At 45.9% G+C, this 206976-nt stretch overlaps 5 protein-coding genes across 10 annotated transcripts; all 5 read right to left on the bottom strand.

The window, feature by feature from the left end:
• Positions 1 to 9196: 9196 nt before the first annotated feature.
• Positions 9197 to 21240, bottom strand: LOC102563844 (low molecular weight neuronal intermediate filament). The gene is made up of 4 exons (XM_059730576.1): positions 20551 to 21240; positions 15016 to 15333; positions 13972 to 14096; positions 9197 to 13132 (listed from the first exon to the last, which is right to left on the bottom strand). Exons 1-4 carry the CDS (start codon positions 21223 to 21225, stop codon positions 12877 to 12879), a joined length of 1374 nt encoding a protein of 457 aa, XP_059586559.1. The 5' UTR covers positions 21226 to 21240; the 3' UTR covers positions 9197 to 12876.
• Positions 21241 to 67179: 45939 nt separating this feature from the next.
• Positions 67180 to 85668, bottom strand: MXD1 (MAX dimerization protein 1). Of its 3 annotated transcripts, XR_009463333.1 has the most exons (7): positions 85531 to 85666; positions 85306 to 85417; positions 79099 to 79128; positions 74120 to 74234; positions 72430 to 72589; positions 71906 to 72149; positions 67180 to 71273 (listed from the first exon to the last, which is right to left on the bottom strand). XR_009463333.1 is itself a non-coding variant. In XM_014609796.3 (6 exons), the coding sequence occupies exons 1-6, from the start codon at positions 85604 to 85606 to the stop codon at positions 71962 to 71964; spliced, it is 678 nt and encodes a 225-aa protein (XP_014465282.2). In that variant the 5' UTR covers positions 85607 to 85668; the 3' UTR covers positions 67180 to 71961. The 3 variants fall into 3 exon arrangements, 2 of the variants coding, with proteins under 2 accessions (XP_014465282.2, XP_006272068.2); XM_014609796.3 differs by having other exon boundaries at positions 67180 to 72146; positions 85531 to 85668; XM_006272006.4 differs by having other exon boundaries at positions 67180 to 72149.
• A 5286-nt stretch (positions 85669 to 90954) lies between these two features.
• On the bottom strand, positions 90955 to 95819 carry SNRNP27 (small nuclear ribonucleoprotein U4/U6.U5 subunit 27). The gene is made up of 6 exons (XM_006272007.3): positions 95705 to 95819; positions 94278 to 94398; positions 93587 to 93699; positions 93245 to 93324; positions 92533 to 92597; positions 90955 to 91381 (listed from the first exon to the last, which is right to left on the bottom strand). The coding sequence occupies exons 1-6, from the start codon at positions 95739 to 95741 to the stop codon at positions 91327 to 91329; spliced, it is 471 nt and encodes a 156-aa protein (XP_006272069.1). The 5' UTR covers positions 95742 to 95819; the 3' UTR covers positions 90955 to 91326.
• Positions 95820 to 97315: 1496 nt separating this feature from the next.
• ADD2 (adducin 2) lies at positions 97316 to 174603 on the bottom strand. Its single transcript, XM_014609794.3, has 15 exons — positions 174316 to 174603; positions 122654 to 122869; positions 121805 to 121943; positions 121005 to 121156; positions 119119 to 119199; positions 118164 to 118313; positions 117179 to 117322; positions 116058 to 116156; positions 112552 to 112728; positions 110576 to 110833; positions 110055 to 110174; positions 108882 to 108971; positions 107970 to 108135; positions 107332 to 107460; positions 97316 to 102940 (listed from the first exon to the last, which is right to left on the bottom strand). The coding sequence occupies exons 2-15, from the start codon at positions 122834 to 122836 to the stop codon at positions 102624 to 102626; spliced, it is 2205 nt and encodes a 734-aa protein (XP_014465280.1). The 5' UTR covers positions 122837 to 122869; positions 174316 to 174603; the 3' UTR covers positions 97316 to 102623.
• Positions 164308 to 184584, bottom strand: FIGLA (folliculogenesis specific bHLH transcription factor). 4 transcript variants are annotated; one of them, XM_059730575.1, is made up of 5 exons: positions 184319 to 184583; positions 181985 to 182137; positions 180229 to 180465; positions 178615 to 178663; positions 164308 to 164880 (listed from the first exon to the last, which is right to left on the bottom strand). In XM_059730575.1, exons 1-4 carry the CDS (start codon positions 184535 to 184537, stop codon positions 178643 to 178645), a joined length of 630 nt encoding a protein of 209 aa, XP_059586558.1. In that variant the 5' UTR covers positions 184538 to 184583; the 3' UTR covers positions 164308 to 164880; positions 178615 to 178642. The 4 variants fall into 4 exon arrangements, with proteins under 4 accessions (XP_059586558.1, XP_059586556.1, XP_059586554.1 ...); XM_059730574.1 differs by lacking the exon at positions 164308 to 164880 and adding an exon at positions 178015 to 178082 and having other exon boundaries at positions 184319 to 184582; XM_059730573.1 differs by lacking the exon at positions 178615 to 178663 and having other exon boundaries at positions 184319 to 184584.
• Positions 184585 to 206976: the final 22392 nt, after the last annotated feature.

The following is a 206976-nucleotide window of genomic DNA, read 5'->3' as shown; positions in this document are numbered from 1 at the left end:
AGAGTAGGGGCTTTGAGAGGGGGGAAACCGAGGGAAGAGTGAGGAGGGTTCAGGGAAGTCCAATATGGGAACTATTTTAGGTTTACAGTTTACAGACACAAGATGATTTCCTGTATTTGCACCAGTGGAGCTGCATTGGCGTTCGTGGAATCGCTTGCTCCGAGGGATCGAAAAATTGGGCCTCGATGCCCTTCCAGCCACGTGAGATGAAAAGGGAAGAGCAGAGTCCTTCACTGAAACTCCAGGTCCCCCCAAAATGGAGCCATCTTGAATCCAGATCTGGGGCTGCACCTTCCCAGCATCCAGGGGCAATCCTGGCTCCATCTCTTACCAAAGGCTGTTTACTAATTGGGAGCTGAGTCTTATCTTGGCTTGCAGTTAGGTGAGAAGATAGGATTGGGCTTGGTTTGCCTGAGCTCCAGGCAGATACCCCTTTACCTTTTAAAAAAAAGGCAGAGGTTGAATCTGGCAGCTGGTGTGATCCCTTTGAATCTGGCAGCTGGTGTGATCCACCTGCACCTCAGTTTCTCCACCTGTAATATGGGGACAAAGCAACTTCCATTGTCTTTTCTGTCAGCAGAGGCAGTCCCTTTCTGAAGCTTCAGTCTCCATTGGAGCCGCACTGTCAGCCTGGCATAACCGCTCAGTTTGGGCTGTTTTCTTTCCTGTGAACAGCAGTGTCTAGTCACAAAAGGCTAGATGAAAAGAGATGAAAGCCATTTCAGCAGTGGGTTAAAGCCCGACGACACTTATGCCAGTGGAGCTGACAGTTGGGTAAACGAATGTGACTCGAAACAAGATTACTCTCAAACAAAATCAGACAGACGATTTGAGCTGTGCTTCTGCAATGCAGGAGTCTATTTTTAGCAGTGGCTGAAACTAGGGGCAGGAGAACGTCTGCCAGACGCTGCCATACCTACAAGGCGAGAAATTTAAGATTTGCTGTTGAACAGCAACAGTCGCTGACGCCCTAGGACTGAGTCTTGACTGGCTCAGTGCATTTCTTTAAGATATCAAATTAAGACATGGTATAAACAGACTGAGACTGAGGCCAGGATTCTTGTTACAGGTATAGCAACATCCTGGGGTGTGGGTTTGAAGCTGCTCCCATCCCCAAGAGTTTGCAATCTGAAGAGATCAGAATGGATATAAGATTTTATCACACAGAGATCAGATTAACGTGCCCGGAGTCACATAAGCCGTACCAGGAACTCCAGTCACATAAATCCAAGTTAGTGCCTAAACGACACAACCCTTTATTCCTCTGCGGCGTCAGTAGTGCTCTCCCTACCCTCTCTCAAAATCAGCAGGAGCACATCTATTTGCTGTTAGCTCATGGTCCACTCATAAGGGTGAGGCCATTTTGCAGATGAGGCAAAGGTTTCTTACAGATTATAGTTTGTAAAATGCTTTGAGGCCAAGGGGTGCCCTTCAGAAGAGAGTCTTCCTCCTCCCTCTTCCATTACAGTCCAAGGCAGTGAGCAAAAGTAAAAAAGGTTAATTGCTTGTCTGCAGCAAAAAGGGAAAAAAGTTAATTGCTATTCTGCAGGAGCACCTCGATGGGACAGGGTAATGCTGTGCCAAGGCACCCTCATATTAGCTGCAGAATAACCACACTGGTGCAAGCAGGTGAATGAGTCATTTTGCGGAGTATATTGGCTGCATTCATGTTGCTCACAGCAGTTTCATAGCTTGCAGTGTTTAAGCGCTCTCTGTGAGGTATGGACGTCAGCCTTGTACTAGGCACTGCATAAACACAGTCAATGACAGATGCTGCTCTTTACCAGCAAGTGACTTTCTGTAGGGCAGCTAGAAGTGTAGCTGGCTAACTTTCATGGTCATGATTTAGAATTATGAAAGGTAAAATGCGGGCCGCTGATGTTTCTGCCTCTGGGGTCGGCTGCCTTCAGGAATCTTGTGCTCTATACAGCCACCCGCCCAGCTGACGGGGGGCGTTTTAAAGCATCAGGATCTGACCAAGCTGGATGATATAGGATTTGACAGACTAATTGTCTGAAGTGATGTTGCAAATAGCTTTGTTCCTAGGAGAGCTGAGAATAGTGATGCTACTAGACTGGGGACAAATATTGCCCTTTATTTGTGGAATAAATTAGCTCTGGCCTTTGGAAAGTCAAGATCTGCTGCTCCTGATGTACTGCTGTTTAGATTGCTTCTGCCAGGAGCATTAGGGACCACTGAACCAATCACTATATGCTCATTGCACTTGGTTGTTCAGGATAAGCTCGGTGCTGAACATGTATGTGTCCCAGAAAAATTCTTAGGATGCCTGTTCCCTGTCACTTGTTTCCTACTCTGTTTTCATACTGTCTCTCTCCTATCCCTTGTGGTAACTTTTCAGTAGCAAGTAGAAATAACCAGTCATGTGTAGAGAGGTCAGAGACAGAACATTTAGCGCTTCTGCTTAAATTTTTATTCCATTTGGGAAATGAGGAGCTAAGGAGAGCATTCAGCCACCAAGCCATGCAAAGAAAGGCATAAAAGCTTCCCTGGCTTGGATTGCACCCAGAACCAAGCCACTGCAAAGCCACTGGAAGCTAAATTGGTGCATTCGTTTATTTTTTATTTTGACCAGTTTGGCCTTATTTCAATGCTTTTCTCTTCAACACTTCAAAGCCAAGGAACTGGGGTCATGGAAGGATGCAGGTTGTTGCTAGAGCAATCTACTCTCTTTTGGGGGAGGCAGTAGGGGTAGATTTAAACTTTTAAATGAGATTTAAAATGCCTGGCAGGAGTGCATCCCTGTGACTGAAGATGGGGATGGGGAATTGGAGCTCCTGGTTCTAATCCTGGCTGTGTATTACAGGCTTGCTCTGAGGTCCCTTGATCATTCTCTTATCAATGGGCCGGCTGCTGCTTCAGAAAACCCCTTTAATGCACACAGCAGATGTTTCTGTAATGCGCATCTCGCTTCAAGGGCATGCAGAGCCTTGCTCTGCTGCAGAATGCTATATATCGACAAGGTCACTGTGCCTCCTACTTAATTTGATTTCCATTTCTAAAGCGCTTACTGGTGATGAATGGGAGTGCCAAGGAGTGAAATAACATGGCGCTGGCCCTTTGTAGATGGGAAAGAAAGCCTCAAGGTCACTGAAAATTAATATATCAGAGACCCGCCACCCCCTCAAAGCACTGAATTTGCTCTCTGTTATTCTGTACTGTGGAACCCACTTAGAGCCAGCTGGAATACTGACAGAGGCCTTGGAGGACCAGAGAGAGCAAGCTGATAGGAAATTAACCCATGATTCATTTCTAGTTTTGGGGGTGGAGTGGAGCAGATGGCCATACAATTCTTGACTGCAAAGACCTGATTCATAAGTAGCTGAAGTCAGCGGGGATCCTTCTAAAGGGCTTTGGACTGGGTCTTCAAAATGCAGGCACATAGAATCACAGAGCTAGGCATGACCCTGGTGGGACGTTCCATCTATCCCATGGCTTGGAGTTCAGAGAAGACCTAGATTTATAAGGCTAAACTTGGGCTAGCAAGATGTGTACACCTTTGGTCAGAATCAACCAGGCTGGGCTGGCTGTGTTCAATGTCTCTGTGTCTGGATCATCTCCTGAATTGCACAGACCGGTGCATTTCTGTTGACATGGAGACAAGTCTTGGTATGAGTGGTGCTGCTGCTCATGTGGCATTAAAATTACTGGAGACTAGGAACCACAGCTGCCCAGTCTGCATGGTCCATGGCTAATCTCCTTGTGGGACAAGGGGAAAACAGGATTTCTGTTCTTGCATTGTCCACTCAGAAACTTTCCTTTTGCCATCAGCTTTGCCTTCTGGTGCCCATAAACATGTACAGACACCAACTTCACTTGTCCAATTGTATTGTAGGATGGGGTTGAGGACTCGCCAGACTGCACAGTAATTGAGACCTACTGAGTAGAGTCATTACAGTATAACTCTGAGGCTAGAACTGCACAGGAGGCCAAGAAGCCAAGTGCAGCTTGTTTTTTGTCCAGCTTGGACATAGCCTTCAGCTGTAGGCTTAAAGATTGGCTATTGTTAAAAGGCCCCACTAAGTGTAGTGGTTCAAATTAAACCTTGTGCAACTCAACTGTTTACAAGTTTACATACACATACCCCCTTTCAGAGCATTTATTATTAGGCATTGTCTCCAAGTGAAGAATTTATCTGGGACAAATGACTCCAGAATCATTTTAACATCTCTAAAATTTCTCCCTAAAGACTGAGCAATCAGCAATTTCCAAGGCTTGCCACAACAAAATGGAGTGTACTGCTAATGAAAGTCTGGTCTGAATGCAATTTTCTGGTCTCATTATTGAACAGTTGGACAGCCTGACTGAAAAATATTATCTCTAATTTATTTCTCCGGCTTGCTTTGGTGCACAGTCCAATCAGCTGCAGACAAGCAATTAACCTTTTTTTACTTTTGCTCATTGCCTTGGACTGTAATGGAAGAGGGAGGAGGAAGACTCTTCTGAATGGCACTTCTTGGCCCCAAAGCACTTTGGAAACTATAATCTGTAAAAAACCTTTGCCTCATCTGCATAGGTGACTGGTAGAGGGTGCACGGGGGTGCATGTGCCCCCCCGACAGGGACAGTTCCCTCCCTGACAGCCGACACTGATGCTGTCAGTAGGGCTGGTACCTCCCCCACCGCGGCAGGGCCACCGCCATCAGCGGCTTCTGTGGATGCCCCCCCCCAGATTCAGGACGCACCAGTCACTCATGCTTATCTGTAAAATGGCCTCACCCTTACGAGTGGACCATGGGCTAACAGCAAATAGAAGTGCTCCTGCTGATTTTGAGAGAGGGTAGGGAGAGCACTACGGACGCCGCAGAGGAATAAAGGGTTGTGTAGTTTAGGCACTAATTTGGATTTACGTGACTGGAGTTCCTGGAATTGTGTATGCAACTCTGGGCACGTTAATCTGCTCTCTGTGCCTGATTGTGCATGTTAAAGTCTTGTATCCATTTTGATCTCTTTAGATTGCAAACTCTTGGGAATGGGAGCAGCTTCAAACCCATACCCTGTAATATTGCTGCACCTGCAACATGAATCCTGGCCTCAGTCTCAGTCTGCTTCCACCCCGCTGGTCAGCTCTTGCCAGCTCTTCGAAGATCCTTCCTCGTAGTCCCTCGCTGGTCTCCTCTTGAGTCAGCGGTGCTGCCCCTTTTATCCCCCTCCAGGTGACCCAAGGGGCCAATCAGGGGACATGAGGGGTGAATCTCTGGGCCTGATTGGTGAGGAAAGGGAATCCCAAGTCCTCCAATGATCTTTTGCCCTTTCAAAACCCCTGGGCTAGGTCACTGCCAGCCAGCCCATCACAAATGCATTGAGCCAGTTGAGAATCAGTGTCAAATTCTTATTGCTATATGAACTCCCAAACATTTTTTTAAAACACTGTCACTGTAGTGATCGTTCAAGAACCAGACCACTACTCAGGTTGATCCCAAACCAAAAGAACAGTCTTAGTTTCCCTAAAATGTAGTGGAAGGGACACAGTTAGCTACCACAGTCTCCCATGGTAAACTACAGATGAGCTGAGGTTAACCAAGTCACAGAGCTGTCTAGGCTCTTGATACCTGGTCTTCTTTAGTAACATCCAGTCCATCTCTTGGCACATGTCTCTCTAAGAGATGGCCAAAACTCAAGGCAGGGAAACATCTGATTTCAAAGGGGATATACAAGCATCAGATCTGAAGTACCACAATAAAGACTAAAGCCCATGAATGATAAGCAGGGGAAAAAAACCCTCAGTTTCATTCCCAAGTGCTCCTTACGGGCACAATGCAGCAGGTATCATAAATGATTAAGCAGTCAGCTCTGTGTTATCTCTTTCTGCACTAATAACGGCTGGATGGTAACTTGAGAAATGGCAGAACATGGAAGGAGACAGGAAGCTTTGAAAAAATGAGGGCATATAATATAGCTCAACTAACCTTGTTAGCCTTCCCTTCCTACCGTCTTTATTAAGGCTGTCTCAGTGGAACATACACCAGGCTTGAAAAAGCAAATTTGTGATCTAATTCTCCTGGTGGTGGTAAAACGATGCTGCTTTTCTGCAGCACTAGATTACAGCCTTATTGCTGGTTGCTTATGACATTCAATTCTCTATGTTACCAGCAGAGAGGCTCTAGCAGGGCTGCTGTTTCGTGCCTCTCCACAAGGATCATGCGTTGTGCATAAAATATTTACACTATTTTTGCAGGAGATGGTTTTCAGGGTTTCATGAATAGAGAAATGTGTGGGAATGTTCCCGTTCAGCACAAACATCCTTTTTTAAGCAGCTTTTATTGTAGCAGTGAGTCATCTTACCAAACCAGTACAAATTCCGTTTCCAGTTCATCTAGAGCAAGGGTAATGTGGAGCACACTCAAGTTCCCCTTAGGAGTTTATATACCCTCCTTAGACCAGATGGTTCCTCAAAGGACAGAAACACAAAGGCCATGAGTAGATGCTGTGAGGATTCTTAATGAACTGATTCAAGGATCATCTATTAAGGATACTGGCATAGAACATGTAACCATTTCTGTCGTGAGCATTCAGTGCACAACACAATGCTCACACAAACCGATATTCCAACTCACAGTCCAATTTTTTAAATACAAGACAGCCTTTCTTGCCAAATACTGGGAACTGTCCAATGAAAGGTAAAATCACATGCTCAGTGTCCCAGTGGGCTCTGACCAACGTCTTATCTTCTCAGCTTCATCTTTTTCAGCTTGTTTTTGTGGCTTCACACACTAAACAACATTCACTTAGTATTTGAAAACAGTGTCTGTCCCCTTCCTATAGTTCTTCCCCTGGATTTATGGTATAATTATCTGCCTGCCTCCCTTTTATCACCCCTGGAATAGCTCCCATCCCTCAGAGATTTCCCTCTCCCTGCACTGCTCAAGACACACAGCGTTTTTTTCCCTAGAAACAACGGTAAATATCCAAGCCTGTTCTCAATGACAAAACAGCCTGAGGCTTCTGGCCTTCATAGAGCACTGGCAGACATTTCATACCCAAGGATGAAAACCCCACACACTAAAAGAACAATTCCCCCATTTTCCAGAGCTATGTAGATGGGTGATTTAGACATTCATGATAGATGTGTGTCAAAACCTCAACAGGACAGGAACTCAGAGGAGTCAAGGGTGGGACAAATCTGAAAGGGAAAAAAGGAGCTTTTACACTCAGTACCCGAACCATGCAGATCCTGTCTGATCATGGAATAGTTCTCCAATGTAAGCAGTGAAAGATTCATATTCTGAGACTTCAACAGTTGGAGCTATGGAGAAAAGTGTAGCAGGTGGCCCTATGCTGTCTGGCAGATGGGAGACAGACACTGAGCACTCAGGGTCCCATGGCACAGGAAAAGGGTGCAGTTCTCTTCAGTTCAGATGCAGGGTGTTTCTAAAGAAGCTACTGTGTGCTGTCTCTCATAGACCCATTATTCTGGGGTAAAGAAAACAATGTGAAAAGAAAGAACAAGTTATGGTGTGTAGACCAAGCAAATGTGGTCTACACACCACAAATCCTTTCTGGTTTAAGGAACTGACCTCCTTTACATCAGCGTTTTCCAGCCTATTTTCTACAGGGCCATCCTGCTCCATATCAAATCTCACGCATCAGCAAGGCTGACTCCATCTGAGTTAAAAACCCAGCTGGCTAAAATATGAAATTACTGTAGAAAGTAACAGAGAAAACTGGACTGAAGTCTAATCATGTACTCATTTGCCAGTGTCGATTAATCTGGGAACAAGTCATTACAATGTCTGAGCTACTTAGAGAAGACCTAGCAGTGGTATTAAATAGAATCCAGCTGTATGTTAGTTAATTGGGAAAAGAACAAACTGTTGCTTGGTTAAGGGCAAATTAATAGGGCATAGGCTTTCTTATAACAAGCTGAAGTTTATCCCTACTTACAGAGCCTCTCAGAGGTTCATTACAGCAAGAAAGACCTTACTTGGTCTCTTCATTCCTGGAAGAGAAGCTGGACTTTTATTTGCTCCAGGAGATGTCAGGTGTTAACTGTTGTATGTAGGACCTCCCTGGAGACCAGGTTTCTATAATTAAAGAAGAGCCTTTGAAACAAGACATGTTCTTCTCCCTGCACCTGCATCTACAAGCAGGTTTCCAGAGAAACCTTCCATTGGCGATGACTGTGGGGATCAGGCATTTTTATTACTAGCAGTTACTTCATAACAGTTCTGGCGATGACAAAGCAGCTCCTGGGCAATAGTAAGGGGCAGTGGAGTTTTTCTCAGGTCTCTGGCACCTATTTTGCCAACCCTGTACCTTTTGCATTAAGGGCACCAGTGCCAAGCCCATATGTAATGCTCCGGTTCTCCTTTGCTAGTGGTTCATGCTTATGAGAATGACTGACTGAGAAGCAGGCCCATAGTGCAATGAGGCCTAAGAGCAACTGCACCCAAACCAGGAGTCTAGGAATTCTTCTTCCTGGAAGATATTAAGGAGACTTAAAATGCAGCAGTTCATCTCCAGCTGCTGGCCTATGGTGAGGCACACCTGCCTGCGCTGAAAATGTGCAGAGCTCTGTTGGGCAAGCTGAGGTTCTGCCTTGTGGTTTTAAGAGAATTGAAAGTGGAATATGAGTGAAATGTGAGTGTAGCAGGCCCAAAGGTAGAAGGGCACCAGTATACACCCAGTATATTGGGTATGTAGTGCTCATAAAGCCAAAAGCCATGTTTGAATGATAATGTAGGCAACTGCAATATCACATGGGTCTCTTCTTTCCTCTGCCTTGTTCATGTGTCTTTCTTCGTCCTTCAGAGAAGCAGCCACTTTCTCAAGTGCCTGGCTACACTGCCTACTGTTGGAAGTTATCAAGACTGATCAGTATTGAGTGATCGTCTGACTAGAGGGGATCTCCTGGGTAGTCGTATCCATTTTTTGGTTATTGCAGGCAGCAACGGGATATAAATCTTTTCTTAATTTATTTAACCCAGTGAGGCTTTTCTCCTTCTCTGCTACTCCAGCGGGTGGGCTGCTCCAAAACTGCAGTGTTCCAGAGGTTGGCAACCTGCTTATAGTTTCCAGCCTACTATCAACATGGCTTGGGTCTTGCTCCTTTTCATCAAATTGAACCCAGAACTAAATTAATCAGAATTGTATTGAATGGCAAAGATCTGCTTTCATTTTATTGAGCTTTCCAAGACACAAATGCCCCCCCATGCAAAGATATGAATGGACACAAGACGGTTCTGGAAATTTTTTATGTAATTGGGACCTGGGCGATGATAGATCAGAGTGACTAATGTATTACAGAAGACATTCATCCTTTAGAAACATCCCATGTATACATCAATAAATAGCTTCACCCATAAAGAAATGCATGTGACTATTTTTTCCCCCACATCTTCATAATATATTAGCATGGGTCAATAACTCTCAAGAGTTCTTGACTGAATCTTGGTCCATTAGTTTCCAGCAAACAAGCTGCCATGGTCATTATAGCTCAGTGGAGATGGATTTTACATTGAGAAAATATTTTATGTATGTAGCCTGTGTTTTTAGTCCAATGCACTTAATAGTCACTTATACTAATAAACAGGCAAGCAGAGGTTATCCCCATTATTCATAACTGGGCCATGAGCAGAGGAACAGAGTGAGATGCCATTTATAGCAGATCATAAGATAAGCCACATTCACATATCTCATCTGGTAGATGTAAAGCTCAGTTCTAGCACCAGCAATACCTCCAGTGATAGCCAAGAATAACACATTTCACTTTGCACCTGAGATTCTCACAAGCAAGTAATCAAGGTGAGAGGACAAATATATAATTACACGAGAACAACCACCACTAAGAGCAGGTTTTTGAAATCTCTGAAGAAGTGTTGGCAGTAGCATGGCAAATTTAGTAAATAGCATGTACCCTTAGCACTGTTATGGGAGATGGGATTCAGATCACGTATACACTGCTGTTGGAGTGGTGATAACAGAATATTTGGGCATTCCCAAGCTCGGATGGATACGAAAAGCAGTGAAGCTGCAGCAAGATGGCAAGTATATGCCTAAGCCCTGTGCTCTGGACTTACGCTCATTCACCCAGTTGTAATTGGGCAACTAGCGAGTCAGGATGGGATGTGATACTGGGCACATCACTCCCTGTGTTTGGCCAGCTACAGAAACCAGTGTGCTTTCATCGCACTAAGCCAATAGGCTGTTTAACTTGGGTAGACTTTTGACTTTGTGAGGTTGATTTTATTTTAAGGAATGAAATGGCATGGACAGCACAAAGTAGTATTATAAGATGTAGACTGTTTTTATTCTTTACTAGAACTTTTCCCTCTACCTCCAACTTTATTCTTTGTGTCATTGTAGTATATGGGTGAAACTCACCTCTTCACAGAGAAGCTGCCCAGAGTGTGCGCAACATTTTGAAGATTTATATTGTATTTAAATGGTGCATCAGCCTCATGCTGCTGTGAACTGCATGTATTGTGCTGTGGGGAGAAATAATGCGGTACACCCTCAGCTCTGATAGAATGGTGCATCTCCACTGATTTCTAAAGAGTTACGGTAGCTTACATCAGCTGAAAACCTGGCCCGTTATTTCCAGGGTGGTGTGGGAAAAGAATAAAACCAAAATAAACAGGGATATAAAAATGCTGAGGCTAGCAATGAACTGCTCCTTGATCAGTGTGAAACAAAATGATTAGAAACACATGACCAGGCATACAGTAGAAGGGTTTCAATCAATATTTGTTGAACATCCGAAGGTGAGGATTTGAATTTACAACCTGCACATATTTGTGCTCAGACACCAACAATAACCTTGTTCCTTGGGGTTTCTGTTTTTCCATTTATTTGTCTTTTAAATAAACAAAGGATATTTTAGTCCAAAAAGAGGAAAGTCACATTCAAACTATGTGAAAAGTGGCTTCATGCAAAATGATACTTCAACCAAAAGGTTGTATCAATTAAAGAAAAATGCTTGCATAACCACTGTTCTACAACCAGTTAGCATTCCACTATACATACACGCAAACACACCCTAGAGAAGGCCATGCATTGCATTATCTAGTAAATCTACATTCAGTAACCATCTAAAGTTAAGCTAGTCAAACATCTTATGACAAGGTGTGAAATTTAACTCCACTTGTCAGGCTTGATAACTTGACATTTCAACCAGTTCCACAGCTGGTGACAAAAACAGAGAGGAAATTCCATGACCATTTCAAATTCTCCCACCTCTCCAGTTTTTGAAATTGTCAGCATTTCACAATCCAAATCATTTTGATCAGCTCTCAGTTGACATTTGCAACCCATCAGGAGCTCTGCTGAAGAGCTACAACATCCCTAGCAATCAAGCACCATTGGCTCTACATTCAGAAGATCAAGCTAAACCTTCCTATAGAACATTCACCTTCATAATACATCCCCCCTCCCCCCACTGCTCAGGTACATTCTTGGGTTGGAAATAAAAAAAGAGAGAGAAAGAACAGACAGATGGTCAACTGGTCCCTCTACATCATAACCGAGACACCTGAGTCTCAGCAAGATCGTTGGCATTTTCAGCTTTGCACATGTTTATTTGCTTTTTGCAGAAAAGGTTATGGGTAACCTTGCCTCTGCTCCCCCAAACACCCTTTTTTGTTTTGCTAAAAAACAATAGCCAAATAAAAAAGCCTGGGGCCACATTTTCAAGTGTGCAGCACTCACAAGGGGGCCAGATTTGCAAGTGATCACCACCACAAATACTGAGCAAGCTCTCCTCAAGATCTGAGCCAGATTCATGATAACCTTATACCTACTGATACCTTACTCATAGAAGTATAGGGTTGGAAACATCATCTGGTCCAAACTCCACTGACACTGCTGGTGGAATAAGGTGCTATTCAGTACGAGTAAATGCATCAGAATCTGGTGGTCAACCATAGCTTTTCTATCTCTTCTTTGACTGCAGACTATACCTGCTCTTACCCAGAGAGTGCCCTCAGCTGGCAGTGACAGCAAAAGTTAAAAAGGAAGGAAGGAAGGGAAAAGAGTGGAAGAAGTCTCAGAAGCAGAGAAGGGCTGAAGGCCTGGTCTCTTGACCAGAGTGAGGAAGAGACTGGCTTCTTTCTATAGAAACAGACCTGGCTGGCACTTCCCTGAATAAAAAACAGAGTTGCCACTGCCAGACCCAACAGGTTACTCCCACTGCCACCTCTTACAGGGTATTTAGAAGCTGTGGTCTGTAACCTTTTGGGGTAACTGTCCCAGATGTGTGAGGCATCAGGGTAGTGAGATGGTCCTGTTTAATCAATAGGGGCCTTGACAGGAGCCAAGAAGTTGCTTTAACAGAATCCTTTAACAGAGTTTGGCTGCAGAAGCTAGCAATTGCAAACATGCATATCCTAACCTGCTGTCCAAAGAGCAGGGTTTAGAGCTGTGGGAAGGAAGTGGGAATACACTGGAGCCCTGGTCTGCATATTAAGAAAGAGCCCAGATCTGATGCCACTGAAGTCAGCAGAAGTATTTACAACCAAGTTTTATGTGAGCGGGTTGAGGGCATGGGAGCCAAGGGCATGAGACACAGGGAGCCCTTGCCCTAAAGCAGCATCGAAGTCGTGCTGAAGGTTCCAACATTGTGCTCAGTGCTATACAGAGGTCCCTGCCCAGGAGAGCTTACAATCTACAGATAGGATAGGCCAAGGGGGAGAGGGGAAAACTAGGCACAAAGAGGGGAAGTGATTTGGTCCAAGGTCATGCAGTGGGTCAGTGGCTGAGCTATGAAGAGAACCCAGGGCATCTGAGTGCAAGTCAAGAGCTCTATCCACTGGACCGTGCTGCCCCTCCATGTTACTGTAACAGGCTACAGAAGGATACAAGATGATCTCTTCCCCTGCAGTATACTCCTGCTCCCCTTGAGGAGACAGGAGCTTACTTCAGTTTAGTTTTTGGCTGGGGCTGTTTCTGCCTTCTCCTCTCTGGGCTTGTCTTGCCCAGCAGCCTTTGGCTCTTCAGCCAGCCCGGCTTCCTTGATGTTGTCCTGTGGGTCCTTCTTCTCCTCCTTTCTGACAGTGACCATGCTGCTGGAGAAGGTTTTTACTCCGGAGAATGGGCCAGATGAGATAGCATAGCCAAGGCCATATGTGCTCCCACTGGTAACGGTGCTCAGTCGGGTCTCTTCCCCTTCCAGTAACTTCCTGCAAAGCAAAATACCAAGGAAAGAGCATTTTAGCCCTGGCTGGAGCAAGATTTCCAATTCTCCTCATCTCCTTTATAAGTTATCCAACCAAAATCAGTTTGCTTTCATCTAGCAGGGATAAAGGGGAGCATCCCCCTTGGGAAACACTGATGTACCAATTGATTTCTCATTCATGTCCAAGAAAGAGCAGCTACTGCAGTTAGTCTTTTGCTGCACAGCCTTAATGAGATACACCACATGACCTGAGGGATGGCTGTGTAGCATCTGAGAGTCTAAGTGCCCCCAGCACTTAGCAAGTATGTATGTAAATGTGCTGTATGGATCTTCAAAGGAAACTAAGGGAATTCAATTCCCATTAAAATTCAATGGCAAGCAGGTGTCTAAGCCCCTCAGGCCATGGGAGATTCCCACCCTGAACATCCTGACAGACAGAGGGCACTTTTGATCATTTCCTCTAACTAGCACTTCTCTGGAACCACATGTAGTTTGTGTATGGAAGAGAAAGGGTAAAGATGGAAACAAAGTATTTCAACATGATCAGCAGCCCCCATCAAACCAGGAACCCTGGGTAAAAGCTGGCCAGAAAATATATTCTCTTCCAATTCACAAAAACATTTGAAGTCGTCATCTTTTGCAAAAGTTTAAATGGGTCCAATTCTTGTTATTTTAATTTTTTTTCCACAACCCAATTAAAAAAAGCTCATAGTGCAATTGTTAAGTTGCATTATTATACCACTCAAAGATACAGTGTTACTTGCAGCTCTTCCATTGACCTCCAGAGTCTGGAGGACATCTCCAAAGCCCTGTGAAAAGGATGGCCTCACAGTAATGCTTTACCTATAGGCAGCTATTTCAATATCCAGGGCCATCTTTACGTTGAGCAGATCTTGGTACTCCCGGAGGTGACGAGCCATCTCTCCCTTGGTTGTCCTCAGAGCATTCTCCAGCTGGTTAATAGTTTCCTGTAGAACAAAAAAATGGGAGTGAAAGTATCTTGAGCAATGCTAATGGCTTCTTCCCGTTTCTGGTCAGTGCCCTGCTTCCAGACACACAGTTCAAACTAGTGTACAATCAGATACTAGTGTGGACAGATCACTGGAGCTAATGAAATCCTAACTGCAACGGACATATTATATGGCTACAAGTCCCTTCATCTCCTTGTCCTCTCATGCTTAATCTGTCTTGTCTATTTAGATAGTGATCCCTTCATCTCAGGGACACTCACACTATTTGTTTACACTGCATATTCCCTTTGCTGTAGGGGTATAACACTTTCACACACAGTTTTGAGTGAAGAACTTTTGCCCAACACATCAGAAGTTTTCTATTCTAACCTGTGACTCAGTAACTCAGAGGACTGTGAAGGATACAATTATTTTCCTAGTGCTAATCTGTCTAGCATTTACAGCAAGTGACAAGAAATTCTGGACTACTTAGTTCTCCTGTTAGCTTGGTGTGAAGCCTAGGAATCATGACTCTACCTCTGTCTCTGACCTAACCCTCAGACTTGACGTGGTCAGTGAATGCCTGGTGTTCCCATTTCCCCAGTAGGTAAACCATCCTTACAGTCTACTTAGTGGATTAATGTTTTCCAAGTGCCTGAAGACTATAGGTAGGGAAAGCTATAAACCTGCATCCTACTCTCATTACAACTAACTTCCACCATTCAGGTTTGCTAATCACAGCCCACCCACTGGCAAAGACTGCACAGTGCAAAGCTATCTAAAAGTGTGGCATGAGCTATGAAGGCGGAATGAAGAGAGCCTGGATGATGCCTCTCTCTACATCATGTCTATCTGCAACATCTCTGAAGCTGCAGTTGAGCTCTAGGGTTTGGGAACCTCTGGGGAGTCAGTGCATCTGCTGTTGAGTGTAAATTACATGCAGATTTTGGATCTCTGCGTTGCTCCTCTCTTCAGCTTCCTGGAGCTGCCTCTCCAGAGACTCGTTGGCACTCTTCAGGGACTCGATCTCAATGTTGCGGGACTGCAGCTGGCGCCGGTACTCTGTGATCTCCTCCTTGGCCTGGCGGATGCTGTCATTGCTGCGCGCAGCCTCCTCGGTGAAGTTGGCAAACTTGGATTTGTACCACTCTTCGGCTGACTGCTGGTTCCGGGCAGATAGGACCTCATACTGCATGCGGATCTCCTTTAGGGCAGCAGTGAGATCCGGCTTGCTCACATCCAACTCCACCGAGACCTGGAGAATACACAATAAACCACCCCGTTGGCATGAATTACAGGCGTACATATATCATGACATGGCTACTGCAATGGCTAGGTGCTGCCTCCCGTTTGAGACAGCACACCTCCAACACTGGCTCACATTTTTTCCCTTGAACCCCATGCAGAAATGGAGGGATTGGTGGGTATGGACAAGTGATGCAATCAAAGGTGTGTGACATCATGTAACCCGCCCTCCCACACACGCACAAAAAATACTGAATTGTGTTACCAATCTAGACCCCCATGGTAACTATAGTAACACTCCAAATTAACCCAGTGTCAGAGACATTTATCAGAGGTGCTGCACTGTTTTCAGACTTGCTACTGAGTGGGACAACTGTCTGGGGGACAACTGAGAATGCTCCAGGACAGCTTAATTTAAAGTCCTTTTTGACCTTCCCCCCAGCTCTGCTAATTCCTTTTGCCTTGCTATTGCAATATCATTCACAAGTGAAATGACTCATTTGTTTAAATGATCCAGCATCTTCACACAATTCTGTAGCACGCTGGCCTACCAGTCACGGTTCAGGCAAAATCCAAATTTCTGAACGTAATAGGCTCTTCGTTGCTCGATGAAGGAAGAATGACAGAATTACAGCCAAATCTATAAGCAAAATTTATTTCTTCCTCAATCCAAACCCCAAGGGCTGCTGCATTTTTTATAGCTCTGCCTGTTATGGATTTTAGACACGGTGAGTTTTTGGCAGCTGAACCATCCACCGTGAAGCAGTGTTGGGAAAGCCATAAACTTATTGATCTATCACTGAATTTCCATACAGATGCTGGATTGGGGCCATGCTACGAGGGCTCAGTTTTAGGTTGCAGGCTTTCCTTGGCAAATGCTGATGGAAGCATGCACATATTTATTACAATGCTATCAGACCAGTCCCTAGCAGAGAAATACAGACCAAATTCCCCACAGGAGTAAGCAGAGGCACCTCTGTTGACATGAGGATACTTGCAGCTGTTTCTACCAGGAGTAAATTTGGCCCCAAATGCAAACATACACATTCTGAAACCAAGGTATTTCAGAAGTGCAGTTTATCCTGCAATTTAAGGGAAACATGGCCAGCACACAAAAAGAAAGGAGTTTGCCTGTAACAAACACGGGGAGGTGCGGGGATGAAAGCAAATCACATGATTCCAAATCTCCTGCAAAACCGTCGCTCACAAATCTTGCTTAGAACAGACTGCTGCAGATTTCTAGGATACAATCAAGTTGAAAATGTTCAGATTGTCAGGCATTCGGTCTCAGCAGTGACCTCGTTTCTGTCCCTGCTGCTCGTCACCGTGAAAGCAATCACTCTACTAATAAAGAGCTCCTAGTGAGAGCAGCTTTCCTGGTCAATCATTTGTGTAAAACCTAAGTAGAGACGCAGCAAAACTCTCCCCGCTCCCAATCTCAGGCTCAAAGTCCTGCCCTGATCATGGATACAGGATTTGATCACATGCAGTGTGAAATTATATGTTGCTATCTTATGCCAGCTGATGTGTAGGGAACAGGATCAAAACCCTGCAGAAGTGACCTCTCCTGGATGTTCTCTACCCAATAGCTCCCTTTCATTTGAAAGGTGAACAGCCTGTGCTTTGGCACTTTTCTTGATTTCCAAAATAGCATGGTTGCTATTCAACAAATACGTGACTCTGCATGCAAAGGAAAGAAAATGGAGATAGATTCTGACTTCCAGGTTTCACTATATGCCTCACAAATACAGGGCAAAGTGGGTTATTATTTAAGTAGCTAAACTTCCCTATTATATCAAAGACTTCACCTGCCAATATACAGTCGAACTACAGTAATTCCTGTGCTAAAACGTGCCATATATAGAAGGGAACAGAGGCTTTCTTGTAGTCTAAGCACTTACAATCTAAAGAGAAAATATGGGAGAAAGAAAGGATTATGACTCCTCTGCTGCAGATGGGAAACTGAGGCAGTGTCATTCTCAACGACCTACCCATTTTCACATAGAAAATATCAGCAGAGCTGAAAGCTAAATCCTGCTCTTAAATCTCAACACAAAGACCATACCCAACTTCCCCTGCATAAATCACATAAGCACTTCCCTTCATTAGCTACCACCTCAGCCCTTCTAAGGTCTTCTGAGTCTCCCATGACAGGAATAATCAATGCATTATGATATCCCTGAACCACTCAGTGCTCAGGGAACTCATCCCATTTAGATCAATGCAGTGATTACAGCTGGAAAGTCACTTCACTGAACTGCGCTGTCCTGGTCCTTGTGGACCCCAGGGGCTGAGGGCGGTGGGTTTATAATCCCTTTATAGCATACTTGCTTGACAACACCTTGCAAATGGACAATAGGCTCCATGGCAAACACACAGTCACTCAACTGCATAAGAAACCTACCCATAAGCTCACAGAAATAAGAGATTCTCTTACACATCCAAGGAATTACCACAGCTACTTGCATTCTGCATTAATATCCTATTTCTTTTCTCCCTGTGCTAAGGAACTAGCCTCTCACCCCTTCCCTGCAAACATGCCGCATGAAACAAAGCCCAACACTTCCTTTCTCATCCAGGCTTCAGATTTATGTGCCCACATGGTCTTCTCTTTGCAGTGGCACACAGTGATAGTGCAACTGATTTGTCATTGTGTGTACTTGGCATGCCTTGATAAGGACACAGGGCAGAAAGCACTGGCTCTATCGGTGGGACTGAACAGCAGCAGCAGAAAGCCTTCTTCCCGGTGGTGCTTAACAATGATAAACAGGGTTTGCTGCTCAAATCGCTGACACTTCCTAAGACTGAATGTCCAATAGTCCTAGGGTGAGGCTATGAAATACTCTGCCGGATGAAGGCAAGATGCTCAGTTTACCCTCCTGACAACCTCATGCCCAACACATCATAACCCCCAAGGCAGAAGACAGAAGTATGCTATACATTTTTGATTCACAGAAGACAAACATGGGACAGAGGCAGCTATCTGATCTCCCACTTGAGAGAAGCCAGGCAAATATCGACCTTCACAGAGATAACCTTCCAATGACCTCCTGCCTGCCGAAGCCAGGAGCTCAGAGTAATGTCTAGAACCCATTCTAGCATATATGAAATACAGGGAGGAGGGGGAGGAGGACTCTCTCCATTTAGCATACAGGAGAATTGATATCCGCAAAGCGTGTGCGCTACATGGCAGGGACATGGGCTATTGTGCTAGAGGCACACCCTGCCCAACACAAAGGAGGGCAGCATTGGGCGAGCGTGCGGCACACCCCACGCTACGTGCTGCATAAAGGACAGCTCTTGCGAGCGTCTAACATATGCATTCCCTTTCTAGAAGGGGAATTGTTTTGTGTTTCGCATGAGCCCTGGATGTCTCTTCCAGCACAGACAAGGGCAGATGGAGACCCCCATCTGCCACAGAGGGGAGCACTGGGTGTGGGCACCATCTAGTGTGCCTAGCCTAAAGGGAAGGGGAGATGCTATGCACAAGTGGGGCTGTGCTGCAAAGCGAGGTACAGCCCCTGAGCCATGAAGGAGGACAGGAAACTGGGGCAGCAGCAGGACACAGGAGTCAAATGCTGAGCACTGGTGGGATGTGCCCAAGCAGCTGGAATACAAATGGCAGAGCTGCAGGAAAGGTGCTGGCATGGCAGAGAAAGCGCAGCATTCTGTAGGGAGCGAAACAATGCACAGGACAGGACCTCCAGTGCACAAGAACATTAAAACTGCCCTATCCTGGGTCAGACTTGAGGTCCATCTTGCCTGGGCTCCCGTGTCACATGGGGGCAGAGCACAGATGCCCACAGGAAGAACAAACCAGGGCTTACCAGGGCTTTTCCCCCCACTGCTCCTCTCCCACTTGCAGCCTCCAGTGTTTAAGGTCTAGGGCAGAGGGAGGCAAATGCCTGGGCACCTGCAGGGCAGGCAAACCTGAAAGGCAGAGAGGGGTAAATGCCTGTGCAGTCAACAAAGGCGGGGTGGGGGGCCAAATGCACAGGCAGCTGCAAGGCAGAGAGCAGCAAATACCTCAGCAATCTGCAAAGGCAGAGGGAGGTGGGTAAATCCCGGGGCAACTGCAGGGTGGGGGGCAAATGCACAGGCACCTGCAAGACAGAGGGGGGCAAGTGCCCACACAGCCTGCAAAGGCAGAAGGAATGGGGCAAATGCCCTGGCACCTGCAGGGCAGAGAGGGGCAAATATCTGGGCAATATGCAAAGCGGGGGGGGGGAAGGCCAGGCATCTGCAGGGTGGGGGCAAATGCACAGGCACCTACAAGGCAGAGAGGGGTGAATGCCCGTGCAGCCCGCAAAGGGGAAAGGGAGGGGGGCAAAGCCACAGATACTGGCAGGGCAAGGAAGCAAACATCCAGACAGCTGCAAGGGAGAGAGGGGCAAATGCCCGGGCAGCCTGCAAAGGCACAAGGAGGGGGACAAATGCCCAGGGAACCTGCAGGGAGGAGGCAAAGGCACAGGCACCTGCAAGGTGGGGGGACAAGTCCACAGGCACCTGCAAGGCAAAGGGGCAAGTGCCTGCACAGCCTACAAAGGGCAGGGGGAGGGGGACAAATGCCCAGGCACCTGCAAGGTTGAGACAAATCCACAGGCGTCTGCAAGGCAGAGAGGATCAAATGCCCCTGCAGCTTGCAAAGGCAAAGGAAGGGGACAAATGCCCGGGCATCTGCAGGGAGTAGTAGAGATACAGACACCTGCAAAGTGGAGAGGGGCAAATGCCCCGGCAGCCTGCAAAGGCAGAGGGAGGGGGACAAATGCCTGGGCACTTGCAGGCGGGGGGCAAAGGCACAGGCACCTGCAAGGCAGAAAGGAGCAAGTGCCCGAGAGCCCGCAAGGGCAGAGGGAGGGAACAAATGCCAGGGCATCTTCAGGCCACCTGCAAGGCACAGGGGCAAATGCCCGCACAGCCTATAAAAGGTAGGGGGAAGGGGACAAATACCTGGCCACATGCAAAGTGGGGACAAATCCACAGGCACCTGCAAGGCAAAGAGGACCAGATGCCCGTGCAGCCTACATAGGCAGAGGGAGGGGACAAATGCCCGGGCATCTTCAGGGAGGGGTAGAGGTACAGGCACTTGCAAAGCGGAGAGTGGCAAGTGCAAAAGCAGAGGGAGGGGGACAAAGGCACAGCCACCTGCAAGGCGGAGAGGGGCAAGTGCTCGCGCGCCTGCAAGGGCAGAGGGAGGGGACACCTGCACCCCGCGCGGCGGCGGTACCTGCGCGTCCTGCAGCTCGGCCTGCAGCTCGGCCACCTCCTCGTCGTGCACGCGGCGCAGGAAGGCGATCTCGTCCAGCAGCGCCTCCACCTTCTTCTCCAGCTCGAGGCGCGCGAGCGCGGCGCGGTCCGCCTCCTTCCTGCAGTCGCGCAGGGCGCGCTCCGCCTCGTCCCGCAGCCGCGCCTCGTCCTGGCACTGCTCCCGCAGCCGCGCCAGCCCCTGCGCCAGCCCCTGCGCCTCCAGCTGCGCCTGGTCCCCCGCGCGCCGCAGCTCCTCCACGCGCCCGCGCAGGTCGCGCAGCTCCTGCTCGTACAGCTGCTGCAGCCGGCACGGCTCGGCCTGGCGCTGGCGCAGCAGGGCCACCTCGGCCTCCAGCAGCCGGTTGTGCTGCTCCAGCTGGTGCACCTTCTCGATGTAGGTGACGAAGCGGTCGTTGAGGCCCTGCAGCTGCTCCTTCTCGTTGGTGCGCACGATCTTGAGCTCGTTGCTCAGCGCGCTGGACTGCGACAGCAGCTCCAGCTGTTCCAGCTGCAGGCGCCGGCCCGGCGGGGCGCGGTAGCTGGCGGCCCGCGGGCCAGCGCCGCTGGGGAAGGCGCGGCCGGGGCCGGCGGCCAGGCGGGAGCTGTCCCGCTTGTAGGAGGCGGTCGAGTAGAGTAGGTCGCTGCTGTAGCTCATGGTGGCGGCGGAGAGGGGCCCGCGCCCGCCTGCGCCGCCTTTATAGCCCCGCAGCCGCCCTGCCTCCTCCTCCCGAGCCCACTGCAGAGGAGGGGCTGCGGGCAGGCGAGGAGGGGGCAGGCGCTCCCTTCAGGAAACCGCTCTTCCTGGGCGCCCATCTGACCACTGCCCCTGAGCATCAGTGCCTCACTAACTCATCTCCTGAGCATACTGAAGGTGGCCTTTCCGAAATCTCACACTTCTGCCCTACTGGTCATCTTTTCCACCTCTGGTCCAAGCCCTCCCAGCCCAGCCCCGCGAGAGAGGGACCATCTTGGCACAGACAGTGCTGCCTCTGCCAGGCGGGGGGTGTACAGGGGTTGGTTGAAGGACACAGGTAGTGGGTAAATCTGATATCTTTTATTAGACCAGCTCAAATCCTTGGACAAATTCTTTCAGGTATAAGTCCCCTTCGTCAGGCTGAGGAAGCATCTGCAGTCACTGTGTGCTTTTTCTGTCTGGGATGGATAGCATAAAAGGCAGAGGCTGGTCTGCATGCAAGGTAGACGGTCAGTGAAGATGTAAACTGAGGAGTCAGTGGGCAAGAGACGAGCTGGGGGAAGGGGAATGAATGTAGCTGGTAAATAGTGGCGAGGTACCTGGGGAGTCAGATATTAGGCAGGTTAAGCTAAGGCTGGGACTTTACGCAGTTGGTCTCTGAGCCAGGTGGCTGCTGGCGTGGGGGGTCTCACCCCACTTGCTGCTCTGGCTGCCCTGCCACTGCGGGGAGGAGGAGCAGCCTTGCTTGTAGGGGGATTGGGTCCCCCACCCGCCTTCCACTGACGGGGGACACAAGAAAGGCCAGCTTGGCCTTTCAAGGAAGAGGGGTTATATCAACCACCTTGGCTTTTCTCCCCCAGCCAGGCACTGCCCTTCCCCTGCTCAGAGCTACAGAGTTCCCAGCATAGCTAGTTAATCAGAGCATCCTGGTTTTGCAAAGCAGTGCCAACCCCAGCAGCAGCACTGCTGGAGAGCCAGGGGGCTTCTGGTGCGTGCCCAGAAGAGGGGTGAGCTCAGCCACTGCTCATTTGGGCTGTGTATTTGGCATCTTTCTGGGTGGGAGGCTGAACTGTGTAGCACACTGGTTGCCTAAGGGAATTGGCCAGTCACATCCCACTGCAAGCACAGGAAAGCTGAGGTCCACTCCCCCAAGCTGGGCCAGTTTTGCTGCTGGGCATCAGTCAGAAGCAAAATGGCAGGAATATTGTTGATCATGAAAAGATGCATTAGGCGCAACTTGGATACTGCCCCGTCTCATACAGGCACAGACTTCTCTCCCCTCCAGCAGTGCCAATTCATTCGTTCTGGCAGTGCCAAAACAGGCATGTCGTCATGTTATCTGCCATATGGACTTTCTCATCTCTTCCCTTCCTTTCTCCCCCACCCTCTGTTCTTCCCAAGTGGTGGCATTACTGAACCCAACTGGAGCCTCTCTGCTGATAGAGAGAAGCAGGAGAGAATAGCAAGTGCTCCAGCAGAGGCACAATGGCAGAGGCACCTAGGTTTCCTGCTGCTGGATTGCCTGGAACAATTTTGGTTGCAGATGTACTTTTACACTCATTTACCTCCCCTGATCTCCATGCAGTTATTCCAAAATCACACTGATATGTGAGGGAATAGATTGGGCTCTCAAACAGCCAGAACTCTCTTTTTAAGGTGTTATATAGACCAGCAGATAGGGGAGGAAGAATCAGGTGGGGACAAAAAGGGATGCTCCCTGCCTTGCTCCATTTCTGGGTTAGAGTGGCACAGTGTCTATGAGCAAGCAGCTTTCAGCATGAAACTAAATCGAAGCATTATAGAAGAGGAGAAAGATTCACTCATAGACGCTAACGCTTCACAGCCTATCTTGCTTTGTCCTCATTCTCCAGAGCCTTCTGTCTTGCCAGTTGCTTGGTTGCTTCCAATTAATTTCTTCACCTTTATTCAATAAATCAATGTTCCATTATGCAGACGTGTGCAGGGGGCAAAGCCAGAGGCAGCTGCTCTCGCTGACTCAGGAGGGTTTCTTGCACCTGTGTGTTAGATTGGCCTTTCCCATTTGGGAGAAGAATATGATTTTTAAAGACAAATAAAACACATGCTCCCAATAGCAGCTCTCTTGCTTTATAAATTGTTACTGTGGAGCATTGAGAATTCATGTTGCCTCTTCACATGAAAAGGGAGAAACTCAGGTGGAAATGGGCCAGTTTCATGAAGTGTTAATGGGGACAACTTTCCATTTGGAAACCATGAACAAGCGACATTTTGCACTGAATTATTTCTGCTTCTCATGATGACCCCTAAATTGAACAAATATTCCCCACTGCAAGGAGCCAGATACTAACACCATTTACACTGCTGAAGGTGAGAGAAATACATCATCAAAAGTAGAACTGCCAATTCTCAATAGAGCATTCCAGGACTAGACTAAAAAAAAAAAATCAAATGTCTGTAGCATCTACAGACACAAGATCTGACCCTTTTAGAAAATAAAAGCCAAGCTGTAGAAGAATGAACCATTACATGCAGCAGGGTGATGCATACAAGCGCAACACCAGCATATGTGGCACAAACAACAGTATTTGTGAAATACACGTTGTGGTTTGGTTCACATCGGGTGGACAGGGGCAAGTTTTATGAAAGCTACTAAGGGGAGAGGGGATGGTGCATTGCTTTTGTAAGCAATCGCTATGTTCTTTAGAGTCAGATTCATAGCCCCCTGAAATCAATGGGTGTCTTTCCAACAACTTGAATGGGCTTTGAATTAATGAGCAGGTCTGATTATTGTTGATCCTTTCATGTTCAGATATATAAGATGACTGAGTATCTCTGGAGTGAACAGCGATAGAAGGTGGTTTGAGATTAGTCAAGCCCCAGCCAACTCGGTAATAATAACCTAAAACTATCACCATCTCATGGTTGTTTCAGGCCCAAAGTGAATGGGGTTGGTGGGTGCTGCAAGGCAAATACTGACATCAATTAAGAGATTGATGTGTACCGATACCTAGGAGTTTTAGGCTCAGAAATGGAGCTACCTTTTCTCCATTGCAGCTGGACCTTGTAGGCATTATTGAGGAAAAGAACCATTCATTGTTTTCCCCATCCCTCTTATACTCAAGATAAAATCCAAACACAACTTGGTTAAGTGGCAATGAGAAAGATATTGATTTGGATGTTGCCAGTCTACCCTGCTGTGCGTTACTTGGACCAGCCACAACATGCACACATAAGAAGAAAATAGATGATTCTTCACTGGCTGATACTATCACTGCCATACTGAACATATAACCAGTTCAGAGCTGAATTCATCACTGAAAAAGGGCATAAGGGCCTTGCACTCTCAGATGCTGTGAATCCATAGTCTGACTAACCACAATGGGAGCTGCGAGTTCTGACTAAATAAAATCAGATCCTCGTTGCTGTTGCATTTATCTGAAGTCCAGTCCTGCAAAATGAGAACCATCCATTCCTATTTCTCTCTTCTTCTGAGTTCATTGCCATGGGGCAGACTGCTAGTGGAAGCCCTGACTGTGGAAGTCTAGAGCTATTTTTTAGTGGGCTCAGTTCTATGAATTGTTTGCATTTAGAGCATTTTCTGAGAGAAGAAAACAATGCCGCTCTCCCTAGAAAGACGTCAGCAGCTAGACACAACCTCACTTGCTGTCAGACCAATGTTCTTAAAAACCTTTACATGCACAGAGGAACCACATTTAGCAATGAAAAAATAAACCATGGCAGACAGGCAACTTTTGAACTCTGGTAGGTTGGAATTAGACTGCAATTTCATTCTGAGCTAACCAGCCCTGCTAATGCATTTAAAGCCTTGACCCTGAAACTTCAGATGACTGAGTGAGTGTCTTCTTTCCTACTAAGTAGAAAGGAGGACAATGAATTATAGTCGAGCAGCCCAGCTAGAAAATCTACCCTTAGATGCTCAAAGCAAGGCTGAGAGATTGCATGTTTTCTGTGTCCTTGTGCAGAGAGATGGTGGGGAAAAGCCGCAAGACTGCACATCTCATGGAAGCTTTAGGTGTCTCCAATTTCCAACAGCATTTGCCTGAACACATTTCTAGGAAGGAGAAGTCAACTCTAGCAGAAATGTGGTTCCCTGTTCAAGCATGTTATTTGCCCCTAGAACTGGGTAGAAGATCACACACACATTTGTTATTTCAGCTCCATTGCAGAGCAATGGATTCTGGCAGCTAAGGTGTGGAGGAGGAGAAAGACAGAAACTCAATGCAAACTGTCAGCCTTGTTACCTTGATGCTGCTGAACAGAGCAGAAATGTGGTAATGGGAACAGACTGGTTTGCAGATGCCCCCTCTGAAAAACCACTGAATGCCTGACATACTACCAAGGCTTTTGGACACCCATCCATAGCTTCTATCAAGCACCGCTCTGTGAGACAGACCAAAATCAGGGATGCAAGCAGCATCCTTCCTGAGATGCCTGTTGTATAGTTGCATCTATTTCTAACATGCCAGAGCCTAGCATCACACAGCAGCAAGCAGAGGCTCACCCTGCTTTGGACTCAGACCATCACACAATCAATCCAGGCCAGAGTCATGAACGCCATAGTGACAGGAGCGTCCAGCAGATTCATAGGCAGGAAACTCCTGCAATCAGTTCCCTGTGCCCATAGAAAAAAAGCTCTTGGTCCTAGGTGTACTCTCCAGCAACTAGAAGCAGGAAGGCAGGGAATGGGAGGAAATTACAAGATAAATATTTTATCCATGGGAGATGGGAAGAAAATGAATCCCAAATTATTCTGTGGTGACAACAGGAGATAGATGCTGTGTATAATTAAGCCATTCTTTCCATAACCTATCTGCATAGCAAGAATCACCATCCTAATGGCACAAATCCAACTCCAAATTGACTTGCTGAACCGGAGATGAAGCCTAATTAGAATGTTATTGTAGAGATTCCTGCTCCTTTCATTACCATTTTCATTGGCTTGTTTGAAAACATCCACTGAAGCACCCTCCCTCATTTAACATGGATGTCCCAGTCTTAATTACATCTGAATACACAAGACGTGCAGCCAGGGTCCTCACCTGCCCCTGCTTTCACACTGTGCTACTGCCCCAGTAGCACAACAGGGTTGGTTGGAGCTGCCAAGCTAAAGACTGCCCTCTGCCTGGGTAATATTCAGCTGGGGTAGGGGTATCTTCTACCCAGCCTTAGCACCAAAGTCATAGGTTACTTGCTACCCGCTTGTGAGGGAGTTTCACCTTTAGCTCCATAAGTTTCCACACATCTATACAGATTTGCACCTATGTATAATGTGCCCCATATTTTCTGTTTTCAAATATCTCAGCTCTCTGGCTTTAGTACCTGCAAGCCATGTTTTCATGAGGCAAAAGGATGCCTCCCCAGCTATCTTCATCGCATCAAAAGGGAAAGCTACTTCCCACTACTGACTCTGGACTCAGATCCTTGCTATTTAATCATGCAACATCCTGTCCAACAAAAGAAGCCAAGGGCCAGACCCTCAGCTGGCTGTCAAAGGTATTCACAGGTATTGATTACTGGAGAATGAAGACTCACCTAGCTGCAGGGGAGGGAGGAGAGAGAGGCTAATAAACAAAGCATATCTGATTTACATAGAATAAAAAATGCATGCTGAGCTGTGACCTGTGCAAGGCCAGCAGCCTAGTATCGATCTTCAGTCAGCGGGATGTGATCAATAGAACCTTATCAGGACCCACAGCATCAGCTTTCAAAGAAACCAGGGTCACCCTTGAACGAACTGATCTTGCTGCAGAGTGTCTGTGCCCCTGAACTCACTTTCAGGGGTCCCTTGGCTGCATTCATTAACACCCTTCCCTTGCAATATACCACTCCAGCTGTGCCAGGTGCCCATCAACCCAGCATACTGCTAGAGCCATGTAAAGCAGCTGGCACTGGCCTGGTGGATCTGCCTTGCTGTCTCCACTCCTTCTACCTGGAGGGGCTCATCTGATAAAAGGGGTGTTTGGGCCAGATGAACTCTAGGGTCGAGACCTGTAGAGGCTTGTGCAGCCTCTCTTTGAGACAGGTTAATCAGCATCACATCCTGTCATTATATACCTAAATACAAACTCTCTTCCTCTGCCACTTGCTGCAGCCATGTACCCAGTACTCTAGAGAGCCTACTGCATGGAGACCAACTGAGCTCCCTGGCATTCAGCTTCTCCCCACCCAGGCACCTGCAGCTGTATTGAACATTACAGTCCCACAGGACATGGTAAGGTTCAGTCTCTCAGGGCAGCCCCTCCAACCCGTGTTACTGCCCGAGAGCCATCACTAACTTGTTCTGATGACCAACTGATTTTCTGGCTTGCACATATCCTTGGCTATAATTCATCATCCCCAGCCTATCAGTCAAGGCGTTTTGGTCCCTAAGGAACCCTTTCTCTCTCAAAGGCACTTGCTTTAAGAGACATTGACCTCTGCTGCCAGATCTAGGGAGCACAGTGTTTGTAAATTAGTGCAATACACTTGTGCTCCACCTGCTCTCAGGAGCTGGACTACAATCCAATTGGCACAAGCCTGGGGGACCAGAGCTAGCTGCACTCTTCCATGCCACGGGGTCATTGCAAAACACACAGTCACTTAGTGTCTGCCATTTCTTTGATTCTTCTTGCAACTTGAGGCACATCTATTAATCCCCTTCCTGGCCTCAGTTCGGTCCATCTGCGAAACGGAGTAGTGTGCACCTGTCTCAGATGGGGGTTTCCATGAAGACTTAAGTCACTAGCATTCAGTGAAGCTTTTTGCAGGACTCTCAGATCCCTTTGTAACATGTTCTGCCATCCCTCCAGAAGCTCTCTCATCACCTATGGCCTTTGTGTTTCTACTCCTGGATGTCTTGCCAAGAGAATACCTTTCAGAGCTACCTCTTCCTTCCGACACACTGAGTACCTGCTGGGACTGGTTAGGTTTTGATGCTGTTCAGAAGGATACAGATTCATTTAAGTGCAAAACACAGAGGAAAGAGTTATCTTCCTTTCTCTTTCAAGTCACAGCTGAGGTGGAAGCCAGGAACACTAGGGATTACCAGAGACAGGAGGGTTATGTCATGTGGATACAGGGAGGCTGTCTGATGGGTGGATGGTGCCTTCTTGTGGTAGCCTGGAAACTGCAGTTTTCATGGAAACAAGCTGCAGAGTCAGCTGGGTAAAGGGTTTGAGCACTGATACTGGTGTTTCCATCTCGGGCATCTGATTCCTGTTGTACTAACATCAAACTCCAGAAGACCCCGATACAGCCCTAAGATGAACTACACACTAGCTATAGCTGAGACAAGGAGCCAGCACCTCAACTGATTCAAGAAGACACAGCTTTGTTTCAGTTAGGTAGAACAGGAGCATCAAACATACAACTCTTTCCAGCCTGCTGGGACACTAGCAGGCCTGGAAACTTGTGTATATGGCAAGCAGGACGGCACAGCCTATAGCAAAAAGTGGGTCTTAGTGGATCTGGCCTTCAGTGGCAGAACATATACGCCTTGGAGCAAGGATATAAGTGGATCATTATGTTGTTCATCTCCACAAAGATGGATTTCCCCCATTCTGCATTGAACATCACAGATACTTACCATTAGAAACAACAAGAAGACATCTTAAAGCAGAATCATAGTGCTGGTCTATGCAAAGGACTAGGCTACAGACAGCCAGGGCTCAACCTCAGGGGTCAACACTAGAGTCACAAACAGGTAGATCGTGAAGAGGGAAATCACATGGGGGCAGAACAAAACAGGGATTCAGACAGAAACACAGTTAAGCATAACAACACTACAAACAGCTATCTACCAAGCACCTCATGGCTGATGCACTCAGAGGTACCCAGGCAGGTCACTGGGGCGAGGTGGGAGTAATTGGGCAGCACAGCCAGGCCCATTAGGATAAGCAGGGCCAGGTGGGGGCTTGCTAGTCTGTCTGCTGCCCTCATTCCTGACAGCGGAACCTGCTCTTAAACTCATCCAGCGATGAAGATCTCATTGCTTTTCCAGGAAGCCTGGTCCAATGCCCTTTGCCTGGGAGGGCTGCTATCCAGGGAAAATGCCACTAGATGGTGCTCAATATGCAGCGCCTGATTTTTGCAAGACTGAGGGATCTCATGCAGCTGTTAACCAGTCCTCCTTGGACTAAACACAGCAGAGAGCGTTTCTGGACCAAGTTAGTAGCCAGGAAAAAAGGGTGTTTGTACCAGAAAACTTGCAAAGAACAATTTTCCAACTACTTAGTTGGTCTAATAAAAGATATCCCATTTACCCACAGAACCTTGTCTAGCCAGGAGGAGGGCATTAGGCGTGGTAACCAGCTGAGGTCACACCTTAGCCAGAAAACTTGGCTTTTTGGTTGCCAGTCCCCTGAGGTACTCACTAGGTGACACTGTTTCTCTACAGGGCATGGGAGGCAGTAATGCTAAATCCCAAGGCCAGGCTACAAAGGGAGGGAGCTTTAGCAGCCCTTACTCAATACCAGCCCTTGCTTACAAACAGACATGCTCTCTTCAGTGGTTATTTTCTCAGCATTTCCACTCTCTGACCGGCCTCCGTCTCATCAGCCCTGACAAGACCCGCCCCCTGCATAAGGCAGAGATCTATTTTTTTCCTGGAGAATCATGTGTCACAGCTGCTCTGCAGACCCCTCCTTCCTACGTGGCCTAGGCTTTGTGGTTGCTTGCTCCGAGACTCGCTGAAGTCTCCTCTGTGCCTGAGGCTTTTTCAGAACTGCTGAGTTTCGTGCAGTTTTGGCTCCGGTCTCCGCACTGGTCACAAGTATAAATCAGAAACTAGCACAAATGTGATCCGAAAGCCTGGGGAGTCTCGCAAAGGTGCTTGTTTGAGGAGCAGACCTCAGCTGAGAATTGCAGAAGCTCAGGATAACATAGATTGGTGTGTGTCCTAGGTACCGGCTGAGGCCCAGTCCACAGAGAGCCTAAATTGGTTGTTGGCCCTTACTAGGGAAATTAGCTCCTAAATTCACACCACAGACATGCATATGTAACCCACTGTTATGGATCCCTCTCCACGCCCCATCCAGAGATGACCTGGTACAAACCCAGAGTCTGAGCTCTTCCTCCCATGGTAACACCTCACACTTTCAGCTCTGGAGGTGTCTGGATCCCCCTGTTGCCTGCTAGCCAAGAGGCCACCATCATGCATTTCCTTAGCTGTGGAAGCCCCCAGTTTCCATCCTCAGCTACTTGCAATCTGAGATACAGAGCCAGGGACAACCATGTGGGATGGGGAAGCCCAAGGAAAGAAACAGTTTGGACCTCTTTAGGGTTTGTTCTCTTCTTCTGGACATTGCTTCGTGTTCACACTAACAGAGGGTGGGACAAATACAATGCAGTCTGAAATGAGCCCACACAACTAAAAGCAGCAGGCTGGAACTCTAGAGATCTGGGTTTTATCCTCTGTTCTGTGACAGAAATCCTGTGTGACATCTGGGCAAATCCACTGCTGTCCATGCCTCAGTTTCCCTAAATTAAATGAGGATAAGAAGTATTATCTTTTTAGATGCGCAGTTCTTTAGCATAGAAGCTGCCTCCTGCTGTGGAAGTGAGGCACTTGGGATCACACGGCTGTTCACTCAAGGGAAGGAGCAGGCCAGGGTTGGCAACCAGCCACATGAGAAATCTCCTGGAGTTCCTGAATGGCCTTCAAGTGAATCTCCTTGCAGTGATGGAAACAAGCCGGCCAGATCCTCCCGTGAGAAGCTGCAACCTCTTTGTCAGGCACAGATGGAAAATCAGCCCTCTTGGCCACTGGCTGCAACCCAGGCCTCCTTTAAAAATTAATTGCAAGCACCAGAGAAATTTAAACAACTTGGTTCCCTGCCCAGTAAAATTACAGCAGATTCTTCCTCTCAGCCACCAGTGAAGTTTTACAGGCTATTCATCAGCCACTGTGCCTCACCGGATTATCTCCTGGGAGAGAGACTGGGTTGGGTCATTCGTAATATGGCTATGGGCTGGTGTGGAAGATGAATGACACCGCATGCTGCCTTAACTCTGTAGTGTCTACTTTAATAATGATCATCAAGTCTCTCAGATACTGGAAGGGAATTACTGCGGGGATAGCTTCAAGGATGGATGTAACTTGGATTGATGGCTGGCACATGTCCAGGAAGGGCCAGCAGGGGAGGTTATGCTCTGGGGCAACCAGCATGGGTTCATTAGGGGCAGGTCTTGTCAAACCAACCTGGTGGCCTTCTATGACCAGGTCACCAAGTCCTCGGATGCAGGTGTCACAGTGGATATAGTCTTTCTGGACTTCAGGAAGGCCTTCAACACAGCCTCTTACCCCATTCTCAGTAAGAAACTAGGAGACAGTGGTGTTGACAGTGGTGTCTGACCTACACGGTCAGATGGGTCACTAACTGGCTGGAGGGCTGCACCCAGAGGGTGGTGGTGGATGGGTCTTATTCGACCTGGAGGGATGTGGGCAGTGGGGTCCCCCAGGGCTCGGTCCTTGGGGCCACACTATTCATCTTCATCAGTGACTTGGGCGAGGGGGTAGAAAGCACCCTGTTCAAGTTCGCAGATGACACTAAGATGTGGGGTGAAGTGGGTACGCTAGTAGGAAGGAACAGGCTGCAAGTTGATCTAAACAGGTTACAGGGGTGGGCCAAAGAAAACAGGATGGGGTTCAACACTGACAAATGCAGGGTAATGCACTTGGGGAGGAAGAACCAGCGGCACACCTACAGGCTGGGGAACTCCCTTCTTGCCAGTGTCAAGACAGAAAAGATCTTGGAGTGATCATTGATGCCACAATGAACATGGGCTGACAGTGTTGGGACGTGGTCAGGAAGGCCAACCATACCTTGTCGTGCATCCACAGATGCACCTCAAGCAGGTCCAAGGAGGTGATCCTCCCCCTCTATGCGACACTGGTCAGGCCGCAGCTGGAGTACTGCGTCCAGTTCTGGGCGCCGCACGTCAGGAGGGATGTGGCCATTATGGAGAGGGTCTAGAGGAGGGCCACCTGCATGATCAGGGGTCAGCAGGGCAGGCCCTATAAGGAGCAGTTATGGGACCTGAACCTGTCCAGCCTCCAAAAGAGAAGATTGAGAGGGGATCTAGTGGCAGTCTACAAACTAGTCAAGGGGGACCAGCAGGCATTGGGAGAGTCCCTGTTCCGCCGAGCAATCCCGGGAGTTACAAGAAACAACAGACACAAACTAGCGGAGGGTAGTTTCAGGCTAGACATTAGGAAGCACTATTTCACTGTAGGGCGGCTAGGACCTGGAACCAACTTCCAAAAGAAATGGTGCTGGCTCCTACCGTGGGGGTCTTTAAAAGGAGGCTGGACGAACATCTGGCCGGGGTCATTTGAGCCCAGTACTCTTTCCTGCCACGGCAGGGGGTCCGACTAGATGATCTCCTCAGGTCCCTTCCGACCCTACCAACTATGAAACTATGAAACTATGAAACTTGGCTAAAACCTACAGGCAGGCTAGTTTGGCCACTGGAGTTCTGTATGACCAGGAGCCAAGAGAGACCAAGAATACCTTCCCTGCTTCTGCCATGGGCTCTCTGAGCCATTCAAGGAATGCCTCTCTAGCTCTGTGCCTCAATTTCCCCACTTGTCCGCAGGGAGTGGGTTTAAGGCTGGTTTAGCTGAGAAGCAGCATGAGCCTCAAATGGAGCTGTACTAAAACTGCCGATTGCTGCACAGACCATTTTTCCTGCACTAGTCCTTTGAAGGCCACTCATTGCACTTTGGGCCAGGACAGCAGAGGCCAGACAAGTTCAATGGGGAGGGAAGACCTGAACTACGTCTCACCTTACCCTAGAGGGTGCAATTCATGCCTGTACAGAGCACCGGTGTGAAGTTTATGTTCCATTTCTACCCATTCTGGAGGTCTAGGAGGCATCTAGGCCTGATGTGGTCTTTCTGCATGGGGGTGGGTTTCACTTTTTACATCTCTGAGACAGCCACTGTCTCCTGGCCTTCCACGCACACCAGCAGATTTCCATTCTGCCTTTTAGCTCCTGCATACCTCACTGCATAATCAGCAGGAAAGGGCCCTTCTAGCCAGCCTCAAACAGAAGGCCAGGGCTTCCTTGGGCAGAGGTACATGCTATGGCTAAAGCTATCCCTCTGAAGAAGGTTACACAACCACTGGCTTGTAGGTGTCAGCAGCTCAGGAAGAGTGATTGCTTTCTCCTGGGTCAGCTAGAGAGAGTGCCTTTTAAGGACAACCTGTCATTACTGACAGGTACAACACGAGCAGACTGCCAGCTTTGTGCACACCAGCAGGGTGTTGAGTGCCATGCTGATGAGGAGCAGGTGAATAGAGCTGCCTCTGATCAGTGCTGCATATGCAGAGCAGCAGAACCACCTCAAGGGCAACCGCATCTGTGGCCAGATCTCCTCCTAGCTGGTTTAATCACATCCAAAGGGCCACACCAAACCCTGGGGGGCTGGTTCTGAGCGCTCATGGAAGCAACTCTGCCAGGGTTAATTTTGCTCCTGTGGAAGAAGCGAGGGGAGATTGAGGCCCTAGCAGTGCAGGCTGGCGCATGGTCCTCTACCTGCCAGTCAGCACATAGAAATCCTCATGAGAAATAAAAAAAACAGCCTTTTATACCTGCTGTTCAAACCCCACCTGGTTGTTTGCCTGAGACAAGGGTTCATCTTAGGAGAAAAGACACCCAAAGGTATGGGGATCTTGCCTCATGCTAACTGTGGGGCTGGAGAAAGCACATCAGCAGATAAAAATCTCTGAGAGATGTTGAATGCACTGGGCTTCCTGTGGTAGACAGGTCCTTCCTCCTCACTGACACCCCAATCAGCAGATTTGTATCTGTTCCCCACGGTGCTCTGTCTGCACCATTGCTTCCCTACCTCCCTGTTGGGATAAACTGGAAGCCCAAAAAGCCAATGGCCATAGAGCATCAGGTTTCAAACCCTTGTTTCAGGGTCTGAGGCAGTTGAAGAGCAGTAACCCATGTCCCTAGGAAGTGCAGGAAGCAAGAGGCCTAAATCTGGAATCCGACACAGGGCATGAGAGTGTGGCTAGACTCTACCCAGCCTCAGGTAACTTGCAAATGCATGAGACCCGGTGTATGTAGTGTGGAGGAGAGATCAACACTAGCTCCCACTAAAATCAAAGAGGGAGATGTGAGTACTCAGCCTTCTAGAGAAAAACAACAGCAAGGACATCTTAGGATGCTCAGAACTGGTGCTCAGATAGCACAGGCCAGAATTTAACCAGGTCCCAGAGAATTTAATCAAATGGAATATTTTAAAGTCACTGAAATTGTTTCTCTATCCATCAGAGAGAGAGAAACCCGATGACCAGTTCTAGATAGAAGCCAGGAGTCCTGATTGTGTTCGAGCTCCAGTCACTACACCACACTCTTATCTATTCAGGCTGATTTCTGCCCTGTTTAATTTTGATCATCAGTTTGGCAGCAAATGGCACGTCAGTGGCACCAGCTGCAACTGAGTCAGAGGAAGAAAAAGGAAAAGGAAAGTAAGAATGGAGACTAAGAAAGAGAAACTTTCCCAATCGAAACTTACCATCTTGCTGTGGACTGGAATTACCAGGGGAAGCCACAGGGATAAAGAAATTCCAAAAGAGAATTGAAACAGAACAGAAATTTGGAGATCTACCAGGCTTGTCAGAATCAATGACATCCTGTCAGAACACAAGATGCCCAAGAGAACTGCTGTGTACAGTAGGGTAGTAGCCTTTTAAATAGCTTGTGAGCCAATAGAGGGAGGGGATCATGGGTGCTAGGTTTTAGATACTAGTATAAGATCTGAAACCTGGTATTCCTGTGACCTACACAGATGCTCAGGCCCAATTTTTCAAGCACTTGCTACCTCCGGTTCAAGGCCAGAAGACCTTAGTGGCCAGTGTGAATCCCACAGGCCAAGCAATTTTTTTCAGCACTTGTCCTTAGATCTAGGTGACAGAAGATACCAAGTCATCATCTCTAGAAAGTAAAGGTCCCACAAGACAAATTTCAAAAGCTGCGGTGCTCAGTTTCACACCTTTTCAGGAGAGCCATCTATGCTGGTCACCAGCTAAGATTTAATTGTATAAGCACAGGACAAAAGGGACACAGCTGAGTGCACAAATCAGAAAATTAGTCTCAAACACCGTCATCAGTATAAGCTGGCAAGCTACAAACAATTTTAATTTTCCAGAAGAGCATTATCATGATGGAAGTTTCAGGCCAAAAAAATAACGCAGATTCCGTTTTCAAGAGAGCAGTGGGATTGTGCTTTCCAATGTTAATAAATTAATAACAATAATAATAATAGCAGGAAATTTTGAAAAAAGAGGATTCCCCTGTATCATCGTCATTCTTCAGCCAGCCACAAAAGGCCAATATTCCCTGATCAGCACAACCTGCTCTGGACCAGTAAGGTTCTAGGCTCAGCAGTTCCAGATCAGAGGAGCGATAAACACAGATCATTTATCAAACAGGTCAAGAGACTTTCAGCCTCCTAGGTCATCTTCTCCTGTTTTCTGTTTGATTGTTGTCCTTGCATTACTTTCATGCTATGCTGTCTGACACCAGTTCCTCACTCTTAGCTCATTTGCAAGCTCAATAAATCACAGGCAGCCTGGAGCCAGCTGTGTCTCACTGCTGCATACAAGGACTTTTGGCCTACAAGGTGATAGGTCTTTCCTATGCTACCATCTCTTGGCACTGGGGCAGGAAAAAGAACAAGGCCAGGAGTTCCCTGGTGAGGAGGTGTGCAAGGATAGGGTTCAAAAGCCAGCCATCCCAGGCGGTTGGATTCTGAGATGACTGGTGCCGTCTCTGATTCACTGTACATCACAAGTATGCAATCCTTCATCGGGTGTCACAGCAATGAGTCAAACAGATCACGGGAAGACAAGGAAAAAAGCCAGTTATCAGGAACCAAAGCGTCTGCCCTCACTTACTCTAACCAGGAGACTAGAGAAGTACTGGCAACTGGGGAGATGAAGGTTTGCATGTGCCTGGCTGGGAATGCTTAACAAACAGAGAAGTACCCAGAGAGGGCTCCTTAGAAGCTTTGCCAAAAGAAGGGCAGATTCTGAAGAGAGGCTAGACAGAGTTGGTGGTACCTCCAGGCAAATAGTTATCTAGCACCTAGCAGCAGCTGACTGTAATGCTAGACTCTGGAGGGGCAGATAGGGAGAAAGGCAGCACGGACTGTGAGAAATTGGGAGATTGCATCAGTTTGGGGATGTGAAGTAACATGCCGTAAGGCCTGATGCAATCCTGCCTGTGGTCAGCAGGGAGGTCAGCAGACACCGCAGGATTCTGGGAACTGCTCTGCCATTACTGCTTTTACATTACTAATTGTTTTCCGATAACATCCCTGGCTCCTTTCACCTGTGCTCTTTAAGCCCCTGCTGCCTCTGATCCAAAAACTCACTGCAGCATTTTACAGGAAGAACCCCCTACACCAAGCCCTGGGCAGTACTAGCAACCTTTCCTTGTCATTGTCTGACCCACTTGAATGAAATTAGGAAAGCCCACCCAAGTAATCAGGGCCAGCTTGTGGCTTGTCAGTCTATCTTCTGCCCTGACTCCTACACACCTCCTCTTTTCCCTCCACAAGGCCACACACCTGCTTTATAGTACAATGCCAGTCCAGGTCCTCAGGTGCAATACAGTACATATTAAAATGGGCACCGTAGATGTTACAGACAAAGCAGCAGCAGGAATAGCAAGGACACAAAGAACGTCCTGCCCCTAGACAGTATCCTCCACTCCTTCTCAGGTGACCTGGGGGAACTGTTCAACAAGAAGGTGTGCTCCATTTCTCTGTCAGACAGATTGTTCAAGAGCTCACCCTCCCTAAGCAAGGGCCAGACTTTGTTTTTTCCTTAGCTTGCCACCAGATCCCCAACTTTATACCCATAGGAACCTCCATTCCAGAAAGAGAAGAACCAGGGGTTGGGATCTCTAAACCTATAAATACCCAATGAACAGGGAGGAATGGCTTTCTGAAGGAATTAGACATAAATGTAAGGTTCACAGGTGATACCATAAGACAAATAAACATGATTTCTCCCTTCCTTCCTCTCTCTCATTGAAAAGACCATTTGATATTACTCTCTACCAGAAATAATAGCCTACATTGGTTTCCAAGCTGCCATTTTTTTTGCTGACCATATTTCTGTCATCACTAGGTCCCTTTGCATTATTTTTCTGTCTGCCAACATATGCAGCTCCTCTGTGCTTTACAGCAATGATGTCAGTGCACTGTTTAGTCCTTATCCATTATTAGAGAAGAAAAGGCCTTCTGGAAATGCTGATTATTTGAATAATAGTCATTTACTTTCCCCCTCTCAAGAATGCCCTGATATTTGTTTCCCCAATGTGGAAAGTTCCACATTTTTTAAAACTCTTGGAAGCCTGTTTGAGCTGACCTCTTCAACTGCCTGGATATTTTCCAAAGGCAAGCGTGTTATTAAGGCGTGCCTGGCATTTTGTTCTCCCTGTTTCATGTTTTATTGCTGTTCCCATTTTCTATAATTAGTGAGATCGCTGCAAGGAGCATAGTATCTCTTGTCACCAGCAGGTGTGGGCAGTGGGAGGAAGCAGTGTCCAATTAGCCAATGCTGAACGAAGCTTTGTCAAGACATCAAAGCTTTTCTCATCCCCTCTCTAGGTGGAGAATTGAGCATGTTCCATGAGAAATGCATACTTCAGGACAGAAAGTGATGAAGGAATATAACCACTTTGCCCTTCTCAGAGCCACTGGCAATTATCATTCCCCTTCAAACCAGGGAATCTGAAATGGAGACTACTGACTCTTTTACTGCATCAGACCTGTGGACCAGTTCTCAAAAAGCTGGGCCATGAGAGACTTGTCTGTGTCACACAGCAAGTTGGTGATTGAAGGCAACATCTGTTGCTTTGTTCAAAGGAAATTTTGTCCATTCCGGTAGAATCATAGAAAATTAGGGTTGAAAGAGGTTATCTAGAGGTCTCTGGAGGTCATCTAGTCCAACCCCCCGCTCAAAGAAGGACCATCTCCACCTAAATTACCCCAGCTAAGGCTTTGTCTAGCCAGGCCTTAAAAACTTCCAAAGATGGAGGTTCTCCACCTCTCTGGGTAGCCTGTTCCCATGCTTTACTACCCTTCTCATGATACACTTTTTCCTAATATCCAACCTAAACTTCCCTTGCTGCAAGCTGCGATGGTTGCTCTTGTTCTGCCAGCTGCTACCACTGAGAACAGCCCAGCTCCATCCTCTTTGGAACCACCCTGCAGGGAGTTGAAGACTGCTATTAAACACCCTCTCAGTCTTCTCTTCTCTAGACTAAATAAGCCCAGTTCCTTCACCCTTTCCTCACCAGTCATGTGCCCCAACCCCCTAACTATTTTCATTGCCCTCCACTGGACTCTCATCAATTTGTCCACATGCTTTCTGTAGTGTGTGTGTGTGTGTGTGTGTGTGTGTGTGGGGGGGGGGGGTTAAAACTGGACACAGTACTCCAGACATGGCCTCACCAGTGGGGAATAATTGCTTCCCTCAATCTGCTGGCAGTGCTCCTACCAATGCAGCCCAGGAAGCCATTATCATTCTTGGAAACAAGGGCACACTGCTGGCTTGTATTTAGCTTACTGTCCACTGTAACACCTTTTTTGCAGAGCTGCTGCTTAGGCAGTCAGCCCCCAGCCTATACATGGCATGTTTTTGCATGGGATTGTTCTGTCCTAAGTGCAGGACTTTGCACTTGTCCTTATTGAATCTCATTTCTTTTGGTCCAATTCTCCAATTTTTTGAGGTCCCTTTGAATCCTAGCCCTATCCTCCAGAGTACCTACTACTCTCCCCAGCTTGGTGCCATCTGTTGTGTTATGCTTGGAACTTTGGGTTGTTTTATTAAACCATTTAGTTCCTAAGATTGGCCTCCTTTTCTGGACTGTTGCCATGTCTTTACTAGCATTCTAGCACAACCGCCCCTGTCATGGCAGGTCATATAGCTGTGCTCTTATCATTATGAACTAAGCCATAATGTGCATTTTTATCTTTTCAACCAGAAATGGGTGTGATGTATTACATTTGTTACCAAGCTGGATTCGGGTCATAAGATCCAGGAGAGAAGGTTTGCATCTTTCATTCTCGTTAAAGTGCCCGTAGAACTTAGGGTGCCAAGAACAGTGCTCTTTAATAACGAACAGCATCCATCTCCTGAAACAGCCAATCTGCCCAAGACAAGTCAGATGTAATGGAAACTGTCTATGAGCCAGAGAAAAGAAAAGGCAATATTCCAGTGCCATCCCTCAGCCTCTTCTTCTTCTTCATGACCTCTGGCTAAGTCAGCTGGCTTTATCAGTTGTTCAGTATAATAGCAGGTGTTTATACTGGACTCATCACTTTGTTAGCCAACTGCACTTTTTCCTTTCATTCCTGAATCTCCTTAGTACTCAGTCCCCTCCAGGACTTCTTTCCCTTCAACCTGCCTACAATGAGTGATTTGCCCATATATTAAGAACTTGTATGTGGAGACTCGGGGTAACTTGCCAACATCTGGCAAAGCCCATGGAAAATGCTTACTGAAAAGCTGGCATTATTGCCAAGAGAGTAAGCAGAGTTTTCCATTGTTTGTGCCCACAGAAATGCACTCTGCTGTGCCACTTCCCAAGTAGTGGGCAAGGTAAAGCCATCCAGTATTTCATACAGGCCACTGGTGCTGAAGTTTCAGAGAAATCCACAAAGAACTGGCAAGGTTCTCTGCCTGTGGGTCAAGAGCAGTGACGTATGGAAAGCTGTCCCTGTGCAAGGGACCAGGTCCCTCTATCAACTCACATTGGTGTCAGAGGAGGATTTGGTTTAAGAAGCAGTTCCATGGGGCAAAGTGGCTTTTCTTCCCACCTTTGTTCTTTGCAATGAAAAGTCAGAAGCCTTAGGCACAATAAATAGCCATCAGTTCAGCAAAGCACCACATTTCAGTATGGGACTCACTCCAGTGACTCAGAGGAGTCAACATGATACTGGAAAAGAACTTCTTTCCGTAAGTGCAAGCATCCTCTGCAAGATGTACAAAGGCTGCCTCTGGCCAGCACAGCGCTACAGCTGCTGGGCTTCCCCTCTGTGGTCCATCAGTTCTAATCTCACATACCCAGCTGTGCCTCCAGTATGTCTCAGGCTCTGAACGGTCCCAGTGCAAACCTAGAGTGACCTCAATGACTTACTCGAAGTTCCTCCAGGAAGGCTCCCTTATGTATGCAGCCAGGACGATGCCCAGTGAAATCATTGCATTTGATGCATTTGCACTACTCTGGATGAAGAGACCATGTCTCTGGTTCTCCAGAGCAATTCTCAGTTTCACCAATGTAAAACTAACTGTAGATTAGGCCCATTAACCTGGTACTGGGATAGGGCTGGATCAGAATGCTGCACATACTTCTTCTCCCTCAGCTCTAGGTCTGAGGGTTGGAAAGTTTGTGGCTGGGACCCAACTTAATTTTACAGAGCTGGCAAAGAACACAATTTAGTTCAGCTAAACTGAGCTATTACCTCTTCCCACAGGCTCCTGCCAGTCCATCAGTCAGGCAGAAGAGTGGACTGGGTGGGTTGGTAATCTCTAAGCAGGGCTGCTTCTTTGCATTTACTCTGCATACGGTGTATTTATAGCATGATGATAGATGGCTTTAGGTTGTGACTGCCCTCTCTCCTTATGTAATGCTGCACTGTAGTGTGTGTATTTCAGAGAGATCCTGCATCAGATCTGTCCGACAAAGTCTTGCACGTGTGGAGGTTCACAACAGAAGCAGGAAATTTCAAGGGTGGCGGGGCAAAGAGGGTTCTCTCATCTGCTTCTGAAAAGCAACAAGGCTGCTCAATTGCTCTATGGCTTGTCATGGCTCACAGATAATAACATGGGGTCTATTCTTTTTACTTTGAAAGCTGTTTCATCCTGATTTTTGGCTTTGTTATACGACTCATTTGTGCCCCACAGAAGTGGGGCTATTGAAAAGGGGAACACTCGAGAGCCAGCTTTGAATTTGATTTAGCGATCAAGAGATGGTTCTGCGGCAGGATTTGATTGACTTTGCTGGAGCTGTCTGCCATTAGGCACCAGCAGAGAATCCAGCCCCGTTCTCACCCAGCAGAATGATTTGCCATAGGAATGACCATCCTCAGACTGTGGACTTTGGTGCCACCTGCACTGTTGGCAGATGAATTGTGTCTACAGGCCTCATCCAAAGCCCTGTGTATTTAATAGAAAGTTTCCCACTGACTTCCAGCTCAAACTGCCAGGATAGAAACTTTTCCAACCCAGAACATAAACGTAGTTTCCTCACTTTTATTTTCAATTTGCTCAATAGCTTATGCAGCTGGATAAGTCATGGGCTAATGAAATAATTTATAGACTAAAGAGACAGTGCCCAGTACTCTTTGCTTAATAGTCAGTGCTAGCATACTAGAAACCTGTCAAGAGCCTCTAGAGCAGTGTTTCTCAGCCCATGGTACTCTGGGGGTATGCCAGACACAGGCAGGGGGTACGCGGGTGCTGTGTTTTGGTCTTTGCCTGCTCAGGACGGAAGTTCTGTCTGCCACTCCTCCCACCATGTCCCGTGTGCCAGGGCTCACACCCCAAAAGTGGGTCTCAAGAATGTATGAAAGGGTTGAGAACAAACGTTAAAAATGGATTCTCCTTTAAAGGAGAAAAACGTGGGAAATTCTGGCTTTTCCCTTGCATGCTGGCAGAGTTTCAGCCTTCAAGGGGCTATTTAGAGCCCCCCCTGCCCTACACACTGGGGGGCTGGGACTGGCCATCAATATGTACAAATGGGTCCTAGTACAAAAAAAGTTGAGGACCACTGCTCTAGGGCACGGATCATGAAGGTTCTCCAGAGATCCAGAGTTTCAGTCACTGTGTATGCTTGATCGTGAAACCAAAGGTCAGGGAAAATGCCAGGTTGCCTCAGACTTGGGAAGGGATTGTGGATATAAAGCAGCCATCCCTGAAATAAGGATTTACCCCATAGATGGCTCTGGCACCAGATAACAGATAGAATTTGGGATCTTAAGCTGCCTCAGTGTAAGGAATGAACTGAAGTCCTGGGCAGTAGCAAGAGGAAGGGGGATTCTCTTGATTCCAAACTGTATTAAGTAAATCTAGCAATGCTGTCTTCCATGAAAGGCAGTTTTTAGCCCATTTTGTTTTTTAATTACATCAATGCAAGCCAAGCTCCACTTGATTTTGAATACTCTATGCCAGGGCAATTCCTACATCCAGCCCTACCTGTGGGAAAAGTCACTTCCAACAAAGGGACTAAAATAGGATGGGACTAAAGCCTCTAGTCTTTAGTCTAAGATGACCTTAGACACGTAATTTTCCTTCCTGTGCCTCAGTTTTTCCATCTGTAAAATGGAGTCAGCGATCCTGACCTTTGTAAATTGCTTTGAGATCAATTGGCATAAAAAAAAAATCACCAAGAGCTAGGAAATATTATTGTAGGCAACCTTTGTTCTGCTACATGGACAGAAACAGCTCTCAGCCCTTTCTTTGAAGTCAGCTGATGCTGTTTGTTTCTAGTGAGGTAGAAAAGCATATATCCTCTTGGGTTCTTGTTAAATGCCACATCCTGATTGCGCACCACATGCACGTGTGGTCTGCCGATGCTGTGTGGGAACAGACCTTGTAAAAGCAACTTACCCCATGCACACTGCTCCTGATGCTTGTGTATCACCACATCAAAGGGAGAGCTTCAAATGCTGCTTTCACACAGATACATGGACAGTGGGTTTTGTCCTCATACTTGCCTTGCTTTGGAAGAGGCATTACCAGAGAGGTTAATTCTGTGGTCATGGTTCTTCTAGATTCCACAGGGCAGACCTATTTAAATAGGCTAATACTCTGGTTTTACTCAGAATCATTCACCTGCATACCTCCAAGTGATATATAAGAAGGCAGACCAGATTCATAAGTAGATAGGGAGCAGGACTTGCCCAAAGCCTTACAGCCTCATGGCCACAGCTGGAAACAGAATCCAAGTCTCTTGTCTCTCCAAAGCAGTAACCAAGTTGTAGAGCCATGCTGCCTCTTTGCTTGCCTAATATGCAGGTAGCAGTGAGTTCTCAGCCAACTCACATCAAGCATTTCTCCTGAACACTGACCAAAGCCAGCAGAGCCGGGAACTCCCTCAAATCCTCCTGCTGTCTGTATGTATGTGGAGCAAAGCAAATCAGCCTCCAGCATTTGAATCCTGTGGATAACAAAGGAAAACATGTCCTGGCATTTTGGGTGTGAATAACTTGCCAAGAGTTACTGCAGGCTCATTGTCAAAGCTGGCAGTAGAACCCAAACCTCTCTCCAGTTTCTCTGTTCAGTGACCCAAGCAGTTACCCTAACTTGATTCACAGGCATTTTGAGCAGAAACCATAAGGAGAAAGGAGAGAGGAAAAGTCCTGGACTCTTGAAGAAACACTCAACAAATGCCAAAAATAATCAAAAGCAGCTAGGAAGTTGTGACAAGGGCTTTTCTGTAGGTTGTTAGTGCTTTACTTAGAGCTGCATCTCTTGTGCTGTCTAAAGTAAAGAGTGATTGGTCTGAACGTTTTCATGCAACCTCTGTGTCTTAGTTCATTTAAAGCCTGCAAGGGCAAATGATTGGGCACACAGAGCTTGGAGCTCTGAAGAAGGTATGCAGAAGCCACCAAAGGGGTTCACTCTAGTCGAGGTCTAGGACTGGATTGTGACTTTCCACTGCCAGGAGGGGGACCCAGACAATCTGTACCAAAGGAGTGGGCTTATAGGCCCAAGACACAGAAACAGTGCTTGGGGCCCACCCACACCCAGGGAAGCTGAAAAACACACCGATCTAATGCTGGAGTCCAAGACAAATGGATGCCAGAGGAAGGAAATGCCTTAATTTTTTTGCATTTGAGCAGCATGTCCACAAAGGTCCCTAGCCAGCAGGGCACCTAGGAGCGTCCTGAAAGTTAAATCCATGCTAAAGTTCTATTGATGTGATTTATTGAACTGAGGACATGTGTATTTACAAGGAGCAACAGTCTCAAGTTGTAGCAAGGGAAATTTAGGTTAGATATTTGGAAAGACTTTCTCCCTAGGAGGGCAATAAAGCACCAGAACAGGTTACCTAGAGAGGTTGTGGAACTTCCATCCTTGGAGGTTTTTAAGACCTGGCTAGACAAAGCCCTGGCTGGGCTAGATGGAGATGGTCCTGCTTTGAGCAAGGTGTTGGACTAAATGACCTCCTGAGGTCCCTTCCAACCCTCATTTTCTATGATTCTATTTGGAGGAGACAGCACATCAATTCCTTTCCAGGACAAGCACCATCTTACTGAACATTTGTGAAGTATCTAGTGTAGTGGTTCTCAATCTTTTTAGGCTCAAGGCACCCTTCAGAAAAAAGCTTTTAGGTCATTCATTTTTTGATAATAGAGCAATCCTTTTGTTGCAAAAACTCAGAAGAAAGACCACAATAGGTCAGTGAAAGACCACAGCAGGTCAGAATATTATTAATGCTATGGATTTGAAAATTCTGGGTTTGTCTTGCAAATCTTGTTTGCATACCTAACAGTGCTAACATGGCACCCTTGAAAGGATCTCAAACCTCTGCAGGGTACCACAGCACCCTGGTTGGGAGTCACTGGTCTAGTGCAATGTAGCTCTCATCACAGATAATGCACTTGTCCTGAGACCAGAGAAGAGCCTGCTCTGTCTGAAATGATGGAGGGAGTTGCTAGTTAGGCTCAGCGCAATGCCTCAAACTGGAATTTAGCCAGATCCCTTCTTTGTCTCTGTCTCCACAATGTGCCTCTATTCTGGGCCAAGCTCTGGCTTAGGAATGATGCACACAGTTTAAAAATAGTTTTATGTTTTTAAACAAAAACGGGAGTCATGTGAGCCCACAGTCTCTGCCAAATTTCGCAGCCAGGGAGGAGGAGATTGGCAGTGCAGAACTGCCGTGTCATTTTGTTTGCATTTCTGTCTGGGTCTTTGCCAATGTGTGGTTTTGCTTCGTACATGGCTACTGCTCCTTTTCATTTAAAAAAAAAAAAGAGTTGTGGCCCAGCTTATTTAGATGTATGGAGAGAAGGTTTGCAGGGCTCTGTTCAGAACTGGATTGGACTGCACTGGAGTTCTGGGGTCAGTGAGTCCAGTGCCTTTTGCTGTTGCAAACTACCACCTCGTAAACCTACCATGATCCAGCTCTCTGACATCCCCTGTACCACAAGGCCATTGGCTTGCATGGGATCCATTTCACAGGGAAATGCTGAGCACGATAGCAGCTCATTAAAATAAAACAGGTGCAGAAACCTTTTACAGGAAAAGCTGTGTTACCACATGCATTCCAGCTGTCTCTGGAGGTCCCACCTGGATCGCAGACTGATTGTGCATGGTACTGCACACGCATAGCACTGAAAAAGGTCTCTGCCCAAAAGGACTTCTTCTCTGAAGAAGACAAGGCACAGAGAGCAGGTCAGCAGCAAAACTCAGGTCTCTTGTGTCAGTGGTAGTTCAATAGGAGCCAAAGGTAGAGATTTATCCAGGTATTTTTGTATGGCTCCACAAAGCACCAGGGATTAAGGTATAACCCAAGTATCAGAGAAAAGGGGCTGTTTGCTCCAGTTTTCCTCTAGCTTTTAGCTGTGTTGCTCATGGTCAGAACAGCAGTTTGTAGGCAGAAGGCAAACACATTCTGCCATAGAGCGCAGGTAAAATGGCGCTACCGAAATCTGCAGGGAACACACACAACCGCTCCCCTGATTACTGACCCACAAGAAGGTGAGGATGGGGAAAATGTAAATGTAAGACAGTAGCTTCCAGGCCTGACTATAACAAACCCTTCACCGTAGCACAGGAGGGCAAGTGTCCTTCAAAAGCAGCATGCAAGCTCTGCAGCCACTGTGATTACAGGCCAAATGTAGACTGATCAGCTGCACAGCCCTGTTCGGAGAAAGGCATGCCCCATTTTACCAAGAGAGCCACGCTAATAATATTTTCTACAAAGTGGCCACTACATTCAGTGCCTCTATTTTTCAGAGGCCAATGTGAAGCTCCCTTAATTTGGTCTCAAGATTGGGTACCCAGACATTGAAATTAGTGGATATAGGGAGGCATTTCACAGTGAAAGCCTTCTCCTGATGGCAGTCGTCATGTGATTCCATTAATGCCCCTGTAATGCTGCTTATACCTGAGGACTGACTAGAGTAAACACCCTGTCTAAATGCACACCTCTGGTCAGGTCATCAAAAGGCTTATTTTCACGGAGCCAAATTCCAGTAGGTTTTGGCTCAAGCCAACTCCTAATGAAATAAGTGGGATAAAATTGCTCTCTCCTTCCCGCTGCTGTGGGTGCCAAGTAACTTTAAAGTGAATCAATTTAACCTAGAGCAAAAGCTGTCCAGCGGGTATTTGGCTTCATGGCATGAACTAGATTTCCTGAATTTGGGTGCTCAGAGAGAATGAGGGCTATGGGGTTGAGGTTCACTCAGACCCAGGGCTAATATTGCTGTTTCAAGCTCCCTCCACTCTCCAGGGGCACGTCTAGTTGCTTTCAGAAGTTGTTACTGAGAGTTACCCTGTAGCCCAAAGCGCCACGAGTCAGACTGAGAGGCAAACACTTCCGAAAGTGTGTGGTGCAACGCTTGCAACCCTGAGGCAACAGCCTCACCCAACCAACCAGGAGCAATCCTGTCGTGGCGGTAGTTGCTTAACGTCTTGTGAAAGGAGCAGGGGCAGCTCCAACCGTGGTCAGGGGCAACCACATGTTGGGGCCAGTACCTCACCTAGTGTAAAATGGCTTACAATGCCACTGAAGTCATTGAAACCACATCAATTTATACCAGTTAAGATTCTGGACATTAAAAAGTTTGGCTGGGGGGGGGGGAAACAGAAAAAGAAATAGATTAGTTCAGTGGTAAGTTATTCTAGAGAATGAAATTTGGGGGGCTTTAAACAAGAATTTCTGCAAATCAACACCCCACCCTGGAAGGACAGAGGCTAGTTTTCATCACCTGGGCCAGTCTTTCATTAGGGCGATGACAGATGCCGGCAATTGCATTTCCATTGCCTTCTGCGATCTGACCACACTTTCCCTTAGCTCTGAGCCAAGAAAAAGCTCTTAGCTGGGGATGTGCCGGACCTCTGCAGTCACGCTATTCCTGGGATAGCTGGAGATTGTTGTCACCCACTAGTGGCCTCCAGCTCTTACACACGCACATAGCTGGGTGTAAATAACAGCTTACTAGCTATGTGCTAACCTGCAGAGCTTAGCAACAGGCACTCTGCTGTATTGCTGATATGTTCCCAAAACACTGTGCGCACAGGACACGCAACACTGAAGTTTCCGTGCCACTTGAAAGTCCATGCACGTTATATAGGCTCTAAACTCAGATTTAGCACATGCAATCTGTGGCTAAAGAAGGCGAGCTGAGCTTTTATCAGCGCTGGACGAGCCTTCACCTCGAGAGGGGGGACTAGGCCTGCCTTTTTTGCCCCCTATATCCAGACAGATGGCATCCGCGGTTAGGTTGGGGTGATGCTGAGACTCCTTCAGCATCACACCACCCTTGCTGCATCTGTGCACAGGGCTACGGGAAAAATCACAGCTAGTTTGTCACAGGCGGAGAGAAGCTAGAACAAGACCCCAGAGGTCACTGAAGAGACGCGATGTGGCACAGACTCCCAGGGGCTACCACAGTTGATTTTTCTACCCTTTTATGAAGATTTTTAGCACTAAGGGGGATGCTGCGTTGTGTCCTGGGGTGGGGAGAGGGAAGGTGGGCAGCTCAGGGCAGGTGCTCTCCTCGGATGAGGGAGCAGCCCCACTGTGACACGCAGCAAGGCAGCGCGCTTCCCACAGCTCTCTGCCCTAGGCGCGTCAAAATGGAGTCTGAGCCATGCACGGGCCTTTGGCCCCTTTGGCGGAGAGCAAAGCTGCACTAGGGAGCCATAAGCAATGCCCCGGTGCCACTCTGGGAGCAGGGTTTTCCCCGTCGATTATCCTGAGGCGTTTTCGCCCCTTTCCTTCTCCCCGGCAGGGTATGCTGAAGGCCCGAGGCAGGGCCAGGCTTAGACAAGCCAAACCTGAGGTAACCTGCATTATCTGCAGGGTGCTGCAGGCGGCCTAATGAGAAGCAGAGGCGAGGTGCTGCGCGAGCACGGCTCTGCCGCGTCTCCTGGCAAAGCGAGGGCGACCGCAGCCCTCCCGACCCGCGCAGTGCACGGCACAGCTCTGCGGGGCAGTAGCAGACAGGCCTAACTCCTCGACGGACATCTTCCCTCAACTCTGCATTGATATTACAACGACGCAGAGTAGCCAGGCCCCCCCCGTCCAGACGGAGAGGGATCCCTGCCCGCATCCATCGTCGTCCAGGATCCGTTTCATCAGGAGAAGAAACAGCCCTCACACGCCGAGCCAAAATAATAGCTAACGGCTCCTGGGAGGGGAGGAATGGCTGCCTCCTGAACAACCTATGCCGTTTCTGTCGACTCCTACCCCTCCCCAAGTGACCCATGCCGGTGGCCTGATCTGGTGTCACAGGAAGCCTGAGGTCTTTTTAGAGCCACATTCAAATCCTATTGAGGCTAGGTCAGCATGACAGGTCCATGATTAATGTCTTTCCTTTGGGCGTGTACGACCAATCTGTCATATGCCGTGGGATGAGTCTTAACCTATTCATGCACGCATGAGGTGACCAGTTTTCTTCAGGTGATCCCAGCTAGCGATGGCCGAGTCCTCTGCCATCCTCCTGCGTCGCGAGCGAAACAAATGAGACGCGTTCTCAGCCGGCTGCTGTCTTGCCCACATTAACCACATGAACACGCTCTCATGTGGTAGGCTTCACTGACAGGAGGAAGGGGGGACACATCGCTAACAATACACGCTACAGCCCATCACCACTTCCTCCCCCAAGCACGATGTGTGGGTGGAAAAGCTATCTGTCACGTCCTTTGGCACTTAAGCTTACATCATTACAAGGAAGGCATTTGAAGAGCTGATGACAAAGACACACATGGGGGAGGGAGAGGAAATACAAGCAACCCGAAGAACGCTTCTCAAAACCCAAGACCAGACGGGAAGAGCATCCATTAAGGCCAGGGCCTATGAGGAAATCCTCTCTATAGACCCTCTCTCCAGCATGTTTGAGAGCTAGATCGTGGGGGAGATTCGGGAGCTGAGCGAGAAAGCCAGCATCTACTCCCTTCGGTTTCATTTGCATGTATTTAAAGGAATACTTGTTCTCGGAGCCAACTCAGTTTGGGCCAGGTCCAGAAAGCACCATTTTGTTGGGCACCACTTCTGCTACTTCTCTGTAGCAAACTGTGCCAAGAGAAAACTGCAGTTACCTCTTGGAAAGTTCAGTTCCTCCATGGAGTGATAATATGTATTTAGGAGAGCGCCCAGTGATGTCCAAGCCCTTTTTGAAGTCAGTCCTTCTCCATTTTCAATGGTTTAGGTGGCAAAAACCCAATGTTCAGAACTTAAGCAAGGTGCCGTGCCCACTACAGCAGCACCTTTAATCTTTAATCTGAAAGTGCACCCGCCTCTCTCCCCAGCACCATCGCATGCCTCATCCATCAGCAGACTCCCTGCTCACCGGTCTAAGCTAGTCTGTACCCGGTCCGTTCCAATATAGCCAATGCAATAGGCCCACTGGCAACTTGCTTCAGACAAACAAAGGGCTAAAGCAGTGGGCTGATTTATTGGGAGGGGTGATTTAAAAATATGAGGAGGAAACCGTAGCTCTATTTATGTATCATTATCCTTCTGGGAGGAAACACCTTTATGAGTCATTAAGGTACTCACTAGCTTTTCCTTCACCAGCGAGGAAAAAATTGATGAAACTTTGCTCCAAACCACTGTGTACCTAAGTCAGCTGCCCTGGCCTCCCTCTCCTTGCAAATATTGACACAGACTGGCCCAGAGAGTCAACCCAGTTTATACAGGGGCCTCAGATCCTGAAGGAAATGGCAGATCTCCTGCCCATTTTAGTGGAAGCAGACTTACAATGGGGCATAAAGCCAAGCCAAGGGAAACAAGTTCACCTGCTGTTCTGTTTTGTGACAAGCCCTGCACTCATGACACGTAGCAGATGGCTGTTCGAACGCATGCAAGGGTTGTAAGGGGCTCGGAGGCACCACAGTGGGCTGTGGAGGGAAAATGAAGGTTACACCACTAAGATTATGTTGCTACTCAGTTTTCTCAAGCATTGAAGATTGTGAGCAAGGTGTGAACTGACACTTGCAGATTGTACTTTCAAGGGTGCGTTCAACAGGCAGAGCCTCCTGCTCATATGGGGCCCTATAAGGTCAGTGAAATGAGGCAGGGAGCCTAGCAGTCTCTTTCCCTCCCAAGTACATCGTTGTACAGGATTGGGGTCCCAAAGTGGTGCAGTGAAAATAGATGGGGAGCTACAGTTGACTCATTTCATAGTTTCATAGTTGGTAGGGTCAGAAGGGACCTGAGCAGATCATCAAGTCAGCCCCCCCTGCCACGGCAGGAAAAAGTACTGGGGTCAAACGACCCCATTGTCTGTGGGTGTCAGAGACAAGAGGCTGGGAGGACTTGGGAGAAGCAAAAAACTAGTTTGTTTTATAGTTTGAGGTCAAAAGGGACCGTTCACATCACCTGCTTGCCTTGTGGAGCTGTCTCCTCCCCATCTCATAACACCAGAGAAGGGAAACAGTCGATGACTTGAAAGCAGCGGCAAGTTCAAAGCCAATGAAAGGAAACGCTTCCACGCGGTGTGCAACTAGACTTTGCAGCTCACTGCCACAGGAAGTTGCCAAGGCCAAAAAAATTCAAGGAGACTCATTTGACTCTGGGTAGGATCCATTTTCGATGGATCTGGACTTCCTACATATAAGTGCAAGAAAGACTCACAGACTCAGAAGCATGGAGTGACCAGTCCAGCCTTTGTTCAGTTGTTTCATGGTGAATAGCCCTCACTGTTGTATGTTGTCACACAAAGCACTCAGACACTAATTAGGCAGTATTAATCTAGGGTCCAACTGGTGTCAGAATTGCTGGTAATTAAATAGACATTTTAAAGATAGTCTTCAGTGGAGAGAAAGATTAAATCACTTTTTATATAGAGATGCACAGTTACAAAGAGTATAGTATCTGAGGAGGGTAGATGTCCTCCCATTTCAAATACAGTGGCAGAAACATAGCATCTAACCAACAGTACTGAAGGTGCTAACCAGGTACCCCCACACCTGAAATATCTGAAGCCTTCACAAACAGCCATGATTTTACCCCCTCAATAGCCTGGTGAACTCCATGCTTTATAGAAGGGAAACTGAGGCACAAAGCAGGAAAGCGAGTCACATGGGAACTGTAAGGCAAAGCGTGGCATTAAACCTAGATCCAGAGCTGGCATTGATCTCTGGGGTTCCCATGAATACAAGCCTCCCATCTCCTACCTTTCACTAACTTAGTCTTGTGGGACCCTCATAACCTGGGGTTTTGGGCAGTTGCCCTCTTGCTTCAACATAGAACCAGCTCTGCCTGGTCCCTTCCCCACAGACTATCCTTCACTTCAAAAAGCAGCCACACAGACCACAGCTGTGCCCAGGAATGGCTCATTAGCAGACACGAAGGACTGTCAGAGGTCGCTTGTTGTAAGCCAATGTGACAAGTAATAGCTTAGTAGCACACACACACATACACACACCTCCCCATACCTTCTATGGGATGCAAACAGGCATTGCAACATTGTGACTCAAATCCAGTTCCTCAAGAAGAGCTACTTTGCCCAGTTCCCTCCTTGACAGTCAGCTCAAAGAACCTCTAGCCAGGGAGATTTAGACTTCACATCATCAATGTGCGGTATAGCGAGAATCCATGTGCTGTGCCTGCAGGTCTTTAGCTCGGCGGAGTAATATGGGAGCATTATATGAAAGCGAGACCCTTGCTCTTGGTTCATCGCCAGTTGGAATTTCAAAAAGGGGGGGACTTTCCACTCTGCAGAGAGAACAGGACTTTCCAAAGAAGTGTCTGGTTGCCCCCCCTGCACTTAGAGGTCTTTGGACATGACAGATTCTACAGAGGTTTTGCTTTACCAGATGTTTTCTCCTTAGATGCAGCCCAAAACGGATCCTTGGGATCTTAATTTCCTATGAACTTTCACTGGAACCAATGAAAAACTGCACCAGCTGCAGTTCCAACCAATGATAGCATCCAACCAGTCAAATGCCGCCATTTCAACCACTTGAATGTCCAGCATGTTCAGCTCAGGGAGGTTGCTCCAGTAGAGAACATGCCACTTCTTGAGCAATCCTAGATACTGGTGTGGGACGATATGCATGTAAAGATTCACTGCTCTATTCCTAGCTTTCTCCTCCATTACAGCAACAATAATGTGACCCTGTACGGAGAAGCTTCTGTCATACCTGGGAAACCATAGAGGGTTACATAGAGGGTTACCGCCCCAACCCTATACGTACCTTGAGTTTGTGTTGGGGTATTTTCATTTCCTTATTATGCCCTCTGCTTAATTCTCTTTCCCCCACTTGCTTTCATGCAGGTGCCACCCCATTGGTTTCAGTGGCATTATTTCTGATTCTACAGAGGCACCCTGCCCCATGCCACATGATCCCTGGATACTAAACAACCACGGCCTTTTAGGGAGCTTTTAGAAGTTTGCTGATTTTTAATTTTTAGGGTGTCTTAGTTAAAAGACATTGTACTATCATCATATTGGCAAAGAGGAAGAAAACAAAAGTTTCCAAGAAATGAGCAGGGACTCTAGAACCTAGGCCCCACCTCTGGACTTTGAGTTTATAGATCCTCCCTGCATATGGCAAGAAGGACACCATTTCCAGTTGTCTGTCCCCCACCTATATTTGAGAAAAATAACAGAAAGAGAAACTGAAGTATATTAGCTAATCCAGGCAGTAAATCAGGGATGGGAGGGCAGTGGCACAGCAGATACCGGGGGCGGAGGTTACCGTTGCTAAACATCAAATACCACATGCCATAAACATATATCTGTCAGTCACATGTCTATATGCACTAGCTGGTGTTGGGGAGAGAGGAGGGTAGATGTTACATTGCAAAACTCTAGTCTCTAGACAAAGCACCTGATACCTGTAGCAAACAGTCCTGCCATGACCAGAGCTTAGATAACCTTAAAAACCCTTGTTTAATTTACAGAAGGTTTTAGTGTAAATATATTAAAAAGCTATTAGGATGAAGGGTACTGGAAACTCTAATGATATAGAATATACTTTTTGCAAACAGAGGGTCCTTCGTGCTTTCCTAGGAAGTTATTGGCTTAAGGTGGGACTGAGGGCAACCAGAGATACTATCAATACCTGCTAATAAGTCTGCAGACAATACCAGCCCTTCTCCAGCATGTGAAAATAGCTTAAATGGACACTAGCTCAAAATAGCTGATGAGGTAATTTGTTCAGTAGACTAGAACGGACATCTTGACACTGGGGTCCCATTTCCAGTTTGACCACCATAACTTCTTGTGAAAGTTACCACCTTTGTCCCAGTGTCTCTAATCTATAGATTGGAGTGGTAGCTAGTCTGTAAAAGGTGTTGTTTTCTTCACAGGAGATGTGTGACAGAGGTACAGGCAGTATTGTGGATGCTATTAATGGCTGCAGTCCATGACATCCCATCTTTCTGAGAAGGGACTTTGGATGGTCTTATTCTCGATATGAACTGGTAAGTACTTGCAGACTTTCAGGCAGGAAATGAAACACAGTTGAACTACGTGCACACACCTGCTTACTGTGTTAGTGATATAGCCATGGGGGAGTTCCCCTGTTTTCCTGGCAAGAATCTATTCTGTATGGCAGGGAAGCTAAAGGTAGACTGACAGACAAGATTCCCATGATGGCTACATACAGCAAAGGCTCCCCAAGGTCCCAAAATGTCCAATAGGAAGAAACAAACTTAATAGGGCGTGTAACCTCATGCTTTTAGGAGGATGGTCTTCCTTCTGACAGCTGCCTTGGAAGTTGTCCACAGTTTAAAACAGATATCATAGAAGCTATTCAGTGCAATTTGTAAATCATCTTGATCATCCTTATGTGACAGTCCAAGATTGTTCCTTGCTGACCTTTCTCCAGTTTGGTCTTATGTGTCTCCAGCAATGGCACTTTCCCTGCCTGCCTATGAAAGCCACTGAAGTAGTCCCAGGGCAGGAATAGGGACTTTGGACTGTGGGTTTCATTTTCTGGAGTGATACTTGGGCACTCAAGAGATCAAGTCACCTTTGAAAATAGGGCACAGGAACTCTGGAAAGTGGTCACATCCTGCAAAGTGAAAAAACTGAATTTCTGTTTACTTGTAGGCCAGCAAGAATAAAAATAAAAATCTGTCTCCCCCACAATGGCAAAAATTTCTTCAAGAGCATGCAGGATTTGTGTCCTCCTCTTTTAAGGGCAATTAAGGCAACGTGTTATTCCCCTCCATGTTTTCCTGTAACCCCGGGAGACTATAGCTTACACAATGATAGTGCCTGATTCACTGCTGATTAGTCTATTTTCATTCTTTCGCCCTGCACGTCAGTCACATACCAGACAGTTGTAGTGAGAAAACAACGTAGTATCATGGCTTGTCATCTGTCAGAGCCCCATCACCTGGCCTTAGTTTGCTTCTTAAAAAGGAAACATGGGCAGGTAGGTTAGGTTTCATTCTCAGCTTGTCCTCAGAAGCAGGGAGAAAAAGCCCAAGGTAACTCAAGGGAACAAACCACACCCTGTGTACAGTAACTGGAAAAGCCAACCAGGGCCAGTTTATCCAGTGAGAATTCTGATTTCTGACAGTGAAAATCCAGCAATGTTTGCTTTTCTAAATGTCTTCAGACCCCACCTGCTGTTTGCCTGGAAGCCCCTGAACCATGTCTGTGGTCTCAGTGCAGTGGGGTATATCTCCAGAAGACACTAGGGAGGCTGATATACTCCTCTAAAAACACTCCCCACCCTGAAGGGGAAACACAAAGCTTGTCTGATATATTGCATTACCCCTGTATCTACTTATGGATAACAGAATCCATAGAGCTCAGCGGTCTATTACCCTGCCCCCATGCTAGCCAGACAGCAGGGCATTGCTAGTACGACTGTGACATTTTTATATCAGTGCAGTGTGGGTGTAAGTGTGTCAGGAAAGGGAGGATACATGTCATTAGCAAAGTGAGATCCCTGAAAGAACAGGCATCACCTGACCCGGAAGGGATGCAGATGGAAGGAAAGTGCACATCTCAGTTGGATTACATCGCATCTTCAGATAAGTTGAGCTTTAGATAAATGCCTGGCTTAGATCCACCTGTAAATTCTGTCCAGATGGAAGTCTGAGGCCCTACTTCATTGTATAGGCCATAAGTTTGGCATTTTATAGTTGGTTGCCAGGCTGGACACCACACGCTATTCACAATTTCATGACAGCAGTGGGGAACATCAAACCTTTTTTTTCCTGCCCCATAAAGATAGCCCTGCAACCACGCGTATCTGTACTGTTGGAGTGTAAAGCTGGAGTGTAAAGCCTCTGGTACATAAGAAACTATTCCAGACCTGTCCCACCATGACTGCTACACATGCACAACAGCCAGTTCATAACAATAGTGGATAGCCCATCTGCTGTCCCTGTCATTATCTGTGGTCCAGGCATGTTTAGACACCCATTTGAATATCCCTACCCAGTCATCAGTTGTCTCCAAGTTGTGTATACATACATACATACATATACACAGACACACACACACACATGCTAAAGGCTGCCCAAGTGTCCAGTGGATTGAGTAGGTCCTTGCTACAAATGCCTCCTCAGCTGGTGCCATCTGGTTTTGTTGGTTTTTGCTGAGCGAGTCTTAGCTTCCAGAAGTGAGTCATTAGCAGATTTGGGCCACCTTAGAAATTATACCCTCTTCAGAAGGTTGTTTATATACAAAGCCAAGTCAGGCTTTCCACGTCATGGCTCTTGTGGTATTGCTCTTGCTATCTGTCTCCACCCTCGACTTCCTGGCTCCACTCCCTAAGCCTTATTTTAAATGCATTTAAGGTTTCCTCCTGATGGTAGGTTTTTCCTGACTTTGGAAGTGCATATTATATACACACCACTTCCTCTGCTATGAACAGGGCCTTGTCATGAAAGGGGCCTTGGTTTCTCTATAGATTTGCACCTGCATCTTTGCTTGTGCAGCCTTGAGCAGGTGCAAAACCCCAAATGAGGGCATGCAGAGTGTGGGTGTGTGCCTCATATAGGAAGGGCTTATTTTTGGCTCTTGGTTGCACATAGATTTGCTTCTAGACATTCAGGACTGGAGCCTATATCACTGTCATGGTTGGAACATGGGTGGCCAGGCCTAAGGGTCAGATGGAGATTGGAGTTACCAGGCTGGAGGCTGTAGAGTAAGAACTAGAGTTGCAGAGTTATGAAGTCAAAGGTGAGTCCAGGGCAGCCAAGCTGGGTCTCAGAGCAAGTCAGATCAGAAACCAGAGGGTCAGAAGACAAACAGGTTCTGGGAGCACCATCAGGTATGAGGATGAGCCCTGTTGTCTGGGAACTTCATAGTTCTTGCCCTGGACTTAAATAGGGCAACTGTTTGACCACATGTTGCTGGAGACACATGAATGGTTTTGCAAGGACTGAAGCAGGGTGGAGCAGAATCTTGCTGGGGTACCTACGTTGTCTCAAGCATCTAACAGATGGGAGAGGACATGAGCCCTGGTCTCCACATGTGCTTCAGCCCTTTCTTTCCCCTGGGGAAAATGCATTTCTCTCATCCCTGTGAAATCTGTCAGGTTCAATGAGGTGTTAATATTACAGACAGTTTTATTCCTGGCCCGCTCTAAGCAGCTAGTCAGTAAAACTGTCCAGAGCTTTTGTATTTTAATAGTTCTTTTCCTGTGTTAAAATGCAAGCGAAAGGTGGGGTGATTTTCTACTCTTGCTGATAGTTTTTCAAGTCAGCAATTATGTCACGGAACAGCTTTAAATATAGAAAGGAGACCATTTTTAGCAGTAGGAAAACACAGGGCCAGTTCAGGTATTGCATGATGAGAAGACGTGGGCTTGTGTGACCTGCAGGAGAAGTACACATCACTCACAGACCAGGATGGTGGTGTCCTTTATCCAGAGTGCCCAAGCAACAGCCAAGTGAGATGTCCAAAGGAAAAACGTTTTCCTATTCAGCCCATGTTTTCTATATGCCCTCCCCCAGCTAGAACACAGAGAAACAAGGCTTGAAACAGATGTTCTCCTTTCAGTACCCTGGAACAGATGTTTAGTCATTACTCTTTGACAATTGCTATCACTTTGGAACAGGGTGGGTTGCAGTGGTTGTTGTCAATATATGGTAATAGGTGTGATGTGCTAAGGGAGCTGGTGGCAAAACAGTAATCGTGTCTTGCTATGGCTTCAGCGGTATAAGTTTAAGCCCTACTCTGAGCTCGTGTTGAAAGCAGTCCCCAGCAGTAAAGGAGTCATTTAAGCTGGGGATTCAAAGGCAAGCAGATGTGATGCTGCTTTACCCACATGAGCCTAATGGGCAGCTGGGCTGGAGGAAGCTCCCTTCATGATGAGCTTGGTGGTTGTGAGAAGAGTGCCAGGGGGAAGGCAACAACAGAGATCTTCCCTCCCACAAACACCGTTCCCACAGCCAGATCTGTTAGCAGACAATGACATGAGCTGATTTATCCTCTCAAAACAGCCCAGAATCTTTCAGAGGAAAATTAAAGAGCTGGCTGGAAAGTAAGGGCCATTTCTGTTGCAGTTCTGTATCAGAAGAATTCCCTCTGGACACCTTCCTGTCAGGAAATAATAGTTTTCCTGCAGGAAAACTTGAGAAGTCCAGCCTGGGAAAGCTGACTTTTCCTCCCTGACCATTTCCCAGTTGGCACTATGTAGAAAGTGTTATTTTCAGGCAGAAAGCTAAATGCTCAGTGATGCCCTCTCCTTTCCTATAATCCTCCTTCATCCACTTTCTGGACATTTCTGCTGGAGGTAAAAAGAAAGTCAGAAGTAGAGGGCATTTTCCCCGTGATTCTGAAATAAAAAACCCATTTTTATGGGTTTCCTCCCTGGATGATGAAGCATCAGACCCTGCCTATACCCACTTTTAAGTCTCATGGGGAAGGAGGCTCTGGAGGATGCCTCACTCCAGCCAAATTTCTGTAGTAGTCAATGGGAGACTTGCTTGAGTAAGGACTTTAAGTGGAGAGCAGTGTCTGCAAAGGAAAAAGAGGCACTTCCAGGTCCCTGTGATCATTCACTGAAGTGGGCCCATATGCTTTTGGAGGGATTTTTTTTTTTTTAATCCTTGTGAAAATTACTGAGCAGTTTTTGGCCCCGTTCCTTGCTGCTGCTGCCAACTTTGGGCATTCTTCCCCTCCTCCCCCTCACAGTCACAATGGAAAACTGGTCACCTGCCAGTTGCAAAGTAGCGGGCAAGCATTCAAGTCTCAGCTACTTGTGGAGAGAACAGAGGGAAGCCCCTGTCAGTGCTGTAAAGTGTTGTGATTTATCGAGAGATCGGGTAACAAGAGCTGATCTGCTTACTGATTAGACACACAGATGGAGCCAGGCACTGCACTAATGGGACAGTTCAGCGATACAACACATTTTGCCAGGGCTGTTGATAGACAGACCTCACCCACATAGTTAGGAGACAAGGCAGAATGCTTCCAGTGACTGGATCTCTTGCTAGAACAAGCCCAAAAGCAGGAATTTGGTTCCATGGAAAATTTCAACATTTGAAAGCTTTTTTTTCCCCCTTCCAAGTGGAACAAAGAACCAAAATTCTGCACAGAATGAAGAAAAATTTTTATCCAGGACTGACATGTTTGGAAAGTTATAACATGAAAAGCTTCTATAACAGAAAGTATAAATAAAGTATTTATTTGATTATACCGTTAAGGGAAAAGAAAACTAAAGTGAACAGTAGCAAGGAAGATGGAGCATTTTGATTTGCATTTCCCCTGTTGAAAAAATGAATCCCCACATAAATTCCCTTTAGCAAAACTTAACTTGTGATTTCCCTTAGCAAAACCTAGTTGTAACTGACTCTATGGAGAACACCTTCAGCGAGAAACACTGTTTAAAGATAGTCTAACCACCTGTACTGTACAGATTAAAGCCCCTAACCAGTGGCTGAAAGAGGGAGCTTTTTTAAAGGTATTGGAGAGACAAGGAGTCTTATTCATTTTTCCTTGTCTAACCGTATAGGAATGGCCCAAACCTCTAAGCTGCTTGTAAGGAATACTTCACATACCCTGTTCTTTTTCCTCATACACGCTGCTTTCTTTGAATGAAGATGAGGCCAGAAAATGTGTTTCTTTTTTTGGAGAAGCAGAAAAAATACACATGATGCTACAGAGATGAAAGCAAGGCCATACTGTCTTGCAAGCCCGCTATTACTTTGTGGGTTGCCTATCATCAGCTATTTGTATTGTGTTAGCTGAGAAAGGCAGGCTAGCTAAAACCCTTTATGTTTCCCAAGTGCCAGGAAAACCAAGCCTCATTCCTTTTGAATGTCAAAATCAGGGCAGCTAAAATCTGAGGACAATGCAGCCCTAAAGGACAGACAAGGCTTGCCTCAGACCAAGCACCTTGGCTGTCACGATGTTCTGATGCAGCTAGTGACTTCTGGAACTTGATTTGAAACTCCTATGAGAGAGCTGTTTTCAGATGCTGAGTATGGCCCGAAATATAAAAATCAAGCCCTTTTAAGTTGTCCTCAGCTGGTAACACTTAAAGCTTTGAAAAGCAAGGGGGTGGAAATTGCTGGATTTTTGGTTGTAGCCATGTTGGTCTGAGGACATAGGCAGGCAAGGTTCTTTGAGTAGATGTGATATCTTTTATTAGACCAACTGAGTAGTTGGAAAAAAGTTCTTAGCAAGCGTTCGGGCAGTCACCCTTCTTCAGGCATAGGAAGTCTCTGCTGGTGGGACACCATGGGAGGTCAGGTCTAGAGACACGACTCCCTAAGGTTCAGACTTGCTTTCTCGCAGCTGGCACACAGGTACATTTCCTCCTTTACCAGCAGCACTCTGCTCTCTTGCCTCCTACTTACTGGCTTGGCAAGCTGGGCAGGTTTTTCCCCCCTGTTGGCTTACAGAGCGTGATGCCTGTGCGGGTATCCTGTGGTTCTTGCAGAAACCTCAGTAACAGCACAGTCAGCAGACAGCACTGCGCCTTGTGTTTGGGTTTCATGTTTACTAAGCAAGGGGAACTGAAAGGAAAAAAAAAAAGAGAGAGCGCAAAGGCTGAAGAGCACAGCAAGGTGGCTTTAAAACTGCTCATTTGAAGCATGGCTACCCTCTGAGAGAGCACAGGCCTTTTCCTGGGGAGCAGAGTTACCCCTGCTCCTCTTCTTCTCTGACCAAGCCTCACTGCAAGCTTTACTGGCCCATTTAAAGAGCTAGAAGCTGCTCTCAGCTTTCCTCAGGCTGTTTTGGAGCAAGGGTTCTGAGTTTGGCTTCTTTCCATGGCCCTCTTCCTCACCCTCCCATTAGCCAGTTTGAATTTATTGTTTAGTAATAATGCAATAAATACAGCTGGGCATTGCAAGTAATGACTTAGCTGCCTCCATCCATTCCTGAGCCAGCACAGAGATTGAAGGGAGGGGCAATGTACTTACTCTAAAGCAGGGTTACTGGTGACCAGCACAATTCCCAATGCAGTCAAGATGCCCACAGCTGACAATAGGTCAGGTATAGGAATTCCTACAGCAGCCCCTGAAGTAGCTTTGAAATATCAGGTGCTGTAGAAATACAATGCGTTATAACAGGGTGGTTATAGCTGGGAGCCAGCTGCCTGCCAGCTAAACCCCATGCCAGAGTCGTTGCACAAAACACTGGGACACATGTGGAACACAGTGCTGGTGTATCTAATATTGCTGAGCATCCCTGAGGTTTTGGGTTAAACACTTTCTAGGACTCTGGAGAGCTGGATTTCCTTGCTAGCTCTGCCAAAGACTCCAATCCCCCAGGGGAAAAGGGTAGGTCATTTCTTCCCTGACCCTCAGTGCCATCCCCTACATCAATAAAATCTTGCCTTGGCTATTCAGATCGAGAGTCCTTTGGACTGACAGACACTGCCTCAGCACGTGCAATGCTACACAAACACAATGGGTCTCTCGTGGGGCCTCTGCATATTCCAGGAATGAGCTGTTGTTTGTTTGTCTGACGTCAGCATCAAAGCTTCCTCAATGCAAGGCAGACAGCAAGTCTGCCTAGCAAGAAATCTCTGGCAGGTGAGCTGTCTGCATGTCAGCCTGGCAGCAAACGTACCCACAGGAGCTATTTAGGACACTTTTTTTTCCCCCCCATAGTTAAACACTATCATTGAGGTCTGAGCTTCTAGGAAGTCAATGAAAACAAGAGACCTCTTGCCAGAATCAGCCTCTTAGAGGTGCCTAACTCTAGTACCCATCTTTGGGCCATGCATGGCTACTCTGGATTTATGCTAGAGGGGTGCAGGCCAATGGAGAACAAGGCTTTTGCTCAGCTACATAACCTGTTAGTGCAGAGATGCCTCCAAAACTGTTTTGCTAGATATCTAATCTGTAGAAGACAACAGAAGTCTTTTGAATCCAGGCCTCCTGAAGGCTGCTAAGAATGCCAGTGTACCGAGTTTTGTAAAGAACATCTGAGGAGTTAAAGTCCCTTAAGTTTCTAAGCTGGAAAAGAAAAAAAATAAAAACTGCTGACACACGCAACAAAGTAGAAAGTCTTTCAAATGGTTTATGGCGGCAGAATTACGTTAATTGGTTTTGCCTAGTCCCTTACATGATCTTATTTTATAAAACACCTTGTTTGTGTACCAGTAAGAGCACTGCCCTTCAAAGGCTGTTTATACAGTTGTACAAGCTATTTGGGAAAAGGAGAGATATCCGACTTGTCCAAACACAGCTGGGAGAGGAGAAAGAGCCTTTTGGCAAGTGAAAGCAGGTATACATTTGATCCCAAATTCTCAAAACAGGCTCAGGAAAACCATAGCTTCTCCCTACAGCTCCCTGCCATGGAGATCAGACACAGGGCAAGGGAGCAAAAACAACACTTTTCAGTCAGAGCAGCTTAGATTACAAGAGGCTACCAAAGGAAACAGGTATCTGTGCCATTTAGCAAGGCTTAGCACTTTCCTGATGGGGCTTTAGGGATTGGAGAATGCCAAAACACGAGTTATTTCTGCTCATAATTTACAGTTAATGCCTTCAGGTCTTAGTCAGTCAGTCCCTGAGTTGGGAATAAGTCCTGTTAACATATCTGGGCAAGTGGTTTCCAACACCCACAGAGTTCTTGCACAATACGTGAGCTTTAAGGAAGGTGCTGGGATCATCCCCATATTTCTAATTTGTCAAAATTACAGTATTGGGTTCAGACATTCCTCTCACACACTGCACCAAACTTACATACTTACTAAGCACCTCAGCTTTAGAATAACTCACAGGCCAAAAAGCAAAAAGATAAAGAACATCCCTTACCCCGATTAATGGCAAGTTCAGCTTTCTCAGGTCCTTCTCTTTCTGAATTCCTCCACACAAGTGCTTTGCTACCCCCAGGCTGGTCTTTTACATCGAGTCAGGCTCCCAGCATGCCTTGAGACCAGCTGCCTGTTTCATGGTGTTAATGGCCACTATCCCTTCAAGCTAGGTACCCAGGTTCTGTGAAGACGTGGGGTGTACAGGGTAGAAGACAGTCCCTACTTCCACTGTATTTAGTAAGGCATGAATTTCCCCACTTCTAATCAAGTTGGAGTTCAACCCAAAATAGAGAGGATTAAGGATATACTACTAGGGTCTCTTGTGGCAGAAAGGTGGCAGGACTTGGTAAAATAACAATGACTACAGAGACTTTATTCAGGCCACTGGACATTCACGGGCCCTCCTTCTGGCTGGTTGCTTCAGGCTGAGCTACAACCTCAACACAGGAGCAGCATTTGATAGTGTTGTACATTACTGATGTGTAGACTCTAAAAAAGAAGAAACAGAATGGATAGAAAAAATAATCAGCTCAAGTCAAAAGCATTTGGGGGAAGGATAGTAACAGAAGTTCTCCTCTGATACACTAAAGGATCTGCTAAAGGTCCCCCAGGCCAGATTTCCATATATAATACAGGGATTTCTGTATTATTATGAGACAGAAAAATACTTTTATGAAATGTGACCTTATAGGAGACTAACTTCCCAGATTTGGGTAGAAGAGCAAATGCTGATGATAACCAGGCCCAGATAGTTGTGGAAGTGAGAGCTGACCAAATAGTGACCTAATAAAGAAGGGATGCTATTTCAGTTTTTGTAAGCAGGAAGACTAATACCAAGAGTTAGTTGCAGCAAATTAAATGGTCATGAGTTGACACAGTTTAAACTAAGTGGCAGGATAAACAGAAATAGTCCTCCAAGTATGACTTTTGCTGTGAAAAGGGCAAACTTTGAGAAATAAAGGTAGTGTGCTAATGAAGTCAACCAGACAGAAAAACCCAAGGACCTCAGTGACTGAGATGTTCTTAAATCAAAGATGAAAAAAAACCCAAAACCAAACCAAAAAAAAAAACCCCAAACTTGCCTGGAAGTTGTATGCTAAATGAGGGAATAAAACTCATAGAGAAGGGTTGTGTATCTAACTGGAATTCAAAAAGGATATTAGGAGTAAAGGGAAGAGCTTTAAAAGAGTGGATAAAAGGTATGTCTGGCCAAGAAAGGCACCTCTTGGAGGTCAAGCAACATGAGGATAAGGTGAGAATGGGCAAAGGTTAAGCTGTGGTTAACCTTGCAAAAGAAATTAAAACAAAGACCATATGGGTCTTTGGTCAAGTAAATAAAAAGAGACCCAAGAAAGAAGAGATAAGGTCTTTGGGGAATAAGGAAAGCGTTGAGATAAAAAAGCAAGGCATTGCCCCAAAATTCAATGTCTACTTTGGCTTGTGTTCAACTAAGGACAGAGGTGTTGACCAGCAGGCAAAGGCAGGAACAGAATCATAGAACAGTCCTGGCAGGGACCCATAGAAGCCATCTAAGTTTAATCCTTTGCTCAAGACAGGATCATACTTTGTCCATCACGGACCAGTCTTAGAACTTATTGCTAACATTTCTTATCTACACCACATTTGCAGGGAGTGAGGTGCTGAAGCAGTCCACAGCTGGGCCCAAAGTCCTAACTAGCTTTTAAAGGGAGCTTGAAAACCATGGTCTGGAGACTGTGCTCAGCAGGTCCCTTCAGCACTAGGAATGAAAAAAGGAAATCTCAGCACTGGTCCTTCTGTAACTGCCATGCACAGATGACCCAATAGTACTCCCAGTTCTAGGCAGGGAGGATATTCTTGCAGTTGAAGGAGAACAAAAGGGTCCCAATAAAGTGGAGACAAAGTTAGGACAGATCGCCAAACACAGGCATGCTAAATATGATGCCTACCACGGGGATTCCTTTGGGCTAAGGAGTCAAAAGCAGCTGGAGGTAATGCAAGCCACACATGGTGAGTTTGAACACATGTATAACCTGCCAGCCTCCTTGGCCCTGATGTACCACCCTGCTTTGCCCGATTTGTGCTCCTCCTGGAAGGACTGATCTAAGACAATATGTAATCTCCCCCTCCCTTCACACCTTTGACATGAAGAGGGTTTTCTTCTGCCCGCACAGAGATTTTATTATAGACCAGGTTTCTCCTACTATTCCAGTAGTGCCTGCAATATGCTTATGAATGTTCAGACTCAGTAGTCTCCACCCTACTAAAACACACATGCAGTCCTTCAAGGAAGAGGCATAGAAACTCCACCCCCCCCCCCCCACATTATTTTTAAAGTAATATGCATCAGCCATCGCTTTCACTGACATACCCCCCCCCCCCCAATGAAAAAGGGACCTGGTTTGTATAGACCAAGGTCAGGAAGAGCATTCAGATTCTTGCCTGGATTGTAAAAGCTGGCATGTTATCTTCTTGCCTCCCAGCTATCTATGCTCTGCACTGCACAAACATGAACAGCTCTCCCTGGACTGAGTGCCATTAAACATCATCCATAACCGTGCAGTAATCATCCCTTCCTCCCCAGCATAAAACTGCCAGATGCTGTTTCCTTTCCGATTCATAGTTCTTTAGCAATGACCACACTCCAGACAGCAGGAGTGCTCTGAATCTGCAAGCAAGGGGAACTTGAAAGAGACACCGCTGTGCTTAAAAAATGGCAGTTCTGTATGAAGCTGTATTTTCCTTAGTCAAGTGAGAAGCACACACACACATACCCCCCCATTGCCTTTCCAATTTAATCCCAGGACTGGCAAACGGCTTTCTTACTGGAGCAGGTTTTTTCCAAAGTGAAACACAATTGTGGAACTACAAGAGGTTGCTAGAAGAGATGTAGCCCATTAAGGAAAAGCTTGGTTAGATTTCAAATAGAAACAGACTCCAAACAAGAGGTGGCTCTGCAATACTACACAATAGCTAGAAACATCACTGTCCAACATCTGTTTTGTCAGGCTTGTCTTATGGAATCGTATAGAGGCTAAGGGCTGGAAGGAACCTCAACAGATCATTGAGTCCAACCCCCTGCTCTAGGCAGGAATACTGCTGAGATCAAATGAGCCCAGTAAGGTGTCTGTCCAGTTTCCTCCTGAAGACTTCCAAGGTTGGGGACTGCACCACTTACCTGGGAAGTCCATTCCAGATTCTGGCCACCCGTACCATAAAGTTCTTCTTCGCATCCAACCTGAAACAACCCCTTACATACATGGACAGCCATTAATCCCCCCTGAATAGAGAGGAAGCATCACTTCCTTAGCCCTGCTCGTGACAGCTCACATTCACCCTGTGATTAACCATAACCCCGAGATCCTTTTTAGCTATCATGCTGGGCAGAACATCTCCTAACCTATTTTCATGTTGCTGGTTACTTCCCCCCAGATGAAGCACCCTGCATTTATCCTTATTGAACTGCATTCAGTTCCACTTTGTCCACCTCTCAAGCCTGTCTAGGTCCACTTGGATCTGGATCCTATTCCCTAGCGTGACCGCTCCGCCCCAGAACAACCTTGGCCAGCATGCTTTCCACGTCCTCATCTAAATCGTTGATAAAAATGTTGAACAGCACAGGGCCAAGAACCAAACCCTCCAGGACTGGCAGGTGGCCACCTCCCACCAAGACAATACAGACTTGTCCACTAACACTCTGGGTTACTTTTGTAACAGCAAGAATTACATTACATCTTTCTCTCTTACAGCACCAAGAACACCAGCATTGCAGTATTAGGAGAGCATCATCTGATAAGGGGTTTTGTTTGTTTTTTTCAACTTTTTAGGCATTACCCAAGCACACTCTACAATGAGGACCATATCACACTGAGATAGATGTCCTTTTTGTTGCATGATTGGAAAGAGTTAATCAAGGCATGTAGCTATGCTGCAGTAGCAGACTTGACATCCAGCATGTTCATGGTCTTACCAAATGGCTTTCATTTTGAGGATGCTGAATTGGAGAGCACTCCATCTCCTGAACAGAGATTCAACACAAAAAGGCTGGAAGTAGATGCTCCGGATATCAATTACTGCCAAAAGGAAAACAGCTGTAGTCCCACCAATACACATCATGGCTTTTTCCCCTTGATGTCCTCCCCCACCCCACAACACTGGATTAGGTTACTTTAAAAACCCCTTTCTCTGCTGCAATTTCTCTTCTCCTAGAAAACAACTAAAAAGTTTGCTCATGTCATGCAAGGTGTAATCCATTTTGAGTGTCCACCTTGCCATCTGCCCAGGGACCATGAAGCCTCTTTGAAAAGGGCATTAGGATATGCTGCCAAACTCATTAGCTGCTCCTGAAAGATTTGGCAGGAAAGACATTAGGCCTGCCTGGAGATTAGATGTTCCAAACTGCATTGACCTGTGTTATCTGTCTCCTTCGAATACTCTTGCAACGAAACTTGCTGAGGTCCATAGGACATGCCATTTATTAAAAAGGAACCCAGAAATCACCAAAGCGGTGAAAGCTCCAAGTTATTTCCCACTCAGATAAGAAGAATGCAAAAAGGACAACTCCCTCTTTAATAATGAAATAATTTATTTTCTAACAGTTGAACAATACAGAAGTATACATATACACAGCAAGGTCTTCTAAAACATGTAGTTTCTAAAAATGCATGTGCTAACTGTAATAAAAAGCACCTTTATATGGTCTTGACACAGGATTTATAATGATGTGGTATTTACATTAGGAACTGAACATCTGGAAACAGAATTCATATTCTCCCATCTGCTGCTCCCCTGTTTAGGCCGTGTTTATTATTCGGAAGACTGCCAAAAATAAAGCCAATGGTTTGACAGCAGTGTTGCTTAAAGCACCAACCCAAGGAAGGGAGACAGGAAAGTTTGGTTCTTGTATCAATTTGGAAGGGAAAAACCCCAGCACAAATAAAGAAATCCAAATCAATTTGAGGTCTGGGCACTTCACAAGATATACACAATGTGCTCAGAGGTTTTTGTGGGATTTTTTTTTTTTTGTCTGGTGTCACACTACAGCTATCTAGCAAACAGCAGCTGAGAGATGCCTAAGTGACTTCCACCTGAAGAATGCAGCAGAGTTATCTCAAAGTAGTAACTGAGATGAGACTTACCACATCCCAGATTTATTTCTAAAACTGGCCATTAGAGATTTGGGTCCAAGATGACTACGTGAGGCTGGGATGTTTATGGTTTTTCCTCACCTCAGGACACATCTACTCAGCTTGCTATTCAGGTAGCTGTTGTAGGAGTTGAAGGTTTCAATAATACTCAGGAACTGAGTACCTGTTTCTACTACTAGTTAAAAAAAACAAAACAAAACAAAAAAACCCAAACACAACTTTCAAGTTAAGCGGCAATAGAAAAACAACAGAATATACACCTTTCAGGGGAGCAAACATGTAGCTTGGCAAAAGCAGAATTCTTCCCAATACAGTAATTTACAGTGTCAAAACCTGAAATCTGTTACAAAAGGGGCAAAATTAGAACTCAAAGCTCTAATGTATTGCTACACAAATCTCTCAAAAGCTTGTTTCATCTGGTTCTTATGCTCTGAACAAGCAAGTGAAAACCCACCACCCATCTTTCACCCTGAATCCTGGGCTCTCTTTCCACCATGTTTATAGGTTTAGTGCACAGATTTGTAGCTCTGGAGTGAAACCAAACAGTTTTCCTTTCATTTTCAGAGCTGTGGTAGGTTTGGGGAAGGCGGAGGGAGAAGTGCCATATTAAAGAACAAAGTGCTAAAATGGCAATTGGCAGAACATGGCCTGCTCATGCCCAGAGCTCAGGAGTATTTCAGATCATCTTAAAAGATATGAAGTTAGTGGCACCTATGGTGCTGCTCAAAAAAGTGCTCTCTGAATTTACATCTCAAATTGGTATTAGCAATGACCCTGGAGATTCACAAGATGTAACAAACAGCACCTTAAGGAGCTTGAAAGATCTGCTTTGTAGACTAAGTTTTGTTTGGGTGCTCAAGCCTCAGGGGAAAAGAGTTCAACAGGTATACCCAATACTTTCAGATGTTTAAAGACAGACCAACGCTAACATGTATGTTACCACAACTTTAAAATTTCTCTGCTCTGACTAAGTGCAAGAGTTTCCAATTTCTAGTCCAATTGAGTGCATGCCTGGTTTCACCATTTGCACTGATAGTTACTGAGGGCAGTATTTTATTAATCTGCCCTTCCAAAAAGAAAAGAAAGGAAAAGGAAAAAAAAAGTGTATTTTTTATTAACACACTTCTGTGCAACATTAGTTGTAAACTTGGGGTATACGAGTAGCCCCTCAATTCCCACCCCCCCCCTTTTTTTTTTTTAAAACAAGTCTACAAAATTTTTAATTGCTGCAGCTTATTTAGTAATAATGCTGGTGGATCAGTGAATTCAAGGAAAGACTGGCAAAACAGAGAACAGTGCTACCATTTCAGCAACCTTGGAAGTAGGCTTTGCTGCCTGAGGCCCTGGCTTGTTGACTAGCTGAAAAAGATCTGAAGCTGCCAAAAATGGTCCTAGTCAATAGAAGAGTAGCCTTAGAGCCCCCATTAGCAAAATTTACTTCCCCTGCCTAGAGTTTTGGAAAAAGACACCAAATATACCCTTGTGTCAGTTTTGACATTAGTGCATTGTTTTTCAAAATTCAATATTTTCTATGCCAACGAGATTGAGAGGACCACATCCAAACAGTGCAAAGGTCAAAAAAAATGACTGGTTTATATTGGGACAATGTACGCAATACTTCACAAAAAAAGTTAACTGAAAAAGGCACAATAATAATTAAAAAACACAGTAAACTGAATCTGTAAGACTTGGTACTTCTAAATAATAATAAAAAGAAAATGCAAAGTATACAATTTTGTATTTCAAATTTAACCCTCTGATGCTTTCCAAAATTCTAGTTACTCTGACCTTAAAAAAAAAAAAAGGTAGCAATATCTGCAACTCTAGGTTTGGGTTTGTGAGGCAGCTTATGCGACATTTGGAACAAAAAAAGAAAAACTAGAGAGGTCTCTCAAACAAAAATGTATTGGAGCAAAGGACCTCAAAGTGCAGATATTAAATTTTTTTTTTTATTATTTAAAAGTTTACAGGTTTTGAGCTAGCTCTCTGAAGATTTTCTGCTTGGACAAAGGAAGCAGGCTTAAAAATGCAAAAGGCATACAAGTTGTAAGTTCAGTGCAAGTCTGCTGGACATCTGAAAATTCCAGCTGTTTAAAAATAATCCTTCGTTTTCAAAACATAGCATACCCAAAAAGGAGAATAGACTTTGGACATACGAGCAATCCACTAGCCCCGTTTCCCATTTTCTCTCATTTCAGAGAGTTCAAATGATCCAAAAATAGTGTAAGGATATTTTAAGAAAAACAAGTCTCCTTTTAGAGAGTTCATTCATTTGCAATTTATAGACTGTCTTAGTGGCTTTTGGCAGCTTGACTCGTCAAGTCTTGAAAACTGCATTTTTTTATTTTAAAAGACTGCAGGCAAGTAGGCGACAAAAATGGGCTTTCATATCACTAAATAAGCTACATAGCCCTTTTAGAGAGTGAAGTTCAGTTGCTTGGTTGGGTTTCTCTGGTTATTTTGTGCAAGTTGGTTTATTACCAGAATCAAATGTTGAATAGTCACTGCAAAGTTTGCTAAGTGGGCTGAATAGAAAGATCCTAAAATTTTTCAAGCAAAAAAGGACTTGGGGGGGGGGGGGGGGGGGTGAGGAAATCTATATATCTCAGTTAGCAGACCTCTACATACAAAGTTTCCAGAACAACTATAAAAGCACAAAGTCATAAGAATGTATCTCCATTACATTAGTTTCATATAAAATGAATAAATACTATTTATAGATCATGTTTTATGTACATTTACATGTGCTCTATTTAGCTTAAATGAAAATGTTGCAAGGTTTGAAACCACAGCCTGGGAAAAAAATATTAGTTTTTAGTTGGCAAGCAAAATCCTTAATGAACTAGATTTAGAATGCCTAAAAATACTTCAACGAGGTGAGGAAGTGCTTTAATGCCAATAGCACTTCACTGAATAATCGCAGTAACGTACTATTAGCAACATCCTGTAAAATGTGCCCTTTTCAATCACTGACAACTGAAGATAGCACAGCTACCTTCCTCATTCAGTTATTGCTAAATTTTATAGGAAAATGGATTTCAACAGGACTGAGCATCACTTATCTAAAAACAAATGAGGCATAATTATTTTTGTGCTAAAGGGATTGAGATAATCTTTGTTCATCTCTCTGAGGTAGAAAAAAATTGTCCCAGAGACAAGAAGCATGAACAAACTTCTAGGAAAACTTGCCTAGAACAGTAATATGCAGCTGTAATGCAATGAGGTCATGAATTGCACTGGAGAAATAGTACCATTTGGTTTTAGGTATTAAAGAAACTTGGAAATGTGGAAAACAGATGTATTTTCAAGAGACAGAGCAGTACTTGCCTTGCCAAGGTCCTACAGCTCAGAAGACTGCTTGCAATTTACAGAATGTGCCAAGAATCTCACAAGTTCGGTCCCACAGTCCTGTGGCAGTTAAAATTCCCACTGGCGTGTATGAGTTGCCAGTTTGAGATCAATTCTGATGGGACTATTCTTGCTAGATAGGGCTGCTCTACTGCAGGATCTGAAACTGAAAGTCAGTGCAAGTTCCGATTAAGACAACAGGACTGGGCCAGAAATACAGTAACATGGCTACGCAAATACAAACACAGCACTCTGAACATTTAAGAACCAACTGTTCAAAGTGATGCCTGGGATATTGCTGCATACTTCTCAGGAGTACCAGAGGGCTGACAAAGCCAATACGCTCCACATATCACTTTGAAAGTTCACTCCACCCATTTCCAGATCTAAGCTAGAACACAGTTGAGGTTCACCCTTCATATTGTAGTCCAAACAATTATGCTCAGACACTTGAGATACGTTTGTCACTAGGCAAAGACAAGGTAGATTTAGAATACTAGGCAATTACAGCAAGGCAAAACAATGAAGAGGGGAAAAGTAGAGGTTTTTGTAAGTTGTTATTACTGCAAAAAGATTCTTGGGTGCTTCAAAATTTTGTTGGAATGTACAGTCTCACAGAGATGAGTTTACTGACGGAAAGAGAAGCTAGTGGATGCAATCAGATGTGTGCTCCAGAGAGTAGCTTGTAACCCACAACCCTAAGCACTGTTTTAGGACTTAGGCAAAGCTGATTTTGGTAATGTTGTTGGTACATTAAATTTACGTGCAAGAGAATTGTGGGACGGTCCAACATACTACCTAAGAAGATCCAACAGGGAAACAGCAATGGATGGAACAGCTACTGGAGTTGCTTCTTATAGGCTGAGACAAGGCTTGTGATTGTTCTGCAACTTTAATCTTTTAATGCCAGAGCTGGAGTATCCCTCGTCGCTACAGATGCTCTGCATGCTTCCCCTTTCATCCGAGTCACTCGGACTGCTGCTGCTCCAGTCTAGATCTCCCATTAGGTAGTCTGTGCTTTCCACATCCACATCAATTTCTTCTGTAAGCAAAAAGATCCGTAGTAAACAACTGTTTCGAGGCAACATTTGAGGTCTCCGATACAAAGCGGGGGACAGGATTCATTCCACCTATTAGGTATTTAAATTTTATTTTGCCACCTAAGCAGTCCACCCTGCTCAAATCCTGGAATGGCTTAACCTGTCTAAGTCATCAATGTTTATTCAGGGACATGACCAGGGTGGAACAGCACTGCACTTAAAACTCCCAAGAGGTGGAAAAGGATATGGCCCACGGAGCCCTCATCAACCAAAGCACCTCACCTCTATCAGAGTCTGACCGTTCTGATGACACCGTGGATCCTACACTGTCCATTCTTATTCTTTCTATGCCCAGTTTTTCCAGCTGCCTTTTCAGATGCCGCTGCTCTCGCTGCAACTGGTCTATTTGGTGTACTGCTTTTCTGTCATAGTCTTCAAGCTTCTGTGGATAACGAAAAGGAGGCATGTTTAGTTCTTTTGGACACTGTGGGTCAAAGCTAAATGTTAGTAACTCAGGTACTTAAAGGTCTCGCCTACTTTCCAGAGGTGGGTGCTCAGCACCTTTGAAAGCCAGGTTATTTTTAGCTGCCAAAACATGGCTTTAGTTGACTAAATCATGTTTACCCAGGTTTCAAAGCACTGGCCTAGATTCAGCACCTTTTAGGCACATGCATTAGAGGCAGCTTTAAACCAGAAGTAAATTAAAGAAAATAATGGAGGTATTTTAACACAACTGAAACACACATCTGAGCAGACAGCTTTTCAAATGAAATTTGCTACACCCACACTAGTAGCCAAAACCTGCAGCCTAAAAACCCAAGTTTTGTCCCAGGATCTACACAAGTGCCACCACTTTCTGGGTCACCAACTCCAACCCTTGTTCTCACTGGCGCTGGCAACAGATCAAATCACCTAAAAAAGCCCTTGGTCGCTACGACTTAAAGCTCGTTTCAGAAGTTGATCCCAGCAGCAGACCTGAAGTTATTCCACATGCCACACACAGCGGACAAATACTTGCTCACACAGAACTGGCAGGATTTCTTTGCTTCTGTACACACCTTCTGGGACACTGGAAACATACTCATTTTTAGTTACACCTGCTGGTCCCCCTTCTCCCCATTTACTTGGACTGGGGAACTGAAACTCAAACCGGGTGCTCTTGTGCAGATGGGCACAGCAGTGCCTTGTCTGTAGGGTCCACCAGACCTAGATGAGAATCACCCTGAAGCTACATGGGAATGCATATAAATGATGCTTCCCTCTCAAAAAACTGTTTGTGCGCAACTCATCTGGCAGCAGCCCAATCCTATTAATATCTATTCCAAGGCTTTGATATGTAGCTATTTGTAGCCAGCCTGACGCCAAAGAAGTCCCCCAACCCCACCCCTTTTTCAAGTCCCTGGTATTAACTGGAAGATAAAATACTTGGTATCCTCAGGAAAGGCTTCTAACTACGTCAACTGAGAGTTAACTATGTCATTTCCTTAGAGCAAGGCTATGAACAGCAAGAACATTTAGACTGCAAATTCTTTTAAGGCATAACGTTTATATTTGCATATGCTCAACATTGAGCAGCTGCCCAAGTTGAAAAGAGGTCCTCTGGACACTAACGCAATACAGCTGAGTACAAACATTAAAAATTAGTCCTGAGCGAATGGTGATGTGGGAGTAAAACCGCACAAAGATTAAAGAAACTAACCGGTGAAGCTTTTAGGCAAGACTGATCTCTGCTCTTGTTTTTATTTGTGTCAGAAAGAAGTAGCTGCTTAAAAGAGTCAATGTCTCATTCATCCCCCACCCCATTTTTGTGTTATCTATGACAATCAATTCATTTGGTTTGCAAGAGAGTCAAGTCCAAGTACTGACCCCAAAGCAGCACTCACAATTGTCCTCACAAAACTTGTCATACACGAGGGTTTCCACTGCTTTCTATTCAGTTATTTTATATGCTTATTAATGTTCTTGATCTTACCTTTATGTGCAATTTAGCTTTTGTAAGTAAACTCAGTGTGGTATGTCTATTGGATTCAGGCCCAAGTGGTACCAGCCCCTTCAGCTTCTCCAGACACAGCCGTAGATGAGCACGCCTATAAAGAACAAAGAGTGCACGTGTCATGCCAAATATTCTTTGTGTGCAAGTAGCAACTAGGTAAGATAAGGCATCTCACAACATCACTTAACATCTGCAAGCAAGTACAGCAAATATAAATCAAAGTATTTAGACAAGTTCTGTCACCATTACATGACAAGAGAGTAGTTTGGATTAGAAATATAAAAACATCTATTGCTCTATATTTTCTTTTGCTAGGTGACTTAATGCATCTTGGTGTAATACCAGATGCCTCCCCCCCAACATTAGGTATATCAATGATTATTCCCAAGATCAGAGCTGTGAAGTGTTGGCCATCCAGAAAAGGAGGAATTTTCTCCCAAGCCATTATGTTCCTTCACATAGTAGACAATTTGAGAGGCAAGTGCGTAACCTTAGTCTCCTCTTCAAGAGGAGACTAGATAGTCACCTTCCTGGTGTCACCTGACTCCCAGTTACACTTCCTGCTTGGTGGAAGACCCAATGATCTTCCGAGGTCCCTTCCAGCCTTAAAAATCTATGAATAAGCTGGAGAAGGTTTCAAAATTGCTTCTTACCAACTCTGTGCACGTCAAAATACAAGAGGTCCAGCAGTCATTAAGGTGATAATTAGAAAGGAAATAAACAGCAACAAGTTGCCATCAAGTAAAGCTCAGTGCATTTGCATTAACATTTTCCCCAGGTCTGCTTGGAAGACCTTGCTTCCCAACTGCACAGTGACCTACTATAAATTACTTCACCTTAATATAAGTTAATTTTCAGACCACTGAACTCTTCAATAAGCACCTTCTAGCTGCAACCACCACTAGTTACCAGTTTGTGGTAAGTCACTAACATTCCTTCTTGGCATCACGTTACAAAGGGCTACATTAACCCCAATATTTGTATGTCAGTTAACATGGTACAGGTTGCATAAAATAAAAATTAACCTAAGGGGCATTTTAATGTAGGGGGAACAGAGGCTTTGACTATTAAAAAAAAAATGTCTGCTCTGTTACACAGCTATGTTCGTACAATGCTATGAAGAGCACTGTGCTTTCCTATCTTCCCAACTGTTCCACACACTAGGTGACATTTAGGTCACACTATTTAGCATTGGTTGCAGCACCTACACTTCAAGCGTCTAATTGACAAAGGTGGCTGCAAACTGAGATGTTGCAACAACTTGCCAATCTTGCTCTCCCATACTATATCCTCAGCATGCTGCAGTAAACAATCATCTGCCTCCATAAGGCCTCTGACACTGTGATGCAAGCAGAAGCAGATAATCTTTACTCCAAGGGTAAATCCAAAAAGTGGTGAGGCCAATGATTAATCTTTGCTGAACACTATTTGTAATCTCCATCTGCGCAGACTTGTTCAACCATGCCTGATTGGGGACAAACACGCTGTCAGCAGTATGTAAGCAGGTAGTACAACCACAGTCTGCGACACCAGAGCATCAGATGGAAGTTAACATCATGGGGTATAAAGTTTGCTTTCACGCTATGTGGTAGGAAGAAAAAGTTGTTCTTGGATATCAAACAGAGAAAACACCAGAACATCATGAATGCCGTCAGGAAGTTTTAGATTTAGCCAATAAGACTTGATTAATGCCTTGCAATTTAAAACCGAAAGACAATTAAAAACCCTAAATCAAGTGTTCCCTGCACCACCTCTTAATGATTTCAGAACTTCAACCTTTTCTTTAAAAGAAGGTTGGCCGCATAAACCGGCTGAAACATACTCAACATCAGCATCATTTTTAGCTAAATGAAGCTGCAACCACAATATTTGGATTAGACAAAATTATCTCATTGTCAAAAATCACAACTCCTTTGTGAAGAAAGGTCTGTTCAGAGAGACAAAAAATGATCTTTCAAGTCGTGACCAGGAATCCGGGTTCTCATAAAGGAGAAAACCCCAGATTTTCTCATTTTAAGGAAAAAAACATTGGAAACAGGCTGGGGGGGGAGTGGGAGGGGATGCTGTGTGCATCTGCACACACACACACACGGCATGCGAAACAGGCCATATCTGAATTAGTGATTCGGATCACTGTCCCTATTCAATTTGGCTGAATCCGAAGATTCGATGCCGATTCGGAGAATTAGCTATTCAGCCACAGACACAGCTTTAAAATGTTTTTTCTGCATACCTCATGGTACCAAACGCAGCTTGTGAACACTGATGGTTTCAGTGGCAGATGGAGAGTCCCCCAGGAGCATGGAGGCGCTCCCCATGTGCTTAGTGACAAACCCAGAACTGGCCCAGAAGTACTTCTGGACCACTTCTGCGCCTGCTGCTGAGCGTGCAGCGCCCCCCCCCCCCCAGCTCGGCAATCGGCCACAGGGGGGACCCTGGTTGCCCACTCAGACCCAGGAGGCACCAGTCACTGAGCCAGGGGGGTGCAGCCAGCATGCTCCCCAGCAGACCCGGAAGTGAACCAGAAGTGCTTCTGGTCCACTTCCTGGTCTGCTGCCGAGCATGCTGGGGAGCCCCCACGCTCCTGTGGGATGCTCCATGCGCCCCACCATCTCAGCATTCACAAGCCACTTGGTACGTTGAGATATGTAGAAAAAACATTTAAAGCTGTCTATGTTCAAATTATCAAATCTCTCCGAACGGATTCGGAGGGTTCCGATTCGATTCAGAGAGATTAATGGGTCTCTTGATTCAATCTGGATTCGGAGATTCAGCCACTGAATCAAATCAGCGACTGAAGCTTTGTGCAGCCTTAATACACGTAACTGCCAGGCAGCCTGAAGAGCAGCAGTTAAGCTGGGGAGGTGCCTTGGGTGCAAGAGCATTAATTAGAGAATTTGCAGGATTTTATCAGAGAATTTGTGATTTTTAAACAGAGAAAACCAGGATCCCTGGTCATGACATTTGTAGTAATTCTTGAAGAGGCTAATTCTCAGGCTGAGGTATGATATGTGCAGTATTTGACCCCAGATAACTAGTTAAAACTAATTCTTAAACTATTTGCAAATACATAGCTAAAGTTACTTTAGAAAACAGCCTAAGCTGCAGGAAATCACGCGACATGTATGGGGCTCAGCTAACCTTCCAAACCCTCCTACCAAATGTTTTTTTTCTCCTCAGCCCCATCTGCTACTACAGGCATCACACAGACTCTGCTGCACAGCACAGACACAAGGGTGAAACAACTGATCATTATATTTACTGAGGCTCTGACGTAAACAAGTCTCAATGAAGTGGGAAGAGGTAGGCATCTCATTAGGGAAAGGAAGTAACAAGCCCCAACAAAGTGCCAACAGCTGAACCATGCAGTTCTAACAGAGCAGCTTGCATGCTTAAATCATGATATACTGTAAAGGTTGTTTAAATGTAGAGTCCAGTACTACCTGGCAAATGATGCGTGTCATTTGCCCAATTTAAATGCCTGCCCATGTTACTCGTGGGCATCTGAACTGGATTATACTGTTGTACACAAGGCAACCAAAGGGTTAACTTCAGGAGCCATATAAGAGGTGCAATGATTTGTTTCTGTATAGAAATAAGCTGGCTGATGTTTCCCAAACCACCCTTTTGATAAAGGCTTAAAATGCCTGACATTTACTTCCTTGCTTCTGCAATAATATAAACAGGATTTCAGTACAATTCTGGTACAACAGCCACAGAAGACTTAGGAGGAGAGATGCAAAGCATTATTTGGTTGCTATTTTAAAGGGTCTTTCTTCACTGCTGATTTTATGAAGTAGATTAAAATCCACAGCCTGCCTTTTTTATGTCCATTTTGAGCTCAAATAAACCAGGTCAGCTGACAATGGCCAAAGCAATATAGCAATATTTGAACAGGATCTCAAAGTTTTACAGAAGAAACTGAGGAACTGATCAATGATGCAAAGCCACCTTTCATTATGCTACAATTGAATAAGTCTATTTAAAATGAGCCTGTAAAACACAGCTGTCCATCTAGTAAATGTATCATGTTGGATAGCAATACATAAGATGCTGCTGAACTCTGACAGAGATCACTGATTAGATGTTTGCAATGCACCATTTTTGCAGTCACACATAGAAAGCTACCAGCAGTGTAGATTGGAATTTCCCTCCAAGTGATTATTAGTTTGTCATTTTATCTTCCAGAACTGGGAGGTTAACAATAGAGCTTGCTATGTATACTTGAGAATAGCTCTTTGCTACTGGAAGTACAAGTGTACCTTTCCTTCCTTCCTAGTCCCTTCCTACTCAGAAGGACATAGACTATGGAAAATGGAGTAAACTGTACTCTGAGATACTCCAGTTTTACAAGTCTTACTTTCTTGGAGAACATGTTCTTGTATCATGACTTTGAAGCATGTTCATTAAGGCACAGGCTATGGGAGAGGACTTCAGGACCTTGCCAACTTGGGCAATAAGAGGTTAAGATTCTACATAGTACTATACATGCATAGCATCTTACTGGCTCAGGAAACCAGCAGCTTGGCAAAGGGTGACCTGTATCAGAAACTTCAGCAGAAGACTCAAACTGCACAGTAGTCAGCTATGGAAAAGGCTTACTAGGGCATGAAGCAAACATGCCTGGTAGTTAAAAGATAGCTTATGCCCTGAAGAAGGAAAGTCTCCCCTATGTGTGAAGCCTAGAAAAACTGATACCAATGAACATCATCCTAGACAATGCTGTTCATCTGTAGTTGCCACAATGTGCCACATTTGAGCATGTAAGTTACCAGCAATGGCTCTCTATCTTCTGCCTACAGGCGTTTGTAGATTCCAGATGCTAACTCAACCCTGTTTCGATGAACTGAAGTGCAATCACAGCTTCACTGCAAGGAATACACGAAGACTGTCTGGGTCAACTGGAGGAGAAGGGAACAAACTTTTGTGAAGTTCATTAGGTATTTGCACCAACTCACCTGTTCTTTTCCATTTCGTTGTGCGTGGACCTGAAAAACAAGGAACGAGTGATTAGTTATTCAATCGTTGCCAACTGCAGAGGACTAAAAATGCCCTGCAATTAACAATGTCAATGCATAGTTTTAATAACCACTCACTACAAAACTGCAGCCCAAAAGTGACTTCAAAGAAAGTTGCTGGTTACTCTTGAGACATCAAAAAATGGAAACCACCAGGACAGGGAAGATGCCTCCAGCAACACAGCATTGGCATTTTGCCAGCTAATTGCAGTACAAACCCTCCAAAAAGTGGCAAAACATGATTTTGCAAGCACTGTAGCAGCTTAGATTTTAAGAGCTATGCAATTATAACTGCTCCAATAATGCTAATGATATTTAAACAAGCATACTGATAGGAAACTCAAGCAGTATGCACCAGCTCCACCCAGAAGCCATCACCCTCCTGGCTGTGGGACAAATATGAAGTAAAAGTGCACTTGATGTTGAAGGCTTTTTAACATAGAAAACTATCAGACAGAGCTCACATAATACCACAAGAGGAAGATTGCCCCATTTGAGCATAAAATTTGAAATGCAGCCAATTAAGAGTCAGATGTAGTTTCAGACCCGACACGTGCCTGACTGCTTTGCCAACTTGTGGTTTAAAAGAAGCATTAAAAACACTTCTCTCTCCTGTCATGATGCATTACGAGACCCACTGAACAAAAAAAAAAAAAAAAAAAGCCAGCTGTGCATTTTACAGGAAATTACAGATGAAATGAACACACTGAAGAGGTGGTGTAAAATAATTCCCTGAACTTTCAATTATAGCTGTCTTGGGTGTTTGTAGAAGAAATGGTTCCCCAAAAGTTCTGCCTTTAAAAAGTTAAAGTACAGAATAAAAGATAGCTTGAAATGGACCCTTTAGCGTGACGCATCTCTGAGCGAGGAGATGAATACTGGGCTGACAACATTGGAACATGGCAGACAAATGCACTGAATATGGCAGTCGGACTAGAAAACAGCAGCCTTTACTTTACTTCTGCCTAGTTTTGGACCAGGACCAACTATGAGCTGGTGCCGTGTTACCATGTCCTGTTAGTACCAACAGGAACAATATCCACAGCACTCATGCACAAATCAGTCACCATTATTTCTTCAGAAAACAGTGATTTGGACTCGCCAAAGATGCCATGGGTGGACATTAGAAAAAAAAGGTGCTAAAACTCTCTCAACCCATATGCTAAAACATAAGGTTTCTCTTATATCTGGATGATTGACAAAGTATCAAATTTCAAGATGTAATTTAGCTTGGCATTAAAATTTACCTATTTCTTCTCTCTCATTTTCTCAGGTATTAGGGAGAAGGCAGGAAAAATGAACTGGCATTGGGTTCCCCTATAAATAAGATGCCCCAGAACATTTGAAAGACATTTACATTTCAAATTAGTCTGGGCTTAATATTGAGGCGAGGCCCAATGCATGTACACATGACCCTAACATAAAGCTGGCTTTGCAGTTCTGTAAAAGCTTTCAATGAAACCTATTACTGTGGGACCAAAAGCCGGAAGGGAAAGAAACATTACTGGTGTGACAAAGGCCTGATGTGTGCATCTGAAGCCTTCAATCTGATTTATCTTGTGCCTTAACGAAGATGGCTCATTTCCATTGTGTTTTCTCCACACCTTGGTACCTAAACAGCTCCTCTGTAAGCCAAGCAGAGTTAGGAACTTCAAACTTGTCGTTTTTGATATTTCTAACTTTTGCTAGCAACAAGCGTAGACACTTCGTTAGCAAAGTTTCACAATAGGTGGATCTTGATTTGGCAAGCCAACTTTTCCCCCTTTGAGTTGCAAGTAAGAAGTTCTAACATGGCTCCTTTCATTTGTTTCCTAATCACATGGTTTCAAATGATCTCTTCCGAAATGCAAACATTCTACTTCCAGACAATTTAAAAATCACAAGATGTTTGATTTAAACTGAAAACGAAAGGTCCATAATTTCTTCGCTGAACATTTAAATGGATGCACATTATTCTGACATGTAACTGAAAGGTAAGTTCTCCCTACTAGGCATCCATAAAAGGCTGGAGAGAAAAAACATGCATTTTCACTTCCACCAGTTTCCCCACCTGACTTCTCTGGATAAAACCCAGAGGAAAAAAATTAAGCGTTGGCCCCTCTCTGCCTCTGAATTATAATTGCCTATAACCTTTCAGTCCAACATACACTCTACACTGAATTTAGGATTTTAATATGCAGGGCAATAAGTCATAAACAAGCCATGTTCAAGAGATATCCAAAGCTAAAGATCCTTATTACCCAGACAACTTTATGAATGGAACGCCTTCTCTCTGGCATTGCAGATTTTTTTTTTTGTCCTGGAACACTTTACAACAATTTGCTGAGTGGTAACCAGTTTATGGGCAAAAGAGATATTTATGTTAGTTGGTGAACTATTTTTTACAACCCAAGCCCAACAGCGGTTTGTTTGCATTTTGCCACATTCACAGGATTCATCTCTTAACACTGTATTCATTTCTTCTCAGATCTTATCTACTCATTTTTTAGCTACTGGACAGAGACCAAATAGTCATTCCTGGAAAAAACTTTAGCATCTTTCCCATCCGTTGCAAAGCAACCTCAATACTTACCTATTTTTTTTTAAATGCTAAAAACAAAGAGCAGCACCCATCACTGGGGAGTGAACAGAGAACACTATAACCATACGTGCACTAACTAAATGCCTGTCCACTGTACGTAGACGGTACCTATATACTCTTACAGAAGGAAAACAAAAAGTGCCTCTAGTTGGCTTGCCTAGAAGAGCCACTGCCACTTTATTTTGCTCAACTGTGTTTCAGGATTTCCATTCCAGATACGTGGACTAGGCCAAGCTGATAGCAGTGGCAGACCTGTCAAAGCTTGACCTTAGCTTGAAATTATAGTAGAAAGATCTCCAGCTTCTCACTCATTGCTAGATAGACCAGGCCATCGCCTAATATCACCCAATAAACATGCTCAGAAACAGATACCACATTTCATATTGACCAAAATCAAGAACTTAGATTCTTCACTCTGCCAAGCACTAGGACAACTTTTGAAGCACAATTTTTTAATGAATACCTGCGTTAATACAGACCCAGAAGAATCGCTACAGTCTACAAGATTCCACTGAATCAGTCTTAACGTATTCCATTCTATAAGCCGGAATCACTTTTCCTTCTATAAAAGGCAGCCAACAATTGGCAGTGAAGGAAACCTATCACTTTGAAATCTAACCATCTTCAACAAAAGAAAGTCAGATGTACCTTCAGGTAACGTGCCCTAGACCACTCCAAGCTGTGGTTTACAATTCAGTTTTCCTATTTGTGCATGCACCTGTCTCCCTCCACTGCTGCATGCAAGTTTCACGTGGAAGATCCGATTTATTTTCTACTGAAGCCAGTTTGAGTCGAACGGGCCACAAGCTATACAGAGGAAAAATGAAAGTGACTGGACGCAAAGCTATCATAGAAACTAATCTGCATCTTTCCACCCACACCTCTTTCAGCTGAAGAAATTTTTGATATTATCTTAAAAGCAAATTTCTGTCAAATTTTTGGTTAACTGGACACCGCCCCTTTAACTTGGGGGGCAAAAGAAACGTTCAAAACAAGAGTCAAATGACACTGCCTAGAAAAAAAAAGTTAAAAATAGGCCAAATCAAAGGAAATGCACATCCCACAGCAGACATCCAGAGCTGAACTTGCTCCAACTTCAGGCTACATATTTCTCCATTATGTTTTCTTTTTTAGCTCATCTGATGTAGAAGCTGCATACGCAGCTTCTAAAAATCTCACTTCCCAACACCTGCTCCAGATGCCTTTAAAATACCCTGTAAAATCCCAAGTACAGTGCTGGAGAGATCTGCAACCCAGGCAGGCTAGGAAAAAGAATGTCAATTTTCACCCCCCCCCCCCCCAATAAATTAACTCTTCCACTTCAGCCCTCCCATCTCCTTCCCAGCCACAACAATATTCCCTTTGGTAGAATCTGACATTGGGCAGAAGGTTTAAAGGATACACTCTTCCAATAAATTAAAACATATACTTGGGCCCAACAACCCTTCAGCTTATATTATAATGCCATTTGTACAAAGGCGCTAGAGACTCATCAAGACATGCAGACTCTCTCTACATTATTGCACTCACAGTCCACACTATGCTAAACGTGTGTGAGGAAGATGCCCATGACCCTGTTAAAATTCAAAACAGCATTAGGGTTTGAATCTAAAAATCCAAGAGATGGTCAGTTGAAAGTGACCACTGAAATCCCAGCCTTCATTTGCCATGCTGTACCTAACTGTTGCTGCATATATGGTGCAGCTCACATACTGATCCTCAACCATTAACCACAGTCAAAACAGGGTGAGAGTAAGGACACAGCTTTAACTGTGAACTTCCTGATTTCTATTAGCTTGTTTTCCAACACAAGTGTTTACCTAAAAGGAGAGGCTAACAACATGCATAAAAAGGAATGAGTCAAAGGAACTTCAAGCACCTAAAAAGGTGACATAGGAACTCAAGGGTTCAATCTACAAGTCTTCAACACATAATTAAGCTAAAGGTGGCCTGAAGAAATTGAAGCTTAAATTGGATAAGCAAGAGCTTGGATTCAGTTTAACCGAATTAAATCTGGGTAACACAAAACAGGTCTAACCCATATTCCACCACAGGTACTCAGTGATTTAATTAACACTCTTAGCTATCCCAGCAACAAGGTATATATTTAAAATCAAAGATTAATAATGTACAGCAAAGCTCTATCCATATTTCAAGAGGAGCAATAAATAAGTCAGCCTGTCAAAAAAAAAAAAAAAAAAAAAAGTGGTAGTAGAAGCACAAAATTTAATTTAAATGCCCAATAAGAGTCATGTCACTTTCTACACTCAGATTTATAATTTAGCTCGAGTTAAAGAATACTTGGAGGTTCAGAGAGAAATAGACATTGTTACTAATTTAAATCCAATGTTGTCAATAAATCTCAATTAGACATGTGACTCTTTCCATCCCATGTTTGCTTTAAAAAAAAAAAACACAACAACTCATTTCTATCGTGTCACATGACAAATTGAGAGAAAGAGAGAGGTTTCTTTTTTGTACAGACTTCATGGCATGTGATCAAGTACTCGAAGCAATTAACAGGCTACAGACCAAAAACTGTCATTTACTCTCCTGCGAACCTCACTTTTAACTTTATAACTTCCTGTGGCCACAAGCAACAGGAAGACAACCAGTTGCTTAAAAGACAGGGGTTGGCGACCACTACTTATGGATAATTCAATTATTTAACGCAGTATTGCCACAATTAAAAATGCACCATATAGTCTAAACGTAGGCAGGGCCCTCTCGCTCAGATGTGCGACAACTTCACCTCTGAACATCTGGGCTTGAGTGCGCTGCCATTTTAAAAAAAATACCCAAGACTGAGGCACTGAAATGAGGCATGTATTTGCTAGAGCAAAGACAGGATTTCTACTGAAATAGCACTTCCCTCTTCATACACTACCTCAGTTTCAAGAGCTCTCTAAATATTAAGGATGATCGTTGCAAGTCTGCCTAACCCTTGGCTTTGCCACACATACAAAGCCGGGGTGTTTTTTTTCCTTTCCAAAGCTAGCCTTGGGGGAGGGGGGAGAACAAAGGACCGATTTCCCTTCCAGTATCCTTAGACAAGGCTCCGACCGACCGGCAGAGGATATTCTCGTGGGCATACCCCCGCGGCTGGATAGCACGTATCCCTTCAAGCGGAGGGGGCAGAGGGGTTGTCGCACTGGAAGAGTTACCTCACCCACGGTAGATGAAAACCAACGTTCGTTCCTGGCTTTCCAGGGTCCATCCCCGCCCCCACCAGCATCAGGTCCCCCCTCTAGCATCTCCTCTCCAGGGCGGACGCCCCGGCCCTCATCCTCAATTCCCCCCAGCGCCGCCTCCTGCAGCAGGGAGAGCCCCTTCCCCTCCAAAGTCCTTCCCGGGGCAGTTTCCCTTCCAGGGACCATCCCTGCTCCAGGCCAGAGGCCCCAGCGCCGCCTTAGCCTCCCCTTCCAGCATCAGTTCCTGCCCCGCACCCCCAGTTTCCCCTCCAGGCCCGAGTCCACCTACCCCCCTCCGCGTCGTGGTCCCCACCCCGATGCCCCCGGGACAACTCCCTGCCCATCCCCCCAGCGCCAGGCCCCCGGGGGTCTTACCTGCTGCTGCCGCCGCCGCCGCTCTTCCTGGGCTTGCCCCGGCGCTGGCAGGCGTCCCGCTCGCGCTGCTGGCCGCGGTAGGGCGGCATCGAGGCGTAGCCATGCTCCGCTTCTGCAACGAGCGCAGCGCGGCCTCAGCACCGGACCCCCCCGGAGACCCCTCCCGGGGACCCCCCCGGCCCGGGCAGGGAGAGGCGGGGCGGGGCGGGCCGGGCCCGCGCGTACCTCGCTCGCGGCGCTCCAGGTACTCGGCGGCCTCCAGCAGCATCTGGATGTTGACGCAGACTCCGGGCACCGCCATCTTCCCCCGCGGCCCCGCTCGCACCGAGCGCCGCCGCCGCTGCCGCCGCCCGGGTGTTTATCCCCCTCCCCGGCCCGCCCCGCCCCCCGGCCGCGCTCTGACACACCCGACCAACCAACCCTGCCCCGCGCAGCCTAACCCGCGACGCCCGCCCTCCTGGTTGGGCAGCGCGAGGCCGAGCCCCGCGCCCCATTGGGCCCGCTGAAGCTAGGCCCGCCTCCGAATAGGGGCCGAGCCTGGGATTTGCCTTCACCCCTCTCCTCCCTCTTCATTGGACACAGGGAGGAAAGCCCCGCCCCAATGTGGGATTGAGCGAGCCTGGTTTGGTCCCGCCCCCTGAATCCCACTCTCTTCTAACGGGGCCGATTCGAAGCCCCGCCCCTTCTCCGAGAGTCGCTTAGGATTGGCCAACGGTGTTAGCGAAGCTCCGCCCTTCGGCTCTGCCTATTGTGTACTGGCCTCGCCTCCGGCCCGCCCATTGGCCAGCTGGGTTGGAAGGAGCCAATCAGAAGCCGAAGCATGGCCCGTGAGGGGCGGAGCTAGATGCAGGGGGCTGGAGGTGCAAGGCTGAGCTCCAACAATGCGGGGCTGGGGAGGGAGGGGGCAACGTGGCAGAGCGCGGGGGGTGGCCCACGTGCACTGGGGCCCAGGGGCGAGACAATGAACAATGCACCGGGGCAGGAGCAGAGCCAGAGCTGCCGTTCGCAGGCACAACCCGCTGGGGCAGGGGCTACTGCACCTGGTGTGCCCGGCTGCACACCCACCCCGTCCTGCCCTCGGGATACTCCGCTCTAGATCACAGCTCGGTCCCTTGCCCAGTCTCCCGTGCCAGGTGCTGGCAGAGTGGACCCTGGAGGGGAAGAGAGAAGCAGATCTGACCCAGTCACTGGAGGGCGAGAGAAGCGGGCCTGACCCGCCTTCTTCCCCACCCTTCTCTCCTTTGCAGCCTCCAGCATTTAAGGTCAAGGAAGCTCCGACTCGGCAGCCGTGCCCCTCACCGCTGGGCTCAGTAGCTCTTGCTGTTCCTTTCCTCCAAGAATGTGTCCCACCCCTACGGGAAACTAGCTAGGCTCTCAGATGTGCTGGCAATCAGTCCCACCCTTGAATGGCACGCTGGGTGAAAAAACTGCTCTGTGTTAGTTTTGAACTTACTTGGTCCATGTTGTTCCCTCCTAGTTCTTATCTGGGGAGACAGAGTCAAAAATAAATCCCTATTGACTTTCTCTTTGCCATTCAGTATTGGGTAACCCTTACCTTGTCCCTCCCTCAAACCTCTCTTCTAAGCTGAATAGGCCGAGTCTCTCTTTTCTAAGCTGGACAGCCCAGGACTTTCACAACTTCTAAAACAAGTGCTCTCCTCTCAGTGTGCGTGTGGCCTGAGATCTCACCGCAGCCAGAGGGAACGTGACAAGGACCCATTGGTGTACCTCAAGAAAATGGGTGCCGGCATGGCTGCTGACCAACTCCAATGGTGCTGCAGTCTCAACCGAGCTGCGGCCTGTTTTGAGGTAAAGTGTCTTGCCCTTGAAGCAAAGAAGAGAGAGCAGAGAAAGGGAAAGGAGAGCAATCTCAGCCTGCGGCCTACTCTGCACTGGGGGAAAGACCTGCAACTTCTGCTATCTGTGGCTCAAGGACTGGACTCTTAAGTCACCTCAAGCCCATCAATGAGCCATTGTGGAGATCATCCTCAAAACTGAAGGATCGCTGCTGTTGCCACTTACAATCAGTTGCCCATTTTACCTTGTGCCACTTCTAGCCCTGACCTTCAGAACAGCCTGGGGCAGATTGTCCCAGCTCCTTCTCCATGCCCACCACCTCTAGGTACTGGCCTGCCAACGCTGCTCTGCTTCCCTCCTGTCACTGAACACAAAACCAGCCCCAGATCTAGCTGTAAGGCCACCTCAAGCGTCTCCAATACAACAGCCCAGCAGAAGGGTGCTGAGTGAAGTGCACAGACAATGTCAGCGCAGCAACAGGCTCTAGTTTGGTCATCTGGTACAGATACATGGGACACAAGGATCACGTTAGACTAGCCGTACTGGAAACCCTCTGCTCCCAGGGGCTTGCAATGTGACGTGGAGCATTCCTCCGAGATGATTCCTAATGAATCTAGGACATGATTTGACAATAAAGCCAGAACAGCAATAAAAACTAAATGGCTGCACGTGCTCTGCTTCTGTAAACCATGCCCTGCCCCATTCTTGTCCTGACTTCCTAGAACAAGGAGCCACCTAACAAGACCTTCACATGATGGCACGTACAATGCTAGGATAAGTGTTTGCCTCACTGGCAATCCTGTGTAAAAGAGCTACTGCCACATTGTTTGAGATCCACTTTGAAATACCCTGCAGAAAAAAGAATGCAATAAAGGTAAATGAAGCTATATGAAAACACCATTGAAAGTAGCATGCATTTGAAACAGCAGAGAAAAGCACATACCTGTACTATTTTCAAAAAGGGTAGGAGGAACCTGCAGCAGTGAAAGGCAGTCAGTCCTCTGCTCGTTGTTGTTGCTAAGAAGAGCTTAAGTCAGATTCAAGTGCTGCTTAAAGCAAGCAACTCTCCATAAGAAAGCCTACTATACATGTTTCTTATCCCCTTGTAAGTCTCCACTCCATTATTCAGATCTTCAAATTCAGTCTTTCCACTGCCTGCATTTCCTCCAGACTAGCTTTTTTGTTGTTTTTGATATTCCAAATACTTGCCCTCCCTAAAGACCAAGAAATTATTTTCTATTTTGATCCCGCTTGCCCTCATCCATTTTCACAGGCATTTTCTCCCACAGACCTTATCTGATTACCAACATTCACTCCATTTATTTCTCCCACTTCCCATCTTTAGAGCACCGATCCTATCCTACTTCTGTATGATGGCCAAGTGTATTTCAGAGGCTAATATAATTTGCCCTCCAGCCAGCAGCAAGCAGCCAACTCTATAGGCACTCACGACACGATGCTTTCATTAACTTGCCTATCCCAGGATACACAGTTAGGCAAAAACAAATAAATAGAGGCTTGACATCAACACACAGCAGTTGCTTTGCAAGGAAAATACATTAGAGAAAAGATCTCTAGGGATCTGTTAACCAGGCTACTTGTAGCATTGACTCCAAGCTGCAATGGAGGACATAGTGAGCTATTCTGCCCCATGGGAAAGAAATGCCACTGGTTTCCCTTCCTTCAGCTTTTCCATGGAAAATCCAGGGCTTGGATGCCTCTCAGCAGTTAGGGATGCAGGTGAAGCCACTATTATCGTTAGCTGCAGGAGACTCTGATGCTCAAAAACATTATTCCTAGAATGCCCCAATTAAAACAGTTCATATTAAACTACTGTCGCTCTGGATAGGCTGCTAGCATTCCTTAGTTTGCCCTTTAAGCTGTGGTGCAGGACACATTTTGGAGTATTGCAGAAAGTTTAAGTTAGTGCTAGGAAGCATTGCTTTCTTGCATTCATGCAGAGTCCTACATAGAGGATTATGCTCAGTAAGCTGCCATCTCTGCCCACAGGATAAAGCCAAGACATGCTGCTATGCAAGCAGAACCAGGCTCTTGTTTATGTGACAACTAGGCTTTAAGCAGCAAGGGCATTGAAGATAGTGAGAATTTTTTATGACCTCAAGCTGATTTAGGGAGGTTTTTGGCAAACAGAGAAGCCTTATCTAAAGCCAGCAGAGAAGAGGCCTTGACCAACTGGTCCTCGTGTATTACAGCTCTTACTCAGCACAAAAGTAAAGCACTGGAATCAAACAGCTGTCTTCTATCTTGAGGCTGCCTCACACAGAACACTGGTAATAATTAGTGCTTTATTTCCAAAACTTTTCAGTAGTTTTGGGGGTTTTTAGGGCTGGGTACTACAAAAGAATTTGAGTCTCCCCTAGATTTCAGGCATACTTTTGAAAGTACAAAGGTTTGGCCTACTCGCTTTCAGCTAGTAAAAAAGTTTCCACTGTCAGTGTTAGTCTTGTGGCTAACGCTACTGTTGTTTGACTATGTGGCATGTTTTAAGGTGCCCACGTTTATTTGTGTGGGTGGAATAAATCCCAAGCCACTCTTAGTCACCAAGGGCTGGACATGTGACTTTGATCTTGGACTCTTTCCTTCGCTGGGGAAAGGGAAAAGCCTCATGTTGTGTTTGTCAACAGTCACTGAAGACACAGGTAAAACTATAAGACACGAAGGCTGCAGTTTTGCAAGACTGTTACTAGGGCATTTATACCAAGCTTGATTTTTGAAAAAAGGCAGCAACTAATTTTATAAGGCAAGGAAGATTTGTACTTAAAGTCTTAGAGGTTTAAAAGAAATAGTCACTCTCAGCTCACCAGCAATTGCAATGCTTTGGATGAGAAGTGGGGTCCATATATCACTGTAAGAGGGAAGATGAAAGGTAGGAGCCAATTAAGGCACCATTAAGGTTTCTCAAAAAGGAGAAATACAGCTCACTCTACCCCAGAGAGCTAAGCACACGTGCTTAGAACTTGGCTCATGTCACTTTGTCCTGTAAGCATTAGCTGTGTGTTTGCTGCAAGGGCTTACGTAATCAGAAGTGGGAGGAGAGAGAGTCTACACAGCTGCCTATAGGAAAGAAGGTGCCCATCAGTTCATGTGGGCTATACCAGGAAAATTTTCAAATGGCTTTGAACCATGCAGTGAGTGCTGCCACCTACTGGAACGTGCAAGAAATGGTACAGAACAACCAAGGTATTTGTAAGATGCTTGAAAAACCCATAGCAAGAATAATCTAGATGCAGAGAAATTCATGAAAGGGTGAGGCCCTACCAAACTTACTTGTTTCCCAGCCAGGGCAGTGCATTCCATTTAAGCGGACTGAAAAAGGGCTACACACCTACCCAAACTCCATGTAAACAATGCTCATAAGAACAAGGGCAGCCTGTGCCAAGCTTAACGCTTCATTAAGCTCCCTACCTTGTTTCATAGCACTGTAGGCCTTTAAGGGCAGCCATGAAATTGATACTGCTTAGTCAGTTATGCACACACCCTGCATGCATCCAAGTGGAGTACACTGTAGTTAAAACCTTCTTTGTACTCCATGCTACCCTGAAGTTCACAAGAACATGGATTACATGGATTACTAAGTAGTAAAGAAAGGGTTAAATAGACAGGGTTGGAAGCAGCTGATCTCAAAGGATCAATGGTGCGTTCCAGCCTGTCCAATAAGAACATGCTCCCAAAACCCTTTTGTTAATCCCTTAAACCTTGTTTCTCTCCATAGTGACATGCCCCACTCCATTAGGCAAATGACTGCCCAGGCACATTCCTCCATACCTTCTCTGGCACTTTATTCCTGAGTGATGCTACTGCTATCATGTTAAAAAAAAATGGGGGGAGGGGAAATATATACACCGCTTTATTGTATACATCCAATATGGTTAAAAATAAAATAAAAACAAAAAAATCAAAGCAACAAAATGCACCACATGGAGGACACGAAAAATACAGCTCACAAGAAATCCTGGTAGGGAACAAAACAAGTGTGAGCGCTTTCAAAAGCGGCATTCCTACAAAACTGCATTTTTACCCTCTCTTCCTGCAAGGCAGATCAAGTGTCTCTGGACTTGTCATAAATAAGCTGATCTTGGTTTATGGAGGGAAGCTGAGGTCCTGTCTCTGGAAGCACAGCAGAGGCGCCGCAGTGAGACAATTAAATATTAGCCACCAATATTGTGGAGGTCGTTTTTCACAAGTAACCAACCAGTCTAGACATCAGGCAATAAAATCCAAAGGTCTGTTGAATCCACCCTTTCTGTTCATGTACTGCCTGCAATGGGTGGGTGGGGGGGTGGAGAAGGGAACAGAGAAATATCAACATTATTAGAAATGAAGTATCTGTCCCTACCATGAATGTTAAAAAAATCAATTTACAAGGCAGTTATAAAGATGCTGGGAGACATCTCTCAGGCTGGCTGTAATTGAACACTGCTACATACCCTAGCCAGCTTGTTAGTGATGTGTATGAAATAACTTGGGTAGTTTTAATTGACAAAATCTCCTGCAAAAGGTGCTAGTAAGCGCTAATCTTAGCTACAGAGGCTGATCTGAGCTCACTGTAACGGCTGATCACTGATGAGGCATACACAAGACATGTCTGCTGTAGTGGCAACCCCTCCAATGTAGATATGCAGCCCAAACATGCCTCTGCTGACAGTTTATAGCTCACTGTGCTTGCCCAAAAGGTATCTGGGCAACAACCCTTTTCTATTGGTTCAGCTGCATCTACACTAGGGTTTTTGCTGGTATAGGAGTGTCAAAAAGGCCACACCCCCCCTTAACTGACATTAGACTAGCAAACATTTCTAGCCAACGTCTGGTTGAAACACTGGCCCAGAAGCTTGAAGACCACTAGCAAGGCTGCATCTGTTCAAGGACTACAGTCCCTGAGCTATCAATTCAGTATGCTCTATAGGTTTTGAAGTTTAAAGACATGCTGGGGGGGAACAAAGGAAGGGAAAAAAAAAAAACCCTAACAAGTGATGCAGTCACTTCCAGTGACAAGCAGCAGAATACAGATGGGGAAGGGCTGGCACTCTGTCTTGGGTGCCATTGCTGCTCAGGTGGGCAGGACAAGAATTTTAGTTGCATCTAAACAGAATGTCTGTGCACCCTAACTCTTTGTTTCTTACTGCTTTTTGCCATCAGCACAGTATTTAAGAGGGACGCCATAAGTATGAAACTGGTATCTGTCCTGGCTCTATAGCACATCCTTAGAAGCAAGACCATCAAGCAACTCCAATATCAATGACAGCTGCTCAGGAAATAGACCCAGAAAGCTATTCTTCCAGCCACGAGTAAACGCCTTCTCTAAGTTCATCTCCTTCCCACGAGAATCTAGTTCTCTCTCAATAGATGAGCATAACCAATATTCTTGTGTCCTAATCTGGTCTATTGGGTCTGAGTGGCAAAGCCACACACCTGTACTTTCTCTTCTGCGACACGTTGATGGCATAGGCATTTGCAGAACCATCCACTTTCTTTCCCTGAAAGACATAACAGGAAAAAAATAAGGTCCAAACCTCAGAATGCTGTACAGAGAACTGGTAAGAAGCTGAATAGCACTGACAGAGGTGGTTAAATGAAACCAAGACAGCTAACCCAACAGAACCCTATCATTAGCAAAGCCAAGGAATTTACCAAACCCAAGGCAGGTTAGTTTTCAGAAAGCAGATTAACAGAACTAACAAAGCAAACCATTTTTAGAGACAATTGGCTGCAGGACCAATTGCTTTCTTAGCATTATACACCGAAGTATCTGTCCAAAGCTGATCCATAGCAAAAGGCATCATCCTCTGAGAGACCTTCCCAACACACTGGTGACAAGGCTCAACACCTCACTTGTCCCGAGAGATAAAATGGGATTACAACACAAGCAGGTGAAGCTGCTAGCCACGACTTGTATGCAGATGTTCAATACTAATTACATATACAATCAGTACTGGCTCTATCGATGTTGTTCCGTGGGCAACGCTTCTGATGCAAGGTTTCAAAACATGCGGATGCATTATTTCTTAACTGTCCAGAGACAGACATGCAATAGAGACTGATTATGCCCTAGAATGAAGAGCAAATGTATTCAAGAAAATGGCAGGAACTTCAACTTCCAAGTGCTATGGAACACACCACTCACTTTTGTTGTGTCAAAAGTTGCAAATCCCATTAACTTCATCATCTCAATTTCTTCCTCTGTCTTCCCTTCCAGATCTTCTTCTAAAAAGACAGTAAAAGGCAATATGGAATTTGTAATACAACAATAAGAAAGTTTCCTGGCCCCAGGGTTGGGGTGCACAGATAGATAGGACAGAAGCATGTGAGAAAGATTTCAGCAGCACCTGATTTTAGTAATCTTGACTCAAACAATTTCCATGGCAACCACTGCACTTCTTAACTGAATTAACGAAGCCCAACAAGCTCTCTAAACACTGAGGTAAGATGCACAACGGCTCAAGAGGTCAGGATAACATTTTCGCACCAGTAATTTGCCGCTCCTTGGTTTTAGTGTCTTTGACTTCTTTCTTTTCTTCCTCTCGCCTTTCCTTCGGCCGGCTTGGGGAAGAGGAGCTGGATCGGTGCCGTCTTGGAGATCTAGAATTCCACACAAGGACAGGTTTCAGTGGAACAGCAACAGAGGGAAACACTGCAGCGGTCAATATTGCGATGAGTGCTAAAAATCGAATCCAGAGACCTCTGTTGTAATCCTATCTGCCACACCAAGTAAAACCCGACACTGTTACACGGTGTTACAAGTATCCTCTGGTTTCCTTGCACACTGCAATTCTGTCTGAATTTACATGCTGACTTTGCAAGAGCTCTGCAGCCAGGACCATCCTTCTGTCCCTCATGTACAGTGATAAGCAACGCAGAGCCCGACACCATGACTGAGTAACTTAGGCACTGCTGCAATAACAAATACAAAGGGGCATAACTTTTCCCAGTTAACCCTCGTTAAGTAAGTGAAGACACCGGATGACCGCTATAAAGGCTTCCTTAGTTTCCCCATCTCCTGCTCAGATCGAAAGGCAAAATGGTCTCTCAGCTGGGTAGCTGGTAACTCACTACCCTGCCAATTTCATGGCAACAGTGATATCGAATAGAGGAGAAAGGAGCTGCCAGCCAGACACCTTCTTCATTAACCTCGGAGGACAACAGCGCTTTGCCCTCACCTGGATCGTCTCCTGTGCGGCGAACGGGAACGACTCCTCCTCCTGTCCCTATCCCGGGACCGCGACCGCTCCCTTCGCCTCCTTTCCCTCTCCCGGGAAGTGGAACGAGAACGCCTACGGTCTGAGGCAAGCCAGGATTGGGAGGAAGAGAAAAAGAGAGGGTTGGCAAATCCTGGTCATCTTGAACTCACTGCTTTATTACAGCTGTAGGAAACCTCTTGGCTTGGAACAGAAGACCAGGTTTATTTAGTATTTAAAATGCTGGGGATCTCTCCCCACATACAGGACTTGCTCAGGGGTAGGAAAGGCTGATCCTACGGCGCAAACAAGACCAGAGGGAAGATGCACAACGCTCTGGGCAAACAGGGCCCAGCCCAACCCAGCATCACCAGTTCCTGCAGAAGCTCCTGCTGAGATTCTGGCTGCACGACCCCCCACAACTTCTGTTTATACCCTCCCCATCTGCAGCCCCACCAAGTCCCAGGACCTCCTCGTGAACCTCCTCCTGGCCCAAGCCAAACTGGGCTGGAAGGAGACTCTGGCCAGGGGGAATCACTGGGGGCTGTGGGAACATTTTCCTGTGTCTCACCCATCCACGTGTCCAGGCCAAGTATCTCCAGGCTCCTTAGACTCGTTTGAGGGCCAATGGGTGCTGTCAGGTATGGCCTGCTCAGTGCTCCCCCTTGACGCACTCATTATGAAATCTACAATCTTGACTCCTTTCCCTGTTTTCAAGTGTCTCAAGGAATCAATTGCTATATCCTCAGTGGTCTCTTTCTTAAGGAAAGCTTAAGAGTTTTATTTAGCGGGCCCAGGTCCATGCTTCGCCAACGGCGTAACCAACAGGTCCGACCGGAAAGGAGGCTCTGGCCAGGGGGACGCATGGGGACTGCAGGGCTGCTTTCCCGTCCTTCATCCATTCCCGCCTCTGGGCAGAGATTCACTGTGCAGCACCCACCGGCTCCCTGGACTCGTTTGAGAGACAACAGGCACTGCCTGGCGCGCTCTGCTCTGTGTCCCTGCCTGGTTCCTCCCCCCAGCACTGCTCACGTGCACTCACGGCCCCCCAGATCAAGGTAGGCTTGCAGCTCTGCTTGGCAGGCACTCCCCATGCACACCCCATAGTTGCCGCCGTCTCAAGGCCCCGGCTGCTGCTCGGGACAGCAGGGACCCACCGTCCTCCAGGCCGAGACCCGAGGGGCGGCTCCCCCACCCCTACCCAGGCTCATACCTAGGGCTGGCTTCTTGGCGACCACCCCCAGCCCCCCCTGTTGCGGGGGAGGGGCCTATCCCCATGCAAGGGTGGGGGAGGGGCTGCCACTACCCCCTTCCCTGTCTCCGGGCAGGGATCCAGCCCCCTCCCCAAGGCGTGCGCGGCACAGACCTGCCCCACCTCCCACCTCCACCCTCCGCGGGGAGGCGCTCACCCCTGCGCGGCGGCGAGCGGGACCGGCTGCGGCCCATCCTTGCAGCCCGGGCGCACTTCCCGGATCGCGGGCCCACGCCGGAGCCCCGCGGGAAGGTACTTCCGGAGCCAGGTCCGTCACTTCCGCTCCGGTGGGGAAGGCGAGCCCCTCACCCGCCCATGCGCACTTGGGTTCCGGGGAGGCGGGGCGGGGCTCGGCTCGCGACTGCAGCCAGCACCTCCGTGGAAACACGCTTTGCCAACGGCTCGGCCCGGGGGGCGCGTGCCGCAGATGCCAGCGCCCAGCAGCAGTTGCCTCCACTTAGATGCCCAGGTCATGGCCTCAGCTCGGGCAGCTTCTCAGCAGAGGCGACCCAGGTCTTCCCTGTGGCGAGCTGCACCGCCCCAGCCCTCAGGGGCTGCCCAATGCTGGTTGGTGCCTGCCAGGGACACCGGGCACAGAGCGTAGCGCCGCATCTCATGCCATGCAGCCACCACCCCTCCGCCCACTGCAACTGGCAGGCTGTGTCCTTTCCCTCTGGGCAATCCTCCCCTCACCCCGGCTTCTCCCTGCTTGCGTCTACACGAGACACCCTGCAGGGCAGGATGGCTTTAGCACTATGGATTCCCATGTGAAAGCTCTGGGGTTATCCTGAGTGGGGTTTGCGCACCTAACAGTGCTAACACCCTTGAAAGGATCTTGAGAAACCCTTTTGAATCGGTGCCTTAAGACTTGTGGTTGGGTTTGCTCTGGATACACACTTGGGATCTCAGGAGGTTTCTTCTAAGGGACAGAAACTGTATTGGCATCCTTGGATCAAGCTTTTCTTTTTCTCCCTGCTCTTTGTAGCGTGTCCTGCACCCCCGTCACCCTCCGGTCCTCAGGCAGCTGGGCTATAAGAAATACACTGCATTTCTGGACACTTTAGTGTAATACTGTTGTAAATTAGAAGCACTTCTATAGCCACATGAGCTGAATCTGGGCCTTTCCCTTGCATGTCTGGGCTTCTGCTTTCACCATCTCCTCAGGCTTCTTGATTTTTGACTGGGATCCAGCCTCCTGCCCTTTCTCTGGAGCGCTTGCAGCCTTTCCGGCACCTGATATGTCCTGTATGCTGCTTTCTAAGCAAAACCAAGCCCTTCAGCCTGCCTCCCAGCCATGCACGGAGCATCTGCAGCCCTCTACATGGTCATGATGTTGGGAGCTTTACTTCGTGCAAGATCCTGGGTGCCCCTGGGCAAGGAAGAGCCAGGGCCTGGAATCCTCAAGCCAGGATGGAGCTGAGCCAGCTGCTCAGAGCAACCACCACGTTTGCAAATCTAAGTGGAGCCTCCAGCCCTTGGCAAGCCTGCATGGGACCACAGAGCCCCGAGGAGCTGGGAAGCCCCAGCCCATGTCAGATCCCCTGCGGGGCTGCTTCGGCATCACTCTGAATTGGTGCAAGGGCGGGAAGCTGAGGGGTCCCAGGGAGACTTGGAGCAGACAGGAGCTGTTCGGTTGCTCCTCCATGCAATGAGTTGGGCAGGTCTCGGACTCAGCAGAGGGGCAGAGAGGGAGCCACTAAGCAGGCAGCACCTCCTCACCCCCCTATCCCAGCCTCCCTGGAAAGAAAACGCAGTGCCAAGCGGGCCGGAGTGTTACCGTGAAAGTTTATTCTGTTTGCTGCTGTTCTCAAAAGGGGGATAGCAAGGGGACAACAAGCCTCTGGTCCTGACCCTGGGGGCAGCTCACTTGTCCCCCAGAGAGAGCTTGGCCCCAGGGTTGCTTCGATACAGGAATATCCACTCAGCCACGAAGAGCGTAATACAGTTGTCTGGATGCAGGGACATGCAATCCTAGCAGGACTCCCACCCCGCGGGGCCAAAAGTCTCCCAGGTCCCGCTGCGAGGGTCTGCGTGAAGCCAGTGGGATGGGCACCCAAAGGTTACAAGCCAAAACCGATACAGAGTAAAAAGAAAAGAAAAAATAACTGGAAAACGGCAATGGAAACCCAAAATCTGGATGTCCCCAAGTGTGGAGAAAAGAGTAGACCCACAGCAAAAAAATAGAGGCTTTCAAGTAGTAATGCACAGATACAAGTTACCAGAGCCTAGGTAGCAAGAAAGTTATTTACACCAGAACCCAACGGTAAACTTCACAATATTAGCAAAAGGCCAAACACGGGGGCATATTTACAGACGGAGACATGATAGAGCACTTTCAAGCAACGATTGTCAGACACAGACATTTCACTTTAACAGCCCAACTGCTATATAGAACATTGTACCATACTTAGTTTGGTTATCGTTTGTACACTGGGCAGGCTCCCCTGGGCTCCTCCACATGAGAGTGAATTGTTGCCCTCAGCCCATCTGCTGTGACAGGCAAAGCATAAAGAGCTGCATTTTCAAACCAGAAGGATGGAGGCAGGCTCACCCATCAATCAGAAAGGGAAATCTGATGCCATTTGGGATATCCACTGCTATAAGCTGTCACCTGTTTCCATTGCGGTAGCCACCCTGCTGCTGCCATTTTTCTCATTCCACCATTCCCCCTGCAATGATTTCTTTGCAGAGCTGCTCTTACCTAGGACTTGCATGGTTGTGTGTGGGGGAGCACTGATTTCCTGTGACATCTGTTTCCAGAGCACAGCTGGTGTCTAGATCAGTAATTCCCAAGCTAAGGATCACAACCCCAACTGGGGTCATGGTACATACAAGTGGGGTCACAAGCCCCATAGAAGTGCAGTTGGGAAGATAAGAGGTTGCATGCTGACTGGGAGTGTTGTCATAAACCTAGGAGCGGGGTTATAGGCCCCAAAAGTTCAGAAAACGCTTGCCTGGATTTTATCTCCGAATCAAGCTGATCACAAGATGTGCCAATGCATGTACCATCTTGCAACTACAATCCCAGGTGACACACATTTATTTTCCTGTTGTATTTGGCATTTAACATGTGCAAGGCCAATGCCATGATACTTTATAGAGACTAAGGTAAATAGAGTGGCCTTCTGGACCAAAACCTATTGGGAGTGACATGTCTCAAGGCATCAGCAAACTTAGCTGCCTACCACAGATGGGACCAAGCCTCTTGTGAGTGAATGCATATCTCAGCAAATACAGTGGTCTTCACCCTGCCCTCTGCTGAGATCCAGTTCCTGCTGTGAATCACTGACTTCAGTGGGTGCTGGATTCACACCTTCCTTTGGTTTGAATAACTCCATAAGCTTCAACAGCATCACACAACACTGGTAAGGGGAGAATCTGGTAAGACAGTGATGGATATGTTTTGCGCCTGCTTATTCCAGTGCTGAATTGGGCCCAGGGTTTTTATTAAAAAATAATAATAAATCTAGCAAACAAATTTGAACAGGAAGCTTTGGGACTACTTTAAAATACTGGCTTAAGACAAGACAAAGGAGGGGCCTATTTGGGATGGTTCATGGTGCAGGCCTCTGGCTGTGAATGTGAGAGTGAGAACAAAATCCTTGGAGTCCAAGGAGCAGAGTATACTAAACTATGTGGGGTGAAAAGTCCTCTGCAACTGTTACAGCACGTTTCTGGGTGGCTGCTCAAATCACCGAATAACCGTGGGTGTGACCTTGCAAATAAGAACTTCAGACTAAGGGAGAACTTAAACAAGCTCTCCCCACCGCAAAACAGCAGCCCTCCATGCCCTGCCAGGTAGCATCCTGAGCCTGGCTGCCTGTCAGTGTAAGGCCCCTGATAGCCCTAGATATTGCAACTGCATACCCAGGCCATGTACCATGGGGATGCAGCCACCACCAGGCTGCTCCTTCTTTGCTTATGCAGGTAGGCAGGGAGTGAGTGAAGCAGGCAGCATAGCTGAATCAGCGTGCAGAGAGAAACAAGCTGCCTGAACAGTAGGACAGATGTCTTCTTTCCCCACTCCACAGAGGAAGCAGAGATTCAGGTGGGACTCAGATAGGTCTGGGGGCACAGCAGCACCATGCTGCTCCTGACTCAGGAACCGCCTTCTCTAAGACTCAGAAGAGGTTGCGATGACAAAATGAGACCCAAAGCAATGCTGTCATTGCTTCACACTGAGATCTGCACTCCCGCCTTTCAGGGAACAAATAACCATAGATCAGTTCTGTAATTGCAGTGATAATTAGGGGTATATTTCAAGATAATTACATGGTTATTTATGCCTGGCAGATTACATGGTGCAAGTGTTATTGCGAGCAGATGTAAACTTATAAATGAAAAACCAGTAAGCGAATAGCATGTAATTGCAGGGGGTCATTGTTCCCTATTAACTTGAGTGCATCTTTTCAGAACAGTGAAACTAAAAGGCAGCAGAAGCTCTGGCCCTTCCTCACTGACGTGGGTCTTTTTATGTCCTAAGGGAAGTGGTGCGTTAGGCTTCTTCATGTTTGTGCCTGGAAATGAAACCTTCTCTGTGCCTCATCATAAGGCTCATTCTGAACAGTTTTGAGCACCCACAGCTCCCACTGTCACCAACATCTATTCTGCTCTTCAATGCTGATGCCACAGCAAGTTCCAAAAGCCTTGAAAGTCAATGGAAAGATAGCAGAATCACAGTTTCCATAGGTGTAGTGGGTGTTCAGAGGCTAACATGAATGTACAATGAGCCATTGGTTAGGAAGACACATGTCTGTTCAATACTTAATATTTAGCAACACAATTTCAGTTCCAGCTTAAGGTCAAGTCCAAGGGCTATTATCTGAGTTTGTCTTGAGGTATAAAAGAAGGGTTCAGATCCAGGCTTCACTGGCACTCTACGATGTTCAGATCTGGGAATTTGGGTAAGGCCTCTTTCATGCTATTTTAGCAGAAGCTTGTAAAACATTTGTGGGGCACAGGAAAACTCCCTGTGGCTTTCAAAGCAGCCTACGTGCAACTCAGGTTTAGTCATTCAGGCCTTTCTGCTTTTCCATGCAAACTTATCCATAACCAGTGCTGAACATACAATCATGATGTTTCATAGGAACGTAACCGTAACAGATCAATGATCCATGAGGATGAGGAGTCCAACTCCAAGAGGGGACAATGTCAGATATTTGAGAGGAAGGAATAAATACCCTTTCATTGTACCTTCAGTTCTTTCCCCTGGGAGCTCCAAGAAGAGTTTCTCCCTGATCTCATTTGGTGACCAGCTTTATAATGCTCATATAACTTAACAATAATATCTATAACCAAGGTTGCTTTGAAAGGTGGACTACTGTACCCCAGTTTTGCCTTCCTGTATAGGCCAAATTCCCATTCATTTCAATGGTAGTTCAATGTACAAGGGCTGAAAATCAGACCTTTAATTGGCATTGACATTAAAGCCAACATCCAGCATGGCATTTCAGTGTAGAACCAAAATGCACAAGTGAAAGGAGTGGTGGCGTATATTGATTTTGTGTTATTTTATAGCTAAGGTAAAAGCATATCTAGCACATTTGAACCTGCAAGCTGGATTTTGGCTTTGGCTGTTTTATATCATAAGAACCTTGTTATTGAACACAGTGTCCTACAGCTTAGTAAACTGAAGTAGTTGCCTTGTGGGGGGGTAAGTTAAAGATGCCTTCTCCATCCTCTGTGCTGAATTCAGGAAGTTGAAGGGTGCTTGGATGTGGGAAGTGGGGCGTCACTCATCTCTAGTTAGGGGCAGATCTTTTGTTCTGTGTTGGTACAGCACCTAGCGCATTGGGCATTGCCATTCTCGCACGCATCCTTTGCGCACCAGGTTGGAATGGCACAGGCTAAACCAGCGAATGTAATGAAAAGCACTAACAGGTCTCCATGTCACAGCCCCATCCAAGTGTGACAAGGTTGTTATTAATTAGCACTGCAGCGAGGAAGAGCAAAGTCACATTTTCTACAGGCTTCGCCTTTTGTGGTGCTTTTCGGTTCTGCAGCAGCTATCACAGGAGGGGGACTGGCAGCGTGAGTTTATGCCAAACTGACAAAGTAGCACTTAGTGACTGTAGTTTCCTTGGTTTTAAACAGAACAGATGGTTTCTCAAGGCTTTCTCCCTCTCCGTTTCCACCATGGTCTTTATGGCAGGACACAAGAGCTTGCTTGATGTTGTTGGGCAGGGACCTGCATATTCCCCAGAACACAATACTCCTTTTCAAGTGGCCTAATTTCCTATTTCATTCCATGCTGCAGCAAACAAAGCCTAAGATATCTTGTCACCACTCCACGCAGAAAAAAACTTTGAAAATGGCTTGTTGGCTTCATTGGAAGATTGCCGCCCAGGAAGCAAAAGATCATGGGCTCATCCCCTGCCCTTTGCTTCTTTGGAGATCAATCCTGCCCACTTCTGATTTGGATAAAATTGTACTGTCACCCTTTGAGTTACACAACCAATTGCAGCCACATGACTAGCTGGGACTGCTTGGAAGGCTTGGAAAAAAACTGGTCAATCAATCCAGTGCATCCTGGCTGTGCCATCATGTGTCATGAGGTGTGTTCTCAACTCTGCACACAAAACTGTTTCTAAAGGTGGCCACCTGTGCTGTGAAGAAAGCAGCGTGTGGGAAGACCTCAGCCCACACAAGCTGAAATGACTTGGATTATAAGTGCTGTGACAAGGTGGAACTGGGGGGAAGGAAAAAAGAGAGTAGATTTATCACTTGAGAAATAATTTGTGACTAGCTCATCAAGCAGAAAAATCAGGTCCACAGTCATTTTTAAGCTTGGTTACTTCCTCAAAAAGCGGTCAACAGCAGGTTAACGGGGAACGGTACATCTTGCGCCATGAGCACCCAGAAAATTCGCCACATATCCTCCAAAGCGTAGGTTTTGTCTCCATGTGCATTACACAAGAGTCTTTCCGAGTCTCTCAGCGCCTGGTTCTACCTCAGCACAAACCATCCGAAGTGAGGCAGTTGTTAGCTGTGGTTAGGAGCTCCCTCTACTGCTCCGGTGACCTTGGTGGGTAGGGGAGTAGGTGGGAAGGAGCAGGAGGAAGGGGCCTGGAGAGGAATCAAGATTCGGCCTTCTCCTTCTTTTTGCTCTTTTTCAGGAAGGAGGGGGTCCGGAATTTCTTCTTCTTCTTGGAGGGAGATTTGGATGGCGAGCCTTCTGGGGACACAGGGCCACTGGTGATCGACTCTGTTTTGTCCTTAGGGGCGTCTGTGTCAGCATCTGCATTAGTGGTCATCTGGCTTATTCCTTTGCTTAGGATTTCTTCTGCAGTTTGGTCATCATCTTTTCCGTTCACCACCACCGCATCCTGCTGTTCCTTCTGGACAACAGCGGTGGTATCATCGGGTGGCTGGCTGGAGTCGGCCTTTTTCTCGCCTTCACACAAAGGAAAAAGAAAGACACGAGGCGTGAGGATTTATGGAGGCAGAGTCACAGCTTGCATTAGTTGGGCTGCTGCTACAGGGCCACTGTTTGCCTTAGGGGGGCAAAATATGTAGGAAGTGGTCTTAGAGGCTGCAAGCAGGTTAGAAGCAGACATTTTCTGCCCTGCCCTCTGCATTTATTAAACCACCAACCCACCAGTGAGGACAGTCCAGGTTGATACTGGTTTGAATGGAGGCAGAATTTGGCTTAGGGCATAAAGGAGCATCATAAAACCTGATTTCCCCTTCACTTACACCAGAGCAATTCCCCTGGGCCTCGTTACTCCATGCTTCATGACATGTGCATTTTTACATCTGTGCAAAACAAGTGTGACATGAGTGTGCACAGGTGTAAAAAGGTGCCAAGATGGAGAATTAGGTCCATTGTTTTCCAGTGAACTATGGCTGGCATCAGCAAGGAAGAGCAAAGCAGCTCATGAAGTTCACAGTCTGGATCTTATCCTCCTTCCAATAAGCCCTGTGGGGCTTTATTTTGACAACTGGGTCTTGCTAGTGGCTTGCCTGTACTAAGGTTTCTCTCCTGATATAGCTGGGCTGGTAGATCTCCCCAGTGGAGTGGCAATGCGGGCCAATAGGTGTTTTCCTACCAGCACAGCTCCACTCTCTTCCCAAATGACAGAGCTAAGCTGATCAAAATGTCCTCGCTCAGCCTGGCTGCATCTGTACCAGCTACGGGGTGCAATGGCTATGGGGGGGGTGAGCTTTGCACATCCTCCAGGAAATGTCCCTAGGCTGGCAAATGCTGTAGTGTAGACCTTGCTTAGCTCTTGTTCTGAAAGTGGAACTAGGGCCCTGATGGCTTGGGACAATGTCCCTGGGAAGGACACTCTCACCCACCCACATGCCTGAAATGATTCCTTTTCTCCTAGAGTGGAGAGAAAAAAGCTTGTGTGTCAGGGTCCCTCAGTGGTTTCATTTCCTTTATCAAATCTCAGTCGAGCTGGAAGACTCTATCTGTAGACAAGAACAATAATCTCACAACACCTACCAGGCTAAGGCTGCAAATTCCACCGCTGGAATCCAGGGGAGGAGAGCTTATTGCTAACCTAACGCAGTATCTACTGGATGCAGATTAACTAAGGACCCTGAAAGCACTCTGGCCTGTTTATTAAAGGTTCTGTGGCAGGTGAACATAGGCATGTGGATTTCCTATTTTCTTTCACACCCAGTCTTTCCTTCCAATATCACAGATACAAGAAGAGTGACTTCCAAAGGGCTCCTACCAAAACAAACATTAGCAACCTTGATTCCCTTCAGGCACTAAGTGTGAGCAAAAGTCTCTCGGGAAAATATAGTTAAACAATAGCCAGCTTGTCTCTTTTTCTCCTCCTCTTCTCTCTAGTTTGTATTTTTCTCCTTGGATTTGTTTATCACATTTACCAAAACCTTTACCATTCACGCACAATGATTCTATAGCGCCTTTACCCTCTCTGGTTTTGCCAGAGGCTAAACCCCACAAATCAGATTTATCAATACAGTATCTTACTCTGGGTCAGTAAAACATTTCATACCATCTGAACTTGCAGCTTGACCCATCATTGCTTTTTTTCCAGCCTGATACTGAACTTCTCTCACACAGAAGAGTTGTCCTGACTCTAACGGGACTGTCCTTAGGAGCAAGTGCTGCTCTGTGGGAGGACAGGTTGCAGAATCTGATCCCCAGGAGAAAATACAGTGTAAAAGATATTATTGCCATTTCACCTACCTAAACAGGAGATGCTCAGAGCTATGAAGAAGCCAAACCACTGACTTAGACTCTCAGGTTATTGTTTAAAAACCACCAGAGCCACCAGTGGCTGATTAGATTGGGCCTTGCTCTATTTGCATGTAGCATTTAGTTCACTTTGGTATTACAGTACTGGGACCTGTTACCACTCCTGACCATTTGGGGATGAAGCTATCTCTACAGATTTAGCATTTTAAAGAACACTCCATACTGAAGACTTCCACCTGCAGTTTGGAATGCGTACATTGGAAAACACAATTAAGAGGGGTTACAAAACTATGCCTGTCAAAGCAGCAGCACCCACTGCATGCACATTACACCTTGGTTTGCAAAGAACGCTAAGGAAACATGACCTGAAACCTCAGTGAGTTGACATCAGCTTTACTGATTTCAATAGAGCTACAATCATTTATTTCAGCCAAGACTCTGGTCCTAAAGTTTAGGATGTGAGCAGTTTCTAGTTCACTCTCCCCTCTTTTGATTTCCCATTTCTGACTCTGCAGGATGGTGTTGTATGGATAATGGAAAGCAATGGGAAAAGACAGAGGAGGTGCAAAAAAAAAGCTGCTGATGGCAAGTCTGAGCAGCTTAGCTGGCTAGTTTTGATGCTGGCCATTCGAGCTCATAAAATACTTCAAATGGTGGCTGTTGGTGTTTGGAAAGTGTGGCAGGGAGACAAGGCAAAGGTCAGCTCTCAGATCAGCCCAGTACACATCAGCTCCCAACAGTCTATTCCCCCACCAGCCACAGCTCCCCCTCTGAGCATGGTAGAAGTTCGATGACTAGGGAGCAAAGAAAACTGTCAAGAACTCCTGGATAGATCCAGGAGCACAATTTTGCCTGCGGGTAGGAAATTACTTCGACGAAGACCTGAAGCTACAGCTCACTCCTGTTTACAGCATTCAGAACTAGTACAGGATGGAAGCAAAAAAAAAAAAAGAGAGAAATAAGAGGTAAAAATGAGGCAGAAAAAAATGAGAGAGAGAGAGAGAATCCCCAAAATCTCAAGCAGGAAATATTGGAACAACCCTCCCAAAACAGTCCATAAAAAAAATCAGGAGAGAAATGTTAGGAAAAAATGTCCACCTGAACTTGTTGATAGGTATCAGCACTTTAGCAAAGATCTAAATCCCAAGTCTGGATGGTCAAATCAGTATGCAGGCAGTGTAGCTGTGATCTTCCAAGTACTAGTGTTTACACTAGATGCTACAACAATCGTTCCTCTAGAAACACAATAGATATGAGCCTAAGGTCTGAATGTCTAAACAGAAAATGTGCGGGCTCTAGTAAGCTGCCCACATTTGAAGACTGGGCCCTATTGATTTCCAGTTAAAAACTGGCCACACCGAGCAAATGGGAACCTGGAATAACTGATCACAACACTGCTGTTCCATGGAGTTGCTTCCCAGCTGTTTTCCCCAGTCACGCTCTTTCCTGTGAGAAGTACCCCGCCTCCCACAAGGTGATGGTATGCGAGTGTAGAAAACAGCCTCTCTATACTTACTACAGTGACAAGTATTCAGAATCAGAGGTAAGTCCTTTGATGAAAGCAACACATGGAGGAAAGAGAAAGGAAGAGATTGTGGAGACAGACAAACACCAACACAGTGAGACACATGCGACACAGTGAGAACACCAAGAACTACACCGCTTTATGGGCTGCTGCTGCCCATGGTTGTTTTGTTGCGGGGTTGGGTTTTTTTGCCTACAACACCGTCAGATGCATTCATTGTTTCCAGTGCTCTCGGGCGTGCAGTCTTACAAGCATGCTGATAACAAACACTGACAGCTCTACCCCCAGGATGGCACAGACATTCACAAAGGTGACTTGATTTGATTTGTGCTATCCAGAGCCATCTGCTTGGTGGCCAGCGTGGAGGGAATTTGGTGGTTTCTGTCCCTTTCCCAGGGAGGGGGGAACATCACCAAGTTCACTGAGCACTAAATGTCCTCCTCACTGTCCAACACATCTCAGTGGCCAGGGAAATTACATAGGTCCATGGAGACTGAGTTGTCAGGTCAAGGTGGAGGCACCCAGGTAAGATGACTTAAGAAAGCTTGTACTGCCTCTGCTTAGGCTGATTGACTTACATGAATGCAGAAATCTGGCTTGGAGAGCTACTTGAAATCTTCACCATCACAAGAATGCAAAGGTCTCATTTTTAGAGGGCTACCGTTTTGAGAAGGATGGTATATGGAGACCATTTGGATCGAGACCACCTTAGATTCCACCCAGTCTCTTTCTGCATCAGTTCCCCCCTTTCAAATGAGAGCAACACCTCCTCTTGAGTGATTTGTCAGGACCAAGGCGGCTCAGAATTTACAGCGATAATAAGCCAGCCACCTTCTAGCAATGTAACACAGAACCTCTCTTGTCTTTCCACTGGTGGAAGGTGCCCGCTTTAAACCTACAGCATGCCCATGCCTTGCTGCAGAGTTTGGAAGGTGTCAGCTTTCTCTGTGGATTCGTGCCTCGTGTATACTTTGGGCACACCCACCCATTGCAGCATCTGTCCTAGGCTGCAGGCACAAGTGCTTCAAGTGTCTTCATGCAGCAGAACGGTGATAACAGGACCTGGCATACAGGCCCAGCTTACCATCTGAAGACTTTGTGGGGGATAGGGGTGGGCTCTTGATTGGAGACTTTGTGGGGCTTTGCACTGGGGAAGCTGATGGAGACCTTCCAGGAGAAGCCAGAGATTCCTCCACGCTGGTGTCTTTCTCACCTGGGTAAAGAGAAGACATTTATGTGCTGTGGAAAAACAGGATCCCAGCCAACTTTACCTGCCTGCTTAGCTGCTGAGTAGGGCTGGTTGGAATGGGGTCTGCAAAGGGACGTTTCGAAGTGGAAACATTTTGCAGACATAGCCGAGTTCTGTCAGAAAGAGGCACTGGGCTTTTGTGAGAGAAAGAGACATTCCATATACCAGTGACTGAGGTAACGAGTCAAGATGGAGATGGAAAAACTCTGCTCTACATCAGGCAGAATAGGGATCTGAAGCTAGGTTCCCACTCACTTTCCAGCCCAAAGCAGGCATTTTTGCATAATTTCATTCTCAGAGAAACATCCCAAAACTTTTTGTCTCATTCCAGTGAGGGAACAAAACCACACATCACCACCTTAAAAGCTGCCAGAAAACAGAGCCTTTTGTTTTGCTCTGCTTCTGAGTCACGTATTTATACCTACTCGCAATACTGAAGAAACCACTGCTGTTCCTCCCCACAGGAGATTTACCGTCTAGTCCCAGTTCCTTTCTTTCCACTTCTTTCTTGTATTCCTCTAGCTCCTGGTCTGTTAGCTGGCTGAATGGGTTGGGGGGTTCTGGCTCAGCAGGTATCTCCTCCTGGAGTCCATCCTTTGTCTCCATGTCTGCTTTGGAAGCCAGCTGACTCTCTGTAGACTGAAACCAACCACAACATTGTACTGTCTGCATCCTAGGGCTGTTCTTAAAGGCCAATTAACTATCCTAAGCACCTTCTTGTGTCACTAGCAAGGTTCAGTTTTCCTCGAGTCAAGCACTCTGTTCAAGCACGTGCCTCCTGAGGCCAACACAACCCTCTCTTCAGGTCCCAATAGGAAACTGTTCTTGGACAATTCCACCTTGCATAAAAGCAGAAGAAATTCTGGGAGACTGGTGAGGACATAACTCCTCTGGGGTATGAAACTTAGCTCCATGTGTACCCCATGAGGCTGCTGCAGGGGGAGGCAAGCTACCAGATTCATCAATGTGTATCTCCACTTGACATTGCCCTCCGTGGAGTCACAGCTTGGAGGGGCACTTACATTCTCACCAGGACTTCATCAACCCTGAGCCCCCTGCTGTGCCTCTGCCCTGGTTCCCAGAATTACTCTCCTAGTGCCCCTAAGTTGTTGCCTTCCACTGTGCCTGCAGCTGGTGTCTGAGACTGACCCTTATAACTAGAGAAAAGGGTCTGACTCAGATTACAGGTCCCTTGAACTTGGTTCAGAAGCAGAAGTTGTGTTTTGGATTTGAAATCAGATCTGAGCCGATTTGCTTGTAGCGTGCACAGGGCTGCTGACTTGGTTGAAGGGCGAGGAAGAGGTTTGCTCCCAAACAGTCCATCCCTATAATTATGAAAAATGATATAGGATATGATAAATATGCCATATTGTTAATGTAAGTACCGGACTTCTGCTCTTCTCTGCTATCACGCTGGCTAGCAGCTGAGACTGGGGTCCTGCTGATTTCACATCCTGGCGGTTCTGTTCTCGAATCTGTAGGCAATAGATAAATACACAAGTCAAAGCTGTTGTGTACCAGAAGGACTAAATGACTTAAGGAAGTAGCAAAAAACAGAGCGTGCCTTGATTCTCCACTGCTTTGCTGTCATTTGCATCAGGGATAGGAACAAGTGACATAGCACCAGTTAAAATGGTAGCACCATGCACTGATGATGACACACAAAGTGTGGAAGTGGATGTTCAGTCCCTGGATTCTCTCTTCTGCGTTGTTCACCCAAATCCAGGTTAGTTCAGTAGCCCCTTAATGCTCTTACCATCTGGTGACTGTTCCATTGGTCAGTATGGCATGAACCAGCATGTTTCTGTCTAGCACTTAGAGCAGTGACTCTCAACCAGGGCGTCATGCCACCCTGGGGTTCCTTGAGATTCTTTCAAGGGTGCTGCAGGGTGCCACACAATGTTAGCACTGTAAGGTGTACAAATGCGATTCACAAGATAAACCCAGAGATTTCAAATAGGAACCCATTGTGTTAAAACTCTTCTGACCTGCTGTGCTCCTTCTGAGGTCTTTGCAACAAAGGAATTGCTTTATTATTTTTTCTGTAGTCAAAAAACAAATGAAAGTGAAGGGCTGGCATTTTCTGAGGGTGCCTTGAGTCTATCAAGGGGTGCCTTGAGTCCGTTAAGGTTGAGAACTACTGAGCTGGTGGCTAGCTAAGCTGGGCATCACATTGGCAGTCTGGAACCTGTGCTGGCTGCTTCTGAACTGAATAGATTACAGGAAGGTAGGTCATTCAGGCTGTGACTGGGTGCTATCTACAAGGTGGTATCTACAAGGTGATGTTAGGGAAGGGATATGTCTTGCACAACTGCTTCTCACACTAACTCCTCTGGAAGTACGTGAACAACTTGGATTTCCAGAGATGCCAGTCTGGACCCCTTCATGAGCACTATCTTTCCAGATGAAACATTTAAGAGAAATAAGACAAAATTGTCTCATCTGTTGCTTCCAGATGTTTCATTGCAATGGAATCTCAAAGGACTCTGCTGTATTTCAGTCAGCCCATGAGACCTTAATTCATAGGAGGTCATCAGGATGTGGGGATGAAGCCATACCTTGTTTCTCATTTCCAGCACTTCCTGTGGATCGGTATAGAGAGGCACAAATTGGTTGGGGTTTTCAATTCGGATGGGGGTCCCACTGCTGCCTTTCTCCACCTCGTCAGCCTTCATCCACTGGCGGACAAAAAGAACAGGAAATGTCAGGGAAAGGGAAGAGAAAATGCATCAAAATGAGACCCACAATACTATGAAGACTGGGGAAAAATATGACCCTTCATTTCTGACCCAAAGCAGACTTTTGGACACTCTAACATTAAAAGGCATTCCCATCTGGGCTCTTTACAGCTTTTCTGTTTCAAATAAAACTTAAATGCTTCCCTTCAAAAATGTCAGGACAAAGACTTTTTTTTTCATTATTTGCTTCTTCCCACACTCCCTGCTCCAACACATCTGAAAAGACTTGGTAAAATGGACAGAAATTTGTGAAGTGTGTCAGATGACCCAAATCAGCAATTGTTAGTGGAGGAAAAACACCCTTCAGCTGTAAAATTTCACACTGTTCAGAGCTCCTGTACCGTGGTTTTGCTCCTCTGGGTGCCCACATTTCCCTGGTTCTCATCAGCAACATTGACTCGAAGATAAGTGTTGGGCGTGTTTAGCCAGCGGGTCTTCTCCTTCTGTTGTTTCTGAGCATGCTGTCGGAGGGTGGAGATGGGAGCAGCCTCCTCATCAAAGATGAATGCTGTGACAGTGGCAGGGATTAGCACGTCACTTTTATGTTTGGCTTTCTCCTGGACAAATGGGTAACGATACGTGTAGCCTGTTCTATAACCCTAGAAGGACATACATACACAGAATGTGTGTTTTAGTTGCGAACACTAGCTGTTGGGGCTGGTTGAAACATAGGGGAAAAGTCTAGAGAACAGTGTTACAGGATGTAAAACAGCTCTACTGTTTTGGCTGTGTGAAAATTTTGGGGGCATATTTTTAATTACACTGTTTGCAAACATCTTTTGTTTTTCCAAATTCAGACGCTCTGTAAATGATTTGCCATAATCTGTCTGCCCCCTACTCCCTGCACAATAATAAAAAACAATGAAAAATGCTGATACCAGTTCTGACCAGCTATGTTAGCTATCTGTCTGTGTGCAGACAAACTGACACTGGAGACAAGGTCTGTTCTCCAACCATGAGAGTTTGCAGCATGTCTTGCTTCTGGCTGGCTCCCCCATAGATTACTAGCTCACAGGGAAGGAAAGCAGAGTGCTCTTTGATGCGAGAAATGCCAAGGGTTCAGCTGCTGTGACTACTGTGTCAGAGACAGTCTTAGTAGACAAGCGGTGCGTTTGTTCTGTGGAGTTCTGGGGAAGAGACGGTCAGACAGTCTGATTCTTTGGGTGTGAGTAAGGGATGGCTCCACTGATGAGAGTGGTGTTTATGAACTTTAAAAGTTGGGGTTGGAGAATAATCAGGCTCAGCACTAGACCTGTAACTTCCAGAGTCCCCGAAACAAGGAACAGAATAGCATTGTCCTGTGCTGATAATGTGGCAGATTTGGTAAATGATAATATATATATATGGGTCCAGTAAACACAGACCACAAACCTCATGTGAACTACAGCTGCCTCAAACCCAGAACAGCAGGGCCTCCTATTCACTGCCCTTCTTTGCTACAAGTCCTCATAGAGCACCCAGATTTCAAAGACCAATAATGTGGTTTTGCTGCTGCACAGTCCTATTGCTGCAGTGCTGAGTCATTCATTTTGCCCTGGCACAATCAGTGCATACAGAGACATATGCTGCACATGCCAGCTCAGTGCATGGCAGGGAACAGTGACTGGGAGAGCAGTGGATCTGATGGGAAAAGATTTTCCTTATTCCTCTAGGTGTAATGCAGATCTTGGCTCACAAATAGGCCTTAGGGTTTGGATTGGGCGCCTCAGTGTCCCATATTTCATGGACTTTGAAGTCCAGATTCTTGGTCTGGGGGCTTGGTCCAAAGGAAAGTATTTGGATAGTCCATCCCCTGTAACCGGAAATGCTAATGGATTCATTAGCCTCCATTCCAACTAATGTTAGGGCAACTCCACTTTCTATCTGGAGATCATATATCTGACATGTAGAGTTGCAAAGTACTTTATGCCTCTGACAATACAAACATCCTTTCTAGAGTGTATATTTAATGGAGGAGTGAAACACAGCGACTATTTATATATTTGACAGGCATAGAGCAAACAAAGCTAGGCTGGGATATTATTTAGTGGGTTTCTGTTTTATGTTGCTATTCTAGTTGCCTTTTTAAAGTTGTTTTCTTCTAATGTTTGCTCCCCTATTATTTGCCATAAGCCACACTGAGTCCCTCCTTCCCCCCCGCCCCCCCAAGGGTGGCATAAATAAATAAACAAAATTTAGCTTTGCATGGCAACATCACAGGCCTGTTTAGTACAAGACGGTGGGAAGGGTGCGGCGTCTTATGGATACTGAAATCAGAGAGACTTGTAGCAAGTGAGGGGCCACTATAGCGACAACTGGGAAGTCCAAGTGGTCATACCAGGTTGTCTAGCATTCTCATAAGAGCTTCAAACTCATGCTCTCCAAGGCGGCTCTTCTGCATGGGTCCAAACATGCTCCCAGCCCATCGGACTGACCCAACGTCGTGGGGTCTGTACTTCTCCCGCTCCAGCACAATCAGATTCTCAGTTCCTCCAGCACTAGACAAGGCTGAGACCTGAAACAGAGCACAGAGAACCCACTGACATACGAGGAATCACAGAAGCAGTCAGGAAAACAGGGATAAAGCCAGGTTCTCTGCTGGTTTCCATCCCTTTTGGGCTTCTCAGGTAGCAGAGTGGAAAGACTGCTGACTAGAGTTGGCTAGATGTGAATTCTCCATGTAGAAGGGAACTGAAATCAAGCCATTAGAGCTGAGCGTAACCCACCATCCCAATCCATCTCCCACTAGGGTGGGATCCTGGGCACAGTGGAGCACTGAAAAGACTCCCTTGCCATTGAAGCTCAAATTGTGCAGTCACACATACTGCTCATGTGCAGTGGAATTGGGCCCAATTTATTTACTGAAAAATCCTTTCCCCACCTCAGCTTCAGTGTGTCCCTTGAGTTGCCCTAGTTTGAAAGGCCCAGGGAAGTATAAATCAACACAGAACATCCCTAGACTCCCCCAAAGGCACTCCCTGCCTGTCAACCAGCCAGGCAGCGCAAGTGCCCATTTTGAAACAAAAGCCAAGAACCCACCAGAATCATCACGAATGCAAATACGGGAGCAGCAGCTACTGCCCTGGGGAGTCAGTGACTGAGGAGCCAGGAGTGAAGTAAGAAGCAGGACTCCCAGTGACAGCAGCAATATTCCTCTGTCAACATGGTTGCATGTGGCAATTTAGAAAGCTGCAAAGTGCACGCCCTGGATTCCTAGCCCAGCACCTGCCGATGGCTCCCAGGCTCAGCCTCAGTAATGCGCTGACCTTATTTTTCCAACTGAGGAACTAGGTCGATGCACAGAGGGGAGGACAAGTGCATTGATAACGAATGGCCATGATTGCAACCTGGCTGCAGAACAAACACAATCAAACCTGCTGCCTTCCTACAGGGCACTGGCCCTGCTCTGCTTGAGAAGAGACAAGCAGGACAATGTAATTACTGGGTTGTACTTTCCAGCTTTGCTGACAAGATTTGGGGGGGTGGAGAACACGCAAAGGAAATACACAACTACTGTAGGTGGGTCTTGGTTTCAGACTTGATTGTAGCTCCAGGCAGGGAGCCAGGTCAGAGATTTGAGTAGCGATGCTGATAAAGATTTCAGCAGCTGGTGGAATCACTTCTTAATCTGAGCTATACATTGCAATGGATGTATTGCCTTTGTCAAATTTTGGATTCTTAGTAATATACGTATATACAAATATTTTTTATATATATATATATTTTTTTTTTTACTGTAGTAAGTGCAGCTCTTATATAGCAAGGAGCAGCCAAACCAAGCACTGGAGACTGTGGCATTATCACAAACAACCTGAGGCCACCTCTTCCATGCACAGAACACCCACTTTGCTGGAACCACTCAGCTTTCTCAGCTAGACGTTTCCAAAGACCCTGTTCATCCCACGGGGTGCATATGAAGCTAAACAATCGTTTACTCCCTTTGCCGAGCATCCCACTACATCCTGCCTACTCTACATCTGTTTTTCCTGAATTAAAAAAGGTTCTCTGTATGTGTATGTACGCATGTGCTTGCATGGAGGCTATTTCTAGCGGTAAGCTAAGTAAGAGCTGCAGCTTGCAAGCTGTAAGCATATTTCTATATTCATATCTGGTCTCATGTTAATTTTGCAAGGGAAGACAATTTTCTAAATCTGCTTTTGTATATGCACAGTTAGTGTTTGTTAACATTTGGCCAAAGCCCCCAGTTACAGAAAAGCCACTTAATCTGAGCTAGATGCTGAAATGGATGTATTGACTTTATCAAATTTTGGGTTCTTAATAAAAAAAACCAACAAAATTACTGTCTTAAGTACAGTTCTTGTATAGCAAGGAACAGCCAAACCAAAATGCCTTTTGGGTTGGGTCTGGGCTGGGCTGTGCCACATTATTTTTAGTTTGTATTTGCATTGTACACAGCAGGAGAGTGCTCCTGCAACTAGCATACAGAACATGTCACAGCTCTGTCATGCTGAACAGTATATTCAGCTTTAGGAGCACTAACTCCATTCACTGCACTGAAATTACTCCTGAGTTAATCCACTGCATGCAAGATCCCAAGCAGACCCCACTGCCTTTTATTCATCATTACAGCTCCATGCACTTTACAGGATTGCACATAGGTAACGAACAGTTGTAGCAAGCCATGCAGGAATCGGCTGCTTTTGTGCCCCTACATCAGTGCTTGCTGAACGAGGGAGGTTTAGATGTGGGGGTTCATCAGAAATACACTATCTTGAACAATATCTGTTCTCAGTAATGCCAGAAATTGTGTTGATGTCAATGGGAACAAGTTACCCCAGTGCCAAGCAATTCTGGAAGTCTCATTCAAAACCACAGCTGATATCAGAGGAGAGGCCAGCTTCCAGCTACTGAGCAAACCACTGGCAGTAGTTTAAAGGGTTAGCTGGAGTTCTCTGAAAACCAAAAAGCTCCAAAAAATCAGTTGTTTTTCCTCTTGAAACTGTTCCAGAGTTGGACCGTTAGAGGGCGATAGATGAACGACAGAGTCAAGGAAGGCTGAGCTTTCATCCTCTGCAACACACCAGTGGGTGGATGTATGTTTCTCCTGTGTTACTGCAGCATGAGCAGACACACCCGAGCTCGATCGATCTGAACTACACAGTGTGGGTACCATTCACAGCAAAGAGGCAGCACTTAAGCAACCCAAGGATTCCCGGGGGTCTCTTAGAGCCCAGGCTGAAGTCTGTGCCACTGCTGTTGTTAGCGGTGCCAGCTAGATTCAGGCAAGATTACATCATAGTTATGACTGCAGCGTAGACATACCCACGCTCTGTACCAGCCTGCAAACCTTGATCTGCCCCACAGGGGGAAAATCTCCCAAGTGTCAAGTGTAAAGCAAGCTGTTGCCATCATGCTGCCAACCATACACAGAAAGCACTGGACTATTCCAGCTTCACGTTTAGAAATGTTGCAGTGATCCTGTTGCAAGATCTAATATCTAGTATGGCTACTTTAGAAAGCTGTAGCTTACACAGTAATATGTATACAGGGGAGTCAGAGGTTCATTTAAAGAAAAAACTTCCCTGACAGACACAATGCAGGCCTGTCGCTACACATTAACACTACCTATCAAACTGCTGTCAGGATTAGAAGGGAGAACAAACTTTGTTGGCATGTTTAACTTGTTGGAGGTACTCTGGTACTACAGTGGTCCAGGCCACATTCACATACCAGTAGACATATTGGGAGTAGACCAGTGAGATGTTTATGGCAGGCAGTGCCTAGGAGCCCAATAACTGCATGGTGAAATGAGAAGCAATTTGGGAAATGTGCATTCGCCTCCCTAGGTGTTGTCCAAAGGATTGCCCTGTTGGAGAGTCTCACCTGTATCTCACAAGCTGCCTGCATGTGAAAGATTTTATAAAATGCTTCTTCCACGGTATCTCCCAAAGCAATTACTCCATGATTTCGCAGTACCAGGATCTGCAAAAAGAGAAAAGGCCATCTGAAAAAACGGTCATCACCAACAAATGTATGTCTGTATGAGGGAGAAGAATGAGTCCAGGGAGAAGTGTAAACCTCTCTACCACTTCCTGGATGATGATGAGTTCAGATACCTCATCTGGCTTATTGGCTGTGTTACTCTCAGCTTCTGCATGTGGTACCCAGCCCTCTGCAGTATCGGAGGTGTCAGAAAAGCTTTGCAAATGCTAATGCATTAAGCAACAGGTATATCCGCATGATCTGCTATGCACTAGGTGCATCTACACATGCTAGGAATGTGACAAAATAAACTCCAGCGCAGTTTGCACCAGAGTTAGCTGCTCCCGGGCTCAGCATCTGAATGCGTGCCTGGAACCACAGCACTTTGAGCTGGGGCAGACCAGCCACAGGCTGGCGGAAGGCCTGGGGGGTCACCACTGGGCTCCCAGGTTGTGATATTGGTTGGGGCACTAGGGTGCTAAAGTGCAGGGCTAGCCAAGAGGCAGCACCCTCATGCCCCAGCCAGCCCATTTCTATCTACACAGGTGTTTCGACAGAACAAATTACTCTGCTGCAGGATAGTACTGTCCCCAGCAGTACTATCTGAGGACAGTACTATCCTACAACGGAGTTAATTAATTTACTCTGCCATAATACTGGCGCACATGTAGACTATGACGCTTTCCTGCAGAGCTAATTAGTCAACTCCACAGTAAAACATATGTGTTGATGCACCCACAGATGAGGGAACTGAGAAAGCAAAGCAACTGTGTGGGCCAAGTTTGACAGAACTAAAACTCAGTGCCCTAACTCACATTTGGAGCCACAACTTCAGGCCAGGTCAGCATGGGAACCTCAGTCCTGATCTGGTCTCAAGCCAGAACCTGCACACCAACCCAGATCTGATCTGAATGCTTCTTCCGCCCACCCCCAGTGAAACATTCCCACAGCTAGGCCCTTAACAGCTAAGCCAAATAATTATAGATCCATCTTATTATCTGAGGACTGTAGTTTCTCTTAACCTTGCAGGTTGGTCCAAGGCACTTCTGTAGCTCAATCCTGTCTGCCTCTTCCTCCATCTCACCATTAAAATCAAAATACACCATATCGCCCACCAGCAATGCATCATGAGATATAGGCAGAACACCACATTTCATGGCAGACACCTGGGGAACAGAGAGAAAACAAGCAGGAAGCCAGTGAGAAGAATCAGCATCTTGGTCCCCTTGTGCAGGCACTAACATGCCTGTACAATTCATTTTTAGCTTCCAGGCCACTGTGCAGTGGGAGAAAGGACCAACAGTAGCACTTTTATGGATCTGGTCTTGAGAGCTCTTGTCTGTGAACAAAGTAGGATCTGTATTGCTGGATACTTCCTAGGATTAGATCCTCAGAACATCAGTTGATCAGACCATGGGTACATGAAACTGTGAAGAATGAGTGGGCCTGTCACTAAAAAAATCAGTTTGGAGCAAGAGCATCCATCCTTAGCACCAGCAGTAAGGGACCCCTGAAAAATGATGATTTTGTACTAATTGCATTTTTGCCTTTCGTCACTTATTTTTCCACCTCCCACCATTTCTGTGGCCCTTAAAGGTTTTGCATCATTGCAGAGGCAGAATGCTTTTGACTAAATATCATCAAATTGGATGGTAAAATTATTTCTTCAATAACAGAATGGGAAAGTATCATCAAAGTGTTATGACAGGCTAACAGGGCCCTTCACCTCCACAATGACTGTGAAATGGGGTTACCCCAGGAACCTTGACACCTTTGTTCCTTCTCTTCCTCTTGGCTTCATAGCCCAGCTCTATCAAATGTGAGGGTGCATCAACAGCATGCTGCTTGCCCATGAAAGCAGGCAGCAGGCAGTTCTCCCACAAGGCAGAAGCTGCTCTATAAATCAGTCGCAGAGCTGGTAAACATGGCTCTGGGTGGGATGCACTCTCCTATTTTCCACTACCCTGACAAACTGTGGCCGTCAGTATGATGGATGGGATTCCTTACCGCAGCGGTGGCAGGCGTGTGCAAGTGGATAATGCATCTCACGTCTGGTCTGGCCGCATAAATGGCTGAGTGTAAGCTGAATCCTCGTGTGTCCACTGCAAAATTGGTGCTGCCCTGCTCCACCACTTCACCCAGGATGTTTACTTTAACCTATGGTGAGGAAAGGAAGTGGGACAGCATGAAAGCACAGAGCCTGCCTACACAGTGGGTCACCCCCATTTGTTCTTGGGCAGCTCCATCCCATGACCCAGATGGGTCTGCAGTGTGGGAACATGCTTCCCTGAGGCTGCTTCTCCACCTGTCTAGATCACATGCCCTTTGTGGGTCTTCAAACCCTTTGCAAACATTAAGCACAGGCCTTACAAAGCAGACCAGTATCATTATCTCCATCTTACCAGTGGGGAAACTATGGCTTGGAGAGGTCTGAGTTCACCTGGTCACCTGGAAACAACCCTGGGAAGAGAACCCAGGTCTTCTGGGACCATGTTCCATGTTTTTAAAACAAAACTGTATTGGCTACTGTCTCAGCCTGATCCTTTGGACCTTTGGCTGAAACTGGTTGTGCTCTGCAGGCTTTTAGGCTGCAGGTGCATGTGGAACACCCTAGTCCTTGGGGAGCCAGCTCTGGCTCAGTGGGCAGATAAGGCTTCCATATACATAAGGGAACTGGTCATAATATTACGAATTTCCAACCAAAAGTTTAAAACTGAACAAATGGTGGGATTTTCACGCATCTTCCTTCCTCCCACATACCAGGGATACATATATTTTACAAATTTGAAGCCTTTGTGAATTTGGGAACAAAATTTCCTGCATTCTACCCCTTTTTTGCCATCTCTGCCCTCAACCTCTTTGAATGCAGTCCCAGAATTATGAGCCTGGTTTGCCTGATGGACAGGAGAGAGAGAGGGGGAAAGGGATGGCAGAGCATGGAGGCATATCTCAGCAGACTTACCAAGCTGGATGCTGTGATTTCATTACAGGAAAGGCCTTTGGGGCTGATCAAGAAATGATCCTGTTCTTTGCTGACGCGCAGCTACCAAAAGAAATGCACTGTTAGGGTTAAGTGGGTAATTTTTAGATTCCCACTCCCCCACTGGATCCCATCTCTCAGATTGTAAGAGACATTTCAGGAATCACTTCAAACCTAAAGGAAATGACAGTGTGGAAGGGATTCAGCTGAGCAGGTTGTAATGGGCTACAGAGCAATTTAGTTGGACATACTCAGACTTAGTCTGCACTGATGGTTAGCAAAGTCCCCACTTGTGAATCCATCACTGGTTCCACTAGAGTTAGGAAGGGACCTGTAGTAAGGACTCCACTGTTAGCATCATGCTGGTTAGTTGTGATTTGATTAGGGTTAGATAAAGTATGTTGGCAAACATGCTGGCAGCCAGGCCTAGCCCTGACAGAGCAGCACTGGTGGTAGAGAAATCTTATTGTAGGCACAATCCAACTCTTATGGCAAACTCTTGGGAATTTTTCATGTCAGCAGGCAGGCAGGATGTCAGCTCTCTCTCTCATTCAATAGATGGCACTGCCACCAGACTCACAGTGCTCCCTCCCTTGCTTACAGCACGACCTTGCCTCCATCACCACCACCACCACCTCTCCCATTGTCTGAGGTTATATTGCTTATTGCAGACACTAAAGATAGCTCTCACCTGGCCCTTGACCTGTCCTAGTGCTGCCTAGCCTGTGAGATCTGACAGCACCTCGGCCCAAGCAAGACAACAGTAATACAAAGAAGAGTTTTGTGGGAAGTTACAAATATCGTATGATAATAAAGCAACCTCTAGTACCATTTCTTGTCATCTGCATTTCACTGTCCATCCTCCAGTATCTGAGATTTCATCCTGTTGAATTTGGATCTCAGACCAGCGGGGGAGTCAGACTTGACTGACCCAGTCTTGGGTCATTGTGGGGAGGAAAAAAATGTTTAACAGATTGTAATAGGGGCAGAAATAAAAAGGAGGTCAATGGCAGGGAGAAATTTGAGAACAATACAGTGCATTCCTTGGTCACATACCATGTGGCTGTGCTGGAGCCAACAGATTAAGCAGTCTTTGATCACAGAGATAATGGGAAATGGCATTTTTGGCAGGTTCTGTGCATTTCACTACATGTCTCTTTTGCATCTAGTGGTCACTAGTCACCTCTGGTCTAGTTTTTTGTTGGATGTAAGGCAGTAGAGTTCTGCTGCAGACAGTGAACAAGCAAAAATGTACACCCACTCATCTGGCCCATTTTGGTTATTGAATGGCATAGAAGGGAACACAGCTCTCTACTGGGTAGAGGCAGAGCAGGGAAGTCAGTGCTGGATGATTTCTGATCCTCTGTCCAAGCCAAGATCAGGCTCAACTGAAGTAGGGCATATATGATCACTGGCAGGTGCCAGAAGAGAATGCACTGGCACCCTTAATTCCCATTGACAGGATCAAATTGCTGACCCTATGCTTCAATGCTGTAGGATCACAGGGGTTTTTCTCTTCCCTTTCTCCTAAATGCTATGTGCTGCTTTTGACAAGATACCAGCCCTGGCACTGTGTCAAATGTTGCATTTGCAGGCTAGCCACAAGATATAGCATGAGACCAGAAACACCTGACCCCAAGGGCTCTCACAGAGAACTGGAAAGCAGCCCCTTGCTCGGAGAACCCTCATATTCTTTACTTCCTCCTATCCTGATCTGGTCCACCCTGGTAACCAGAGGACAAAAAAAGTCTACATATTTAACTGAGCCCTGCACAATAGAGGCAGGGCTGCTGGGCAGAGTGTGCAGTCAAGTTCCAGCTATTGAGAAAGCCTAAATCGCCGTCAGCTAAACTGAGGCATGACCTCACCGTGACATAGGTGCTGCTGATCTGGGCCCAGCCATAGAGGTCTAGCAGTCGGTAGATGCTGCTGATCTTGCACCTCATAAGCCTCTCTCCTTTCACTAAGGACATGGAGTCGGTGCCATGGAGGTCATTGATGGGTGTTACTGTGGACAGATCTGAAGAAGAAAGGGAAAACCACTGAGGTGAATAGGTCTGAGGAGGTCACTGGGAAAAGGCACAGTGCTTTTCAGAGCTAGGAAGCATTCCAGGCCATGCGGCTACCATGTATCACCTGCCTTCCCCCACAGCCTCAGCTTTTATCTATTATCTTGACTGGCAGATTCCTCATCCCTGATCTTCACAGGTCACTCACACAGCCTAGCCCTCACTAAAGGATCTGGGAGACTTGACAGCAAGTTTCTTAGCATGAGTGCACCCCTGCAACAGCCATTGGAGAAAGGCAGCTAAAACCCATTGTTTTTTAGAGCTGGACAGTGAAAGAGGCTGATGAGCTGAGTTGCCCAAAGATGTCCAACCCAAGGTACCCTCTTATGGGAACCTCCAAGGTATTTGAACAGCTCCCCACAGAAAAGAAGAAAGCAGTGCTTAGATGTTCCACGGAGGCAGTAAGAAGTGAGGCTGGCTCATCCAGCTGAAAACTAACTCCTTTGAAAATCCCAGCCTCCCTGCTTCGGCAGCACTTGCCTGAAGCCCTAGTCTTTGCAATCCCTGCCTTGCCCCAAGCTGGTATCCCAGCAGCGATGCAGGCCTCTTCTCCCATGTAGACCCTTACCCCCTGTGAGAAAGGTTTTGAACCAACATACTGAGTGGAGACGTGGGGAAGACAGAGGGAGCAGTGCTGGCCATGAAGTCTGCGATCTGCCGGAGGGCCCAGATGTTGGAAGAGTTGTTCCCTTTCTTCATCTGCTCTTGGATAAGGCTCTCCAGCTCCTCCCTGAAAGACTGAAACAATAATGATTTCACAGATGAGCCCTCACATGGCCCACACTTCCCAGCAGCCGTGCTGAGAACTGTGGAGCGCCGTTATCTTCCTGCTGATCAGCCACGCTCTTCCCTGCATGCCAGCACTTCAGAGCAAACAGACACCCCAGCCTCATTCATTCAACACAGTCCTCATGCACGATTCTGACAGCCCAAGAAAGAGCCTCTGGAAGAGGATGCCGTGGGCAGTGGCCTTTTCTTTTCCTCCATTCTTTAAGCAAAAAAAAAATCCCATATCAGGGTGTGGAGAAGAAGAGAAAGTCCTAGCATGTCACACTCTTATTCTGCAAGAGGAGAAGGCTTAACACTTTAAAAAATGGCTTCTAATTGGGGATACTTCCATTTTTCAGTGCTCAACTTGAACGTGGAGAGCTGGAGTTTCAGGAGGTACGTAAATAAGGACCAGATTTCCAGGGAAACCTGACACCCAACCTACTGAGAGCTTTTAAGCATCTGGTCACTCTTTTGGGGGCTGATGTGCACAGGTGCTGAGCACCTGGGATACTGCCTTCAGCTGGTTTAGCATGGAATGAACCAAGAGAGGCAACCATATTCCAGACATCACCGATGGACTGTCTGATCCTAGAAGACAGCCTTGGGTTGGGCAGAATTAAAAATGGAAATCCCAGGCCCCCTTACTTTCAGCCATTTACGAGGTATCCTTTACTCACCGGACTCTGGAGGATCATGGTGACCCGTTTCTTCTGCTCCATCATGTTGAAGTCCTGCCGGAGATCTGCCGCCATGTTTCGGATCCGTAGGTACTCGGGGTCATCTTCAGAGAATCTGTCGAAGTATCGCTGCCCAGGCGGGGGTGGGGAAGAGATGGCCTCAGGGGTGGTTTCGTTGCTCATCTTCTTGGTTGTCTAGAGCTGATTACTTGGTACCTGTGTATAGGGGTGAAAGGGGTCAAGGGGAGTGAGGAAAACTTACTGAGCACTGACTGAGCAATTCAAGTCATGTGAAAAACCTCAGTGGTGGCCTTAGGGTTGTTGGAGCCCTGGGGAAGAGAGTCATTTGGGGCCCCTTAGAAGTATGTACTCAGGTAAATATTAACCCACCACAGCTGTATTTTGGATCTTTTTAATATTCTTTGGGGGAATTAGATAAATAGTCATGTGTTAAAATGCAAATAGAGCCACTTCCTTGCAAAAACGTAACCCCCCCCCCCCCCCCCCCAAAATTGGGCCCCTTAAAGTGCAGTTGCCCAGTTTGCCCTCCCCTAAGGCCATTACTGACCTTCTGGAGGGTGCCTGTATAAAGAACTGCAGGGCAACTTCATTAATACCAAGAGGAAGGAGTGGTGTGCGAGGGATAGGAAGAAATGTGTGCACATGCTACGTGCTTTCATGCAGAATTTCTGACTGGATAACATACCTGACACTGTCTCTAACAGCTGCAAGATCTGCAGCATTTGAACCTGGATCATCTTAGATAGCTTCCACAACTCAGTTCAAGTTACAAAGCCTGGGACCTCACACAAGTTGCCCAGATTTGGGCTTCTGAGTGAGCTTCAAATTTGTGCAAATGCTAGCAGGAGTGAGAAGCCTGAGTGTAATCATCCCACTGGTCCCCATTGGCACAGAAAGGAGAGGATGCTCCTTGGAGCATGGTAACTCTCCTGGGACCTGGTGCATGTAAACTTGGAAGCTTCCTCCCAACACTGTTGTTTTAAGGGTTCATATTTTTTGGAGGGCTATCACAAGAGCTGGCATTGCTGAACACTGAGTGGGATGTCTGTCCATCACCTGCATCCCCTTATTATCCACCTGGACACAAGGCCTGGAGACTGGAAAGACAACAAGACCCTGAAGGAACGCAGAAGGCTTCTGTCTGGTCTCCAGGCCATAGCTGGGCCACTACCAGTTACTCTCAGCTTCCAGGAGGAAAGTGGAAATGAAACCTTAGTCAGGCAGAGATCTGCTCCTTGCAGGCAGTTGAAAAGCTGGCATCACGTGGGTCACACAGCCTGGCAGAAATTTGTGCAGCAGAGATAGCAACAGACAGACCTAGAGATTTATCAGTCCCCCAAGCTTAAAGAAAGAGAGCATCATTCACTGAGGGCTATGAACATCTTGAGTATGAACAACTTGGGTTCTACCATATATAATACTAGAGTCATGGGGTACAGGGCTAAACCTCTTAAGGGTGTTTGGCTGTGAAGTTTTGGTTCAGTCCATGAATAACAGGGGTTCCCTGAAGCACAGGGGCCAGAACTGGAAGCCTGGAGTTCTGCTTTTGGGTTGGATAGTCTCTTGCACGTGCACATGCACATGCATGCACGCACACCCATAATCTTCACAGGCTCTTCCTGCATTTGATATCCCTTGGCAAAGGGGAGGTCACCATTTTCCTTTTCATTCTTCCCTCTATAAATATGGACCCAACTCATGTTAACTCCAAAGTTCTTGGCACTTCAGGAGGCTGTAGGTTCACATTTAGGTACCTAAATAAGGACCAGATTTCCAGGGGAGCCCAGCACACAAGCTGCTGGATTGGGTCTTGGAAGGGTCAACAAAACAAACCTCTGAGATGTCTACATTTTACTAAGGGGCTGGGGATCTTGTCAAAGAAGATGTGATTCAGTGAAGTGTTTGGCTGCTATAAAAATCTCAGCTGCTGGTGCATCTTGCTGACTGTCCACCCTGGCACTCTGACCACAGGGCTTAGACATTGCAATTAGAAAGAAGAGCTAGAAATAAACAACAGGACAAAACAGGAAGAGCATATGAAGACCATAGGCAATGCACTTCTACTCCCGGCCCCAGCAAAAGAGCTTGCTTGGCTGGCTGTCCTGAATGACGCACAATCCTGGACTGATGCTATCAGATTCTGCAGCCCGGCACCGTGTCTGATGCTTCAGGTAAGGCTGGGTGTCAGCGAGGGAATCACTACTGACTGCACGTGGCTTGTTTGTATACAAGTCATAGCGAATTAACAGCATGAACGAATGAATTAGTGGCACCAGGCTGAACAAGCTGGAGCAGCAAAACAGCATCCCCACTGATCTGACAAACCAGAGAGCATTCTCTGGGCAACACCAGGCCATTTTGCCACTGCTCTGAGGAGGGGATGGTGCAGTACTGAGGGAAGGAGACACAAAGCTTCCCCCAGCCCTTCTGTGCGCAAGAGAATTGTGCAAACTGCTCTGTTCCTTGACATCTGAATCACCTCTATCTTGGGGCACTGATATAGGGCCATGTGCCAGCTTCCTGCCCTCTCGCCTGAAGCCACTGCAGCAAGCTCAAGGACTGATGTTCCCTGGCACTTGCATAGTGTTTCTGGGTAAAGCTGGATCTATGAGCTGTTCTGCTATTAGTGGCATCATCCACAGGATCAGGGCAGATGGCACTGCAATGTGGAGGAGCTGGGGGACTAGATTGCTGGAGCCAGAAGTGAAAGCTCATGCCCATAGCAGCAAGCTTGTATGGGTGAGAAGGCAGCCTCTTCCCTGCCAGCAGTGATTCAGATGCAGCCCAGTTTCCTCTGCTGTTGACAGTTCTACCTCAGCCTGACTTCATTTTCTAAACCTTGTTTCCTCCTGATGCAACAACAGTTGCAATTTATAGTCCTCAGCATCCTTCATGCCAAAGAGGTTCTCAGCAATAGATGGAAGGCCACTTCATTCACCATGTCAATGCAGCCACTTCTGGGGTGGACTGACACTGTGTAGAACCATGTCATGCAGCAGACAGGACTGGAGGCAAAGAAGGACATCGTAAGTCACTGCAGTAATGCAAACAAGCTGACTCCTGCTCTTATTAGTAAAGGCTTGTGATGGCCAGTGGCTCCTGGGGTCATCCTCTACACTACAGCACTTTGGTGCCCCCAACATTTTTAGGCTTGGGGGAGCTGAAGGGTAATGGATTCCCAGTGGAGTGCAGCAAGAAGTTAGGGTGGAGAGTTAATTCACAGGACAGTACAGGCAGGAGGCAACATGATGGGTAGAGTCCCTGTATCTTATAGAGCTCTCTCTGTCAACTCTCCACTGTAAAACTCTACAGAACCCTGCCACAGAGTCTCACCCTACACAAAGACACTATGGCACCCAGATGCCCTGGTGATGGGCACAACGCAAGTTCCTGGAGGAAGCAGAGCACTTTTAGGAAAGAGCTTTGCCTGCTCACAGCATCCTGAGTGCTCTCCCCTCCAGGCACTATCTTCAGAGATGAGAGACAACAGGACCACAGCACATGTGACAGCAAATTCGCTGCCTCTGCTGCTGACACACCTGCTTCCTGCAACTATGGCTGACACTATTTCAGTATTTGCTGATGCAACTTGCAGGGCCATTCCATTGGCTGGGATCATAGCACAGGTCCAGTAAGTCAACAGGGCCATGCTGAAAAACCATCCCTAAGAGATGGGTAAATGAAATAGCAGTATGAACACAATGGGCTATTTTGATGCTAGAAATAAAACCTCTGATCTGTTTTCACTGATAATTTTCCCTTCTTCTTTTTACCATCCCCATGAGCTCCTCGGGAAGGAAATACATCTTCTTCCAGCCATGCTTTATGATTAGCTCATCTTGAGCTGTTTTCCCCCAACTCAAGACCCTTGCAAGATGCGACCTCCATGCCTTCTGGTGCTCTGTCTAGCACCAAAGAGGAATGCTGGGCACTACCAGGTAAAACGATTGAAGGAGGCCGGAAGCTGCGTTTGAACTCTGACCGCTGCTTCCCATGGTTCTCTGTCACTTTTGCTTTTGCCAAACAAACAGCTCTCTCGTTTCCATGGCAAAGGCTGCTCCAGAAATATATTTTGTAGAAATTGGCCCTGTGGTGTGGACTAAAATAGCTCAAGCAGCCTGCAAGGTGCCTGGATTTCTGTGCTTGCAGAGAGAGCAAACTGTGGAGCCCTGCAGAGAAAAAAAATAAGACCAGTTTTCATCTTTTTGGTGCTGTCTCTTGGGGAAAACATTAGCCCTGTATGATAAGATATGCTGCCCATCTCGTTGCATGTTACAGTCAGACAGGCATATGCAGGTTCTCTCTTTGCCAACAGGATTTGAGTTCTGGGCTGTAGATCAAAATTCCCGAGAAGAAATTTCCCCTGCCTTTTTTGCTTCATTTGCTGTGAGTATGAGCTGCTAAGTCTCACCGAGTAGCATCATCTGGGCAGGTGCAAGTGGGGTGCTGACGTAGAGGAGGTGCTAGACGGGAAGCCACCACACCTGCCAGCCGGGGGGCAAAACTTCCTAATTAAGCCTCTCTTCTCACTACTGCCTTTTCATTATGCTGGTATGTTTTTTCCTCTCCCATTCAGTGGTGAAAGAGCATGCTGCTTGCCAGGCTTTCTGAACCAATGTCTAGGCCAAACTGAACCAGTAGTTATCATTTCCACGGGAAGGGACAACTCTCTCTGTTGCTCACAGGCAACAAAGCGGGTTCTAAGGGAAAGCAAGGGCAGGCCACTTTCAGGCAGCCCTTGTAAGGGCTCCATCCCTCCACTGCCCCATGAAGTCCAGTTCCACAACTGGAGGGAGCAGGTGGGACAGGAGAGGTGGGCACGCAGGCTACCAGACCTCAGACTCTTTGTATTGGGATGTCAACTCCTTCCTGCTCCAAGTCATTCTCCAGCTATTGCACTCTGGATTTATTTCCCTTCTCTTCTTGCTCCAGGGATGGGAGCCTCAGCCCAGTTGCTTAGTTACTCAAAGGCTTAAGATACTGCAGCACCACAAGGCAGCTTCCTACTGCCAAAATACAGTCGTTTTTCAGTCATAAAGCAGGTTAGAAGACTCTGCTGTCTCCCAGTCTCACAGATGAAGAGCCCAGGCTGGGGGCAGGAGTGGGAAAATGATGGCAGTAAGGAGAGCAGGCTGGGCTTGGGCCACTCTTGGAGAAGGAAATGAGCACACAGAAGAGGCACCCACGCGGCAGTCAGTGCTATAGTGCAGAGAGACCCAGCTAGCGTGCTGTGCTCAGGGGCTCAGCTCATGGTTTTGTTAGGGCAATGGGCAACACTGGTTTCATAAGGAAAGTGTGGGTCAGGAAGCTCCTATACAGACTGATTTCTATTGCAGATTTAGTTGTCTAAGAGTGTTTCAAGTCTTATGCTTCAGGGCTTGAAAACTGCTGGCAGTGGGAGTTGGAAATGAATGCCTGCCCATCCCTCCTACCAACCCCCTGTCCAGAACTGCAGTGCACAGTTGGCCAAGGGCATTGCCAAAGGCTCTCTCTGACCACTGAGTAGCATCAGGCATTGCTCACTGCCAGAGGCAGGATGCCAGACTACAGAGACTATGGCCAGAACTGCAGTCTGTCCTGACATATGGGATGGCCCTCTTTTAAGAAGCCTGGCTATCCCTTCATACAGTAAAGTGCTGATTCTAGAAAGACACACATAAAATAAAATGATCACTGGAAACATCCATGAGTAAGGAGTCAGGAGAAATGTCCACAAATTCACTTTCTACCTCAAAAAACTCCATCCAGCTTAAAAGCAGGGACTTCACAAAATCAATCCTGCCCATTAGCAATGAACGTCTGTGCAAACCAGGCCCTCTTGCTTTCATTCAGCTTATCCAGGCAATATGTGCAAGCACAAAGAAGGGTAGTAGCATCAGCTGGGAAAGAGGGGATGTGTCTGTACTGCTGCTAGACCAGGTCCATCCCTGCTTTAAAGGGGTCTTCTTCAAGTACCACACAACTTAGTCACGCACAAAGATACCTCCTGTGCCACATTTCACTGACCAAACAAATATAGACCAGATTTTCCAGGCAGATGTGAAGGAGCAAGGCAAGTGAAGTAAATCTATTTGTAACCGGGTGCATCTACACATGACTTCTACTGTGGAGCTGACTAATTAGCTCCACAATAAAGTGGAGCCTATTAGGCTGCAGTAAACTAATAAACTTCACTGCAGGATAGTATTTACTGTGCCGCAACGTACGTGTAGATGCTGATGGGGCTGGCTGGGGCACGAGCGTGCCTGCCATCTAACCCCAAACTGGAGCACTGGTGCCCCAGTCTGCCCTTCTGGAGTATGTTGAGCTCGGCTGGAGCAGCCCCAGGCAGGCACGCTGACCCCCCCAGACCGCCTGCCAGCCAGGGCTGCTCAACATGCTGCAGAAGTGAAAATGTAGCACCCAGAAGCAATAAACTCCAGGGAGAACTGCGCCGGAGTTTATTAATTCAAATTAACTGCATGTGTAGATATGCCCACAGAATATGAGAAGAGAACACAGCCTAAGTATTTGAGCAAAGACATATATTTTATTGCAGTGCAAAGCAGGGATCAATTACTATACCCATGGGTCTATAAATGTTTTTTGTGTACATATGTAGGGATTCTTTGCTGCAGGGAATACGAAGCAGAAGACCCTCTATATATAACAGCAGCTATTCACCTTTTTAGAACCAAGGCCTTCTTTGTTAGGCTCAAAGCACCACTGGTAAATGCCAGCTCTTAGTCTCTCATTTTTTGATGAAGGAAAACATGCTGAGAAATTCTTCTGTTGTAACGAGCTCAGAAAAACCACAACAGGTCAGAATGGTTTTTGGCCCTGTGAATTCCTATTTGAAATCTCTGGGTTTGTCTTATGAGTCATGTGTAGATGCAGTCACAATCTACACATGTATTTTGGCATATGTAACTATTCTGGGCTTGTTCCAGATAGTACTATTCTACAGCGGAGTTAATTAAGTTGCTGTGCCCTAATATGGGCACACATGTAGACTATGACACTTTACTGCAGAACTAATTAGTCAGCTCTGCAGTAAAGTGCATGTGTAGATGCACCCAGGAAGATGTGCCAGTTAAGGACCAGCAAGCTCTATTGCAGTTTATCAAAGCCTTATGCTGGGCCCAACCCAGGAAGGACCCCTTAATACAAGGACCCGTTATATTAGAGACGGTCCATCTTTGTAAGCATTCATTATGTGATGTTGCTGGAAGTAGTGAGGGGGAGCAGTGGCTGGAGACTGCTGTTCTAGTTAGATAAGGAACGGGCTAGCCTCCACCCATTTGGGAACCAATGATCCACAGCTAGCAGGTCATAGCTCTGCACACACTTCTGGAAAGAGCAGAGGATTCAAGTTTAACCCTTTTCATTGCACAGAGGCACATGCAAATGCCAGGCACCATACCACCACCAGGCATGCTTAGCAGCCTGGAACATATCAGGGTGGTAGGGGTTAATATGCACTGGTTCACATGCAAGTAGACTGTGGACCCAAGAAGGCAAATCTTAGGAACGCAATAAGCAGCTGTGTGTGGTCAGTTAGCACCAGACCAAAGGGCTCCGAGAAGCTTCAAATCACTGAAGACGTGAGCACTCTTCGTGCTCGCCCTAGCTCATCCCAGGAGGGGGTACCGGGGTGGCACATAGCACCACCCACAATCTCTTGCTGCTGCTGTTTATTTGTTAAAATAGGTTTTGTTTCTTGCTTGTCTCCTGCATTGGCAGGTGCCCCAAGCATTGACTGCTGGGCTCCAAAGCTAGAACATTGCTTCCAGCAGGCCACAAAACATCACAGTGGCTTATGTAACTGTTATTATAAGGGTATTTCCATTATACTCCTAATGTTCTGCTCTTGAGCAGGGCATGTGAACAGGCAGGTCACTAGCAAGTACGCCTCACCCACAAGGAAATTTGTGCTAAATGTTCACCAGTGAAATAGTGATGCACTATGCAAGGACAGGAATCACTTAACTGCATTCATTCTTATTCTCTGTAATGTCTGAAGGAAGCAGATGTTTTATATGGCTCAGTGAGAGCATTGATGCATTTCCAATGTCTCCATTAAGGTAACCCCGGATCTCAAACTTATTCACTCTTGCCTGCTTTTGTCCTTCCTAAAAAAGAAAATAAATGGGGGGATCCTATGTATTCCAGAAGGGCCTGATGCAGGTCCTGAAATGCAAACAGATTCTGGGCAGATTTTGGATCTGAACTCCCAGCATAAAAGCTCCTTCCCCACAAACACAACTTGGCAAGGTGCTGAGCACTTCCAGCCTCCACTACCTTAAGTGGGGTCACTGTGCCCTTTGCAAGTGGCACTCAGTACATTGCAAGCCCATGTTCAACAGGGACCCATGCTGTATCAGAAAAATCCTCCTAATGGGAGCAAACACTTTGCTTGGTTGGTTCATCCTAAGGCTTCTGTAAGAACCGTATCAGAGACACGACGGGACAAATGCACAACTCCTGCTGATGGTACTACATACACCATGACTACATAAAGTCTCATAAAATCATACAAATCAGGTACTTTGTCATTTCACCAAGTGCCCCAATAAGAGTCACCATTACACGGTTCTGTTCATTCTTCTAGCTGTTCATCAGATTCTGAAAACTCCTCCCTTTTAGCCAAACCTCAATGCTGTACTTATAGTTAGAAAACACTGATGAAACCTTAGAAAACTTCCAGCAGCACTAAGGGTTGACAGTCAGAGCAGCAAGCAGGTAACAGGACCATAAAACATTTCTGAATAAAAGGTAAACAGCAGCTGTATACATTGCTTACCTGCCAATCTCTCTCCTTTCTTAAAATAGAGGAGCATAATATTCTGGTCCCATCGGCATTTTAAATGCTTCTGTCCCTGAGAAGGTACTTGCTTAAGACCCACCCATAAGCTACCACATGCTAGAGAGCAAAACATTGAGCCTACCAATCAGATACAACCATATTTCAGGATTCACAGCCTGTCTCACACAAAAACCCCTGCCACTCTCTTGAAGCCATGCAGTGATCTGACAACCTATCCAGCTATTGAGAGAAGTTTGCCATAAACATGGTTTCTCTGCCCTACATACTATAGACTCACAGGATGCCCTGAAGGCCATCCATAACCAACAGGACAGAGAAATGCATTAATTGATCTAACCCTGAGTTGTCCAAATGGAAGTGAGAGATGCTTTTTACATTAATTTGAGCATCTGCCTAATCCTTTAATAGCTCCAGTTTATGTATCAGTCGCAGCTGCAACTGTAACTTCTTCTCTTTTATTACTGCTGATTTATATTACAGTGGCAGTGAAAAACCCAATCTAAGATTAGGGCTCATTATGCCAGGTTCAGTATAGGCACAGTGTGATCCAACCCTTGCTCAAGAGACCTGACCAGCTAAATAGACAAGCCAGAAAAATGAGAAGAAAGCAAGTGTTAACCCAGTTGTACAACAGGAAATCTGAGACTCAGAGTGAGAAATTGACTTTCCCAAGATTACAGCCTAAGTGTAATTATTGAGAGCTTAACTTTGCATCATTCATAGATGCTAGCTGAAAAACAGAATTTCTTGCCAGTGGGAAATGCTGTCTATGTATCTCTATTGATTCCCGTGGAGTTACATCTACCTACAGTATCCACAGACCTGACCACTCTGAGTTATCAATCTTATATGAGTTTACAGGCAACTGACAGGACAAGATCATGCTACCCCATCCAAGTTACCCCAATAAAGTTGGCTGATGTGGCAGCATTGGACTGATTTCTAACAGAAAAGACACCTCAGCACCTATCCACATTATTGTTGGGAAAAAACCCAAAGAGTACAGAATTGGCTTTGCTAGGTATTGGGGAACATACCTAATACCTATGCATTCTATACCATCTCCATACCTTGGCATCCCCTTCTGTGGTCCCCAACACCAAGGGTTTTCCGGTTTCAAAAAAAAACAACAAACCACTACTAGGACAGGAATTTGGGGCCTTGTTTGGGTGGTCTGGGGGCAGATGCTTCTACAGCAAGCAGCTATAACAGGGCTCACCAAGCTTATGGTCTTGCCTCGGACCACACACACACCACCAGTCCTGGCTTTTCCTGTTGGATAAACTAGATTGCTGCCAATCAGTCTCTTCTAGTATCTTTAATTATTTGGATCAATTATTCATGCCTCAGTACACCAATAAAAGTCACCCATTAAAAGCAGGCTGAACACAACCATGTCGAGACCTAAATCCATGCCACTGTCTGAGAACTAATGAAATACAGGGATAGGCACTGTTCTCCCAGACCTCATCAGCCCATTAGATACTTTGTGAGCAAGCCAGAGGAGCTTACTGCATCTTAAATGCCCTGGTGCATCAAAGCTTTGGTGCAAATTCAGATTGGAAATAAAAACTACTCATTTTGATACATTTATACCTGCTCACCGCCAGGTTTGTTTCACACAAGGTGTGAAATGCAAAGGGCATCAGGAACTTGGTCCACCAAATCCCTGGCAGCATCCATCCATGATGTTTGGTGACATGCTCACAACTGCTACTGAGGCTGCTGGAAAACAGTGACTTGAACTTTCATGTTGGAGGGACAAATCCACCAGTGAGGAAATGTTGGTTAGCTCTTTTGCAGGACAAGGAGGTTACTGAAACAGTCTGATCTATAGCCACCTAAACAGTACCCCATTTTCTGCACCCAAGCACAAATGTGCAAGCTGAATAAGTTACTGTGCTCACATACAATAGATAGTGGGGTGCAGAAAGGTGTGTGCTATTCCCCTCTGTATGCATGGTAATGCTTTCCAGATGCAGTTCAGCTGGACACCTTTATTTGAGTTGACTTCTAGCCGGTACACAGCCCCAGACTCTACTCCGCAACGTGGCTCTACAAACAGCACTGTCAGTTGTAAATGGCACACTCGGTATAGCAACCATGTCTTCCGGCAGCCTGAAGTCAGCGTAGCATCTCTTACAGCACAACTGCAGATTCTGGCATCCAGCAGGCAGTAAGAGAATGGATGTGGTCAGAGCTTTCATAGATGCCACTAGTTCCCAGCTGATTTTTCAACCCAGTGGGAACAATAGGGCTTGGCATGGCTTGGAGAAGCCTTCCTGAGGCTCTGAATGTATTCGTGGGGATGGGAGCAGCACACAGGTAGCCTGAAGTGGGGGAGCAGGGCTGTTTACTCCTCCTAATTCTGAAGCTGGGCTGTTTTCTCCTCAACAACAGCCGCGGCTCTGAGCTTTCATGTTTATGATACTTTAAATCGTTCCTGGCATATGGGCTTAATTAATTTTTTCACAAGCAGATAGATTCCAACTGGGAGCACAAAACAGCAATTATTTTCCAATCCAATTTTAATAGTGAAAAGCCGCTGGTGCAGAATAACTCCCAGTACGTGTACTTTTCCACATAATCTCCCCCTGTAAAAAAGTGTCCTTGATAGATATTGAATCTAATCAAACAAATTAGGGTGTCTTAAAACTGATGTTTTGCCTTGCACAGTGCTCCAGTGCTGTGTTGCTTTAACCCGGTTGTTAGCATGAGTCTAACTAACAATCACTAGCATTGCAGTCTTTTTGGGGAGGGCTTGGACTAAGACCAGGTAACAGAAAAGGTATTTGATCCTATCGTGTGTAGAATTCCAATTTCTGTGCTAAAAGTACATGAAGGCTGCTTCAGAAATGATACCTCCACTATGAAGTTCCCAGAGGGTAACATTTTTTCATTTTTCGACATCCCAATGATTTTTATAGATTTTTAAATAATTTTTCATCTAAATGAAACTCTACTAGGGATTTTTTTGTTTCTCTTTCCCCTCTTTATTTGACTTTTCCTCCTCACCCCCACTCTACCATGAGAAAAAGGAGAGAGGAAAGCACCCAAAACACTTTTAAAAATGATGAAAGAGATGCTTTAAAGCTCCTGTTGTAATTCAGTAGAGTCATTTTTGTCTGTACAACTAACCATCATTCAGCTAATTCTACTCCATGAGTCCCAGCTGTGGTATACTTATTAAAGTAGCTGACAGGACATTAGCAGAGAGAGGAACTTTTGATTCCAAGTGCACTTGTAAGTGGCAAGAGTCTTCATTAGCTGTAATATCAATGGGGTTTATATCCTTCCTGGATCAGCTGCATTCACATGCTCGTGGTCTTGGTCTCACACATGCACACAAGCACAAGCATACATGAGCAAGTCCTTTAACTGAACTCCTGGGTCTTCAATGCCAAAAAGCCCAAGGCTGTATTGTGCAAACCCAAAAAAACAGCTCTCTTAACTGTGTGTTAATAGCAGTCTGTTTTTGTCACTGGTATGACTCCCTAGGGGAAGACCTGATCACATCCTAATCTTAGCGTTCCACACACAAGTGTGGGGCTAGTGCACTGTCACATTCGTGCAAGTAAAAATGCCACAGCTGGCCTGTGTAATGCTCCTTTGAAAATGTAGCTCTGCATGAGGTCAGAACAGGGGAGGCATTTTGAGGTTATGAATGAGCTGCAGTGTGACCTCTGATGTGACATCAGAATTCAGTTGCTTAACACAGCGTCCATCATGGAGGCATCCAGGCACCTTCTAGTGGCACACTAAACTTTGTTAGAGTGCAGAAATGGCTATCAGCTTCAGATTTCTTACCTTGGCAAGCTGTTGAGGTCTACCATGTTTGGTCTTGTCAACCAAAAATTATCAGCAGCAACTCAGTTTTGGCAATGAGATGCATGTGTGCATTTTCTCACTGAAGTGCAATATACAATGAGACCATTCTCATGGTCCATTCAGGGTCAAGGCATCCAAAACAACAGGCTGCCATGCATGCTAAATTAAAATGAATATATAGGAGGCGGTGACAATAATCAGTCTGAGAATGAAATCATTTGATGCGGCATGAAAGTCTATGGCTGTGCATAAAAAACTGCCAATCTGCAGCAGTCTGGTTTTGCAAGGGTACCTTTGTATATGAAAGTACGATAGCATATGGTCCTTTGGAAATCTAATAATGCTGGCAGACAGCCATCATACTGAGTGTCTTAAGCGATAGAGCAGACCTGCCCGATGGGGAAGGGTTGAGCTTTTGCAGACAGGCAGAGAAGAAAGGAATGTCCCAGGGGCTGAGTTAGGGTCGAATAGCATACAGACAATGATGGAGGAAAGAGAGATGGAGCAAGATTCAGAGCCCACGGCTCTTCTGGAGGAGGAGGGGAGTTCACTCAGCAGTCTAGCATTGCTCACCCCATCACGTGTCAAACCACGGGCCTCCCAGGAAAAGGCACTTTGCAGAATGGACAAAGAACTACTTTAGTTTCACCCTAGACCTATGAATGGGGAGAAAGGAGAACTGTTCTGATAAGCAGAAGCTGTCATTAGGAAGTTCTGCAACACTCAAGGGTAGCCACAAACTCATCCAGCTTACTGGGAATTTTGACCAAATGCTCCACACTGCCTTCTTGTTGGAAGCTCATTTAGATGCAAGTAGCCTGGGAATTTAATGTGCAATAGCTTTTCTGAGGGAGAAAAGCAAAATCTGTGTGGACACATTTTTTTTTTCAAAATAAGCATGGATCAAGTCAAACTAAGATAAGGTGCCACCTCAGATTTTTTCCAGAATAGCCATGCCTGAATAACCCTACATGTCTGTGGGTGAGGGGGGCTTGGGAGCAAAAGTATGATCTGGCATATTTAAAACAGTCCAGTTCTGTATTCTTCATCAACTAAACTTTTCCTTAGCACTCTTAGAGCAAATGAGGATGGATTTTTAAAGGAAAAAAAATGGAGGTATCTGTTTGCTAAGCCCTTGTCTCATAGTCGATCTTAACAGACATGCATGCATGCACGTGTGTATGTGTATAAAACTTCCAAAGCCATGTATGGTAAGGAACATCATGGTTGCCAATTCAAGCACTCAAAAATAAAGATACACCCCCCCTCCCTTGTGCTAGGTCTGATGACACAGTTTTTAGTTACATGGTCACATATTACTGCTTTCAGCAGACCCCGAGTTGCTGAGCACATAGAAATCATACTGGGAGTCATTTGGGCTGCTGGCTATAGGATTAATAGATTCATAGATATTAGGGTTGGAACGAACCTCAGCAGATCATTGAGTCCAACCCCCTGGCCCGGGCAGAAAGGGCACTGTTGTCAGATGACCCCAGCCAGGTGCTTGTCCAGGATGTCTGACCTCTCCCCACCTCACCCCCCATTGCAGAAGTTGGGAGATGTGGAGCAAGGCAAGGGATTGCAAGATGGGAGAGTGGATTGTGATGATTGAAAGCAGCTGAATTGACCTTGGAGAACTGGATTCTTGCCCTGCTTGGCTTGGGTTTCTCAGGCTTTGCTGGTGCGATGCACATGGTTTCCTGAGACCAACGGACAGTCCCAGCTCCAAGGGACCTTTTCACATAGGACACAGTTCGGAGATTGTCAGTGTAGGTGTGAGAACAGATGCCTCACAACGTCCTATGCTTTCTTCCTGCTGAAGGAGCTCACACAGGCTGCTCCCACTCTGTCATGCAAGAGAGTGAAAAGCCTGAGTCACACAGCTAGCGGTGTGAAAGCAGACTGCCAAGCACAGTGACAGCAATTGCTCCTTCTAAATGGCACATGTCAGTGTGATGAGAACACAGGTTTGGTCATGCAGAGCTGATCAGACCATGGTTCCCTTTATTGGGCTTTATTGCATTCAGAGATGTAACCTTTCAGGGTGTGCAAGAGCAGAATTCCCTCTGCCTGCAGGGGCAAATACAGAAAACCAGTGCCAGTTGTGTTTCGTTTTTAAGTGTGGCATGTGGTAGTCACATAAGAGTTGCCATCTCAAAGAAGTAAAATAGGAGATTCACTATAGACAAGTTACAAAGAGGTCAGACCCAGAGAGTGGTAATAGACTGAAGTAAATCCTCATGATGCGTCGTGACCAGTGGGGTCCCCCAAGGCTCCGTCCTTGGGCCTATACTCTTTAACATCTTTATTAACAACGTAGACATTGATATCAGAAGTGGACTGGCCAAGTTTGCTGATGACACCAAACTTTGGGGTACAGCGTCTGCACCTGATGATAGGCTGATGATCCAGGCTGACCTTGACAGGCTCTGAAAATGGGCAGATGAAAACCTGATGGCCTTCAACACCAAAAAATGCAAGGTATTCCACCTTGGGGGAAAAAACCCCACAGCGCACTTATAGGCTCGGCAGTGCTACACTCGCTAGCACCATGGTCGAAAGGGACTTGGGGGTCATGATTGACCACAAGATGAATATAAGCCACCAATGCGATATCGCAGCTGGTAAAGCAAGCAAAACTCTGGCTTGCATCCATAGATGCTTCTCAAGCGAATCCCAGGATGCCATCCTCCTGCTGTACTCGGCCTTGGTGAGGCCGCAGCTGGAGTACTGCATCCAATTCTGGGCTCCACAATTTAAAAAGGATGTGGAGAAGTTTGAGAAGGTCCAGAGGAGAACCACGTGCATGATCAGAGGGCAAGAGGGATGACAAGGTCAAACAGTTACAAACTCCTCCAAGACTGTTTCAGGCTGGACATAAGGAAAAACTTCTTTACTGTCCGAGCCCTCACGGCCCGGAACAGACTACCTTCAGAGGTGGTACACGTGCCTACTCTGGACTCTTTTAAGAAACATTTGGATGTCTATCTTGCTGGGATCCTTTGACCTTTGCTGACTTCCTGCCCCTGGGGCAGGGGGCTGGACTCAATGATCTTCTGAGGTCCCTTCCAGCCCTAATGTCTATGAAATCAATGAAATACAGAGCTGCTGGAACATTAGAAAGGCTTCTTCTTAACCCCAGACAGACAGTCACCATTTGTATCCAAAGAAACTTTCTGCTAGTATAATAGTTACCTCACCTCCTTGAATGAAAGCTAAGCTGTCGGCATAGCTGCATCCATATGTCCCCATGCTCTGAGCTAACACGCCTATGCAGGCAAACTTTTCCAGTGTGGACTGTGCTTTCAGCCAGTCACTGTTTTCTTATCCTCCATAGCCAGATACTGCCTTTGTTAAACTCAGAGGGTAACCACTTCAGGAGTGAGGAGCTTTGCCATTCCTTCCCTTGCCTCTTCAACTCTCTCAGTTCATTGACTGGTCCCGCAATTCATTCTGCACTTATTTTTCTCAATATTGCGAGAACTTATGGCCCTTTCTCCTCTGCTTGACCCCACGAGGAACCTGCTCTTGTGGTGTGAAGCAGCAGGCATTTCAGAAGAAGCAGGGACTGCTAGCAGAGCAAGATCTCAGAGGGGATTGATGCCTGCCCAAACTAGATGGGGAAGCCAATAAGTGCAATTCAACAGCACATCAATCAAGCGGTTTTCTCGGCCTCCCTCTGTTTCTGTTTCAGGTGCCTTGGCAGTGCTAGCTCTCACTCAGATAGCTCCTCTTTACATGGGAATTTTTTCTGCCCTGTTACTGCTTTCACCATGATGTAGCATTATACTACTTCTATGGAGCAAAAGTCAATCTTTACCCAACTCCCTGCTTTTTTATGACTTAGCTTGACAGTACTCAGGCCTGTCCCACACTGGAGAAATTGCATCAGTGTTTCTGACTGCAATTATCAATCTTGTTACACAGTGCAAAGCCCCTGATGTCAATAGTCTTTAGCCTGCATAAAGCTCACTTAAAAATGAGAAATTCACTGACTCGAGCTCAAATAATTTTCATGGGGCTTAAACAGGTTTAAGTGCATCTGTATCAAGAGGTTGCCTCTATGTAACTGGCCCAATGGCAAATCAGTTCTGTTACGCCTCTGCAGCTCTCCTGAGATAGACAAACCTGCAGTGTTTCACTCACATAGCACACTCAACTCTACAGGGCTTACCAAAGTAGTTGGCATCATTCTGCCTTGGTTTCTATAACCTTGAAATCAGGTTTAAGGGAAGTGATTTGTCCAAAATCACCCAGCTGGCCACTGGCAGAGCTGGGAATAGGACCCAGGCCTCCCAAGTCCACAGGATAAACCAACCCCCTTTAAAAGCTTCTGTGCCCTACCCCAGAGAAAGCTGCATTTCAGAAGTGGGAGAAGCACATTTCTTTTTCCACAGGGCACTTGGATCATCTCCTGTTTGCGTAGCAGAGCGGACAATTCAGACAGCTTGGCCTTGTGTTGCACAGATCAATAAACAAGAGTAACCAAAAAACCCCACATGAGCGACTGTCTCAGATTTATACTGTGAATGCCAGGATGCTGCGAGGAGCCAGACAAAACAGCTCAAAGTCGTGAATGTCTCAGCGCACAGACATATCAATGAGCAGCACGATGCCTATATCTGCATTTACAGCTCCTCCTAATTTACACCCATAGAGGCAAAAGCAGAATCAGACCCACAGCTTGAAGGACGAGACTATCCTTTAACGTGTGGCTGGGAAGGCTGTGCTAAGAGACTGCATTTTACTTTCCATTTTAAAGGGTCATTAAGCCAGCGTGAATGATCATGGCATTTAGTCAGTGTTTTACCCCTTCGTGGGGCTAAGTCTGAAAATTTCCATGACAGTTCTTTCCTCTGTTGTATGGATGATTGCAGTAGGTAGGGTTCTCCATGCCTTGAGCTTTGAGTGGGCATTCACATCTGTGCAAAGGGGCAGTGCAATTTGTTGAGCCTCTGTAGAGCAGGAAGTCTCCAAAGGAGGGGGAGAAGCATCCAGTGACTTTTCCACCAAGATTTCATATTAAAACAGTGAAAAAATCATCAGCTTGCTTGAAAAACAGAGTAGAAAGTTAACAAAATTTCCTTTAGCACTCTGTTCTCCCTTTCAACCAGGATCAACAACTTGCTCCTTTCACCTTACTCATGGGAATGGCACAGGTCTTGTGGTTTTAAGATGCATGGAGAATGCAACCAGCAAACAGCCCCCTCAAGACTGAGCCTCAACCACATTAAGAATCAGTGACTGCTCATGTTAAATTCTTAATCTACATGGACTTTGTAGCATTTAATAAGCTCTAGCCAAAACTATACTGTCAGAAGACATTACAGGATCTGGGGGAAGAAGTGTTTAGTTCCACCTCCTTGAATTCCTTCTTAGATGGCTGATGTCTTAATGAAGTTTCCTCTCAGTCTAGCCGTGCAGACAAAAAAGAAAAATCTCATTTAGCTGATGAAGAGTTATGAGGATGATGAGCCGACGAACAGACAAACGGTTTGTGGACATAGGGAGCAGCCCCGCCAGGCAGAAACGAAATGCTGAACAGGTTGAACTGCACGACAAACAAACCTGACTCATGAAAATCAAATTTCAAGGGTGGGACCCTGGTAATTTAATACAGCTTATAGTTCATCTACAGAAACCAGAGGCCAGATCCCCTGACTGGGGTAAAACTGGCATAACACTGTCAAGCAGTTATGCCCAGTTTATGCCAGTGGAAGGTCTGGCTCCATACATGCTGTTGATTACAACAGTGGGACAAAGGGTTGAGGGTCATGAGCATGATGTCTAATTAAGAAAATACAAATAAGACTGTGATCTTGACATAGCCCAGACAGAAGCCTTCGCCAAGACTGCCGCTGACACTGCCTTTCGGCTGTGCTAGCGTTGCCAGCACTGCATTCTGCAATCCGACATTCAGAGACCTGCATGAACCCTAAATGAACTAGTTTGGGTGCATCTACACCATGCTGCAGTTGACAGTGTATACACACCCCAGAATGACAATAAGATGGGGTCAAATACTAAAGTGCCCACACCCACTTCAATCATGAAAGCCAAAAGGCATGATTCTCCACTGCCTCATTTAACCCTTAACATGAAAGGGTCTCTCCCCCCACTCTCTTCCAACCCATTCTCCCTCTGCCCAAGCCAAATTGGTTTCCTCTACTGCTCCTATTATGGTTTTAAAAATATTCCTGTCTAAAGATGAGATGATCTCTTGGAAAATAAATGGCAGGTGCTGGAATACTCTGTGACAGTCAATTCATGGAGCAGTTTGGAATGAACATTTATCAGTTACTCCCTGTAGCAGAGCACTGAGAAGCAAGAGCCGGAAAAGCAGGAAAGACGATGCACTGGTTCACATAATGCCATCCTGGAAGGGCATGAGCTGCTGCTTAGGAAGTCCTATCCAGCCCTATTGCCTGCTAGCCTGCCCTGGCAAGCTGGACAGCAAACGCTAGCAGGGGTTGAACCCTGCTATGTAAAAGAAGCACTTTTCCCTCCCCTCATTGCAAGGACACCTGGGATTTCTGCAGCAGATGGCAGCTGAACAGCATTCCTATTTCCCCTAATTGCACCAGGCCAGGAGTCCCAGAGTGCCTTTTGATTCTTTGGGGTGAAGGATGCTGGATCAGGCTATGCATATATACATAAAAATGAGGTGCATTTTAAATCTGGCAGGCAAGGGGAAGAGCACTATTCCCAGCTCTTATGTTTGCCCCTGGGAAGCGGTCACTTTTGTGCCTCAGTTTCCCCAGTATCCTACCATTTGTCCTATTTAAATTTGAAGCACCTTGGGGAAGGAACTGTTTCTTACTATGCATCTCTCTAGCACCTGGGTCAGTGGAGTTTTATTGACACTGGGGTCCCAACGTGCTGTTGTCAGTTAGAGACATGAATGATTTATATCAGGTCATTTATATTCCAAATGCACGGGGTTCATTTTCTCTCGCCGCCCCCACCCAATACATTACTCTGGGAACCAGTTTGGAACATACGGAAGGGCTGCCCCTCTTCTCTTGCCAAAGGCACTTCTGATAGCGAGATTTATTACAGATTAGGATGAGCTACGAGCCACATCTGTGAGCGTCTCTGTTTTAATTGGCTCACCTTCTCGGGGCAAGGAGGAGCAACCATCCTCAGAGAAAGCCTGAACAATTTGGTTAGCTTCTGTGTTGCTTCAGGTCCCAGAGGGGAAGGGTAAATAAGACTAGAGATCAGGAACTCAACTGTCTTCTCTTTTATGCTGCCCTACACATGGTCTGTATCTGTTCTAACGCATCTTGGTTGGTTACATGCAGCATAATAACAGAGGAGCAATGTGTGTCAGAAGTTCACTCCTTATTTCCCCCCTCTTACTTAATGGAATAAGGTCAGACTTCCATTGACTTCTCTAGGAAGAGGACTGCCTCTTTTTACAGCACTTACACTCTGGGTAATATTGTTTAATTGAATTGTATTAAGCCTGATGGAGGAGATTGCTTTAGGAAGACTAGCCAAAGTTAATATACATGAACAAAGGGAAGTCTGCTTCCATTTCCTTTCAGTGCTGATAAGAAAAGGCAACCTCTTGGGGAAAAGCCTGGAGACAAGATGAAACTGAAGTAGTGTGCAGGGCTCATTTACACTGAAAGCACTAATGACTCAAGCCAATATTTTCAAGCCTGGGTGTTTTTTAGATAGACCCCCATCTTTACACCCCTTTAACATGGGTGTTGATTTCCAAATATGATGAACGCTTATTGACTGAATGAGGCAGACAAGGTTCTTTGGGTGAATCTGATATCTTTTATTAGACCAATTTAAGTAGTACCAACTTAAGTAGTGTCTCTCCTACGTTAACGCATAGGAGAGACCAGACAACAACTGCGCACCAGAATGAACGCACACTGGAAATCTATCAAAGACAGAAATACCCAGTTACCTGTGGGGACACATTTCACACAAGACAACCGCTCTCTCTCCGATCTCTCAGTCCTGATTCTCAAAGGGAACTTACAAAACACTTCCCAGAGACGAGCCTACGAACTCCACTTCATCAACCTCCTGGACACTAAAAATCATGGAGTAAGTGTAGACATTGGATTGATGACATGCCTGACATCTGACTCCCCAGGCATCTCTCCACTTTCATCCCCCTTCTCTCTCTTCCCCCCCTCCCCAGCCTGTCTCTCACCCATTGACTCCTCAATCTACATTTTCACTAACTGTCCGTCTTGTTTGCAGACCAGCCCAGCCCCTGGCTTCTTTACTTTTCATTCCATCCAGAAAGAGCACACACCAACCGCTGAAACTTCCTTAGCCTGATGAAGGGTTTTTGAACCCGAAAGCTTGCTTTAAAATTTTTTTTTCCAACTACTTAAGTTGGTCTAATAAATGATATCAGATTCACACAAAGAACCTTGTCTGCCTATGTCCTTAGACCAACATGGCTACAACCTACACCCTACTGACTGAATGGTATTTTCTAGCAAATCATAGAATTGGAAGGAACCTCAAGGGTTATCTGGCTTAACTCTGTTTCTATTTAGGGCCATAATGATGGTTAAGGCACCTTATTTTAGGCACTCACATTTGAAAACTTCAGCCTCAGATTTCAGCCTGATAGATCCATGAACTTCAGAAGTAGATCTTATAGAAAGCATTATATATAGTCTCCAGTCACAGGCAGCTGCAGCTAGCAAACACTAGTGCTTTCCTAAACCAAAGGACCAGGAGATGATTCAGTCTTTCAGTCCAGGGATTTTTCCATCTCATGGAAGAAGCGACACAGAAAAGATCTGAAGCATTTCAGTCCGCTCTTTTCCACGAAGTTGTGCTCTCCATTGCAAGGCAGATGTCAGTGAAGACTGTTTCTTTCCCCTCATCCATTCCATTTTGCTTTTCTGCTCCCTCAGCTGTTTAACTCAGAGCCTGGGGCTTCTCCCAGGGCAATGACGTGGATTTCAGCCAGCACAGAATCAATCAAAAAGAGACTGGAGACAGACTCCCTTTTGGGATGAAAGATGCCATACAAAACAAGGACCTAGTCTTACCCCCATTAAGTCAAAACTCACCAACGTTAATGAGCCACTCCCTTTTACACCCATTAAAAACTTGGCCAAAGAATACAGCTATAAGGAAGCAATCCTGCTCTCGCAGAAGTCAATGGAGCTGTTGCTGTTTAAGCCAGCAGAAGGCCTGACTGCATAATAGATCATGTCTAGTGTCTATTATGCTTTCATTTTACAAGTTTACCTGACTTCTAGGGCTGTGCGAAGCTTTGGGTGGTGATTTGATTTGGAGTAGATTCACCCTGATTCGGTGGCCAAATCTCCAAATCTGAATCAAATCAGGGGACCAATTTAAAGGTCCAAATCGATTCAAAGCTCTCCAAATCTTTGGAAAAAATTCGGAGAGATTTGATGATTTAGGCAGTCCCTGGTGGCTGCAGCAGGGAGCTGGTAAGTACTGGGGGGGGGGGGGACCATGGGGGGACCCCCTGCCAGCCCCTCTGGCACCCACTCTTCCCCAGCCCCACCATGGCTGCCCCCCCTCCCCCGCCCCAGCTTGGTAGTTTAGAAAAAAGCCCTGGTGCTCACTGGGTGATGCTGAGGGGGTGGGGGTGATGCCCGTTGACCCCCCCACTGCCCCATGCTGCATGGGGGGCTCTGCATGAGCCCCCTGACCCACCCCCCTGCTCCCCCATGGTTGCCCTGCCTGCTGCAGCTCCAGCCCTTTAAGAAAAAAAACAACCAAGAAAATCCCCAGGATTCACCACTCCTGCAGCAGCCTTGGGGCTTCAGGGGGCTTGTACAGAGGCTCCCACGTGGTGCGGGGATCGCCCCTGCCGGCAGGAGCGATGAGTCCGGGGTTTTTTTCAGTTTTGCTTTTTTTCTTAAAGGGCCGGAGCAGCCATGGGGGGGGCTGGGGGAGCAAGGGGGGAGGTTGGGGGACTTGTGCAGAACCCCCCCATGCAGCGTGGGGCAGTGGAGGGCAGCAGGGATCGCCCCCCGCCCAGCAGCTGAATTGGGGCTTTTTTTCCCCAAGGAGCCGGGAGCTGGGGTGGGCAGCGCAGCCATTGCTGGGCTGGTGGGGGGGGCATGGTTGATTTGGAGATTCGGCAGCAGCCGAATCTTCGAATCAGTTTCGGCCGAATCTCCCCCTCCGAATCTCTGAATCAGTTTCAGCCGAATCAAATCCGAATCGAATCACTGGCCCCAAATCGGCCAAATCCAAATCTGAAGCGAATACTAGCTGCTTCGCACAGGCCTACTGACTTCCATCCCTACCCCTGTCTTGGCTCCTCCTGCAGGAGTCCCTGTAGACAATAACTCAGCAGAAATGCACTCAGGGATTATTTTGCCCAGGTCTGAGTAAGAGGCCTCCAAGGGGATACTTCTCTGTAAGTCATTAACTAACAAACAGATAAAATGCCAGGCCACAGCCTTGCAGCCAGACACCCTTAGTTGCAACTCCCCCTCTCTCTTACTCTTAATCCTATTTACTCCTTCAGCCAAATTCTGCCCAGTTGACTTTACCAGGGCCTTAGGGCTCCCAAAGTTTTCTAATTGGCATAGTGCTTGCTACCATTTTCTCCAAATGCACAGCATCATGCCATTTTCAAACAACACTGAAAATGTTCAGGGCAAGATAAGAGAGAGAGGAACCTAAATCATTGCCGGTTTCTACCTAATCCCCAATCACTAGGGGCTACTTTCTACCTTGGACAACCATATTCATGGTATAACTTCACTACCTTTGCCAGAGATTTTGGGGGGGTGCAAAAAAACCTTTGTGTCATAATCTTATGGGCAAGGCACTGAACTGACACTCAGAAGATCTGGGTTCAGCTTTGGCCTCTACCTTTAGGACTTAAGCAAGCATTTCTCCGCTGAGCCTCAGTTCCCCATCTGTGAAATAGGGACTGTCCCTTTCTCCCACTTTTTTTTTTTAACCTGCTTTGACTAAATTATTTGGGGTAAGGACCATCTCTTACTATGCCTATATACAATGCTTAGCACCACAGACTGATGAGCTTAACTGGGGGGGTCTCCACTGAAAAGAGATAAGAGCAACCTTTTTTTCTTTTTTTTTTTTTTCGGAAGGTACTGCACAATTTATCCCTGGGATTTTCCAAAATGCAGTCTGAAACAGGCCCTGGGACATTTTATTGTTCTGCTGAGTCATGTAAAGGGAAGGTTAAACAGAAAGGACAAAGAGCAAGGACTTCAAATAATCATGGCTTTCCTGTAATTGTTTGGGACACTCGATAGAGCTCCAAACCTGACCCCTTCTCGCACCCACACCAGTTCCACAGTGCTCTGTCTCCACAACCGTGAACAGTTACACTAATGAAACTGGTATACCTGGGGGTCAGGGCTCAAATAATCTCCAGGTTTTGTGGTGGATCAGGATGCTGGTGAAAGCCAGAAGAGACTGATTTTCTTTGACAAAATGAAATGCTGGAGGAAAAAAAAAATGCAGCTGCCTTGCTGTTTGAAAGTTAAAGCAGACGGTCTCTCAAATATGTGAAGCAGGTTTCAATATGCCATGTACTTTCAGTACATCAAGCTTCCGCTAATTCCATTTTCAGAGCATTTGGGGTTTTTTTAGAGCTGCACGGTGACTTGTTTTAGCCAACACCCACTAACCAGAAGAAAATTACCACAGTGCTGTCTGAATTTGTGGCACCACAAATACAGATGACGTCTTAAGGAGCTTAATTATTGTTTCTTAGGGATGCATTAGACAGTGTACAGAAATGTCTACCTGGATTTCCTCTCTCTGGAGTTTACCCTCCAGGGCCTGGATCCTACAGCGGGAATCACACGCAGCCGGACCTTTGTGCCTCATGCCAAAACTGACCGCAATCAACAGGACTTCACATGGGCACAAGGAACTGCTTCTGTGGGTGCAACTAGAGAATAAGGGCTCAAGGGCCAGCCTAGCAAAGAGGCCCACGGGTAGAGATGGAGATTAACAGAAGGGGGTTCCTTGAGGGAAGCAGTGTCCATACTTACAAGACTATGCTGCAGTCAGAGAAATGTCTACAGTGGAGAGATACCTGAGCTGGCCTTATATGTCCTAGGCTGGATCTACCAGTGGATGTACAGAGCTCAGCACAGGCTCATTTCCACTACTGCATTTGTTCCTTACACTTCTTTGACAGCTGTGCAAACATGCCTTCAGATGCCAATATCTCATTCTCTGAAGTGACTTATGCTCTAAAGTATCTAAGTCACTTTTAAAAATAGAGCTTGGCACCTTTGAAGATTTTGCCTGTGATCTCAGAAATAAGGCTGGAACAAACAGACAGGAACATCAACAACAAGAGACCCACTGCAATCAGCACTTTGAATATAGCACATATAAGCATAAGACTCCCCAGAGTGAACTGGAAAAACAAAAAAGTATGTTGCATTGTATTGGCTTGTCCTTATGGGATTTTCCCCAGAAATTTGTGATTTTGCACAGTAGGCAGAGGTTTTAGAGTCTCTCTCTCTCATCAAATTCATCCTTCAATTTCTAATATCCCATGCCACCAACTCTCAGTACTGCCGGTATAAGACGTAAGCAGGACATTTCAAATGCACAAAACTATGGCATACAAAGGTTGCACGCTATGGACTACCAGTGGAACAGAAATAGTATTTGCACACTGAAAAAGTACATTAAATGAAACCACAGTCTCATCTGAATGTGGTGGTAACCCCTTTACAAAATCCAGAATAACATTCCAGCCTAGCAGGATCAAAAAAACGGAAAATGTGTAAAATGCTGATTTAGAACGAACATCTGTGTATAAAAAAATGCCCATGTGTGTTACAAAAGAATGATACTAGAACAGCTTCTTAGAAACATCATCACGATGACTACAGAAGTAGGAAATAAGGTCAGTGACAGATAGGCTTTCTGATACAGGAGGTTGTTGCCCTCCATGTGTCTTACTCTAAATACAACACAGCTGGAAAAAGGCAGCTAGGTAATCAGAGATAGCAATGCTTTCTGACCTGGTAAATTAATTCTTCAGACTCAGGACTTCTTTTGGACAAACCTGTTTTATGAAGGGAGACACTGCATAGTAAAGCAGATGCAAATCGAATAGGTTCCCACTATTCTGCGACTAGTAGACACTTTTATAAAAGAATACATACACTTATAAAATTATGCTTGCTCAGTACTACTTCAGGTCTACCTCCATCCCTGCAAAAATCTCTCTCATCTGCCTTGTCAGGGGCCAGCAAAAAACCATGGAGAGCAAGGAGCCCCATGGCTTCTAAGATGGAGAGCTCTGAGAGGAGATATGAAGGGAAGACAGAAGACTTGGTGTCTGTGATACAGAGCATAGCTAGAGAGCAATACAGCTTTAAAATAACAGTGGTTAGGACTCAGAAATTTGTCGTGAAAGTCCAGGCCTCCTTAGACATCCTAGTAAAACTGGTTCAGGGAGCAGAGGACAGTATTTTTGCCCGTGAAGATCAGGCTGTGGAAACAGGGTAGCAGACAGTCTCTCACAGCAAGGAGCTGCAGGCTCTGAGAACCAAAGTGTTGGGCTTGGAAAGCAGATCCAGAAGATACAATATTCATAGTGGTGGAGTGCCTGAGGGGTCTGAAAAGGGAATCCTACAGAATTTGTGACAAAGCTACTTGGCAGCATTTTAAAACTCCCCTTAGATGCTGGCTTCGTGACAGAGGAAACCCACAGCACTCACTGGAGGAAGCCTGGTCTGGGAGAAGAACCTAAGGCCATCATCACACATTTCTGTGATTCTCCACCAAAGAGAAGTGCTCAAAGCTGCCCAAGATCCAGGGAGAGCAAACAGGAGGTGAGCCTGCTCTTCCCGTAATGCTGCTTCTTGCTCTTTCCCATAAGGTAGTTGAAAAACAGGATCTGGTTTCAACCAGTAAAACTGCCTGCCAAACTCAAGGAGCTGAGACATTTCATGAAATATCTTGCCATCCTCCCACGATTAACCGAGGAAAAACCTACAGTTTTTCTACCTTAAGAAAGCAGAACCCTTTATACAATACAGTGAGCGGATGGGGCAAGTACAGCAAGTCATTCCACTCTCTTCCTGGGCTGTGAATAAGTAAAAAGTGGCCTTCCCCTCCTACATGCCTGGCACATCTAATAAACGGCCTAAGATCATGGCACGAGCAATGGGACCGCATGGGGGCTGAGATTAATAGGCAAGATAATTGTCGTGCCATGGCATACCGAGGCACGGAGGGGAGTCCTGGCTCTCTCCTCCTCCAGAGACATGATTATCTTTTGATAACATGGCCTGCTGCAATTCCCTTTGGCATTTCAGTGGAACAAAGCTGTTTTGATCCATGGAAACTACCAAGCCCACTCAGAGCTGCATGTACTGTATGAGCACAACAGCCCAGCTTTGGCTTCATTATCCTTGCAAAAACAGTGCATTCTCCTGCCCTCTGTGTCTCCTGTGATAAGAACCTCCCCATGGCAGACCCACAGCTCCATCTGAGTCTATAGAAACAGCAGAGGATGCAAGCTAAGGGTTTTCCCCCACCTCAGGTATTAAGTTCAAGCCATTGGAATTTGTTTTCTCCTCCTTTATGTTGGCTCAATGCCACAACAATTCCCTTGGAGCTAGTCCAGCATAACCGATTCATCTCTTCTTTACCTTTACCTTTTATTTTTCAAGATAGAATAACCGCAAAAGATTTAATCTAAACAGGATTTTATTTCCTCTGCCTTTCTCGTACCTTTTCAAATGCCAGCCCTCCAGCCGTTCAATTTGCCCAGTCCCTTGACAATTTCCCACGGCAGTACAGTGCAGAGATGTGCCTTGGGAACTTGCACAAACAAGGGAAGAACAGCATCAGAACATCCATTATCTTTTGGATGTTTTCATAGCATTCAGAAAAAGAGCAAAACAGACAGAAAAAATGACAGTAGCTAAAAGGAGCCATTCGAAGGGGTGGGGTGGGGTGGGGTGGGGAAGCAAGGTTGGCACTGTAATAAAAGGAAACAGAATTTAGGGCCTAGTGGGTTCATGTGCTGAGAGAACTTTATAGCAAAAAGAGTGCAAAAGCTCTTTTGATTGTATCATTGTAATGGTACATGCAAGCTGCAATGTAGGGTATATTAAAACCTGCACTGAAGAGTGAATTTCACCCATGGCACAAAAAAATGTTGCTAGTAGGCTCCCATGTGAATGTAAGCCATAATATGAGTGCTGGAATTTGAACAAGAGGTCCGAATGTACAAGGTCACTTTGTGTTCTGCAGGACCAAGTATTTTGCTTTAGACATTTGAAAGATTTCAGCAACTCAGGCCTGTGTCACATATAAACCTGAATCTGTGTTCAGACTGGACTCAATTTGTACAAGCTGTGCTAATCACTGATGAGCTGCCTCACTTGCAACTAAGAGCAACACAAACTACCGCTGTCAGCCTACCAGCTTGGAAAACAAGTTCTCTATCCGGCTGTTATTTTTCCCATTAATGAAAGAGAAGGCTTCGATAGCAGAGGACTCCTTAATCTGGCAGACAAAGTCATTAACAAGATACAAGAGCTGGAAGCTGAAGTTAGACAGATTTTAACAGGAAATAAGCAGGTATCTTTTTCTTTTATTTAAACAGCAAGGCACATAACTCTTGGAACAGCTACCCTCGCAATGGGGTTTGTCATTTGAGGTCTTAAAATTAAGACTGTAATGATCCATATAGATCCACAGAAAAAGTCTTAGCTGTTCTGACCACCACCTGTAAGACCCTCTCCCCCTACCACTGCCTATCACTCTGCTGCCTTATCACCCCATGTCTTATATCAGTTGCATATTCAAGAAGTCAGGGAGAGTTCAGTTAGGTGAGCAATGCAAGATCAGTCCCCACTCTCCACACAATGTTTGTTAGGTGCTTTTCCTAAGGATAACCAGGCATTTTCTCTTCATTCCTTCCAGTGTGCCAGTAGGCCTGTGCTGTCTGTTCCAGACGTAGGCCATTAATTATGCATACAATCCATAACCAAGACAGGCCAAATGTTCCTAAAAGGCTTGCCCATAACATCAGGACAATTAACCACAGAAAGCATAAGCAACAAATCCACCAGACAGCCTCATATGTCTGCACAGGAGCCTAAGTAAGCTGTTTCATTTTGTTTTTCTCAAGTATGCATGTACCAAGATGACAATGACTCCCAGATTTCCATGCACATTTGAAGACTTCTGCTCAGTGAGGGCAATGTTCACCCTGTGCAGACAGGACGAGCGCTATAGCTACCTGCCACCAGAACCTGCCCAGAGGGGCCACATGGGAAATAAGTAGCACACAAATGATGCGGGAGGCCCTTCTCTGCGCACGGAGGGCAGGGGCAATGGACACAAATTTCACCTTTCACATTTTCTCTATTGTTTCAAAGAATACCTTCACACTGTGGGCTCTCTGGGAGGTGGTAAGTACCCACAAATACATCAGCAGCATAGAAAGTCTCATAGAAACAGTTCCCACAAAAATTAGCAGGCATTGGCCATCTACATCATGGAAACTGCTTTGGAAATAAAACTGCAAGCTCTGGATACAAATCAGCCTGATTTGGATTCCCTGCATATATGGCAGTAAACCAAGATCAAGGTCCACCGGCATCAGCCAGCCTGGTGTAAAACCCACTCCTGAAAAAGCCGATATTAAAGGAGGAAGAGGGCAGCTGTGAGCTTCATTTCTCCATGCAAATCCAGAGACCTGCAGACTCCTGGCAAGCAGCCACTGAGTGCCATAATTGGGCAAAAATGAGGGTGGCCCTGTCAGAGTGTAATGCAATCAGAGCCCACACATTCAGCACCACAGAGGTGATACAGGACTGCTTTCTCCTGCTTCTTGCTGTTATCAACATTTCAGAGACCCTTAAGAGAAACATATCTCTAAGCACTGCTGTCCAGCTACCCTAATGAAGACACAGCAGGGAGTAGTGCATCTTATGCTCCAGTTTTGCATTAAGGATTAAAGAGCACAGGGAATAGTGGTAACCTCTTCCATGGTGTGTTATGTTTCATGTATTCTATGATTTACATATCACATCTCATTTCACCCCCCATTTCTGCCTCCCCCCTTCCTCCCTCCCTGGGGTGATCATAAAGCTTTTCAGTTCTTTCCCCAAATGCCCTGTGCTGCCTCTTTATGCAAAACTGGGACTACAATAGGCTAAAGCTCCTGTCAGTAAGAGATGCTAAGAGAAATGGAGATGCTGATAAAGCTGAGGAGAAAACCTTGTTTAAATTAACTGCAGGCCCTGAGCTCATAGGGTTGAATTCTGATCTCTCCTACCTCAGTATGGGAGAGGAGTAACACCCTTCAGTGGATTTCCACACTGGTCCAAGTGAGACAAAAATCAGGTCCATATTAGTCAGCTTCAGAATGTTTTCCTCTTTTGCAGATTTATTTAAAATGCTCTGAAATATCAGCACGTTACATCCCAAAAGGCATGGATTTAGCTTACTCTGCTGGACCAGACATGCAGCTAGTATCAGCAAGGTTACATCAGTTTCCACTGGCTGAGAATCTAGCCCAGCTAGATTCTCTGCCCATCCTTTATGGCTTAAACATGCTGGATTCTCTTGCAATATCTTCCAACTCTGTGATTCACATACCCAGCCCATCACTGTGGTAGCCAAGTGCCTTCCCACAGCATTTGGAAGGTTAAGGCCTGAAAAAGATCTGGGAGAATAAGCTTCTTCACACCTTTCACAGTTTAACCTCTGAGGCACTGCCAGACACATTTTGCCCAAAGTTTATTTTCCTCTGTTTATTGCATTAAAGATATAACAGACCAAAGGGCAATTACCCTAGCTTAAGAAACCCATGTGGCTCCATGCATCCAGCCTTCTCCAGCAAAGCACTACTGACCTGAATTGGATTTCAGTACCTGTTTGAGTCTTTTGCTGAACAGAGTGCTTTGCTGTAGCAGGCCAGACTGATGGCTGCTCTTCTAGCGGGCTTTTTTAAAGTGCCACATGATTTTTCTTTCTGCCTTGTCAAATCTCAGTTCCCTGTGGGATGCAGATGACAGGTAAACCTGACCTTTTTCTGGATGCAGGATGCTTCACTGGAGCATCTTCACTGTAAAGGTCTCTGTTTAAGCCCCACCCTGATGAAATACAAAGCAGAATAGAATAAAAGAGGTGCCTATGGCAAGTTTTTAAACATTCCTGCCTTAATAATTAACATATGATATGTTACTTCAGTGACCAGATATGTAGGTTCTGCACAGGCAACATTACCAAAACACAGCTAAATGAAATCTGTTAGTACGATGATTTCCCTGTTTAAAGGTGACAGCCTCTGAGCACATTCTCAAGAGGTTATATTCCATGAATAATGAAGCTGTCAGAGCTGCTTTGGGACTGATGACGGCTAGCCACCGTTTGTAAATATACAAACATCTTCTACAAAGAGCCCAGCATATATGCTACTGTACTTCATCTTTGCATTACTGTTGGTAAAATATTTGCATTAGCTAAATCCTGTATCCCTGTGGAGGAGCTGATTTTTCTATTTTCATCACATTCTAATGGGAAGAAAAGAATCAAAGCAATAGGAAAACTGAAGGATCCTGCTGCCACATTAGGCAGCAATATAAGCACATTTGAAATGTTCAAAGCCAGCTGTGGGATTTAGGCACAGAAGCCCCATGATGTGCAGTGTTGCCCTGGTCAATCTTAAAAATCTCAGCCATGGATTATAAATATCCAGCCTGTTCAAAAAGAACTGGTATTTTTCTCAGATGCTTAAAATGTAGATGCTAATTAAGTGAAGATTAATAGAAACCTATTCCCCATGATTTATCTGAAAGCAGTTGTAAGGTGGAATATTGAAAGAGGACTCCATAAATAAAGCATCTATTTTAAGAACAAAGGGTGCATGTAAAGAGGAGATTAAGTTATTTTTATCTTTTATAATCAATACATTTAGGAAATACAGGGCTCAGTTAAAATGGAATGGAGATGAAGGGGAATTTCAATAATCTCATTAAAAATGGAAGACATGAATGACTCCATTCTGCTTGCATCTGTACTACTGTACAGGCAGAGCTGCACTGGGTGTGGGATCAACCACGCTGGGCCCAGATGACTTGAAACATGACACTTATTTCACCATACTAAGAGTTTGTTTCCTGCTGCATAAATCTAACTGCAGCCCTCGAACAAAGTAGCCACCTTGGAAGCCCACAGCCCAATCCTGTGAAGTGCTGAGCATCCTCTGTGCAGTGCTAAACATCCCAAGCTCCTAAAGTATTCAGTGCAAGTGGGAATAGCTGAGTGTATTGAACAATGCTTGGAAGATACTTGGCTCCTATAGACTTCACTGGGAATTACATGTGCTTAGAACCTGAGAAGCCACTCGGCACCATGCGTTAGCACTATACTGTGGACCTGATCCTGCCCTCTCCCTAGGAATACTGCCAAGTGTGTCGTATTACCAGTCATAGTGCCTCACACATTCTGACTACTCCCTGATGGAATAATTTTCCCCTCCCCTAAGACATCTCTGAAAGGTTTCTTCTAAAATGTAATGCAACTATGGCTGGCAGCCCTGGGAATGTGTTTGTTTCAGTTTATTTACTGAATAGTGAATATGTTCTGTATTTTTCCCCAGTGTTCCCCAAACTGCCCCCCAATGCTTGCTCTTTAGCAAAAACTTTACTGAAAATGGTTTTATTTTTCCATTATTAATCAAAGCCCAGAAAATCTGGCCCAAAGTGAAGAATCTCCATTTAAAAAAGCCTCCATTTGATCAGGAAATCATTTCTCATTGAAAACCAGGCTTTGAAAAAAAATTATCCAGCTCTAGATATCATTCACACTCTCTTTATTTGTGTCTGTTTCTTGTACGCTAGCCTCAAAGAGCAAAATTATGCCTTTCAGCCCATCTCTAGGAAAGGGATGGAATGCATATTGCACCAACCCGGCAGCAGCCCTGGAACACAGCATGACTCAAACACGCTGAGCTAAAACTCCCTCCTCCATCTCCTTTGGCAGGTAGTTATTTTCCTCTAGTCTGTGTCATCAGGATGTCATAACACTGGTCAGTGCGCTGGAGAGGCAAAGTCAAGATTTCAGCCCTTCCTGCATGCCTGGAAGAAAGGGATCAGAGGGATCTGATTCTATGAACAAGTGTGCAATCCAAATCACCCTCTGATACTATGGGTACATTGCCATGGCACCATTTATCTGGACAACTGGTGATGGAGTGCGAGTTCCTGAACAGCAGAGCCAGGCCCACATTACCATGTTCTCATGTGAAAAAGCAACCCAGGCTTACCATGCCTCCACACCAGGGTCAGAGGGCTTTCTATGTGGGCTGGACTAAAACCCAAATAAAAACCTGCATGCAGTGCCAACAAACCATAATGGTCTAATCAGCATTTCTTCTTTTCCCTATCCTCACTCCCTGTATGTTTCATATAAGCTGGCAGCTCTGGGACTCTTTAAAATCTCTGTGAAGAACCATGTGGTCTCACGAGGCTGCAGAACTATGAATTCATAGAGGTTTCATGAAAAAGGACTTTGAACAGAATCAATCCTGCTGTGAGCAGCAGTGCTGACCAAATTGCTCACTTATTGACCGCCTCTAACAAAAGACCCTGAGGGATCGACTGCTAACAACAGAAATGGACTTTTCTGGGGTTGATGGGACTGAAGGAGGCAGATATGGGATCAACAAGAATATTTGAGAACAAGTGTACATGGGAATGTCAGCCAAGCATAGCAAATGCCTCTAAATTATAGATAGTCCAGGACAGAGTCAGTTTGGTAATGGGTTACTGAGCACATGCCTACATGCCTCCCCTTCAAGGCATGCTTACAAGCATGGAAGTGCAGAGAGACATTATACAATAAATAAATTATAACCTTGACTCACAGCTAAGCTCTCAAGCTCTTGGGCTCTGTTGGGATTTTGACAGTGAACCACAGTTTCTTCTTATTAAATCTGTTTCTTACAGGCACCAACTGTGATCAGGGCTCTGATGTGTTAGGTGCTGTACAAATACAGTCAAGAATCCCTGCCTTGGAGAGCTTCCGCTCCAAGTAAGATAGGCCAAGGGAAGGGGAAAGAACAGAGCTTGAAACAAGTATCAGTGTAATGGCAGCAAACATCATGTTAGTTAGCAGACAAAGGTGAGGGAGAGTCAAGAAAAGATGTGCTTTTATGTAGCGAAACAAAGATGAGGGAACAGAGCAGGGGCAAGGGACACACAACAGCATCCCCGGAGCTACTTCTGATTATGGAAACATTCAAGGATGTCTGCTAGCTCTGCCTGATGCATGGGGCACTGTGTTGAATCTGGTGTTTCCTGGCTGTCCTACATTTGAGACAATGCAGAGTGGATTAAATATTGCCTTTGTTTTCTTTTAATGATGGCAAAGGCACTAGAAACCACTGCCCAAATCACAGACTGTCATGGCCAATATAAAGCAGAAGCTAAGCTCTGTGAGACTATGGGGTCCATGCAAACTGATTGAAAATGCAGAGGTTGAGAATCACCTGGTTTGCAGCAGTGAGTGTGCAAAGTAGAAAAGCTGAGAATAAAAACCCAGGGAAAAACACCAGCAATGTGTCAACGAGAGAAAGCCAGAAGGGAATTTCCTCTAGGCCAAACACTGACTGGATAAGCAGGCTTGGAAAAGGTAAGCAAGTAAAGCATATCTTGCTGCTCTTTCCCAGTGAGCTCAAGGAAGCAAGGCTACATGACATACAGGGTCACACACACACACACAAATACCAGACCATCATCAGCTTGTCTCCTCAAGGAAACAAGCTGGAAAGACATCCAAATAGGAAACAAGTGTGGGCCAAGACAAGCTGAACAGAAAAACCTCAGCACAGGCCAGCAGGAACCAGGCCTTGTCCAGGGTCCTGAAATCTGGTCCACTGATCCAGAGCAGGGTTTGGAAAGTCTTGTTTCCCTAGAGCCGTGGTTCTCAACCTTTTTGGACCTAAGGCAACCCTCCCTCCACAACCTTTGTGAACTAGGTGGCACCCAATGACAAAAATAATTTATATATTACACTGCTTACCTCCTTGCAGAGGTGGTGGGCATTGGAATATGGGATCATTCAAGCAGGGACAAGCCTAAGCCTGTGTTTATCTGCTTAACTCCTCACAGGACCCTTCAAAAGATCTGGAGGCACCTTGGTTGACAATCACTGCCCTAGAGGAATCCACTCCTGAAAGATAGCCAGTGTGGCTGCATGAGCACATACCCTTCAGGCACCCCCTATCCCAGGGGTGGGCAAAATACGGCCTGAAGGCCAGATTCAGCCTGCCAGGCCATTATATCTGGTCTGTGGAGCCCCTAGAAAATTTAGTAAATTAATATTTATTTGCCCTGGCTCCCTGTCAAAGCTGGCTGGAGCCGAGGCAGTAGGACCCAGAGGGAGCCCTCAGCAGGCTTGCAGGCTTGAGCAGCCCAGCCCCACCCAGTTCCCTGCTTTCCTGCCCCCACCCTGCTCCAGCACCACATGGCTGTGGCTCCTGGCTGCATCCCTGGACCCTGGAGCATAGGATTGTGCTGGTAGGGGTGCATATGCGTGTGTGTGTGTGCATGTCTCAGCAAGCACAGGGGCAGAGTACGTATGTGTGTGTCTCTCTCTGCAGGCACAGGGGCACCGTGTGTGTGTGGGCATGCATTCACAGTGAGTCCCACATACACACCCCTCCATACCGATGCACCCATGCCTCCCCTCGCACTGCCAAACACAAACCCCAGCCACCCTCCCTACATACTCACCCACACCCCACTTACCCACACACCCACAAACCTATACACACCCCCCACAACATACAAGAGTAAGACTTCATTTTAAGCTATTGTGCAGTCACCTCTGTGTACACTACACAAACATATGTAAATCAGGACAAAAATATTTTTTGAAATTAAATTAATGAATGCTGTAGGTGATCACTTTTTAGAATATAATTTAGTATTTTTCTGAGATGGCAAAACCCCTTGCTGAACAGAGTACTTGGTCAGGGGTTAGGGCATAGGACTTCTGGTCACAAGATGGCAACCAGGGGGTGGGGCACCTGCCTAGGGGTGGGGCTACCCATGCAGCCCTTGACAGATTGCCAAAACTCGGTAAGCAGCCCTCCACCCAAAATAATTGCGCACCCCTGCCCTATCCTCAGACTGGAGCTATGTGAGGAAGTAACATATATGTATTTTATATTTTAACATGTGGAAAATCTGCATATCATGTGATGGTAAAATCACTGTCACCACTGCCTTGTCCTCTTATATTGTGCTTTGCATTAGCAAAGCTGAAAGCACTTTGCAAAGAAGGTTGTTGTTATTATGCCCATTTTACAGATTGGGCAGCTGACGTAGAGAGAAGGGAAGCAATAGTCCCAAGTTCATCTCTCTCCACACTAATTGGAAACAACTATGAACAAGAATTGGATTTAATGGCCATAAAAATTGCATATCAGTACATCGCCACACACTGCACATTGTGGCAAGTATATGAAAGCAACTTAAAACCACAAGGAAAAAAGGAAATGGAAGAGGAATATCCACTATCGAGGCTTAAGAAAAAGCAAGAGGGCCCTTATATTTTTCCAATTTCATTTCAAATGCACCTTTCTGCCACCTGAATGTAAACTATGCCCAGGTAGCAACCCATAGCCTACAGCAAAATTTATACACTCTGTGTTTGCAAATACATTGAAATGGAGCTACTTCCAGTGTAGAATAGAAGTTGTACAATCCTATGGGAAGCTACAAAATTAGTACCACTACATCCAAAGGAAGTTACATATAGGATTAAAAAAATATGACCAATTTTACATCAGTCAAGAATGTTAGGATGAGCATCTTAACCTCTGCAAGGGATGCAGTAGGACCTTGAACTACCATGAGTAAGAGGATATAAAGCATGATCACCATAATCTAAGAGAGACCCAAGAAAATTTGGCACCAACTTTTTGAATTGTCATTGAACAAGGACTGTATTTTTTCCCTAGTTCAGGATGCTATGATTTCTAATACAAGACTACTGCTTTCATCTCAAAAGAATTTCCACTCTGATTAGCTGCCTTTTCACTAACAAAAGAGGAAATAATTACAGAGAAACACATTTCTGTAATGAAAGGAGATTAACTCTCACCCTCTAACATACAAGACTGGAGCAAGCAGCAATTTTCAAGAACATGCATGCCATGAAACAAATACAAGAGTGAAATCCCCATTGCAAAAGAAATGGTTTAGAGACCCAGGAAGATAAGACATCTTAGCAACAATAATAAGATGCAACTTTTGTAGCTGTACAAAGATTGCAACGTAAGAAGGTTGCCCTACTGTATTTAAGCCAGCCAACTAATAAAAAGAAAGATCAAACTTTTGTCCATGTTGCTCATAGCAGAATGTTTGGAAAGAGTCCCCTATGAATGAATTAAAATATTCATAATGCAGTCATTGTAATCAGCCTGTCATTTGCATTTCTGCACCCACCTAGTAACGTGCACCTTGCTTAGGATTTCCATGACAGGAGGTCTGGAGAACTGATTTTGATCTCACTCTTTAAACTGAGGTCACACCACTGATTCTGGATGGAGTGTCTCTATAGTCGTGCTGTATATGGTGTAGAATGGGCCCAATTCTCATAATCATGGAAGTTTTGCCTCTGAACTCCAGTGGAGTAGTTTATGCCACAGGCCACCCTGTCTTGAGAAGATTTCTCATATTGCTTAAATGCCCAAAACTTGAAAACCATCCCATTTTAGGACTGATCTACTTTACTGCCCATGGGTTTCCATACTCTTAACACCAGAACTACTTGCCTGGGCCTGGCTTTCGAGTCTTTCTGGATATCTGTAAAGGAGAGCATGGACTTTGAGAAGTCCACTTTGCCATATGGGCTACCTGCTTCACCAAGGTACTGGTAGGGAGAGGGCAGAAAGAGAGTAGACACAGCCTTCTTCTTCCTTGTGTCACCAATCCAACCTTTCTATATGGTCTGTACTCAATATTCTTCACAGGCCACTACTTTTGATGTTGCTGCTGCCAAATCTTGCGGGATGCATTGGGGTGCTGTAGGACATCTCAGGAGATGATCCATGGTTTGCTTCTCCTGACAGAAACATTGGTCGGTTACAGAGAGGCCCCATGAGAAAGTTGCATCTTCTGAGACCCATTCTCAATCTGTTCAGGCTCCCCCACGTATGCCATTTATAGTTGGAGCCAGATGCTAACTCCTCACCGGGGGTAATTCCTTGCCAGCTCCATTTAACAGTGTTGTTGCCTAGTTTTTCCCATTCTTTTTGCCAAAAGGCAGTTCTGGCTGATTCTTGTGATATGGCTAATGGTGTGGTATAGGACAAAAGCTATTTCTTGATGAGAGATGATGGTGCACTGGTTGATGTCACTTTAGCAGGTGGCATTCATCTGACTTGTACCTGCCAGTCAGTGTCCCTTGCTATTTTCTTCCTGGTGCAAGGTGGGGTTTTGCCAGATAGCGTGTATAGGCAGGGAATAGGGGTGGGTGGGTTTTAGGCAGCCTGTTATAATTCTGCATGTATCATTTAGGGCAGTGTCACTATGTTTACTGTGACTTCAGCATCCCCAGATGGTGCAGGCATATTCAGCCACAGAGAAAAAAAGTGCTAAGACAGTAGCGTGTAGGGTGGATGGATGGATGTGCTCCCTACTTGGAAATTTCAAACTTACACAGAACCTTGTTACACAGACAACACCAAGATACTATTACTCAATCCTGTGGAAGTATGTAGAGGTTGGGGGCTGCAATGCTTTCCCCCCATCCCCCTGGCCAACACGCTGTAGCTGGCACAGAGGGAGAAATTTGCAACAGGAGGAAACAAAGGTAATTCACTTCCCTTTCATGAGCAGAAAGAAAACAAGAATCTGAATGTGCCTTGGGGTCAATCCCTGCTCCTCAGACACTGCAGTTATGCTTGTGACATCACCACCCCATCCTTACAGCTCATTCCTTTGGTTAAAGCTTGCTGGATTGGACCATAAATTCATTAATGTAGCCTAGGACAGATGCCTCAGATATGAAACAACTCCAGAACAGAGGGCAGCTATCTTAAAATTAAATGGCCTGCTTAAACAGGATCTGTCACAACTGAAAAATCTCTGACAGGTTTAAAAAACAAAAAAGAAGAGAGTGAAACAAAAATAATAAAAAAGCTGTTAGTTGTTTTGCTTTGAACCTTGCAAACCTGGTTAGTCTTTGCTAGTGGAAAAGACCTACTTGGAGCTGGTGAGAAGATAGGATTCCTCTCCTAGGGGGAGTTTGGGATTTCAAAATGGGGTTTCTTCCCCAAACAGATCAACATTCATGGGACTAAATCCTCTGAAAAAGTTTCATTTTGATAGAAACATTTTGAATTTACCAGTTTTGCTCCTCCCTCCCCACCCCCCCATTTAATTTTATGGCCTCACAGTGAAAATCAAATCCCTCCATCCTCTTAATATGTTTTATGGCAACTATTCATCAGCGAGTGGCAGTGGATACTGCAGCTATTCTGCTGACTGGTGGTGCATTTTCTCTTGTGGCTGTAGAGACCAGTGTTGGACTTGCAGGTCCTGCCACAGTGGTCACAGGTGTACATGGAGTTAGGGGCTACTGTACTGACAGACTGTCTCCTGTGCTCACATGTGTTGCAATTCAAGTGACCATTTCTCATCATGATGTTGGACTCCATGATTGAGAAGGGAGCACCTTATGTAGCATTTTGATAATTTCCCGTACAAATCCAAGAATACTCCTACAAAACATGTGGATTTAATCACATCTGCATTTTTCATGGGACAACTCCCTTCACCAGGAGGGACTATCTTTAATCTGTTCTAAGCCTGGCTGTGGAAGTATGTCACTATATTTAAAGACCTGTCAAGCAGCCCCACAGCAATGCAAGCTGAGACCCTTGGGAAAAAAAGTGTTTCTTCTCTAACTGGCATGGTGCATTCCTCTCTCCTTTGCAAGAAGAGCAGATCCCAATGAGCTGTGGGTACTGAGGCTATGCTCTAGCCCTTGGTGACATAACAAGGAAATCAATACAAGTGCTGTGACCTCATGAAATAGACCTGGAAGGAATATTGAGCATGCAGATGGAGAGAATCAATAATGCACTATAAAAACAGGAGGACAATGAGGAAAGAGAATTTTTATTAAGGGAAAAAATGTTTTTTCAAACTGTTGTTTCAGTCAAATGCCCCTTGCACTCTCCACTTTAGAACTGTTCCTGTGAAATTAAATTCATTTAGAAAACATCTTTTGAAGCATGTTTCTTGGACTAAGCTCACTTATACAAGCTTCACATGGGTAAAAAAAAAAAATAAAATAAAAAAAAAATTCTATCTACAAGGGGATTCACAGTGAGCCACTCCCCCCCCCTCCCCCATCTATCAAGATGAAGAGGGAGCCTGAAAAACTGGAATAGCTATTGCATTCAAGAAAGCAGCCAAGCAAAACACTTCAGCTCAAAGATCTCTTCTTTAGAAAGAGGCTGTCTCCCTCTGGCCCATCAAATCCAGTCCCCAGCAATTACGCACTCAAAGAATTCTCAAAATCACAACTCCAAACCCTCAAATGAAATAGGCCCATGAAGAGCTGCAAGCAAGAATTTGTAAGCTTGAGTGAAAGACCCAGGTCCAGTGACTAGACTCTAACAGACTTGCGTTCTCCCTGGGTTGGACTTGGGAGGTGAAACGGAAGACACAGAGCAAGGGATCACGCTTGTCTTCTTTGGAACTACACAAAGCAGGACGTGGGCTGTGACAGGACACGACATTCAACAATCAAAAGAGAAACAGAAACCTCGCATGGGTTATCAGACAGCTGAGAACAAACTTAAGGGAACAGGGAGTCTTAGCAAAGCTAAATTAATACGTCTCCCGGTGCAGACAGGTCTAAGTGCTGTGTACAGCGAGATCAAATCCACGTATAAAAATAGAGCTTTTGTATGTAGAACACAAACACCTGTCAATGCAAATGTGATCATCTGTTACAGTCATGGGGTAAGCGGGTGATGGTATGAACTCACACCTGCCCATGACCTAGGTGTTTGATCCCTACTGTGCCAATGCTGGCACTGAGTTGCTCTTCATGCCATAATCTCTTAAAGAGAGAAAGAGCCTTCCCACAGCAGGGTATACAAACTTCTGCACCATTTCCCCAAGGCAGTTTTATACACTTGCTTTATAAACTTCCAGGCTCCCTAATTGCTTCTTCTCGACTTAACTGCATTGGCCCAGATTATTCAATGGCACCAGAGCTCATCACATAAAATGTCTGGAACTTTGTGTCCCTGAACTCCCTTTCAGCAAATGGCAAAGAAGGGGCTGCACTGTGCTGTCAAATCAGAGTAGATGTCACATCTCAGCTAATAGCACTACATAATCCAAGGAGAGCACAGGGAAGAGACCGAGACCTTTATGTAGAAGAGATGACTTGTGTGTGCCTACAATTCCCTTGCATCCACTAAAAAGGCCTTCTATGAGCTACCAGGCACTGAGAGGGAGGGATAAACTAGAGGCTGGGTGTTATATAACTTTGTAGCCCCCAGGTAACTGCAAACAGCATTAGGTCCTGAGCACTGGTCATCAAGAAGGATCCTAGAACAGCTTTCAGGAAATTCCCTTGCAGCTAGAGGCAAAGGAAGGACATAGCTAGGGAGCTACAGAGAACAGGTACATGACCTGTGAGCATAATATTCTCTGTGGAATCTCTCAGCAGTAAAAGGGCATACACTACTTCCCATCCTCCCTGAGCAGAATGATTCAGAGTCCCACCCAGGGTCCAAGGATAACTCTAACCTCACTGCCACATACCCGTGCCCTGAAGCCTCCTAGGGAGGAGGAAGAATATTTCCTGGTCCTAGAGGTAAATGAAGAAAGGAAATAGGCATGACAGGATAATCTTTTTTAGCCCTGTAAAAAAAAGGAACAGTTATTTCCATCTCCCCTTGATTTGTGCCTTCACAACCAAAGCACCAGCTTCCAAAATGACTCAGTCTTTGCTGCCTACAGCTTATGCACAGCTAGACAGTTTATTAGGGTGATTACAGTAGATGCCAAACTTTGAAGTGTAATGAAGTGCTTGCTCAGACTCCATCCCAAAAAGCAAAAAAGTTGTGCAATTCAGTGCCTTCATGTGAAATAAAGCCTGATGCCTCTGGAAAGCCGATTACCTTTCAATTCTGGAGGAGATGACCTTTGGCTGGCAGATAAAAACTTAAAAAAAAACAAAATCAAACAAGTATTTGGCATTATAAATAGACCCTAAATGTGGAAACACTACTTCTTCCACTGAAAGCTCTCTCATGCACCCTGCATTGCATTAAGCGCATGGTCAGCAAGAAGGGAAATAAATTACTCAGGACCAAGATTTTCAAAGCATTTTCACAGGGGTTAAACAACACAACAGGACATGTTCAGTATGACTTAGATGACTGTCGGACCCCTTTAAAAGCTCATCAGTCCAAAGTCCCTTCCAAGGGCTGATCCAAGTTGCCGTAACTCATCTGAAGTTACTTGGATTTTTGCCAGCTCAGCAGATGGCTGGTGGAAACCAATCAAAGGTTCATTTTCATCTCCTCCCCCTGCAAGAGGAAGAGTACATCTTTGTTATGCCAGCCGCAACATAAGGGAAGAATCAGGCCTCCACACCAGTGAAACAGAGCTAGAGACATATTGTCCCCTCAAACCTTTCATCTATAATTACAGTACTTGCAACGAAGCAGGTACAGCATTTCCAAGTGAAAGTGCTGTCAGGAGGTGTCAGCATCCCTCTAAGTCAACCAAAGCCTTTCCTGTGACATTGTACCCACCCTGTTACTGCCACAGTGGATTTCATTCAAGATTTATCAGCAAACAGGCAGAGGTTCTCTCCAGTGAATGGCCTAGCAGCCCGTCAGAGGGAATGAAGTAACAATGTGCATTCCCGAGAGTGGACCCCGCTGCAGTGGTTTTCAAAAACAGAGCATTGGGGTGTCCTAGAAAGCATTTCAGTTCACTTTTCAAAATCAGTTGAGCCACTGATCTTTCTGGGTACTACTCCTACTTTGGCTGTTGCTCTACTGCAAGGTTCAGTTCTGGGCATCTCTCAGCAGTGGGACTTACACTAGTAAGCAAGCAAACACAATAAGCTTCCTCCGTTAGAGGAAGAAAGATTGAAGGCCTGAGAGAACATGGCAAGAAGCACTGTAATAGCTCAAAAGATTGTTTTGGTAGGGGGTGGGGAGAAAAGAAACTTTGAAGAGCAGAAAACATGCATTAGAACTGGTCAGGAATGTGACCCAAAACTTGAAAAATTATCACTTGTCAAAAGTAGAATGAAAAGCATCCATGAAGAAGGAGGGGTCAGTTTACCAAATTTCTCAATCCAAGGTTTTAAAACTAATTTCAAATTTGCAAGAACAGCACGTTTATTATTTTCAGAAGGAAAAAAAAATTCTTCTGGTTCAAAACAGCTTTTTGATTTGACATCTAAGCTGAACCATACAGTTTGGAAACACAGCAAAAGGGATCCAAGCAAGATGTTCTAATAAACCTAAACCAATTATTTAATATTTGTCTCTTGTAAACATTTGAAAGTTTCATCAAAATTTGAGGCCTGAAAAACACTCAAAACCTTAAAAGTGTTCATGGGATGGGAAACCGATTTCTTGCCTGGCTCTAAACATCAGTGCTGGCTCTATGGTATTTCTTGAATGGTAGTTTTAATAGTGGTTGAGTTCTCACACCATAGAGCTCAGTTCTGCACTGGCACCGCTGTAAGCATCAGCAAAGACACTAATAATCAAAGAAGCCTTGCAGGACCACACATCCCATCTGTCCCTAGCGGTCTAGAGCAAAACAATGGCTATGGAAGCATGGAGGAAGCTTGTGCACTGGGTGTGTTGTACCCAAATAGCATCCATTGCCAAAGCTGTCAATCTGGCCTCTGTCACAAGCTCCAAATTCACACAGGACTGTACCACAAGCCAGAGATGACCCAGCGGGCGTTTGTTTTTTCCCTGTCCCCCACACCACCCAGATTAATCTGAGTGCATCTTGATTAAAGATGCATTTCTGTTACCATTTCCCTGAATGCTTTCAGGCTGCAGGCAGAGGCATCAATTATTCTCCCAGCCCAAGTTTCCGCTCCACAGAATTAATGTCTCCTGAGCTTTCACTTGAAGTTGCTAATGTGCGCAGGTTGTATGATGTGTGCCGACACAGAAAGCAGAATTGCTTTGTTGGATGGGTTCAATGAAAAAGGATGCTGTGTCACACTGCTGCAGTGCAATCCTATGGGGCTCCTCCATGGGTCTGTCTACATTGCAGTCAGACATGCAAATGCAACACAGCATCCCAACACGAGCTTTAATTTAGCTTGTTCAGACAGCCCAGACTTGAGCATGTAAGCGCATAGACCAGAGCCCTGGTACGTTGCACAGTCAACCCTGAAAAGCCTGCATCTTAGTTGTCATTGCTTCCTGTGCAAGCTTGAGTCAACCGTAGGCATCTCTACCCCTTCTGCAGCTGCACTCATTTGCTCTGTAGACACACCTTAATATAGTGGTTCTCAATCTTTTTTAGACTCAAGGCACCCCTCAGAAAATGCTAGCTCTCAGCTATCACTTTGTTTTGTTTTGTTTTAAACGGTCCAAAAAAGTTAAAAATAAAAATAGGACAATTCTTCTGTTGCAAAGAACGCAGAAAGACCACAACAGATCAGAATGTTTCTGACATTGTGGATTTTTGTAATCTCTGGGCTTGTTTTATTAATCACATATAGGCATTTACACATCTAACAGTGCTAATATTGAACCTCCCTGCAACCTGGTTGAGAATCACTGCCCTAAAGGCCCAAGAACCTGAAACATCACTCAGTCAGCTGGGGGCAGGACAAGCCACCAAGAGTGCACCCCCTGCCCCAAAAGGCAAGGTCTGCACTCCAGTCCTCAATCCTGCTAATTAACATTGATAATGAGCTGAAGCTTCCTTAGCCTGACAAAGGGTTTTTGAACCTGAAAGCTTGCTTAATAACTATTCTCCAACCATTTGGGTTGGTCTAATAAAAGATATCAAATTCACCCAAGGAACCTTGTCTGCCTGTGTCCTTAGACCAACATGGCTACAACCCAAACCCTTGGTAAACCTAGCACACTTTCCCCTCATGTTTGCCTATGTTTGTTCTTCATCATGTAGATCAAAATTTGTAAGGTGTCTGTGCAATCTGGTTTGTTGCCACCTGTAAACACAGCTGGAAAAGACTTATCCCAAAAAAGGGGGAGAGGAAAAACTAGGTTCTTTCTGTAGGATCCAATGTTAGCAATAAAATAGGGAACAATGCAGAAACTTTGGATAGATAAGAAAATTCACTGCATTTTTGACACCACTGAGACAGCAGCATGGAAAAATAGTTCTGTGCTAAAGCTTCAAAAGATGTCCAAATCACTTTCTCAAAGTATCCTGGGTTAGATTGGGAAAAAAAGGTCAATGGATTTAGGCCAAGACACTTGGGTGCATTAGAAGTTTACCTAGGGTCCCTATCAATCCTTTCATATCTTGAGTCGAGAGCAATCCCCACCTAGTTTACAAAGAGAATTGCTAAAATGTATTCCCGTGAATAAACATTTACAGAATTAGGTTCCAAGAATGACCTATGCAAGGCAAAGATGTCACTTTACAAAGGTTGAATGGAAAGAAAGAAGAACAATACAGTAAAACCCTTAACGTTCTTACCTCTTGGTAACGTTCTTACTTAAGGTGCATTAGTACCTTGTAAAGCAGGTGTCACCCCTTCCAAAACTCAGAATACACAGAAGTGCACACAGTTGCCACATGACTCAAATCTGTGCTCTGTTCAAAGAGCAGCTACAGGATTTAAACGAAATAAAGTATAACCATGGAAACATAGATTATCTTCCTCCTTCAGCCAACTAGGGTATCAGAACACAGAGCCTTGAGGGTGTAGGAGGATGTATTGCAATCAAAGACAAAAATTTCCAAATAAAGAAATGATTTATTCAGTGAGAGTGACAAAGACAGAGCCATCAGATGGAAGTGATTATGGAAAAAAGGGATTGAGCAGTTGTGTATGCACAGGCAGAATTATGAGGTAATAGATCTTGCACATAAGGGAATGCTAGAAAATAGATTCCTAGGGTTAATGACAAACATTGTAGAGCTAAAAAAATTCTGTAGTCACTGATAGTTTTAAAAATGCATGCATGTATAATCACCACACTTGTGCACACAACTTAGATTCACAGTTGTGAGCTAAGGCTATCTAAAGAACAGGTGCAAGTGTCCAAGGATTGATATGTCAATGGTTTAGGTATGCAAGTATGTCTCTAGTTCACCTGCATAAGTGCTGTAATTTCAGGAAAATGAATGAGTAAACATATCTAGCCACTTGTATGTACATTTACTTATTTATGCATGTAATCATCTTGGGATCACAGCGGTTTATGGAGACCACTGACCAAGTCCAAGGGTATTTCTACATCAGTTCTTAGGGTTGCTAAACCTAAAAAACCTCAACTAACCAGTATCCAATGACCCCTCCTTTCCTGGAGGAATCTCACCTTCTGGTCATTGCCCATTATGGCTTGTTTCTTGAGCAGAGCCATTTTAGAAACCAGTCTGCTTGCTGCTCGTTTCTCATTCCATCTTTGGCTCTAACTGCGGGTATTCGAGACAGGAAGTTGGGAGTAGAGAAGGCCCCAAATTCAGGAACAGCAAGTTGGTGTGACACTGCTGGTAGATTTCCAGAGCTCGTGGCCCAAGTTGCCTCGGTGAGATCCAAATGTGCCACAGATAGGGGCAGGCTTGATGTCAGGCCACAACATTTACTGACCAGCTGTGGCCAGCGTTGAACCTAGGGGCTCTCAGGTGGTTGGCAGGTACAGGCTTGAGTGTGATGCTGTGGTTGACTCTATTCAACCAGTGTATATATAGCCCTTGAGTAAATTGTAAAAAAAAAAAAAAAAAAAAAAAAAAAAAAGTTTTATGGAGAGGTATTAGCGAGGGGACAAAACCAATGGAAGGAGGTGGTTCAAAGATGCAGGTGGAAGGAAAAAAAACCCCAAGGAGGAAGTGGATTTGATTGCTGGGATTTAGCCATGGAAAGCAATTAGAACCAAGAGTAGGAATGCCAAGATTTAAGTAACAGCACTGCAGATAAAAATTAAAAGTATCTTGAAGTCTGGCAAGTGGGAGAATTGGACAGATGAAACACCGAATAAAGCAAGCAAGAACATATTCAAAGAGAGAGCTGATATTCACAATGGAAGAGAAACTTCCAGTAAATAAAGATATTTTAACAACCTCCCCACAAAAACCTAAAAATGCAGGCAGCGGGCAAGTTGTGAAGCAAAAAGCATAACCCTCTTAAAACAGCAACAGCATTAAAAGAACATAGATTGTAATTATTTTGCATCTGTCTCTACCCAAGAACAATGAGATCAGATTTCCAAAGGGAAGGGGTAGGGGGAGGTGAAGGAGGAAAGGGGAAATATGAAGGCTACTAATTTCATATTAGACAGCATCAGGCTAAGCTCATGGACAAGTGGGAATGCTTAGTAAGTACACAACAAAAGGATTAGCTGTTTTTAGGAAGGAAACAACGCCTGGAGTCATGTTCTCTGTAGAACTCGGTCAAGGGAAGATGCTTCCATAAGGCCATTGGTCCTGCTAAGCACCTAAAGCAGGTCTGCCTTGCCCTTCTCACATCTGAGTCAGAAGGAGATCCTGGCTAGATGAAGAGACTTCTGGTAGAGAAAACTAATAATTTGTGTGCCAAAGTTGAGAAGCACCCACACACTTCTGAGCACCACTGATGACTGGTTCAGTAGTCAGACTCAGGGGCTGATTTTTCAGAGAGCTCCATTGCATTTAAGCACTTACAATGGAACAAGGATGTCAGATGGGCTAGCTGGGAGCTTCAAGTTTGCAAAAATATTTGAGCACGTGCTTAATTATTTATGTCAGAAGAGAAATCAGGGAATAGATTTTAGAAAAAAAAAACTCTTTATCCCAGAGGAAGGAATGCTACCCAGTATTTAACTCTCCCCAATCCATGAGTAAGTGCTCCTCTCCTTTTGGGTGTTTGTACCACATGGTCTTCCATATTTAGACCTTGGTGAGCCAAGAACTTGGATTTGATGTCAAGATGAAGACCATGATGGGAGCTCTTCCATAGCACAAGTGTTTGTGTGACTTTTGCCTCACAAACTTAACCCAGTTTCAAAATCAGTATGTTCCCAAGATTGAAGAGCAAATCCCAAACATGGGCAGACAACTTAGAGACCTGAGAAACTGCTGCAACTTCAAACTGGTCTGGGGCAGCACTGCACTAAAAAAAAAAAAATGAGTTTATCTCCTCCTTCACCCCTGCTGCAGGAAGGGGAACTCTAACCAGCCAGACAAGAAATGTCCAAAGTTTAATGGGGGCCTAGGAGCCGTGCATCTTCAGTAAAGAATATCCTAGAAGAATAAGAATATCCTCATGACTCATCCGCTTTCGAGTTCCCCATCTCCTGCTTGAAGGATAAAGACTGATGACTGAGATGGAGAAATTATCTTGCAACTCACGCATGCAGAAATCTATTGATGAAAGCCATCTTATTTATTCAGTGGCTATACTGCATCACTGTTTATCACGACCAGGGAGGGCTGTAGGCAAATGAAATGATCAGCCTCATGGGCCAGGTTAAAGAAAACCTACCAAGTTGTACTTGTAAATTATCCTCGGGATACAAAGTTGCCTGAATGTGTGGGCCCTATTAAAGTTAACTGTATCTTAAGAGTGGCTCATTAGAAGCCTTATTTAAGGGTCCTCCAGCTTGCAGAGCTGGAGGGTGGATCAGTTACCTGTAGGCACATTATTTGTGCAGCCAGAGTCCATGGTATACTTACTTTTGTACACGTTGAAACTTGGTTCCGCAGGTGTCAAGAAGCCAATGAAAGGTGTTCCTGAGAAGTATTCAATACTCTTTTGGATAAAGGTCACCTCCTCATTTGACAAGTCTCCACACAGTTTCTTTGGCTCCAAGGCAGAGACTGACTGCGTGTATAGTACCTAGGGCAACACTGCCACTTATCTTGTAGAGTGCCAAGATTGTACTGTGGCAGGCACTGTACAGTTCCATTGCCATTGGAGTCTCTAGGCACCAGTGCAGTAGAGATAATGAGTGCTGACCCTAAGAAGCTGTACATAAATATTTTCTGGATTGATGGTATGTTAACGTCACACACCAGAGTTACCAGCAGGGTAGAGGCCTTTTTGCACAAGATCCAAGTGAGAAACCATCTGCCACCATCAATTCAGAGAAGCAAGGCAGCCTGGCAAACCCAGAACTGCTGACCTTTTGTTTTGCATTTTAATAACCAAGATGAAAATTCAATCTCCAAATTGTCAGCTTCAGCAAAATACAAACTGTAACTGCTGCCAGGATGAGGGGTTACAGCAGCACAGTAGTTCAATCATCTCACACACACTCCTCTGCTCTTTGATCTGCTGTTCTAAAGGTCTCCTATTTACATTCACCTCTAGCCCACAAAGTCACCTGAAAGGTTTTGTTTTGTAGCACTGGGGACAAGTCCAACCCAACATGACTCTCCTCCTGACTTCAATGGTAAGGGATTAAAATTCAGGAGAAAGCCAAGATATCTGGACTCTCGCAAAGGGCACATCCCTTGATTAGTCATGCTCCCTTTCTGCAATAAAAACAACCTACAAGACAGAATGCTTTGTAATATGTGACCTGGGTATTAATGTTAGATGATGATACAGCAAATAGAGAACAAGTGACCAAAATAAAATAAAAAAAAAAAAACCAAGCTGTTTTTCTGCTTACATCTGACCAGTTGCAAATGACTGCTAATTCTCATGTGCCCCTCATTAGCAAGCAGCACCTGTGTGTTGCTAGATGTAGCCTCTGAAGCTCTTCTGATCCCAAAAGCTACCGTCATATTTTCTCCCTGTGCCCCACCCATGCTTTGTTAAATCAGAAGGTACTAGACACTTTGTGCTCTCATGGAATGCAAATGAAGGCAGGTGAGAAGAAATGAAAGTAACTTCAAACCTGAGAAAGGACTAAACATCACCACCTGCGCTCTAAAGCAGAAGCATGGAACATGTTATTATCTCTTCCTCAACTTGTGAATTAAAGGGCACTAGTGGGGGTGGGGGGGGAGAATGGGACTGATATATGCTCACAACAGTTTTTAGTATGGGATCCTAATTCACCATAAATAAGGGCAAAATTTTCACATGTATGCAAGACTTGAGAACCTACATCACTTAAGCACCATGACAACTGCATTTGATCCAAAGCTCATACATGCATCTTTATGTGTACCCAGCTTGTAGTGGGATTTGTACAGGACCCTTCCACCAAGTCTTCATGATGCTTCCATGGTTTAATGGCTTGGCTCTACTGGAAAGGTTAGGGCTTGTTGTTTATCACTGGTACAAATCATTGAGAGGTGCAGCATTGATAAGATACAGGAAGGTTTACTAGTGTCTCTCAAGCTTACTCTCAGTAGAAGACAATGGTAAGAGCACAAGCTACATAACAGCCTCCACCCTTCAATACAGACTGCCAAACTGCAGCAGGGTGAACTGCAAGTCTGAACTGTGCTAGTGCAGACAGACCTGAAAGACACAGTGTTTCATAGGCCTACAGCTCACCAGAGCTTGGGGGTCCACCCTGAAAGACCCCTCATTCAGTGCCAGTTTCCAATTATTATTTGGAATACAACTTTGGCCAAGAATACCAATCAAGGAATGAAGTGAGCAGAAAAACAAACAAACAAACAAACAAGTAACTAGTACTCTCCTCAATTTATTGAAATTTGGGAAACAACCAAAAACCCCTCTAGTTGATTTTGTACCCAAAAGTACACATAGGTCCATATGGGCACATGCTGATCTCCATGGCAGAGATCTAAATTTATACCTAATTTTAAATTATAGATTTTATCATATAATATATATTTTATTATTTCCAAGCACTGATCAATGGGTTTTTTTTGTGGACTTCATCTAGAACATATGAAATGTCAAATTCAGACATGTTGGATACAGCTGACGGGATGCTACTTTGTAGAGCAGCAAGGAAGGAGTGGGGGGCAGGGAGAAGTGAGCAGATGTGTAGTGACCCTCGTGTCAGAGATAAATGTATCCAGCTTCAGGAGGGGAAGGACAAAAGAAAGTGATTAGTATTCAGTGGAGAATGCTAAACCCAGGTGTTTGCAACCAAGAGGCAGACACTTTCCCTTCCCAGATATAGGGGAAAGAAGGGAGAAGAATAATGCAGAGAGGAAAAATCAGCTATGTTTCAAGTCTCTCAACTGCTGTAGAAGAGGCTAAAGATTCAACACATAATTTAGTCTCACAGATTAACCGCTTTGACATTTCAGCCACTTCATGCGCCCTCACCGGCCTCGCTGCAGCTGAGTATCTCCACACAAATCGCTGCCTAGGAAACAAGAGGGATTCCCCAAGATCAAAAGGATATGGAAACCATGCAGTGGCTGGCCCAAACTAAAACATTTTCATCCCCAAATTAAAGCAATTGGTAGGAAGAGGAAGAAATAAATCTCAGCTACCCGAGAGGGATGCTCTCTCTTAGATAGCCATTAAAATGATCAACAAGCAATTTTTCTGAATAGATGTTTATCATGTGAGCCCGCCATGGGGGAAGAGTTGTCTTTTGCTAGTTATGCATTTGCAGCATCTGTTTTAAGAAATGGAGCCACATGTCAGACTATCATCTTACTTGCCTTTAAGAATACATTTAACCAGAGGAGGACTCCACCTAGGACAGCAGATCATGCACCACTGTCGCTTTGCTGGACTGGAGTTTAACCACATATGCATCACTATGCACAAAGGTTCCCAGGTTTTCTGGCTGTTAGAAATCTGGGCAGGTTTGGCAAATTTTGAAAGGAAATCCTGCTGGAATAAGGCAAATATATTCTAGCTTTGTAAACAGGACTGCTAAATAGGTGAAGGGTTGCATTGATCCCAAGTGGCTTACCTTCTTAGAGCATCTTCTAGCCTCCGTTTTCCCAGTATCTGCAACGATCAATCTCCTCTCCTGTTCCTTTCCAATCAGCTAATCGGAGGAGCCTTTTCTACCCATCTCTCCGATTTGACAGGTCAGCTATAGCAATCCCTTCACCACACCCGCTTGCTATTCCACTTTTCAGCTGCTTGATCTTCCCTAGATACACACTCAGAGAAGAATTAGGGCTGCCCCACACACACAGCAAGGGGGAGCAGCTTTATTTCCACCCACCCTCGTGACAGGAGCATTAAAATTAGATTCAAAGCCTGCATGACGTTTGAGAGGAAGGAGTGTGCTTCACAATATCTTTAATGACAAAAGGACAACTCCCTGTGCATGTCGAGCTCCCTCTACTGGCAGATGGCCCGACAGCAGGACAGGAGTCGAGATACTGCAATCTTTCACCTGCTTTCTCCTGCTGCAGTGGAGGGAAGTGATGCAATGAGCCTATTTTATTACCATTTTTTTTTAATCCATCCAATTAAATTCTTGCACCACAGTTTAGCAGGAGTTTGGTTTGCCTTTTATTTTTTTGGGGGGTGGTGAAAGAAAATATTCCCATTAGTGAATTCAGAGGGTGAACAGTCTGCGATGGGGAATGATGAAAGGGCCTCTGACCTGAGCAACTAGACAGGATGCAGTGCTAGGAATCGGTTTCAGGAAGAATCCTGCATTAGCCAGGGGAAGGTATAGGGTAGGTTAAAGTTCCTTTCCAGCCTCTCTTTCAAAGGTTTCAAACTAGCTTGGTTTCCCATTTTACTTATGAACACCCAACTTCCTAACTTCCAAGTCAGGATTTTTTTTCCTTTACCATAAGAGGGCCAAGTCCTATTTACATTTATTAGTGGACAAGGAAAGGAGTATCTTTACTTGGAGAGCCAAGGAGCTCCCCACAGAAAAGAAGCTAGGGAACTGAGTTGCCGCAAGATTTCAGAAGCAACATTTATAACCTGGCTGCAGTATCAGCAAGAGGATTTCACAATATAATGTGCTGTGTTCTAGAAAAGCTCTCTAAGCAGCTGCAGCTGGTTGTATACTAGTTATGAGCCAAGCATGCTGCCTCTAAAGCAGAGGAACCTCTGTGACTTTTGCTACAAGGTCACATATTACTGCTTACATAGCAATATCAGCTCACTGCATGCATGCATGTATGCAAGTATGACAGCCTGCTCCAGCAGGTACATAGCAGTGTGCACCTGCATTTCTGAGAGCAAGCACTATGCCTTGGAAGGGCACGTGCGTCACTGCCACTTCATTAGGTTACAGGGACTCAGAGGCAGGCACCGATGCTTAAAACCTTAAGATGAGGCGGAGACAAAGAAAAACTTCCTCATCCAAATAGCCCTGTTTGATGGGCAAATTCAGATCTGAAGGAGGTTGTCTAGTATAAGCAAAAGTGACCTTCCACTTCTGGCTGGACATCAATCCCTGCAGTACATTTTCCCCATCACTTCCTAATGTCATTCTATTGAAGGTTACTGCACTACCTGAGTATCAAGAGGTTCAACAAATTTGTCCTCACAATGCTCCAATGGGATAAGGCAGATGGCAGGGGGAATTGATGCAAAAAAATGGCCGAGTGACTTACCCAAGCACAGATGGGGAGTATGGGGCACAGCAGAGCAATCATGCAGTCTGTCTCCCCCAAGTGCCAGGTTAATGCTCTATTACTCACAAAGCCATTCTTCCTCCATCCTGCCCAGCCATGGCTCCATTTCCTTAAGCCAGTGATTCTCAATCAGGGTGCTGTGGCACCCTGGGGTGCCTTGAGATCCTTTCAGGGTGCTACACCATGTTCACTCTGTGAATCATGTTTGCATGCCTAACAAGATAAAACCAGATATTTCAGATAGGAATCCACAGTGTTAAAAGTCTACTGACTTGTTTTGGGCTGAGTTCTTTGCAACAAAATAATCGCTCTCTTATTTTTCTAGAGTCAATAACCGAGTGAAAACTAAGAGTTGGCATTTTCAGGAGTGCCTCAAATCTATTGAGAGGTGCTTTGAGTCTAAAGAGGTGGATAACCTGTGCTTTATGCACCCTCCTAGACTGTTGAATAACATTGCTGAAAAATCATTAAAAGTAGCTGCCACACTGGATGCCAGCAATCACTGGAGTCGCTGCATATTTTATCACCTCAGTAGGAGTTGTTGTAATACCAAGGTGGAAGACAGGGAGCCTGCTTGGAAAGCCTTACTCCAATGGTAGACAAGGTTCTTTGGGTGAATCTGATATCTTTTATTAGACCAACTTAATAGTTGGAAAACAATTATTAAGCAAGCTTTTGGGTTCAAAAACCTTTAGTCAGGCCGAGGAAGTTTCTGCAGTTGGCGTGTGCTCTTCCTGGATGGAATGAAAAGTAAAGAAGCCAGAGGCTGGGCTGGTATGCATACAAGACAGGCAGTCAGTGAAAATGTAGATTGAGGAGTCAATGGGTAAGAGACAGGCGGTTGGGGGTGGGGGGGAGAGAAGGGGGATGAATAGTGGAGAGGTACCTGGGGAGTCAGATGTCAGGCAGGTTATAATGTGTCATGAATCCAATGTCTATATTTAGTCCATGATTTTTAGTGTTCAGGAGGTTGATAAAGTGGAGTTACAAAACACTTCCCAGAGATGAGTCTATGAACTCTACTTCATGATTTTTAGTATCCAGGAGGTTGATGAAGTGGAGTTCATAGGCTCATCTCCGGGAAGTGTTTTGTAACTCCACTTTATCAACCTCCTGAACACTAAAAATCATGGACTAAATATAGACATTGGATTCATGACACATCCCCCCGCCCACCTGTCTCTCACCCATTGACTCCTCGATCTACATTTTCACTGACTACTCATCTTGTATGCAGACCAGCCCAGCCTCTGGCTTCTTTACTTGTCATTCCATCCAGGAAGAGCACACACCAACTGCAGAAACTTCCTTGGCCTGACTAAAGGTTTTTGAACCCCAAAGCTTGCTTAATAATTGTTTTCCAACTATTTAAGTTGGTCTAATAAAAGATATCAGATTCACCCAAAGAACCTTGTTTGCCTTACTCCAGGGGATACAATCAGCGCACATGACCAAGGCCCAGTCTCAAAACAACGCATGTTTCTTGTGCTAGATGCATGCTGGTCTGCATTTGTGTCTCTACCCCATACTCCTAGTTCTCCTAAGGTTAGCTTTCCACTCTGGTATTTCTGAAAAACATCACTGAGCCATCACAATCTGTGACAGTCCCACTGGATACCAGCAAACCCTGTAAGTTTGGGGCAAGGAGGAAGGGAACGTGGATATACCAACCAAGTTGTTTGAGAGTTAGGATGAAGTGTCAGAGGTGGGGTTTAAAAGTATGGGCCTTTTCCTGTTTGCAGTTGCAACCCCACTGATAGAGGGAAAGTTCTCCAAACAATGCAGAGGACAGAAACAACTAGAAGTTTTCCAGTGTAAGTCCATTTACTATAAACATGCCAGCCTAGATGCATTTTCACTCGCACCTTTTACAATTTCAGTTCATCAGTACCTGCCTTTCATTTTATAAACTAAAATTTTACTTAAGATACAGCTTCAAGAATAATAATAAAAAAAATAAATAGAAAAAAAAGCAAGATGGAGTGAACAATCAGCTCTTGGTAGCTCATTGGTTTCCTTTCTGGATATTTTTCATAAAGCAAATTCAAAACTCCATGAAGTGGGAAACTCAACTTTCTTTAAACTGCTCTTGAAAAACAAAGTTCTCTGTATCCATAGAGTTTGACATCTGCAAGACAGTTTAGTTAAAGATGCCATTAATGGGAGCAGTTTTAAATAAGCAAAGTTACCTGGCAACTAATAAGATAATATCTGCTGGCATTGCTAATTACATTTGGAAACAGCAATTACAGGACTGTGGGATCCTCAGAGCCTTAAACTAGATTTACCCATGATTGAGGTCACAATTAAATCTTCACTCCATCTCCTCTTACATACCACCTCCTGTATTGTTTATACTCTGCACAATTTAAAAAAAAAAAAAAAAACACAAAAAAACTAGGAGCATGAGACCTGATGCCAGACATGGCAAAGGAAATGCACAAGACATAATCTGTTTTGCAGTTACATACAAAACCAGCTGAGGATCAGGCATAAATTGGCCTAACTCCAGGAGATGGCTCATAGCATCTACTCATAAAGGAGACTGGCCACCTGTGCTCACCACCTAAACCCACACAAGGACTTGTAGTATCAGTTGTTATAAATGGCAGACTAGAAACTCCCCACACCAGGAAAACGGGTTAAAACAGATCACTTACTGCAGACTATTCAGAAGAATTTGTTGCTTTAAGGGTTTGTTTGATACACCTTTAAAAAGATAAAATGTGGATACTTTAAAGCAAAGGCAACTTTATGAATATCTTTGCAAATAAAAGTTGCATTTGTAACAAAATCATAGAAAAATGATCTTGCAGCTTCTAAGTTATCTGAAGCACCTGACCCTAATGAACCAGCGTGCATAATACAGAAGCTAGAGGGTTTACAAGAAGTCATACTGCTTTCTGAAACAACCTGGTTATTAAAGCCTCTGTTAACGGAAGAGTGTTTCATAGTACAAGGAAAGCCTCGCCATTCACAGATTCGCGGTTTCGAATATTCGAACCCACGCTCTCCCCCCATGCTCTCATACCACGCCCCCCCCAGTGTCTGCAGGAGCGCTGCACTTGCTGCCACCATGCTCCCAACGTCTTAGCAGATTTCACCATTTACGGGGATCTTTGGAACATATCCCCTGCAAATGGCGACAGTCTCCCGTAATATATATAACCGATTCTCATGCCCTAGAACAGTGGTTCTCAACCTTTTTTTATACCAGGACCCATTTGTAAGCACTGATGATCAGTCCTGACCCAGTGACTCTCACTCCCTACCTGCTGCCCCCCATCCCCAGGCCAAAGTGGGTGTGTGAGAGGCATGGGCCCCCCCAAGCAGTCCCTTGCAAGCTGGAACTCTGCCAGCCCACAAGGGAAAAGCCATGGTTTCCCATTTTTTCCTTCTTTAACAGAGAATCCATTTTTAAAGATTGTTCATGACCCTTTCATATAATTTGTGTGACCTGCTTTTGGGTTGCAACCCACGGCTTGAGAAACACTGCCCTAGCATGTTAAATTACATCTGTAGGTGAGCCTTAATTGCCTATACCCAAGAACTTGTTCATGGAGACCAGAATAGCCTAGGGTCTTCTTAGTACAACATTAGTTTGCAGAGTCAGAGATGAGTGTGGCAGCCCATCTAAAGGAGGATTGGCATATTAAAGTCCCTGCCATTATTATTACTAATAATAATTAGACTAGTAATACTAGTCATTTAAAAAATTTTTTCAGCTCACTGTACTTTTTATTTTTAAAGTGGATCTTTCCCTGAAAGGTGAAACTTCACCCTAAGTCCCTTCAGATCAAGTATTTCAATATGCCTGCTGTTAAACTGGGACAGTACCCTTATCCTCCAAGTTAAAAAGTAGATTATATTATAGCCTGATTTTAGGGATTACTAAGCATCCATATTTGTCAGAGACATCATAGGAAATGGCATGTACTTACACTCCTACAAAAAAAACCTCAGTTATTTACATCTGACTCGGTTAGATAGAAAACAGACAGAATCGCAAAGCTGAAAGCCTTGCCAGTAGCACCCCCACCCCACAGCTCCTTTTTAGACCAAGGATATTTCATTTCTGTCAGTTGATGACAGCTAGAGCAGTCCTGCACAGGAAGAGGATCAGTCTCCTAGGTGGAAAGGTTCATAGCCATTTAGGCATCTACTTGTTATCTAACCTGACTATGATGCATCTGCTTAACTACTATCAATGCTGAGTGCATACGCGCACACAAAGAACATCTCTACGCAAAGAAAATCTCAGTATTCACTCTTACCAGCTTTCCATTCTTCTGGAATTGCACAATCCCCAGGTAAGCAGGTAATACACCTCTGCCCCACACACATACAGGGTTCTCTGCGGTATGGCTGGTCCAAGCTGTATTCATCCCATTTTCATTCCTGAGGCAAGAGCTGGCACTGTTTGGCAGGGGGTTCCCTTCTAAGCCTTCCATGTAGGACACTGGCCTGGGAATGCTGTCAGGCAACTCATGATCAGCAGGGTCTTCTAGTTTCTAGATGCAATAGAAAGAGATGAGGAATTTAAAAAGGCACTTGAAAACATTAACTTGTACCACTGCAGAAATTCCCTAAATATAGGGAAATTAAATGCTAGCAGAGAGATCCTATAGAGAAAGCAAGGAGGACTTCAGTATAAGATTGGGAAGCCAACTGTGCCATTTCAGGAATTCAGAAAGAGTATGGTGGGCACATCAGAGTGTAAATCATAGGAGCACAAGCAGTGTTGGAGGGGACACAGGGTATAAAGTTGCATCATACACTGCACTCCCTACAGCAAACTACTTGGGCAGTATCAGACTCTCACCCACTTATGCGTCACCTCTACATATTTGCCCCCCTTTGAGCCACATGGAGCATAAAAGAATCCAGACTTGCATAATTCATGCCCAGAAGAAATAAGGATGCAATAAGATTGAAATGAAAGTAGGTCACTTGCCCATTTTTTGACACCTTCTCCCAGAGCCTCAGAGAGATTAGGAGAATTTAACCTCCTGTGTATGCCCCCTGTTTATTTCAGGTGTAAAGACAAATGTGAAAGCCTAACTCTTCCGTGATCTCTCAGTGCTTTTTCAACTCCTCACCCAGACAAACCCTCAACCTGCACCAGTTTCTTTCCTTAAAACTGCCCGAATCATTTCCAAAACAAGCAAGTTGGCAGGCTACAGCCTTGCGTGGATCACTGTAGCTGTTTGAGAAGAACTGGCTTCGTGCCCATCCCTCAAAACATGTCTTTCAAAATGCTTTTTTTCTGTAATAAAAGCAGAAAGTAATTTAAAAGAAACAACAAATTCGAATTCCCCACCAGATCTTTTTTCCATCTGCCATTAGCAAAAGGTAAATTGAAGGTGCGAAGATACCCACACTTCCCTTTTGAGAAAGAGAGAGAGTTTTCTTCTATTCCATTCTAGATAACCGTAAAAGTTGTTCAAGAAAGTGACTCCTCCCCCCTTTTCCCAATTTCTTATATTTCTCCCCAGAGGGAGGAAAACTTAAAAAAAAAAAAAAAATCTCTATTTTTGCTAAGAACTATGCTTTTAATTGCAACAACACAAAAATCTTCCAAGTTTTTTATTTAATTGCTCACAAAACCACTTGAAGAGACTGACATCTTCCAACAAAGCTTTTTAGCTGAAGAGTCACCATCTAGCCCACAGCTCCTCAATTTCTGCTGGTCCAAGATAGAAGTCAGGACGGAGTCACCATGGTAGAGATAACTGGTTATATAGAATACATTTGCCATTTGTTATCAGGTTTCCAAATGAAGCTGCCCTGTTCATTTTGGTATTTTTACTCAATAGAAAGGAAGGAAGGAACAGGGCATGCTCTTTTTAAAGAGGTAGCATATTAAATATGAAGATCAAGATGTACACAAGTTGGGCTGGAGTTATGCTTAGGGTTCTGCTAACAACATTAATAAGCAGTCACCAAGTCTGCAGACATGTATGTTGACACCAGCACCCCTTAAAGAATAACAGATTGATTATGTTGAGTTAAGGGACAGTTTTCCTGTACCTCAAAGCCTCCAGTTTCTTCCAAGATCACGTGGAGTAGGCGTATGTATTCAGTGGCTGCTTTGAGTGTGTCAACTTTACTAGGCTTCCGGTCTTTAGGTATCAATGGCACAATCATCTTCAGCTTTGAAAAACCACTGTTCAAGTTTCTGATCTGCCAGACACACACAGACATGAAAGATGAGATTATATAACCTTCAGTCCATCAGCTGCAGCACACCACCAAGCGGTGAAAGAGGCACGTTTTAATGCAGCTCATTTTCAAATGGACAGAAAAAAAAGTTACAGGTGGATGCACAGCACATTAATAAAAGATACTGGTCACCTAAATGGAACTTTAACATAAATGGCTTACAGTGATTAATAGCAGCTGTAATGGCCACCTAACAACCAAACAATTAAGGACTTAGAGCCTCTTTCACATCTTCTTCCAAGGTGCTTATGACCATCTGTTATACATGCACTCAAGTCTGTAATAGGCTTATAACATCCATTAGTCCTTTGTAAATCTAACTGGAAATAGGAAGTGCACCCGAATACCTTGGGACTGCATTTCTGCCCACCCCTTCTGATCCAGGGGCAAGATGGAAGGGTTATATGAGCTGGTGCTTATAAACATGGGGACATCTTCATCAAGTAAATGAGAACACGGAGGATAGGAGGGCTAATTGCAAATGCTCAGAGACAAGAAATATGCATTAGGAATAAGAAGCACATGGCCAAGCCCTGATCTGATCTCCACAGCTCACACTGTAAAAGCTTTAAACCTGCTGAATACTTAGGTCATGATCCTGTGGATATTTTCACTCCAGTAACTTGACCTGTCTGAATCATGTCTCTGAATCATAGGTGCTCAACTGCAGGATACAAGCCCAACAGAGGGCCAAGAACTCAGGCCTGTTTGACTGCATTATTAATAATTTATTATGCCACAGTATTAGGAAGACATTGCTTACAATGTACACCACAGCGGTGTTTATTTTGCCATGGAAACAGCCAGACACGTAAAAGTATTTCAATGTTGTCCCCATCTCTCAGCCTGCCATTATTTTACCCTCTCCTGCAAAGTGCACCGTGCATTTAACTTCCACAAGTTTTGGTCTCTCACCTTAGTTTTCAAGTCTTCCGCTGCCCAGCTACTGTTGCTGTGAATGTTGAATTCCCTAATTTTTCTGGTTTATAACACAAGATACAATCGCTTTGCTATGAACTGTGTACTTTGCACTAAAACTGCAGCGTTATTCTAAACTGCAATGAGACATGAGAGTCAAAAAGAACTCCTTATCTCTCTCTTGCAAAGACAGCAAGTGAGGTAGAGGTCTGGCTACTACCCAGCACCTGGCCACTGCTGTGTTTGGATAGGTTATCTAGAACACAAGATTATTAATTCCTAGTTTACTGATAAGAGTTGCTTTCCCCCAGGTTATTAATGAACTCTGAGAACCCTCTCAGGAGAACTGGCACAGGACACACTATTGCTCGCGATGAGCACTCTTCTGTACCTGCCGCAGATGCAGAGCTCTTGTTTGCAGAGAGAGTATTTCCATAACTAAAACCTACACTACAAATCCAAGTCAGGTGCCGGTAGAAAGAGAAAGGGCAGCCCTGATGGGGGAAAAAAAATCATTCGAAGAGGTGAGACCAATGAAAACCCCCACATCTTAAGCCAGCGCTTCCCAGCTTTTTTAGCCTCAAGATACTCATCCTGAGCCTTGAGGTACGCCTCCTTGCACTCAGCCAATTCCAGCTCTTTTTTTTTTTTTTGACTTTGGAAAAAATAAGCAGGAGCAATCTACCCGCTGCAAAGAGTTCAAAAAAAAAGCCCCAGCAAATCAGAAAGGGTTTTAAGACCACGGATACAAAACCTCTGGGTTTCTCTTGTGAATGGTGTGTGCAAAGCAGTGCTCCCTGCAAAGATCTCAAGGCAGCCCGGTTGAAACTCCCTCTTCAAAGCACAAATTCATTTCTTCTAGGGCTGGAGGACTTATACCAGCGTGACCCAGCCTCGCCACGGCACTCAGATCCAAGCGTCACCTTACAAACTAGCCGCCATCATAGAGGACAGTTTGGGTGTCCTCTATCGATATGAAACCAGACACTTTTCTGCCTAAAGGTTTCATATGAAGAGAGGACAGAGGAGCAGAAAACCAGGGTGTTCTTTATGACAGCCTCCCTTAGCACCTTTCCAAGCCAGGGCTACCCCCTGGTCCTATGCAGCCCGCTGAGAAGCGAGTCGCGTACAGACGTGCCCGTGCGGGTGCCCATTTATGCGCCCTGCTCTGGGGAGGTGAAGGCGGGCAGGAGAGCAGAGCCGGGGCCCTTGGCCCTCCCTTACCCGCTCTCTCTCCTTGGCGTTGGCCGCCTGCCGCCTTTCCAGCACCTCCTCCAGCCTCTCGGTGGACAGGTAGCGGCCCGAGGGCTGCCTCCTCATCCTGCTGATGGTGGCTGCCGAGGGCAGGGGGCCGTAGCGCTCCTGCAGCACGTCGCCCAGCACCTCCGGGGCCGGGACTGGGGCTAGCGGCGGGGGAGCGGGGGGCGCCCGCTCCTTCTCCATGCGGGCCAGCGGGCGGGAAGGGCCGGGCTCCGCCGCACCTGGCCCGGATTGCGGCCGCCGCCGCACCTGGCCCGGCTGCTGCACAGGTGCGGGGCGAGGGGCCGGAGCCCACGTGCCCGCAGCCGCAGCTGCTCCCCGGCCCGGCGCGGCGCGGCGCGGCGCGGGAAGGACCCGCAGGGGGCAGCAAGGACAGGGCGGAGTGGAGGGGGTGAGGGGAGATGGTTGCGGGACCGCTGAGGCGAGGCGAGGCGAGGCTCGTTCAGTCTGGACAGGAGCGGGCTGGGAGGGGATTTCATAGCGGCTTTCCACCCCCCGCAGGGGGGTCACAAGAGGAGAGCGCTCCGCTTGTCCTCTAGTGACACGAGACCCGACACCCTCGTGTCCTCTGTGAGAGGACCTAAAGGCGTGGGGTTTCGTATGGAGTAGCAGGAAGCCGGGATGCCCTCTATGACGGCCACCCTAGGCATCTTTCTGAGCCAGGGCTGCACCTTGGTTATCTCCAGCCCGCTGAGAAACGAGCCCCATACAGAAGTGCCCCATGTAGGAGCCCCTTCAAGCTCCACGCTCTGCAGAGATAAAGGCCGGTAGGAAAATCTGCCTGCTGGGAATCTTGCCCTTGGATGCAGAAGGGCAACGAGGAGAGTGAAGAGGACCCCAGGTGTCCCCTGGTATCTCCCATCCTTTCCCGGCACCTCACCTCCTGCGGCAGGGATGGCCCCCTTCCCTTACACTGTCCCTCTCCTTGGTGGCTGGGCCCAATGCCATTATGCCCTCTGTTTGAAGAGGAAAAATAGAGGACATAAAGGCATCGGGTTTCATATCAGTTGAGGACAGAGGAACAGAAACCCAGAATGTCCTCTACGATGGCCAGCCTAGTGGTGACGAAAAATAGAGGACATAAAGGCATCTGGTTTCATATCAGTAGAGGACAGAGGAGCAGAAACCCAGAATGTCCTCTACGATGGCCACCCTAGTGGTGACAGGTAACAAGGAGCCATGGTCGCAAGCTGCAGCAAGGGAAGTTGAGGTTAGATATTGGGAATAATTTTCTCACTCGGAGGGTGGTGAAGCACTGGAACAGGTTACCCACGGAGGTGGTGGGAGCTCCATCCTTAGAGGTTTTTAAGATCCAGCTAGACAAAGCCTTGGCTGGGATGATCAAGTTGAGGCTGGTCCTGTTTTGCACAGGGGGTTGAACTAGATGTAATCTCCAGAGCTCCCTGCCAACCTTCATTTTCTATGAAATCCTAGGAAAGCAGGTCGTGGAAGGAACCTCTTCTAAGCCAACCCTCTGCTTAACACCCCTTTATTCCGATACCTTGTGGGGCTAGATGCATTGCAGGCTTAGAGTGCTTAGGCACTCTCAGACTACAGATACTGTATTGCATTTGTCTTGCCATAAACCATGTGATCCCAGGACAAATCAATACATTGCAGTCACTCACACACTCATAGCTGTTGTTCTGGGATAAATCCTAGAAAGGTTCATGGGGTAAGAAGTACTGACAGTTTTACTCAGGACACCACAAAGCATATCTGAAGGGTTATCCCAGGATTGCATCATTGAATCGATGGCCAGAAAGCAGCAGTGAATTCGGGCTCTCACTACACCTGGATCAGAAGAGCAATGGGTGTACAGGCCATGAGGAACATTTAAGAGCCCGAGATGGAAATTCATGGCTGTCCCTTGTACGTTCAGTGTCATTCAGGTATGTTGAGACATGCAAGAATATGTCCATGTTTGTGATGTATGACTGTGAAAGTAGCATTGCAGGCATGGTTGGATTTTTTTTCCCCCTGGAGAGCTCATTAAGCCAGAGGTAAATGGGAATCATTTAATAAAGGAGAGAAGCCAGGCTCTCAACTGATGAGATGCAGAGTGCTTCATGGGGTGACACCAGGTCACACAGGAAATCACAGCCTGTTTTGGATTACTAGAATTAGAGCCATATGAAATAAATGGTGCTTGAAAACATTCACAGGCTGGAAAGATTTTGAAGCAGAACTCTGGGAGATAACTATCCTTCTGGTGCAGCTCCACAGTCTCAAATGCTCTGGGAAGATTGACACACTTCAAGTGTGAGTCTACATGCATTTCATTGATTGGTATCTAATGTACTGTTGTTGCTCGGGTAGAAGAACCCATTATAATTACGCATGCTCACCCATAGATTGTAGCTTGTTCATTCCTGCAGTGAGGCCATGTACCTTGTGATTCAATGGGAGCAGGTCTGAGCTGGGAACAGTCACTGTTGGAACCAAATCTAAACTTAAATCCAGGAAATGAAATGCCAAGTCTCTGTGTGCTCTAAATATTGTCATGTATTGATCAATCAGGTTCTCCCCATATTATTTAATTATTACATTCAGAATGACATGGTAAAGCACCGGACAGGTAGACACAGCTCTCCTTGTTCTGCCACTGCATTTTGACAAGTCATGTCTAAGCTCTGTGCCTCAGTTTCCCCATTTATAAAGTTGGAGTCACACCTTTGCTGGGAAATGGCAAGGCATATGTGTTTGTAGAGTCTCAGGTGGGAAATGCAATAGAAGAGTGCAATATAGTCATAGTTACATTTCCACTGAATGTAATGTAATGCTTTGGGGAGTTCTGACATTGAGAGCTCTGGCAATAGAAACCCTTGCAGTTCTGGCAACAGAGGATTGCAAATATGTTCATCTGTTGTTTCTATGCGTTCATTTTTAACATGCCCTATCTAGAACAGTTCCTATGGCAGCAAGCCAGACATCCCCTAGGCAGGCATCTTCAGCTCAGAACTCACACCTGAGCCAAAACTCTGGATCCATGCCATGCTCCTGAGACTTTAGGGAGGTTCACGTCCAAGCCCAAACTTGGTGGCATTAGCTCATCTCTGTAGCAAGCTTCCTTCCAGTCTGTTTTATCCTAAATGTGTCCTAACAATATCCCAGCATGCCCAGCTGGATGCACTGATGTCACTTCAGTGTACATTTTTTCAGCCTCCCCTTTTGAATCAGGGCAAAAATACTGTTCCCTTATCTGAGCACTTCTGATATGCGGGTTGGAGAAACCTGTTCCTTTTCTGTAGAAAGCAGCCCCTTCTAAATATGTTTATTCAGATTGTCATGTCTTTGGGACAGAGACCATCTCTTTGGTCTGTGTTGGTATGGGGCCTAGCACAACATGACCCTGGTCCATCACTTGGGCACTCCAATACAAATAATTAGTAATGATAGCGTAAACATCACACTTCATCCTTTTTTCATGCCCTTTTGGATTGCTTTGATGGTGTATTACCTAGTGCAGTTTTCACACTGTCCTGTATTGTTTAGATTCTGATCTCATTTATGCTGAGGTAAAGTTATTCCAGTTATTTTCAGTTTCTCCAGATTCATGCCAGTCTAAAAGCTCAGAATCTGGCCCTTCATTAGGGAAATATTCACTGCTTGGCCATCTAAGTACAGCTTCATCTAAAGTTACAGTACAATGACTGAGTTGGTCTTACTCTGTTCTCAGGCTGACACTATTTCATCATGAGAAAATGTGGTTTGACATCGTGACAGTTCGTTAAAAAGACTTATTGCTGCTTGCTGCTACTAATTTAGGTTTTTGCATGATCTGTGGGTTGAAAGTTTTATGAAGCATAACCTACATGTTAAAGCATTTATGTCCTTAATACTGTACAGACATTAGGGACAGATTTTAGTAGGTCTTCAGGACACATCAGCTCCTACAGAGAGACCTGAGCTGACCTATTTGGGGAATTTGAGTATTGGTGATGGAGAGGATGGCTTTTTTTGCTGTAACAGCAGCAATGTAACACTTGATGTCGCTATTTTACCGTCTCATTTTCTACATAGTCTTCCCATCTTTTTTCTCTGCAGTGACTTGAGGAGGCAACATGAAACCAAAACCACCATCACTGAAAGATTTAAAAGAGAATTCTTAACTAAGCCATGGTGTTATAAAAATGCTATAGTTTGGAGAAAATGTGTGCTACTCTATAATCCTTAAACCACTGCAAACTACTTATACATGGACTAACTTCCAGGGCAGCAAAGCAGTCAAAATTCAGGGTCTATAAAAGTTTGCATGGAGTTTCTTCAGTTGCTATCAGAATGATCTTTCTGCATTAATGCCTTCCTGGCTGGCTTACATAATTCACAGTCAAGGAATAGCACTGTATGCCTGTGTTTGACTTGCAAAGTAATATGCAAAGTTTCTTTAAGAAGGTTCCATAATCAAAGCTAACCTTTGGAGTGAGGTAATTGGATGATATCCTTGTGTATCAGAAATGAAATGCCTTTTAACTCTTAGGTAACCTAAGTTAGTAGCTGGTTTAAGAACAGAACTCAGGAGTCTGCTCCAGTTCCTGTGGTCCAAACAGCAAACCGTCCCACCTATATGCTTTCTATTCATAATTGTAAATGACTATCAGGTACTTTACAGGAGACTAAGAAAGCATATTAACAGAATTAGTTCATATTGGTAATGGATTGAATAACAGCTAAGGAGAACTGGAAGGAAGGAAGGAAGGAAGGAAGGAAGGCCCAATCCAATGGTTTGTTCTCTTGTAGTGAATGGGACCTGAATTTTGCTTGAGTGAGACCTGTGGAGCTTAACTCACCGTGAACCCTTCATTCAGAAAACCATGAGATCTGTCCTCCTGACATAGAAGCCTCCCATCTTAATAGATTTAATTTTGACATGAGTCCAGCTCTCACTGTGAATCATCTATTTTCTGTTACAACTTGTCAGCGTGCATTGAAAGGCCTGACCACATCATGGCAAAGGCTAATGCTGCCTTTTTTTACTTTTTGCTTGATGTCATCCTTGACTAGGAAAGAAACATGAGGACAGTTTTGCAAATGATGGTGGCAAGAGGAGCTTACATTATCAGATTTTAGAGGACTCAGCACCTGGATCCTTTGACAAACATTTCAGGGTGAGCTGTATCACATGGAGACTTGGCCCTTGGCATAGGGACTTGGTAACACTACAGGCAGCAAGTGTTTGGCTGCTCTTGGCAGTGCAGTCCCATGGGGACTATTTAAAGAGCTTGACTACCTGTCCTTTTATATCCTCTGCCTTACAGCTTGATAATCAAAGATGAAGGTAGAGTCCCCTAGAGAAGGAGCATGAGCCTGCAGTGGGTATCATGTGGTAGTTTTAGTTGTTGTGTTTGAACTTCTGGGACTGGCCCATTTATTAGCTCATTGAAACTCTCCTTGGCCTCCTTAACAGGGTTATGCTCTGTGTAGGATAGAAACTGGCTATCACAATACATGATCTTGACAGGAAGCGCTGTTTTGGTGGAAGTACAGGCCCTGCCACAGATTCATGGAAGCAGGTTCCAGCAATGAAGAGTGGAGAGAGAATTCCTGTAGAGTGAAATTTTCTACTCTTTCCTGGATCAATACAAATGGCATGAAGTTATAACTCCTCTGAGAAAGGTGGAAGGGTAAAATAACTTGTATAATCCAGGGCAAGGAAAGACTGTGCCCTGTGAAGTCCATGGAAGAGCTATTGAGACTGGGGAGGGCAAAGAACACCTTGGGGCTGGGCGTGGGGTTCCACGCTGGGGGAAGTGAGTTACAAGCACAAATCTTTTCTCAGAAGGAAACTGTGCACCAGGAAGAATAGTGTATGGGTGGAGAGATGAACCTAGTGATACTGGAGAAGAAGGAATCTGCAACAGGGCAGGTGATAGCCTTGTATGGCTCTTACTTCAAGGTAGCAGGTATGACTACCCTGGTAGATCGAAAACTGTTTTCATCTGATAACTGTCAAGGGTGAGTTCTTAGTAGCCATGAAACCTTGTGATAACAAATCATAACCACAGCTGAAACTAGAATGACAGCTGCAGCAGAGAAACCAGGGACCAAAGGGTCATGGGGGCTGAACTTTCATCTCACTCTTTCAGGTGGGCCTTGCAAATGAGGGGTAAGGAGCTTTGAGGGAAGTTTGACGTGCTGTTGTCAGAGCTGTACTTGTTCAGTGCTTAAATACAGAACTTAACTCTTCAGGGCTGTTCACTAACACAAGCATCACTAAAGATGCACTGAACTGAACTGATTCATGTTTTGCATAAAGGTAGCATTGAAGGGCATGCCCTAAAGGTGGAGTTAGCCAAGCCACTTGAGTGAAGATAGAATACAAATTGTGTTGCTATTTTATCTCAACCTAGGATTAAAGAACCCATGTCTCTTTCCACTTTATTTAGCAATGGTTAGAATGCAACAAGCCCCGACATAATGGAAAAGCATGCAAAGGCCCTAAGAAACGGCCAGAATCCATCTTTCCTCTGGTCACAGGAGCTAAAGAGGGTAGAGGTGCAGGAATGAGTTTCTACACGCCCTTCTGCAGCCTAGCCTCATGACTGGGAAAGCTTCTGACATACTGGAAACTAGGCCCTACCCTCTGCACTAGGAACTGGATTCAACACCAGCTGAAGTCATTGGGAATCTCCCCATTGCCTTCAATCAACTCTGCCTCTGGATCCTGAGGGAGAATAGAGGTTGGCGACTTTCTTTTCCTAGTTTCATAGCTGCAGACTCTTGCAGGAACTGCAACCACCATTTTGTGGGAAATGCCCCAGCTGTGAAGCAGGCTCTCATGTTACATCAGCAAGTACTGTTGGTATTGCAGCATTGCCCAGAATTACATTTTGGGAAAATGCTGCCATGGAGGCATGACAACAAAATTCAAACAAAAGGGCTTGGTTTTTCTTTCTTACCATTTTTGTTTTTTATAAAATTCAAGTAACTCCAACATTTGGCGGTTGAAAAAGGGACCGTTCCGACTATGTGGATTTATCTTGCTTTGTTGTCCCCTTCATTATAAGATTTTTGTCAAATGAACACTGTTCAAACAGTCAGCTGCTCTGTAAGGGAAGTTTTGACTAGCTCTGTTTACGGGAGGATGTTCTTGAAGATATCTCGACCTTAGTGATGCCTCCTTTCACTCAAAAATCCTGCTTTGTTGTCAGTGATATCGTATTTGGGTTTTAGTTCTATGAGAACAGGATCACAGTGGTTTCCAAATAACTTTATTTTGGCTGTGTTGCTGGGAGCCTGTCAAATCCTACAGAGAAGCAAGGTCAAAGTTAGTATGTGAACTGCAGCTCTGTCCATGGGAAAATGTTGCAAGTGACCCAGTAGGTGGCAGTCGTGCCTTCATCCAGTTCATGTTGAGCCAAAACTGCTCACTGTCAGAAGTACTAAGTCATAGGTGGTGTCTATTTTTGTCTTATGTATATAACTAGAGTGCTGACCATCCGGTCACTAACCAGAGGAAGCCCCTGCTTTGTGTGTATAAGGGTGTGAACCTAGGTATAATCAGGACTTTGCCTGAATTTTCCCTGCTCCTTTCAAATAGGGGGTAGTGATCTTGCTACCTGTCCTGCACGCTCTATCTCTGCTAGCACATTTCTCAAGGTGGTGGGGCGAAGGCCGGTTGGTGCCTTCTTGCCAAAGGTGTCAATAATGTTTCTACAGTGTATTGTATTGAGAAAAAAGCAGACTATTTCTTGAATTAACTCAGAGACTCCCATGTCTGACACAGTATCTGTTCAAGTGAACTTGAGTTCACAAAAGCTCGTGCTTTCTATATGTCTTATTTAGTTGGTCTATAAGGTGCATATTTACCCTGCCTTCTGGATGAGGCAGGTTTGAACCCCTCAGCCAGTAGATACAGGCCCTTTCTGAAAAGGAGAACCCCAGCTCACAGGTTTTTCTCTCCCCTGTTGGTTTTACACCATAACTCATTCATTTCCAGCAGCTACTCCTAATCTACCGTAATGGAATCTGTCTCATGGATTTTTCCCCCTCCAACCTGCTGCCCACCTCTTACCATCAATAATTTTTACACACTGCCCTTTCGGAGACAGGGAACTCTGCAGCCTAGCCTTTTGGACTGACATCTGTACTTAACCCACTTTGCACCTGTATAGATTCACAGATTGTTAGGGGCCTCACAAGATCATTGGGTCCACCCACCTGCACTAGGCAGGAAGGACAACTAGCATCAGGTGACCCCAGCAAGGGGGTCTGTCTCCTCTTGAAGATTTCCAGGGTAGGTGATTGGACCACCTCTGGAGGAAGCTTATTCCATAGTCTAGACACCCTGACTGTAAATAAGTTTTTCCTAGTGTTAAGGCTGAAATGTTCTTCCAGGAGTTTGTGGCCATTACTCCTGGTCTTCACTGGGGGTGCCCTGGTGAACAGCTGTTTGCTGAGCCCTGGATGTATTCCCCTGATACAACGGTAAGGTGCTACCAAGTCTCCTGTCAGCCTTCTCTTTTTTTTAGGCTGAAGAGACCCAAGTCCCTCCGCCTTTCCTTGTATGGCTTGCCTTGCAAGTCTCTGATCATACAGGTTTCTCTGGACTTTCTCAAGCTTTAGCTCATCCTTGTTAAAGTGCAGTGCCCAGAACTGGACACAGTCCTCCAGCTGAGTAAAATGGAAGAATCACTTCCTTGCTTTTGCTTGAGATGCATCAGTTGATGCATGCCAAAGTATTGTTTGCCCTGCTGGCTACAGCATTGTACTGCTGGCTCGTGTTCATATTATGGTCTGTTATTACCCCTAGGTCCCTTTCAGTCATGGTGCTGGTCAGTTTGGCGCCACCAAGCCTGTAAATATGTAGGGGATTATTCATCCTCAGATGAAGCACTTTACACTCCTCAATGTTGACTTTCATCTGGTTCCAATCCACCCAACTTGCCAGCCTCTCTAGGTCTGCCTGTATCTGCAGCCAATCTTCAAGCGTGACCATGCTCCCCCATAACTTGATGCCATCCGTGAACTTGGCCAGCGAGCTCTTTGCCTCTACATCCAAATCACAGATAAAGATGTTGAAAAGCACAGACCCCTGAGGCATACGACTGGCCGCTTCTTGCCAAGATGACACAGATCCGTTTGTTAGAGCATTCTGGGTCCGACCCCTAGCTGTTGTATGTGGAAGTGGCCTTCTGGTTCCAGGCACAGAGTGCAAAGACCTCTGGAGGAAGGCCTCTTGGTTAAATCCAGTACGGCTGGGGAACTGGGACCACTGTGGGGGGAGGGAGGAAACTGGTTTGCCTTGTTGAGGCTCAGATATCTGGCCTAAGCTGCCGTAAACTGTTTGAATATTTAAGCCTATCTTTTAAATGTTATAAGATCTTACATAACTGTCTTTGGCTCAGCTGGCATTCGGGGTTTCTAAATAGCCCCAGATTTGTCTCCTTAATTCTCGCAATTCATTGCATTTGGGAGGCATGCGGCTCTGCACGTCTTATAGAAGGTACTACTTCCCTTTCAGGAGCAGGGGTGTTGCATTGCTGCAGAATTTCTCTTCTGCTTCCCATTTGCTTTTCTTGTGGTGAATGAGCTTCCCCTATGTTTCCCTCTAACTTGTAGTGCATGGCCTTTTTGGGGAAACAGACTGTCTGGTACATGACAGTGGCTTGGATGAGGTTGCTGTCCAAACCCTGCCTTGCTGGGTAGGTTGGCTCTCTCTGAGCTCAGTGAAACATTCAAGTTGAACGTGATGAAACTATTCAACCACTAGAGGCAAAACCGAGGCATTCTTGACTCTGACCTAAAATTTAAACTGGTCTCTGTAACTTGGGTGGCACTGAGAACGGAGCAGAGGTGCTAAACTCCTCAGTTCCTGGCTGCAGTCACTAAAAACATTTATTACTAGGTACAGCCTTTCTCTGCCTCCACTCTAAATTTGTTCTGGGTTTGGATATCACAAATGTGTATCTATTTATCTGCTTCAGTAATTTTCCCTCCTTCCCTCTGTGCTGCTTGCAATACAAATGAATGCCTGATTTTCTTCTTGCAACTTCCCAGACCTGTTTTTGTCTGGTAAGATGAGGCACTGAAACAGCACAGAGGTGGCCTCATGGTTACAGGAAGAGCAGAGTCTAGGTGCTGCATTTAAGTCTGCCTCTGTGGACAAGTCTCTTGAGCTCTGTGCCTCAGTTTCCCCTGCCACCTGCTTGCACTTAGGGATAATGCCACTTAGGTCCCTTCACAAAGTGATTCAGGAAACTGAAATTAAAAATGTTAATGTTAACTCTGTTTTCATCCCTAATGAAAACATGAAGGGATTGCAGAGCCACTTGGATACCTCAGGGTTGGGGGAATGGAACACCTTTTTTCCTGGCCACAAAGCTGGCGGTTTCCAAGATGCTCCCGAGAAGTGTCTGTTTAGATTCTACTTCACATCACAGGGTGGGCTCCTGGTCTAGAAAAATGGTACTCTGCTAAAAAAAAGGTTGTAGGGCCGCCTGAAACAGCATCGTTCTGCTTCGACGTCCATTTCGACGTTTGGATGGCACTGTTTCATTTTGAGTTTTGTTTAATTTCAAAAGCACCGTTCTGTTTCATTTCATCGAAACTGTTTTGATGCTGTTTCAACATTTCGCCCACCTAGCTCTGGGAAGCTGCAGAAGCACCAGCCTCCTATCATCTGGCAGGTAGATCGGGGGCCCGCACCCCTGGGAGGAGTCCAGCACAGTCCCCGCAGCCCTCCCAGCGGTGTCTGCATGTCAGCTTGTGCAACGGGTCCCTGCACAAGCTGATATGCCCTGGGCCCCATACCAGAGGAGGGTGCAGGGCCCGGGACAAATCAGCTTGTGCGGGGACCCTCCTCTGGCCTGGCATCAAGGTGGTGGCGGGTCCCCGCATGAGGTGATATGCTCCAGGCCCCGTACCAGAGCTGACCCAGGGCAGCAGCACCAGCCTTTTGTGATCTGGGAGGCAGATCAGGGGCCCGCACCCCTGAGAGCAGTCCGGCACAGCCCTGCAGCCCTCCTAGGGGTGCGGGTGGGCCTGATCTGCCTGCCAGATGACAGGAGGATGGTGCTGCTGCCTGGTGCCAGCGGCAGCACTGATTTTCCCAGCACTGGGTGCGGGCTGTGCCCAGCACTGTCCCAGGCAGCGGGAGCAGCCAAACTGTGATCTGGCAGGCTGATCAGGGCCCCTGCACTCCTGAGAGGGCTACAGGGCCCTGCCGACTCCTCCTAGGGATGCGGGGGCCCCAATCTGTCTGCTGGATGACAGGAGGCTGGTGTTGCTGGTTGAGCGCAGCCGGTGCTGGGAAGATCAGTGCTGCCGCTGGCCCCAGCCGACAGCACCAGCCTCGTCATCTGGCTGGCAGGTCGAGGGCTTGCCCACACCCCCGGGAGGGCTGTGCTGGACTCCCCCCAGGGGTGTGGGCGAGCCCTCAATCTGCCTGTTGGATGACAGGAGCCTGGTGCTGATGCCTGGGGCCAGTGGCAGCACCGATCTTCCCTGTGCTAGGTGCAGCCTGTGCCCAGCACCGGTCCCAGCCGGCGGCAGCAGCCTCCTGTCATACAGCAGGCAGATCGAGGGCCCGCACCCCCGGGAGGAGTCCGGCACAGTCCTGCAGCCCTCCCAGGGGTGCGGGCGAGCCCCGATCTGCTTACTGTATGACAGGAGGCTGCTGCTGCCAGCTGGGACTGGTGCTGAAGCCAAGTAAGCCTAGCTTTGAAATTGGAAACATTTTGAAACTTTTGAAACATTTTGAGTGCCCTTGTTTCATTTCAAAACTGTTTCAGAGGCTTTTGTTTCATTTCTATTTCGAGCTCAAAATGTATCAAAACAGCTTTGAAACGAAACATGGGGTGAAATTTTGCACAGCCCTGAAGGGTTACCTTCCCTGCTACGTGCTTCCTCCCTTTTTTAGCCCTGTAGGGGAGATATGTGTGTGTGTCTTGTAGAGATATACATGGACTTCAGAGTCCAATTGTCTCCTGTGATGTGAAACTCAGAGGGCATGTGCACATTGTGTTTGCAGTACAATGATGTCTCAGGGCACAGTGATCACACTAAAGGAAACTGGAACTAGTCTGGGTCAAGAACTGGGATCAGTGGAGGGGAGGCACCAGTATGGCTGGGGTGGGGAACTGGGACCAGTATGTTCCAGGGGACTGGAACCCATCTGGGCTCAGATCCTGAACCAGTATGTAGGAGGGACTGGGACAAGTTTGGGTGATGATCAGGGCCCAGTATAGGCAATTGACTTGGACTAGTATGGGTGGGAAAGTGGGACCAGTATAGAGGAGTGACTGGGACCAGTGTCTGGGAGGAAAAATTAGAACCAGTTGCAGGGGGGGAGGGGGCTAGCGGGGAGCTGTAAAGCAGAAATAACTCAACTTTTAGATTTTTCTCTGGATTTAGCTCTCAGGGTCTCCTACTTCACCAAGCCTTCCCCTCCAAAGGGTCTGCCAAGTGCAACTTCATGTGAAATCCCCTGCAAGGCAGATGCCCAGAAGCTCAGAACAGTGATGCTTCAGATGTTAAGAGCAGTCCCTTCTTCTAAGCTCTGTTCATCCTTTTCTTTGTGGGAGAAGCTCCCGATGGTAGCGTTTCCCTTATGGATAAGTCAGTTCACATATTTGAAGGGCTGTTGCAAGGCTCTAGCGGTCTAGCTCCAGCACCAGAGCAGAGTATATCCTGTAGGCAAAGCCCAGCTGAGTGATGGTACCAGCTATGGAGGTGGCAGTGAGCGGGTGATTGTAAAATAGGGATAAAGGGATCAGCGTAGAAAATGAACAGCCAAGAGACCATCTGAGGGGAAATGCTGTGTCAAGGCTTTTATTACCTCTTGTCCACAAGACCCTGAAAACCTCCATTTCCTTTTTTAATTAATCCTCTGTAAATAACCTGTATCCAGCAGGCAGATCTGTGTAATCTCATCATGGCTAGCCTCATGGGGTGGCACTTTGCAGAATTGATCTTACAAATTAGTGGCTTTAATGCAATCACTGAAAAGGTCTGCAGTCGGGGTAAAATTTTTATTCCTAAAAGTCTTGGAGATGGAGTAGCTTCCTCAGGGGATTCATGTCAGATAAACTACCTTTTTCCTTGGCTGGCTTGAATAGAGTCATGGTCAGCAGTAACTCCTTTACATTTCAGTGACAAATTGATGGTTTTTTGCAGAAACCCACTCAAAATGTTCAACTTAAAGTTTTTGTCAATCAGCAAAATGACCATTTTTGTCAGAGTCTTGTCAGCTCTTCAACTGCCTTTAGTCAGTGACCAAAAGGTGCTGGAGCCTGAGGGCTTGATCCTGCTCTGTGCAGAAAGGGGAGGGAGGCCTGTCCAGTTTCTTCCTTTTTTTTTTTAAGTGAATAGGCCCGTGCAAAAGTTAGAGCGGGTGCTGCTGATTAGCACCGTGAGGCTGCTGCGTTTCTCGTTCCCAGGTATAGGAGTGAAATGTAAGGTGAGTGCACAGCCAAGATATCCTCTGCATATGGAGATGTTCTTATTAGAGCAAGGTGAATATATTTAGTTATTGGTTAGGCAAATAATAATTTTGCTGTTCTGAGTAGGGGCAGAATTTCAGAGAAGCCAGAAATAGCTTTTTTGGCACTTTGGGATAGGGGGAAAAGATGTCATCTTGTCAAAATCAAAATCAGTTTTAAAAAGGGTTATTTAACCTGAAAATGAAAGAGTGTATTCCTAGGGCCAAACCTGAAATAAAATCTGATGGATTCTGGTATGCACCCCCCCCCCCAAACAAACAAACAAACAAAAACCAGACTTTTCAGGGCTGAGTCTAACCAAATTTTTTTTTTGTTCCAATTTTTTTTGCCCAGTTGCTTAACTCCATGTCTTTTTCAAACACTACGTTTTATTTACATCAGTATAATGGTTAGGTATTGGGACCCTGTTGTACTACATGCTGTATAGACAGAACTGTAAGGCAGCCCCTGAACCAAAGAGTTTACAATCCAGTTGTAGGAGCCAATAGATGAATATTGGTGGAGAACAAAGAAACGGTGAGACAGCATGGTCAGCACCAGCCCTTGTTGGAAATACACTAATCTGTTGTCCTGGACCAGAGGCAGTATCAAGTATACCCCACTTGGCACAGGCCTCTTCCTGAACTAGCCATTGCTGCTTGCTGCCTTTTTGAGTTTTATATCTTTGTGCCTCTGTCCTCTGTGGACTCGCCGGAGCACTGCTTTCAGGCTGGAACTCAGAACGGAGGTGCAAATGTAGTATGGACCCAAACCCCCTAAAGTATGGTGTTAATGGGAAAGTGATGGTAATGCAAGTTGTTGTCATGTAACAGGGAATGAACAAATCTGTGAGGGGTCGTTTATCAGGGCTATTTCTCATTTGGCAGATGTAATTAGCTAGCAGCTTTCTTCTCCACCTGAGGGCCTGGCTTGTTGCAAACAGTTGCTCATTTACTTGTAATAAAGGACAGACCATCCATACGCATTTCCTCTCACTTTACAGGCATAAGTTCTTGTTCCTTCAAGCTGGAAAATTCTTGTACCAAGCCTAGAGTCCCTCCATCTTTGCCAGGTCTTACAGAGCAGATGTGCTAGCAGATGTGTGAGACAAAAGTCTGAAGTAACTGGGGAGTGAAATCATAGAACAGGAAAACCATGGATAGCAGAGCTGCAAGCTTCCTAACACAGGGTGATAACAGGGAGTTGTCCCTGGGCATGGAGGATGCAGGCAGCATTGGTACTTATCGCTTTAGACAGGAGAAAGGTTCTTGCATCCATTGCCTACATGCTTTCTTTTCAGGTTCCTGTACCACAAAATGACTGGAACTCATTGCCTGAGATGCCCTCACCCTCAACCTCCTCCAAGAGCTTCATGAGTGAGGCTTCTTTGGGTTCTGGTTTTACACCTGTGTGTAAGCAAAAGCAAAATGGACTTCGCTCCTGGAAAAGACAGTGGTGAGGTTGGAGTGCTTTTTCAGATCCCAGTGTGAGCACCTCTGCCACTCTGGGCCCCTGGGGACTCATCCTGAACTGTAGAGCAAGCCAGAAGCAGAGCCAAGAGCCCTGCCTCCGTGTTGAGTAACTAGGTCATGCACGCTCTCTCATGGCTTCGATCTAAGACGATATCGCTGTGCTGGCAGTGACAGGTGAACAAAGCAGGCTAAACAGCTCAAAAGGATACATGCATGAACCCTTCGGTCATCAGCACTTAGACAGCTATTTAAGGAAAATGCCTTGTGAGCCCCTATAAAACCCCTAGTGCCTGTCTAAGCTGCCTATGCTGAGTTGTCTTTGGGTACTAGACTGTGATAACACCTTTGGTCCAAACTGTCTGTACTCCATGTGCTGTTTGTCACGTTCTGTGCAGGATATTTCCTGCCTATAACTTTTTTAATGATTTCCCCTCTCCTGCGTGGCAAGAAGGCTCAGGTTAGAGGTGCCAATGTCTATTGCAATCTACAGAGGAGAGTGGCATGGGAGCAATCTAAAAGCTGACCAGTATGAAGCCAGGCAAAGGTTTTTTGCTTATACCAGCCTTATACCAAATGCATTCATCTTTGGTTTTCAGCAAAATATAGCCCTAAAAATAGCTGTTGCCTGCTCCAGCCCAAGGGGAAAGTGACAAGATGGAAAGTGAAAGGCAGTGAAAGATGCAGAAGTCCTGCCTAACAGAGACGCAGTGATGTGCTCCATTTAGCACAGTTAGTTTGAAGTTCTGTACTTCTACTAAACGTTACAGCACTGCCTTGGTTTTAGGGCTGGCAATGATGAGAGATGCAATATAGCAGAGGCAACAAGGGGTAGATGGTGGCTGAAATGCTTGCAATAAGGACAGTGGTTGTCACAGACAACAGACAAAAGGTTGTTGGTGAAGACGCACCTGGAGGTATTATGCTTGCACTGGCTAAGGAGTAGACATCCCCCTTCCAAGGGCCTCAGCACACCAGCATCCTAATGCTGCATGGGCCATATTCTGTAGCTCCTCAGCCTGCTGTCCATTCCCAGGTACAGAGCTGCCAGTCTACACCACAGCTTTCCACAACCATCCAGATCCTAGTTGCCTGCTTCAGAGGTGTGAAGCATAGGTGGGCAAGGGAGCTTTGTGCCATCCTCTGCTCACTCCAGCCTCTTACAGGGCAGCTTGTAATTTGAATGACTCTTCATTGCAGCCCCCAACCTGGGTTGGGCAGGCACTGTACAGCTGTGGTCCTGAGTAGAAGTTTCTCTTGGCACTTGTGCTTCTCTCTTGGTCTGTCCCATCCCACCCGTAGCCCTCCCCTACCACCAGGCTTGAACTTGAACTCCTGGAGAATAGAGTAGCAAAATCTCACTAGTTTCTCTTCCAAAGGGTTGGGCACATACCTAAGGGTCAATACAGCACCCTGCTTGCTACCCGGACTCCTGTCTAAATGCAGTGGGCTGTTGACCAGCTTCAGTGAAATTGGTGCAGCTCCATTAGTGGAAACATACTTCACTTTTACCCACTTGCTAAATGGCTGTACCAGTTGAACTAAATTAGGTTTTAACCACCCAGGGGAGTTTTGGTAACCCCACTGCCCCTCAGTGGGTTAATTCTTTGTTTTTATCCCTTTTGGTCTCTTCAACCTGTCTTCCCCTCTCTCAGCAGTGCCCCCTCCTTTTCCCCCCTTCCCCTGTCCTTTGTATTTAAATAACTATTGTTTTCTATTTAGTATGCCTGCTCTCTGCAAGACCATTCATCATAGCATCTGACAGAGGTATGACACAAGCTTATACCTCTCTGAATGAGTTAGTCTATAAAGTGTCACCTTGCCCTGCCTTTTGCCTGACTTCAGTTTAACATGGCTAACCACCTCTCTATACATTAGTTTTTAAATAGGTTCTCTTAAAGCAGAGCAAACAAGCTACTTAAGAGCAGCCCTAAGAATAAAAAGAACATTGATGCTTCTACATATTGTAGTTCATCCTTTTAGCAGGCAGGCAGCTCTGCATCTGCCTTGTACATACACCTGGTATTTTGCTTTATGAACTTCTATGACCTGATAGTTACTGAAACATAGGAATACCAGGAGCCAGTTTAAGGCCTTACTGTCTACAGTACTACGCCTCCTGTAGAAGGGTCTGCCATTTTTTTGACAAGCACCTTGTAAAGAGCCTCTGAAGCCCTTCCTTGCCCCCATCTCATTCAGTCAAATTTTATACTACTCTTGCAGAGGGGCCAGTGATGATGCCAGGCGATTTTAGAAATGCACATGGGCCAGGAGTGTGAAAGTTTCCTTGCAAAAGAGCAGCAGTTTAGGCTTTCATTGAAGCCACTACAGCTGACATCACTGACCTATGGGGCTAACTTACCTTGATGTAGCTTCATATATTAGACCAGACATGAGTGTGGCCCTTAGTGCCCAAGACAGATTCTCTTGAAGACAGGTGTTTAGGAGGCACCTGAAACAGCATGAATGATGGATGGTATACTGGAAAGTGACCTGTTGAAGTTCCTGTTCTCTCTGGAGATTGATCTGCCTTCATCTGTCTCCTGATACCTGTGGGGCTCATTTACTTTCAGAGTCTGACCTACCAGGTACTCAAGATGGCAAAGGGGGCAAAAATGCCACATTCAGTACCAGAGAACAGGAGACAGCATCTCAATATTTCTGTAGCTGTTCATGCCAACCCAAAGCTTCTCCAAGGTCATCTGCCAAAGTAGATGTGACTGGGATCTTGCTTAGCCTGGGAGACAGACAGCTGATGTGCCCAGCTGCACAGCTCTGCTTGGAACAAGTGTGCCCAGTAGATGACTCATTGCTCTCGATGGGAGAGTCTGTGTTTCATGTGCCCAGAGCAGCACTGAGCGTATGTGCGCTTGAGGAGAGCACTTGTTAATGCAGAGTTTCAGACAGGCCTAGTTTGATCTGCTGAGCTGCTTGCAGCAGGTGAAGGTGATGCTGTTTGGCACTCTTCATTCACAGGATCCAAGTACTTTGCCCAGGTGGGTCAATCTCGTTCTTCCCATTTGGTGAACTGGGGAAACTGAGTCACAGAAGTAAAGTCACAGTGAGTTCTTCCAAGGGCGGTGTCCTAAGTGATATCTCCTTCTGGCCAAGGAGGCTGCTGGCTTATGGGAAATCATGTATCAAGAGGCTTCATGTTCAAGCACTCCATGCACTATTATAGCAATGTTTGCATTTCTCAAGTACCTTTGAGCCAACCCTTGCAGTGAGACATCAAAACAAATGAATGAAGCATTCCTGTAGTGTGGGAATAACTGGAACTTGACTGGTGGATTGGATCCGTTTAGTCCAGGGGTGTCCAACCTTTTTGAATGTGGGGCCGGATCATGAACTTTTTATCACCCAGTGGGCTGGCGAGCCATATTCAAACACCCTCTGTCCTGGGCCAGAGAGACCCTGCCTGCGTAGCTCTACTGCATCTGCCTGTTACTGCAAGGTTCATGGTAGCTGCTGATGGCAGGGACCGGAGGGACCCATTCTGCATCCAGCCAGCTACCTCCCCAGAGACTGAAGGGGAGAAATAAATAGCTTCACATCTCCATCCCCCAAGCAATACAGCCTCATGAGCTGGCGCTGCCTGAGGGGGGCTGGAGCGAGGCGACCACTGCACCGCAGCCCCTTACCTGCCCGCCTGTACGGCCCTGCTCACCGTGGTGCCCAGCTGCCTGCACACTCAGCCCTGGTGGCCTCAGCACTGACAGCCCGGAGCGCGGGGTCCAGCAGACACCGGCTCCGGCCGCCTCGCCCCACAGAGGTCACCCCGCCTGCTGAGGCCCCCCCCGTGCTGGCTCCCCACGTGCTGCTGGGGATGGGAGGAGGCCGTCCAAGTTGGCACCAGCCAGCAGAAGCGGCGGCAGAGCCGTGTGCCACTCAGGACTGACTGGTGCAGGCAGGGGAAAATGCAGCTGAGCCCCTGCTGCTCCGAACGGGCTCCTCCCATCCCAAGCAGCATGTGGGAAGCCATCTTCAGCCACACGCTGCTCCTGATGGGATGGACCCAGCCGGGTCAGCGCCGGCCAGGAAAAGCGGCATGCAGCTGAAGTCTGGGGGAGGGAAAAGGGGTGGGAACAAAAGTAAACAGTGTTTACTTTTGTTTTCGTCGCAGCACCTCGGGCCTCAGAAAATGCCTTGGTGGGCCGCATGGCGGCCCACGGGCCGTATGTTGGACAAGCCTGGTTTAGTCCCACAATAAAAGGATGAGTTTCACCCAGTAGGCCTACATTGCCTTTTTGTTCGGAGTGATTAGCCAAGCTGGGGGTATCACAGGCTGTGTCCACAAGGAGGAGAAACTGATGTTGCAGTTGGATGTTTCTGGGATGTGGTTCTCTTTGTTCCCAGAGATGTCCTGTCCTGTTCCTTTGGATACATACAAACCAAAGAATGAAAGAGGATGTCTTTTCTCCCATTTCTATGCACTTTCTAGTCGCCCCCAAAGATGGCTCTTCTAGCTTTTCTCAAGGCCTCAGTGCTGTCCTAATTGTAAAGGAAGCTCTTGGCTTTTCTTTCTCTGCTTCTCTGGTTTGTTTTCCTCAATCTGTCAAACACAAAGACGTGCACAGCTCCATCAGTAAATATCTGAGCCCCTGGGTTTGCTTAATCAGTCCCTCAAAAATCTCTTGGCTGTGCCAATTCTTTGTTGGGCAGTGGTCTCTGGAAAAAGATATTTAAATGCTTGAATGGCTGCTCCGGCCTCCACTTTCAGCAAAGTTTAATTTTATGTGTAACACTCATCTAAATGGATAAGTTTATATGAGCAAGACTCTCACCAGGGTACAAGCTGAACAGTAACCAAGTGCAGCTGCATGTCAGACAGGAAGTGTGTTGTCCGTTGTATATAAGTGACCAAAACCCATGCTGGGACTCTCATTGTCTTCAGTGGGATTTTGCTCCATGCCCATATGCAACACTGCACGGTCAGATATTTGTTCAGGGAGAGGTATTGGACCTCTTGGAACGTGCCCTGCTGAATTTGCATCTGACTTTTCCTGTAGAAAGAATTCCTGCTGGCTTGCAAAGCAGGGAGAGAATTAACTGGAGCAATCCTTGTGGAAGTGCTGGTTCATAACGAGATGAGGTTAGTCATGTTTCCAGGGCTGCACGTAAGAAGATTGACTCTCAGGATTGCCTTTATGTAAGAGAGCGCTGAGTGCTGCATTATATATGGGTCATTTGCTTGATGATTGGATTCCTCTTTATCCTGCTTAGCCATGGGCTCCCTTTAGCCAGCTTTCAGGGGGGCCAATGAGGTGGTGGGTGGCATGACAAGGGAGGCAGGCCCCTGAACAGTGAGGCAGATCTTGGGCCCAGTTCTGGTCTTTGCTTGTGCAGCCTAAAGCGGGAGTCTCACCTAAAGCCACGGGAATCATAAGACTAGCATGAGAAGGATCAACGTCTCTAGAGAAGCCTAAGCACACGAGACTGCTGGATGGTATTGGGTATGATAATGGTGTCAGAGTGGTGTGATTCTGGACTACCTCCACTGAGGTACATGGAATTACCCTGGAGTAAGTAAAATCAAGCCCAGTGCCACCTCCTCAGCTGGTGCAAATCAGTGCTGTTCGGTAGATTTTATTGAAGCTACTGCATTTACCCCTACTAAAGATCTGGCCACCACTGTCGAGGAACTGTAGACTGAGGCCACAATCTTGGCCTAAAAGCCCACGTCCTCCTTAATGCTAGCTAGGTGGGTCCAGGCAGGTAAAAGACTATGATGGCAATGTTGCTGGCTAAGGCCTGCTAACATCCAGTCCTATTATCTATCTGGTGTCCCCTCACCCAGCCTGGGTTTTCTAGTTTATCTGATCCATGTGCTTCTTGATTACCTCAAGGGAAATGATTCTTCTGCTCTGTTTAGCACTGGTGAGGCTTCACCTGGAGTACTGTATCCATATTTGGGCCCCATTCTTCAATAAAGGTGTAGGCAGTTTGGAAAGAGTCCAGCACAGGGAAATAAAAATGATTAGGGACCTGGGAAGCAAAACTGAATGAGGAAAAGGTCCACTAGGATGACTTTGTCTGGAGACTGAGTGGGGATTTGATAACACTCTTCAAATACCTGAAGGGTGGTTATAGAGAGGATGGAGATGGGCTTTTCTCTGTGGTTGTAGGGGGCAGGCCTAGGAGTAATGGCCTCAAACTGCAGCTGGGGAAATTTAGCCTGGAGATCAAGAGGAACTTCCTGATTATGAGAGTGGTCAGGCATTGGAACAGGCTGCCTAGAAAAGCTGGGGATTCTCCATGCTTGGGCACTTTCAAAAGCAGGTTAGACAGATCCTAGGCCGGGGCGGTTTAGTCAGGGATGATCCTGCCTTGAGCAAGGGACTGGACTAGATGCCTTTGTGAGGTCCCTTCCAGCCCTACTTTCCTATGATCCTTACTGTATGACCACTGATTGCGCTAGTAGCTGCAGAACTGGTCTGGGATGTAGGAAGCCTAAATTATGTTCCTGGTTAAGACACTGACCTCCTTAGAAATCTTTGAAATTGTTGTCTCTCTCTCTATCCCCACCACTGTTTGCAAAATGAGGATAACAATACAGCTTTTGCAATGTGCTTTGAGATCTCCTGTTGCAAAGCCCTGCATAAAAGCCAGGTATATTGATGTAGCAAGTGTCTGTACAATGCCAGACACAACCAACCTGACTGTGGCCTTAAGATGCTGTTGCAACATAAATGTTCATAATCAAATTCCCTGCCAACCAGTTAAAGCACAATGTCCCTGAGCTGAGGCGGTCACATTACATCATCACAGTTTACTTTAAAAAAGGCTTCATCCTAAACCCAGAGGGAAGGTCATCAGGCAAGGTTGGCTCCTCTATGGGGCTTGCAGGGAGGGTGGTGTTTTATTTTCACACTGTGGATCCTTAGCTAGGGTGAATAAGCTACCAAGCTATGTTGGCATGTTTGCAGGACAAAGCTGAATGCTATTTCGTGCACAGCTGCTTGTAGCCTGGATTGTCATGGTAGCAAAACTCCTGTAGGTGCTGGTCAGTCTTTATACAGAGGGAAAATCCTGCCCCCTGGCTCCACAGCATGCTCTTTTGTTCCCTGTGGTCTATCTAAAGGCCACATTCTGCTTTTTTTTTTGGCTGCTGTCACCTGGGCACAGCTCCAGCCAGATAAGTGGAGTTTCATCAGTGCCAGTCTAGACCAGAGTCAGCCCTACGTGGTGCCACGTGTATTGCATTGAATTTACCCAAGGCCAAGGGTTGTTGAGGGTAGCCCTGCATGTAGCAACAGTTATTACTACAGTCTGCTGAAGGACAACCAGCACCTCCATCTTGGGATGAACTTCAGGTGATGCAGCCTTTCCAGGCAGGGAAGTGTAAAGAGCTGGGGATGCTTATCCCAGGAAAAAGGAGAGCTTGCTCAGGAGGAAACTAGAGTGTGTACTAGTGAGGGAAACTGGACCCATTTTTCCCTTGCCCTGTGTAAATCTGGAACATGTCAGTGGATTCATGCTAGTGAAAGGACCAAATCTGGCCCATAAATCTGTTTACACCAGCTTTATACCCAGCAATGCATGCCTTAGTCCCTGCAGGAGAAAGTAGAAGCCATCTCTGAAGGAAAAAACATCTCCCTCGTTAGAGCAGTGAGACAGTGGAATAGATGCCTAGGGAAGTTGTGGATTGCAAGTGTTCAAGATGAGGTTGGACAGTCACTGGTCAGACATAATGTAGGTGTAGCTACGCCTGTGTTTTACTATGGGTATTTCC

This window comes from Alligator mississippiensis, chromosome 7 (genome assembly GCF_030867095.1).
Source record: "Alligator mississippiensis isolate rAllMis1 chromosome 7, rAllMis1, whole genome shotgun sequence".
NCBI classification, from domain to species: Eukaryota; Metazoa; Chordata; order Crocodylia; family Alligatoridae; genus Alligator; species Alligator mississippiensis.
The sequence above is the reverse complement of the archived record's forward strand: the minus strand, read 5'-3'. Positions and strand labels throughout refer to the sequence as shown.

Bases quoted from the DNA above. Each gene is read 5' to 3' on its own strand.
- LOC102563844 (XM_059730576.1), bottom strand. From the start codon at position 21,225: ATGAGCTACAGCAGCGACCTACTCTACTCGACCGCCTCCTACAAGCGG. The intron at 15,334-20,550 runs GTACCGCCGCCG...TGTATTCTCCAG, and splicing joins CCGAGCTGCAGGACGCGCAG to GTCTCGGTGGAGTTGGATGT. The intron at 14,097-15,015 runs GTAATTTACACT...TTTGTTCTACAG, and splicing joins CAGAGATCCAAAATCTGCAT to GAAACTATTAACCAGCTGGA.
- ADD2 (XM_014609794.3), bottom strand. From the start codon at position 122,836: ATGAGCAACGAAACCACCCCTGAGGCCATCTCTTCCCCACCCCCGCCT. The intron at 116,157-117,178 runs GTTAAGAGAAAC...CTCTTTTTGCAG, and splicing joins GCCTTGGACCAACCTGCAAG to ATCCTGGTACTGCGAAATCA. The intron at 102,941-107,331 runs GTAAGCTGGGCC...CTTTGTGTGAAG, and splicing joins CCCCACAAAGTCTTCAGATG to GCGAGAAAAAGGCCGACTCC.
- FIGLA (XM_059730571.1), bottom strand. From the start codon at position 184,537: ATGGAGAAGGAGCGGGCGCCCCCCGCTCCCCCGCCGCTAGCCCCAGTC. The intron at 180,466-181,984 runs GTACAGGAAAAC...TATTGCATCTAG, and splicing joins AAGAAACTGGAGGCTTTGAG to AAACTAGAAGACCCTGCTGA. The intron at 178,083-180,228 runs GTAAGAGTGAAT...ACTGTCTTGCAG, and splicing joins TCCAGAAGAATGGAAAGCTG to ATGTCAAACTCTATGGATAC.
- MXD1 (XM_006272006.4), bottom strand. From the start codon at position 85,606: ATGGCGGTGCCCGGAGTCTGCGTCAACATCCAGATGCTGCTGGAGGCC. The intron at 79,129-85,305 runs GTAAGACCCCCG...CTTGTTTTTCAG, and splicing joins GGCGGCGGCGGCAGCAGCAG to GTCCACGCACAACGAAATGG. The intron at 72,150-72,429 runs GTGAGGTGCTTT...TTTTGCTTACAG, and splicing joins ACGGTCAGACTCTGATAGAG to AAGAAATTGATGTGGATGTG.
- SNRNP27 (XM_006272007.3), bottom strand. From the start codon at position 95,741: ATGGGCCGCAGCCGGTCCCGCTCGCCGCCGCGCAGGG. The intron at 94,399-95,704 runs GTGAGCGCCTCC...GGCTTGCCTCAG, and splicing joins CCGCTCGCCGCCGCGCAGGG to ACCGTAGGCGTTCTCGTTCC. The intron at 91,382-92,532 runs GTGTGTGGCTTT...CACCCATTGCAG, and splicing joins TCGCAGAAGAGAAAGTACAG to GCAGTACATGAACAGAAAGG.